At 40.1% G+C, this 245,199-nt stretch overlaps 5 protein-coding genes across 8 annotated transcripts; 2 read left to right on the forward strand and 3 right to left on the reverse strand.

Annotated features, from left to right (window-relative positions):
• Positions 1-11,666: 11,666 nt before the first annotated feature.
• Positions 11,667-22,543, reverse strand: RPF2 (ribosome production factor 2 homolog). Of its 3 annotated transcripts, none has more exons than XM_041414896.1 (10): positions 22,494-22,543; positions 21,789-21,921; positions 20,933-20,970; positions 20,262-20,301; positions 18,386-18,467; positions 18,217-18,293; positions 17,770-17,869; positions 13,465-13,567; positions 12,362-12,506; positions 11,667-12,058 (listed from the first exon to the last, which is right to left on the reverse strand). In XM_041414896.1, the coding sequence occupies exons 1-10, from the start codon at positions 22,514-22,516 to the stop codon at positions 11,879-11,881; spliced, it is 921 nt and encodes a 306-aa protein (XP_041270830.1). In that variant the 5' UTR covers positions 22,517-22,543; the 3' UTR covers positions 11,667-11,878. The 3 variants fall into 3 exon arrangements, with proteins under 3 accessions (XP_041270830.1, XP_041270831.1, XP_041270832.1); XM_041414897.1 differs by having other exon boundaries at positions 22,408-22,500; XM_041414898.1 differs by lacking the exon at positions 22,494-22,543 and adding an exon at positions 22,311-22,329.
• A 1,932-nt stretch (positions 22,544-24,475) lies between these two features.
• On the reverse strand, positions 24,476-30,961 carry GTF3C6 (general transcription factor IIIC subunit 6). 2 transcript variants are annotated; one of them, XM_041414900.1, is made up of 6 exons: positions 30,832-30,961; positions 29,793-29,873; positions 27,462-27,525; positions 26,898-26,942; positions 26,650-26,760; positions 24,476-25,106 (listed from the first exon to the last, which is right to left on the reverse strand). In XM_041414900.1, exons 1-6 carry the CDS (start codon positions 30,889-30,891, stop codon positions 24,811-24,813), a joined length of 657 nt encoding a protein of 218 aa, XP_041270834.1. In that variant the 5' UTR covers positions 30,892-30,961; the 3' UTR covers positions 24,476-24,810. The 2 variants fall into 2 exon arrangements, with proteins under 2 accessions (XP_041270834.1, XP_041270833.1); XM_041414899.1 differs by having other exon boundaries at positions 26,650-26,763; positions 30,832-30,936.
• A 16,214-nt stretch (positions 30,962-47,175) lies between these two features.
• AMD1 (adenosylmethionine decarboxylase 1) lies at positions 47,176-65,149 on the reverse strand. The gene is made up of 9 exons (XM_041414839.1): positions 64,611-65,149; positions 54,625-54,711; positions 53,253-53,379; positions 52,721-52,823; positions 51,865-51,907; positions 51,635-51,779; positions 50,545-50,637; positions 50,304-50,459; positions 47,176-49,339 (listed from the first exon to the last, which is right to left on the reverse strand). The coding sequence occupies exons 1-9, from the start codon at positions 64,739-64,741 to the stop codon at positions 49,199-49,201; spliced, it is 1,026 nt and encodes a 341-aa protein (XP_041270773.1). The 5' UTR covers positions 64,742-65,149; the 3' UTR covers positions 47,176-49,198.
• Positions 65,150-94,139: 28,990 nt separating this feature from the next.
• On the forward strand, positions 94,140-94,418 carry LOC121341383 (atherin-like). Its single transcript, XM_041414841.1, has one exon. It carries the CDS (start codon positions 94,140-94,142, stop codon positions 94,416-94,418), a length of 279 nt encoding a protein of 92 aa, XP_041270775.1.
• On the forward strand, positions 94,212-215,267 carry CDK19 (cyclin dependent kinase 19). Its single transcript, XM_041414840.1, has 13 exons — positions 94,212-94,599; positions 113,779-113,854; positions 140,491-140,601; positions 150,667-150,807; positions 178,683-178,740; positions 179,968-180,099; positions 196,325-196,468; positions 196,730-196,799; positions 197,970-198,042; positions 201,711-201,808; positions 203,292-203,370; positions 208,021-208,287; positions 211,088-215,267. Exons 1-13 carry the CDS (start codon positions 94,472-94,474, stop codon positions 211,217-211,219), a joined length of 1,509 nt encoding a protein of 502 aa, XP_041270774.1. The 5' UTR covers positions 94,212-94,471; the 3' UTR covers positions 211,220-215,267.
• Positions 215,268-245,199: the final 29,932 nt, after the last annotated feature.

The raw sequence follows: 245,199 nt of genomic DNA on the forward strand, positions 1-245,199 counted from the left end.
GCTCGATGAAGTGTTACGGGGACTCGGCTACTGCAAACTCCTCTTTCTGTACGCCCTCGAGGCCGCCTAAGGATACCTTACAAAGCAGGAATTGCCATCTGCTGGCCAAGCCGGGAATGGGCTTTGTCCACAGTTTATTACTGCATCTCCCTGACTAAATTTGGAAATGGATTTGAGCGAAGGAGACGGTGCCACTGTCAGCTGAGCCTGCCCGCTCAGGGACAGAAGTATGTGCATACTTCAACTCACGCTGGAAAAAGAGGGGAAAAACTGTAGAGGAGGAGATGACTTTGCGGGATCCATGGTGCTGAAGTATTGATTTTAAAACAGATGGTAAAATAGTTTTGTTTTCAGCTGGAAATTACACTTTATTTTTTATGCTTTTGAGTGACAAAAAGCGAATGATGACAAAACCCCTGCTGCTGGGAGAGTAAGGCTAAGTCTCTGCAAATTTTGGTTTCCAGATAAGAGCTGCTTAGAGGCAGCAGGGAGGCACCACGGTAATCCCTGCCCATTTTCAATCAAAATCCTGTCTAGCACAGCACAGTCATCCCCTGTCTCTTTTCTCTCATCTCCTTTTTCATAGCTGTAACTTTCTATGTCCCAAGACCTTCTATCTCCAAACTCCTTTCACAAGCCGCCTCCCAGCTCTCAGAGCCAAAACATTTCTCCTCATTCCATCAGTCCAGAACCCCTCATACTTTTCATCTTATTTGCCATCCTTCCTTAAGTTTTCTATTCTACCAAGTCTCCCTCCTTTTCCACTAACTCTTCCTGCAGGTACAGACCATTCCACTGCGCAGCTGGTTTGTAAAGAAGTAAAGCAGTAACTTCCTCTTAGTATTCCCAGCCTTAGTGGAATTGTAATAAATGGAGTTCTTTCTATCACTCATATTTTATAGCAGGAGTTCCATAGCTTAAGTGCCTGTTTTAAAAAGGTGCATCTTTTTATATGCCACCTATTTTTTTTCATTGTATAGTCCCAAAACAACTTTTTTTTCCCATGAAAGAAAAACGGACAAGAAAAATGGCCTCAGGTTGTGCCAGGGGAGATTCAGATTGGGTATTATGCCCTTCACAAAGAGGGTTGTCCAGCATTGGAACAGGCTGCCCAGAGAAGTGGTTGAACCACTGTCCATGGAGGTATTTGAAAGATGAGTGGATGTGGCACTTGGGACATGGTTTAGTGCTGGATGTGGGAGTGCTGGATTTATAGACGGTTGGACTCAATGGTCCTCAAGGTATTTTCCAGCCTAAATGATTCTCTAATCTCCATGTCATCCATGAAGTCCTGAATTTTTGCAATATTTATTTTCAGTTACATCCTTTCCAAGCAGAAGACCTATTTATTCTTCCTGTAGAAGCGATTTCATATCTTAAGATCACCTTTGGCTTTCTCAGACTGGTTCTGTTATAGCCCTTTCCAAGGCGGAGGACAGCGAGAGCTGAAATGCACACAGCAGGCAGAGTATGGGCACACTTTGGATTTATACAGCAGCAAATCTTTATACTCTATTTAATTTTCCTTGTACTCATTCTTATTTCCCCATACTAATTCTTAACATTTTCCTTTTTTGATTATGAGGATGACTTTTTAGCTTTCTACTACAATTGCAAGGTCCCGCTCCCTTTTTAATTGACGTCAGTTTTGTCTATAGTTTGTACGTAATAAAATGCGTTTAATTTGTGTGGCATTAAAATGCACCTTCCCAACAGTCTTTTGAATATCTTTGCAGGTGCCAGTCATCTTTACAACATCAATCAAACTTCATTGTAACAGGTTATCAAACTGCAAGTTATGGAAGAATGCAGCAATAGCTCCCTAAACAATGTTTGACTGGCACATAGAATCATAGGATCGTTGAGGCTGGAAAAGACCTTTGAGATCATTGAGTGCAACTGTAGAAATTTGACTGCCCTGTCCACCACTAAGCCATGTCCCTAAGCAAGGCATCTACAAGTCTGGAGCTGAGCAAATGTCCCAGCTGCAGCTTTCTTGGAAGGGTCCTTCTGTTTTTGCAGCACTTTCACCTGCTGGCATTGGCATTGCCAAGACAATGCAGCACATAAATATTCAGCCTCCATCTGAACAATAATCTAAGAAGAGAAAATAAAAAAGAAAGTGTTGTAGAAGTCAGAATTAGTCCTGTAAAAATACCTTTGACATCACACGCCATTCTCAGAAAGAGCATGACAGAACTAGAAAGAGTTCAAAGAGGACAAAAAAGCAACATTTATCCTGTTTTACATTTTGTGTGAAAAACATTTAAATTGACCAAGACACATCGGCTTGGGAAAGAAATCAGTAAGGAAACTGAGGCCTTGATAGGCATTAAACAGGTGAAGGGAAATGTTTATCTGATAACACTCAAATAAAAGACTTAAAGAAGATCTGAGAATATGATCAGACCTCAGGTTTAACCCAATAACTCCTGTGCCGCTCAACAAAACTAGATTATTAAACTAACCAATACAGCGTATTTAAGATGCCAAAACTGCATCTTAACCAAACAATAGGAAGAGTCATAAAAGAAAGATGCAGTAACAACAAAACACAATAAAAAGATTACTTCCAGCTCAGGAGCTTTTCAAACTGTGGATTTCTCTATACTAGGAAATAGCAGGAGAGGTATTGAAATAAGGCTCCATTGAGTTTCTCCCTGTTCTCATACTCTTCCCCAAAGTACCAGGAACTTAGTGGAGACTTAATGCTCATTTTAAACTTTCTGGGTGAAGCACAAATGCAGTTCCACACTACCACAGAAACTGCAGTGAATTTTGTCATATTTGAGGAAGTCGCAGAGACAAACCATCCAGCATGTAAGAGGTAAATCTTACCTTTGGGAAAGGAAGTGTCTAAATCATGTCCCCTCAGATGAAAAGAACTCTTGATGCCAATTGAGTGTAGCTGATTTTTTGGCTTGTGACACAGGTGGAAATTCAAAATGCAGAGAATTAAAATGTGCTTTTACTAAACTGAATTTTTTTTCTTCAGCTTACAAAAGAGTAAGATTGATATTTGCATTATTGGCAATGTTATACCAAATATAAAGGTACGAATGTTACAATGGTGACAAATCATCTTTCTCCTTTCTCCAGAGTTTTCATAACATGGGAAGTTTGGCCTTTTTATTCTGACTTGGAGCAACACAAAGTTTGCAAATATTGTGATTCTGAGAAATTCCATTTTTCTAACAGCTTATTTTTCTCATGGGCTGACTATGAAACACCAGTGTGTTTGTTTGGAAAAGGAAGGTTCCTGTCACTTGAACACATTCATCTTGGAGATAATCTTTATTCACACAACTGCTAAACCTTAGTGATCTCTTTGAGCTCTCTCCCTCAGCAGGAAGTGAGAGTAGCAGTGAGCTCACCGAGATATTCTGGCCCATGGAAGCTGGATGTATCCCACACCCAAACTATCAATCTAAAACAACAAGCCACCTCAATCACACAAGTACTTCTTGGCATGTACAAAACACAAAGGAGGAGTAACATTCCCAAACAAAGAGGAATGCCTGTTCTCATTAAGGGTTTCCCTCAGCATGGGGAAAACAAGGAGCAGGGTTCTCCAGGACAGGCTGTGTTCAACGCTCTTCTGCAATGCATGGTTGCAAGCAAAGGACAAGGTCTTAAAGTTCATTTGTTTTATAAGTAGAAGCCACCACCATTCAGGAAAGCCATGTTCAGTCTCTGAGCAAGTCTCCAAATGTCTGCTTCAGTGTCCAAGATGGGACATAGAAAACCAGATAGTTCCTGATTTCAGTCATCTGGCTTTTATTGTGAGAAAACACTTCTCCCATTGCCTTGTCTTAATAATTTCGCTGTTGTTTCTCAACACTCATTTGTTTTGCTGACAGAATTGGCCCGCTAGTTCTTTACCTACTAGGTTGAAAAGTTCATCCTGTTCTACCTTTTAATAGAACAGCAAAACTTCCCTGTAAACTCAGCTCCCAGAATTGATTACAACCCTAGTAAAGCTGGCTCTGACCAAATGTTGGCACCACTTTCATAAACCACAAGTTTTGACAAGCTTTTTCCTTCTTCTCTGCTAGCATTTAATACATCTTTTTCTCCAGGCATACCAGTCAGGTGGTATAAATCTCCTGCCACAAGCATGAGTCCCTAAAGGAACAAGAATTACCTTTGACAGAATGTCATGCATGAGATCATATTTAGGGTAGGTTTATTGTGTCCTATGCAGCTCACATGCTGAAAAAGAATTTCACCTTTCACTTTTTCATAATATTCCTTTAATTATACTCTTTTCTTAACATAGACAGCTTCGTCTACACATGCTTAAAACTTTCAGTCACTTAACCACACAGGCCACAGGATAGATTGCCTTCCAGGAACTGAAAGAAAAGTAACTAAGAACTTAAACAGTTATTTAATCCTGAAAACAGTAACATAGATAATGAAATGTAAATGAAATTTAAAATATTTTTCATAGCTGGAGAAAATAACTAAATCTGCTATCAAATACTTGAGGCTTATGCTAAGATGTAGCATTAGCTTTCCTAGCAAAACATGCATTAAGTATTTCTAATCGTGCTCAGACTAGAACAAACCCAACTTAATATTTTATTCAAGTTCATTAAACAAAATCACTTACTGCAGCTCAAAAAATCTTGTTCATAGCATGGCTCCATAGCATCAGAGGGAAAAGGTGTATGTTGAGAAGGGGAAAATCCTTCCAGTTAAACCAGAAACCACATATGGAGTTTTATCAGAAGGTTACTCCTGGTCAGCAGGAGAAGTTTCCTGAATATTATTTTGAAGGCTGCCTTAAAAGAAATCTGGACTGATTTCTTCATGTTTTGCTAAAAATGGCACAGAGATGACTTAGCATCTTTCTTACAACTGGTGTTGGTCTTTATTGAAAAAGCTCAGCATTTCTGAGAGGGGTTTTTTGCAAAGCAAATGAAGAACCATCAGTGATTCCACTTGAGTCAACTTTTCCCCGACCGAGTGACGCTGACAGCTGTGCCAGCTCCACTACAGTAGAGGCAGCAAAGGCTTCAGCCACAGGAAGGTACATGGAAACCACCAACAGAGACCACACCAACAAGGAATTCATGACTTCCACATTTTATATTTGTTCCCAAAGCAAATCTGTTTGCTTAACCTTTGCTATCACATCTGTAAGATGGTGTTGAAAGAGACTGTCACAGGGCAAGCTGTTATGAAGCTTTCTGGCAAATATGGGTCTCAAACCCCATTCATTTCCTTAAGAGCAAACTCAGAACTGTAGTAATTCTCAAACTTGATCACTGTCTTACAGATACTACTGTAAGCAGCAACTCAAGTGGTAGGAGTTCCCTTACATCTCCCATCCCACCCCCAGCCTTTTCCTGCCTCCCCCGTGCAGCAGTGCACATCCAGTTGTGCTGTGAGCCAGATCAAACCAAAGCACAGCCCCTTCCCTCTCTCCCACCTGCCTTTTCAAGTGAATTCAATTCCCTGACCTGATTGCCAGTCCCACAAACAGCTGCACCTTCCTAACTCCTTATGTCAGCACTGCTGCTGCACTCCCCACATTGTGTTATCTATTAAGTGTTTGGTTTGTGGGTTTGTTTGGTTTTTTTAAAGAATTATTATTATGTATGACCTACTGCCTCTGAGAAACTGGAGAAGGTTAATGGCAGGAAGGGTGGGTATCCCTCTTTCTCTGGAAGAAAAGAGAGAAGTGCCCAGCAGTTACCAGGTTTCTGAATCTTTATTCAAATGAGCCTTTCTGCACAGCCCTGAAGAGGTGAAACACAAAGAGAAACCCTTCACCAATCAGCTACACAACACTTTTGAGTTGTACCATTATTTTCCCTACAATATTCTAGAAGCCCTTAGGTATTTCAAGTATGTTCAGAGAAAAAGGGAAAAAAAAAACCAAAACAAAACAAAAAAAGAAATCATCTACAAACTTGTTCTCACAACAAAACACATAAACCCTAACATTTCTTTAAAATAACCCCGTTGAGCAAGGATAAGCAAAATAAGCCATAAGGAGCTGCAGTTTATTGCCTCTTATGAATTAAAAGCTGATTACTGTTTATTGGCATGTTGCATGTGCCCTTTGGAGACACTCATAAATTCTTCATAATAATCTCTTTTCAACTGAAAAAAAAATTAAATGGCAGCAATGGGAGGTGAGTGCCAGTTCTACATCCCACTCTTTGCAGCAATCTGTCCCAAGACAGACTCCCTGATACAGCAGCTGCGACTGCTCATCTTTGGCAGTGACTCACACCAAACAGAACTCTGAGAACTTTGCTTAGAGATGCTTGGGGTGAATTTATGCTGCCCAATATCTCACATTTCTTTGTTGCATTTGGGAGACTAGTTTCTGTCATACACAAGAACATGACACACCAGGGGAGAGAGGAGACATTTTGCCTGAATCTTCCTTCTCCTCACCTTCTTCCAGAGGAGAGAGCAACTTCCAGGCCAAGAAGCTCGGTTGCCACTGGAGAGAAACATTAGCAAATTGCAATCAAAGCTGAAAAGATGCAACTACTCATGGACTTCTTTGGATTGGGAAAACAGGGAGCCTGACTTAGTTCAAGAAACATGCATTTAACTGAAAAATAAGTGGAGAGGGAAAAAGGTTTTAAACTATCTTTTGGCAACAGACGATCTTGGGCCCCAGCGTGCCTATCTACAGCTAACACAGAGAGTTGCTGCTGCAGCAATAATTCCAGGGCATACAGCAGCATCAGTAATTCTCCTGCCTAGAGGCCAGCAGCAGAGATCAGTGGTTGAATTTTGTGCATTTAAAAGGGGGAGAAATAATGCCAGTACCTAAAGCAGCCTTAGAATTGATCACAGAGCTCTGCCTGAAGTGACAGCCCTTTCAGTGCATGCCTGCTGAGAACTGCCTTCTCCAGGGAATACATCTAAATGCTGGGAAACAGGGAGAGAAACTTGGATTCTGAAGTTCACCTTATTTTGCATTATGGCACTGAATATGTGGAAAATACAGTTTATTGTTCATAAACAATACAAGACAAGAAACTCAACTTCTTGCCAGTGGAAGAAGGCAAACAGTGGAAAAAGGGCACTGCAGACCTGTCATGTTTGTTTTGGAGGCTGTGAGGGTGAAAGGAGTCAAAAGGAACAAATTGCAACAATCAAAACAGAACAGAGGGCCCATATGGACTTACTTCAGGATCATGGATGGAATGAGAAATCCAGATTTCATAGGTGCTGTTTTGCATCACAGAAAGAATTATGGGATTATAAAGTGGGAAAGTCAGAAGAAAAAGAGATTTTGTCATCAACCATGCATACTCCCTGTTGAATTCTACTGAAAACTTGTGTCTACTTCCCCTGAATTACTTTGTGCTTATCTTAGAGAAGCAGGGTGGGGGGGAAGGTTAAGTAAACGGAATATCACCAAGAGTCAAACAAAACAAGAAATGAAGAAGAGACACCTTAGAAATGTCTTGATCAGAGAACATCTGCTGTGTTCACTGATTGCTCTGAGTATATGATGCCCATGTTATTTAGGACAAATTTTAATCCCAGATTACCTACATATTTTTTCACAATGTTCTGTATAGATGTGTGACAGCAAAGCTGTTCTTCCTATACAGTGTTAGTCATATTGCTAACTTGGAACATTCATCCATTTAGAAAGGCAATCCTATACAGACTTCACATTCAGAAGCCTCATGTCTCTTTCCCTTGTACATTTTTAGGAAAGCTGACTTCTGATGCAACTGACCCATTTCTCAGCTATGTTTTTGGATTGCATCTGGGATGTGTCAGTACTGCTAGGGGCACTTTAGCAAAGTTCAAAGGGAGGAGATAAATTGCACTGGGAGACAGGGGAGAACTCTCTGCACCATGTGTAATACACATGTTAACATGTATTATGTATGGCTATGTTATATATATTATGCACAGCTAACATTTTCCACTTTCTTCTCTTTAATAATGAAAATGTCTCTAACAGAGTTCTGCTCTAGTCTCCTTACCCTGCTCCCCTGCTCCTTCATATTTGACAGCATCTAGAATAAGCCTTTTTTTCCCCTGGCTGGAGGAAGCAGCAGTCAGTGTGACACTTGATGTGTCTGCCATGTCCGCTTTTCATGCTCTTTTCTAACCCTCCCCAGCTGCAACCAAGCCAGTGGTGGAGGGAAACCCTCACAAGCAAACCCAGAAAGCACTTACTGAAAACAAATAAGGTTGCTAAGGAACTGTAAAGATAAGCTCAAACCTACCAAATCCAGGAAGGAGAAGAGAGTTCATATGCTCTTTTCAAACACACACCACTCATTGCTCTCATTGCTCAGTCTGTCACATTATATTAACACAGAGCTAAAGCTGTGATTATACGCACCCAGGACAGATACCAAAAAATGTGGGAATCCCAAGCACCTAGCAGGTTTCAGCACTATCTTCCTCTCTTCCTACTTTTTATAATTTCACCACACCTAAAAAGAGCCAAGAAGACTTAAACTGCAGGTAGGCTATCATCAGTGTAGGTAAACTGCAGGTAGTGTATCATCAGTTACTTCTAATGACAGGAGCCTGGTTAACAGTAGCAGGAAAGCCACCAGCAGCACAGCTGGGCAACATCAGCATAGAGCCCAGGGCTCTACAGAAGGCACAAATTGTACCCTCCTTGCCCTGCCCATGTGGGCTTGACTGCCTATTTGCAACTTCAACTTCCTGCACAGGCACAGCCTCAGGAGCCACGCTTTGCCCACGTGTATTTGCTTCAAACCAGAGTTATTACTAAGCTCAACCCACAAATAAAGCTGACTCCTGTGTGTTGGGAGGTGGGAAGATGAAAGCCAGAGGAAAGGGATGAACGTGTCTGTTATGCCTTGCCTATGCCAGGCAACTCTTGGGGCCATGTTTAGGTGTTTTCAGAGCCTGGTGAGCTCTGGAAGCAAGGAGCAATTGAGGTAGAGCAAGCCCCTTTCATCAGCTGCCCTTTGAGTACTGCACATTCTGCTCCTCTTGCACAGAGCTACAGACAAATTTCCCTAAACTTTGAAAGGCTGGGAAATAAGAGCATTCCACTAGAAAGGTTATATTTAGCCCTCCTATCACCATTCACCTTGAGTTAAATCAGATACTGGGAATGCAACCATTGCCTATGGGGCAGATGTGTGGTTGTAGCTGCTGAACCCCTGAAATCGCAGCAGCCACCAGCCCTGTGGCTTTATCAGTGCTTCACAGCAAGGCTGAAACTTCTCCAAAGGCAACAAAGTGATCTCATTTGTTAGCTTGGCTTCATCCTATCTTGTCATACAAGATCAGGGCGGCTCTTTTCTGCTGTGAAAAACAAGAGAGCATTTCCACTTCACACTCAAGAATTCTCACCAAAACAGCACTAGAGTACTACAAAGTATCTATCAGAAATACAGTAAATTTTAATCCTTGCCAACAACATACCCTGAAAGTGATTGGCTTGAAAAAGCATAACCTAAATATCCTTACACTTTATCCAGAAGAATTTCTTCTTGCCTCACACATCTAACACATTCTATCCACCATGTAACTGTATTTTACCAGTACAAAAAGCTATATATAAAAGGGCATTCCCACAATCAGGGTTTCACACAAACAGCCACAGGTGAGGGACATCAGGCACTTCAAATTCCACCTGCAAAGGGCTAATAAATGCACCTGGGTTCTCCCACCTGGCTGATTTCCCATGCTCAAGGACTTTTCACCCCCTGAAGCTTTAAGTAACCACACTCAGGTGCTGGAAGGTGTAGTAGCTCTAACCTATCCAAAGCTCCTCTTCCCACAAGGAGCAAACCAGCAGCAGCATTAAAAAACCCCACACCAGGATGCAACAGCTTCTCTCTGAGGGCTTCTGCTGAACAATTGTTACACTTTTTACATTAAGAGGTAACAGGATTTTAGATGGTCTACATTACTGCTAAGAAGTCAAGTTTTAAAACCCAAATTAAGCACCAAAATTAGCTTCCAAATTAGGAAAATTTGGAAAATTACAGTCTTTTAAATTATGGGCATGCTTTTATGAATTTATAATACTTTGCTATTACTTCTACAACTCAAACCTTGTAAAAGACAGCATTGCCTGCTATAACCTCTGGTTGTTTCTTCTACAGCTTTCAGACAAAAGCCTAGTGATTTGTACTTCGGAAAGATACAACGGGAAATACAAATCTAAAGAAGTTTATGGAATCATCAATTTCTCAAACATGTGGTTACAGATTGGAGAAAAGGGTTTGGAGAAAGCCATGCAAATACATTGATGAGAAATATTTTTGTGCCCCCAAAATGAACCCAAACTTTTAAAGCCATTCCTTTTTCACACTACAAATTTTATCAACTGAGCACTGCAAGAATGTCATGGGTGGCATTTGCACAGCCACAGCTCCCGTTCAGCCTTCCCATAAGGAAAGCAAAGCTGCCCAACAGCTTCCATCCAGGATGCAGAAGACAATTGAAAATAACAAACCACCTATTTCTGATGTGACACTTCAGCTGATTAGAAAACTAGCAAGAAAAGTATTAAAAACATAAGTAGAGTGAGCAAGTTTGCTGTGTTCATGGTAACGTGTGTATACACTTCTATAACAATTATGCTTAAAGGGCAGAAGAAACAGCTTCCTAAGAGACAAGCAGAATTAAAAAAAACCTAGGTTTTTAAATGTGTTCCAAAAACAGAACACCACACCAAAGTCTCATTAAAACTCTTAAACTCTCATCCTCTTTATACAAGTCTAGCTGAGTCTGCACTAACTCACGAGCATAAAACTGGGAGGAAAGCAGGGTAAGGAGAAAAAGTATCTGAAAAAAATGGACCTTTAGTGGTTGCTTCACATATTTCCATTCTGGGCACAAATCAGGCAGCAAAGATTGAAATTCAACCTGTAAAGGTTTCATTTATGCCTAAAGTAAATATCAGGTACTTTGCTATCATGGTGATGAACACAGTAAAAACACCTTAAGCACTCCCACTTCTGCCAGTGCAATAGTCAGAAGCACAGCCTGGCCATCACACATGTACTGAGCTCACACTTTAGAAAATGTATTGAGTGTTGCAGTTGTGCAAAATCTGAAATACATTAGCAAAAAATGAACAGAGAAGTTGTGCATATTATGCACATCAATTGCTCTGGACCTGCACAGAATGTGTAAGGACTGACTGATCAAGGGCTCCCAAGAAAACAGCAATAAAACTAAAGTTTCTGGGGGAAGGGAACCTCAATCCACCCCACTCTGACTGGTTTGATGCCAGAAAGAGATGCCCAAAGCCTAGAGAGGGATTGCAGGTCAACAGGAGAGCACCTGAAGGGCAGCACAGAGGAATTTAAGCCTCTCCCACCAGTGAGTCCCTTTATTGGAGACACAATTTAAATGCTTCCATGCTAAAAGCACAAAGCATGGGGCATATTAGGAAGAAATTCTTCTGTGTGTGGGTGGTAAGGCACTGGAACAGGTTGCCCAGAGAAGCTGGGGATGCCCCATCTCTGGAAGTGCTCAAGACCAAGTTGGATGGGGCCTTGTGCAGCCTGGTAGTAGAAAATGTCCCTCCTCATGGTAAGGGGGTTGGAACCAGATGAACTTTAAAGTCCCTTCCAACCCACTCTGTGAAACTGTCCAGGAAATGAGTCACCTGTTTGATTCCCATATGCTGCTAATACCAAGAAACAAAAATTCAGCTTTGGAAAACTAAGAAAGTTATATCATATCTTTTATTTTAAATAACCAATACCCATGTTAAAGCTCAATCCCCCAACGTTCCCTTTAAAATGACAAATTATTTAAAAGATTTTTTGTTACAAAACTAAAGCTAACAGCATCTCAATCTTTAATGTCTGACAACTCATATTACAACATATATTCTAAATTTGAAAGTACAAAGAGTTTTCAAAGCTGTCCCAGACTGTCAAGCTGACTTTGACTTTTTGGGAGTAGCCCCACCATCTTCAGCTGACTTCTCTGCTGGCCTCTTTTTTAAGCCTTTCATTTTCCGTGTCTGCAGTTTACTAAGATCTTGCTTCTGCATGTGGATTCGACCATAAGTTGTACCAAACACATCGTGGGAGATATTCTTTTTCTTCTTAGGCTGCAAAGGAAGAACAATGTTAATATTTCTGAGTACAGTCCCAGGAGTTCTGGTGAGAATCCAGTGCCCAAAAGCATGGCCTCATACACTGGCTGGAGAGACTAAGATTTGTGCTGTGTGTTCTGTGTGCTTCCAGAGGAGAGTCTGCCTGCCAGCTGAGCACCACAGAAGTTCTGCGGCCCCAGGACTGTCAGCTGGCCTTGGTGAAAGGAAGCTCTGGTCAAACACACAAAAAGTAATACTTCAGCCATTGCTCTTCCTCACAGAGAGATCTGAAAGCAATGCCCTTCCCAAGGTACATACCTTCAGGCCTTTTGGCTGTTTCAAAGACAGCTTATAAAGGTCGTCTGAGGCTAAATGTGTCCTCCTCATAACCAGATCTAATGAAGGTCCCATCTCTTCCAGTTCAATTCTGGGTATTTTACAGCCAGATTTCTTCAGAAGCACTCTAGGAAAAGAAAACCAACCAAAATCAACATTGTTCCCTGTGGTAGAGATTAATCCATCTTCCTTAACAGGTTCAGTCCTGCAGCTCAATATACTATTAAATCAACTGCTACCACTAACTCTATCATTGGGAAGGCACCCATCAATAACAATTTATAATCAATCAGTCCCATTTTTACACATCTGAACAATTTGAACACATCCAAAATATGACCTGGCTAATTTATTATTTATTTATTATTTTCTTTAACAAGACCAGTATAATCAGTATCATTTTTAAAACTCAGCCCCAGTACCCTGAAAGCCATACCACTATTCAAAATCAAAACAGCACCTTGGGTATTATTAGACATAAAAATATTCACTATAATTTACAGCAAAATAACCTCAGCACTTATCTGAGAAAGTGTTTTGGTTCTTTGTTTTTAAGAATGAAGCTGATTAAAATGATTTTATATTAAGAGAAATCAAAATCACACAGAACACAAGCTATGATTGCTCACAGTCTCCTAAGGCAGGGAGTGACTGTGAGGGTGAACACAATGCAACAAGAAAGATTTCCTTGTCCTGCCTTTTCCTGGTTTTCCTTGTGCATCTCTGTCTGCAGCCTATCCCCTGGTGTTCCCTGGCAAACACCTAAGTGAGGAGAGTCACAAAAATCAGCCTGAGAACAGACTAAGGCCATCAAGTCTAAGATAGTACCCAGAATTCACTAAGTTAACTCACACCACCTTACTAACCAAGCCATATGAAAGAGCAATCCTGAGCCAGAAGGAGCTCAGCAAGGCAGGAGACAGACCTAGGGCTCAAGTGTTTTCCTTCTGCTGCACAAATTAAACAGGAGTACCTCTACACACTGCATGTTCTAAATGCAGCTCAAGCCAGTCCAATTTCACAACTACAGATTAAAGCTGACAAGTGTACCAAAACCCAGACAAATAGATAAAACAGATACTCACTTGTAGCTTCTCATGTAAATTTTCCCATCTACAGCTGTGAAATGCAGAACGTACTCTAAACCAGCCAGACGAATATTAGGCACAGTAGGACCTCTGAAGAAATCTGAGAGGGGATTTAAAAGGAATAAATGGCAGGTTTTTTGGCTGAAAATAAAACCAACAGATACCTGTAACAAATTGGAAATGTGGGCCCATTTTGAAACAGGAATCTCAAAAATAGCCACTACTTCAAACTGCAGCCTGGCCAATACACGACAGAAATTTAACATCACATGTTTTGGTGTGCACTGGTGAATCCAAATGTGTGTGGATATTCTGACAGGAACACAGTGTCTTCCCAGAGATAATTTTGTAGGAATATACATGCAACCTATATATATATATACTTCCTATACATAAATGCATGGAAAAGAGCAAATATGGTTTCAGAGAAGTAACTTAGCATTATTGAGCTAATGCAAATAATTGCATTGTCTGTTCTTTTAAATATTCATCTCTAAAATCAGGGGGAAAAATTATCGTACTTGGTGTTTAGGCCAGTCAATGCTCAGACAAACACAGATCAGTACAGAGAAGCCATTTCCTCAGGTATCTGTTTAAAGACATCATTCAAACCTAGTACTTAAATCTTAATCATAGCCAGATTTGGAACAGTAGAAAGAGGGATCAAACCAGTACACAGCAGATCAAAACTGCACCTTGACTATTCTTACCTACACTTTCTCTCTCTGACTTTGGGAAAAAGTTTAGACATACCACTTCTTTCATATCCCTCTCACAATAAGGTACTTCTGTTCTCTGCATAAAGCAGTATTTGTCATTATGTCTAATGTTTTCTCTATTAAGAAGCCACACATCTATGAAAATAAGACACTTTAAATACTTGCCCAGTTTGCAAAGAGAACACTGAAATACAGGTTAAATACAAAATGGGCTGCCTCTAGCAAGGTTCTTATATCAGGCTATGAAAATATACTGTGCAATCAGAGAGCACAGCAAGCTGTCCAACATATGCAGAGGGTGGAGAAAGAATGTGACCTTGACCAAGGGAACAAGGTGTGCTAATAAACATGACAGGGCAATGCTGAAACATAGGAGAACTGCTAACAGATGCAAAACACATCACTCTTTTATGCTCTGTCTTGCTTTCAGATCCCTTGGCTACTTTTCTTTTCCATCACTACCTTTTTGAAAGAGTATAAGCACTGAAGTGACATCCAGAACATAGTTTGGCTGGCAAATAAGACATGGAGTCAGCCCAGGAAACTTTCTTGGTCAATTAAATACTCTCTTATTTCGAGTCTAACTTGTAGTTAGAGGAAAAATTGCAAATAAAACATTTTGTTCACTTGTGGCATATTTTTTCTCCTTTAAATTAGTTCTCTGCAGGTACACAAGCTTACATTCACAGTGGTTTTATTGGCAACACCTCCCTTTCATATTTTCCTGTGGCATCATACATCTTTTTACCCACAGGATGATCTCTTCCCATAAACGCAGGTGGTCAGGAATTTGTTTCCTGGCAACACCCAACAGCTGCAGAAACCTTACACTTCAGTGCACCCAGAGAGTTGAAGTTTTTTAAATATACTCTTAATTTACAACTCTTGCTTTGGTTGGACTAGAGACTTGCTTTCTCCTCTCTTTCCATTCCTAGGCCTCTCTCCCCCTTGTCCTCAAACATGTTTCCAGAAAGTCTAATTTACTTTTTTATAAAGAGAGCTTTTCAGGACCTTTCTATTTCCAGATTAAATTCCTAATTGATTTTGGAATGCAACTCCTTCTGTATCAATTCATATCCAAAAGCTGGTAACACTGTACTCTATGTAGCTTTGGCTAGCGTGAATGCAGTTTAAATGTTTCCCAGCCACCTCCTTTCTTGGCCAGAAAAAGCCCTCAAATCTTTTTAAACACTCAAAAAGAGTCTGTGTGAGGAAGAATGTTTGAAGACCAAGGTGACAGCCAATCTAAAATTGCAGAGATCTGCAAATTGACATTTTGAAAGTATATAAGCAAGCCCTATAGTAGTCTGGCCATTTTTAGGATAAAATAGATGTGCAATAACAGAACTAACAACAAGCAGGCAGTGTTGTAAGAGTTAAAACATCTTATAGATGCAGGTATAAACAATTATTAGAATTTCATTAAATGCTTTCCAAGACTTACATCATTTAAATGAACTACACTACCACTAGGAGTAATACAAACCAAAATAGAAAAAGTGGTATGTCTTTCTCTTTCAGGTCTCCAAAGAAAAGATATCTTTAATTTATTTCTCCTATTTTTAATAAAATATCCTATTTCATTTCTCCTAAACATTTATTTCTCCTATTTCTTCTTCCACTTCACAGTTTAACCAGACAGCTTTTACCAATAAACTGCTGCAAGATGATTGTCCAAACATGCATAAGCCCTTTTGATATCACAAAAGCCAGTGAAAGCCTGATTGTTCCTCAGCATCACTGGCATCACACTGCTTCGGCAACAAGAAGTTGTCAGCTATCTGATATTCCCTCTGGGATCCCAACAATACTGGTACAGCAACAAAATATTTGCAGCTGTTGTTATAAAGGCATTCTTGTACCTTTCTTAGCAAGAGTAGAAGCTTAAGGGTACCATCTTCTGCAGAAATGGAACAAATAATTTCTTCCTTATTGGTTAAGGGCAGTTTTGAAGCAGGTCAGATTAATACTCAAACAATTTCAATTTGTTAGTGATACCTTCAAGCCTTTACTCTCCTTAACCTTTTTCTTTGTGTGTTGTTTGCATCTGGGTATTTCACAGAACTCAGTAGAATAATTAAGACCTGGAGTACTTGGAATATGTTCAAGAAGAAAGATTGGGTGTGGAGCACATTTGACTGCCAAGCCATTAATGGCTAATAAACAGGAGAGGAGAAAGGGCAGGCAAACATCAAGGTAAATAGAAGGACTGCTCAGTTATTTGGCAACTATCTCACTATGCATGTCTGCCATTTCAGCTGTTTGACCATGGGCTGCTTGATGCCCATCACTGTGCAGATGCCTGAACAAGATACACTGCAGAAAATGCACCTGCTTCCTGTGTAAACACTCATTTACAGTGACACAAACACGCAGCAGTAAAACTCACTTATATTTGTATTCAGCCATCTTCAAAGATGTATAAGCTCAGTTACCACCCTTTCACTCATCCCCAAAAACCAATCAACTGTATTGAGAGGAAGAAATTTTACTCCTCTCCTACTCCCTTTCAATCTCATTCCAGATGAAACATCTTGCTTTAAGGAATAACACTAAAGAAAAAAATTCTCATTTGCAGGGTCTGTTTCTAAAGAGCAATCTTTTACCCGTTTGCCTAGAAACCTAGAAACCCAAGAATGGAACTAAAAGAACAAGACTGCTCTTACTGGGTCAGGTTCAATACTTTAACATAATTTAAAAAACAAAACAAACAAAAAAAAACCCCAAACAAACAAACAAACAAAATAAAAAAAAAAAAACAACCCCCAAAAAACCAAAAAAAACCCAAAACAAACAAACAAACAAACCCCTCATCTACTTTTAGGAAAACTATTAAAAAAAAAACATTCCACCCTACTCACTATATCTAGTTTTGCCATGCAAGAAGCATTTTTTAAGTGCCAAGAGACACAATATCTTGTAACTTCTATGTCTACATATTGCTTCTTTAAAGCTACAATGTGCTTTATGTTCCAGAGACTCCAACTATAAGATAGTAAAAAACTTCATGCCAGTTTATTTCCTAAGCTCCAAGCCCACCTTAATGTTAGGGCACAACTTATCTACAGCTGATTTTTACTGCACACGTTCTCTCCAAGTATCCCAAGCAACAGCATGCTTGTTAGAATTGGTGGAATTGCCAACAAAAAATTATTTCATTACAAAAACAGAAGCTGAATTAGACTGATTTGACTTTTCTGTAAGCAAAAATATCCCACTTTCTGAACTCAATCCACTGGTTTCAATTTAGACACTTCAAAACATTATTTGGTTAGAAAAATGATGACCCAGTACAATTATAAGGCCACGATATTTTGGAAAATGACAGTTTTCCCATAACCAAAGTAATGAACTCTAGTGAATATGAAGTTTCATCTTCTGAGTCTTTTAGGACATTCTTTTTTCCTCCCTTTAAAAGTCATTATGATTAGTTAACTTTATGTGACATGAAACCTACAAGTGCTCATTCTTGTTTTCCTTCTGTGCTGAACATAAGCAAGCATTTATTGACAAACTAGCTTTCCCCAACAGATCATATTACAGATCCATGCAATCCTACTGCCCAAATAATCAAAATACTGACCAATAAGCAGGCTCTTCAGTCTTCTGTATTCTTCATTCACATCAAACACGTCACCAGCAAATATCAACATAGGTTTTGTCCCTTCAGGACACTTACTGTTCTGTGGAATAAGAATTTTAAAACAACAAAAATTCAGACAGTTAGGGAACATATCATTGATTTAATAGGGAACATATCATTGATTTAATAGCTGGCCAGTCATTCAACACTGAAAGAAAAACTGCTGTGACCTGTGATCAATAGGGACAGAATAGTCCAACCAAACTAAATAAAAAACCAGAGCATAAAATTAACATTCTGGAGTACACAAATTACTGATCCTCATATATTGCATGAAATACTTCTTTTAAACAACTTGATTCATTTCAGGGCACAGAAAAACTTGCAACAAAAAAAAAAAAATCCACCAGTAGGTGTCGCTGAAATACTGAATTAGCAATTCCTTACCTTGATATCTTTTAGGGACACAAACTTCTCAACACCCAGCTCAATCATGTCAAGCACATGGTAGTCAAACATGCGACCTGTGACAGTAAAAAAAGAAAATCCAGCTATTTAAATATTCACTGAAAACTACACCTACCATCCCAATAAAAACCCAAGTGAGACTTATTACCTATTACCAGGTTGTTAGGTCGCTTCTTGTTATGAGAGCCAAAGAGAAACAGAGAACAATCTGATTTCTTGGAAAAAAATTCCTGCAATTTAAGAAAATAATCAAACTTTTCAGCTGCAGCTCACAGGGTTTAAAATATTCTGCAGAAGCATATGGCACAAATGTATGAGTAGGAGCTGCTTAATAAGAAGAGTAACTGCACTTACTAGAAGAGTTTTGAGCATACAATGAGTGTTTTTCAGCACTTATGCTAAAACTGACAGCTGGATTCAAGATTCAAATAATTTATTTTTTTATTTACCATTGCATCTTAAAATACAAGTCAGGCAATTTTTTCTTGCCATTTTATCTGTAATACTCCTTGTAATTCCTAATTATTTGGTTTTACACAAGATTCTTTCAACCATTTCTCCTTGCCTGACAAGTAAGTATTGCCAAGCTGGCTACCATTGTAATGTCTCATTGTAGGTTCCCAACTAAGCTTTATGCAGCATGCTGGCCTTGCCTGACAGCTCCTGAACAGCCAGTTAATTCCCTCAACAGCAAGGCTAACAACATCTGCACCTGGCACAAGAGTCCTACTACAGAGCAACTTCATGTCAATTTATTATTTAAGACTAAGATGCTACCTAAAACCTAGCCAGTGGTGACTATCCCAGAGACTTTTTCTCCAGGAGGAACAGATTAGAGAACTTACTATGGCACCACATCCAGAGCCAACATTACCGCAGTTCTTTCTAAAGATGTCCAGCTCCAAAGTATTTTATGCACTTCTGCCTCCCAAGGCAGCTCCTCATTTTGTGTATCAAGAGTGATGCACACACACACAACTTATACAGTGCTTCCCACAAATATACACCTGCACTTGGCACTTGTGAAGCACAGAAGGACACTCCATCTCCCACCCCTGCAACAGCAGCAGCTCAGAGAGGACACTGCAGCTCTGCCCCTCTAGGAGGTCAGAGAGACACTTGGAGAAGCTGGATTAATTGCATCTACAAATCACATAGCTCAGCATCAAGTTTTGCCACCAGATCCCTGAGAAATACTGACTCTAGACAGGCTAAGAACAGACCAGAGGGGACTCCCCCTGAAACATGTGCTCATACAGCTCTGTTAATCACTGTGTGTGATATCTGTGCACTCTCTAATAGCTGTGTATTTTATTAAAAAGATGTAAAAAACTCAAATGCTTCGAATGTGCCCTGCATATACTGCAACAACACACACATTGCAAAACCCTAGCCTCTAGCCAGTCAGCCAGGATTGCTGCTAAAGGATTGAAAGGGGCTGGGTGAGCTTTTCCACCAGCTCCCTAAGCACCCTCGATGGATCCCATGTAGCCCCCTAGACATGTGTGTCTGAGTGGTGTGGCAGGTCACCAACCATTTCTTCCTGCATTATGGGGACTTCATTCTGCTCCCTGTCCCTGTCTTCCAGCTCAGGGTACCCAGAGAGCAGCTGGTGCTGCTATTGCAGACTGAGGCAAAGAAGGCATTAAGTACCTCAGCGTTTTCCTCATCCTTTGTCCCTGTGTTTCCCTCTGCATCCAGTAAAGGATGGAGATTCTTTTTACCCCTCATTTTATTAGTGATGTAATTGCAAAAACATATTTTACTGTCTTTTATGGCAGTGACCAGATTAAGTTCCAGTTGGGCCTGGGCCCTTCTAATCTTCTCCCTGCATACCCTCACAACATCTTTGTGGTCCTCCTGAGTGGCCTGCCTCTTCCAAAAGCAATATACTCTTCTTACCCCTTAGTTCCAGGCAAAGCTCTATTCAGACAGGCTACTCTTCTTTCCTGGTGGTTCACCTTTTGGCACAGAAGGATAGCCTGCTCAAAACTGTTGTAAGAGAAAACATTGTTTATACTTACCAATGATGTTTGGTCCTCAAAAGGCCTGGTAATATTTTTCCTGAGAGGAGGAGGAAAAAATGAGTTTAAAAAAATAAACAAAAAAAAAACCAAGAAAAGAACCAGAACAGGCCCAGATAGTCACTTCTTATTAATTCTCTAAGAATAAAAAGTTTTGCATTCTACCAGCAACTCCAGCAGTAAAGGCTGAGTCTGAGTTCAAATCACAAGTCATATTACTACTGCCAGGAGTGCCTTAGTGCCATCACTGTTATTCTAAGTACTTTCCTCCACATTTCCTGTCTCTGGGGCCTGACCTGCAGAACACCAGCACCACTACCACCAGTAACACACAATGAGTAACTGCCTTTGCCTGCTCATTCATTAAATTTAGACAACAATTTACAGCTGTTTCTGCGCTACATTCATACAGACACCGGGTTCCCATTTTGAACAAGACTTGGAGCTGAACCCTGCTCCGTACCACCTGCCACAGAACAGGGCTCAGCACCAATGCTGATCACACATAGCCTGTTTCCAGTCTATTGAAAATTATCATCAGTCATCTTCTGCACCTTCTGGTCACTGTTCAAGCCCCCAGGTGAGCCTGCATCTCTATATTCATGCCCTGAAACTACCAAAAGCTGTCTGTCTGCCAGAAGACTCAAAGATGTCAACGTGAGATCACTTACCTTTTATACAGCACAGCAAAAGGCTTCTTCACAGCATACTGCAAAACACAAAGTTTAACACATTTCATCTCTAAAACATACACAGCAGTACTGTCTTTACAACCCAACAGTTTGCAGGAACACGTGAAATAGTAACTATGCAGAGCAGGCTAGAAGGTACCTCAAAAGGCCTGCTCACAGTGATACCCCTTGAGCTGGTGACAATCTCGCTTCCAAATTAATTGCACAAGAAGTTATTTGTAGAAACTGAGAAATAAAAAATTAACTGAGAAACAGGTGAAATCAAAGCCATGTAATGCAATCCCTCTGCTTCTAAGGGGCATAAGGAAAAACAGGGAGACAAAACAATTTGATTATAGAAGCATAAAATAATAGGAAAACAACAAAGCAAAGAGAAAAACAAGTGTAGGAACAGCTATAATATTTTGAGCTATGGAGTTAGGAGACAAGATTGGTAACTTCAGGTAGAGACAAGATTGGTAGTTTTAGGAGAGGCTGAAAGCTCCCTATCAATACACACAGTCAGCTTACAGGATTCTGGGATATAACTTAGCTGTGTGATGCAGTCCCAGTTCTGTGCCTAATCCTCTTAATCCTCTTGTTTTCAAACAGACTTGGCAACACTTCACTTATATACTAGACAATTGTGAAAAAATAAAAGAGCAAGCTCAAAACTTCTGGCAAAGAAGAAACTGGAAGGAAGCAATCTTCATTAAGAAGCAGGTAATGACACCTTTGGAGTACTGGCCATTCTGAGATTTGGGTTGCAGGGAGAGTGAACACACTGATAGTGCAGCAGAGACAGAAAATTGTAAGAAAGAGAGAGGAAGGTTGCATGCTATGTCCAACAACTTACAATGTCTTTAAGCACTTCGGTCACTGTTAAATTTGCATTTCCTCCTTTTATGAGCATAGCATTTTTTGTATTTTCGTTTAGCTTGGGCTCTCTCTTCTCAAGAAATCTTTTTGCTCTCTTAGTTTTAGGCTTTCTGTAACAATAAGTTAAAAGTTAAAAGCTTAATATACGTAACAAGACTTGACACTACAGAAAACAGTGAAGCCAAACAAGAACTGGAACAAACTGTTCAAGTAACTTGTTTCAATGACTAATTGAATAAAAAACTAATCCCAACCTCTAGAATTACAATCAATGCCAAAAGCCTGCCTCAGGTGAATGTGTTTTTACTGCCCTCCTCTTCCTCTCTGTCCCTCCAAATTAGCAAAGGTGATTTTACCATCTTGTGCTTTTCAGTTTCTGCTAATTTAGAGCTCAAGCTATACTAGAATTCCCAGCCTACTGCCAGGCTGAAGGATTCCCCTACCACCAGCTCCCTCAACAATCCAGAAACTTGAAAGTTTCTGGGAGAAGAAAACACACAGATTCAACGCCAGCTGGTCACCGCGGTCATTTTAAGCTACCAACTGAGTAAGGGCTACTAAAAGGACGGCAGCGCTCGGCCTCCTGTTCCCCGCACGTTTTCCACACGGCTTTTCCCTCTGCGGTGTCCCCCGCTCTGCCCTGCCCGCGGGCTTTCCCAGAGCGCGGTGCCGGCGCACTCACACCACCCGCTCCAGCGCGTCCATCGCTGCGCTCACGTGCGGGAGCCGCCGCGCGCGTCACATCCGCCGGCAGAGCGGGGCGGGGCACGGCGCATGCGCGGCGCGCGGCTCTGCTCAGCCGTCCCACGGGGCGAAGCGTGTGGGGGGAATTCCGTGCGGAGAGCGCTCGGGCTTCAGCCTGGAGCAGGGGAGGCTGAGGGAGACCTCATTGCAGTCTGCCACCTCCTCCTGAGGGGAACAGGAGGGGCAGACACTGATCTCTGTGGTGACCAGTGCCAGGACCCGAGGGAATGGCCTGAAGTTGTGTCGGGGAGGGTTAGGTTGGGTCTCAGGAAAAGGTTCTTCACCCAGAGATTATATGGTTGCAAAAGTTAGGGTTAATAATAGGAACAAAAGCTCGACCACTAGAAATAACACTTAAAATATTAGAAGACCCCAACATATTTATGAATGTACTGATTGTGTGTGATACGCATAAAATGTTTTCCAAAAATAATGCTGATTATTAGATGAACAAACAGCTCCAGTGCAGCGCTGAAAGAAAAGGCTGAGAATGCCAGAAACCAGTGCTGCTGCTGGAACACTCCTCGTACATAGGGAAAAAACCTGACGTACATAGTGCCCAACTAAGCAACAAGTTAACAAAGCATGGGAGAGTTGCTGTGTTTGCATTCTGTCCCAGAACAAACTCGAAGCACCTCTCTGTTCTCAGTGGCTGAAGCAGCGTGGCAAGAGCCCTCTCTGCAGGAGCCTCAGCTGCCACCGAGTGCACCACAAACCCTCCCTCCGGCACTCAAGAGCCTGCCTGTTCCCAGGATCGTTATTCCAGTTATAATTGTCCTCTATCTATCAGCACCACACAAATCAAGCATGGATGATGATGTTTTTAAACTTCCATGGTTGCAGTTAAATCCAGAGGGATGGCTGTGCGGTCTCCCTGAAACCTCAAATGCAACACCACCATGTGAAAGATCCACACCCAGGCTGGAGGCACACAGAACATGTTCCCTTTTCTTCCTCTCCCTGCCTCCCTTTCCCCTAGGATTCAAGTTGCTTCTACACAGAAAAAAAAAAAAATAAAAAAGAGAATAAATGGGACTGATGGTTTGAAACTGTCGCTGTTTTAATGACTTCTCTTTACTGATGCTGTGCTGTGAACAATGCTGTGGGTGAGCTTCTCCTCTGATCATTACTATATTACATAATTATGCTGGAATTAATGAGGTGTTCTCATCCCCACAGCACTGTTGCAGTTACACTGTTTTCAGAGAGGCAGAGAAAGGTAGGAAAGAAGAAGGGTCAGAGAGAAAATGTTTTCTGTTTTAAAATCGTGTGCTTTTGAAAACATTATCCTGAGTGCACCAGACACTCACCTGTGATACAGAACGGTGTGTGGCAGAATAAATGATGTAGCAGTATCAACCCACAGACTAGGTAGGCGGCACAATACGGCCACATGGACTAGTCTGGGAACCACTGATGCATGGGTACAGGATCTTAAGCATAAAACCCTTCAGGAAAATGCCAGAAAGGAAGATTAGAGACAAGAAGTTACTGTGAGAAAAAAGAAAAACGGGGTGACCACATTTCCTTTTGTATGACACACGTTATATTACAGAGAAAATGGGGGAAGCAGTGTGACAGATGCCTCTAAGACCTGGATTTCATTTGCTGACAAGTTTGCAGGGGTTTTCAACACTTTAGTGGACAAAGCCCTGACCAACTTGTCCTGAATTTCAGTGATCCTATTTTACATAGGAAGCTAGATGACAGACCCCCACTAAAGTCCCTTTCCACATGAAAGATTTCTCAAGTCCATCAAGGAGACAAAGGACACTAGAGAGAATCTAAACTAAGCAATTTGAGGAGTATTCAATAAAAGCCACACTTTTTTGATTTGTTTTCTTTCAATAACTGCAGTACAAGAGCAGACAGAGTGTGTGGGTGAATACGACACACAAGGTGAAGCTATAGTTGAAAAAATGCAGGTCTTTATTTTAAACAATGGTGTTTCTTTCTTTTTACAAAATGCTTCCAACTCTACAATACATCAATATTTTTCTAAGCTAGGAGTTTCTTTCAATTATGTAACCATTTCCATTTGTCCAGTTTTGAGGTAGGGATACATACATTTCCAGTCAGTAATTATAAAAAACACTTAAGCCCTTCCCACTAGAATTCAAACACAAAAGCCATGCACAAGAACAATGTCTATTTTTCCACTACTCGTTTTTCAGAGAAGGTGGAAACCATGTCATGGCCTATAAAAGTTGGCCCATTAATTCTGCGAAGAAATCCTGAAAAGATCAGAGTTAGTATCATGGAGGTACATCCTCTAAGGCAGCATTTCCAGAAGGAGATTCCTCTGCCCCAGAAGCAGAGCTGTCAGGCAGAGGAATAGGGGCATCTGTTTCCAAGGTGTGCTGCTTTTCCAGGTCACAGTTCATGTTAGAATTGCCTTTGCCACTCACCTCTCCCTCTGACTCTTCAGTCAGTTTATCTTGGGCCTGAGCTGACTCCTCAGAATCATCCTTTTCAGGCAGAAAACTGCAAATCATATTAAGCCTGCTGTAGGAAAAATCTCTGTCCTTGATCTGCAACCACTCTACTCCACCTGATGTAAAGAAGGAAAATTCTATTAGTGACCAAAGGAGTTAACAGCAGTACTTAATTTAAGTTTACTGTTATTAAGGCTCAGCCTGACCAAGATTAAAGTAAAAGAACCACTTAGAATAGAAAGATGTGCATATCCTTCACCTATTACTTTTCACATACCCATTTACTACTTTTCATAGTCAGAAAATACAATGCAGGACTAAAAAGATATTTCCTTGGGTCCAGTATGGCAGTTCCTGTTGTATTTAGGTGTCTGATGCCACTCTTAAACTCTTAAAATAACTTAAACATAAATCAAAATGCAGAGAAAATATTTCACGAATGCAATGAAGAGAACAGAATATTTGTTCACGTAAATATTAGATCTTCTGGCAACTGGTAAAGACAACAGAGATAGGACACAAGTTCTTGCACTCTCTTTAACTCAAGTGTAACAACAAGTTGGAAAAACAGGTTGAAACCAACCCCAAACAGAAATGGGATTTCACTCCCATTTTGATTTTTACTCAGTACAAGCTGTCAATTCACAAGATGTTGTAGCTACTTTGTATGCACAAGTTAAATTCCTTTTATGGAATAAAATAATTCTGTTATGGTACAGAAACAAAGTGGTTTTCAGTACTTATCAGCAGTACTGGTGCTCCAGAATAAAAAAGGCCTTTGAATTAAGCAAAATACTCTCTAGTCTCCATTTAATATTGCCTATACTATCATAATAATGGTTTCAGTTTAATATTACATAATTAATTCTACAGAGAGAAGTGGTATGTGCTGTTGATAGGAATGCTGATGTTTTATTAGATTCTAGTTGACATTTCATTTTATATCTCCTATGGCCACTGTCCAGCTGACTGCTCATATTTAAGGTAAAATGGCTACATATTCTTAAAATATGAAGCAGTAACAGTGACTTGAATGAAAAAAAAAGCAGCTAAAAGCAGTAGGACAGTTCTAATGAATACTGCTATATATAGTAGGACAGTCAGTATTTGACTATGTAAAAGTTCTGACTTCCATACAAAAAATAAATAAAGCAAACATATGAACACCAAGTTCTGCCTACACAATGAAAATCAGTATAAATGGTCTTCTAGGTATGTCTTTGCAAGTAATTTAAATTAATTTCCATTTAAGTGTAAATTCAATAAGTACAATTCAGTTCTTTTCAACAATTACAGAGACTCAGAAAGTCCTTAGAAAAAAATTATGGAAGTAGGAAAAAAAATTCAAGAAAGAACTACTAAACAGCACCTCTTATTTTGAAACTTCTAGATGACAGAAGAGTGTACCAGAGAGCATCAGCATATGTTTTCCCTGCTCTTACACTTCTTTGTAGTGACCTCCTAGTAGCCATTTCTGGAGGTAGCACTGGTCAGAAATGTATTTAATTTTTAAATTTAAATACACATACCATGCCTAAAGAAGAAAGTTCCTTTAACTTCCTGCATGCTCTGGAATCAAATATTTAATAAAGGCTGACTCTCCCTGTGGATTGAGCATAATTCACTCATGTCCACATGCATAAGAGCAGAATCACTCACCAACATTCTCTTCTCCTTCCTTCTTTTCAGTCAGAAGGGTGCGTGTCATGTTCAACTTCTTCACTGTGTGGCACTTGTATTTCAGCTGTACTTTTTGGTTGCCTTCTGCATCTACTAAGAAGAGAGGAGAAAAAACAATACCCAAACCCCAATCGTTATAGTGAGTTCCACTAGCAACTGAAACAAGATAAATATTTTTAACCTTCCCAGCTACTGAAACAAACAGAATGTCAAATCACAACAATTACCTTGCTCTGTGTTTTCTTCAAAAACCACACAGGTTCCCAAGGCATCTATGAAAAACAAAGTGAGACTAATTTGTATCACCTGCAGAAAATGTGCCCACTGGCCCAGCTGTGGGAATGTTCTGACTTCCAGCCCCTCACAGAGGTGCAGCACTGGTAAGGAACTCAGAACAGGCAGGAGCATCACAGTCATTGGAGCCACTACAAGGGAGGATCCCTGACCATTCACCTCCAGACCAGCATTGTCACCACAGGGCAAATGAAAGAGCTACAGATTGCACAGGAGACAACAGCACTTTAAGGCATTTTATATCCCACATTTGTGTCTGCAGCAATACTAGCTGGTGCAGCCCAGAGTCAGCTTCCAGACATACTTTCCCTGGAAGTACAATGGATGCATGGTTAATTTAGCAGTGAACTCAGACTGCTGCTGCTCCACATGGTGTTATACAACTACCCACAACTACAGCATCTCACAGGACCAATTTCAGTAAAACCACCTGATGTTAAAGAAGTTCCTTGGGTCATGTGAAAAGGGAGAGATTGGATTCACATAAGTTTTCCTACCTTCATATTCTCCTGCAAATACATATCTGTCCACTTGTAAAATGGGCCTCTCTGTCTCTATTCCCTATGTAAAGAAGGATAAAATTGCACAATGTCAGGTCTGTATTAGCCCAGGTGAATTTCTCACTGTAAGACCAGCAAAGACAGACATAGCAGAATCCAGATTATATCAATTCCACATCATACATGTTCCTTTAAGTATATTAAATGCAAAAAAAAAACCCAGATAATACTCTTTTAGTAATCATAATAAAACCTAATATAGAACTGTATATGAAATGCTCTAGTATATTACAACAAATTCAGATCAAACTGCAGCCAATAATCTATATAAGTTAAAGTGCTGTTATTTCCTCTACAAAATTAATGTAACTTCCATTTGAAATTAACGAAAATGTAGGTGTTTGCATGAAGATGACGCTATTTTCTAAGGTTCAATTAATACAAGTTCTAGAAAGTGGAATAACTTTAAAATGGGAAAATACACAGGGTGAAGAAGCCCAGCATGAGGCACTACATCAGCACCAGAAGTGCCACTGCAGGGTTACAGAAGCTTCTGTGATTACTGTGTGTCTCTGTTGTGAAGGAGTTGGAAATTGTTGCTATTTTATTTTTTAAACAAGGAGTGGAAGAGTAAGAAAGCACTTGTGTCAGCTCATTCCCTTCCTCTAGAGCGCAGGTTTTCCAAATACACAAGCCAGCATCCCATTTTTCTTTATATAATATATATCTATATACTGTATTTTGATAAAAATCAGTGTCTGAAGAGAACACACTAATTAATGCAAAATGTCTTTGAATAGTACATTATGAACATCAGAATTATTCAGGACATGAAGACAAGCACTTGCTAAATGTTTTGAAGATAAGGCATTACATGGTAAATTGCATCAAATACAGAATATCACACAGGTTAATATGAATTTGTGCAATTTTCCTCTTATATATTTGTTTCAAAAGTACAAAATCAACAAAATTTAAGCTCTGGGATTCTTTCTTCTGCATAAATTGAGAACACCAATAACACTAAGATAACACATAGAACATATTTTTGTGGGTTTTTTTTCTCCTACGAGAAATAAATACAATTAATAACACATCAGTACTAAATAGCATTATAGGGGTTTTAGAGTCAAAATTTTATTTCTGTGGCTGACTTGCATTCCTTTGTGGACCATACAGACTTGGAGACTTGTCTTCCCCTGATGCGAGGAGCATCTCAGAAAACTTGCTAAACAGAATAACACGGAGCAAACTCTTTAATTAAGTTTTTAACAACAGTTGTGCCTCAGGAAAAGTCTCAAGGAATGCTTACTCTGTGGAGTGAACTCAAGTACACGTGGATACAAGTAGGACACAGTGTGGATACTTTAACCTTTTAGCAGTAACATTACCAAGGACTCTCAAAGCACATTTAAAAGAATCCCAGCAGCAGTACTGAAGCCTCTGCAGCCATTCAGCCATCAGTATGAATGATACATGTAACAAATTTCAAGAGAATCAGATGAGATCAAGGAAGAAAACCTGCATACCCATCCAAAGATGAGTATTTCATGAATTTTGATTGTATTTCTACTTCTGACACATTCAGAATTGACTTTACCACTCACATATATTGTGATCAGTGGCACACTCAGATGTTCTCTTCCATCTTTTCAGCCTATAATATTAAAGGTCCACTTTGAGAAAGTATTTGCAAATCAGCAGTAGTTTTACTATCTATACAATTCTCATACATAAGTTTTGAAGGGCAAATAAAATCTGTCCTATACAGATAAAGTGATTAAAAAACTCAAAAGAACAGGACAGAGAAACTAGATTCCTACAATAACCTTACAGTGAAGGAAACAACATCCAAAACTGCTCATTAAATGCTTAATACCCAGTTATCCTTTACAAGACTTGAACTTGCCAGGACACATCTGCAAAAAACCCCATTGTAAATACAGTGCAAATCTTAAATATTTTGCTTTCCCTGTCCGCTGTATTCCAGTTATTCGAGTAAGTGTGATTAACATTTATGGTTTTTTTAACATGTGCAATACATAATTTAAAGAAAAATTAACTTAGAACTTGAAATCAGAGCAGATACTGGTCCAAGCTTATAAATACTTTTGAAAAAGTTTCCTTATATTTATGCAATAACATATTCAAAGACTTTATGCTGTTTCTGAAAGAGAGCCCACAACATGCAGACAAGCACAGCACACATAATTCTCTATCAAAGATTTGATCTAATGTTATCAATGTCAAGAAATTTAGAAGCAGCCTCACTCCCTTGTTCACATCCGTAATAACTTACCCCTTTCCTATTGTGCTGTAATCACTCACCAAAATCTTGCACTTGTTTTCACACTTTTCTAAGAAGTCTGAATCAATAATTCCTGATAGCTCAACCATGACCAGTTGCTCCTACAAGACAAATTGATCATGTACAGCTAAAACCAATATAACAGAACGCGGGGGGGGGAAAGCCTTCCCGAAATCAATCTACACCAATAAGAACAGCATACAAAGACACAGCCTTTCAGGATAAACAGACCCCAAAGTGGAGTTTATGCTGCATTTTGTCAAGAGAGAGAACTCTTGTAATACCCACGGAAATTCAGTGACCCACTGTTCCATAAGACACCTGTTTCACACCTGAATTTCCAGGCCTTTTCTTCCTAGCAAGCAATGGGGGAAGCACTTTTTTCACTCTTGAAAAACAAGCATCAGTATGGCTCTGGGGAGATCCTACAGCACCTTCCAGCACCCAAAGAGGGCCTACAGGAGAGCTGGAAAGGGACTTTTACTGTAGTGACAGCACAAGGGGTAACAGATTTAAATCTAGAGTGGGTTTACATTAGATACAGAAATTTTCATTAATGAAAATATTTTTTTTTTTTTACTGAGGGGAGAGGTGTGGCACTGGAACAGATTGCCCAGAGAATCTGTGGATGCCCCATCCCTGCAAGTGTTCAGGACTGCACTGGATGAGGCTTTAAGCAGCCTGGTCTAGTGGAAGGTGTTCCTGCCCTTGGCAGGGCTTTGGAACCAGATGATTTTTAAAGGCCCTTGCAACCCAATCCCTTCTCTGATTCTGTGACTTGATGGCGATAGGAAGCAACAGAAACTGCAAATGTGCTCTTTGACCACGCCGTTTTCGGGGAAGCCCGAGGAAGAACCGCCAAACCCACACAGCTCTGGGGGCGTCACCGCTGTGGGGACTGAGAAACCCGCCGGCCCCAGGGAAACGTGCTCGGTCCGCGACCGGCCCTTCTCCCTGCCTGCCCCTCCGGCCGGGCGGAGCGGGCCCGGGCCACGCCCCGCGGGGGGCCAGACTCTTCCCCCGGGTCTGGGGAGCGCCCCGGTGTCGGCATCCACCAACCTCCACCTCGTCCTCCTCCGCTCCGTCGGTCCTCCCGCCCTCGCTGCCCGCCGCCGCCATGTCGCCAGCGCCCGCCCCGCGCCCGCCTCAGCGCGCACCACGTGGGGCCCGCGCCGCCATCTTAGAGCGGAACGGCGCCGCCCTCGGAGCCGCGCCGCCCTCGGGCCCGCTCCGCCCTCAGGGTAAAGAGCATCCTTTTCTTGAGAAAATGTTGCACAGTCCACATTTTGCTGCAGTGTTGCACTCCATAATTATAAGTTTTACACCGGTTTTGTAATTTTCCCATTTTCTTTCCATATGCTGTATTTCATATTTTGTATCAAAGGTGTCTCTCTACTCGTTATGTTGAAGTCATTAATTAAAATGTTAATTTAAAACTGTTTGCAAGGGAAATTTTCTTCCAGCCTCTCCTTAACTTCCATAAAATAGACATAAATGTCAGCATTGCACCATATTAAGTGTTTACCTATGTCCAGATAGGTGTGATCTAATGCATTTCTCCTTTTCCTAGAAAAATTACAGATCTTAATAATGTCAAATAAGTTTAGCAGGGTTTTTGTTTGGCTTTAGGCTTTGTCTCATTTTCTCTTAAGCTTCACATTTTTAATTACTTTTTCTTAGAGCTTGTTTTGGAATATTGCATACTGCTATGGTAAAAACAGCCCATAAATTTGGATTTGTTCTAAACACAGAAAAAGATGCTGAGTCATGTTACCTTTTCAGCAGGCAAATTGCAAAGGCTTGAATTTTGACTGCAGGGAATAAAAGCTGTGGAACAGATGTTTGGTTTCCTCCAAGTGTTAATTATCAGATATTTTAGAATAACATTTTGTATTATTGTCTGTATTTGGCTTTGGTTTTTTGCACCAGGTCTTCCTCACTTTAGATAAAAGTTTTGTTGTTTTAAAACAAAAAAGCTCTACCTCAATAAAGCAGAATCAACTCTCTATTCTGAATATTTATTTTTTTAAATTAATTGTCATAACTGACAGTGCCTCTGTAATGCTACATTAATACCATCATTCTCTTTTTATAGCTGGAGGGAGGTGAAGTGATACGGTTAAAAACTCCAGAAAGCCCTCACAGGAATGTAAATGTGTGCCAGATCAGCCTGTGTAAATCATAGACTGGCATGAACTGCTGTGAAGGAGCAAGTACATTTATTTGCTTTTAAATCAGCCTAAGTGTCATGTAGAATCCGGGTTCATCTCAGTCTCCCAGTTATGGTGATTCAGGGCATGCAGCTGGATGATGGGAAATTTTTGGTGCATTAGTGCCAAAGGTATTTTAGAAGAGATTACTGCCTTGTCAGGCTAAATTTGCCGTGGGCATTAGTGGTTTACCTTGGTCTTTGCTATCCTGGCAGGAGTATTTTGACAACTTATCTCTTAAAAGAGGCTGTCCTCGGTGCCTGCCAGCAAGATTGAACTGCTGGATGAGATAAATATGGAAATACATGTCTTGAGGACCCAGATTTTGGGTTTCTGAGGCCTCAGCTAACAGTCCTGTCAGTGCTTGAACAGATTTACTTGTGCATGCTGCCAGAGGCCAGTTCCTTGGTGGCTCTTACGTAATTCTGAGTCAGGGAGAACTAAATAGCCAACTTAAAATAAATGCTTGTGTATGTAATATGGATGCACTGGTTTCTGTGGGCTCACCTCCAATTCATGCACGTTAATATGTATTTTATTTTGGGCCATGTAAAAAATTTACTTGTGGAAGTTCAAAGATTAGAGGCTTGGACTATCTATTTAGCAAAGAAACATTGTTGCAGTTAAGGTGCATTACAGAAAATCAGAGAAAGTTCACTGAAACACATAATGAACAAATTCTGGCTTACTACTTTGTCTCACTTTTCCATTTTATTTTGATTTTTATCTTCACGTTTGAAATTCCTTCTGAATCCTTTTGCAGAAGGGAGGTGCCTTTTCTCCATTCCCTCCTGAACACATTACTTTCTTTGTGAGGCCCTGGCACTAGTCTATCTAAGTAAAAGGTTAAATGTTTTGTAAAAGCACAGAGTAAGATAAGGGTCTTTGTTTAAGCTCTTGTGTTCTTTTCTGTCTGTTTAGATTGTGAGTGTCTCTGGTTGAAAGCCTTTTGTATTATGTGGTGAAAAAACATAGGATTTAGCATTCAAAAAATTATAATAGATCATACGTGGGCAAATATACACACACAACTTATATTTAATCTTTGTATCTGAGCTATTTGCTGAGTTGACAGCCTTGGGAGAAGGGCATTGTAGTTCCTAGGCTTATTTTCAGTTGGAAATGTAGCTAAAAGCAATAATGTGACAAAAGGTGATTGCCTGTGGATGTCAGAAGAGATTCTCAGTAAAATGCTACCATGTGAAACATCTAAATGCCATAATACAGCATTGTAAGGTGCAGAGAGATGCAGGAGAAAGCTTGTAAGAGACTGATGTGTGTTTCTGGCTGTAGCTGGGGTTGCAAAAGGTAAATCATCCCCAGGACAAAGGTAATTTGCTGATAGTATTACAGAAGATGATTTCCATTTCTCAGCAGCTACATTGCTGAGCCTCTTCAGTTAGGAATTTGCAAGCCAAACCAGCTCACAGGTTTTGACAAAAAAAAATATAAAAAAAACCCCACAAAACCCCCACCTGTTTGTTTCCTTTTCACATGTGCCTTTGTCTTTTCCAGAACTCCTTAAACATTATGTGGGGACATAATAGGAATTATAATAGACAAAGAAAAGAAGGGTAAGTACAGTAAGGGGTACAGAGCTGCTTCTATTTATGGTGCCTAGTCTAAAATAATGGAGTGAGATTTTATAGTAGGAAGGGAAGGGGGAGCAGTGGGCTCACATTTTTTCCCAGTCTTTTGTTTATCCCCTGCAGAAGTACTTCTTGTTGTCTTTGACATCCATCACTGCCTTCAGTTCCAGCTGGGCTTTACCTTTTGGGACCTCATCCCTGCATATATGAACAACGTGTCTGTTTTCCTCACAGGTCCTTGATTCTACCTTCTCTATGCTTCCTTTTTGTGTTTGAGTTTGTAGGTGCTCCTTGTTCACCCACAGAAGTCTCCTGGCATTTTTGCCTCACTTCCCACATGTGTTTCCTGGGCTCCCTATTCCCTCCAGGGCCTTATTCTATGGGGCTCTGCTAAAAGTCCTCGAGGAGACACATTTTTTCTTGTCTTCCTGAGGGAATGAGAGTTTGGCTGTTAAAAGAGATTAATGCTGCCTCCTGCATGTAGCCAGCTCAGAGCTTCAAATGCTCCTTCCTTGGGAGCACGCTGAAGAAACTTGGTGCTGTACCCACACGTGGAAGGGTTGCATCTTCACATCTATGAGTGACAGGTCAGGAGGAGAGTGGTGTGGCAAAGCTGAGAACTGCTGCAGTGTCCTTCATGGAGATCTGAAACAGGGATCCCTCTCAGTAAACTTGGCAGGTGACAATCTTCTGAAGCAGGTGGTAACAGATAGGGAGTAAATTAAATTACTTGTTATCCAGCTGGATCAGAAGGGGATGTCTATCTATAGAGCTGACCTGCTAATTTATGAAATGTCAAAGTTTGAGGTCTTTTACAGGACCTCAGATAATCTGGCATCAGTTATTTGAGGTACCAGGATAAAAATTCTTACTCCTGTTGGGTTGAAAGCAGCTGACAGCCCTTGACTTCAAAATTCACCAGGAATAATTATTATTCAGGGCCAAGCTCTTATACAATCCCATCTGGCCTGTCTGTATTTCATAGAATCAGAGAATGGCTTGGGTTGGAAGGGACCTTAAAGATTACCTGGTTCTAACCCCACTACCATGGGCAGGGACACCTTGCACTAGACTGACTTGCTCAGAGCCCCTTCCAGCCTGGCCTTGAAAATTCCCAGGGACTGTCCATCCACAAGTTCTCTGGACAACCTGTTCCAGTGCCTAACCACCCTCACAATAAAGAATTTCTTCCTAACGTCTAATCTAAACTTGCCCTCTTTCAGTTTAAAGCCATTCCCCCTTGTCTTATCACTTTGTGGTCTTGTAAAAAGTCCCTCTTCAGCTCTCTTGCAGCCCCCTTTATATACTGGAATGCTGCTCAAAGGTACCTCTGGAACTTTCTCTTTTCCAGGCTGAACAGCCCCAAATATCTCAGTTTTTCCTCATAGATGAGTATTTGTTTAAAATGTATTTTAAACAAATTGATATAAATGACCTTTGGAATTTTTTTGTGTACAATTATGTAAAACCATAAAGTTATTTCTATTTCATATTTATTCACTGATTTTGATCAATGTTCCCATGGCTTACTTTTTATTGAAGTGATCCCAAATATCTCAGTTTTTCCTCATAGGAGAGTATTTGTTTAAAATGTATTTTAAACAAATTGATATAAATGACCTTTGGAATTTTTTTGTGTACAATTATGTAAAACCATAAAGTTATTTCTATTTCATATTTATTCACTGATTTTGATCAATGTTCCCATGGCTTACTTTTTATTGAAGTGAAATATTTTTATTAGATTTTGTTTTGGTTTCCATTTACAGGAACACCTTTTGCTTGTTAGTGAAGTGCTGTTAAAAACTATTTTTACACACCTCAAGAACTGCCAGAGTGGTTTGCAGTGCAGGAAATAAAAATCAGTTATTAATCAATCCACATCAGAAGCATCAGAGTCTTGATTCAGTAGGCTTTTATTGAAGTGCAACTTGGCAGCAATTTGGAATTCCTGGTAGTTTAGTGCTTGTGTAGTTATGCCCACTGACCTGCAGAAAATGTTTCTGACACAGTGTAAAAAGTAAGAATCATATTGCTGAAGCCTGAGGGTCAATACTATATTTATTGCTTTTTCTTCCTGTGATATTGCTACAAGGTGTAAGAATGTTGCTTTTTCAGTGTTAGTTCATATTGTGTGGGTGAAATCTTAAATGCATTCTGTGTCTCCGAAGAAGAAGGACAGAAGTGCCAAAAGTGAGGCAGGATAGAGTGGAGTAGCCCAATAAATAAGTCCAGTTGTACAACCAACAGAAGGATGCACTGACTCCTGTTATCTGTCTGTGTGTATCTCCTTAATTACTAAAAATGTTTTGCTCCACAAACATCAAAACCTCCAAATCCAGAAAAGAAGACTAAGAGAATCTAGTTTAAATGGGGATAGTGTGATACTGTGTATAGGAGACACTGGAGGGAAGGAGAATAAACACTAGTTATAAATTATGTAGAGAAGGTGAAAATAGCCCTTTGGTACTACCAAAGGATGTTGAGACAAATCAGAGTTAAAATGAATTCCAAATAAGATATACATCTTGCTAAGACTGTAGTATCTAGATGGTGGCAAACATTTCCTGATAAGGAAAATCAGGCACTGTAAAAAAAAACAAAAGAGAGAAGATCGTCTGTGTACTCTTGAGTGCTGTAGGTAAATGTCATACTGATCAGAGTCATGAGACTAAAATCTTTGGTGCCATAAATTTTAGGCTTCTTGGCCTGGACTTGATTTTTGATCACCATTTGTGCACAGTCTGCTTCAAACTGTTTTAATAGAAGAGCCATTCTGAAATAGTGATCTTGTTGTACTTGCAGTTGATGCACTTGCATAAAAAAAAAAAAAAAAAAAAAAAAAAAGATCTGTTTGCATAACAGATTACAGTGGACTGTGTCTCTTAAAATAAACTAAACTGCCAAGGAATAAGTTGTTGATACAGGTTAGGAGAAAATGGTCTGTTTCCAAAATGAAGGGTATTTTCATGGAAATTTGAAATATGAAACATAAATTTGTTTATAAATTATTTGTTGAGAAAAACCCCTTAAAAATCAAAGACGGAAAGTGAGGCATGGAAGTTAGATGATGGTACTCTATTTTTGGGGTCCTAAAAATGAAAGCCTATTGTGAGATGTAACACATGACTGGATAGTAAACGGGCAGGTGAAATGCAACCATTCTCTGGCTCAGCAACTCCTGAGATAAAGATTGCTGAAGAATGAGGAAATACTTTTGTATGCTGGTCCTGCCTGTTCTGCTGCTTTTTCCAGGCACTCACTATGGGCTGATTTAGGTGACAAGGGCATTGGCTAGGTGGACCTTTGATCTGTCTCAGTGTATGGCTGTTCTAGGCTCTCAAATTTGGTTCAGAACAACAGACCAAAAAGCTGGCAAACTTGTTACATTCCTTTCCAAAATTTATAAAGGCAAAAATGTGTATGAACTCAATGGGAGATTGGGGAAGTACTTGAAGGAGGGATCCACTGGGAATAATAACATGGGCAAATTCTATCAGGCCAGGGACATAACTGAGCTGACAGCTGGGAGTACACCATATGTACTTGTGTTCTTCACTTGGTGGCCACTGCTGCCACAGTGTAGTCAGTGAGCTGGACCCAAAAGGTAAAGCTTTTATGAGCAATAAATTGTGTTTGGCAGCTTTATTTCTAATTCCAGATGTTTAAATCCACTGTCTTTTGTACAGAGAAGCACAGGAATATAGCACAGTAGATAAATGACAGCAGATAAAAACCCAGGAGTGGAAATCCCTGTGAAGTCCCCATTGTCACTTAACATATTGGTATGACCAATATGTCACCAACATATTGGTATACTACTTTTACTCAGAAAGGGATCATACTTGGAAAAGGCTGTTCTTGGGCTCTTTAGGAAGAGAGACTGTAGAAAGCCTGTAGAAAGACTGAAAAGTATTATGAGTGACTTTTAAGTCTACAAAGTTACTAGAAAAGTAATTTTGAGGAGTTGTGTGCAAAGCCAATGCACTGACCCACTGACCACGTCTTGCCTCTATTTTCAAGAGGAAGGAAGAGTAATGAGTGGTGAAGAAGGACCTGAATCTATCAAAGCACACTTACCATTTACACTGACTAAAGAATACCGTTCAGAAACACAAAGCAAAAAGTGGAAAGGACACTGTCACAGTTGACCACATTCTTTCAGTAGTCTTTCCTTCCTGACTCACCTTATTATTTGATAATGTGTTTGGAAAACAAGGACAGAAAAGCAACATGATAATCTTTCCCACGACAGTTGGATCTCTTAAAATGTTTTATATTTGTATGAATCTGTTTGTTTGGTTTTTTAGGTTAGTTCATAGACCAGGTTAGGCACCACACTATTGTGGTGATGTGACAAAAACTCACATTACCATATCCTGTTAGATTTCATTACTCAATTTCCAGTAAAGTTTGTATTATGCAATTAAAATGTAATTAATTGGAGAACCAATTCCCAAAAGTAGCTTTTGTTACAGCACACAGTGCCTAGGGTCATCTGAGGGTACATCCACATGGATGGGTGCAGACAGTGGCAGGTTCACTCTGCCTGTGCCCCGAGCCAGCCAGTGTAGCAGCTGTGTAGCTGTGATTTGTGTGGTGCTGAACCTGAGTTAATAAGGCTGGCTGTGAAACAGAATACATTAGCTTGGGCTCAGAACTGTGCTAATGTGGCCACATGATTTCTGGAAAGAAGCTGGTCTTATGTCCAGCTGGCTCAAAGCACGAATAGAGCAAAGAAACGGCACTCTCTGTAAGCTAGTTAGAAATGCAGGTCAGGAGATGAAGTGTGAAAGAGTTTATCTGTACTTTTATAGCTACTGTGAATTAAATTTTCACTTTTATGTAAGAAAATAAACTCACTGCTGACAATTGTCTCATCTAGCTTGCAGTAAGTCCATGATATTTTCAGTATGAATGTACACTTTTCACTTCTAACATGTATCAGGACAGATTCTTTTTTAAAAATAATAATTTTAATTTGTTGGATTTTTTTTCCCCCTAGAACATCAGTTAGGTATTTTTTTTTAAAAAACCAAAGATTTATTACCTTAAAGGCTTGAAGATCTTACTATCCTTTATTAGTTCCATTTGCAGTGAAGCATAGATGTTTTCTTCCCAGCAACCAATCAAGAGAGAGATACAATTGTCAGCTCACATTCCAAACTGAACCTAGGCAGCTCTGGAGGGAGTTATTAGCTGTCTGAAAATGCCTCAGCAGCACTTACTGCTGAAGTGATCTTTATTTTTTTTTTTTCCATAGAGATCTGCTCTTACAGGAGAATAATTTATATTTTGTCATAGGTATTTCCAAATGGCAGATAGACTTGAGGCACTTTATACAAGTCTATAATGAAAATGGAAAATACTGAATTCTGATGCATTGACTTTTTTAGCTCTCTTTATTTGCTCTCTTGGAGATTCTGAAGGCAAATTGTTTACACTAAGTATCATCTTCTAAAGTCAGTAGCAACACATAAATACCCTCTACACATAATCAATTCAGGACTTTCTGTTCCCACTTCTGCTCTTACAAGCATGTGTCTTATTTGTGCTAGGTCCCCAGTGCATCACCTTCTAACACCTTTTTAAACTAATTTCAAAATTTTTTGCAGGTTTTGCATTCTGAGTAGCTTATTCTGAATAAAAGGTTATTGATTGAATGGTGACTGATGCTAAAGTACATTCATCTGAACATGTGCTATATGAGTTTTTTTAAAACAGATTGCTGTTAAGTACTGCTTAATCTGCCAGGGTCCTCATACTGTAATTGAGTATCAAAATTATAGGAGATGAGAGAAGATGCCCTTAAGTTTATACTGTCTGTATTTTAATTAGATATTTTTGTTTTATCCTCCTTAAAGGATTAAACATGATGTCCAAAAGGCAGACTTGAACATCTTAAGCATAAGGTCGATCATTAATATCTATCATGGGCTCAGAATTCCCTTCCAAAGAAGAGAAATAGAAGTTTATGTTGCCATTTAGATACATATGTACTTACGAAAAACACACCAGGTACCAATTTTAGGATACAAAAATACTTTATTTTTGAAGAGGATAATTTTTCAGAAGGTATTATGGTAAACCCCAAAAACTTTCTGTAAGTTATAGTTATATAATATTGTACACTTCCACTGTGCATGAAAGCATGCCCAGTCCCTTGGAAGCAGGAGAGTTTTTCCCCTTGTAGAAGCTAGAATAACACTTTAGAATTGCTCTCCCTTGTATTCAGTGTGTTAAAACACATAATGATGTATAACTGGCACCATTTCAGTTCCTTTAGGTTTATCCAGCCAGTACCATTCTGGAAACCAGAAAAGGCAAGGCAAAGCATTACAAATACCCTTCTGTCATCTTCATTTTGGGAGCAATCCAGATGGAAAGATCCTGCTGGCAAGACCAGCTTTAGGCCAGTCTGGGCAAGGGATTGTGTGCTTGGCAAGAGCTACAGAATGGCCAGATCTGGCATTGCTGACAGGAGCTGTGGTCACTGCCAACATCTCTCCTTTCCTTCAGTTTCTGTAATCAGCTCAGAATTAACAGGCATCAGCCCTGAATCTGTGACTAGAAGCAACAAATAATTTTCTCTCTTTCATTCTTCTCTGCTATTCCAATCAGTTTTTTCCCCCATATTAGCAGATATACAGTGACCACAGTAAGTGATTGATTTACTCTTGGCTTTGCTGCTTCTCTGGAGTTCCCGAAGTGCAACTTTTTTTTTTTTTTCTTGAGGAAATGTACTCAAGAATTTTAGAAACTATAAAACTAATCCTAATCCAGCACTGAAACAAGAGATACTATGAGGAGTATTTTCGCTGCTGGAGGCAGCAAAAGCTTCAAAAAATATTCAACTTCTATACAATTCAATCTTTACATTGGTGTCTTTAATCAGTGTCATTTTGGTTACTCAGAAGAGGGTGAGTTGTTCAAATATCTTGACTTGATTTAGAAAAAAAAAATATATATATATATATATTCTTATGTAGATTTGTCTCATCAAAAGAATCCTCATAATACTGTGGACTTAGGGCAACAACTAATGAAGGATCATTGCACTCAGCCTCTCCATGTCACCACCTTTTCTAACATTCTAGTTGCCGCTGGTGCCTCTTGGAAATGAAGTAAATACCATTATTTCCATACTGTATAACTGGTTTCCAGGATTGTGAAAAGAGTAAGCACTTCCATTCCTGCATGCAGTCCTCATGACTCACTAGCAGCCCAGGTATTAAGAAGAAAACCTATAGGTCACATCTCCTTCCCACCTGGTCCTTAAAGCATTTAAAGGGACAGTTGTCTGTCTTCCTGTGTGGTTTCAGATTACATCAGATTTAAGTGTATTCCAGGCTGCTTATCAGTAAAATTCTGCATAGCTCTATTTTATTTTTTTGTATGGCAACAGAACATCCTTTTAAGGGGGAGATGCATGTGACATTTATATTCTGCTCAGCATACAAGTAACCATTCCACTGATTCCAGTAGGGTCCCTGAGGCACCTGAAGGAATAATCCACCTTCTGCAAAAAGGCCTGACTTAAAATCTTCCCATTTCACCCCGGAACATTAAAATGTATCTTTCTGCAGATGGCTAGAGGTCCATTAAGAAATTGTATGGGATGTATGGTTCCTGGAACAACAGAAACTTCCCAGCACACTGTCTCAGAGCTCAGGCTCCGTTACTAGAGTGCAATTTGGTTAGATTTGCAGGTAGAGCAATCAAAATAATCCAAAGTGCCTATGGAGTCCTAAACAATCTTGAAAATAAAGGATTCCAAAATAATAAAACTTGAGGAACTGCTACAAAAATGGTAGTCTAGAATAGCTTATTTTAGGTGTCATTTATAGTTTTCCATATTTATATATATAAATATATACCAGTGTGCATTTACTTGTATCTAAAATGTCTATTACACATGGAATACAGAGATCATAAAAATTTCTTGAGTTGCCATCACATAAACTGAAAAAACCTGAATATTTTGAGATATTCAGTATGGACTGAACATCTCTTTCTGTAACCATCTATTTTTTGTCTATTAATTTGCCTTGACTACTACAAGAAATTGAGCAGTGCCTCAATGAGATGGCAGTTACCCAAATTCAGTAAGAATAGCTGGGATTACGATTCTTTTCAAATGAATTAAGACAGTTTTACTAAAACTGGTTTAAATATGATTTCTGTGTGTCTCTTTGTGAAAAATCAAACGGGATAGCTTTTTCGAGTAGTTGATTCATTTCTTACCAACTGCTTGACACAGTAACATGAGCAGTTGAAGAGAAATTTACTGGTTTGAAACTTCTTCTCTGCTGAGCCCTTCTGGGTGGTCTGCATAGTTTAAATATTTCAGGAATGAAGTATTTAAGAGATTACAATGTTAAGAGAGCAGGTAATCAGAAAATATATCTTTCTGTTATGTAGCAGCACACTAAATGGACGAACTGAAAGGCACAAATATAAACTGTTCAGCTTTTTCATGTCATGGCACTTAACAACAGAGTACAACAAGAAACTTCTTACCATGGTGAAAACTAGCACATTAAAACCTTTGAATTTACAGTTGATTATCTGCCTAAAACCCGTGCAAGCGCAGCTGAACCAATGGAATACTAACATTAAAACCAATATTAATCAAGAGCAGAGACAATTACAACACTGGCTGTTTTATCTGGCTGCTTTACTGCTTTTAGTAGCCCCATCAGCTTCCTGCTCAGTATCCTTCAGCTGTAGGTAGGCACTGTTGCCCCAGCAATTACACCCTGAAGCCTTTGCAGTTTTATGTTATATATGCCAGCTTTCACTACAGCACACTGGGAAAATATACCTTTTGTAAGGGGAATGAGTAATTTTCTCATTTTTCTGTCCTCTTTCTCTAAGCACCCCCATATTTCACAACAGTTCAGGGGAATAAATAAATCAGGCCTTCATTTAAATCAGCAACTTCATCAACACTTTTGGTTTTATATCAGATTTTCATGCTAAATAAGATTTTAAGATTTGAGAATTAGAAACAAATATTAGAGCATCAAATAAGATGAAAAAAACAACTTCTGCACTATCTGAAAAATACATGTCTGTAAGAACCCTTAAACCTGGCATATTTGGGCTCTGAGAGACATGGTTTGGATAGAGCATCCTACCTATAATGTAGCTGATAATGTGGCTTTAGGAAAGATGCAGCCTAGAAAGAGCCCAAGTCTCCAAGCCTAATCAAGTGAACATACAATGAGTAGACCTGATGATACATGCCTTGCAGGATATTGTAACAGTATTGAGGATACTTCAATAATTGAATAAATACACATTCTTTCCTCTCCTCTAAGATAAAGCAACAGCACTATTTTTGCTTTAGAACAGCACCATGAAATAAAAACAGGAGAAAAGCATCTTTAACAAAAAAGAAGAGAGTTTGGATAAGGTTACCTTTAGACAACAGCCCTCAAGGGCTTAGGCCCTCTGGTTAGATTTAAGTTTCATCCTGAAATAGCACAAAATACATGTGTTATTGCTGCCTATGCTGCTATGGGTTCTGGCTGCAAAATATCAGATAAGAAATAATCTTTTATTTAAGTACAGTCTAGTTTAATATACCTTTTTATAGCTTGGATTTTAACTTTGTATTTGAAATCTGACCTTGTATTTGGCTAAATATTTCCTAACTTTTAAGGTCAGTGCTGAATGAATCTAGAGAAGCTGACAAGTACTTACCAAGTTCCTCTTTGAAAGAAACAAGTCCAAATTTAGGGACTGGAGATGGCTGTAAAGCTACAGTGGCTGGTGTGTTGATGGAGCTGTCATATGGTGTGCTTTAGTAAATAACCTCTGGCAGGCACAGAGGCCAGTGCCTCTTCTAGAAGAAGCAGAGGATGAAGAGGCACAAAATTGCTCCAAGTTTCTGAGGAAGAACAATGGATTTGGAACATTTTGTCTTGCTCTGTTACATCTGTGTAACTCCTGTCCACACAGAAAGGAAGCTGAAATTTAGTCCTCTAACTGCAACTTTCAACTCTGTTCAATCCTACGCTGGTTTTTCCTTGTCCCTCTACAGCTTTGTTGGTGCAGCAGTTTTAATAGTGTAAAACAAGTACCAAATACTTACTTTTGCCCATGAAGTAAGGCAATGAAATTGCAGATGGAAATTAGACGGTGGAGCTAGAAGTCCATTTCTAGAGGGAATAAGAGTTGGAAGTTCCATTTCTCTGGCTACCTTGCAAACTCAAGCCAGAACTTCACGTGAAACCTTTCTAATGCAGAGGGCAATATTGGATGTTCATATTGGGACCAGTGTCACTTAATATCTTCTTTAATGACAAAGATGAAGGGATTGAGTGCACCCTCCGCAAAACTGCAGGTGACACAAAACTGAGTGGTGCAGTTGACACACCTGAAGGATGGGAAGCCATCCAGAGGGACCTGGACAAGCTTGAGAAATGGGTCTGTGGGAATCATAGGAGGTTTAACATTATGAGGTGCTGGACCTGTGTCATATCAAACCAAGCTGGGAGATGAAGAGATCAAGAGCAGTACTCCCCAAAGGCCTTTGGGCTGCTGGATGAGAGGTTGGACATGACCCAGCCATGTGCACTCCCAGCCCAGAAAGCCAAACGTGTCCTGGGCTGCATCCAAAGCAGATTGGCCAGCAGGGCAGGGGAGGGGATTCTGCCCCTCTGCCCTGGTGAGACCCCACCTGCAGGGCTGCATCCAGCTCTGGAGTCCCAGAACAGAAAGGACATGGACCTGTTGGAGCAAGTCCAGAGGAGAGACACCAACTTGATTAGTGATGTGTCACCTCTCCTATGATTTTGGATTTACTGCCTGGAACTCACTGCTTTGAGTGACCTAATTGCAGCCTTCCAGTACCTGAAGGGAGCCTGCCAGAAAGATGAGGAGAGACTATTTACAAGAGCATGTAGTGACAGAACAAGGGGAATGGCTTTAAACTGAATGAACAAAGGTGTAGATTAGGTTTTAGGAAGAAATTCTTTACTGTGAGGGTGGTGAGACACTGGAACAGGCTGCCCAGAGAAGCTGAGGATGCCCTATCCCTGTAAGTGCTCAAGGCCAGGCTGGAAGGAGCTTTGAGCAAGTCAGTCTAGTGGAAAGTGTCCCTGCTCATGGCAGGTGGGTTGAAATCAGATGATCTTTAAGGTCCCTTCCAATCCAAACAATTCTGTGATTCTATGTCTTAAAATGGGCAGATGCCTTACATGCTATTTTGAAATCTTAGTATTTAAGAAAAATTTAGAGTGATGGGCTGAGAGGATAAATATAATCTAGAAAATGATGTAGGGAAAATAACAGGAAGGCTATAAATGACATAATTTAGAATCAGGGATTAGGTAAAGCGCCTGCATTAGGAATTACATGATACAAAAATGTGTGTTTACGTTCTGGCTAACCCAGGAATGAAAAATGCTGAGCTTATGGTATTCATGTGTCTGGTCTTGCTCCTAAAAGTGACTGTACATATTTCACTTGTACACATATATTTAAAATTAATAGCAGTTGCCAAAGGCAGAACTAAGCATGTTATATAGAATGTAAAATTTATATGAAGATACGGCTTTCAGGCAGCTGCAGAAACAAGACTCTCTAGGGCCTGCTTGATTTTAAGAAATATAACAGCAGCTTTAGTACTGTAAGCGTGTAACAGTGCATAACAAGCAACAGAAGAAAATGGAACAGTTAACTTGAAATAGCTTGGGTGAACTCCATACCTTGGGAGCGTACCCTCAGCATTATTTCCAAGCCTTGTGCATTTATATATTGGTGGTATTGCTTTTGGGATTATCACTAGGGAAACCTGAGTTTACACCACCCCAGCTGGCAAGCGTCAACATTTCTGCCAACACATTATCCTGTACCACCAAAGCAGCAGCCACACTAGCAGCCAGAAGAGTTTCTAGAGTCATCCCACTCAGATGTAAGTACCACAGCAGTGTCATCTCTTTGGCATCAACACACCACAGTAAGTCCAGGATTGAAAACCACTGCTTTTTAGTTCCTATTCAAGTGGCTTGGTACCAGCACTCCCTTGGTATCAGCATCTCCCTTTCTGCCCCAAGAAAGGACATGAGAGTGCCCAGGCACCCCATATCCTCTTTCCTGCCCCAATCATGCTACCTTCAGTCTGCCCAGCCCCTCCATCCCCACACAGCCTAATATAAAAATCACAGAATAGTTTGGATTGGAAAGAACCTTAAAGATCCACTCCCCTGCCACTGGATGAGACACCACCAGCTTTGCAACCACAAGCCTGAGCGCTGGGGAACACCACTGGTGACCAGCCACGAGCTGGATGTGCCACATTCCCCCCTTCTCTGAGTCTGATGGCCCAGCCTGTGTTTTTACCCAGCAAACAGCACACCCAGTTTCTCCAGCATGTTGTGACACAGCAATGTAAGGATTTACTGAAGTCCAGATGGACACCATCCACCTTTCCCTCATCCACTGAGTAGGTCACTTGCCATAGATGGAGAAGGCTGGTCAATCACAAGACAGGTCTTGTGCAAGATCTGTCTTCCACAAACACAGGGTGCCTGGGCCTGATTATCCTGTATATGCTGCGTGACAGTGCTCAGTATCATAGGCTCCATGACCTTCCCTGGCAACAAGGTCAGGCTGCCAGATCCTCCTTGTGGCCCTTTTTGTAGGTGGGCATCACATCTGCTACTCCCCAGCCAACTGGGACCTTTCCAGTTAACCAGGACAGCTCCTAAGTAATTAAAAGTGGCTCCACAAGCTATTTCACCAGCTCCATCAGTACACTACAGAGGTAGATTACTGCTAATTTGTCATGGCTGACATTGTTAAAACATGATCTCTTGATGCTGCAAACTGGAATTTCTTATTCTCAAAGTCTGTTGGGCTTTGAAATAAAGTCTTAAGTACTTAAAATAACTACAAGTTATTTACTATCCAGAACCCCATTAGAGATTTGTAACATTAACATCACAGATAAGGTTCTGGGTGGCTAAATTTAAAGGTTTTAAACCTCCAATACCAACACAATACTTAGATGACTTTGGGGGATATCAGCACTGCTGGAGCTTTAATCAGGTATGATTAAACTGCAGCTGCTCTTCCTGTAGGACTTACTACATGAACTCAAGGAATTTTCAGTCATGCTGGCTGCATCTGCTTAGCACTGACATTGCTAGCCACTAGCTTCTGGTCTAGGTTACTGTCTAGATTAGGTACCTGCCTACTTCACCTTAAGAGATAAATCTCACCTTGAACTCTCAAAGCCAGTCTAAGCTTAAGCACATAAATGCATGCCAGCTTGTTACTTAGAAGCAGTTGTCTTAATTCAGAGGGCTATTTAGACTATTGAATGCTGAAGAAAAAGATACAGGTTAAATGCAGACAACAAGTTTTTGAGTTCATTTAGAGAAACAGTTTTAGCTTCCAGAACAGCATCACATTTTCACTTGGCTTCATTTCATACGCTGCCTCATTTTAAACTGCCAATGTGTTGAGATGCACCCCCTACAGGAGCAGTGCAAATCAGGACAGTAAGGACACACATCTATTTCAGAATTAAACCATTTTGTACCATACAGCATGAAGAGAGTGAAAGACAGAATTGCTGGATCATCACTACAAACAATTTAAGCGAACTTTTATTGAAGCGTTAAGTTGTGGTACAGATATTTTTAAATGATCAAAGTCTAACACCACAGAAATTATAAACACCATACTCCCCCCATCCTGATCACCCAGATAGTTCAGTAACCCATTCAACAGCTTTCATTTTCATAGACGAGGCTTATGCTTCTTTTTGTAAGATGCATTCTCTTTCCATATTACTTGAAAAGGGATCTTCAGTGTACTTAAAGGACCTCAAGCCAAAAAAAGTCAGAACAATTGGGACAATGCAAGAACAAAAAAAAACCCATTGAAATATTGGTCCTCAATATTAACACCAAAAAGCATTAGTGCCATTTACAGCATGTAATTGACAACATTGGTAAAGAACATCAATAATATGCTTTAAAAAAAAAAAAAATCAAAATGTTCCAACCACTTGATTTCTAACCAAGCAGACTTTAGTTTAGAAGCACTGAAAAAGTGCTTCATTTATAAATACAGAAGGAACAAAAGAACCATTGCATCAAACCAGAAAGAGTCAAAACATTGCAAGGACAAGAGGGGAAAAATAATCTCAATTTTGTTGTTAACATGCTGGTCTCACAGCTGCTAAAATCTCAGTATTTGCAAACAAACATAGCTGAAAGTGTGCCAGCTTTTCAAAGCCTGCATTTTAGTCAATACTCATTAAAGTGACTTTGAATTACACACTTTATTCATGCTCCATGAATAGCATTCTACTTCACTTCTGTCCAGGTGTCCCAGACAGTTCTTGTTCTATACCTTCACTTAATGCCCTCAAGTCACAGTAAGAGGAACCACCTTAGCAATTAGGAGGAAAAAACAGATGAAGTCACAACAATCAAGTACAACATAAGTCACATGCACAACAATGTCACAGGACTGTCACAAGACAGAGGCATTAGCTTTGCTTGGAACAACAAAATGAAGTGACACTGGACCAGTTTAGAAGCACTCTTTACAGTCCGAAGCAGCAGGTCACAGGTTTTACTGAGAATAATCCAAACCAATCAACACACAGACTGGCAAATTCCACTCCTCCACCAGCCCTACCTGCCAGGGCTCAGGAGCACCATCTTCCTGCTCTGACACAACAGGTGATTAGGACAGAAAATGCCTGCTGCCAATATCAACTTGCACTTTGCAAAGCTGTCACACAATGACGCCAAAGCACTTGAAGCCTGGCTCAGCTCTTCCCCTGTCAAGTCTTGGACCTTCGTCAAATTCTGCCATTGCGTACTGGTGTGACAGCTCGGGGATGTGGACAGACAAATGACCATCAAGGTGAGACAAAATTTAGCCTGCACTAGTAGCAGTACCCAAGTTACTGAAGGTGAAAGACCAATGTGTTAGCCCAGTTCTACAGGAGAGCTGAGCAAATTCCTAGAAGCTTTATTAGAGCACGAAAAGTCAGTTTGATTTAAAAATAAATCAACCACCACCTGTAGTAGCAAAACAATTTGTAACTGTTTTAAGAAGTTTCTCCAAACATGAAAGTGTTAATTAGGAATCAGTTTCATTAGAAATCATGTAAGTTCATCAAAAACTGTTTTAGACTGAAATCACAACACAGATTTTAAAAAAAAGAGTGACAATTTAACAGAGAACTGTCCCCAGTGAGTAGGCTGAGGCTGAAGTCTAATGAGGACGAAAGCCTTGTCTGTGGGGAATTTTTGGTGATACTTGGAGAAAAACTATACTGTGTGTAATTCTACCTGAATCATTTTTACAAGTGTTGTAAAGTTTCATACAGTAAGATTTTTCTACATGCACTTCAATTTCACAGCAAGAGTGGCATAGAGTACCTAAACACAGAAGAGAGCATTCATGCAAGATATCTAACTCCTTGATATAATAATGCATACAATTCAAAATGGTTATACTATGATTACACCTAGGGCTTTCCACAACTACAAGGTGGTGGGAGTGGAAAGCATGGCCCCCTGAATCATTAACTAGAAAGCAACCACCACCTTTTATACGGGATTTCTTTTTGCGCTTTTTCTTCATTCTTAATCAACTGTGCTGTTGCTGGCGATTTTTTGTGAAACTGGTAAAAACAAAATTATAATCACTGAATTGGGCAATCTGGTGATCAAGACGTTTAAACCCCTCAATCTTCTGGGCAGAGGAAAACACTGTGCGACATTTAGAGCTCTAGAAAACAAAAAGAAAGGGGGAAGTTACTTTTAAAACTGTCATTTAGAGATGGATTAGCACACTGCATTTCATATATGGTTCTTACCAACGTGTTTTAAAACTTTTCCTGACCGTGGTGCAGAAAGCTTCATCCCCAAGCAGTGATTCTACTCCCTACATACAGTACTGCTGTTCTGTGCACTATTATGAGGGGTGGAGCACCTCTCCTACGCACACAGGCTGAGAGAATTGGGGTTGTTCAGCCTGGGGAAGAGAAAGCTCTTGGGAGACCTTACAGCACCTTCCAGTACCTAAAGGGGGCTGCAAGAGAGCTGGAGAGGGACTTTTTGCCAGAGCTTGTAGTGGTAGAACAAGTGGCAAAAGATTTAAACTGAAAGAGGGCGAGTTTAGATTAGATATTGGGAAAAAAAAAATCTTCATTGTGAGGGTGGCAAGACACTGGCACAGGTTGCCCAGAGAAGCTGAGGATGCCCCATCCCTGGCAGTGCTCAAGGACAGGTTGGATGAGGCTCTGAGCAACCTGGTCCAGTGGAAAATGTCCCTGCCCATTGCAGGGGGTTGGAACTAGATGATCTTTAGGGTTCCTTCGAACCCAAATAATTTTGTGGTTCTATGATTAGCTGAGAGCAATAGTATTAACAGCACGTGTTCTACAACTGACAGTTGCAGGCAAATCCAAAACAATGCCAAGGCAAGAAATTATGCCTATACAGAACTACATAGGAAGTCATTAGAATTCTGGGACTGGGATACTGCATCTTACTGTTTCTGAAGTGTGCTAAACATTAGATTTAGTACATGTCATAGCAAGACTGAAGTGTATTTTTACTTTCCAAAAAAACTACCACTCAAATATAGAGGAAAACTGGAAACTGTTCATCTCCAGTAAAAATCTCCAGCCCTGCCTCATTTGTGTCTATATGTATTTCATCAGCTGATAAGCTAATGCAAGAAAACTCACCTGATTAACAAAGAGAGTTGTCACAAATTTTCCTGGCTTGAAAACCTCTACAACTTTTCTAATCAGGTCATCGTAAGAGGTCTGACTTATGTTTGTTTCAAAACTAACGTAAGAAAACTCTGGTTCTGGAGTGATGTGAATAGTCCAGTAAGTTCCCTGAAAAAAGAGAAGGTATTATTACCACCAAACATTTATTTCTTTTTATTTACCAATGGTAATTATTAATGAGAGTAAAACTTACATCCGATTTCATCCCATTCATTGAATACCCACAAGGATTGAACATTGTAGCATCAATAACAGAACCTGGTATCAGGTCACGAATTCCACTCATCTGAAACAAAGTTAAACAACTCTGTTTATCATGCATCCTTACACTTGTTTAGATTTACCTCAAAGGCAGAATGAACATCTATTTAGCAAAGAGGACACCAGAATTCTCCCAAGGACAAGTGAGTCTGATTACATGTACCACTGTAGATGACCTTGGTTCACACCCTGTCACTACATCAATGGCAGTGACAAGCTACAGGCAAGACATCACACTGCCTCTTACAGAGCCCAGCTGCATCCATCCAAGACAAGGAAACAGCTTACAACTCCAAAACATATTTGCTTTTGCTGCTGAATGGAAAATGGAGCTTCTCTTCAACGACTATCCATGAAGCGAAGGCTGTTTACTTTTATTCCAGAGTAAGGATATGCTAGTTCATGCCCTAGGAAGAAGTGCAATCCCAAGCACTTTGATTTATCACACAAGTACCTGAGCTACAGCCAAATCTCAAATACAGTGTGAGAATCAAAGCCTAAGATGGAAAACAAGACGAAGTCAGTGTATTTGTCAGGAAAACTTGCTCATGTCACAGGACTTCCCCATCTGGATAAAGGAGGCAAAGTTATGCTTAGACCCCAAATCTGCCCTTCCCCTCATCCAAATGGCTCCCTGAACTGACCCTGATTTTGATACCTACTTTACCTTTGCAATTCCTTATCTCCAGTCTAAGCCTTACTCCTCATAATCTACATCCTTGAAAGTTACTCAAATTGTGGTTTTATCCCTACTCCAACATTCCTCAGAGTAAAAGCTTCCTGTCACCCAAAGCACTGCATATTGCTGTTTTCACTAAAAGAAGGGCATTGAAAACATGAAGTTATATTCCCCAAAATAGTCTTGGGTTAAACCCATTTTCCTCCCAAAGTATTAACCTGCACTTTCTATGATGTCTCTCCTGCCACAAAATAAATCTTGTATTAAAAGATAAGTGAATGAAGCATTTTGTTGCCCAATTTCCACCATTCCCCAAAATGCTCAAGTTTTCAAGCAGACATACACGAGTGACATCATTTGCAGTAACACCATCTTTCATGTAGAACTGGTCCATAACTACTGGGTCAAGCTCACTCATCAGAATTTCCAGTGTCTGATCAGGCTGATTGGATATCCGACTCTCTGGGAAATCCAGGGTGTACAGGTACCTACATAAAGCACAAATCAAGTATGTAACACATATTGACAGCACCCAGTTCTACTGCAAAGACTTCAAACTCTTCACATACATACCAGCAATCAGAGTTCATACGCCCCATGCAATAAGCTGCTCCATCTAGACAAGACAAAAAGCCTCCAGTTAATGTACCACAGCTGAACATTTATGTAAAATATTATGTTTATTTCTTACTTAAAGACAGGGGCCTTTCACAGAACCCCATGAAGTTCACTGATGTAGTCAGCAGCAGTACCAAATAACCAGGCATTTAACTTCAGGAATGCCAAATGAATAATCAGAAAAGCAAGTTTCCTCAGAAGTGGGTCTGGATAGCCCAGCTAAGATACTATTATCAGAAAATAGATATTACAGTTTAGCTATGCACAGAGAGAAATCCTGGAACTCTTAAAGCCTCTATTAAATACATTTATGATTATAATTTATTTTCAAGTAACTCAGATGAGTACCACAGCTTCCATATTCCTTCAAAAACCTATCACTTTAAAGATTCTTCTTGTAGTCCTAAACTGCATTAAATGTTTAAATTTATTGTAACTTCTTCACATTTCACATTTCGTAACACTTCACACATTTCACATAGTAATGTGTGAAAAGCCCACATTTTTCTTCAGTGTATTACTTAAATTACTATCTCAGCTTTTTAATAGGGCTTTCAGAATTCTGAAGTGAGTGGAAGTATGAAGATGACCCCAGTTCAGACAAGGTGCTAAATCTCAAGCTTAGCGTAATTTAAATTTTGATCTTGGCAAACTAGTATCAGAAATCCAGAAAATAAGTATTTATAGTTTTTTACTTTCATGCAAGGACTGATGAATTCTTGGCCTGGCAGCCTGTACCTATTGCACTGCTCATCACCTCCCACATAACATCAACCCTTCACCCAATTTTGCTGAAGTTTCATCAACTTACTTGGGAAAATTTCATTAAGAAACTCTACTTCTTCCTGGAAATTCCTATGTGGGTACTCCTGGTGGGAAGGCTTCATGAAATTCTTACGTGAATAAAAGAAGCTCTGAAAAAATAAAGGTGCATCTTAGGTATTGAGTATTACCCATCCACCTTGAATCTAATTTAGAAAAATGCAAGCATTTACCATGAACTTTCACAGGACCTAAGTTTTCACTGTTGAAACACTGCTAGCTGTATTCCCATTACAAAAGCACACGGTTATTCCCAACTGAATTTCTAAGCTTCAGGAGGCAGCTTATGAACTTGTTTTGCACTAGACAACATGGGCACAGTATGGCATTTGTTAGCTAGCACCCACCAAGAGACAAATAAAAGGGCAACTGCTGCAGCAGAGCAATCTTACACTACAGTGTTCTCATTATGGGAAGCATACATAAATGTCCAGGTTTCAGAACATTTAATGACAAGACTGAATTTGAAATAGCAGCAAAAACCTTTTTGTACATTCCAAGGAAGATTTTTGACACCTTACCTGAATTGAGTCAAACCCACTGTACTCCCTAGCAAGCTCCAACAGGGGAACCAGTGCTTGCAGTAAGAGGGTGGTACCACACGTCTTCAAAATGAAACGTCTCTTGGAGACAAACATGCTACTCTCACTGCAAAAGAGGTGTTAAGAAGACATTAAGTGCTCTACATAAAACAATCCAGGAGGGAGTTTGTTAGGTCTTGGTCCTTATCCCAACCAAATGCATTACTCTAAGAGAACACTCAGCACACGGCACAAACGTACTCAGCAAATAGATCAAATCAGTAGAATGCAGCTAACATTTGAGAGCTGTTATGATTTCCCAAAGCAAACACCTGCTCTGAGCATGACATTACAGAGCTGTCACACTACAGGAAAAGGCACACACATTTGACACCCTCCAACTACCTGAAAAAAACAAACATGCTGTGAAGTGGGTACAACAGGCACAGCTATAGGATATGCCTCAGAAGTAAGATACAGAAATTAAAAATTAACTACATATAAACTAAGTCAGATACTTAACCACAGCCCAGCTGAACTGGAGATAGGCATTGATACCACATCCAGAACATTTAAACATGCTAAACAAGTATCTTTTCATCAGGTAACTGAACCATGGGAGTAAAAATTAGCTTAAGTAACTCAATTTGGAATGCTGTTCACAAATTCAAAATCAAGGTTAAAATTCATCCAGGATGCAGTGCAACTAGTTACCCTTCCCAGAATTTTGTTTTAAATATATGAAGCTTAAAGATACAAGTCTTGAACACAGTTTCTTCGACTAGCTTGCTCTTAGCACAACCTTGCCCTCAAGGCAGTCTTTTAGAGTACAAAAACTTCAGTATTTGTAATCTGAAGTGAACCAGAGAATGTCAAATGCGGCAGTAAAGTTCATGTACAAAAAGCAAGAAATCATTTTGCAAGATGAAAAACACATGGCAAAAGTAGTGTCCTTAAAACTAACTGCAGCACACATAACAAAAATTCCAGGGTTCCAGGAAAGCTACAGTTTTACAGATACCCTTATGTCAGCTGCAAGAGTTGTTCTGCTTGATTGTATTATGTGCAGTTAAGGCTGATCTGTAAGTGACACCTATAGCCTATTCTGCTGAAGTAATACTGAAATTCTGTATTGGGGACACTTAGTTACCCACAGACAGAATTAAGTGATGCCACCACAGCTCTGTCCATACTTTTGGTTAAAGGAAGAGAAACAACTATGAAGAGATTTGCACCTCTGAGCAGGAGATCCCTGCAAGCTGTAGCCATCAACCTGCCATTAACCCAAGATTGGATTCTCAGCCAAGTGAATCACATGACAGCTTTCACTTTTTTCCCTCCTAGGGACTAAAAGAATGAGCCAATGCCTTACCTGAGTACATAAGCTTCCTGCTTGTCAGTTTTTGTCACACTTATGATCAAACAATGCACATTCTCCAGAAGTTTGTCCCACTCAATCCTGTGAAGAAATTACAGAAGAGTACAAACAACAGGTTAAACAAACCAAAGCTTGCTGGAGCCCTGGGTAAAAAGCCCAAACAGGACCAAAGTCCTGAGTTACTGAATCCAAGAGAACAAAATGGGAAGAGTTTCCATACCAGGGACTGACTCTCACAATACAGTAATACTCCATTCTTTGCTTTTGATGGCTCAATAGTCCTCAAATTCTGATTCTGTTACCATGATCTGCTGCATGTGGACAACTGCCAAACAGCAACCTCAAGCTTCTAACCAGGTGAGTCAGCATGACCTTAAATCCTGCATCCCACATGCTGGTAACTTCAGGCATGCTTTAGGTTGAACCTCTATGCACTTCTACCACAGTAGTCATTGGCAACTACTACAATAATAAACCAGTAAGTTATTATTAAGATGTTTTAATTGACCAGTTTAGAGTTAAGGTCGTAATTTAACTGAAAAGCTAAAAACCAATAGATTTCAATGGCCTGGATTCCTCTTGGACGAACCAGGATCACAGAATTCCTTCATATCGTGCAAATTGTAGCTATGGTACTAGAATTTGGTATGGTGGTAGAGGTTTGATATTTCAATTCTTTACTAATATTACTCATTCTACAAAGAGTCTGGAAAAAAACCCCAAACCAAAGCCAAGGGCTCAAATTAAGCCAAAAGGCTTTTAAGAGAAATTATGGACTTGCAAAAAAACTACTTTGGTTGCCACTTCAGTCTTGTGTCCACACCAGATTAACAGATTCAATGTAGTTAATTTTGCTATAAATAAGACAGGAACAGATACAGCTTCCTGACGTCACAAAATTACAAGACTGCCAGCTGTCCTACTTCTTCCTGCCCACAGCATATTCCACCTGCAGGTTTGTGCTGGCTCTTGTCCTCAAGAGATGTCATGATCCAAGAGATTTACTAACCCAGCACAAAACTAAGCTGCTCATCGGTAGAGCTGGAATAACTGCAGGAGCTAGGACCACAAAAAAATTGCCAATTTTTCATCACCAAGCAAGCTCAGCTTGCCCATACAAAACTGTCAGGCTAATCCTTCTTCAGGAGGCAGACCTCTCACCCCTTACTGACACTGCAAAAGCCCTGTCTGTGGCTGTATGCCAGGACAGAGCACTAGCACTGACTGTTAATTCCATGAACGCACTTTCTCCTGCAACCACCAGTCTTTCCCCTCAGAAAACTGGTCAGTTCATGAATTTGAAGTTTTAGATTCTGTTATACGTATAACTAAAACATCCATGTATTCTTTAGCCTTTCTAAACAGTCAGCAAATAAACGCCTTAACTTCTTCCTCCAATGAATTCATTCATTCAGGAGAATACCTTTTGAAACTGAATTCTGTACCTTTAGTAATACTAGAGGACTATCCCATTTAAAGTACACCAACATAGTAATATTTATATATATGATTCAACCAGAACATATGTTAAGAAAATCCTATCTATTTAAAAAACCCTCGTAATTCAATGCACATCTGATTAATCTAGAAATTCAGTGATATAACCGGATACTTAAAATCAAAGTGAGGTTTACCCCAGTTAGGGACCTTTCATGAAATGCTTTTCTGCAAACACAGACATGACAGCACAGACATTCAAATCTCCATGTCAAATTAAAAAGGTTATTTTGAGTGCTCAGCTCAAGTCTCACACATTTACTCAGCTCTATACTTATGTCATTGACTGGAGGTAGCTCTGTTCCTAAAAGTCAAGTGTACATGAAAATTCAAGTGGCTGCTCACCTTAAAAAGGCTGGTAAATGCAAAGAGTGAAATAAACACAATATAAACTATCTTCTAAGTGCTCCTAGAAAATAATACCATTTTGCTAGTAAGAGTAATAAAGGATTCAGTTTTCTCTGGCTACAGCACACCAGCCTAAGTTTGCCAGCCACTCTTGTAAATTGAACTAGGGAATATATTAGATTGTTCAAACCATTCCAGCATCCCTACTGACATTTTCTCTGCCATTAAATAAACACCCAGAGTCTGACACTGCATTTGGGAAAGGTGAGGAGGAGTTCCCCGATGCTGAGCTGTACTAACCCCATTTGTACATTACTACAAATCTCATTTTGTACTTGTCCAAGTATTAATGGGCATGTAACTATCTTAGGCTTTGCAAGAGCATACGTCTCAAGCTTCACAAGCTTCTTACCCAGTCAGTCAGTCAGAACCTCAGCCTTATGCAGGCAGGTGACACTTTTTAAGTATCATTGTAGTGCAGTTCTGTGCAGGCATTTCAAGGAAATGTCTTGTCCATGCTCCAGACACATATTAGCAGAGGAAGACCTAACAAGTTTGGTAGTTCAGTATAGCACCAACAGTGTACTATTGTGTGTAAAGTGCAAAGCCCATGATGCAAAGGAAGTCCTGTTATGCTTGTTGGTACCACAATTGGTATTCAGGTACCATGGCTGAAATCTGCACAAGACTGCAGAGTTGCACAAGACCTTTGCATATCACAGCTTTGCTCAAGTCCTCACTATTGCACTACAGAAACCACAGCTAGCACACTAAATGTTGTGTTCAGCCTTTACAGAAATAAAGGGCCAGGTCATCATTTGATCTGTCCAGAGCAGCACTAAGGAAAAACCCTACTACTTAAGAAACAGACAGGATGCTAGGCTTGCTCTAGAAGCATACACAGACTAACAAAGGGTTGCAGCACCCAGGATGAGACTCGGCCACATTAGGGAGTAGTTCTGCAGGCATACTGGCCTGTATCTGTCTGCATTTTAAAGCTAAGTACAGAAAACTAAAGAAAGGCTGGATTTGATCCAACATAATCTATTTAAACAAGATGACCTTAGTATTTGGCATGTTCTATTGTTTAAAGCACAGCTAAGGAAGAACATCTGGGAATGCTCTGTACCAAGTAGATTAAGTTCACTACAAGTCTAACTCTTGTATTTCTTCCCCCTTTTTTCTGTTCCATATACTTGTGACTAGTTGAGACAAACAATATCTACCCGCACTTGAATGAAGAAAAAAAATCAACCTTAAAAGTAGTATTTCAATGGTTATCACTACATCTACTGCAGCCATTCAATAGTAAGTAAAAATCCGCTAAGTTAGTAATTTAAGTATTTGAGAACAGTACCAACAGCTGAGTTATGTTTTAATTTGGAAGCAAAGCCTGCAACTGAAAAAGGGTACCCAAGTAAGAGTGATTCGCAATGAAGTGCCATCATGGACTTCTGCTCTTCAAAATTCCCCCTTCAATGATCAATATGCAAGGCATTAATATTTCCTAAATTATTTCCCGTAGCCAGACATCAGAACAATGCCAGTTTGGAAAATGCTTTCCTATACTCAAGCATAGTGGAACATGAATCATGAGAGTCATTGGCAGCTCTCACTGGAAGCAAGTTCTGTAGCAGACTTGCAGACACAGACTTGAGACTGACTTCTCACTTATGTGGGCTCATTGACCACTTCATTCCAAAGTTGTAAGATCCCCTTTTTCAATTTTCAAATAACTACTACTTTTCCAGAGTCAAATCAGTTTCTTGAATGGGCAAGCATGATGCACTTTAAATGACTGCACCTTCTCGGAAAATAGCAAATGAAAATGGAATACATCTAGTCAAGTGTGAAGAACTGTCCTTGCTTGAATGGTAAAAAGCTATTTGTTCTACATCTGACTAGCAGAACATACCAAAAAAAGGGGGGGGGGAGATCAAGCTTAACAATTGACTCCTATACCTGTGTTGTAATATTTAGTGCCTTATCAACAGGTTTGTTACCAGAGTACAAACAAATTCCATTCATTCAAACTGCCAACCAAGTAGGTCAGTAGGGAAAAGCTATTATAACTGAGAAGTAGCTTAATTGTAGGAAGTATGCTTCATGAATAGTCAATAGCTCCTCTCAACCAAGTTTCAAAGCATCATATCTGTTCCTTTATTTCAGAAGGAAGTTTTCCTTGACAGATAAAACCATGCTTTTGCACACAAGTTATTGGCCTCCTCTGAGCCTTTACCTTTGGGGTAAAACACATTCTTTAACAGGAGTCAAGCATACCAGGCACAATACTGCCGTTTCAGGCCAACTAGGAATGTGCTAACAGCAATTTGAAGAGATTAAGAACTACATCAAGAACTCATTCCTATCAGCAACCAACAGCCTCCTCAAGCTTACCACTCCACCACCAAGAACTTGCTAAGGCAGCCAGACTGCACTGTGAAGAAAAGCTGTATTGCAGTAGGGCAGGAATTCTTAGGAAATAAATCATATGGAACTCCTAAAGACAGCTTAAGCTATATATGTACTCTTGCATAGCTTTTCATTAGAATAGAACAGCTGACAGTTCTATAGTACCATAAGTAATAAGCCTTTTAATCTTGACTATGCAAGACCTTGTTTTAATGTCAAGCATTCAACTGCAGAACGATCTTTTATCCCGTTACCTACTAAGTGTTTTTAGGAGCCACATAGGTATCAGCTACCTCATTAGCAGGCTACAGTTAAATAGGCAAATTCCTACCAATACCATGATCCAGACATCCTAAAACTGTGTTTAAACTGCCTATGCAGAGGAGATGCAGCCAAGACACTCAAAATTGTACTGGCTAAACATCGGAGTCAGCAGATCTGGAACACTGCTTTCAAGCATCCCAGAACAGGTAGGAACAGTACAAGCCACACAGAAGTCACAAGCATTTTAAAGCGCCTCTCAGCAGCTCGTGTATTTCTCTGCAGACAGCTGCATGTGAATTACTTTCTCTTAGAAATGTAATTTAAAAATTGCTGTTCAAGATAGGTTACCTTGAACCACAGCCTGAGTTTAGGCTAAGACCCTTGCAACGTGATAAGTTTACATAGGCAGTATCTGTGGGGTGCACAAAAGTGTCACACCCTCTAAATGCTCTGAGCACAGATATATACAGAGATGGTCCACATTTCTCTTATCCTAAACCTATGAAGGCTTCCAGGGACATGCACTTAATCTTGAGAGACAGGCACTTTGGTGAAAACTGCATCCACATTGAAAGTGATTCTATGCAGTACTGCTCACAAACCCTTCTTACCTAGAAAGTCCCAAGCCAAGTACTTAGAGTATCGCTCCCAAATGAAACCAAGATATTTCAGCAATGGCACAAAGACGGCCACAGCTGGGGCTCTGAAGGCTGCATACTTCTCCTCTTGTGGGTCTTACACCACTATTGCAATTACACGCAATGGGGACTCCATCCTTTACATCCAAAGACACTCAATGGGTATTCTCAAGTCTCATATCCAAGGACATCCAAAGTGTTTAAGGAAGCATGAGCTCCAGCAGGCAGAGCAGGACTTACAAGCAACATTCAGGGCAAATTTGAGTGTAATTTTCTCCAAAAGGAACACACTGTAAGGCAGCAAGTATCCACCAAAAGCCCCAAGTTTTCTTGTTTTCCTGGCTGAGCAAACAACCATTAGGAAAGCCCCTTTGAGGAACACACCAATAGCTGCTTATTTATTCCCTACAGAGTCTCACTAAGGGCCCTTTGGCAGACAGTGACTACCCAAATGCTTCAGCACTGTAAGTGATAAGGTAGGAAAATGTCAGTCTTCAACATAAGTCTTCACTTCCTGCAAGCAGTATCAGAATCAGTAGAAGCGAGAATAAAAGGGTTTGTTACTATTGTGTGAAACCATTCTTTAGTCACAATTTTGAGTTACAAGGAAATATTTTACCAGTAGTTTTGAACCAGATCTAAAATGTAAATGATTAATATCCATTCTGATAAGGGGAAGGCTGCACTCTACATAAAGTTCTCCAGATAAACTCGCATCGCCCATAAAAAAAGCTCCCAAGTACGCGGGGACAGAAGCCCAAAACTGAGTCCCTTCAGTTTTGTTCCAAAGCACTGCAGGAGCAGAGCAGGGCTCATGGCCCAGCTTCCTTGTACCTTCAGTGTTTGAGGAAACAGGCAGGTAGCACGGCCCACACTGGGGGAAGGGGCAGAGGTGCAGCAGCACTGAGCTACTCAGGCTACAGGGTGCAGCACACAGCAAGGATTGACAGGACTCCCATCAAATCCTTGAGTGTCTCAGCGCTTGGGAACTTTGCTGGAGCACAGCAATGTCCTATCAGTGTCACCCCACACTGCTCATTGCTGCAGTTTTCTCCAGCCTGTGCCTCCATGTAATATAGACAAATAAGAAGCAGATTAAAAGTCCATAAAAAAGCTCAATTTCAGAGTATTCCTCAGGGCTGAATGCTTGAGATATGAGCTTTTAACACTGGCATCATTTATTTATGGTTTCAAACTTCTGTACGTTCAAGATCCTGATAGCCCTTGAGATGGAAAATGCATAGCTGCACATCATCTGAAGGAATGAACAGCTTATTTTACTGTGGGGAGAGTGAACGCACTACACAGTCACCATGGAAATCCAGGGCTTGCAGCAAGTTCACCATGTTTTCAGCAAATGCTGTTTTCCATACATAGTTTAAGGCTATTTTTTAGCCTTAAAAGGCTAATGTTTTTAGAAAAAAATCATGCTTTACAAAGCATAGTGAGAACAAGCAATAAAATTAAAGCAAATTATTTTGAGACCACAAAAACATTAATTTCATTTCACTACTGGATGTAAGCAGGGTAGGCATATTGAGACGCTCGCCAGTAACTATTTCAACCACAAGACCTTTCTGCATAATTCGTTAAGAAGTGAGCAAAAACACCCCAAAACTTGAAAGTAAAGGTCAAGTTCCATACTTTTTAGCTGAGACTTTTACTGAAGGTATTAATTTGACAAAGATCTTTTCTGAAGCACATTACACATTATCCAAACTTTTATCCAGAAAGCACGTTTCCCCATAGGAGGAAAAAATGTGGAAAAGTCTTAATTGCATCAGCTCTAGATATCCAGCAAAGACTTCAAAATATCTAATCCCTAACAAGCACAACATGGAAATTTTTAGCTTTGAACACCAGCTTAGTCATTCAGTAGGTGAATGGTTCACATTTCACTACTAAGCAGGTATTAAAATACAAAAGGCAAGCTCAACTGGTTTGCAACTTGATTTTAATTTAGCTATTGTTCTACAGTTTCAGCTTTGATTTCAGGTTCTGTTCAACATAAACCAGCTCATTCAATCACCTTTACAGAATTAGCATAGCAGGACACATTGTATTCAGGACTTTTATTTGCATCTATCAGCTGTAATAGGTAATTTAATTCTGACGGTTTTACAAAAGAAAATGTTTATACAAGGTCATTTCATGCTAGAAACACTTTCAGACATGTCACAGCTTCCTACCAAAGAAAGCAAGCACCTTATATTAACATGTTGTATTAAGAGCCAATTAACACAAAAGTCTTCAAAGCCTGCTCACAACACTGACACCGCGTTAAAGACCACACGTTCAACAGTTAACAGTTTTTATCCACTCTATTAAAACTTTACAGCCTTATCTAAACCACACAAAGGAACTATCCCAGTACCACATGCAACTACATTAAATGCTCTGGGCTTAAAAGTTAAGTTTGCAGTTTTGCAAATATGAGTCTCAGCTGACAAATGGAACACCAGAGAGCATGAATGTGTCAGTGAGGAAAGCATCCACAGAATCCAATCTCTAAACTACATCTGCACACTAACACCAAGTCAAACAAGTACTTTTGGAATCTTTCACATTTTAAGTCAAACACTACAGGATTCCTCCAGCACCTAAGTAGCTCACATCATCTGCAAGTATTTCAGCTAAGGTTTTCCTTCCAGGATTGCCTGGACATTACCTATACAAGCTATTACCCTGTACCTGCTAGACCACTAAGCCTCAAAGAGCTATAAAATCACATTTGATGATTTCCATGTTAAGTACATTATTCAGAAAGGTCTAAATAGCTTCACAAGTCAAAGTTACACACATAAATTACCTCATCATACCAACAGATCAGAGGTAAAAACGTATTCTGCAGTGCTTCTGGTACAGCAGAAATGAAGCTTCCACTAATAGTGAGTATTCAGACATGCACACACATGGGCTATTCATTCCTTGGAAAAAAAGGCAGTTATCTGCTCACTGCCAATTCAGATCTGTGAATAGCTAATTCTACCAATATATAGGAAATTTCCTGAGAAATACCAAAGCAAAGGAAAAGATAAATAGATACATCACTGAATGGAGATCATTAGCATATTCCAAACATTAAATACACTATGACAAGCTCTCTTGCTCAAACTCTGACAAGAGACGATCAGGTAACAGTGATATGCACAAGTAGATCTGGATTTGCTGAGAGCCAGATCCTCCAGCAACCACCTGAACCTGAAAAGCTGAACAGCTGACCATACTGAAGGTGAACTACTCACACGAGCATAACCTTCAGATTTGCCCTGTTTGCTTAGGACAAGCCTACCTTTACCAACTATGTCAGCTGATCCCACCTACATAGCATTTTTATTGTCACTGCAAGCTCGTCCATAGTTCCGTAGCTTTTGCTTTGTACTTCAAGCTTGCAGCTACCATTTTCTGACACTTCCAGAACACTATTTTTTGTGGATCTACAGCTGGACCCTCACTGTCAGACGTCTAAGTATTCCACAGAATCCTAGAATGGTCTGGACTGGAAGGGGCCTTAAAGACCACCCAGCTCCAGTGTTTCGACACTGTCCTTCTCCAAAGCACAGCACTGGCAACCCGCAGCACAGACGCCCCGTGCCCAGCACGGCTCCAGAGCCGCCCCGTGTGCCGGCAGGTGGCCATCGGCTCCTGCGCTAACAAAGGCGGCGCGGGCACATTCCCGGGCGGCGGGCGGGGAGCGGCGGGAGCCGGTGCCGAACACGTGCGCCGGGAGCGGAGCGGCGCGGAGCGGGCCCCGGGCCTTCCTTCCCCCGCCGCGGGCGGCGCCGAGCGCGGCGCCAGCGCATTCCCCACATGCCCATTGGGTGACGGGCGCGGCCCGGCCCTCCGCGGCGCCCCGCTCCCATTGGCCTGGGCTGCTCAATGGGGGAGAGCGACGGGAGCGGCGGCGCGGCCCGGGAGCGCGGCCAGGACACTCACGTGTAAACCGCGGCTCCAGCCACACTTCTGCTGTGGGAGGAGGGGGCACTCCTTTCGCGGTGCCTCCCTCGCTCCGGTGCCCATCTCAAGGCTGGGAGACACGGGAAGGGTCCCCGGGTACCGCCTCCTTCCCTCGGCGAGAGCCGCTCTGTGGACCTGTCCGGCTACGCAGTGCCGGAGGTCGCCGCCACACCGGCCATGTGAGAGGGAACCATCGACCCTCGCCGCGACAGCCACAGGGATCTCCCTTTCCAGCCTGCATTAACGGAGAGGGAGATTCCTGAGGCCCCGCTGTCAGCAATACGGCACGGGCAGGGATTTCCCGAGCCTTCCCATCCCGAAACTGGCCGTAGGAGCGGGACGAGCCGCCGCAGAGCGGTGGGCGCCGATGCCGTGCCCCGGCCGCCAGCAGCACTGCGACACCGCGCCCGCTCCCCCCGCGGCGCTCCCGGCCGGCGCGGCACACGCCCGGCTCCGCTCCGCCGCCGCCACATGTTGCCAGCGGGAACCGCGCGGGGCTGCACGAGGTGGCGGCGCGGAATGGCTTCCGTCCCCGGCACCGCCACCTCCCGCCCGCCGGGACGAGGGGAGCCTCCCTGCCCGAGGGTCTCTGGAGGGCGGCGGAAGGTCACCCCCCCGCGGGGAGATGCTGGGGCTGTCACCGGGAGAGCGGGAAGGCGGCCGGCAGCACGGGAGCCCAGCCCCCACCGACGGCCACCCCGGAACCTGCCTTCCCCCGGCGCGGCCGCCATCGCCCCCCAGAGCGCCGCCACACCCGGGCCATTCAGGGACCCTCCCGCCCCGCCGGCCGCCCCCCACTGGCAGCGCTGCCCCGCCGCCGCCTCTCCCCGCTGCGACCCCACCCCGCGCCGGCCGTTCGCGGACCTGGGTATGGTGCGGAGGTCGCCGGACCCCTTGCTCTGGTGCGGCTCCTGCTGCGCGGGCTGCTGCCGGGCGAACCACACCTCCAACAGCTTCTCGGTCCCTTCGAAGAAGTGTGCACCGCTCTCCTTCATGGTGAGACAACTCGGCAACCAACAACCACAGAAATTAAACGACAACCAAACTGCCGCCCCCGGCCGCCACCGTTCGCTGCTGCTGCTGCACGGGCCGCGCTGCTGCCGCCGCCGGGTCCCAGTCCGTCCCGGGCGGGTTTCACCTTCTGGGGGATTTGTGAAATATTAATTAAAAAAAAAAAATAGAGGAATAAGTAGAAGTAGGAAAGATTTTTTTTTTAAACGGGCGAAAACCACCCGGAGTGCGCGGCGGCGGATGCGGCGTGAGCGTGTGTGAGCGGGTTACAGTCCGAGCGGGGGTGCGGGCGGGCGATGCGGTTCGGTTCCTTGTAGTCCGTGTGTTCCCCTGTTACAGAGAAGAGCGTTGAGCGAGCGCTAGCTAATGTCGCCGGCCATACTGTGTAAGCGAGCGGCTGGTGCGCACGCAGCCGCCTTTATAGGCCCGCAGGTAGCCGCATCACGCCGGGCAGCGCTGCACATTGGGCGGCCGCCGCTCCGGCCCGCCCTTCCCCGCTTCCCATAGGGTGGTGGGGACGCCCGTCGAGGCATATGCCGGTTGCTCTGGCCCCTCCCGCTGCAGCCCTCCCGCCCGCCGGCCCGCAGGGAGCGGGAGATGGAGCGCGGGCGGCGGCGGGCTGGGCAGCGCTCGGGCCCCGCTGTGGCGGCCGCGCCGGGATCGGACCGCGCCGCCCCGAACACGGGTGGGAAGCACGGGCTGTGGTGGGCAGCGAGCCGTGCCAGGGGAAGCAGGGCTGAACATGGCGGGGGAGCATCCCCCGAAACCTTTCGGCGCGTAGCGAGGGGCGAGCCCGAGAATTCCGGCTCTTCTGGGGCCGCGGCGGCAGCGCTGCGCCCGCCACCCGGCGCTCCTTCCCTCTGCGCCCGCCGTAAGGCGCTTCCCTCGCTTGTAAGAGCGGCTCAGCCGAGCGTTCAGGCGTAGTTCCCGCTCCCTTCGCCTCTTCCAGGAGCCCAGCGTGTGTGACCGAGAAATGGGGAGTCACTGGTACGCGGGTGTGTGGCACAAGGAGCGAGTGGCATGGGCATGTGGGCGCACACTGGAGGGACCGCGTATCTGTGTGTTACCTGATAACCTGCGACTGGTTTTTTTTCCTAATATTTATAAGAAATTGTTGAAAACCACATAGATCTATGGTCGCCTAAAGCATTTTTTTAGCGATACTATAACACATTATAAACTCGGTGTTGCAATACTCCGTAGTCTTGAGGAAAGGCTCGCAACCGACCAAATGAAGAACAGAAAATCCCGTCTTCCCCGATGAGCCTACGGTACTTGCTCTACATGGGACAGGCAGCAGCAGATGGCTGGGGACAGATGAATGAGTCCCTACTAGGAGACAGTGAGACAGTATCGGACGGCATAATAGGCAGTGGGCTCTGTCCACCAGCGGAGGAGTGAGTCACTGAGCCAGTGAGTCATTGCCAAGGCAGCTGGACGTGAATCATTCCCTAGGTAGCTGCTTGCCGCTGTACGCTCCCATGGCACAGCCTTAATAGCTGGCAGAGAACCATGTTCTCCAGTGCTGGGGCTTCACTGGTTTTTATTAACTTAGCTGTGACGACTCTAAGTAAAAAGGTTTTCCTTTCTCAGCCGTTTCTCTGTACCTCCATGCTGCCTCCTTCCTTGTGCCAGTACCAGCGCTTGCATGGCTGCGTAGTGGACTGCATCAAGTTTAATGCTGACTACTTAGTTTTAATGATGGTTAATCGTTTTTAATTGTGATCAGCTTTAATTTGCATCAATTTCCCAAGCCAGTTCATGTCCCAGCTACATAGATGCTTGTATTGGTATAAATAAGCAGCTGTGCTTGGGCATGCACATAAAATTATGGATGGGGAGTGCAGGACCACTAGTTTCAATAGTCACAATGGATTAAATCTGCTTAAAGTGCTAATAGCACTACATCTGAGAATTTGTGGACTTAGTCCAGCCATACTCCACATTTACTTTTAATACCAGTATTCCCACCCTCCTTTCTAGATGTGCAGTACCAGTTCCTAGTTCTGTCTTCCATTGATTTAATGTTCTCTCCAGTTTTCAGTCAGGTGCTTGATCCTACTTGCTGTTTTCAAGTGACCTGTGTCACAGTGCTCCAGCCAGACATGTCTTTTTCTTGTCATGGATCATGGAGCCTCATGGAGTTTGACTTCCGAATCTTGACTATGGTGTGATCTGTCAGCATGTCTTGGACCACATGCTCACAAATTTTATCATTTCCTGAAGTCTTGACAGTTCGCTTGTCTGCACCCTCAATTTGTTCTTTTTCTGACTTTTCCAATTCAGGGCTTGGCACTTGCTACCAGACAGACTTCACCACAGCCAGAGTGGCCCTAACCCACTAGCTGTGACCGTTGTCCCTTGGTTTTAAGGTACACCAGTTGCCTGTAAGAATGCTTCTGAGACGTTTCAGAGGAGGACAAAATAAAAAAAAATAAATTAAGTATATTCTTTTTTTATTTCTGGGAAGCTTCTCAGTGGGTTGGATAACCTATGAAACCACACAAAGTATTTGTTTGAAAGTTTAAAAAGGGACAATACAGCTCAGTATCACCAGCTGACATGAGGACGGAAATGATCTCAACACTGAGTAAGATGGAATAGTATTTTTCCTGATGTGATAGAAAAGTGGCAGGATGATGTTGTATATTCAAAGCCAGATCACCTAAAAAGAGATTTATATTAATGCTGAAGGCTGCAGGCCTTCCTTCACAGGAGTCTGGATTGCTGACAGATACACAAAAAACAGGTGGAGGAGGGAAAGGAGGGAAACAGTGAAAGCTCTTTTTTGAACTTGACTGACAACTAGACATGAACAAAGTATTGTCTGAGAGACTGGCTGAGGTTTCAGGAAGGACAGAAGGAGATTGTTTTGGATTAGGGGGAGGTTCTGTGAGTCAGTGTTAGAAAGATGTTTGCTGAATTCATGTTTACAACTGAGATTACCCAGAGATAAAGGGCAGGACAGGAGCTGAAGGACCAACAGGTTTGAAAATATCCATTCCAAGGGGTTGCACTAATTTAACTAGAGCAGTTTTGAAATTGTTTTGATAATATTAATCAGTCATTTGAATCTGGAGGAAGAATGGCTTGGGAAGACAGGAAGGCTCAGATATCATCATATGATTGTAGACACAGGGCCAAAAATTGTTTATGATCTTGTTCCTTTGTAGTAATCTGCTGGCACAACAGGCTGTAACTGGCCAGGTACATTCCCCTGTGTGCAGGAGGAAATTCTGTGTTACAAAAAACCCGTTGTGACTATTGTTGTAACTTTTTTTTTTAATGTTAGGTGTGTTACCAAGCCCAACAGTCAGAGTTCAGAGGTTCTGCATAGCTAAACAGATCTTTGGGGCAGTCAGAAACAGAATGCAAGCCTGTATGGGGTGAAGCTGCTCCCCATTTTCATTGCTATAACCAGCAGCAGAGCACAGAGCTAACAGACTTAGTGTGAAGCTAACTTACCCATATTGGTCTTATCCATATTCTTGAACAGGGCAAGCTTGGTGTCAACAAATAATCATGTCCAGAAAGAAAGATGAGAAAGTATGAATGTTCTTTTTGTATGGAAAGGACAATGATGAATTCTGTTTTCTTAGCCAGTCTCTTTACACTTTCCCAGTAGCACAGAGGGACTGTAGACTTCTTGAAATTTCTCCCTAGGGAATACTTCTTGTGTAGAGGTTTCCTCACTTTGAACAGCTATTTTGAGCAGCTGGAATGATCCATAGGAGGCTGTGGCAGCAAAGTAATTTAGAGCAGCCAACTTACACGAGAGGCATTGCCAAGAAAAATTGAGATTCGAGTACGGAATTAAAGCCGCCTTTACCAGCCCTCCACCCACCGGGCACTAACGGATCGTGCTCACTCTTTGTGAAGGAGAACATTCCTTGTTAATATTTATGTAAAAGTTATATTAATGCTAATTCTCTGCATCTCTGCTATGTCACTGTGAAAAGCAAAAACTAGTGTGCTGTGAGGAGGAGCAGTGCCTTAGTGTCCTCCCCAGTTGTTACAAAAGGAACAGGAGAGCAAGTTGCTGCAGAGCCAGTGTAGGCATAGAGAAGGCATGACTTTCAAGGCATTTTTTCACTTCTTTTAGAAACAAAAGCACTCATCCCTACTATTGCCAACCTGGCCCTGCTCCTCCATTTCCATTTTGATTTACTTGCCCTGCTTCTCAGGTTTCTGCTTACAGAAAGGACAGCAGCCACAGCCAGCTTCACAGTTCAGAGAGTCAAAGGTCTCAGAACAGAATTTCTCAGCAAATCTGGGCTGTTCTGCTACATGGTAGAAATTGAAACTGTCATAGCAAAAAGCAGAAATGATCTTTCAGTAATGGGAGCTATTTTTAGCTCAAAATAGTGATTTCAGCACCTAATGCTGTTATTCCCTACTGAATAAATGGATTTATAACCTAGAACCAGGAAATATCCTTCTAAATTAAATGAGGAAGGTAAATGTGAAGACTTGTCCTGTGAAATAATTTTCAGGGTGCCATTATGTTTTCTTGTGCAGCTAGTTGACTGATAGTTGTAAGTGTAGTGCTGCCATATGATTTATCTCATGATAAATTATACTTGCTGACAAAAAAAAAAAAAAAGGAACCACTGACAATAAAGTAACTCTTGTAAAATTCTGTATTTATGAAATTGTAAAGCAGAAGTAGCATAATTTTAATATTTGAACAGTGTATTTCTTATTAAAAACATTAAATTACTGAAGCTTCTTAAGGTTTAGTTTGTAGATCCAGTTGCAAATATTGGGCTAATGGAATAATCAGTCAATTACATTTGGAAAAGATGAATTAAATGAAAAAGTTAGGCATTTCAATTTTCAATTTCAATAGATTATACTTGCTGCTGGTTCATATGTGTTCTGCAGGCCTGGATGTCATGCTGATGGGCCATAAAAATTCCACTGCTGAAATGAACCATCACCCATCATCCAGTGATGGGTGTGAAATTTGCTCCTCTCCAGCCCCTGGCAGTAGATCCATGAGTTCACACGTCAGTTCCTTTCAGAAATGGGGTAGAGAAGATGCAGGGTCTTGCATTCATTTTCTTGAGTTCTGTTCTGTCCTTACTCTGAATGATGCTTTGTTCCACACTCCTGCAGTTGTCTAAACTGACTTTGCTCCCATGAACAGTCAGTGTACTCATTAAAATCTGAGGCAAAGTATTCAGATCAGTAGCAAAGTGCAATTTATATTTTGCCAAGATTATCTTTCATTTCTCTGCATGTTTTATTCCATAGCACTACAGTCCTTTTCTTTATTGTCTTTAGTTTATGGCAATGAAGAATCTTTTTTGTTGTTTGCTTTTCATATTTTTTGAAAGTCTAATTCAGCCTGACTTTTGGTAATTCTCACTTTGTCCTTCCTTTTCTTCATCCCCCAGATAACATTTCTTTTGTGCTTAAGCCTCTTTGCCATTTGGCAAATGTTTTGGGGTTTGCTTGTGGTTACTTATTCAACTAGCTCTCTTCAGTAGAAATATTTCTGCTTTCTTGAGACAAAGTCCACATACTTTAATCCTTTTCATTTCAAATAATTGTATTATCCTCAATATTTGAATTCCTTAGTCCCTGACTTCACAAATAAGTTCTCTGGTTTCTCAAAGCTTGTCTTTGTGAAATTGAGAATATTGTTTGCTTTTGGATTTTCTGCCAAGTCAATTTTTACCTTACCAAATTGTTGTGTATCTGTCAAAGCCCCCTTCAGTCATTGGTCAATGGCAATGCAATTACTGTCATGCCTATATAGGTTTATATACGTATTTGATTAATGAATGTAATACATTGAATGCAATAATGAATTTAATTCACAAATACAACATAAATATTTTATCTTTGCTTAAAAATACCTTTAGCTCAGTTGCAGTTACCTTCAATTTTTATTTGTACCTAATTTTCTAAAGATATTATTATATTATTCAAACAAAATCTAAACCAGTTACAGCTCATATTCAAAGCGGGACTGAAAAAAGAGAATTGGGTAATCCTGTTTTTTTCTTATTGGTATTTGTTTTTCAGTGTTCTAAAAACTTGTGTCAGCTCTTACATTTAGGCAATTAAAAAGTACCTGGAAACTGTTGCTTGAGATGTCTTGTTATTGTGTTCCTGAAAATTAAAAGGCTCACTTAAACTTCCCTGAGAAGACAGTGTTACTGAAGAAGAGAAGTCACACATATGAGTAAAACTCACACTTTCTCCCCTTCCCCAGTCTCCAAAAGCCCCATGTGATATCAGTCATTTTAGTCCAGTCTAAAGGAAGTCAGTACACAAACTCAGGCCTTGCTCCTGCAAACATTTACACATTTGACTTTTAAACTAAATTGGAGGGCAACAAAAGTACACAAATCTAAGAAGCAATTAATTTATAGAAGTATTAGCAGGCATGACAGAATGAGAGAGGCAGGCTTCTCTTGGCTCCTCTGGAAGGAAGGAATGGTAATTTACAATATTATCCACTGTCTTCTGTTACCAGGGTACAGAATAATCAGAACTGACCTTCAGAGAAGGGGTTCCAGGGAAGAAAATGAACTGTGCCCTCTCTCCTTATCCTTGATCTTCCTGTCAAGCCAGATTTTTTTTTTTTCTGCTTATTTTTGCAATAGGAACTCAGGCTGCCATGTGCTCTACCTTCTTCCCTCCATCTGCCCATGGTGAGAGAAACATCACAAAGAATAGAAACATCACAAAGAATATTAGTTAAATTAATTAATTATGTTGGCACATACTGTGGTTTAATACTGAATGAACATATCTTTATGATCTTTATTAAAAAAGATCTTTATTAAAAGTTTCTTTGTCTCATTTTCTTGATGTAGATTGTTAACAGTTCATATCTGAGACCTTTTCATTATCTTCTGATAAGCAGCTAAACTAAGAAAGGTGCAGTAGGCAAAGAGAAAACATATAATCTGTTACAAAAAAACCCCAACCCCCAAAAGGTTATTATATTTTAAAGAAGAAATAAAGCTCCAACCTTTCAAATACCCAACCTGAGCTGTATAGAAAACTTTGTTTGAAGGAACCAGCCTGGGAAGGATGTGATGTAAACCACATGCAGGAGTTTAGTTTACACAGGACTAACAAAGATGCTTTTTTTTTTTTATGATCCCATATACAAGGCCTATGGTTGAAGCTGAAAGGATTTTTGGGGAGACAACAGTGAATGCATGTTTCTCCCAAGAGAACCTAGGAACATCCAAAGTTCAGTTTAAAGTTATATTCCTTTTGTTTTTGCTTAGCCTGTCTTTGAAGTAAAGCAAGTTCATTTCTTTTAGACTTGATTGAGGAAAGCCTGGCTGTCTCCTCTTTATGCTGGTTGCTTCTGCAGAGATTGATTGTGAGTGATTTATAATAAGCCTTCCACAGGGAAAATTTAATGTATTTATCAGAAAATTAATGAAAAAATATTTATATAGCTTGTAATTGCTTACATTGTTTCTAATTGCTCATTCATATAAAGAAGGGATTTGCATTGATTATATTATCATCAATTTTAATAAGCCTAAGCACAAAAAAACACCAGTTAGGTCTTAAACTAATGACATTTATTCAAAAATAATGAAATTTCAGACATTAATAAATTGGGATTCGACCTCTGGGGTATTTGTCAATGTGTACATTGAAAATTTCAAAACTCTAAAAATGAAGTGAAAAGAAAACTTGAGGCTATCACATGACTAGAAATACAAATCTGAAATTGAGACACTGAGTGATACTGATAGGACAAAAACAAAATGGCTCTTTATATGGCTTTGGGCACATTTCTATATTTCATATTTCATTTCCAGACGAAGAAAAAATCTTTCTTATATCAAAGATGAGTAGGTATGAGATTTAATGTATAATTATCTGATTTACAATTGAAATAATTTATTCTACTCTGTGTGACAGCATCATTTAAGTATCTCTGTAGTAGTGTTCTCTGTAGACAATGCTAGAGCTAAGCTGCTGTCAGCATTTTGAAAATAAAACCTTTAAACAAAGGTTGTGACTGATTTCTGAAAGTTTCTCTACGATAAATTGTTGCAGAGAGCTTATTTCTGGATGATATAAAAAGTGATCTGGCTGTTTTGGAGACTGGCAGACAAAGCTGCTACACAGTGTTGTGCATAACTGGAGCTCATCATAAAGCCCAACATGGTGCTGCCCAAAAAATATCAGTTTTTCATCACTGCAGTCTTTTTTTTTTTTTTTCCCCTGTGGATCAGTAGTTCCTAATTAAACTGGAATCTACTTTGTGTCCTTCCTTTTCATAAATATTTCTTCAGTAGTGTAATACTGCCCCTCCCTCTGTGTTTTCAAAATACTAGCTAAGATCTAAATTGCGCAACTGTCCTTGATTGCAGCTTTGAATTTGTGCACCAGCTATGCCAGCCGTGGTGGAAGATGTACACTGAACTTTTATACTTACTGCTAACTGCAGGTGCAGGAGCCTTTCTGTCATTTGGTCAACAGAGTATCTCTCACCAGTGATTTCAGTCTCTGTGTGCAATTATATTATGGCATACATGCTGCCTGGTTATGAAAAGACACACCTTAAGCAATACCATCAGTTTAATTATAATAATTTGATTTTTTTTAAACTTAGCATTTGGAACTTATAACACAGAATTATAGAATCATAGCATGGTTTGGGTTGGAAGGGATCTTAAAGATGACCTAGTTCCAGTGCCCTGCCAGTGGCAGGGACACCATCCACTAGACCTGGTTACTCAAAGCCCCATCCACCCTTTGAATGTTGCATGGGTTATGTCAGGAAAATAGTGTAATTCAGCATGCTAACACTGTTCATTTGACAGGATCACTAAAGTGACAATTTTTTTCTTTTTCTCAGTTTAATTTTCTATCATAGTTGGGATACTAAACTTTCCATATTGGGTTTTACATGGGAAACTAGAAAGTGTTATTTATGTAGAACATCAGTCAGTTCTGCCCAGGTTCTCTGTATTTCCTCTGCCTCAGTTTATTGCATCCGGATTCCTGCATGCTTCTCTTGGTGCATTCTTCTCACCTGTGTTTGTGTGCATTTACTTTGTGGACAGTTTTAAGACATTCATCGTTCTGTGGCACAAAGATTTGTGGAAAGGCTGATCGGTATTTTCCTTTGGTGAAATTACTTTCAAGTGCTTTCTTGGCTTTCAAAAAAGACACACACCTGAGCTCTTTGAAATATGACAGTTTTGCTAGGAACTGACTGAAGCAATTGCAGATACCACCAGAAAAATGAATCTCATTTAACTTTTACATATGCAATGCAGATGTTGATAACAAAGATGAGTCAGCCAGGGCTTCCCTTGGTGGTCAGTGTAGCAGAACAGGTAGGTTTAGGGCATGAATCACCCAACATGTTTTAGACAAGGATTCATTAAATTTTCTAGGTACACCAAAGGATCTACTTGTTCTACTGGAAAAGTAAGTGAAAGTGTGGCAGTGAAACTATATGTCCAGTCTGGGAAGAGTGAGCAGAGAAATGAACCATCTGTGCAGGCATAGCAACAGTTTTATTACGCATTTGCAGGAACCCTATAAACTATGTTATAATAAATCATAGTTTATGGAATAATTTATTTTATTAATATGATTTATTTACACTGCTAAGAATTTTGCACATAGACTGGATGAAAAACTGTCTGCATAAAAGTCATGCCTTGGTGTTTCAGGAATTGAACGACTGATGTGTCTTTACTGGAGAGAAAATATTAAAAAGTTTCTTAGAAAAATTTTAAAAAATAGTAAGGAAGACCCCAGCTGGACATTGAAACAAGACCATTTGTCTTCCATCTTTACAGCACCAGCACTGGAATTTGCGTTATCTAACTGAAGATGTCTGCAGTTCTGATGTCTGCATCTGACTTGGATTCAAAGCAGAGTTGGTAGCTGACAAGCCCAGGGTTTATAGATGTGGCTCCATGAAAAACTCTGCTGTCAGCCTCCAACAGCTGACACTGCAACACCAGAGTACACTCACTCATGCGGGGCTGCTCAGCCTGACACAACCCAGCCTCACCAAGTGTGATTGTACAGGGTGGAGCCACACCAAAAGGTGATGTCACCCTGTGCTAACTTGCACTGCACTCCTCTGTGCAGAATTTTTCCATTCAAGGCATTAGGATCAATTTCACACATTTCTCTGTTCCACAGTTTTTATTTTCTTTTTCTATTTAACAAAAATCTATACTTTGCAACTTTCTGTCATCAGCACAAGATCTGTCAAAGGTAGTGTACATTGCATTTCTCATCTGCATATCTTTCATATACATGGAACTTAACCAAGTCCTAAAATGATGACTCATGATAGAAAAATAATGATTTAATTTTGAGGAGCTGGAAATAATAACACTATGGAAATGTTTCTGGGCCTAAAAACCACTGCACCAGTAGACGAAACTGTTGTAGGTCTTGTGTGACTAGCACTGGATGAAGAAATTCAGAGTGAAGAAAGCCACATATATGAAATTGCATGCCAGAGAGGTGCTGGCCCTGGGCTTCTTCAAAGAGACACCAAAGTGAGAGCCACTCTGATGACAGATAAGCAAATAGCATTCATGTTCTAGAAGTTAGCAAGGCAGACAGTAGGCAATCAATTGGGCTGGAAAATCCACAGTGAACACAGTTGTTGTACAGGTCTGCAAGATTATCAAGCATCTCCTACTTTTTTGAGATTATGAATCAGGGTGGTGCCTGGGGAACAGAGGAATCTGAAGCGGGGGATGATGAGGTTGTGGTAGGGAAATAGGTTGGGCGCATCCTGAGTCTGCATCTTTGGAATACAAATGGGCATATTTGTCCATGATGTAAACCTTGGCTGATCAAGGAAGATCTACAATACTCACAGGAAACATTTTTCTTTGACTGTTTTTTATTGAAGGGTGGATAGTGAAACTTGGCCTTTTCTTCCCAAAAAGCAGAAACCAAAAAGAAGAGATCCAGCTTTTGTTTTAGCAAATGCAATATGAACGTAATTGATTTTCTTAACATTCAGAAGCCACACACCCTGTTAAGCCTGGTCTGAGTGGAATAAGCATGCCATTGTGATTGCTGAGTACTTTTAGTTCAGGTTTTGTGAGGCCTGCTTGAAGCAACAGGAAAAGCATGGTAGCATATTGGTAAGTTGAGTAGGCAAACATCTGGTCAGTTTCTATGGCATTGTTTGGTTAAGGGAAACACAGGATCCCTTCAGAATTGTGTTCTCAGGCGGGTTGTTTGCTGATAGTCAGTTTTCCCATTATTGACGTTGGAAACAATAATTGGTTTCAAATTAACTACATTCATTACTGAATTCTCCTTGGTTTGAGATCAGAGTCCAGAGGCTAGAGGAGAGTTTGGAAATATCCAGGAGCACAGAACACACTTTGGAAGCAAAGAGAACATGCAGCACCGATGCAGGGTACTTCTGGGGAATCCTCCTTTTGCTGCCACCTACACGATCTCAGTGTACACCTCTAGGAAGGGATCTGCAGAACAAACGACCTTCCAAACCAAAATACTAATGTGTATCCACTCGCTGCTCGGCCACAGAACATTCTCTCTGAATTCCTTCCCCCTCTCTTCCTGCCCTCAGAAATTCATCACTTCAGGCCCTGCTCTTTTGGAGCTGCCAGGGAGCACAGCGCCTTTGCCAAGGAGTGCAGTGCCAGAGGACAGGAGGCAGGAACCACCCTGCGGGCGCTCAGCCAGGGAGGACGAGGTTGGACTCGATGATCTCAGAGGCCCTTTCCAATCGAATTGATTCTCTGTGATTCTGTGACAAGTAAAGGACAAGGCAGACGGGGCTGCCTGGAGTTACAGACGAAGCTCATGGCTGGTAAGGGCAGCCAGGACTGAGGAGGGGACTCCGAGTCAGAACTGAGGACCAGGGTGTGTGTGACGTGCGGTCAAGCTTGTGTTGTACAAGGACATGTGGCCAAGCTTTAAATGAAAGTGTTTGTGCAGAAACGTCTGTTTTTCAGGCAGCATTGTCATTACAAAGCAAACCTATTCTTATGCTAAACGAAACTGCCGGGGTTTGGTTGCTGCTAACATTAGCGTATTGGCACTCAGCACAGCGGTAATGTACTCTGCAGTTTTCCATGCTCAGGGAGAAAAGCCGAATTGGTATGGTAGACCAACTTCACAGGAAGTTAATTTTGCAATTTAAACATCCTTACTGAAAGCAAGTAAATAAAGAAACAATGAGCGAGTATGTATGTGATCAAGAATTCCTCAACACTTTTTGGCTCGATGGATTAATGGGCTAACCCTGCCTTTTCCCGGTGCGGCAGTGTGGTTTCTGTGCAGGTACTCAGAGTTTTGCTGGTTTCCCCGGCTGGGTAAGCAGGCTGCTAAGGAACGTGGCGATAGCTGCTGTTCTCAGGGCACACCGGGAATTACAGCTCTGCAGCCGCGGACATTTGAGAAATTCCGAGGAATCTGAGCCTGAGGGAACGCTTGTTTCTTTTGCTCCACGACTCCTCAACTTGTCTAAAGAGCTGATTGATAACAGATGCACCTATCTGCCTTTCTGGTTTTATTGAAGCATGTTGTTTTTCTGCGACAGGATTTTCTCCTGTGATCTCCCCAGGATATTTCTCCCTTTGCTGAGTATACTCATGGTCAGCATTCTTTGTGGAATAAAGAGGCTCTGGAAGTCTATTATCTCTTGTTTAACCCGTTTTCCCCCTTAATCTGCATCCACTCTTTAGCAATTATGGAGACTGCAGTTTTCTAGGAGCTTCCATCAAAGGAGATTGTTCGATTTTCTTGGTAACAGGAAGGAAAAGGAATTTGGAAATTCCTGAAACTTCTTTCCCTGCAGGAATTTCTGTCCCTTTCCAAACAGCTTGCTGGGGTAAAGGCATTGCTGCAGGGAAGCTAAATTGCTGGGGATTGCCTGTGAGTCCTATGAAAGGGGGAACTGATGCAGTGGATCTTAAAGCAGGAGGACTGGAACAGTCAGGAGTCAGTGTCAAACTCAGTACAGGAAGCAGTGGTTATCAGCTTTGTAATGTCCCCAGCAGTGACAAAAGCCCAGGTACACACAGGTTGCAGGTTCCCAACCATATGTACCGGGATGACCCAAGGGCATATCCTCATGGAGTGAAAAAAGCTTGGGAACCTAAGAAATTTATGTGGAGGGATTAAAAACGAGCCAGAAGGATGAAAGGGCCATTTTTCTACAGGTAAAAATATATATTCTGAGAAAATCAGAATTTTCCCCTTGTCTCCAAGCTGAAAAAAAAATCCAGCTACCACTAAAAGCCGTCCTTTCTTATGCTAACAGACAGAAGAAAAGAAAAGGCTATCCCTTTCAAGTGAAAAAAAAAGTCAAGTTCAAGCATTCCCACAAAGGAAAAATCATACATTTTAAAGTAAGATGCAGTAGGATATCCTTGAGCTTCTATCCCCTTTCCTTGATGTACTTGACTCTTTGTAAATCTGTCTCTAATCCCATCCTGTTTCAAAAAAACCCATGTCTCTCCACACTAAAGCCTGCTCTGTCTTAACACTCTGCACTCTACTTGCTCTTCAGAGCTGGGGGTTTTGATCCATTTCAAATATGAGCTGTTTGGGGGGTTTACATCATTCAGGCAACACAAAAGCTGAGTTTTCACATCAGTTTTGTGGTGGAAATATGGATAGAGATGACAAAAGTTAACACCTTGATTGCTATAGAGGATGTATTTGTTATAGGTTCAAGACAGTAAATAAAAAGCCACTCAGAACTATGGCATCACTATGGAGGTTGACCAGCAGAGCATACTCTCTGCAGTGTCCTCTCATATGCTTGTCATGATGATATACCAATCAAAAGCAAATAGATTAAGGATCAGTAGTCAATCTGTAGGTCATAGAAAAATAAATGACAAGCCCTTCCGAGAGGCCTTGTTGTACCAGAGAAACTAGATACAGAGGGCTTTGGCTTCTTAGAATTACATCCAACTTTAATAGAAACTGCAGTTATTAATGGGCTGTCACATAATAGTACAGAATGACTTGAGCAGGACTATACCAAAAGCTCTGGGTGAGCCCAGTTTAGTCAGGTGTTAAATATGATTAACTGCAGTGGCTTTGGGTGGCTTAACATTTTATTTCCAACACCCAGTTTCTTACAGTGCCATAATACATGAGGCAATCTGAAGATAATATGGCTATAGATTTTTTTAAATGACACAAGAGCATTTAATGGGAAATGCTAGTATTAAAAGAAAGAAAGAGTATGTATGATTATTAACAATATATAAGATAATGTAATAAGCATAATACAAAAGTAGCATTCTTAGTATGAGAGTAGAGTGGTTAATTTTGCCACATAATTCCAGATGATAATAGGGGACTATACAAAGGTGGAGAACATTCTGAATACTTTCCACACACAGCTCAGGAGCTACATGGGTTCAAAAAATGATAGAGGCAACAAACTTCTTATTCTCTGTATTGTGTGCTAAATTTCTCAGAGTCACAGCTGGATCTGGGAGAAATCTTAAGTCCGTCAGTGAAATGACAGAGTACCTTCCTGTCAAACCCTGCCTCCAATGCAACTTCTTTCAAGCCACAAATTTGGCTTCTCAGCACTGGATTGTTTAGCTCTTCTGGGCTCGTGCTCCCTCCTGTACTGATTGTCTTACAGTATGTGAGATTTTATGCAAATGACTACAAGGTATTTGTGTCTGTGTGGGACACACCTTGGACTGGTTGCTGAGCGTTCCTGCATTTTCTGCATAAATGCAGTAGCAGTAGCAGACAGGCATCTCACTGAGGTAATGTGAAGGCAGGGTCTGCAGTCCCTGTACAGCACAGCCACATGTTTATCTGCTTGAACTCGGGGCAGTGAGGAACACGTGTGAAATGCTCTGGACCAGGAGTTAACATGGTGTGTTTTGGAAAAAAAAGGGATATACCGCTCCCTTATTTTTTATCAATGAGGGTGGTGGTGCAAGGTGGGCTCTACCAGACAAGAGAGTGCAAGGATAATGGGACCTGCTGCAGCCTTCCCAACCACAGTACCAAATGGTCCTGCTGTTTTGAGCTGCTGAGCAGCTTGCAGTCATGATTTCTCAAATCTTTTCTGAGGCAGTTTGCTTTGTGTCTTGACTTTCAGTAGGAAGTGCTGTTTTTTTTTCTTCAGGGGTAGTTTGTCTTTAGAGTTCTTCTCAGAAGTTTCTGATTCCTGAGCTGGGAAACACATGTCTTCCATCAAACTCTCTCTGTTATATAAGGTTATTCTAAAGGAAAAGCAGGGAAGAGTAGCCATAATCCCATTAACTCCAGCCAGATTACATAATTATTATGGCTGTCAATGTGCTGTCCCAGAATTTGCCCCTACTCTGGGATACTCTTATACAAGTCATTATGGGGAGATCAGCTCCTGCCACTCCTTTTTGGTACTTGCCTGTCCAAACGTTTTTATTCCAGTAAACGGAATCTTGGCTAGAAATAGTAGGTGGATTCAGATCATAATGTGCGATCTTAAGTCTCATTTAAAGTTTTTTTTAATGCTGTATCTAAATTATTTAAATCAAGAAATTAAATGTCTTGCTTTCATATGCTGGTACTGCTATTTTTATATTTGCAGGCTATTCCTTCATATATATATATATATATATATATATACACACACACACAAAATCAAGAAATTAAATGTCTTGCTTTCATATGCTGGTACTGCTATTTTTATATTCGCAGGCTATTCCTTTATATATACATACATACATATATATATTTATATATATATATATATATACACACACACACAGACATATATATATACATACACACACACACATATATATATATCCTTTACAGTGGAGCATTCAGAATGACTTCAGCTTCAAATCCTCTGAGAAAGATATCTGGGTTTGCTATTCTCATGCAGAAATTGTCCCACAGGATCAAATTATTTGATTTGGATTTGTTATAAGAATACAAAGAAAAAACCTCCTGCCAGGATCAGAGTGCTGCAAAATATTTGCATTCCTAAGACATTGTGGATTGCCTAGGTGGAGCTTCTAGCAAGTATTAAGCCACTTCTGAACTCTCTAACTCTGATGCTGCCTTTGGGAAGACTCATTCAGTTCTTAACTCTATTAGAAATTTGGGTGGCTGACAGGCACAGCATGGGATTACTTGCCCACCATGTGGCCATGGGCACTGGCAAGAACTCAAATATGCATTATTGCCTGCAGGTTTTGGTTCTCCAGATCTACTGTGCTTGTCCACAGCTTCACAACTCAGCAGGACAGTAAGTTCTGAGGACTGTGTGATTCAGGAAAAGGGAAAGGGAAGAGCAGAGCTTTGCAGCGGCATGTAAATATGCAGAAGGCACGGTGCTAAACTGCACCTGAAAGTCACACCCACAAACTGAATGCACTGATAGAAGGATCCAAACAGGTAAGCAGCCTTGTTACCTGTGTTAATGCAATCTTATGATTAGTGAAATTTAATAATTTTATGTGTTATGTATTTATGCATTCTATATATATTTGCATACAGCAATGAATTCTGTCTAGGTTTCTTAAGGAAGATACTTTTAAAATAAGGGGTATAATTTTGAAACATATTTTGAAACATTGTGTAATAAATAAAATGTTGTGATTGGAGGAATTTAATATCAGAAATTATCAATTTATTTTGCTGTTTTACTTGGTTTCAAGTCGTATCCTTTCAAATTGCCACCAAAGGGCATTCAGGAGACCTGGCTACATCTGGGGGCTATAAGCACCCCTCAGTGTGGCACATTCCATGTCACACAGCATGGGAACAACATAATAACTTACAGCCCGACCCTCCCAGCTATCCTGCAGCTTCATTTGGCCCTGCTCAGTAGTTTTTGCTTTCCTTTTGTTTTATTTGGCTAATAAAGACATCCTAAAACTACTTAAAAATTGTACTATTTTACATTGCAGTGCAATTAGATAATATTAAATTAAAATGGCCTTATGAGATGATAGATAAAGATGCCAATTATTTATGCTTATATGTTGGGCCAGGATACAACACTACTTCATGCTGTAGATTATGATAAAATTTCTTATTGTATTAGAGGGAAATTTATAGGAATATCCCATCAGTGAAAAAAACCCCTTTAGAATGTTATACATGTGCTTGCACAGGAGGGGTTACCTGCTTAGCATTATTGATTTTTCCAATCAATATAGCAAGTAAATTACAGAAGGCTGTGTGCAGTCAAGGCTTTAGCATGGTTTAGATCTGTTTACACTGGCTTAGCTGTCAGCAGGGCTGTAGACAGATGTTTCCTTCCCAACACAGTTGGAACTGATGAAGATCCAGCACCTGGTTGCTTGTCACCATCCCGCAGCAAGTTACTGCACCCACACCTGTTGTGTAGATGCTCCTTGGCTCATCCCCTTGGATACTTCACTGGAGGTTGCCTGCCAGCCTTGCTGGCACCAGGGACCTGTTTGGGGTCAGTCTGGCAAAACTGTGGTGGTGAGTGGCCTTTTGCAAATGGTCCGTGATAAAGGGCTGGGGAGAAATAATTACTCTGAATGGAGCAAATGTTTGCAAACTTAATTTGTGCTTATGGTGTAAATCTATAGTCATAAAGCAAACGGATAAAAATAGTTCTAAGTTGATGTGAGAGAAACCACACACAAAAATTGAACTTGTTTGGTTAATAGTGCATGAAATAAGTCCATATAGCTTCTGTATGTAGGAAAGAGGTCCTGAAGGGGATTTTACGTGACTTGCCTGCTGAAAGCTCTGCGGTGGTCAGGGCACAGCACTTAGAGCTGCATTTTACACATGATCAGTTCGAGCTGGGAAGTCAAATTCCCCACATTCTGAGGCTTTCTTCCATATTTTATCTTTATTTTCAACATTGTTTCTCATATACGTGTCCAGAACTTCTCTATCAGCCCCTTTGTCTGTGAAAATGCACAATGTGCACTGCTGTCTGACCAACAGGAGCTACAGACACTGTATATTATTTTCTCATTAGTAATTTACCAAATTTCCTCCCCTTTTTTAAAGTTTACCCAGAATTTGTATGACCACCAGAATGCTTTCAGATGTTAAGTTCTTCTGAAACATATTTTTGACACTAGATGGATTTTTCTACTATTTCAGGGACCTGGCATATTTTCAATGCAATGCAAATTATTGCCAGTCATAAATAAATTTATTAGGAATGCCACTGAGTTCAGCACTTTGTCTTCCTTCCATCAAGGTCATGTCAAGGTGAATTTGCATCTGGATTTTTTTTTTTCCTTTTCCCCCCTCACATTTAGTGAGTTTTGGAAGGGATAAGCACGACATGTGGAATCAATATTCAAATAATATCACGGAAAAAAGATTATACAGAAAAGAAAGTGTGCAATTTTATCAGGTTTTAGAACAGGTACCCTGTTACTTGCACTGTGCCAAAACCATTTCTTTTTGCATCTAAATTCAGGTCAGGTACAGCCTAGGATGCTCAAAATGTGAAAAAAATAATGCACTTAATAAAAGCAGAAAGTATAGTCATACATACACTGCCAATGATTCTCATCTGTGGATGTTCAAGTAGAAGATCTGTTGTATGCAGGAAGTCCTAAAGTAAGTGAAAATCTTTCATTCCGTAGAATTGTATAGTATGGACCTATGAATACTTTTTTTCTTTTTCCTTTTTAATTTATATATAATCCTGTCTAGGATTAAATATAATTCTGACAATTAACTACAATTATATTTGTTTGGGAAATGATGCCTAACTGCTGGAGCAGAGACATTTAACAAGGACACATGTTCTGGCTCCTGAAATGTTCTCCCGGTGTCTACTAATTTCTGTGTGAATCCAAATAAATCAAACCCACTGTGCTTTTTCTGCTAAATGGCTTTGGAGATTTCCCTTGAATATTGTAAATGGTATGGAAACTCCTATTTTGCATATTGCCCATACCTTCCATCATTAAACCTTATTTATAAACTTCTGGGAACTGTATCTATTACATTGTCAAAGGATACTTCTCTAGGACTGTAAGCCTCAGGAAACAGGGCTCAGGTAACATGTTGTTTGCCTACCCATCTTGTCAGACCCTCTCTAATGACTAGAATCTGTAAGTTCATTTCAGTTACATTTGGCTCAGAAACAAAAAACTTCAAGCTATGAAGTTCCTCCAAGTTTTAAGAAACATAACAGCTCAGTAAAGGAAAGACTGCTTCCTTCAAATTACTACTGTGACTGAAAGGCTGCTGCCTGAGCTCAAAGGTTATTTATTATGTTGGGTTTGCTGGCAGCCAGCACAAGCTCAGCTCAAAAGCAGCCCCTTGGTTCTCACCCAGCTGGTAGCTGGGAGGCAGGAGGAAGGAGCTGTGGGCACTGGGGGAAGGGAAGATTGATGATGGGCAGTGAACCTGAGGTGTGGACATGGGGAAAGCATAAGGAATGGGGCACAGATCCAAAGAAGCCAGGGCTTTCCATTTCTTAAGAGCAGAACTTGATCTCTACTTGGGAGTGACTAGAGTCAAAAGCAACACATCAAAATTAAGGAGACTGAAGTGAGCTTAGCACCAAAATGGGTTTTCAGTGTAACCAGCACAACAGCCACCATTTCAACAAATTTTCTTTATCTTACTTTATCTTCTTTCCCTTAAGCATTCAGTTCATTACATACAAAGGTTGGGATTTCACTACTGAGAACAGCTTGGTAATCTGATGCCAGTCTACTGTTATTGTTTCTGTTACCATTGATAGCACAAATATTTCTATTTCAAGCATGCTTACTTCTACAACAAGCATGATGAAATTACAGCCCCCAGTGTTTTGTCTCATGCCAGAGAATCCATTGCAAGTGATGGACTCAATGGGTTTTATGAAGAAAACTTTGTTTGCGCTAGCAGCTATAATTTTTTAATAATAAAGTACTACTAAGGAAAGGACTAATAAAGGAATGGTTGGTACTCAGAGTGCCCACAGTTACCAATTAGATTTGAGACAGCCCTATTAAGGATGTCTAGATGATTGTTCCTATTTTATAGCCAGAAGAACTGAAACACATGATGCATTTTTTCCACTTTCCTAACAAAGTGGTTTGAAACAGACTTTGAGTTAAATATGTCTCTGTTAACTTACTATTGAAGCTCTATTTAAAGAGTGTACTAAATGCACTTCCTAAAATTTGAGTCTCCTTACTCTGAGATGACAAACAAACAAAAAAATCCCTTTCAATGTTTTTTTTTTTTGTTTGTTTTTTTTTTTTTTTTTTGCTTTCCAACAGTCCTGAAAAGCTCATGCATGTGTAGAATCCAAATTCCTGCAGTTCCTCAGAAGTCTCAGGGTTACTGGAGGAGCTTGTTTTACCACAGGTTTACCCATCAATAGAAAAACTTCAGTCAGGGGGAAATTTTGGTTTGAATGTCATGGTACCAGACTGGGTCTGTGCAGAATCAAACAAAACAGTTTCAGATTAAGGAAGATAAGAGATGAAAGCTCAAGTTCATGTGACACCCCATGACACTAAGGAGAGGTCAAACTTTAGAATGACATTATAGGCTGTTGGTAAGGATTCTGCTGGAGAGTGGAGCTGTGCCCAAGGTGGCAGGGTAATTTTGGCTTTACTGGCCTCAATTTATTTGCTCTTCATGACAGCTGGACATACAGAAGGTGCAGGAACTTCCACAGCTGCACTGCCTGCTATCTGTCTGTCATTTGGTGTAGCTCTTGCAGAAGCCACATACGAGCTACAGGTTGCCTATGCCTGCATTAAAGGTTGGAAGAAGCAGCACTTTTTTTTTTATTACTGGTTTGTTAATCCCTTTGAGATCCATACTGCCTTCTTAGTGGCACCAGCAGATGGAAAAGAGAAAATGAACTGTAACTTCTACCACCAAGTCCCTAACAATAAGAATTTGGCTGTTTCCACCTACAGCACTGAAGAAGAGAGCTGTGGCAAAGCAATTAGTCCAGTAAAATGCATCCCACTTCCTTCTCATTCTTTCCTCAGAGCTTTTCTGTGGGTGGTGGGATGACTCTGGCCAGCCACTAAACACCCACCCAGCTTCTCCCTTACTCCCCCTGAGGTGGGATGGGGGAGACAATTGAAAGGGCAAAAGCAAGAAAAAGGCACGGGTCAAGAAAAAGACAGTTTCATAAGGCAATGAAAGAAAAAAGTACGAAGAAAAAGAAGTGATGGAAAGGCACACACCACCTCCCACGAACAGACTGATGCCCAGCCAGTCTGCAAGCAATGGCAACTTTGCAAAACCTCCCCTCCAGTTCCATAACTGGGCGTGATGTTACACAGCGTGCAGGACCTCTTTGGTCAGCTCATGTCAGCCTACGTGCTGTGGGGGCAGAGTGAGAAACAGAGAAGGCCTTGATGCTGCGCGAGCTCTGCTCAGCAGTAGCTTAAACACGGGTGTGTTATCAACGCTGCTTTGGCCACAAATCTAAAACACAAAACCACACAGGCTGCTGTGAGGAAATTTAACCCCCTCCCAACCAGATACAATATACTACCAGAGGCTACAGGAAAGCAAGGGTACTTCATTCTTCAAGGAAATATTAACGTGGAAGTTAAACCTACTTCAGCTTAGGTGCATTGATTTAACACTTTTGATTGCTCTAATTTTACTGAGTGACTGTGTAAAATTGGAGTGAAGGTAAGACAGAAGCAAGTGATAAGAAGTTAGCAACAAGGGCATTCATGTTCTCTGGTAAGGGTGATTGTGAATGCATCATCCCCATGCTCTTAGTCTTGTTTCTGCATCTTCTGTGAGGCCACAGTCACCTTCTCCTTGATACTTCATCCAGCCAAAAGCACTGTAGGGGTTTGACAATAAAATTTTTGAGGTCTGGTAGCAAGGGCTTAAAAAATATTTTTTCTTCAGCAGTCAGAGCTTAAGTCTTTTCTATATATGGCATTAACAATAGGAATTTGACTCAGGAAATTTTTTTCTGATTTGTATTGGCAATATTGTAGCCTGAAGTACAAAAAGATTTTGGTCAGTTCTTTTTTTAGGCTGGTTGAAATTTGACTGAGTGCAAATTTTTTACTGGTTGATGGACAGAGCTTGTAAAGCTAAGTGATAGTATTAGTAATACTTTTATATTAAAGTTCTCCAAAAGATGGGAAAATATTCTACCTTGCATTACAGGTAGAAAACCTGCTCCCCAAAGAAATATAACCATGCAGGACAATGGAACTTCTGGTTTCTACTCTCATTAGACCATCTGGCTTTCTTTTAAAATTCAGAGTTGCTCAACTTCTTCAGCATTGTGAGCCAGCAGCCAATGCTGTCATTTCCTATTTGGCTGTAAATACAGCTCTGGAATCTAGATAATTTAGGATTTTGCCACTGAGGCACAGATGGAGTTAGGAAATAATAAAATTAGGGTGGAAATAAGAAAACCAGAACTTCAGCAGCATACTGAGGCTCTCAGCATAGGAGTTCTTAGGTTTTTCTAAATCTAATTCCACCACAGTTACACAAAATCATTCACAGGCAGGAGGGATTTAGCTCTTGGATCACTTGTTTCTTTTGTTAGCATAGCTCCTCATATTCTAACAAACTGTGTTCCAGTAAATTCCTCTGCTGGAAGTTTCTTCTGGACCATAGTACACAATAGTTGTAAATGACACAAAATTAATCAAATATGCCTTTTGTCTCAATTTAATTTTTACCATTTATCACCTCCCCTCCCCCAAATCATTTATCCTCCCAGTTAACAAATCCAAATGTATTTAGCCTCTCCCCACAGGATCATAAGAATGGCTGCAGTAGACAAGACCAGAGGTCCAATGAGCACATGATTTAAAAAGTATCTGAAAAGGGCAAGGAGGTAGCAATAATCCCTTCTGTATGCCTTCCCATCTTCCAGTAATTTGAGTACTGCAGACTTGCTAAGACAGTGCCAGTATTTTGTATTTAAAAGCTGTTAATGTATTTGTATTTTGCCATTTTGATTTTCTGGGTTTTGGTTGTTCAATCCTGAACGTTACTGTAATCCTTACTATACGGACTTTGAGATGGGGTAACCAGAACTCAAAGCAACATGCAATAGTGCACTGCACTATAAATATGTTTTACATTATGTTTTCTTATCCTTTTCCTAAAGAAGTTCATTTTTCTCGTGTTATTAGTCACTTCTGAGCACTGAACTTTGTTCATAGAACCACTCACAGTGACTGCAAGGCTTTTCCTGGTTGACAGTATCTTTTAGAATTTGTCATGTCTGTATGTTTTTATCCCCTTGTGCATTATGCTGCTTTGTGCTTTGGAATACTGCTTTTCAACCACCAGTGCTCACACTGTTGTGGAAGCCTCTCACAGTACTTTTCAATCAGCTTTACATCTGAATTACTATATATGTTCTTCAAACATTGTCACATCATCATTGGTGCCTTTTCCCAGATCATTTATGAACAGCTCAGTGTCAGGTATGAATCCTCATGGGATAACCTTTCTGTCATGAAAACTCACAGTTTACTTTTGTCTTTTGTCTTTTAACTGGTTAGTCCATGAACTGAGGGTCCTTCTTATGCTATATAGAATAAGAGAGACATGGGAAAATAGATCTGGAAAGAAAAACAAGAATGCTAATTTCTCATCACATTAATGCTGCCTTACCTACAAAATTTCTGACAGAGGTTTATCTGATATTTTCTTTAAAAAATCTAATTATTTTAATTTTAGTCTAGTGACTACACAGTATCTTCAGATAATTGATTATGTAATTGTCTTTATCACTCAAAGATTTTCCCATCTATACATCTCACTTGGTACAACTGGTGTTTGTTATTCCTTTCCCACGTCTCCTACACTAAGATGATTTATTGATGCCCTTATGAACATTTGCTGTTGAAAACATTTGTAGTAGAGCATCAGAATCTGATTGGCTAGGAACAATACTAAAGAATAATATATATTCTCTCTATATAAATGATGTCCATTGTATAGACCTGTCATCAAATATTTTTCTATAGCTGTAGCTTGCATTTAGGATGGATTCTGCCAAACTTTATTACATCCAAGGAAAAAGTTGAAAACCTAAGAGTAGAACTCAATGTGGTTCAGGTTATCCTTTTAGCACAATTCTATTTCTTCTGTGGGAATGAATTTAACAGCAGAAAGCTATCAGAGCAGTTTAGCTGCATTCTCCTTTATATACTTCAAGAGTGAGCAAAGAAACATCTTTCCTTTTTCATTACATGTTACTGTCTTTTCCAGTGGATTTGAATGCCAAGTTTAGAATTACTTAACTTCCAAAAACTTTAATGACTGGCAAGGAAATACAGTGGATGGAATACGATAGTGCTAGAATGAGAATGCCAACAATGCAGGACGACTGAAACCATGTATACCAATGAAGACAAGGAAACTCAGTTACACTGACTGTGCAGCTCCAAAGGATGAAATTTTAGGCTGCTATATTTGGAATTAGAGTTTATGCTTTCTCCGTAATTATGGGCAACTTCTACATTTTTGGAATTCAAGGCTTTCCCTAAATCTCTGCTTTGGAGGTATTGGTTTGCCTTCTAAACCAGCTGTCATATTGAGTCTCAAATGTGAACACAAAGGCATTAGTTAGTAGTAATCTCTGGCTTTTTTTTTTTTTTTTTTTTTTTTTTTTTCTGTCAAACTGAAGCCAGCCCACAATATTGCATGCTGCTCCCCAAATGAAATAAGCTTGTGCATCTTGTTTCACAATTCACAGGGAGTAAGTGGATATCCTAAGAAAGATATACACGTGGTTACACTGCTTGAGCAATAAGGCTGAGGTATAGAGGCATAATGATGAACTCTAGCACAGTGAGCAACACAGAATTATTTCATTTTAATTCACTCACTTTAACCACTTTATTTCATATAAAAAACTATTTTACTTTGCTGTCTCCCACTGTTTTTTACTTGCTGAATTCTGAATTACCTTGATTTTGTCAAGTAAGTGTTCATACTTGCTAGTCTGTAAAGAGAAGCTAGGGAATAGCTTTTGCAAGGGTTCTCTTAACATGGAGTAAAGCAGTACAGACTATTCTGGGACCAGGTTCTTGGATTATGCTCAAGAAAAGCAGCACAAGGTTTCTCATTTAGTACTATTTGGATTATAATACTATAAAAATGAATTAGAAAACCCCCAACAAAACAGAGCTAGCCAAAGAATTATATCATGAATGCAGAAGTCAGCATTCCCTTCTTTCACTCCTAGCATGCTCTCTAGATTTACTGTAAAATGTGATAGAGCCCCTTAGTTATGTACTTTGTTTTTTAAACCAATATAATAAGGTTAATACTTTTACTATAGAGATTTAGAAGGTAATTGACATAAAAGATTCCAAAATTCAGAGTTTTACTGAGAATCACAACATATGAACTTGAGTTGATATAAATCATTTGGGGACTTTCTAATCTATCCCTATTAGAAATCTCCTGGTATTCTGTCCCACTTTCATTAGGCTCTTCACACCGACACAAATATGTTTAAAAATCCCAAGTATACCTCTACACATTCTGAAACAGGTCTGTTAGTTTTTCCTCTGCTTATGAAGAGATGATAATACAGTACATATGAGATTTCTATTCATGCTAAGGTTTCTCTGCTTGTATCCCTTGGAATTCTGAGAGCGATCCTTCCACTCTGAAGTGAAGCAACATTGGCTTTAAATGTGACAGACAGAAGTCAACACTGAGTGCATGTATTTATTAATATCCGACTCAAGTTCTACTGGAAAAAATGCTATCTTGATTCCTATGAATCAAAAATTTTCCATTAGATTAACAAGTATAAAGAAAGTAAATTAAGAAAAAGTGCTGCAACTTCCAAATGTGGCCAAGAAAAATAAAAAAATCCCACCACCTATCTTTTAGTCTCACTAACAAGTGAAGAGAGAATTCTAAGAGATTGCCAAGGAATGAAACATGCTGGAAAGAAAATAGGAGTGTATTTTAAGTGCAAGGCAATCTACAAAGAAGAACAAAGTTCTGCATGTATCACTTTCTTGACATTGAAGTGTTAAAAACCAAATTTTTCCTTTTTACATTAGAAATTCATGACTCATCTGTGTTGGAGAAGTGTTTAGAGATCTGCTGAGGACACTCAATTCCTCAGCTTTCAGTCTTGCTTGATATATCTTTCACCTCCAGTGAAACTTAACCACAGTGACTTGAGATTTGGAAGACATGGTGATTCTAATGAGTGACAACGTGGCATCTTCATTTAAGCTGGCAGGCTGAAAAAAGTACTGTTTGCAATCTGCAGCCCCGTAATTTTCTGTTTTCTTTGCTAGGGTTACTCAAACTTTCTGCATCAGCACAATTAACAAATGATATGGCACTGCAAATTAAAAATGTTACAGTCATTTCTCTTCTGACCAGAAATGAATACTACAATTGTTAAAACACTTTAAAAGAAAACGTGAATGCTATTAAATATGTGTTATTGGTATCACAACTGTTCCACTACCTTGGAAGAGCAATGGAAACGTCACAGTATTTTTCTGTCTCTTTCTCTCAAACAATTTGCTGTCACTGCTCTGTAAATGGCTGCTGGCTGCTGCTTCTCCTCTGGGAACCACCTGGAGAGGAGATGCCAGGGAGCTGTTTTCCAGCACGTCTGACAGCCTGTGCCCACACAGTTTTTTCCACCTTTATGAACTTGAAACAGAATCCTGCTGTATACTCCAATCTCAAGAAGAAACAAATGTGCCCATTTCCATCTTTCAACCATAATAAAACTTCTGCAAGAACAGGATGGCAGCCCCATTCTTAGCAGCCTCTAAGCTGGCCTGTGCTTGAAGCTGCTTAATTGGTTCTGCACTTTTAGTGGCTTTTGTGTGGCCCACATACGGATTCAGAAAGTAGAAGTGGGGCTGAGTCACGAGAGAAGGGATCAGGGCACAGATCCCGTTCTGTGTTTTTCACTACCTGATTTGTACCGGTCCAGCCTTCACTGGCAGGGCTCACGAGGGGAATGAGAAGAGCATGGCTTGATTAGTCCAGCAAAATCAAGGCTGTGTGGGGATGAGACTGCTGTCTATAAATACTTTTGGCAGGGGTACACACAGGAGAGCGGGAAAGGCTACTTCAGGACAGTATTTGCACAGGAAGAAAAGATGGAGCTGGTACTGGTCACAAGGAAACGTAGGTTTGACATTTTTAAAAGGCTTCCAGCTGTTAGAGAGGTTTCTCTCGGACAGCCTCCCAGCAGCAGCAGTGAGGGCCAAAATATTTACTGGCAAAGCACAATTAATTTATGGAAGAAAGGATAAAATGGCTGCTTGTAACACTAGAGAGCTGTGTACAGTATAAGGTGGAGGTGAAATTATACTGCCTTGGCTTACTAGTGCCAGGTTACCATAATGAGGGTGCTCTTAGCCCTCCCTCACCAGCACTGTGGACTTAAGACAAATTAAAATAAAAGACAGTCTCATCAGTACATTGTAAAATGGAAAGAGTAAAAACAAACGCCTTAGTGGTGAAAATGGGAAATAATGGCTATTTTTCTTGGTCAAAGAGGGCAATGGGAACTACTTGAAGAGTTTATTATTACCAACAGCAAAGTAGTCCATATTCCTATTGATGTTAAAACTGCCAGAATAAATCTGGGTAAAATAACCTTCTACAGATAAGTTTTCTTTTTTATGTCTGTGTCCGTTTCTTCTCAGCGTTGGTTTTGATTACTAGGTGACCAAAGATGTGAACACTTTGCAAAATTTAAATAGTTAGCTCTAATTTTAGTAAATGTATTTCATGTTGACACTGAAAGATCGATGGTGTTCTTTCTCCTGTTCAGGAAAATAGCCAGCTCATGGTCAGGCCTTGCTCAGAAAGATCCACATCTGCAACTGCAAAGCAAAGCACTTGCAGTTCTCTGGAAAATATTACTTTGGTAAAGGAGTGATGAAGTTTTCTGAGAATTTCAGTTGCTAGCTACCTGTCCCAAGGGAAATTCTGAATCATCTATTGCCTTCTGGAAGAAATAATCACCTCAAAATGGTTACACTCCTGCCTTTCCTTGAGAAACAAACTTCTGGCTATGACCTCATGACTTAGCTATGCACTAGTAATCATACATAGCACCGTACCTTATCGTGCAGTTGACACCTCCCTGTGCTTTGTCAGCAACGACAGCTTCTCATCAGCTCTTCTACCCCTCCCATCCAGCATGTGGAAAAAACTTTCCATTGTGGTAATGCTGGCAGAGCAGGTGATGAACTGAGATAGTTTCTGTGTATGGAGAGATGCCATTTTTACTCTCCCCTCCTCTAATTTAATTCTGCTTCATTCACTTGTTGCTAATCTAAGGTTGAACACACAAGGTGGGGACTTTGCTTCTAGAGTGGGATGTAACCTGCAGGCAGTACAAGGTCAGGTCAAGGTTGACCTTACACTCCCTACAACTCCCTGAAAGGAAGCTGTAGGTGTGGGTCAGCCTCTTCTCCCAGGCAACAGGCGAGAGGATGAGAGGAGATCATCTCAAGCTGCACCACGGGAGGTTTATGTTGGATATCAGCAAGAATTTCTTTACAGACGGAGTCATTAGACATTGGAACGAACTGCCTGGAGAGGTGGTGGAGTCACAATTTCTGGAGATATTTAGGGAAAGAATGGACACGGCACTTGAAGCCACGTTCTCTAGTTGACATGGTGGCGTTTGGTCATAGACTGGGTTTGACACCAGAGGCCTTTTCCAACCCGATTAATTCTGTGTGACTTTTCCTACAGACACCTCTGCCTGGCACTTCCATAACGCAAGAAAGCCTGCTGAGCAACGCTTCTCCAAAGAAGAATCTTCGAGACAGCGAGACATAACATTAAAAGGCCTGAATGTTTCTGTGACCTCAAAGTACTGTGATGAAATCTGAACCCCAAAGCAGCACCGCGTTTGTCTAAAAACCGCTCTCCTCGGGGTTGAAGGGGCACAGCCTTCCTACGGCATCGGATCCTAAAGACGCAGCAGTACGCCTGGTTTGTATGTGAGCGCAAACACACTATGTGCCCCGCATTTCTGCAAGTAATCGGTTTATTTAGCAGCATCCGACTGCACGAAGCCCACAACCCGCCCCGCTCCCAACATGGACCCGCAGCGCCACAGCCCTGGGGCCGGCCTGGCCCCGCCCTGCCCCGCCCGCCGCACGGCGGGGCAGCACTGGCCAATCACAGGGCAGCATCCCACAGGGAGGCGGGTCCGGACCGTGAATGGCAGCTGGCGAGATAAACAAGTCGCTGCACTGTTCGGCGCCCCGCAGCATGGGGTTCGTGTCCACCGTCTATTCTTCTGGTCGTCCGTCCCTCGCTCCCTGCCAGCCAGAGGCACCGCGTCCGGCCGCGCTCGCCGCTCCCGCCTCTGCGCGCAATGTGAAGAGTCAGCAAGTTCCCAGCGGCCGCCGAAACGCTCCGGTGTCTCCGGAGAGGGCAGTGCGCCGACGCCGCCCGGCCAGGGCGACCCGGGGCATGCCGGGAATTGTAGTTCTGCCGCGACGGCGTCCCGCCTGCGGCGGCGGGGCCGGCTCCCGCAGCCGCACTACGACTCCCGGCACCGCGCGCGCCGCCCCGCGAGGAGCCCAGTTGAAGCGGGTGGCGGCGGCGGAGCGCGCCCCCTCCCCCCCGCCGAAAAGCCCCAAACCAAAACAAAAACAAACCGCCCCCCCCACCGTCCCCCTCGCCCGCCGCCCCCGCCGAGCCCCGGACATGGCGGCGCCGGGAGGGGGCTCCGCCAGCTGCGGGTGCTGATCCGGCCGCCGCGTCCCCCTGCCCGCCCGTCCCTCCCCGCCCATGGGCGAGACATGGACTACGAGTTCAAGTCGAAGCTGGCGGCCGAGCGCGAGCGGGTGGAGGACCTGTTCGAGTACGAGGGATGCAAGGTGGGCAGAGGCACCTACGGGCACGTCTACAAGGCCCGCCGCAAGGACGGGTAAGGGCCGCGCCGAGAACCCCCTTCCAAACCCCTTCCCTCCCTCCCTCCTCGGATCCTCGGAAAGTTTCTGGCAGCGCGGGGGCCGGAGCGCGGAGCCCGCCCCGGTATCCCCCGCCCCGCGCCGGGATCGGGCCCCGGTGCCCCGGCCCCGCGCATCGGTGCCCGGCTGCTCGGAGCGACGGAATCAGATAGGGTGGAAAAAACCTCTGAGATCATCGAGTCCACCCTATGACCGAACATCAGCATGTTCAACTAGACCGTGGCACTAAGCGCCACATCCAGTCTTTCCTTAAACACCTCCAGGGACGGGGACACCACCGCCTCCCTGAGCAGCCCTTTCCAATGTCTAATCGCCCTTTATGTAAGCAGTCCTACCTAGCGTTCAACTTAAAGCTCGTCCCTTTCTGCCCCGCTTCCCCCCGCCATCCCTGGCGCTGCCGTGTCAGCGGGCTGTGCCCTGGGGTCGCCTTTGCTTTACACGCCGTGTTCCAGGTCGTCGCTTTCGTCTTTTGTGTGACCGCGTTCGTAATTTGACGTTCTGTTCCGATTACTTGCAGGGGATTGAGTAGGGAGGAGCACCTGGCTCCCGACGGCCCCTCCCCGGCTGCTCCCTCCCGAGCGGCCCGGGAAGCTCCCGCGGTGTGTGTTGGTCGCTGGTGTGTCCCCAGCCCCAGGCACCCCGCTGATGCCAGTGCCGGGCACGCTTGCCTTGATGGCCAGTCCGGGACGCTCCTTGTAGGCAGAGCAGGTGGCTGCTGCCCAGTACCTATGCACCCTTTCTGCCCCGCTTTCCCCCTCCATCCCTGGCGCTGCGGTGTCAGCGGGCTGTGCCCTGGGGTCGCCTTTGCTTTACACGCCGTGTTCCAGGTCGTCGCTTTCGTCTTTTGTGTGACCGCGTTCGTAATTTGACGTTCTGTTCCGATTACTTGCAGGGGATTGAGTAGGGAGGAGCACCTGGCTCCCGACGGCCCCTCCCCGGCTGCTCCCTCCCGAGCGGCCCGGGAAGCTCCCGCGGTGTGTGTTGGTCGCTGGTGTGTCCCCAGCCCCAGGCACCCCGCTGATGCCAGTGCCGGGCACGCTTGCCTTGATGGCCAGTCCGGGACGCTCCTTGTAGGCAGAGCAGGTGGCTGCTGCCCAGTACCTATGCACAGTTGTGCTTCCATCAGTTTCCCGTGAGAGAGCAGGATACGAGTCCCTGTCCCCAAACACTTGGCTGGTGGCTTGATCCAGAGAGGTCCTTTAGGCATTAAGCCCATGTGTGTTGGCTAAGCAAGGTTTCTTTTCTTCTCTGGGGAAAGCTGGTACCATGGGATAGGTATTCCAGGGATGCCATTTTCATGGTGTTGTAGTTAAGAGGGCAGTGGGAAGCTAGGGTTGCAATTTGGATTGTATGCAGTTGTTGAAGGGGAGCAGTCCTGAGGCCTGAGCAGGGCTCTTGTGCAGGTGTGGGTTCCAGATGGAATCCTTTGCTTTCTGAAGAGCCATTGAGCACTTTTTCACTGTGGTGTGTGCCTGGTGCACGAGCATAGGCTGTGTTTGCAGAGTGTTCTAAACATTCTGTAAGGTGGGGTAAAATATGCCTGTGAATTGGAGGTGATTCCTTTCTATCAGAATGCTTTCATTATAGCCAACTGAAACTTTGAAAAAGAAGAGACTGAATGTGGAAAAATGACAACTCTTAAAATTTCTGAAGTGGTTAATGAAATACTGCTGCTTTAGATTAGTAGAGAAGTCTAGGGATTTTTCTGTAGGAATAAATGGCATTTATGTGTGTCTTGGAAATTTAAACTCTGAATTAGGAGGTTGTAGTATGAAAGTGATTAATAACTGAAAGGTAGACACTAATTCCAGTAAAGGATTAAATACCAGGAAATGAGCTCTGATTCTGATTAGCTTGCTCTGCAGCCTTAGGAACACTAGAGCATAGCTAAATTGAAATATCAAAGCTTTTCCAGGTATTACAGCTGCCACTGGGCTCTTCCAGTATTTTTGAGTTAAGTGATCATGGTTGCTTCTTTTTCCTAAGTATTAATTTTTATATATATGCATCTAAAACATAAATGGGATAGGAAGAAAACGGTAATAAGGAAAGGAAGGGCTAATAAAACCACCAAAAAGGCTAGTTAAATGTTTGTTGCTGTTCTTTGATACAGTAACCCTAAAATTGCTGCTTGTAAGAACAGTATAAATAAAGGCAGAGCTTTGGGTTTACTGTTTTATGAAAGAAAGAAATTTGATGTAAGCTAAAACAAGACGTTCTTCATTTCCATCATCTGCAAAGGAAAGCTGTCACAGGAATTACATTGCTGCTACAAAGCACCATAAAGAATATGTCTTCAAAATCCCTACAATAATATGACAAATGCAAATGGGTAGTAAAGCAAAAGTAAATATGATAAAAAGATAGCTAATGTGTCAGAGCTGGGAATAATCAAAGGGAGACCTTGAGCAGTAAGACAACTAACTGGTAAAAGGAAGTGCAAAGTATCAGTGCTGTCAGATAGATTGACGTGTAATATAACATGGCACAAATTCAACTGTACTATATACTCAGAGGCTTTACTTCATGAAGCTTGGAAAGTGGCCTATTTTTTCTCTTTTTTTCTTGGTCTTCATTTTATGACATTGGTGAGTTCACTCATAGTTCCTTTTGTGTAACTTGAGATCCTTGGGTGAAAGAAAGATGTGAACAATTTAGGAAAAAATTAGAAAACAACTATAACTATTAATATGAGATGACTTCCTTATGTAAACACCTAGCTAAAGTATATCTGCAAGTTGGAGGATATTTAGCATTAGTTATGACATTTAAGGGGTTCCTAATGAAAGAAATTAGCAAAAGAAATCTAGCAGTGGTGCATATTTATTGTGTGCTGATCACTGGGGACTTTTGAGCCCAGGAGGGCTCAAAAATGAAGGAATTTTTCTTTAGCTGATTGCAGAGACTGTTTCAGTATTTCCAATTTGCAGGGCATTCCTGTGTAAAAAAGAAAGATTCTTGCTTCATGTAGTTAATTTACAGTCTCAGGAGGCTGAGGGCAATAAGAACCTTGTAGCTCTGCAGAAATTCCACTGAGAACTTGTCACTTCATGTTTCAAAAAGTTGGCATATGAATTTTATGAAATAGTAAAATGTGTTTATATGGAGCTTGGCAAGCTGTTTGATAAAATGCTTGCAGAAAAAGTGGTTGTGTTGCTTAGATCTCTGTGAATGGCTTGTGCATAAAAGCAGTTTTTTGACAAAGTAACAGCTTAGTTTGGCTTTTTCAGCCTAGAGTAGAATATCATTTGGGCATGTTTCTAGTGAGCTGACTAGTTTCTATGAAAGTTAAAAGATTTTTTCTTTTTTAAATAGTCAGATTTGAACAATGTTGGTGTTACATTTGAATGCACTGCATCATTATGTTTTTAGAGATTTTGAGCAGCTGCAGCTTCTGTTTAGTTCAGTAGTGTTTGTATGGTCTGATGAGGTCTGGAAGTACTACTTGTGTTATATATTTAGCTAAATTAGGCACCTGGGTTTACAGAACTTTCATTAATACCTCTGTAGTCCAGAAGGTGTAGAAAATAGGTATTTATAGAAGTCCTTTATTTCATGTCTTTTCCTTTATTTCATGTACACTAAAACCAGGCTTTGGGGGAAATCATGATATAAGCCTCATGACTGCAATTCAGTCATCAATATCAGGTTTTTAGCTCTATATGTAGCTGGAAAATCTGTTACAGTTTTTTTGTGTACTGCTTCAAAGCATCATGCTGACTTTTGCTAAGTGTTATTTTGGACACATTCACATCTGTCTAGTAAAGCAAAGAATGCAACTTTTCCAGTCATGGTTAGGAAAATGTAGTTTTGTTTCATGCCTTACCTCTCCTCATTACGTTCCTTGCTGCCTCTTTGATTGCGTTTTAAGCTACGATGCTGTGCTTAGTTGTTTCACATCTTGTATCTCCTCCTCATATGAGAGGCAAGTTTTAGGATGAGTGAGGTTTGGAAATTCTGTTTGTTGTGTATGCCTGAGTTATTTTGCTTTACTTTTTTGAAAGAATCAGTCTTTGAATCCAGGTTACCACAGAGTATTTCTTCACCAGGATGTCAGTCCACTTGCAGGTGGAAGTTTGCATGAGTCAGCAAGCTGAAAAGACACCGCTGCTGGGTAGTCAGGAGCGCAGGGAATAGTGGGATACTTGACTCAAGTAGAAAATAGGCCGCTCTGTTCTTCATTCTGTAGCAGCAATAGCAGATGCAACACTTGCAAAAGCTGTATCTTCATATAAATACAGCCTTTCTATTTATTGCTGCTTCTGCTTACCTGTAAACAAATAATCGAGGTGGCTGCTTTTTCTCAATCTAGGGCTATTTTATTTTTCATTTGACTCACTGTCTGCATTTGGGAAACAGAGGTTCTTATAGATATTACCTATATAGCTACTTGGAAAGAAAAAATAAGTTTGTAATTTTTGTTTAATCTGTATGTTTTAGAACACCTTTCAAAAAGCAAGTATGTGCTTTTTAATCTTGTTACTGAAGGAATGCCAGAATTATGAAGTGATCAGCTTTCAAATCAATGGCAGTGGAAGGGCCAGGATTTGTACCCTGGGCAGCTCCCAGGCTCACTGCCAGCTCAGTAGCTGGAGCTGCTGGGTGGACCCTCCTGCCATGTTATTCTTCGGGGAATATAAAAGGTTTGGCTCTGCCCCATACTTACAATGTATCAGCTAAACCAAGGCTGTAGATTTATATGCTACTCTAGTAGTATACTTTTGTAGCTTGTCAGATTACTTTATTGTCGCTGCACCTGTAACTTTTCAAAAGAGAGTCGGTATAAACCAGGTTTCGCCTTAGTTGCCAAATACGAAATTCCCTTTTGAAAACTGGGCAACAGTGATGCAAGTCCAGAAACATCACTGTGGAACACAGGCATAGGAAGGGGAAGACAAATGAAATACTCTTTCCCTCTTCTTACCCCTATTTTTCAGTACTGCAAGTTTGTAACTGAAGAGGAGTCTGCTTTCCTCCTTGGGCTAACACTGGTGTGCAGAATCATTAATGTAAGGTTTTCAACACAGCTGCCAAGTCCACATAAGAGTTGAGTGCCCCCTTCCTGGCAGTGTTCAAGGCCGGGCTGGATGGGGCTCTGAGCAACCTGGACTAATGAAAGGTTTCCCTGCACAAGGCAGGAGAGTGGAACTAGATGATATTTAAAATTCCTTCCAACCCAAACCATTCTATGGTTCTATGAAAGGTAGGACATAGGGAGAGAAAGAAGGATGAAGTGTAGAGCCAAGGCAAGTATATAATCTTAACACAGGAATGCTGCTTGTGGTTGTGGCCATGTAAATTTTCCTTTTTTTTTTTTTTTTTTTTTTTATTTAGAAAAGTACTGATTAAGAGAGAGACAAAAATCATCTGCTATGAAGCATGGCTCCATTAGAAAAACAGAATTTCTGTTGGAGCAGCTTAGTGTATTTGGTATTTCTGCTAATACTACATTTTCAGAGGTTGCATCTGGTCAAGGTGGTGGCTCAGGTCACTGTGGTAGTAGGAAACTGAAAGTGTAGAAGAGGTAAAGGTAATCTGCTGATCTCTTAAGTCAGTATTTGTATAGCAATTAATTTGTGTATTGTTTTCCCCATATTCTTATTTTGTAAAACTTAAGTAATTTAAGTTATATAGCAGGGCTTTGTCAGGAGAGGAAACTTGTACTCAAGTTAGCTAAATGCTGCAAATGATCAGCATTGGTGGCAAAATGTCAAAGGAATGAGTACATGTGTACTGCAGTTGCATTTACTCTTAAATGAGAGGCAGCTCACTGATGTGGCAAGGATTATACTCTTGAATTTGAAACTGGAATATTATTTACCAATGCAAGTTGAAACTTGAAAGACACTTGAAAGTCTATAATAATTTATATATTTACATATTTTTACTTCCTCTTTTTGACATTGCCTTGAACATAAGTATTTTGAGTGTTGTGCTGTAGTTCCTTTTACTAATATAAACCTGTGACAGGCTAAATCACAGAACTATTGACTAAAGTCAGAATGCAGTGTATTAGATCTTAAACAATTACTTCTCTCTGCTGGAAAATCTCTTATCAGTATCTGAAAACCTGTGGTTTGCTTTCCACTTTTATATTTTTTCTTTTCCTGATGAAACTTCTTATCTTGAGGAAGGTAGAATGGTTGAAGGTGTTTATGCCTTGGTAAAATCTCTTAAAAGCAAAGAAAACCTAAATAATAGATTTACCTGCAAATCCTGAAAATACTTCTTAACCACTGAATGCTCTCAGTATGTGTGAGAAGGAGCAGCAGAACTAAACCAAACCTGTCTAACTAGTTGACTGCCATGCATTCTAATAGAAAAGTCCCCATCTAGGAAGAGATAATTAGTACTTCATATCTGTGCCTCAATGAGAGCTGCTGTTGCAACTGTACCATGGCTCTGCAAGTGGTGATGAGTAATTTTTAGTGCTTCACACAGACTCTTGCATATGGTTTCTCCCATGGCTATTTTGTCGTTTCTTCTGTTACTCTCCCTGAAACTAGGTACTGAAATGAGCTGTAAAGTGCATCATCACCTTTCGGTGGTGTGGTGGCGGTAGGAGCTTGAGGAGGAAAGGAGGTCAGTAAGATGTAGAAGGGGTTGTGTCTGAGAGAAACAGATGAGTTTTTCCCAAGCTTGTAAAGAAAGAATTGTACATAAATTAAATTAGCCCATAACATGTGAAAGGAAAACTTTCGAAGTTTAGTGTTTTTTCTTTCGGTTTTTGGTTTGGTTTTTTTTTTTAAATAAAGAAATGAAGAGGGCAGGAAGGTTCCTGTTTCTCAGTGAGGGGGTTAAGAGTTTTCCAGTAGAGCTGCAGGAAAAAGAAATGAGAGGTTCAATGGGAAGAAGAATTTCTTTTCTGATCCCCATCTGGTAATAGGGTGCAAAGCAAGACAGACCATGGACTAGGTCAGAAATTAAATGCTTCTTGTGAACTGCTTGACATAGCAATTTAATATGTTGTATTTCTGAGTAATCCAATCTAACATGTTATATTGTAAGTAGATATGTAGAGGTGTTTTTTGTAAGTTTATTTTCAACATGAGTATTTTCACATCATGTATGATTTGAAAAGAAACCAAAATTCAGCAAAAACCCTGAAGCTCCAGAAACTGCTGTGGTTCATAATGCTGCAGATGTGTTTGTACAAGTAACCAAAGTTTCTGTGGAGTGTCGTAACCAAATTGCATTAGAGATTTACCAGTGACATCAAATTTTCACCTATGTTATGAAAATACCTGCTGAAATGCTGTTTGCCTGTTCTGTGGCCCTAATCAAGCTCATGGCTTGTATTGACTTGGTCAGAAGATGCTGTTGTCCTCTGTTTGTGGCAGCTGAGTTCTGCGTTGAGAAGTGGCTCTGTCTGCGAGCGCTTGCTGCTGCTTTATGTTGGATCCAGGAGGAACTCCTGTCTACGTGTGTCGGTGGGGAGGGATTGTTAGCAGCAGCGATAGGCAGCTCTTACATTCTGCTTCCAAAGATGTGTCGTTCTTTGAGCTCCTTTGCTGGCATTTGAGAACTGACATACATCGCTGTTTTATTTTATTTATTTTTTTTTTTTTACTGCAACAAAGTGTTAGAACTTAAAGATTTATTTGTTTCAATAACAGTGCATTTGCTTGAAGGAATGTTGAAACTGGTCCAGGACAACTGCATTTAGAATAAATTGGCTAACTTAGTATGTGACTTCAGGAAATGAAGAACAGTTTCTACTTGTGTAGCAAACACAAGAAGCTTATTGTTTTGACTTGACTTGAGTTTCATGTTTTCTAAATAATATAGGTTTATAAAAGACCTCCCAGCTCTGGGAGCTTGATTTACCTGGTTTGCTTGACTGCAAGTTAGATGACTGACAGATAACAATGCTAGTTGTAATGATATTAGAAATCATTATATCTCTTGTGAAGTTCACTATCTCAACAGATCCAAGAAGAAAAAAGTGCAGAAATATTTTAAACCAAAATTTGTTGTTGACAAAGTCCAGTGCAAGTCTTTAACTCAACTGAAAATTAACTTCTGTATCTGAATTTTTTGTTAACATTTTTTAGACTTTTCTGTGGAAGTAAATCCTTTCATTTATCGGTGGGAGTTTGTTTGAGAGCGTTTATGAAATACTAGTGTCTCTAATAAGACTGGAGGGAAGTAGTGTTGTGGAGATATAGTCAACTAACATTTACAAAATGGGTGTCTGTAAGTGTGGGTTGTGGTTTTTGGTTTGTGTGTTGTGATTGGGTTTTTTTATCGTTTATTATTTAATTATTTCATTTTACCTTATTGGAAAGTACAACTGACTTTTCTGGTTGTGAGAAGGATTGAAGAAGCTGAGGTTACTGAAAGAGTGGATCCCTGAAGGGCATTATTCATGTTCATGTTTGCTTCTGTCTTTTCTGGGCTTAGCAATCCTTAAAACAATATTTTCAAATGAGGCCACTATATAACTGCTTCTTTGTCCTCAGTTATCATCTGTTTTCTACAAAATTCATGATCCTGAAATATTCTACAGTTGTTTATTTTGTAGATGAAACCACACGGAAGACAGGCTTTCTGGTAGGCAGAACAATGACCATAGCTTGCTGTGTGTGCTGGGATTGTCAGGTTGCTCAGTTAAATATCAAGGTTCTGGGCTTAATAAAAGCACAGGTGTAACATGGGGACAGTCTGAGACAGTGTGGCTTTAAACGTGTTCTTATAAAGTGGGCCTTGTGTGCAGTATGATTATTTTTTTTGTTCACGGTGTGCTGACTTAAGTAGAAAATGCTATTGATTTCTTTTTGCAGTCAGGTGAAAACAGGAGTTATAGGCAGTAGTTGGAGGCAGAAGCTGAATCTGCTGGAATGGAAACTGCATCTGGAGTTATGCTTCACTGTTTTGAAGTAATGTATCTGCTTTCCTCATGCATTGGTTGAAGGAAGAATCAATCCTTTTTGTGTGGCCAGAAGATTTTCTGCCTCTTTTGTCCCTCCTTTGTTTTGCTGTCTTTATTAGAGCACTTGGAAGCATTCACACACGTTGTTCTGGGATTCAGCTCTGCCTCTAGTTGTCCTTGACTTTCCCACCTCATTGGTGATGTTGTGGGGCATCAGAGCCTGAAGAGATACAAGGGCCACCCGTGCGTGACATTTCTAGCAGCGTGTTTGGCTCTGAAGTTGGTTATTTTGAGAGAGATACTTCTTATAAGTAATGAATTCTGCAAATTCAGAGGTGTTTAGAGACAATTGTCACCTGTGTTAATAATGACTTACCATGGATTCATGCTAAGATTTAACACCTTGCACATTCAAAAATGCTGTGTTTGTTGCTTGCATTAATTATCGTCAGCGCAGCTGAGAGTGGGTGTCAGCTCATGTCTTTGAATGTGTCTGTTCCTAAAATGGAGTTTCTGTATCAGTTGTTGCCTTGTTCCCAAGGGTGTTGTAGACTTCAAAGTTAGCTTATGTTCATATCTTTTGATTAAAACCAGTCATTGTACTGGATAACCAGTTGTTCCTTTGCCCAGTTCTGTCATGCTTCAAATGAGAAGCAGAGGTAGACAAATTGCCAAATTTAACTTGACCTTCAGAACAACCGAAAGGCTTGTTATGAGTCGAATGCCATTTATTCTACTTCCAGAGTCACTTCAGTGATGGGGAAAAACCAGCATAAAACTTCATCAAGTGATGTTCTTAAACCTCAGATTGTGACAGAAGCCTATTCTGACTATGGGACATGGAGTTCTAAAATTCAAAGGAAGCAGAATCCCCCTCCCTTTCCCCAGGAACAGATATGATAGCTGACTAAACACCTTGTTTGTTTTTGAGAAGTAGCAGGGTTGTCTTAGTGGCTGGAATTAAGACTTCTATCTTTGAGAAATCCTCATGTCCTGACACTGAAGTGAGGAAAAAAGTGGAGATGCTCCATTAAAAAATAATAAATCAAAAATTACGATTTTTTTACATTTCAGACTGAATTAAATTAGACCTTGGGGTGACTTTATGAAGTTTCATTCTAGTACCTCTACTTTATTGTGAGGGAGTTGCTTCAACTTTGCAACTTTTCAGCTGTAATAAATGTGCTCTGTCTCACTCTGTCCTACTCTGCCTATATGGAATTTGGGTCTTGCTTCTTATTCATGACCTGGGTGCAGCCTTAGTACCTAAAGGCTAATTTACCACGTAAGAATTACACCCACGTTGTGTTAGCAAGCTTTCGTGTAAGTCTGGCTTTGAGAATTGATCATTTCACTGTAGATGGTTTGAGTTAGGAAGTCTGAAGGAAAAGAAGAGAAAATGTATGATAGATGTGATAAATCTGGGCTTTCATATGCTTTAGGGGAAACATTTGATTATGTCATAAGCCAGAAAAGGAAAACTGAGTAACTTCAGTTTTTAGGCCATTGCCCTCCCCCCTTTTGCATTGAATCAATAATTCTGCTTATTCTGCTATAGGCGAACATAATGCATTATAGGGATTTAGAAAAAAATCTGCACATGGTATTTGAAACATGTTCTTGCTAAAAAAGACCCCAAAGTACAGACTTCCTGCTATTTGGTGATTTGATAGTAATTTGCCACCTATCAAAGTTGCAGTATTTAGCCAGATGTAGCACTACATAGAAAGAACTGTGATGCACATGAAGCTGGACGGTGTAGTTACAGTATGGCTTTAGGACTTAAAAAATTCCAAAACCAGACAGCTCATTTCTTCTCATTTATAGTTAGTCACAAGCTTTCTTCTTAATGATTTCATGAAGCAAATGGCAGATTCTTTTTTTTTTGTCATAGTCTTAGGACACTATTTCTATGATCTTGGTACATAATTTGCTGGCAAATAAAAATTTGTTTCCTCTTTATTTCAGAGTTATTTTTCTCCTTGCTGGTGCTGTTCCTTGTTTTAAGATAGCAATTCCTCATATGCGGTATCCTTTCAGGCAGGGAGATATTTCCTAAATCTATTCATTTTCTGTATGTCTGTAAAGAAATAAAATCAGGTGCAGCTCTCTCTTCTACCTAAATATAGCAAATGCTGGAAGGAGCTACCTGGAGCAGCAGAATAATTTTACAGCTTTCAGGGTTTAATGCGAACACTTTAGTTTTTACCCTTACAAACAGGCTGTCAAGTCTGCTTACCCCAATCTGCTATGAATGTACTTGTATGAAATTCACAGTTCTCAGTCACTCCAGATACTTAGGAATCAGTCTAATTTTAGCAATGGCAACAATCCTGTAGCTGGTTGAGGTCTCTGAATTTTCATCAATACATTTGGAGTGAGGGTGACAATGACTCAAGTTGTACTCTCTTTCCTTGCAAATACAGAGTTTTATTATTATAGTGTAAAGGATAAATTTTAATTGATTAGGTTAGTAAGATTTCCAGTGGGCTCATATTACATAGATCTTAGACTGTCTGTGATGTGAAATAATTCGAAATTGTTGTTAACAGTTAGAAGGTATCTATGCTACAAAGATTTGCTTTTAAATTTCTGAATTAGAAATTACTGGAATAAAGAGAAGAGCATATGGTTAAGTTATGTGTAATGGTGCTGGTGGATTACTTTTAGTCTCCTCACATTGATACTAAGAGATCTCTACTCCCCGCTCCTAGTCTAATGAAATCGTAGCTGGGAAAAGGCATCTTTTTTTTAATGACAGAAAACCTTATCAGTGCTCAGATTCACTTTTTGTCCTTTTAATCAGCTGTCTCCTTATGCATGACAAACACATTTATGTTCGGTGAAGTTTGTGGGGGGATTTTTAGGTATTCAGCATCTTTTGTGAGGCTCTGTGGAAGCAGGCAATGTCAAGGGCATTGTGTTTAATGACAAGTAGCTTAGCATCCCTTTAAGAACTTGCCTTGTTCTTTAGCATGCACATTTTCCCTTGAGTTCATAAACTGGTTTACAGAGGAGTAACAAGGGGAAGGATAGCCATATCACTAGTGGGATTTAGAGATACATTTGGAGTTGTTCTACAGATTATAAGGCAAAATCTTTTTCAATTTCTCGGGGGTGCTGTGATAACAGAGTGTCTATTAATAATATGATGCAGTTGGTACTTTTAATATGAACTCTTTTAGTCTGACTGGAACATGGCAGATTTTCCAGAAGGCAAAGCTGCATGTAATGGTTCTTCTGCCTATTTCTCATAGTGTATGTGATGAGTCAGGTATCTTTTCAAAAAGCCTAATTGTAATAATCAGTTGCTCTGTATTTGAATGTCTCTGCCAATTTATAGTAGACTTAAGCTTAGAATGCTAGTTTCAACAAAAAAAAAAATCTATTTTCTTGAAAGGTTTTTTTAACCAACCAACCAAGAAAAAACCTAATTATTTAAAACAGTCACAGATTGCATTATGATTCCTGAGTTAGCCTTCTTTTGGCATGCATTTGTGCCTGACATTGGCAAGTCCGTGACATTGGGAGTTATTGAAAAATGGAGCAGTAAACTATACAGCATTCAGGAATTTGGTATTGCTGCATTTTGAGAAGAGTAACATCTAAAATGATACACAAACTTCTGCCTTTTGGATGTGTTCTTAGGTTGTTCTAAAGGTTAGACTTTAGGTCTGGAAGGTAGCAGAAGATAGAGAAAAGTGCTGCTGCCTTGTGTTATTCTGTGTATATTCTGAGCTATCTGGTGTCATCTGATGTTTGGAGGGAGAGGAGTTCAGTAGGCATCATCAGGCAGTGACACCAATGGAGCTGAGAAGCACTTAAGCCCCTTTTTGAAAATGGGGATTGTGAGGACTTGAGACCAAAAAAATGAAAGCAAAAACCAGAAATGCAGTATTTACTGTAGCATACTGTCTCCATTCCAAAAAGCTTTTTTTCCTTTTGTTTACCTTGATCAGCCTTGGACATTCTATTTTCACTCTAGTTCTTTTTAATATTGTGTAGTTGAGACTGTCCTGTTTGATGTAAGTTTTTTGCATTGTTCCCACTCCTGAAGTTTACTTGTAGATGTTTCAGATAAGATACAAGCTCGGCTTTTAAAGCTTGAATGGTTACTGCCTGATGGGGAGGTTGGTTTAGCACCCTACTGTTGTCCACAAGAATTGGTTTTGTAACCCAGTGGGCAACAAGCCAATAACTACACACTTGAGAGAGACAATGGTTTGTTTTTTTGGCTTTTTTTCAGAGTTCTGCAAGCCTGGGTGCCCAGTGGAATTCCACAAATCAAGCCCAACAACTATCAACACCTTTTGCTATTTATACATGTTAGCAAACAGGAATTAGTGTTCATCAGCAATGTGTTACATAATCCTTGTAATAATTAGTGTTCTATCATCTATTGGTTAATTATTCTCTTGCTTCTCATGCTAATCAGTCCCATGGTGTTTCTCTTCTCCGAGATGGGTTTTTGGGTCAATGATGTGTGGTTGGGATCTCCTGCTGCAGAATTACCTTTTACCCAGTCACAGCTGGTTCAGCACAGTTGCTGGGTAAGGTTTATTCGTTTCTTCCTGATCTTGCGAGTTCTGCCCAATGTCCTTGTGGCCCATAAATTCTGCATTCTTTGTGTCTGCTGTCAGTGGTACATCCTTCTCCCCAGCTTTGTTAACCTCCCTCTGGGTGCGAGATCACTGAAACCTGCCAGGCCCTAAAGCTTAGCAAGACAATTCTACCAACCAGTGATTTGTCTTTCTAACACCTGCACATCACTTAGAGCTTGTGGGCTGCTGTCTGTTTCACAGACTAAATCTCCCATCTTGTTGATTAGGCTTGAAAGTATACAAAAATCGAGCATTATAGAGCATCCTTTCTTAAGAAAATTTTACATATTCCATATTTTGCAACACTGCCACTGAGAGGAAAGCCCAGGTCCAGGTGACATACATGTCTGCTCTTTCTGAGAAATCCTTTCCTGTGACCAACACATGTGGTGTTCCGTTTGCAACACCAAAAAAGTTCCCATCAAACCTCTGGGGATGCATCAGCACAGAGGCCAGCTATGCAGTCCACAGACATTACTGAAACTGCTCACAGCAGCAGAATGAGGTACACACCTGCTGGTTTCATCCATTCTTTTCATGGCCAAAACCAGCCAGTTGTACTTCATGTCACAGTGAACTTGTCTGGGTTGTAGGAGCAGCCTGTAGCTGCTATGAAGTTTTAGCTGCTGCCTGTGAAGGTGAAGAAAGACAAACCTTTTAAAGGGCTGATGTGCTCAGGGATTTCTTTTCAAATTTCTGCTTACCATCCTTACTGTTTCACATTGAGTTTCTTATGTAGGTCTCAAAATGAGCTAATGGAAGTGCACTGAAATACAGTGTATACTGCTGGCTAGAAAAAAATTAAGATCAATCTGTAGATTTACAACCTCTGTCATTTGTGACTGGTTGTCACATGGATGAAAATGAGCTGGCTGAGCTGCTGACTGGATAAGGCTTGATAGGTTTGGAGGGTAGTGGTAAAAGAAAATTACTTTTCTGGTCTCGTAAAGAACATGCACCCTAGAGACACCATGTGTAGATTTTTTGATCTAGTAATTCTTTTGGCATAGTGACTGCTTCTATATTCGTAAAAACACTAAAGCACAAGAGCTCACTTCTTTTTGGAAAGGATTACGTCCCTTTTTCCAGACAGTCATAGACTTCTTTTCTGCTACTGTTACCTTTGTAAAGGGCTATGGCCATGTGCTAAGTGCAGAATTAAATCCATGAGAAGCTTGCCTAGGGTAACCAGTGCTGGGCATGATCTGTTTAGTGGCTTGGCTGCCATGTTCCAGATGAGGTTTTCAGTTAGCTTCTAGTTGCACTTCAGTGTCATGGTTTTGCCTTTTCTCGGGGGAAAAAGGTTTGCAACTCTATGTGATCTCCTGCTGAGTGATTAACTTAATGCTGTCTGGCAGCAATTAAACAAAGTGATCAGAATGTAACCAGATACCCCTATGGACGTTGTGTTCCAGGCAGTACTGTGAAGGACACTGAGCTCCACAGTGTTCCCAGGCTTTGTCCTACAAAGTCTCAAATACTTAAATTCCATTAGTGTTGTTAGAGGGGTGAATTGTTTTTTTTCTATTACTTTTTTTTCCTAGCTGAGTCTTGAAATGGTTTTATGGTGCACTTTTTTTTCTTAAGAAAATGTGCACTTTAATTATTATTTATGGTATTGTGCACTTAATTTAAGGCAGCTATTATTAGTATATACAGTAAGGATAATATCTGCATTAACTGATGTGATAGTCACAGTTCTAGCTTCAGAGTGATTGCAGTCTTTCAAGCCAGTTCCTTGATGTGGATAATTAATTCTGAAGTTGGGATATATGTTAAATTATCTGTGAATTCAAGAGATCATCATTGAAAGTCTTCAAATTTGAATAATTGGGATAAAACAATTGCATGAACCATGCACTATTTTCAAATCCTCCTGTTTTTTTATGGTCTTGGGCAAGTTGTTTCTAGTTTTCCATTCACTTGTTTGTAAAGTAGTTTCTTGTATGATGGGAGGTCTCTGAAGTACAATTGCAGTAGTTAAGACAGTTTAGCTCATTTGAAATCTTGTAATTATTCTAAATCTTCTGAGCTGCATTTTTTAAAAAGTGAATTTGGTACTTTGTTCTTTCCAATGCATTTGGAAAATGGAAACTGAAAATGCTACCCAGAAGAAGTAATAATTGTATTTTTGTTTTCTGTATTGAGTACTACAGCTAGACATCAACCACTGAGTACAGTTTTTTGGGGCAAGAGGACAGTGTGTTCCTTTGCGTAGTGCCAATTAAAATATTGACAGTAACCTCAAGGATATTTATTGTGAGGGAGAAAAACTTGAAGACCAAGTTTTTATAGTGGAGGAATGTTCTCAATACATGCTGGCATGCAAGTACTGATAACATGGGGACCTTTGTGTTTGGGTGCTGCCTATGGCAGTCTGAAATACCAGTTGGAAAGTTTTCAAGAGGGCAGTATCTCATATTGGCAGTTGCATTTTGGTAAAAAGTTAATCCCTCTTAGAACAGCATGAATTGTAATATTTCTGAAACCAGAAACAATGCTGATCTTAATCTTTAACCCCTAGTTTTGGATAAGGGAGCTTGCAGCATAGAGAAGCCTTGTAGTGGTGTGATGTGGTGCTTGTTTTATCAGGCAAATTCTTCTTCATGAATTTTGAAAGCATTAATAAAAATTGTTAACTCACAGCTTCCTAAAGTATGGTTTCCCTTTGACTTCTGCTTTGCTAAGTTTTTTGCTCAGATTAGTGAACACATTGCCACCATCAGCCTGGGGTGGCTGTTTGATACAGCCTGCTTGATTAAACCTTGATCTGTGCCATTTGCTTCCTGCCCTCAGATGAACTCCCTTACAGTTGAAGATTAAGACCTTGGAGTTAGTTGGCCTGTTCCTGAGACAGTGTTTCTGCAGACCAGATAAAAATGGTTGTGGGCAGAGACCCTGCTTTCTGCTTGGCTATCCCTGACGTGGGTATCTTTTGCCTCATACCAGAGCTGTGTGGTTTGTGGTGGTTGTTTGGATTTGGTGTTAACTTGATCATGCTCGCTTTGCTCCAGTAAAAAAATGTGCTGGTATAGGATCTGTCAGAAATGGATTTATAAAAACTTCCCTGCTGTGTAATTCCATACAATTTCTTGAAATGTGTTCAGAGTTCAGTAGAGTTTTTCTGAAATGAAATATAAGTACTTCCCCCTGTCTCAAATGTTTCATGAGAGCATTGGTCTTTAGGGAGTTGAACAGTGTACTCACCTGTCACACACATCATTTGATATTATTTATTGAATTCTAACAAGTGGGGAAATAGCTAATAAAGTACCCATGTGTTCTTTTCTTTGGACACGTCACTGAATAACCAGAATTGTTTGTTTCATCAGATTGCACTGGCTGACTTGCTTTTGAAGTTTTGAATATACTTCTTTCTTTTTCAAATTATCTTGAATGGAAAATATTGTTAGCTAAAATACCACTTTGTGGACATCTTTTGGAAAGTGCTTTAATTAGCTATTATATTTCTATAATAAGGACAGCTAACTTTGGAAAAGTATTTGTATAGACTTGCATTTCTGCCAAAGCAAGTAAATAGTATCTAAAGGAGGCTGTGTTTATAATTCCAAAGCTGCTGCTGGTAAAAAAAAAAAAGTTTAAAAAAAATTGTCAGGTGAAGAATGCGATCTCTTTGGAGTTCCTTGTCCTTGCCACCCATTTATTATAAATAAGCATTTTGTTATCCCTATTTTTGCTCATTTTTTACAAAACCTAGTGTTGTAGAACTATCTGGGTTGCAGCTTAGTAAGACTGCCTCCATTGCAGTAAGACATGCTGCAATACCTTAGGTTGTTGGGTTGGTTGTTTTTTTTTAAAAAACACCTTTCATAATTTCTCATTTGTACCTTGAAGTCCTGCATGGAGTGGCTGTCTGTCAAGCGCTGACAACCTCGCCGTGGCGCTGGCACTCAGCAGTGCTGCTGAAGGCCACGTGTGCCAAGTGTCATGCCTGGTCTCTGCAGTGACCTTCACTCTGTGAAGGTCTGAGTAACTGGATGCAGTGCTTTGCATGTAGAACTAGTTCAAGGGTGGCCCTATCAGTTGGTCCTGTGCCTGGTTCAGTAGATGTGCCAAAAGAGGGATGTGATGCAGTGCTGTAGTGACTACATTGCTTTGGGATTCCAGCTGATAGTTGTGCACAGGATTGTTTGTGCTGCATAGTTTAAACATGACCATAGTTTAAATGCCATGATCAATTTTGTATGTCCAGAGTTGGTTTTGTTTCTGTAGACAATATAATTTTGTCTTCACAGTCTCTGTAAGCAACCTGAGTTGATACTTTGCAGTGTATGGAAATCCTCTGCATAGATGGCAGGACCATGTATAAGAGGGGATGATCATTTATTATTTACTGTTTAAAATTTGGACTAATCAATAAAATCAGAAACAATTCCTGAGATATAAGGTATGACCTTATTACCTGTGAAGTTACCTGTTTTCATTTGTAGTTGGAAAGCATCTGGATTTTTTTTTTGTTAAAATTTTATTTCAAAAAGCATAGCTCAGTGTTAATTATAGATATGCATTGAGGGTTTAGCTGCTACTGAAAATTACTGCGAATAATGCTTGCTGTGTTACTTATAATATGGGTAGACAGCTATTATTTCTTGTTGTCTTGTATTGTCCCCACATTTTTCCACTCAGTCATTTCTTATCCCATGAATTTTGGAGGAAGAGGGTCTGGTTGAAGGTGGGAAACAGGCTGAAGATGGCAGGGCACAGGCTTGGAGTTCAAAGCCAGAGAGACTGAAGCAAGTGCAAGTTCAGAATCTTTCTGTGTGGCAAAACAAAATGGTTTGGGAGTGGAAGTTATTTCTGGTAACTGATGTCTACCAGAAATGCCACAAGGAATTTGGATAGGAGCTTGTGGGTCATTGAATTGTGACTGGTGAGTCTGCAAAGGGGCATCAACACTGTGGGCATTGGTGCCTGCCAACATCTGTCACTGATAGCTGGATCCCACAAAACTGTGTTGTAGGCTGGTTCTGTTACAGCATGAAATCGTCAAGATTCTACCTCCTTTTCTTGTTCTTTTGGTGGTCCCTCTAAATCACTTCAAGCTGTGATTATTTAAAAGGATAGTACAGTGTTTGGGCTAAATTTTTTTTCATATTCTGGTTTTGTACATCAGAGCACAGCGTTTCATGTGCTTTGTAGGGATGTGTCAGTTACCAGTGCTTATTATATAATTAGTTTAAAATAGCAGTATTTCAGAAATAAAAGTGGATTGAGAGTAGCTCATAAAATCAAGAAGAAAGCTTGCCATTCCCAGATATTTCTAGGAGAATTTTCCTGGCATGGGATACGACTGCAGTGCTTTCACAGTAGTAGACAGTATCTTGGAATTTCAGAGAAGGTGTCCTTTAAAATTCTGTGTTTGCAGTTATGTGCAGATATTATGTCTGTTTCTAGAGAGAAATGGATATAGGTTAACCAAGTTTTTATAAAGAAGTTTTTGTTTGGGAACTGTAAGGTTTTTGTTAAAAGAAAACTTGCTTTTCATATCACAGTGTAATTTACGCATAAAAGCAGATTGGCTTTTCAGCTTCTTGATCCAGACCAAATTAAAGTGTTTCATCATTATACTGATATTGATTGGTGTAATGTAAGTCAGAGCTAAATGTATTTTTCTCTCTTTTTTTTTTTTTATGTGTGTACAGAAAAGATGAAAAGGAGTATGCACTGAAGCAAATTGAAGGTACAGGGATATCCATGTCGGCCTGTAGAGAGATTGCAGTAAGTGTACATAAATGAAAGTAATTTTACTGATATTATTACTCAACAGGTATTTTATTTTCCTAGAATTAAGCAACTGGAGATTATCCAAATGTTTTCTTTAAAGTATGCAAGCATGGAAGTTTATTCAGATCTAAGCCTTTTAAGAGGCTTTTGAAATAGTAATTTTCTTTTAGTTCTTTTCAGGTAATAGCAATGCCTCTTTCTGATATAATTTTGTTTAATCTTCTGTTACGTGTTGAGAGGGAGATAAATATGAACTTCTAAATGAAGACTTACTTTAAAAAGAAATGGTTTTAAAATTACTTGAAAGAAAAAGGTTCTGAAACATTGCAACTACCATCTGAAGTCCACTTACTAATAATGTATTTTATTTTAGACTAATGGTGACTTGTTGTTTAGTATCCAAGAGCAGCTTGTTCGCCTCATTTTTAATTTGTTTTGCTAAGTACAGGGAAATTTCATAACAAAATGAAAAAGAGCTTTAATTATATTTTTATGACATGTGTCTTTTATTATATACCTATTATTCCTTCAAATTTGGTAAAAATTAAGTGTTTGTAAATAATGGTAGAATTTGATCTTTAAATGTTTTTTATGTCTGAAAATGTGACAAAATGCTGGATACTGAGTAGAATTTTGTAATGCAAGTATTCTTGCATTGCAAAAGGAGTGCACTTGCTTGATTAAATATTTACCTTGTCTTACTGCTGTCACTATGCAGTCAGCTGTTGAATGTATCTTAGGATTGTGCCTAAAGCTTTTTATAATCTGGTAGTGTTGCACTGAAATACAGCATGGAGATGTGCAATGCAATGTGAGGCATTAGAAACTCATGGTGTCCATGAACTGGACAAAGCACTGTGTTGTGTTTTGTGTAGTGTCCATGGTGATTCTGTATGAAGAGACTTAACAGATAAAACTGCTGTCCTTTTAAAGCGCTTATCACTATAAGGTCAAGGTCACTCATGCATTTGAGAGGTGGCTGTATTGCTGTCAGTCACTTTACACAGGATTTACCCAGTGACCTTCTTTTGCTAATATTTCTGCCTTTGGAGGAAATAGGAAATGCTCTTTTAACATCTGTACTAGGTTATATTCTTGGTACTGCAAAGTAATTTTTGACATTATTGAGGGATTTTTGTTTCTTGGATTTTTGTCCTTTATTTTAAATTCTGTGGAGATGTGTGGATTAGCCTGAAGCAGACTTTCCTGTGGGCATGGTAGCACTGTGATATGGAGCTGGTTCTGCCTACCTGGACAAAGCAATGTAAGGAAGAAGACAGTGTCAGATAATGTTTTAACTTCCATGATACATCACTTTTTTGTTTTTTTAATTAGTAAAGCTTTATACAAAGGTCAGTACAGATTGTGAATTTTGGCATCTACTGTGTAAGTTACTTGATTGCTTTCAGTGGTTTTTCTGGTAATTCTTCCATGAGTTAGATTTCATTCCTCTTCTTCAAACCTTATTGTAAAACTCTGTAACCTGAGCTAATGCAACACATCAGCATTTGCCTCAGTGAAATTTCAGGGCAAATATTAGAATTGTGAAAAAGGTAAAGGTGAAATAGTTGAAAAAAATTACCAAGTTTTGTCATACGGCCAAAATCAAGTGCATTTTCCATAAAAAGAAACAGACTTCTAAATAATGCATCAATAGCTTGTATTTAAATAATGCATCAATATCTTGTATTTAAAGGCTTAGATAGGTGACAAGGAGGGTAATATTTACTGATTAAATAAAGATTATCAGCCTGGACAGAGGCCATTTAAAAAATGTCATGAGTAGTTCTTTTGGCACTTAACCCTTCCTCTTTTCTTCAGCAGCAAAATAAACCCAAATCCCACTTTGGAATATGAGAAAATGACAGGGACCCCAGTGTACCTGGTTCTGTGTATGTTCAGAATATTTTAATAGTTCTGTAAACTTTAGACAGTTGACATTGTACTCAAGCAATATATTGCTGAATGGAAAGTTTTGCAGTCCAAGACCATTTTGTGTGTCTTATTGCATAGATACCTATAGTAGGATCTGCTGGCTAGCTTTCCCTAAAGGAAAAGGCAGATGACTCTTCTCTTCTGACATTACAAACCAAGTTAGTCTGTCTTTGCTTAGGACTTCAAAACCCATAAAGTTTCTCTTACCACTATTCATTTGCAGGAGCTTTTTGTGAAAGAAAGTTTATATCAGTAGAAACATCATATAGGCAGTGGTTCCTGTGGCAAGTGATTGTTGCTTTATTTCAGCTGTAGGGTGATCTCTGATTAAAGAATCCTTATTTCAGCCAATTCTGTTGTATTGAGTGTGAAAGTACTAGAAAGGTCTCTTTATATCTCAAAGAGTTCTGTGTGTGTGTGTGTGTAAAAACTGAATTAGTTCCCTGTAACTCAGGTGTGTTCTAAACATAACTGAAATGCTAACTATTTCTGTGTTCTTGTTCTGAGGCAGATTATTGCTTGGCTTAAGCAACAGCATTTTTTGAAGAGCAGAGCTCTAAAATGTGAATGGGAGTAATGAAATAGTGTTTCTATTTTTAGATGATTATTTAGTTAATGAATGTGACATTTCTTTCAGCTCCAGGCTTGCATTAGCTTATTTTGGAACCTGAGGTGAGTTGAAAGGAAAGGAAGACCTTAATTCTGCTGCTTTTGTGTTTTGCATTTTTTCTTTACCTTATCTAAGTAGGTTCTTTAGAACAAGTAGTGGAAACACAAGAAACAGACCAGAGAAGTATTATTCATTAAGGCTGTTTTTTCCTGTTGAATATCTTTGTCATAATTTCTTAAGATCCAAAAGCTATGACTTCAAATATCTGCAAATAGATAGCAGTAATGGAATTTGGTGCTTCTTTATCAAAAAGCATGAGGGTAATACAGTTTTATCTGAGATTTCTTGTCCCAAAGGCTTCTCTTCCTGTGAGAGAACATTCAAGTTAATTCAAGGACTTTGTTTTTCACAATAAAGAGACTATAGACTTTTAATTGTGGATTTTGGAAAAACTTAATTCAGAAAAAAGGAATAGTAATAAGCCTTTTCTTAGTCAGTGCCACTCACCAATAATGTAAATTGTAAATATATGGATATGTATCCTGTCCCTGAGCATGGAAGAACTTCAGTGCAATTGTTATTGGCTTATTTTGCTGATATGATGAGGTTGAAGATGGATTCACTAAGTGAATGTCACAAAGCAGTATCATGACCCTATACTTTAGGAGAGCAGACTTGAACCTTGTCAGGTATCTCCTTGGAAGTATTCTCTGATACAGCCCTGAAGAGAAAAGGGATTCAGAAAAACTTGTTGGTATTCAAGGATTAGCCCATCCAAACTTAAGAAAATTCTACCCCAGCAAGGGGGAAAGCAGCAAGGGCAACAGGAGGCCTGTGTGGATGAGAAGGGAGCTCCTTATTGAACCTGGACATGAAGTGGAATTATATATAAATTGGAAGCAAGAATAGGCAGAACAAGAGAAGTATATAGATGCTGTTTGATCTTGAAAGACTAGGGGTTAGAAAAGCCAAGGCTGACATGGAGTTGGGTCTTGCAAGGGACCAGAATGGCAACAAGAAAGGACTCTACAAGTACATGAATATCAAAAAGGAGACTAAAGAAAACATGAGTCTGCAGCTGTATGGGATAAATAGCATGGAAAAGGCCAAGGTACTCAATATTTTCTTTATCTCAGTAAGTAATATTTTCTTTGTTTAACAGTAAGTCCAGCCTTCAGGAGTCTCATGCTCTTGAGACCAGAGAGCAAAGTTGAGGAAGGAAGCCTTACCTTGGTGGAGGAGGTTAGGGAGCACTTGAACTGGACATACACAAGTCTGTGGTACCTCATGAGCTGCACCCACAAGCTGCTTGGATTTAATGATGAGACTACTCTCAGTTATCTTAGAAAGATAATGGTGAATGGAAGAGAACAAGTGTCATTCCTGTTTCCAAGGAGGATCAGGGGAACTACAAGCTGATCAGCTCTACCTCTAGTTGCTGGGAGGGTGGTGAAGCAAATCCTCATGGAAACCATTTCCAAACACATGCAGGACAAGATGGTGATTGGAAGTAGTCAGCATGGATTTTCAAAGGGAAAATAATCCTTAACCAACCTGTTTGTCCTGTATAATATTTCTGGCTTGGTGAATGGGGTGAATGCTGTAGATTCCGTTTATCTTGACTTTAGTAAGGTTTTTAATGGTATCTTCCATAATATTCTCACAGAGTAGCTAACACAGTCTGCAGACAAAAATGACTTTACTAAAGGTTTCACGTGAACCAGAGACTTGAGTTAAGACTTAGATGTTCTTTGTTCTACTTCTGGTCCTTTCTAGCTTTTTTTTGCACCCTTGCCAATAAGAACTTCCCTTCTTCTGAGGATAAATTACAAACTCTAGCCTTTTTCTTTGTAAACAGTAACCTTAATTCTAAACTTAATTCAATTTTTCTATATCAGGGTTGTTTTATAGCCCATTCTTTTTTTTTCCTGTAGGGGAAAAAGGGACCAGGATGTTGCAGATGATTTAAGTGGGAGAAGCAGGGCCGCAAACCAGCATTGCTAACCTAGTGTTTTTTGAGTGCCCTAAATTGATGCTGCTTTGCCCTGTGTGAATGTTGGGTCTGGGTCCTGTGACCATTTTAGTTGCCACATCCTGTGCCTGTGTGTGCTGGTTGTTAGGGAAGGCTGCTCCTTCTGGGAGGCCTTGAAATGGTGCCAGTATGCTGTGGCACACTAGTGGGAGCATTAGTTGGCCTTTGTTATTCAAACTTGTATTTATGGGTACAGGCTAAAATAAATTCAGACGATAATGTTAAATGAGTTACTGAAAGCTCAGTTGAACAATTTAGCATGCACAAATCATTCTCAGTCCTTTTGCCTACTTATGCAGCATATGTTCCAAAGTACTACAGCATACAAATACTTTGGTTTCTGAGGGTGGGCAAAGTTTTAGAAGCCTTACAGGTTAAATAATATAACTTTGTAACCTTTTTGTGTTGGTCAGCTCTCTTGAAGGTGGCACTTTCTCACTGTATTTATGTTCTTGCCTGTCCGCCTGCTGTCCATAGCCTTCCTTTCTGTGTGGGCAGTTCTTCTGGGGTTGTGTCCCCCTCTTGGGTTTGGGTATGCTGTGATGCTGTGCTGCTGAAGCTGAGCCAAGGAAGTCAGCCAGACTTACCATCTCCATCTTGAAGCACTTTGTGCCTTTGCCATGTGTTTCCTCTGGTGCCATTGGCAGCGTGGCACAGGGACTCAAGCAGACATGTTGTGCTTTGCTGGTAGAGCTGGTAAAACTTACTTGCTTTTACCTCTGTCAGATGCTGCACATCATTTACAAGCTGCTCTCACCTCCCTGGTTGGAAACTGCTTAGTCAAATGAGCTAAACATGAAGTTACTTAATTTGAGACTGTGGACCAGGCTGGCCTTAAACATCTTTGACCTGTCTCTCCATCTCTTAGTAATGTGGAAAAGGTCAGCTGTACAGGAATAATGGTAACTTTTCAGTATTTATAAAACACTTAGAAGATTTGTAATGCCATTGGCTCTCTTCAAGTGAAGTTGCATAAAATTTGATAATAGGTACAAATTCTGTGCTTCAGCTATATCGACCTTTTCTTTGTCCATGACTATCACAGCGGCTTGCAGTATTTGCTGCTGTGTAGACTTATGTAGACTTTGGCAAGGTTGAGTAAAAAAAGCTTAAAAAAAGTCTGTACCTGAGTACATTTGCTGTAGGAGATTCCTTTTGAATGTCAGGACTTCTTTTCCCATGCCAAGACAGAATAAATGAGTAGAACATTTGGCAATGTAAAATCTCCCCATAAATTCTCTACTACCTAATTAGAAAAGATTGTTTGTGGAAACTTTGAAACTCCACTCCCTCTTTCAATAGCTGGAGGTAGTGAAATAAGTGAAAAAAACTTCTTTTTGAAGGGATTTTTATTAGAGAGCTAAGGCATGTGTTGGCTAGAAGTGTCTATGCATTGTGAATCAGCTGGAAAAAGGTTTTTTAGTTCAGCTACATGACAACTCGTGTTTTGCATGCCATAGGAAGAATAAGAGCTTTCTGTATTACATGGTCTAATCTTGTATAATCTGTGTAATTTAAATGCTTTTTGGGTAAGGGAGTACTTAAATTCCTGCTTTGCTTATTCTTCAGAAGGGTTCTGTGGACATTTTTTGTCTTCTTTATTTTATTGCATCTGAAAGAACAATTAACTTCATTAAATAAAAAAGTACACAAGTAGTAAATATGTGGGAATAAAGCTATTTTTGTTTAATCAATTAAGTTGATGTTTCTATCAGCCCATAAATACACTGTAGTGTTTATGAAAATAGTTTCACAGCTTGAAGTACAATTATATATCAAGAAATTGGGCAAAAGTAGAGCATCATCTGAAGCAGCTAGTTGGCTCCATTGTCTTCACTACAGATATGTCCTTCAGCAATTTAATAACAAAAAAGAGTATGCAGAGGAGAAAGAAATCTAAAAGCAGCATCTTCCTTTTCCTACGTGCAAAATTCGCAACTTCTCATACAGAGGTTACTTTTCTTTTCTTGAAGTTGTGTTTCTGCTCAAAGCAGGAGAGCAGTATCAGTACATGTGTGGCAAGTTTATTAAAAAGAAGAAAAAGAAAGCTTTTACCCCATTCTAACATGATATGAGGCGAGGAAACGTTTCTATGAGTTTGAAACTTGGCATCAGTTAGGATATAATCCAAATTCCCAGTGCAGCTGACTAGGGAGAATGACTGTTCAGTGCTGTTTAGGCTCAGTTATTTTCACTTTGTATTTGCTGTTTTGTTCAGATTCTGAATATTCTCAGAACACAAAAATGCAAAACCCACTGATGGTGCCTTCAGCAGAAATGAACAAAAAACCCAAAGCCAAACTGCTTCAGATTAAGGTTTAGGCAGCAATGCACTGACAGCAAAGAGCTACTTTATCACTCAGATAAAGAAAACCAGAGTTGCCAATAATGCGAAGATGTTTTTAAACTTACTTGCCAAACCTAAATACTCCCTGCAAGACTCTGTGTGTGTGCACACAAGTGAACATATATACTTACCTGTTTTAAAGCTTCAGTTGGAATGTTTTGTAAATTGTGTTCTTTTCTGAATTTGCCATAAACTTTCAGTTTTCTGTTTCTTATTCTTTCTTTCACATTCTCTTTCTTTCTTTTGTGTATTTTCCTTGTGTTCTCCCATTTGTGCTTGCCCTGTAGTTAAGTAAAATTAGTTTGTACATGTTTTCAGTTTATTCTGTGTGGATTTGTAAAATTGTTTGAATTAATATCTTGACTTTGCATAACTGTAATGTCTCTAATTTAACATTACATGTAACTACTTTTATGCATCAGGCTGAGAGGTGATGGCATGGGTTTTCAGATGATGGATTATATTTAAGTTGGAACTCCTATTATTGAATCTCTACTTCGTTTAGAAACAGGCTCACATTTTCCTGTCCAGCCTTTCATAAATCAATGTAGTAGTAGAAGCTCTTGTTGCACTCAACATCCCCTGTAAGTGTCAAATCAAGGTGAGCTTCGGCTCTCCTGACACCCTCCCTACATGTCTGGGCAAGGTCTGTGAACACCTCCCATGTAGCCTGTCCCTGTTTGCACCTCTCTATACACTTGCGTTGAGCTCTGACAGTCTGCTTAGCCAAACAAGTCTACTTGTATTTCTTATCAGACCTGCCAGTTTTCCTGAGCAACTTTGCTCTTCAGAGCTGCTTCCTGTGGCTTCCTACCAGTTTCTTCAGGAAGCTGGAGTATGCTGTTCTGAAGCTCCAGGTCTGTGCTCTGCCGCCTTCTCTCAGGATCTTAGAATCGTAAGATAATGGAATGGCTTGGATTGGAGAGAGCCTTAAAGATCACCTAGTTCCATCCTTCCTGCCTTGGGCCAGGGATGCCACCACTGGATCAGTTTGCTCACGGCCCCATCCAGCCTCACCATGAGCACTGGGAGAGATGGGGCATTCACAGCTTCTCTGGGCAACCTGTTCCTAGTTCCTCACCACCATCTGAGTAAAGAACTTCCTAACTTCTAAAAAATCTTTCCTCTCTTTTTTAATTTAAAATTCTACTCCCTTGTCCTATCACTGTCTGCCCATGTAAAAAGTCCCTCTCCTTTTTATAAGCCCCGTTTGTACTAAGTACTGGAAAGCCACAGATGATCTCCCTGGAGCCTTCTCTTCTCTATGCTGAATATCCTCAGGTGTAGTTGATGGCTGCAACTGCCAAAGCTACCTTGACAAATCTCCAGCCAATTCTGCCTTGTTGGAGAACAGCTGTGTGCTACCTTTATTGGCCCTTCTAGTATGTGTATCAAGAAGCTGTTCCTGATAGCCTCCCAAAACTAACTGAGTTAATTCCAGTGGATGTTAAGGAGGTAGATGTCTTCTCATAAGAATGATGGCTTCTGGATCAGAGACTTCTGTGAGTTGTAGAGAAGATTTCACCCTATTCACCATCCTTATCAGATGGTTCTGTAGTATACTCCCAACACAATGTCCTCCTTACTGGTCTCTCTGGTGTCCCAGATCCATAAACTGCCTGAGACTTCTTGGCTCCCATGGAGTCCGTGAGGCAGAAATAAAATACTATTGGAAGTGCCTAAACTGGATAAATTTAATACAGAACAGAGATGACTGGATTGCAAATAAATCATCACTGGAAGAAAAAAATAGGAATTTGATTAAATGTTGCTTTTTTCAGTGAATTATCTGGCATTGTCTTCAGCCCTGTGTCTGGCTAAGTGGATAATGTTTTTAGTCTGCAGCTGTATTTTACTCTGCAAGTTTTTGTGTGTAAACTGTAGTCAGCTTTGTTATTGAAGGCAAAATGTCACCTTCTACTAAAACTTTATTGACTTAATTGAATTCCATTATGTGAACAGTTTCAGTGTGGTGTTTGTTTTCTTGTGAACCTCTGTGGTAAACTGAACAGTAGCTCTTTTTAAATACAGCTTCTACTGTATCCTACTGAGTTTTTTCTTATCTTTATGATGACTTGAGATGTTAATGTATGGGGGTTTTAAGATACAGGAAGCCTTTCCTGTTTTGACGCTGTAGTTAAGAGTACAACACAAAGTGCGTAGCCTGGTGTCTTTAATTCTGTGATGCATCTTGCGGTGTGATGCTTTGTTTGCATTTTGATAAGAAAGGTGTGAGCATCATAGTCTTGTGCTCTGCTCTATTTGGCCATCTAATTGGCAAAATGCTTCTGACTTGGAGTGTCACACTCATGCTTCCTCTGTCACTGCAGTGTCAGGATGCTTCCTGGAATCTGCCTGTTGCCTGTGCTTCGTGGATGTACCAAGTTGTGGGTATGTGAATTTTCCACAAGTGTACTTGACCTTGAGCTTTTTCCTATGCCACCACCTGAGCATACTGAAGTTAATGTAGTCCAGGCAGGCTGTACTTCTGGAAAAAATTATTAGTTTATTGAATATGTGGAATATTGAATAAAAGCTGTCAGTGGAATGATTTTGATTGGAGGCAATTATGAAATGGGAGATCTACTGCCAGTTCTTGAAGACATTGAGTCCCTGCCTTTTCTTTCTGTGCTAATGAACTTACTCCATCCCATGGCCCCTGCAAAGTTTATTTCTCAACTATTATTGTCTTTCCATATTTTCACTTGCTTATTCGATTAGCTTCATTTTCACCTCAGTTGCCTTTTGTACTATTTCCCTTGCTTTCCTTTATCTCCAGATGTCTTTAATATTTACAGGCAATATAGTGGTTTTGTGTCGGCTAGTTCTATCTTGGACCCATTTTGGTTTGATTTCTCTAAGCTCCTACCCTAAAAAAGCTTCTTATTACTGTGATTAATGATCTCTCTCTTTGACCAAATTCCAAGGTTTGTTCAGTATCCTCATTTGCCTTAGTATCTTTGCACTTCAGACTTAAAATGGTTTCTTCTTTTTTGACACGTTATATTTGTTATGTATTAATGATTTTCTGCTTGCCTTGGTTTCACCTAGTCTAATTTTTCTGAGCATGGGTGATCCTTGCAGCTTTACATTCTGTCTCTAAATATTATACTTGCCTATAAAAAATACTGTTACGAAATCGTCTTTTGTACTGTTTCACATTTGAAATTCTCTGAACTTTGCTCAAAGCTGTGCAGTCAAAATAAGGAATTCTAATGTGATTCTATGTTTAATAATTTTCAGCTATCTCCATTGTTTAGATTTTCAGTCTAAGGCCAGATAGATGATTGAATTTTTCCTTTTGTGGGCATCTCAAATCCAGACCATTTTCACGCTTTTATTTTTTTATCCGCCTGGAAAACAGATCTATGGTGCTTTCTCACTGGGATTGTTTTCATAAAATTATAGAATGGTTTGGGTTGGGAGGGACCTTAAAGATCATCTGGTTCCAATCCCCCTGCTGTGGGTGGGGACACCCTTCACTAGATCAGGTTGCTTCAAGCCCCATGCAGCCTGGCCTTGAACACTGCCAGGGATGGGGCATCCACAGATTCTCTGGGCAACTTGTGCCAGTGTCTCACCTCTCACAATGGAGAATATCTTCCTAATACCTAATCTAACCCCACCCTTTTTCAGTATAAACCTGTTGACCTTTGTCCTGTCACTACATGCTCTTGTGAAAAGCCCTCTCTGACGTTAATGATTCTACAATTTCAGTTTCTGTGTTTGTTGGTCTTCCATCACGTGCAGATGGGAAAAAATAAATCCATGCATCTTGCTAAAGCATGCAAAGGAATTTTCACTTCATTGTTGTTGTTAACATTTTATCAATATTTATAGAATTGTTGTGAGTTTAAGGCAACAAAAGGCATCTTCAAAGTTTAATCTGCAGCTTCTCTCCTGAATTTGGCTAGAGGACACTAGTGAGTGTCTGTAAGGGATGAGTCCCTTTAGTGCCAGAATAGCTCCAGCAGTCAAAAGGGATGGCAGTGAAAGTGACTGTTTCTGTACCACTTTCAGGGGGACTGAGCTGACAATTCTAGATTTGATAAGACTTGCTCTCAGAGCACTCATAAGCTGCAGCATTTTCAGCTTGACAGCTTGGCAGTCACGGTGGTGGAAACTGGCTGAATACAGAGCCTCAAAGTGACTGTTGCTTTGCCAAAGGACAGTGACACAGCTGTTGCTTTTAGTGCATGTGAAAGTGGGCTTGAGTGTGTGCAATCTAATAAATATGGGCTTAATATGTTAAAAAGTCACAGCATTTGGCTGCATTAGCAGCGATGAGGGAGCAGTGGGGAGAGGGACTGTGCAGTGTGACTTAGGCTGATATTGCCCTTTTACAGTGCATGATGCTCAGAAGGATTCTGTTGTCTAGGTAACAGGGTCTGTACTTTATTTCTTAAGAAAGATGGAACAGATGTTCCTACAAGAAGCAACCAATTATCACCAGTGAGAGCATTGGCAGTATTTAAACTAATTGCTTTGTTGTTGCATACAGTACAATTCATAGGCTGTGAATAGTGAACAAAATTTAAAGGAAGGAGTCTTCCTTGCATGGATTTTCCTGAATGAGGCTTTTAAAAAATTCTTGCAGTTTATAAAATTGCACTCATCCATGTGCCTTTTGAGACTTCCATTATCACTCCTTTTTTCTCTATATCATCCAGTCTTTTCTATTTGATATTTGTAGTGTCTCTTTCATGATCCACTGAATCCCATGGCTCCATCATATCTGTGTCAGATCACATTAATTTATTTTGTTTATTTAAAATACCTAACAGTCTGAAGGCAGTGGGGTAAAAGGATGCTTGCAGTGGAGTAAGAGATGAAATGGCTTTTCTAAGAGGTATAAAGGTTTTCTTAGATAGAAATTTTTTTTTTTTTTTGGTGGCAAAATCCAAGCACAGCAGGTCAGGTAGGAACTGTGCTATTAAAAGTTGGGGCAAAAGGAAGCCATACAGACAGGTGTATACATGAAACCCCACCATGGGCTGCTTAAATGGCGACACACTTGTGTGTGCTGAGATGAGCAGGTGGTGACAGTGGCAAGAAAGAGAGAAGAGCTGAAGGCAACAATGTGGAACAAGCAGTGCCCGAGCTCTCTCACTGCAGCACTTCCCAGCAGAGTGCCTTGTTTGTGTGAAAAGCTGTGGTAAAGAAACTTCATGTATGGATTCACGTATTTGTTTTCTTTATGGATATGGCTTTGTTAGTCTGGGAGATTATTGTAGTCCTTCAGCATAAGATATGCTCCTGTCTTTTATAAGAGATTTAGGGGGAGGTGTGTGTGTAAATCTACTTTTATACCTTTTGGATAAAAGTCTGATGTTGGGTATTAAATAAGGAGAGAGGACGTTAGGATCAGATTCTCAGGGCACTGTTTGTGAGTCCTTAGCAAAGCTAAGCCATAGCGTTATGCATTTTAGACAAAAGATCTGGCCCATTGCCTGAACTTTTCCATGCTTCTTGCCAAATAAAAAGGAAAATATTCTATTTTTTAGGTAGGGCATTGCAAAAACATGTTTTTTGTCTTGGCAGTAATAGGATAAGGGAAGAATCCTTGACTTGTTCTCTTTTTTTTTTCTTTTTTTTTTTTTTCCTCTGATAAAGGACGTGCTGTTTTGATTTTTATCTAACTGTGGAAAATGTCATATTGGGTGGAAACAAAGTGCGTGTTGCTCTTCTTAGACTATTTGGCTGAGTTATCCTATTGTATAGTAGTGACATGTTGATTGGGACAAAATGTCTTACTACATTCAGTTATTTCAGTAACCATTGTAAAATATTTACAGTCTGAGTAGGAAAAATTATTAATTCTAGGGTTTTTAAATCCTTTTTACCCGACTTTTACTTGTCCTTCCTCTGACTCTGGCTCCTGGCTTTTCAAATGTTATCTCTAATTTCTATTCCAAACCTTTTCTTTATTGTACAGTTTCTCCTTTTTATAGTATCCTTCTTACTCTGTTGCTTAGACCTCCTTATGATATCTGGTGTGTAAGTATTCACAACTTCTCATTTGTGACTTCATTCCTGCTTGCTTTTCTTCTGTTGATGCAGTTTTTGATTCTCCTTGCATTTCCCTATTTTCTCACAGGGTCTGTCAGCAGCAATATTTACTACTTTTGCTGCTGCTTTTGTATTCTAGGCTGCTTGTAATAAAATCTTAATCACCTTCTACAGATTTTTCACCTCCATTTTTGCAATTTAATTATATCACATATTGCCAGTCCCAGTTTCTTCTCATCACCCTTGACATAAACTTTGAGCCCTTCCCTTCTTCTGCCACACCTTTCCATACAAATAATTTCAACTGATTTTATTCCTGTAGGTTGTGCTCAAAGAATAATAGAATTTGACAAGTACTATTTATTTTTCCATTTTCTGTCCTTGGAAATAGAAGTTTCTTCCTTATGCTCCTTCTTTTCGCAGCACCGGTTCATTTCCCTTATGCCTCATTTTTAATTCCTTCTCACCTTCTGCTCACAGCACAGCCTGCCATCGTAAGTAACCTCACTGTCACGGGAACTAGTGCTTAAAAGAGGAGAGCAAGAGGGCGGTTTTGCCAGAGGGGTGGTGGGCCTCTGGAATTTGTGCCGAGGTTAGGAGGAGCATTTGCTGTGTTGGACACACTTCTGTGTGGCTCTCCTCCCTTGACATTTTTTGTATTTGCCCTTTGCTTTCCCCTCCACTACTCTTTCTCTCTGTTTCTCCCACCTAGTTCATTCCTTTTTACACTTCCGTGTCCCACTCCTCACCTCACCAACACCATTTTTTCTGTTTTCAGCTTTACTAGTGTCCCCTGCTTTTTTTCTCTCCTCCCCCTTTTTCCTACTGTTTCCACAGCCAGTTGAATTCCTCATCACTGATATACCATTGTAGTCAATGAATCCTTTTCACATCGTCCAGCATCTTTCTCCAAGGTCTTGCAGTTATCCTCACTTCTCATTCCAGCTCTGCCATTTCTCCTGCTCAGTGTTGCTGAGCAGAGCAGCTGGTAAGATGCACCTGTGTTCCACTCCTCCTGTGGTTGCCTTGCTGATTTCCTTCTCCCTGGGATGGTTCTCCTGACAAGCTTTTCCTACACCTTCTTCCTACCTCTCTTTCTGGAGTGAGTTTCATGTCCATTGCCCCGTAAGAAGTCAGTCTTCTCCTCAGCGACTGAATTAAACAGGGAAAAAATGAGGGATGCTTTCTCCTTTTTTTTAGTGCCAGAGCTGTCTCTGACCTGCATAATTTAATAGCTCTAAAGGTTTTTCTACACAGTGTGCTCAAATAGCTTTTTTTTTTTTCCCCCAAGGGAAAAAGAAGCACCAGGTGGCAGTTTGATGATCAAAATTTTCTTAGCCTCATTTTGTTTCTTTGCTAACCTGTGCAGAAGTGCAGAAGATCTCATAATAGTGTGCAGCTTGTGTAATAAAATTACGTTTATGTCTCTAATCTTTGAATTTTAATGTAGTGGAAATGGGAGAGAAACTATCCTACCTATTTACAGACAGCAGTGGCTTCTTGAGTGACCATTACTTCAGCGCAAATTGAGGGTAGGGGGAGAACTTTTGTCACTCTTCTTCTGTAAAAAGCTCCAAGATTAGGAGCAGTCAAAAAAGCAAATTCAAAGTCACTAAAATGATTTTCCAGTGAGTTTAAGTCAAGACCTGAGAGCAAATCATACTTGGTCAGCCACACAAATCCCTATGTTCAGATGGTGAGTGTTCTTGTGCTATCCTGGTCTCTTTCCACTTTGGAAAGGATACAGCAGCACTAGTAAAGGTAGAGAGAAGGGGAATCAAAAAAGTTGATGATAGAAAACGACTTCTGTATGAACAGAAACAAAGTAGACTGGGAGTCTGTGAGTTGGAAGGGAGGGAAGCTGAAGGAAGATGTGGAAGTTCTAAAATCACAGATTTAGATGGGAAAGTTAATTATGAAATTGTGATTCAGTGTTTATCAGAACAAAGAACTAAGGCAACTGAAGGAAGATAGCAGTCTCTGGTTCTTAAATCCCTGATCTGGTGGGTTGCTGGAAGGTGACTGCTCATATCGTGAAAGGCTTATACTGTCTGTGCACTGCTCAACCTGTTCTTTTCCTTGGCGTTTGCCTCAGCTATGTTGTGGTAGGACAGTAAGCAGACTTTAAATGAGTCTTGAGTCTGAATCATGTACAGCAGCTCTTAATTCTTTGACTAGGGACACAGATGTATTTTGTGTTTTTATTGCAGTGGTGTTCTTATAAAATGGCTAAATAGTTTATGTGAATAATCAGGTGTTCACTAGTGCCCAGGCTAGAAAATTAGAAGCAATAAACATGCAGGACGTTTGCTGTATTCTTAGTGGGTCATGGCATCATTGTGTAACGTAAGAAATTTACTTCAGAAAGATGTAGTTCTTTTTCTTCAGGCAGTCCAAAGTTGTTGTTTCAGAAGGAAGATTGACATAAATGAATGCTGTCATTTTTGCTGGGATTAGGAAAATGTTATTTGCTGCCACTAATTGCAAGCTTAATGAGGTACTGGAAGAGTTCTGTTGCAGGTCTTGAGAGACTTCCAGTTAGTCCTTTCTGCATTTGGGGCAGAGTCTGCAGTCAGTTTTCAGGAAGAAAGTCTAATGTGAGTGTTCGTAGTGTGTTGTTTTCAAGGCCACATGGCTTTTGCTGCCTTGGGCAAAAAGTCAGTTCACTATCCATTTGCTTGCAGTCAAAGTCTGTTTAGAGAAGGATTATATTCATTGGAAGATAAATGCATAGTGCCACATGCTTAACCTCTTACATTGGTAAATATTAACCATTTACTAATTTCTTCATCTGATAACAACCTACTGTTATTTCCAAAGCTTTCTTACAAAACTGATGTTGTTCTGATTTCTTATGGGTTGCTGTAAGAGCATATTTACCATACGGTGTTTATAGTTTTATCTCTTTGCTTACCAAATTTTGTAACTTGCAATAAGTCACCTTTTGAGCCTTCCCGACTTATACTGGTCCTTATTGAGGGAAATGTGATTTTGCTGCATTCATTGTCTCATTAAAGGAATTTTTATATTTGATAGAAGAATGAGGAAATAGCAGGCTATAGATTACAAACTGACTTTTTTTTATCCAGTTGCAGTCTGATCCTGAGAGTATGAGAAGAATCTTGTGGTAGGCGTTTAATGACTTGGGAGACTGCCAGTGAACATCTTGTTTTAGCTTGCTTCACACATTAGATTTGTCTAATGTGTGGCTGAAGATTGCAGAAAATTTGGGTAAAAAGTGGAAACCTATGAGTAAAAGCAGAACAAATTTAACAGGTAATTGTGTTAATGAACTCTAAGAACATTCTTGTGTGCTTTCAGAATGAAATACTGAATTTGTTGTAAATAACTGTCAACAGACTAATTATAGAAATAATTCTTGAGTAAAAACTTTGGAAGAGTAATATTTCTAAATTAATCTTATTTGGAAACAATATGTAAGAAACCTGATCTATGTGCACAACTTTTGCTATTTTAAACAAACCCAAGTTAATAAAGGAAGTTAAAACGCCTAAATAATCCATTATCTCCTGCTGTCTGCAGGCACGTTTCTCATTTGGAGCGTGGTATTAGACTCAATTTACACTTGCAACTACAGGCTTGTGTATTAGCTTGTTTAAGTAGAGGTAAGGCATCTAAGACATTAAAGCACATCAGCTGAAGTGCATCAAAGTTTAATGGATGCTGTCATTCAGAACTAAAGCAGTTTTAACTTGATTCCCACAAGGAACAGAGATTTAATAAAACACTTAATATGTTTTGAATTCATACCTCTGATTTGATTTAATTTTCTATTTAAAGAAGACTGTAAGTATAAATTATGTATCTAAACACCTGTATCCCAGTCTTGAGTAAGTAGAATGAAGCATACGAGCATAACCATAAGGGTTGTGTTTGGTTGGTTAGTTGGCTGGGTTTTTTCCCCTTTTTTGTTTTCCCACATTAACTATAAAAAAGTAGATTTTCTCTTAATCCTTAAATGCTAAAATACATACAAGTTTTCACATAATAGTGTCATGGAAAACTTAATGGGATTTACAAGACAGTGTTACTCCTTCATGAAAAATCTGCTGTTTCTGTGATTCAGCATCATGGAAATGGTATGTAACAGAATTGTATCCCAGCTGGAGGTTGCTGTTTTGTTGGTGGATCAACCTTCTTCTTTGGTCAAAATTAGGGCGTAGGCACTTAATTTAATTTTTTTCTGAGTATCTCAGAGCATGGACTTTATGCTGGCTTTAGGCAGATAGGTGTCCTGATTCTGGCCATAACAGGGTTAATTTTGCACAAGGACCACCTCATGCCATTTTCCAGGAATGGGGGAAGGGGTCCCTTTTGAGTCTGTGTTGTCAGATCCGCTGTGATGTGGTGGTGGGCATTTGCATATGAATCATTCACCTCTCTTGCACACACTTTTGTTATTAATATTGTTGCTGTTTCCAGTAAATTGTTCTTGTCTTAAGCCTGAACTTTGCCTTTTGTGCCTTCAGTTCTCTCCAGCCCTCCAGAAGGGTTGGGGAAGAGGGAGGAATGAGTAACTGGCACACAGTTTGAAGTGGTTTTGGTGGGAACGCTAAATTGGAGAATGCCATTCCTAAACCATGACACAAGAAAGCTGATACCTGATCTGGCATACAGCCCCTGGATACAAAATTAAGTGACGTTATTTTTTTCCAGTTTTTGAATTACAAAAGAGTGTTTTGTTAGTACTTTGTATTATCAGAAGAGTGCCTTCTTAAAATGCTATTGGACATCATAAATTATTGTTAGACTGTTGTCTCATTATAATTGTTGATTTATATTCCTGTGTATTTCTGTATTGGAGAAATAATTGTCTGCAAGTTGAGAACATGGATGTGAGAGTACTGTGTAGTGGCACACCTGACCTTGAATAATACCCCAAGTCCTTTTACAAAACAGGGGTAGATTTAAATTCTAAAGTTGGATTTGTAACTTGCAGCATGCACACTTGAGAAGCTGCATTTTTTGGCCCTTTCCTGGGAAAGGGCTGGGATGCCTTCCTTCAGGCTGTAGAGAGTCACCTCTTTTTACCTGGAATATTGTCCTGAGGTGCTCACGCTGTGTCTCCCCAGGCACTGGGCACCTTGTGTTCAGCAGGTCAGAGCAGTGGAGAGGACTGAAGCCATGTTTGCCACTTGGTGGGAGTGCTCTGGTTGTTGAGAGAGGAGATGCTGGCAGTCTCACAACCAATTTATTATGGAGCCAAATCTGTTATGCATCATCTGAGAGCCCCTCATGCATTGAATTTTACAGGTGGTTTGGCAGAGACTTTGGAACTTGGGTGTGGGTGTTGGATCAGCTCAGCATTGTCACACTTGATGCACTCTGGTTCTAGCAAATGTGGGAAATTTTCGTACCATAGGATAGAGAACTTCAGGAGAAGTAGAATTGCACTTTTCCCTGAGCCCAACAAACACATTCACCAAGTTGGGAGGCTGGTTATAGTCACTGTTCAGATACAAGTTTGTTAGGTGGAAGTTTTTTCAAGATCTGTGGGGTTTTTTTTAGTGGTAACTTCAAATAACTTGTTTCACAATTTGTGTTTATATTGTATAAAATGTGGAAAATGGCAAATAATCACAAAAATGAAAAAAACTTTAATAATAGAAGGATTAATCAAAGAGTCAGTTAGGAAGAGGAGATAAGTAAACTTTAGGGGAAAAATGGAATGTAAAAATATTATCTTTACAGGATAGTATTGCAATTTGTGCCCAATATTTTGTATAGATTAGAAATTTACTTCCTTTTGAGAGATGCATCACTGTGGTGCCATAATTAATTGAGGTTGGAAAAACATGTTTTTTGGCTGTTCTTTGCTAAAGCATTGTTTGTTTTACTCTGGTTCATATACCATTTATCTTTCTGAAATCTTCTTGAGTGGAAAATCTTTGAAAAATGCACGATCAGCATTGATGTCTACTCATCCTATTTGCCCTTCTGCAGGAGTTTTAGAGCACCTCAGTTGCCATCACTGTTTATTCACTATGAGATACAGTGCTAGAGCAAGGTGATAATTGGTTGTCAGGAATTCAGAAAAGTGTGGAAATGTTAGAGTAAGACCTGCAAGAGAAAACTAGTTGCAGTTTAAAACTCCAGAGTGAATGTGTGGGTTTGGGAATGATGTGATGCTACTTGTGATGTGTTGTATTCCCTCTCACCCATTTTAATATTTTAATATAGCTTAGGTTTAAGAGTCTTTGTTAGTTTGATGGGAAATTTCTTTATCCTTTCAGTAACAGAAGAAATTTCTAGTCGACCTAGAAGCAAATTCAGGGTATCTTTAAAATCTTCAGAAAGGACAAACATTCACTGTTTTTCAGCAAGTTACTTTCAGTTTAGTTGTTGGTGTTATCTGAGTGGTTGGATGTTCTTTTATTGTATGCCAAATAAGGAGAAAAATCTCTGTAGAGAGAGACAGAGCTTTAACTTATCTATACCTTTCAGTTGGGAGGAAAATGGTTATTGCTAAATCTGTGCCAGACTGACCGAAATTAATTACACAGCTACCTTTAAAAGAAGAGAGTGTAGAATTTAATTGTCCTAAAGGAAATGAATTTTCCTTTAGAAAGATGTGCTAATTTAATATTAATTCAGATTTATTTTGAAGAAAAAATATGAAAATAAATTAGATATCTAATATGTGCACTGGAGCAAAGCTGATAGTGTGTGTTCTTAATGTCAGCATTTCCTTATATAGTTGTATTAAAAATTGAGAAATTTCTTGCTTTGGAAGTAATTTTACAGTTGTCCTTTGTCTCTATTACTAAGAAGTCTGTGCTCTGGTATATGATATTAGTACGTAAGAAATGGAAAGAATTTTTAGACTTGTATTTCTGTTTGTGTGCTTCAAGATAAATGCCAAAGATAATTTTTTTTTTTTTTTTTTGCTGGAGACCTTAAGAATTAAAAATGCAGTTATCCTAGTTTCAATTTCTTTAGCTGAGTTAAAATGTAATACTTACAAGATGTCTTTTGCCAGGCTTTTGCTTTTGTTTCAGAATAATGATGTTATTTAGCAATGCCAGACCATTTTCAGCTCCCGAAATGAAAATATTTATAGAATAAATACTTTCTTAATTCTTCTCATAGGAGGAGGGTGGGGCACAGGGCACATTTTTGCCTTCTTCCTGTCCTGACATTTGGCAATTTACTGGTTAGATTCAGTCCGTTGTCTTTTTTTTTTTTTTTAAAAACATATTTGGTCTTTTTCTTGTGGTAGTTGGAGGGATCTTTTAATTTGAAGGACTGCTTGGGATCAAACTGGTAAAAATCAGATGCATATATAGGAAGAACTAGAGGGAAGAAGAGAGTCTGCATGGACTCTACTGAGTCTGTTTTGAATTATTTTAGGTTGTTAATTTTAATTTGCAGCGTGTCTTGGAGTAAACTCAGGCAGCACTCCTAGCAGTTTGTGGAAGAATGGCAGTTGTTCATTTTTGGCATTTTACTCTACCTCCCCTACTTGGTTTTGCATGCCAAAGGCAGTCCAAGGACAGGCCTTACCAGACCAGAGCATGAAGAATGTCCTTTCTAAAGTAGAGCTTAAGCTAATGCTTAAACTTTTACCTTTCTTTTTAGATTCTTTGTGTGGGTTTTTTTTTTTGTGTACATCTATATTTCTATACTGTGTCTGTATATCTACATTTCTCCATGTCTGTTTTTATGTTGCCTGCATCTTTCTGAGACCTCTTATATAAGTGTCAGCCATGGACGACTCAAAGCTGGAAACAAACCCTCCATACCTGCTCAGTTTGAAGGTATTAATATCTTCTGGTACTTCAGTTATGCAGTAACTCTGTAATTGTAATTTCTCCAAGTAGAAGTGGGAATCCAAACAGGAAAATTCCTAGCTTCAGAATCAACTTGATCACTAGAAAAAGCTGATTTTTGAGTAGATTTCTAATGTGGTATCCCTGTTTGAATTTGAGCTCTCTTCTCTTTTCTTGATAACTTCTCCTCTTAACTTGATAACTTCAAGATCTGTAGCACAGTTAGCAAAGGATTGTTCTTACATGTTAAATAAAAGAAATAGCTGCCTATTTCTTTTTGTATGTTGGTTTTGTTTTTTTTTGATTGGTTGGTTTTTTTTTTTGGTTTTTTTTTTTTTTTTTTTTTGTGTGTGTGTTTTGTTTTGTTTGGCACCCTGAGGAAAAAGCTGCAGCATGAACTTGATATCGTAATAGGCAGCAGAGGGTCTATGGAAAGGATAATATTAATAACACGGAGGAGAGGATCTACTTTTGATTTATAGCATTGAAACCAGTTGGAATTTTAAAAGACCTTCTGAAGAAGTAACATTATGATCTTTATGTTCCTTTGAAAAGCCCAGCTTCAATTAAAGAAAAACTTCTGTGACCCTTGAGGCTTCGAATAGATTCATCACAGAAAAGGCAGCTTTAAAATTCTGTAATGTGTAATTGCTTTTATGAGCAAAGCCTCTTGCTTTGGCCTTTCCTGTGATTTCTTGTGATTCACATTTCTTCCTGTTAGAGGTTTTTGTTCTAACCTTGAAAATGGTTCAATGCAGTAGAATGTGCATTTCCATCAAAGAACTACCAGTGCTGTTCCAGATCAGTTGAAGTACATAGATCAAAAGACTGAAGTAAACTATGTGAAAGGTGGGTACACCTCTTAGATGAGATTGCCCCCTGAATCAATTTTGGAAGGTGGTTATGGGTTTTGTCATCACTGACACAGGAAATTAGGTTTGCTGCAAGATTTGCTAGTGTCAGTCGTGACAGCACTGGTTTGTCTTCCTGTTTTCTCTAATTTTTCTTAGGTTTCCTTCACAGCAAGATGGAAGTGTCTGTCCTCACCCTGCTTTTTCAAGTGGTAGCTAGAAAGCATTATTCATCCAGTGGCATAAAAGTATTTCTGGGCAAGATTTATTTCCTTGAGAAATGTACTTTTTAACTTGTGTTTAAATGTGCTACGTGCCCTCATAATCACGTTGTTTATATTGGTAACACTGCAACTCTTCTCCCATTCACAGAAGTTGTCTATCTCTTCAGGAGAAAAAAGGGAGAATTTTACCGATCTCAAAAGATCAAGAGACTTCTTAGTTGCTTGTCTACTTCTTGTAAAAGGAGCTTGCATTATATGGTGATAGGTGATTTTCAGGCTCAGTTCAAGCGTTTAAACCAAATTGCTGTAGGGCTTGCTGTCAGTCATCTTTTCCGTGAGCTGGAGATGATCAGTAAAATCTCACTAAACCTATTTTTTATGAAGGCCTCTACAAGAGCACACACTGCACAGTCATCTGTGTAGGGAATCCAGTAATAACTTATATCAAATTTGCCAACTACATTTGTTGTCCAATGTCGATAAAGAAGCAAATGAAATATACTGTTTTCCCTGCTATTGAGAAACTATTCCTGAACCTTCCTGTTCATGAGATGCTAGTTTGCTGGGTAATTTTATCTCTTATTAGCTGTCTTCCTGTTCTTCAGCCATGATTATCATCTAGTGTAATGATTTCTTTCACCATTGATGCTCATATCTTTGTGTTTTAGTGGGTATCCATTTAATTTCTTTCAATATTTGATCAGTTACAGTAATTGAAAAAGTTAAAGTAATTGAGAATTCCCTGTTGAGGGATGGATTGTTTTGCTCCTTTGGTCACCCTTTACCTCTTTTTGGGAGAGTTCATCTTTTGTGTGGGTGTGGAGGGAGAGGTGTTTGAGCAAAGAAAACCACGTATAATATTAAAAAAAAAATCACAGAAGCCTTTTATGTATTGATATAAATACATTCCATTCTCTCCTGTAAGGATCTCAACTAGGATATCTAATATCAGATTTACCATCTCAGTTTTCTTAATTTTTTGTGGCAATCCAGTTCTGCCATTTGTCACTTGCACCTGATGACTTTTCAGTCTATAGTAGAAATTCCTGGTTAGTTTTTAAGTGCATTAATTCAGATTTTGTGCTATTGATTTAATCTTGTTTCTCTTACTCTTTGTTTACTCAGTCACAGAATAAAGTAGCATAAAAGATGATGTATTATCACATTCCTTTTCTTCCTTGGAAATGCTACCTTTATTAATTCAGATAATTTCATTCACACTCATGATGTTGATACTGAGATGGGTTTTATTAATAAGCACAATACTTGTTCTTTGGTAACTCTTCAAATAGTTAATACATTGAGCTACCCTACCTTGAAAGATGTCCCATTGTCAGCTGCCACTTTAGGGTATTTTTTTTTTCCCCTCACCTTGGATGTATTCCAGTTGTCATCTTTCCCATCTGATGAAGTACTTAAAACTATTATAAGGTTGAAATTTGAACACAGATCTTCTGCTTGAGTAGAAAATCAATTATCAGAGAAGAAAGTCAGGATAGTTAGTTTTCCACACATTTTTCTTTATGTTCATTGTTTCAAAATTGGGTTTTTTGCGTGCTTTGGATTCACAAGTCTCCAAATGTCTCCTTTGTGTCCCTTTTTTGGATGTATGTGATATATTTACTAATTATCTGATACCACCTCTGAGTTTTGCTTGTATGTGACTTGTGTGAGTTTTTACTTTAAGTGTGAGGCATTTCTTTTATCTGTGTGTTCATTCATTCCATGGTCAGTATCATAACTTATTAAAAACGGAGGTAAAACATTACAGATTTTTTTTTCTTTATGTTTTATGATATCCCACTTTTACTTGCTTAGTTTTGTATACTCTCTTGTGCTCCTTCTCTGGCTAGACAACCTTTACTCTTTACTTGGATTTTCTGTGCAAAGTCTACCTCAGCATATGTCAGACTACTGACATTTTACATTTCCAAGGTTTCAAGCTTCTATACCAATACTGTTGCCAACTTAACTTTTTTTCAGGCATCATAGACTTTCATATAATGACCTTCCCCTGCTATAAGAGAAATTGACTTGTGAGGGAAATTCCCACAGTGTGCATCATAGAGAATTCATTATTCATCAGGCAGTTAAGAAATTACTAGAAATTTTGCATATAGCAGATATCCATCTGGGAATCCTAGAAGCTGTTCCATGCTTCTTGGACTATCCAAAAGCATCATTTTAAACTTTCAGTTGTGGCATCAGCTAAGAAGGGTGATAAACAAAGAGGCTTGTACAATTCTCTTGTTAATACTTTTAATAATAATCATCATAATCTGTTTAGATGAAAGCCATTGTATGGGACAGTCAAAGTTGCACAGATGTTGATAATTCACTGTGAAGCCCTTCTCAATGTCTTTCTCTCTAAACTGCCTTGTGTGCTGCTGCAGGAAGGGAATGTATTGTAACTGAGACACAGGTAAGTTGGGTATGATGGAACTTAAATTTTAGAGGAACATTAGATTAAAGTATTATTCAAATACGATGCTGTGTTTATTTACTTATAAATTTAGTAGTTGCAGACCCTTTTTATGTTCCGGTTGCCATCTTGTAATAGAAGATATTGTCAAGTACACTGGAGTCTTTCAATTACTAGGACAATATAGTAATTTATTCCTTCTAACTGTAGACTTAAATCATCCAAGTCTTCAAACTGATTTACTTCTGTTGAAGACCTAAGGAAATAATATTGGTACTATGTTTCATTTATGTGGTCTGTTTGTTTAGAGTTTATACAGCAATTTGCTGCAGGAAAATTGTAGATGATGATTTACCACATCCCTGAAGCTGTCCATGTGGTTCTAGGTAGGGCTGAAGTGCACATTTGTCTAAGGTGTTTATGGTAATGCATGGACATAACAATCATATCACATAAAGGTGTGCATCACTTACCTGTTAGATGTACGTGGCATGTGTAGGAGGTAAATATTGACAAAATTCCAGTCAAACATAGAAGTTGTTAGGGTAGGTGGAAGATTCAATCATGATGCAAGTGGTTTTGCTATGTCACCCTAATTTGCACATTGTTGACTTCCACCTGTCTGCTGTAATGAAAATACAGTTTTTGAAGTTCCTAATTTCTTTTTGTCTCAGTCTTAGATTGATACTTGTCTTTGAAACACTTGTCTCAACCTTGCTGTCTTTTGATTTCCACAGCTGTGTATTTGGTTCTGCCCAGTGTTCCTTTCTGATCACATTTTTCCAGTGCTTTTAGAATGACTTCCCTTATGTCCACTCTTTATGTACCTAAGAGTTACATCTCTTCAGTCCCTGTGGTCACCTTCTCTCCTGCAGTAGCATGTTTCTAGATGAGATGGTTTTTAGATAAATCTGACCAAGTTTGTGTTTGTGGCTCATACTCATCCCTTGTACCTTACATTATCATTTTTGACCTCCTGTAGTAGGTGTGCTGCACCACTGCAAGTCTAGCATAGCTAGAATAGAGCTCTCATTCATGATGTGGTGTGTTGGACTCCTGGAGCCAAGATTTCCTTGGTCTCTCTCGTTCTGCTGAAGCATTGGCTGCTGTGACATGCAGCCTTGACAGCCAGAATGTAACAAAGAGCAAGTCTCACAAGGAGCTGCTGAGTGAACTGGACTTGTTTGGCATACAGAAAAGGAGGCTAAGAGTTAGGGAGAGAAAGAATAATACGAAAACACTTCCTGCATGGTAAAAAGAAAGCATCTAAATTATTTCATTTGCTGGTAAACTGGAATATGTTTAAGCAGCTATGATATTCTTTAGATTTCTTGACTTGCAGATATCTGCATAGTCAAAAGATAATATAATTTAAAATCAGTATTTTATTTCCCTTAAAATAAACATGTCGGGTCTTTTTCTGTAGGGTGAAAAAATTGAAGACTCATTTCTCCCAAATGCGCCTTGGAATGTACTCCATTTACAATTTTGCCATTAGAAATTGATTCTTGGCAATGTATACACTAGTGCTGCAGATGTAAGCAATTTCCAGATTAAACAGAAATTATCATTCATTCTGGTGACTACAATGTTGGGGGGGGCGGGGGGGGGGGGGGGGGGGGGGGGGTGGGGGGGGGGGGGGGGGAAGTGATTCCATGGAAATTATGTTTTTGGGAGTACTACTTGACAACTCCTCCTGAACCTGGTTTAATCTGGCAGAAGGATGACTTCAGCAGCAGTGCCTGCTTTAATATGCTGTCTAATTAGTGATGAGAACTAGTTTTCTTTCTGGCAAGCAAGCAATAAATATGGGATTATTTCTGGATTACAGAACAATAGGTGAAACAACCAGTAGGAAACCCATTTTGGTAAACTTTTCTTTGGAAACACCCTGTTTTCTCAGAACAACAGCCTCTGAACTTTAGGGCAAGTGAGGTAGGGATCCAAAAGAAAATTATTGATAATAAAATAATTATGTGAAGATCAAGAACTGTGTTGTCCTGACAAAGAACTGGACCAGCTGCACAAGCTTAATTCTTGCATCTTCAAATCCTCATGGTCACCTTTGATAAGAAAACAGTTATACTTGTGTGTAATAACTTTTTAAAAGAAAAATACTGATGGCAAGTAGGATGAATAGATGGGATGGGCAGCTCTGTGCTCAGTGTAGGACAGAGAAAGGCAGATAGTAGTGGGCAGCTGTATGTTAGAACAGCAACCCATGCCACGGAGGCTGTGTACATCCTGATTTTGGTGTTTGGAAGATCATGTGCTGAATCACTAGTGTCTTGCCTTCTAGGGCCTGTTTTAGGATTACTTGTTGGCTATTTGACCTGTTTGGTGGTTTTATTGTGTGTTTGTTCTTCTTAACAAGCACAGAAGTAACAAGAGCTTCTCTGTTTCTCTGCAGCTTTTACGAGAGTTGAAGCACCCAAATGTGATTGCATTGCAGAAGGTTTTCCTTTCTCACAGTGACAGAAAGGTTTGGCTGCTGTTTGATTATGCTGAGCATGATTTGTGGGTAAGTACAGATTTCCCTGAGTATTTGAGATTGTGCAATAGGAGTTGTTCAAACTGATGTGTGTGTGATGTACCTTCATATAGGCAGAGATGCGTTAATTTCTTACTCTGTAATTAAGGATCTAACTGATAATCCTGTTACTTTTACACTCTAAAGCCTGCCAAAGACTACATAGATTTTTTTTTTTAAGTCAGATTGGGTTTTGAAGTGAAAGGGATTTTTCTGCAAGCTTTAATTGGAGTTAAAGAAAGCATTCCTAAATTGAGATCTTCTAAAACTGTGTTTGGAAATGTATTTAATACTTTTTTCCTGCCATTTTGCACATACACATACAAGAAAAAAAGCAGTGGGATTGCTTTGAGTCCTCTCACTGAGAGTGACTGCAAGCAACTAACATTCAATCATCTATATTTTAAACAGAGAATTTGTGACAGTATGAGTGGAAATAAAATAACAAGTAAGCTAACTGGGCTTACTGATGGACACTCAGTACATGGAAGGGGAGTAGAGACTTAGATGTCTGTTTTTAAGTTTCTAGCAAAATATGATAGGATTTGGTTTAGTCTGTTGTAGAGGTGGACATCAGTGACATTGTGACTTGAACTCAAAAATATTCAAGCTCCACATCTGTTGATAAGATGTGAGTTACTTGAACCTGGATTTGTGTTCAGACCTGAAAGATATCAAACAAAAAGTGTAACCAATATGTTTATGATTCCTTTGAAAATACTGGCAAGGAGAGTAGGTGGTAATATGAATTCCAGTACTACTTTTGAAGGCTTCAGTAATACAGTGCTATTACAAATGTTAGTGACAAATTTCTTCATACTTGGCTCTTTAGCTTGTAATTGACCCAAGATTTTAATTGGACAGAAAGTAAACTTAGACCATTCAAAAAGACACTTCTGTCTCAGAACATGTAAAATCATGATAATTTGCTCTCCTTCAAAAGCTTGAAAGATATTTAATTTATTTCTCTTATGGGCTAGCAGGTTTGTATTTTGCAAGTTCTCTTCATCAAAGTTCAGTGGACACTGAGAGTTTGTGTATTTCACTACTTGGTGGTAGTGATGATGAAGAGAAGTGCATTAGCTAAATCTCTGTATGACAGACTTTATTTGTGCATTAAATGAGTTTACTCATTTTATGGAACAGTCATAACAAACACATTTTACTGCTACATTTATTGCCATGTGTTTTAAACTCCTTTTTTCCTAACCTTTTCCATTTGATTTTACTTTGGGCGTGTGGTTTTTACACTACATAGTGATTTTTCACATGATTTAACAGCTTTAGAAGAAGAATCACTGCAGTTTGATGTTCTTGCCACTCCTCCCATATGGTTGGGTATTGGATATAATCTCAGCGAAGTTAATTATTTTCTAAGACTGAAATGTTTGTTACAATGAGGTACTTGATATGAACTGGTCTCCCACTTCCTAACTCTCTTTTGTTTTTATTTTTTTTTTCTGTGGGACATGCTACACAAATCATTTCTCCTTTCCTGTATAATTGCCCATGTCTCCTTGCTTCTTAAGCCTTTGCCAGGAATTTTTTCCTCCCTTGCATAAAGTTTGCCATGTTCAAGGCACTCTTGGTTCTGGCTTAACCTTGGTCCTCATTTCCTTTACTGTCAGCACTTCCCAAGCATCGCTCTGAATTCCCCTTTTGTCTGTTTTGCTCACTCCCAACTTTGTGTCTTTTTCCACGCTGCCTCCTACACATGGAACAGCCTCCCAATTAACGTACGTAAAGATCCTTCACTATCCTCCTTCAAAAACCTCCTGAAAATCCACTTATTTTGTAACGCATTTCAATAATACCAACCACTTGTCATTCTGTCTGTGTTGTGTTGTGTTTTGCATTTCCTGTGCTTTACAGCTTGTGCCCTTTCAACTCTTTGGGGTAGAAATTTTAGTAGGGGTTTAGCACTTTTTTTTTACTGCTTAGCACCATGTGCTTCGCCAGCACTACATAAAGACAAAATAAGTCTTTATTTTTCTATATTTATGTAGTATTTATCATGGATATATCAGTTTATAAAGATTTAAGTTTTGGAATGGAAGGTGTGCTGTCACTAGAGATGTGTAGATTTCCAGAGACTGTTTTCACATGTAGGTAGCTTAGAGTTACTTACTGAAATCAATAAGTATGGAAACTGCCTTTCTGTTCAAAGCTGTCCAGCTTTTAGTAACTCCTGTTGCCTTCAGTGAGAAGAATAAATGCTCATCACATTCAATCATTAGATTAATTAAAATCATTATATTTTTCAGCTTCTGTACTGGAAACATTTGGCAAGAGATGAATAAACTATATTAGATGCTATGCTATTCTGTTAATTTTCTTGTACTGAAAAAAATGTCCTGTTCTAAAGGGTTGGTGCTAATTAAACTTATTAAAGAGTTCTTCTGTGGTGAACAAGAACGTTTTTTTTTTACTTCTCATTTAATTCCCAGGAATGAAACTGCTCAGATCTGAAATCTTATGTTTAGATAGCGCATACTTAATAATGGTCTATAATTTCTCCTGATACCATTACCAAGGAATGCAGCAGCTTTGCTAATTTGAACTGCTTTAGGCAAGTATTGGTGAACACCCATTATGCTATCCTTGACTACCAAGATAGTCATCAGTTTTAATAACTAAGCCTATCAAAGATACTTTCTTTTCTTATCTCTCAAGTTACATTATACAAAACATCAGATTACCACAGAGAATATCTAAGAATATAGAAATTCTTTTGACAAATTGATTTATAACTAGTTTCCTTTGATTACCAGAATTCTTAGTGTAATACACAATGTTATGATTTTTCTTGGCTATTTGTCTCTGCCAAAGAGAACTGGTAAAGTTCTCAGGCTGTTGAATGTTAACTTTTTATTTTTAAAGGTCAAAAATTTGTTTTAAATGCCAGAGTTCCTGCTGTCTTATCAGCAAAAGAATAACTTCCTTTTTTCTTGAACTTTCATGGACATTCTTTATCACCCTAGTCTTATACTTCTAGACAGTGTACTGCTGTCCAGAACTTCCTGCATAAAGCTAGTGCATTTAAAGTCATTATTCAAATTTATATAAAATGCTTTAAATCCATAACGATTATTAAAATGGACTTCAGGAAAAGTTTGATATAAATGTCCTGGAGGTGAATTTTTTTTTTGTCAATCTAGTTACTTTTAGCCACTGTAGAGATTACAACATTTAGAACTTTTATTTTCTTCCCTTTAAAAGCAGATTTCTAATATTAAAAGTATTTACTAAAGCACATGTTTATAGTCCCACAGATAAACACACATTCAATGACTTCAGTTTCATAGTCTCTATACTTTAAACAGGATTTTTGATTTTAACCAACATTTTTATTATAATTTTAAAAAAACTTTTGGTATTGACAGGTTGTTAATATATTTTTCCTAGTTATGGTACAGAGTTAATTCCCAGACTCATTTAGTATGTGTGTATAAAGCAAAATTTTGAAGTTCCCCTTTTCTGGAAATATATGTTGTAATTTAAGTAAGAAGCTTCCGGATGGGTTTGATCTCATTCTGAAAGAGGGTGACATTTTTATCACAGTAAAAATGTGTTGAATGTGTTTTATAGCAATAAAAGCCACTGTTGTTTCTTAATAAGTACATAAATAATTAACTATGATTTGGTAATATTGAATGTGATGATACATTCAGTATCCCAGACCAGTTAAACCATGATCTATGAATTTTTTAGGTTTGGTTGAATGTTTCTTTTAGATTCCAGTGATCTCTAGCAACTAAATGCTTAGCAGCAAATACTACTGAGAAACGTGGAGTAAAATTAACCTTGGAATTATTGTAGATAATAGTAGAAATATATGGTTTATATTAAAAATAATCAACAAATAATGGAAAGAAGAAACTATTCTTCCTACATGTGAATTTCATAGCACTACTTGATGCTCTCAGTCTACAAATGAATATACTTAATTTCAGCTAACAACATTTTGAATAATCTTTTATGATAAATTGGGAGACTGTTGCATACTGGTGTATACAATAAATGTGTACATTTGTTTAATCACATGAATATTGTCTAACAGCTGAATTTTAACATATTCCTTAAATATGGTATAATCAGTTAAATCAGTTATAATTCCTTCTTCAACAGGCTTCAGTTTAGCTCTTAATCATAAATATAATTCAGATGCTAGTTGACAAATATCTTTATATACATAAAAATACTTTTATATATATAAAAGGTATAACAGGTTTTTTAATCTTTTGATTTTGTAAGTCGTGTCTACCCTTTTGCTGTAATTCAGGTGATTCTGCCAGGTGGTTTTCCATGCAGTCTTCTCTCTTGTATACATATATACCAATATAGGCTGCAAGAAGAGTAAAAGGCTCATTGAGACACAAGGGAATGGGCTGGCATAGGTCTTTATGTCATGATTGATTCCTTCAAGGTGAATTGGATGGGGTTTTTTGACCTTCAAAGTGATGGTTGAATTTCTTGCAGAGGGCAGTGCCATTCCTTGCCCATAGCTCTTTGTCATAGTCTCAAAACACACACTTGCTTTTTCTGCCAGACTTGTATGAATTTGAGGGTAGTTTATATGGACTAATTTCCTACCACAAAGCATGAGAAGTGGAGGAAACAATAGGCAGGAGCAGGCCTCAAAACAAAGGCAAGGTTCAAAAGCATAAATGTGTGAAAAACTAAAGTGAACAGTGATATATTTCACTTTTATGTGTACTGAAAGTGTAGATGAATTCTGATGATTTTTATGAACATTGTATAGAGTTATTTTGCAATATTTAGGGCCGAAAGATACTATAAGACCTAGAAAGATGCCAGCAAAACCTAGGAAAATTATACAAGATGTGTTTGTGGGGATGTGTTATATGGGATGTATTTGATCTGTGTTTCAAAGCTTAGATATGTAAGCAAGCTAGCATTAACAAAAGTTGATGTATTAAAGTTCCTTTCCCTGTTACTAAAAATGTTTACCTCTTGTCACTTGGAATAGGGTCTTTCATTAGGCACTTTGGTTAATGACATTTTAAAGAAGGTACTGATGATGGCCCTGCACTGGCACCATTTAGAGGGAACAAGCATGCTTTTTCCCTTTCTCTTTTGGAGGATAGTTTATTTTAATTGCTGTAATGCTTCCAAAATTGGAAACTAAAGTGGTTGCTCTAGAGGTACTTCTATCCACTTCTGTTTTGATTTTATTTTATTTTACTTGTGCTAAGTACATAGACAAAATTTTCTTAGTTTCTAAAACACTGATGTCTGAAATGAGTAATAAATGTAGGCATATCAAACTATGATTTATTTTTTGAAGATCAAACAAGGTACTTGTGTTCATTGGGTCTTTGCCTTCTCTTTTTGAAAATCATGGAAACAATGCATGGTTAGTTTTTATACCACCTTAAGATTTTAATTTGTTCTTTCATACCCTTTTTGAATGCCTTAAATTTAAAGTAAATGTAGTAATTTGAGGTGGTTTTGTGTTAAAAATGGGACTGGAAGCCATGTAAAATAAATCCTCTTGGCCTTAGTACAGATTTTACATGTATCCAAGCTTCCCTGTCCTCAATATTAAAATGTAACTTTATATTTATTGGCATAATATATTGACATAATTCTGCTTTATTCTCAAAGGCTGGATTAGGGATAGATAGAATGCAGGGATTTTGCTGAAGCATGGGAGCGCGTTTGCTTCAGCAAGGAGAGGCATCTGCATTGGTGTGATTGCATTTCAGTTTGAAGGAGATGCATGTAATTCTCAACAAGCACTGCCTTAAGCAGTGGAACTCAAGCAGTCAGGTTTTCTAGAGGCTTGTGTCTATGCATTATCTCATGTATATTGAGGTGGGAGCTCACTGTGACTTTGTTTAGTCAGAAATGCATAAAATCCCTCTGTTAGCTGGCTTCCTACTTTGGTGAAAAGTTTCTAGGTCTGACTTGTTTGTTTGCTTGTTTTAACCTCTGTCACACTGAACAGTAGTTCTTGGAATTGGGAATGAGATGACACAAACAGAGACTTGGAAGCCAACTAAAATTAGCATCTTACTGAATGCTCACTTAACTGCTGGGTAAATCCTAGGGATTTGAATTTGCTCTGTGTTGTTATGCATTATGTTTGCCTTGTTTGTGGTGGAGAATTTAGAAAATGCACATAGTTCTTCACCAGCCAGCTTTCAAAGCAATTTCAATGCACTAGGTAACATAGAAGAAAGCAGTCAAACTCCTAGATTGAATATTGTTTGATTTTATTTCCAAATGTCTGGTTTTGTTTCTCCTCTTCATTTTTTATCATTGCTATGGTCTTGCCTTTGCAAGAGCTAGAATCTTACTGAAGACTTACTAAAATAATGTGGTTCATCCAGTTTTCTTTGAAATTTTATTACTCTTTTTAAAGTCAAAAATGGGGAATAAGCAGTTAGTAAGTAAAACCAATAGTCCCAGGTACTGCAAGCAGCAAATTTTACCTTCCTTGCTTTCCTAGGCTTCTGTTGAATGTGTACTTTAATATTGGTCAGTGAAGTATTAATTTAATTTAGAATAAAGACTTAAAATCACTTCTATAAAGTTGCTGTCTTGTTTAAATTAAAACCAAAATAGGACATGCAATAGAAAAATGTTTACATTATATTTAATATTTAATAGTGAATACCTAATTGGCTCACACCATTTTTGGGATCCAGTCAGTGGCAGCATGTTTTTAAGATTTAGGAATTAGAAATATGGATACACAGAAAGGGAAAATGGTTACTTTTGCTGAATAGATTTCAATATTGCTTGGAGTTATGTTTACCTCTTATGGCATGTGTTCTTCTTTAATTTTGAAAGATTTTAAGTGTATCAGAAGAGAGCTTGCAGTGTTCTAATGAACTAATTAAAATGGATTTATGTCTGCATAACATTGTGGATGGGTTTCTGTTCTGTAGCGTGCAACTGGTATAGTGTGGACTGACAATAACTTTCCTCATTAATTTTGCTGAATGAGTCTGGGTGTTTTCCAGCTTTTTTGGCCAGGTGATCTGTCAGGATATGTGAGTTATCTTTAAGGAGTTGCAGTGAAAAAAGACACGGGGAATACTGAAGCTTTTTGACCCTCTTCTTATTGTCTTGTTACAAATGTGCCTCTGACTTGCCTGGATTGTGGAAGTCCTCATGTTTTGTCCTTAATGGCTATTCATTAGGGGTAAGATTCAGCAAAGCACTTGAGTATACCTAAAGGTTACAAACTGCAGTGTCCAAGTGCATCTCATGCTCCCTAGAGAGAGAGACAGAACGTGCTTCATATCTGTCATGGTTCAGATTTGTACTCAACTCACAGGACAGTCTTAATTTTAATATTCAGCAAAAAGACATATTGAATGAGAGAACTGTACTTTTGAAGTAGACTGGTGGTTAGATCAATTTTCTGGGAAACGGGAAATGCAGTCTGTAATTCCTGTAAATTATTCCATGCCTTTATTAGGTCTAAGGTTCTGGCTGTTCTGTGCTGTACTTGAAGCAGCACCTGTTTGCTCTTCTATTTCTTAGATGGACACTGCCATTAAAATTGTTGTTTAGTGTTTGTTAGGTGTGTTGTTCTTTCTTCATATGGCTAGTTCCTTACAAGAAATTGGATGAACTACTTTTTTTTTAAGACAACTTTTCAGTGTAGGGCTTGGTCACAAACATTGTGGTTCATTCCAGTGTCATGGGGCAAACCTAGCTTTTCAGTTCCCTATACTACTGACCCTGCAGTATATTTTTAGCTTTTATTCAGTTCTCTAAACTGTGATGGTTGCAATCTTTTGGATATAAACTTCCATAGAGTAAGCTGGCAACAACAGATTTTATTTGATTTTGCAGGAAATTGGATTTTACCTAGTGGTGATATTGCTTGCTTCGAGCAAAACTATCCATTTTTATTTGCTCTTGCAATTCAATAACCCTTTCAAGAAAGGAGCTTGTTTCCTTAGCTTTTCTAACTGGGAGCCACATGGGAGGGGCAGGGATAGAAATCCAATGGCATCAACCTGGTGCTGCCTCACTCCCCACTTCCAGAGGTGGCAGAGCCACATGTGTTGTTCTTCCTCAACACATCTGTGGTTAATTGTGTCCCGTTCTGTCTCATGAGACTCCTTCATTTTCTCTGTGCCTAAGGAGTAATGTTTTGTGTGGGTAGTAGATGGTTTTTAGATGGGTATAGAAATCCCTTCTAGTGATTACGTGCACCTTGGAAAAAAGGGCAGGACTGGATTTATAGGCCTCTTTGTATGACCTTTGCCTTTTGGTTCCTATGTATTTAATTTTTCATTTGCTGTATTAATAAATATACTAATTTGTGAGTTTGTAAAGCATTACTGCATTACATATGAAGTTTGCTATCTGGTGAGCATTGTAGTACTAGGGATTCTTAGTTGAAGTTACGAGACCGAGTCTTCTTGTGACATCACAAAAAAAATTTTCTAAGGAAATAATCCCTTAAAGTATTTCAGTACAGTTTCCAGAGTGATTGCACAGCTGAAGATCAGGTACTAAGAGCTTGTCTTGTTTATTGAGCCTCATGAGTATATTAAAAACTGACAATCCTGTAAATTTCTACTGTGTTTTAGTACAAAGGCATAAGTACTGTACATTTACTAGTGGAAGGCTCTGTGGGAACATTGTTGATAGGGAGTATGCAGACTGTTTTGATTCATTTGGTGTTTTCTGCCTTTCTTCTCTTTAAACACTCCTGTTTACGCTTTTGCTAAGTAGTTTGACAGTGGCTACAGTACTGCTGACAGCCAGAGGTAGCATTTACCATGAGTAAACATTAAGTCATTCCCATTGTCATTGGGAGCAGTAGTGACAAACTGGGTGGGGAGTGGGGATGGTGAAAGGAGGGAGCAGTGGTCTAATTAAAACACAGCCTTTGGCTACCTCTTTAACCTGGGAAGGGAGAAGATCTTTAGCTAGACAAATCATATTTTAAAAAATGGGTAAGAATAGTCCTACTCTAGCATTTTGTATTGTTTTCAGTAAAAATGCATACTGCCTTTATCATTTCCACCTTTCAAAAGACACAGAATTAAAAGCTATTTTGTTATTTGAGGTGCTTCGTTGAATTGCCTTCAAAAAGGAGATTTTTTTTTCCCATCTGAATGAACATATTTAGTTGTTTGCTGGATGACCATATATTAAGATTGGATTTGTGCCCTGCATAGCCCCACCTTTCTGAGGATTGAAAAGGTAGAATGGCCTGACTCCAGTGTATTTCTTGTGCAGTGTAGCAAGACCAGACCTCACTCATCATTTCCACATTGATCTTAGAATTAATTAGTTTATGACTATTTTATGATCTCTCAGCAGTCTTTCAATTTTTTTTCATTCCTTCAACTAATACTGGGGTCCTTTACTGCATTCTATGTTTTCAAGTGGTGTTTGTGCTCTAGTGGGCAGACTGACTTCTGTAATCCAAGAGCCACCAGTTTGTTATTATCAGTGAAGCATGCAGCCATAAATTGGGAGCAAGAAGACGACCATTTATAGATGTTTGAACGTGATCTCACCCAAATGTTGCGGTGTGGGGGTTTTGGAGTTATACCTTCCTCCCCTTCAAATAGTTATTAAAATATTTATTTAATCTGTCTACTGGCATCCTGATTTTGGGATGATTAGTAGTTGCAAGTATCTAGCCAGGGTGTTTTTGAAGAGGAGGAGGGAAAGTCTCTATGAAAGCATAGAGTGTAGTCCTCCTGCTGGTAGATACTCCTGGTTTGAAAGGTTCTGGTCTAGCTGCCAAGGGTAAGAGGATGCCATATGGGGAGAAAGGAGGAAGGAGAATCTCTGAGACCATTTACTGGAGGTAAGTAGTCAGTATTTAGATATTAACAAAAATTTCATGGTTGTTCTTTGAAGCAACTCAGAGAATAAAAACAATTTTGAGAGAATTGTGAGTGCATCACTATTACTTTAATTCCAAAGTTCAACAAACTCTGTATCTCATTCCATTATTTAGTGTTAGTAGTTAAAATATCCCAAAACACCCAACCTTCTCACCTATCTATCACCTAACTTTCTTCATGTTTCTACTTGTTTTATTTCTAGCATATTATCAAGTTTCACCGTGCCTCAAAAGCAAATAAAAAGCCCATGCAGTTGCCAAGATCTATGGTTAAATCCCTACTCTACCAGATCCTCGATGGAATCCATTACCTCCATGCAAACTGGGTGCTTCACAGAGATCTGGTAAGTGTGGCATGTGATACCTGCCTAGGAGCGTTGCACGTGCGTGTTGTTGGGTAGGACAAGAAAAGCCCCTGTTAGTAATCTTGCGTATCGATCCCTACAGCTCTTCCTGTTATTGTTGCAGGAGCCCAGTTGTGACTTTCAACATGAAAACAAACTATGCTTTCACATTGTTTTTATCTGAGTCATCTGAGCTCGGACAATGATGCCAGATCCGGTAAAGGGATTGCAGATATCAATATCCAAAAACAGTACGTGAGACAGGTGATTGTATGTTGGTTGAACATTCTTACAACTTTTCACATGACTTTGAGAAGGCATCTAAATAGGAGAGTGATTGATACCCTTTTACATTGTTTGGCTTACGTGCAACTTAGCATAAAAGCTAGTGACAGAGTAATTTTTTTCATGGAGTATTTCTTTTCCATGTGGCATTTTTTTCTGACCGTGGGAAGAGAACTATAAAAGAGTTATCATCATGAAATTTCTCATGACCTGAAGTAGCTCTTGAAGTTGATTGCAGATTACAAGGGCAGCCAGTTGCCTTGTCTCTAGTTCCCCTTTTCCCCTTAAAGTTTTCCATTGCTCCTTGTAATTACGTGAAGTGCTACTGTGGTTTATGAAAAGAATACTAATACAGGTTTGCTTCCACTTGCATTCTAACTAGAATGTTTGGCATGAAAAGATGTGATGGTTAATATGCCAGACAATGCTCTTAGGTATGGTAATCTGTGTCTAAAGTCACTGCTTTTATTTTGGTTATTTTTGGTTTTTCATAATTGCCCCAGTATGTCAAAATAGGGCTGCCTGTCCAGAAACCTACAGTCACTTATCATTAATGAGTTTTTAATAGTAAATGGGGACTTGAATTAATTTTTGGTTGTAGGCCAATTTTTTTTTTTTTTAAATAAATAAGTAAGGCAGGCCTGGAATACAAGTCACAAACATTTTCTGAACTGAATTTTATTTAATTTTTTTATAGTACGTAACAACAGTGGCCAGAGCAGGTTTCAGTTTCTGTTATGGATTTTTTTTTTTTTTTTTACTTTTTTCCTTGGTTGTTTTTACATTTTCTGAACTGAATTTTATTTAATTTTTTTATAGTACGTAACAACAGTGGCCAGAGCAGGTTTCAGGTTTTAAATTCCAGATGTTAGTATATTTGGGAAGGGATAGGGGGGTGTGGTTTGCCTTTGGAATAGTAGTCATGACCAAAAAACAGGAAGCACATACAATTCTGATTTTCACGTTACAATTAATACTTTCCTAAAGAGTCAGCTGCTGCTTTGGCAGAGTGCTCAGCTGTGATTAGCTACAGCTTGAGAAGGAACACCTGGAAAGTCTATATCCAGCTCTATGGGAGACATACCTCTTCATGGAACTGTTTATTACATATACACTTAAATGCCATACATGAACTTGTTATTTTGATAGGAAATAAAGATGGTATCTAAGATAATAACAACAAATAGCCTTGAGAATTTTCTTGCTGGTGTTATTTTCAGCATCTAGCACCAGGTGTTTTACGTGACTAATGCTGCTGCTTTACAGTTCTTACCTGTTGCTGATGAGTTGCAGCAAAGCTATTGCCTAATGTCTTTGTCTTTTCTTTTGGAATGTTGGGAGATGATGGTTGCTGCTGTGAAAAAGACCGTTTTTTGGTTCTGGATTGATAATGCTTGAATGGTGTTGGCATAATTGAGAAGGGAGAAGAATAGTAATTTGTGAAGTCTTAGTGTGTTCTTGGTCTGCAGATAAATGTAAACTGATGGATTCTGGGATGCCTCAGTATGACAAAGGAAACCATTCAAAAATTGCTTTGATACACTAGTGATTTAAAAGTATAATCAGAATCCTTTGCCTTTTAAATTTTTTTTTTCTTCAGAAATCCAGAAAAGTTCAGGCATGTCAAAGAGTTATATCTTGACCATGGTAAGAAAAAACCTGATGTTATCCTGGATGTGTCCTTGTGTCTGCACTTGAAATTAGAGGTTAATATAACTAGCAACCAATTTAAATCCTGGATTAACCAAGATTTTTTATTTATCTGTAATTTTTATTCGTATGCTCATGCTTCTGACTTTTTGCTCCTAAGAAGTATACCTTGGGTGAAATTTCACTGGAATCAGTTTCTTGCATAATACATAAAACCAGCTCCTCAGTGTCTTCTTAAGATGGGGAACAGGTTTTGGTGGTTTTCTCTTAGCTGTTTGGATTTACAGCTGCTGGAAAAAGTATTTTTCTATTTTATGTAAACCAAGTTTTGCATCAAAACACCTTGTACTTTCTTGGTTTAATATAACTCTGTTCTTACTATTTTTAACCTGTATTTGGATGTAGACCAAAAATGGTGACATCCATAAAAGTCATGTTATGCTTATTTCATTGCTCAATAAAATTAGATTCTCCAAGAATATCATAATATTAGTCAAATTCTCCTGAGCCATGGAAATGACCTCTGTAATTTATTTAACAAATGTTGTGAAAAAACAGAAACCTGGGAGGTTAAGTACTTGCTTAGAAGTATTTGAAGAACATTGTTTAAATCTTAATTTACTACTGCCTTAAATCAAAGAGGTTTTTAAAGAAGTTGGAATACCAAGTTTGTTACTTTAAAACATTAGAATTACTAAGGTATTTTTAGTTAAATCATTTTTAAGATCAGCTGTAGCCAGCAAGTGTATGACAGGGTGATAAAAGTGGTGAACAATGTGAACTTGCCAACTTGAATTCCTTGATGTCCTTTCCTTGGGCTGAGCTCATTGATGGCTGTTGCCACAAGGACACCGTCTCCTTCCCTTCTTCCCCACCTGGCAGTGACACCCTGCAAATGGCCTGGCAGGGGACACTTACCTGGCTCCTGGTGAGCTCATCCAGGGAGTCAAACCCACACCAAGTGTCACAGAAAGCTTTTCACCTGCAGAGCTTGTTTTCTGCAGGGTTAGGTCCTGGAGGGACCTCATTGAGGGCTTAGCTGGATGTGCAGGAGCTGGTGCAGAGGCAGCATGAGGCGGGAGGTGGTGGCACAAAGCTCAACAGAGGCCATTCCAGCATCACCTGTCATTAGATCTGGTTATTTTATTGTTAAAATGCACTATTTTGATTCTTAGGAGGGAGTGCAAGTGTTCTTAAAAGATTAAATTGGTATAACTTTGTAATGCAAGACTTACAGCAGTTTAAGACTGCCAATACAAGTCCAGCTTTAGGAAAGTGCTCAAATTGAGGCAAACACCAAATAGACTTGTACTCATGCTTCTAGAAATTGGAAACTAATTTAGTGTTGTGTATCTTTCAATATTTTGTAGTATTTGGGTTATTTTGAGTCTGGCTTTTGTAGCCTGAGAGTAGCTGTAAGGTGATAAATTACTTTCTAGGTATTTTTTTTTAGCTAAGCTCTTAATTTCTCTCAGTTAAAAACCGTTCAACCTTTATGGCAAGATTCAAACAAGTACAGACTTAGGTTACTTATTTCTTTGAATAGCATTGTGTCAGTTTATACACCTTGGAGTTGACCTAAGTCTGTGAAAATCCATACATTTGTTCTCCTGTGAGCCCATTTTGAGTGGGATTTTGCTGTTGAATTGCATGTCATTGGGCAATGATAATTTTACCTTTTCAGCATAGCAACGTTCCTGAAAGCCATGCACAAGAGGAGGGAGGATTTGCTGACTTTGTTAGCTGCTGGAGCATTTCATTATGAACAAGAGGTTAATAGAGATAGACACTGGAGAAAAAACCTTTGAGTACTAAGCTTTTGGCTTTTTAAACTACTCTGAGTACACTGTGGGCTGTCTGCTTGAACGGTGTCTAACCAGCACTCTGTACCCTGAGGTAAGAGCAAGCACTTGAAGTACACTATTTCAGAGCGTTCTGAGGTCTTTGTCCCCTCCTCCCCTAGAAGGGAAATATTTAGATTTTACAGGAATGTTCAGCAAAGGTCTTAGTTTGCTGAGATGTCAAAAAATTGAGGTCTTCCATATAGTGTTTGCCATGTCCATGGTAGCAACTGAAAGGATTTGAGCACTTTCTTGTTCTAACAGTCCTTCTGTAGATTAGTTGCTTAAGGTCAAAAGCAGGTAGAGACCATATCCTTTATAACCTGATAAAAGCAATTTCTATTTGTAACAGAATGTATTTTCCTGAAGGGAGGTGTTATCTATGGGATGTTTGAAGTGCACAGATGTGGAGAAATTAATTTAATGTTCCACTTACGTACCTTGGGCATTTCTTTAGAATTCTGCTTAATATTAAAATGACTGGTTGAAAAATGAATATTGGAAATCAAGCTCACCAGAGAAATGCAGATTTCTTTTTCCCCTTGCCAAGGAGTTAAATGGTTGCTGTAAGGATTCTGAAGTAGAAACCTTGCTTGTGATGATGACATAAAGTAGCTTTCTAAAATGAGTAAAGTTGCTTAAGTGTTTTTATTATATAAACATTAATCTGGGCCCCCCTTTTCACTCTAATTTCATTAATTCACTAGGGAGAGGGAGAAGCTTTTTATATTTTTTTTATATTCAGCTTTTTTATTACCATCTTGCTGTCTCTTAAAGAAGGATAAAATAATATCTGTGTTCTATCTGTCTTTGTTTCAGAATGTCATCTGTATTGGGAGAAGCTGTTTTCATTGTGTGCTTAAGCTAAGTGGTTTCTGTTTCTTTATGGAGTGGATATGGCAGGGTCTATGTGCTTCTCCCACCTTCAGAATTTATGGAAAGCTAATCTGGGCATTTTTTGGTGAAAGGACGTAGCAGACAATAGAGGCTGACATAATTCTGACTCCCCATATCTGTCTGCATAGTAAATGTCTGTATGCAGCCTTTAGGACAATCAGATGTGTGAGCCCTCAGCTTCAGGCATCTTATCCCCTGGATACCCAGCTGGTGTAGGAGTAGGAAGCCAGGAGTATCTTTCCAAGGATAAATTTTGAGCAGAGCCAAGAGATGCCAGTGTGGTGTCTGGCTCCATCTGGCCATGACTGCACTCAGGGCAGACTGTCTTCTCCAGTAGTTCTGCTCCACATCTCTTGTGGAACTATGTGGAGTGGACAATGCAGTATTGCTGCCTCTCAGAGTTTTCTGGAATCTGCAGCCATCTGGAACTTGAGTTTTCTTCTGTCAGAAGTCAAGCAGAAAGGGAAAACCCAAACTGAAGTGGTCAAACAGATAATTTTCTGTAGGAATCAGCAACTTCTCTTTCCATACAAGCACAGCCTATTCAGTAATTATTGAACTAAATAGGTTTTCATCCTCTAACTTTGGTAATTTATGGGGTTTTTAAAAAAATATTTTTGTTTTTTCAAAATAAGTATTTTAAATGACCGATCACAATGTTTCGGTGGAATAGCAACTTTTTAGTAAATTTTCAGTAATTCAGTTATATTAAATTGAATAAAGCTCTAACAGTTTTCAGGTTTTTAGTTGATTGATTGACTTTTAGTTTAGGAAAAAACCCCTGGCCATTTTCTCATAGTAATCCGTTTCTAGCCAGCCTGTAAATATGGAGTCTCTTACCACAGACCTATACCTGGACTCTGCTCTAAACTTTGCTCCCGCATTACACAACTGACTTAACCTGTCTTTGCCTCTGTTTCCCAATCTGTTACCTATTTATGGGTCTGTTTTGTAGCTCACTGCTTAATGTGCTATGAAATTGGTTTAGTATGGTATGGCTTATATAGGTGACTTATTTTTGCTGTTTGATGCTCTTCTTCTAAAAATAAAAATAATTGCATGTTGTTTGAAGGCACCAGAAGACTTAAAATTTGTTGTATAGATACTCACTTTTTTGCTTCTGCTTTTATGCTTTCATTTCAAAGCCTTTGATAAGTAAATGTTTATTTATTTTTATAAATAATTTTTTTAATAATTATTAGTTCATATCGCTTAAATACTTCCTCCACTTCCTCCCTGTGCCCTCCCAAGATTTTCCAGTAAATGATTAGAAAAGTTACACAAAAAGTAGCAGCACTGAAGTGTTTTTTTAAATTTCTCACTTGCATTTTGCTATGCAAGTAAACTGTGGGTTTGAAAAATAAAATGTAGATAGATGAGTGTGGGAAACTCCCTTTCTACTAGCAATTCTAAAATGGGATTTTTATATGCTGATATCAAAAGTAAATTTAGATACAGGTTCATGCATCCCTCTCTTGACAGGCAGCTGCTGTGTAGGAATGTAGAACTGTTGGGTCCTGCCTTCTGCCAGTAATTTTGTACTGGCTTGAAAAGCTTCTTGGCCCTGTTGCACCCATTTGAGCATGCACAGGACTCCTATAAATAAATACCGAGTCAACCTGTCTACCAGTTTGTTTAAACTTTTAAAACCCACTGTAATTGTAATCCCCACCATTCTGTGTCATCGTGTGTGTGCGTGCATGGGAAGGGCGCAGGAATATGTCTGGGCATGCACTCCTGACTGCTATTCTTCCCGAGCCATGTATGGATCTGGACTCCTAATCATTTATTTTTCCATCTGCATGATCTCTTTGGGATGGATGACACTTTCCACAGTGTCAGAGAACCATATGAATGATCATACTCAGCTTGCAGATTTCCCAAAAGAAAGAAAATGCAAGCTAAACCCACATATTTCAAGAAATAAGACTCCTTTGATGACTTTAGAAAGTGACTTGAATTTACAAACTGAAAGGTCAACACATTTTTCTTCTTTTATATCTGGTTAGAGAGAAGATAATTTTTTTTATTTACTGGTGAGGAAGAGCAGTATGTAGGGGCCTATACATGTACATGCTTCTAGATAGATAAATGAACCAGAAATTTGACATGCTGATTAACAAACTGAATTTTATCAGCATATACTTTTATTTTTTTCTTTTTAATATTAAACATGCATTAAGGGCACCTCTTAAAAATGGTGCGTTTCTCATTACTCTGAACTTTGCTTTTGTCCTTCAGTTGCAAAAACTAATCTTCACATGATTTAAAAAGGTATGTGCAGATTGTTACCTGTGTTGTGTACATGGAAACAGCAATTTTTCCATGGCTGACTAATGCATACCTTTTGGTTTGTGGCAAGAGTATTAAGATGTTTGTAGATTAATTTTTACTAATAAAAATAATTACAGTTGAAGAGAAATGCTTTACCTCAGGTTCTGAAACAAGCTTATGCTCATAAAACCCTGACTGGATATAAATTCAGATGAGTCAGAAGAAACAAAGGGACTGATTTAATGTTCATTTGGCTGCATTTTGCTGCTAAAGTCAACAGATGACATATGGCCTGTGAACTTCTTATCTCTTTTCCTGAGATGGAAAAAAGGTGACAAGGAAGTGAAAGTATTAAAATAATTTTAGAATTTATTTGTTTTTTTTTTCTCCTGATACAGAATAAACAGATTGAAAACGTCATCTTTTGTAATAGCCCAGTTTAGCTTACCATCTGCCGTTAAGGAGGTTTCTAGTAAATACATGATGTATTTAAGCTCACTGTTGCAGCAGACTGGAGTGAGCAAGCTGAATTTTGTCTTCTAAATAAAAATGCAAATGTTAGAAGCTGCTTTTAGAAGTTTTTCTTTTGTAAAAGTATTACTTTTTTTTTTTTTTTCTGTTGGAGAAAGTACTGTTAGGATAATGGGATTGACTACAAGTGCATTTGTGGAATTATTTCTGTTTGCACTCATTACTTCTTCTGAATAAGGCTACAGAGGTTGGCACCATATTGTTTTATATTAATAGAAATTAGTGAAGCTTAAGAAAGGTATGTTACAGTCAGTGAATACAACTGATGTAACAATATGTAATCAAGAAAAAAAAAAGAAAAAAAAAGGCATTTTTCCTCCGTGTTTCTTGCCATCTTGTGCTTTCTCATGTGCATTTCTCTTCATTTGCAAATATGCTGTAGTTATTGCTGCTCCTCTACTAAGCAGTTGCAGTTACATTGCAGATTGTCTTGCATTTAAATTAAGCATCTTGGATTAGTGATCCAGGAAGCTGCAGTAACTAGCATAGCATGTTAGTTTATTTCTCATTTTACTATGTGTGAACTTTGTCAAAGAAACTGGCTCTGCTGCAGAAAATGACTGATCAGTTGGCGTTTCCCAGATGGCTTCTCTCAGGACCTCTGTCTTCTCCAACCTCCATGCTTTCTGGCTAATGCCTCAGAAATCACTGGCCTTATGGGAACTCTTTAGACCGAATACCACAGTTATGTCAGTTAAAACAAAGGAAATTCTTTGCATCATCTGTCAAGGTACCCTACTGTGTGAAGTGAAGTGAAGTGAACCTCTCAGAACCTGGGCATTAGGTCTTCAGATTCATCTATAGGGAGGATTCTGAATTTCATATAAAACCATTTTGGAATTAAAATTTCAGGACATTTTAATTAATACAGGAACAGTTCCTTCAAGATATCTGGACCACTGGTAATGTATTATTCTGTCACCTATTTTAACAGTGAAGCAGCAAAGATTTCAAGACAAAAAGAGGTTTTTCACAGTGCAAGTAGTCAAACACACACAATTTTCTGAACACCAAACCTCAGTACTAACAGCATTTTTAAACTGCTACTCTTTCCAGTTGTTTTCCTTCCCTCTGGAAGCTAAAGCCCATGTGAATATGACAGTTGTTTTGACAGACCCCATTCCACTTTGTTCAGCACTTCAGTGGTGTTAGAGCACAGTTTGCCTGGTTTCCTCTGAGTGGCTTGTAGAAGCACTTCCATGCAATTCAATAACCTTTCTGTGCTACTATGTAAAGTAGTTGAAAACTGTGTGGAAAATCCTTTACTCTCTTTAAGTTAGCTGGTGGCATCTGAAAAATGTTCTTTATATTGGACTTATTTACATTTTCCTGCAACCCCTATCTCCCACTCCCAAGCTAGCCCTCCATCTGTGACGTTTGTGCTCCTACTCTTGTAATAACCTTTGAACATAGGTTGAGGTTATTTTTCTGTTAGTTTATTTCTAGTTAACTAATTCTAGTGTGTTGGAGATGGTTTTTGTGGGGTTTTTTTTGGTTGAAGTATTTTACCTAACCAAAAAAATAGTCATAAAAATGAAGTCAGGTTATACTAGGATTTTTATGCCTGCTTGTTTTGCTAGTTTAAGTATTGAGCCCAAATCCCAAAATTTAGCATGGTAATGTTCTGTATAGCTAGTGTTCTCAAACATAACTTATGAAAAATAAAATTCCATAGCCAATATTTTGCATTCCTGAAAATCCTCTTGGAATGGGGGATTTCAGCTACTCAAGCCATTTTGTTTTACACTATAGTTGTTGCAAAAGAGAAGATTTTTCAGAAGCGTGTCTTCTGTTCTGCATTCTTCTCTAATCCATGAAATGCCCTTGTACATTTTTACTTTGATTTGCCTTTCATGTAGTTACTTTTGATGTAACAGTTGTGGATGATGGCTATTAGAATTATGAAATAAATGCAAACTCCAGTAGGTTACATTTTAATGAACTGATACTGACTTCTAATGCTATGAAAACTTAACTGTGAGTTAATGATTAGCTATTTGCCAGCTCAGGTGAAATACAATTTCTTAAATAAGATGTTTAAAATTTGCTTTGTTTCTTGACATTGAGTGTGAATCCCAGTCTCAGCCCTAAAACTGTTTATCAAATAAATATTAATTTGAATTCTTGATAGCTAAACCAAATAGAACTGCAGACCCATTTAGGTTTTGGGTAAGGCTTGTACTTGAAATTCTGGTTATAGCTGGATAATATAATATGTTTTCAGTACCTTCTTAGTAATTTTGCTGTCAGCAAATGTATGTGCTGTTGCTGGCTGGCCGCTAGTCTTTTTTAGGATGCAGGATTTACTTGAAGTTTGTTTCTCTGTGCACATCTCCTTGCTCTGGTGGGGAGCTGCTCTTCTTTGGTGCCAATTTCTGTAGTGCAATGGGAATGCTGTTGCTGGCTGGCTGCTAGTCTTTTCTAGGATTCAGGATTTACTTAAGTTTGTTTCTCTGTGCACATCTCCTTGCTCTGGTGGGGAGCTGCTCTTCTTTGGTGCCAATTTCTGTAGTGCAATGGGAAGAGCTTGCAGTAGCAGTAAACCTTATAGGGGACCTAAGAGTAATCTTTTCTATCTGCCGGAAGAGTGCCTGACTGTATATTGCAAGTGGTTTGATATGTTTGAAAAAATGTTAGATCAAGCTATTTTCTTGTTTATCTCATTTCAAGATCTTTTTTTCCTTCTGAACTGTGAAGTTTTGTTTCTTATTTTCTTCCCTCTCTATAGGGATATGTGTTCCTATTCCTTTACATTCCTTTTTATATTCCTTTATAACTTGTAGCTTGCTGAAGTGCTGTTTCCCACAGTTCTGCTCACTTCAGGACTTTTCTTTTTGCTTCATTGGAAAAACACTAGATGCTGATCTCTCTTCCTCACTCTCATGGGTGGTGTGCAAAGGGACACTCAAGAAAGTCTGCATAAAGTGTTGAACTAGATTAGCTAAACTGCATTTAAACTTGTCCAATGGCTCTTCTGAGTGGTCTGAAAAGTACCTGTTTGGCTGTTCTGAAGGGGTCTTTGCCAGTCCAGCTGTCCTGGTGCGAGGCAGTGGTGTCTGTGCCCAGCCCTCTGCGGTGCTGGGTGTTCAGTGCTGCGAGGGTGCTTCTGCACTGTGTCTGACCCAGCCCATGGTCCCAGTGCTGCTCTGAGGTGCTAAAAGTGGACTGGAGCCCATCCACTCCAGCCATCTGCTGCCTGGGTGATTATTTCCAGCCAAGACAGCATGGATTGTTAGAGGCAGCAATATTTTAAACTACACAGCTGTTTTTCTTGGTGCACATGATGTGGAACTCTTTTTTAGTATTTTGGTAGTTTTAATGTAGTTGAAAACCTTAAACTAATGCACAGGGTATGACTACATGAACAAGTTACAGCAAGGTAGTCTAGGGTGTGGATTTGCTCTGCATTAGATGATCTGTAGTATCTGCTCACCTGCATGTTTTTAATTCTGCAGAAAATGCATAGTCCTTTGATATGCCACTCCTTAACAGGGTAAGATAAAATTGTCCTATTTACTATCATTAAAACTGGACAGCTATTTCATTAATTTCCAAGTGCTTTACATTGTTTCTGAGAGCTCTTTTATTAAAATGCAAGTGACTAAAATGTCAGTGCAATAATGGCAGTAAGGTATTGGGTTTTTCTGACTGAGTTGTAGGACAAGGCAGCCTTCTGGGTACAGTTCTCCTGCAGTATATGTCTAGTTTAGGCTTCAGCATGCAAGAAGCACTTCAGTCTTAGAAAAAATTTTGTTCAGAATTGAAGGTGTGAGTGTCTCTTTACGTCTTATTAATGTTAGATTTCAAGTTGTTAAATGTATTAACAGTGTCGGGATTTTTAATAGTAGGAACATTGCAGCAATTAAATCTTTATCAAAATTATTATTGCTTCCAATAAAGCTTCCATAAACTTTAATCCTGGTCCTAAGTTTGTGACTGTTCTCAAAATTGATGTTGCAACTTAGAGAGAAGAATTTCAGCTGATGAGCATAGACTGTACGAAACATGGGACAGAGTAACAGGAAGTATAAAGTGCTCTGATGCTGTGTTCTGAAAGCCAGGGATTTTCTCAAAGGCATTTTGTTACACAGTAAACTTTTCAAAAGTCATAATCTGGCTTTCAGTAACAAGACTTGAGTGTCTAGTCTGTTTATGCAGTTTGAAAAAAGAAAATAAAGATTTCCACAGGGAGTTTGTTTGTATTTTAAGCACTTGATTTTTGTGAGAATATCCAAAGACTTATTGGCAACATCAACAGTGAGGTAAAACCTAAGACTTGAGCACTGAAAACATAGATATTTTATCTAGTAAGCTGAGGCAAATTTGCTGTAGCAAGTACAGTTGTGTCTTACTTTAAAAGTGTGGCATGTGTTTGGAGCTAATTTAAAAAAAATAAAAATTAAAAAAATTAGGGCAGCTTGACCTGCCACTCTTTAACATGTTCGTGTTTTTGACATGAATCACAGTGTTTCTCAGGAATCTCACAGCCACTGCGTGTCTATGCAGGCTGTTTTTCATTTTTTAAAAGGGCATAATTGTTGAATGGAAAAATATTATAATTAGTTCTGAACTACTTCAGATTTTGTTTTTGGCACGTAGAACCTTCTTCTCAACTATTCTTCTGGCTTTTTTTCTTGACACAAATCTTTCATTTGCTTCCAACTTCCTTCTCCTCTGCCCACGTTCCGTATCTGTTGATCTGCCTTTTGCCATTTCTTTAACATTACTCATATAACCTTGACTCAGCTTTGACTTTCCTGAAATACTCCCCTATCTCATCTTCACAATCTTAATTATCGCTCCTCCCTTTGGCCTCTGTAACTGTGAGTTCTGAGGCTGGTACAAGTAGAATGCTGTGTTTCATAACTTGACCTCCATGTAGGAAAAGCTCACACATTCCAGGTGGAGTGACTCTCCTTTGGTTTAGGTTCTCACTAAAAGTACTGTGTTCATACAAAAACTTCACCTACTCATTAAAACGAAGTCTCTAGATTCTGAATACAGTGACACTCTTTACTGTGGTGGTTCTGCCTCAGAAAAGTGTTGAGACTGACTTATCTAAGGCTTTTGTTTTCCCACTCAAAATTGTATGTACTAAATATTCCTTCCCTATCCTAGCTTTTAGCTTCCATTAGTAGCTTTATGTGTGAAAATGGTCATGTATTTTAAATTGCTACAATCTATAATTCTGATATGTCTTAGTTTTTATGCAATTCTACTGAAACATTTGGAGATCATTGGGAAAATAGTTTGCAAAATAAAAGGGGATTTATCCATTTTGGGTTTGGCAGACTTTTTTTTTTTAAACAGCAAATAACTTTTTTGTTATTGTTTTTAAGTCAGTACACTTTAAAAAAAAATCGAGCTTCCCAGAAGTGTTTGTGTTTTTTATATTATCAGAAGTATATGTATTACTGACTGCAGGGTTTTTGGAGTTAAGTTATCATAATTAAGTAGCTTGCATGAAGGTTCAAAATCTTCAACCACAGACTTCAGTCTAGAATCAGCCTTGACTGACAATTGATTGGAAAAACTTTTAGTAGTTGGTGCTGCAAAGTTGTCTGCAGGCATTCCAAGTCAATAATTAATCAGCCATTGCACGTAGTATTAGATACAGCACAGCAACTTCAGTGTGTAAGAGGCGTCTTGATGCTCGCTACAAAACTATTGTAAAACTGCTGCAAATAACTCCAGAGACATTAACAAGGCTTTATTTAAATGCTAATGTGTTAGGTTAAATTTTTCTGAGGTGACTTAATGATTTCTTTGTTTTGTGCTATATGTGTCATTTGGAAAGAGCCTAATCTTCAAAAGTAGTTAACAGACTCTTACATCTTGTCTTAAGCTGGCTAATCTAAAATATTTAAGCATCACGCGTTAATATCCTGCCAAGAAATGCTTTTTGGTTTGCATTAATGAGGACAGGTAATACTAATTCCTGATGTATTTGTTCATGAAAGCATCTCTTAACATAATTGTCTTCTGATGCATTTTTATTAGGTAGTAAAATAAAAAAATAAAATTCTGGCAATATACTACAGAAACAAAATTTTTAGAATCTGAAATGCCATGTTGTAGCAGTATGTTACACTATATAAATATGTTTAATGTACTTTCTTTACCCCCCAAAAAAGCACACTTCTGAAGAAAGGCAATAAAGAAACAATTTCCTTCTTGTGTAACTTATTCCAGCTTAGTTGCCATCACTGCTTCCTCAAATATTTTTTCTTCTGTTTACATTCATAAATCAAGATGTTTTTAGGACAGATTAGCATTTTGCTTTAGATACTGTGCAGCTTTTAATAAACTGTAGTGATTTCCATTAGCACTTCAATCACTGTATGAAGTATGTTTAATACAAACACTCTACCTAGGTTATTTAAATTTGAGGGCTGAAAAGCTTCCATATGTATTATGGAAGCCTAAATAGAATACTCATGCATCTGACAGAGTGTCATCACCTCAATCTTGTGTTGACTTTGTAAACACAGTAAGATATTGGGTCTGGTGGATAAACTCATTATTAATCACAGATTTCATCAACGATCTGCTGCACTTCAGTTTTCATTTCAGCTCTCAGTGTAGTCTTTAACCTGAGGAACCTCTTGCTCTGAGACTTGCAGGCCAGAGTATGAGCATGTTTTCTTGAAGGAGATGTTATTGTGTGAGATGGGGAATACGAACTCAAAGCCCTTCAGCTGCTCAACTTGCCTGTGAGCACACTTTTTTACCAGTGGTATCATGTGGTAAATATAAGACATGTTCATGCCTCCATGAAAAGGAGTAGGTTGCTTAGTGCTTACTGCAAGATACCACATGATAAGAGCGTGCCCATGGCAATTACCTGCATGTTGGTGGAGGTGCTGACAACTCCTGCTTTCATTTAGCCTAATTTGTTCATCCAGCTGCAGGAATATCTAAGGCTACTCCAAATATGTTAGTTACTCTGCACGTGAAAATGCCCATAATGAATACTAACAATGTAATGTAACGTGTTACTCTTCACGTGAAAATGCCCATAATGAATACTAACAATGTAATGTAACTGTTTAATGAATATGTTTATGAACATTTTTTAAATGGGATCTCACTCATTTATGCTGTGGAGGAGTATGCCATTGAAAACCTACTGCTTTTGGTTATTCAAGCAAATATATGAGGGCTCCTGGCAACTTCCCACTAGCGCGGAAGTGCAGTGTGAGCTCTTTGTGGCCGGAGTTTTTAGGTTCAAAAACAGGTTGTCTAAACTCTTGTGAAGTTTTTGTCCCTCAAACATGATCTCATTGCTCATAAGAGATTCATGGACTGAAAAGAGGGAGCAGTATTACCAGCTCTGAAGTGATGGTGATGTGGAGTTAGGAACCTTCCTTGCGTGTGTCCCCCATATTTCACCTCAGCACCTGCAGAATCTTTATTTGAAAATTTGGAAGTGCTGGTTTGAAATGAATGGCTGCAAGTATTCTGTGGAAGGACTCTTCTGAATAAGTGATGTTTTTCTGTGTGAAAACTTGGAAACTGGAATAACAGTGAGGTAAAAATACTCGTGGTGAAGGTGGCAGGGTACATAACTACTGAAAGCCTTTGCTTCCAGCTTGTCTTAGGCTGTGACTGTTGATACTAGAACACAAATTACAAATATCATTCTTTAAAGTGAAACTGTTTGATTTTCAATAACAGTTTCTACAATATAAATATTTATCAAGCTGTGTAAATAATATGGGAAAGGAATATATTTTTCTTTTCCAAGGCAAGAAAACTTTGCAATCTTGGACTATACCTACAGTAGTTGAGTAACTGGGATAAGTGCTCAAGAGTCTTAAAAGATAATTTGTGGTCTCTGTAATTTTTTAATTGGCATATTAAATCTTAAATTTAAATATTTTCCTTTTCTTCAACCAATTTTAGATTTTCAGTCTCTGTATTCAGAGCCTTCCCCCCCCCCCCCCCTCTAGTATCTCTTAATCTTCATCTGTGTGTGGGAGTAGTGCAGGTAATGAATACATCTCAGACTTCAGAAAACAAGTAGAAATACTATAACTTAGATTAATCTATCTGCAAGCATAGCCTTTGTTACCTCTTTCTGACGTTTTCTTCTACGAAAAAAAGAGCCTAAAAAGATTTCAGAGTATCATCCTATCTTGTTGGTTCTTTGTGATATTGAAGTCTGATACTGAATACTGCTATAGCAGTATATCCAGAGATGTTTTCCTGTGTCTCCTGTGAGGTTCACTGCCTCATAAAATCTCATCCAAGGGGAATTGTTGCAGCCCCATCCATGACAGAGCACCTTGAGCACACGAGCAGGTTGTTGGCTCAGGGGTGAGCACTGCAGCTACCCAGGGACCCTGCTTTAAGGAGTACAGTAATGGAGATGTGGGCTGCAGAGGCAGGACAGCTCTTGAGATGGAGTGGGGATTCTGCTCTCCTGTAATCTGGTTAAAGTTGTGAAACAAGTGCTCTTCTGAAGAACAGTGGAATGAGTATGTGTGACCTTGTTTTAGCATGCTGACCTTGTTTTAGCTGGCTGCATTTACTGGTTACCTAAAAGACTTCATAGCTGCTTGTCCAGGTGGAGACACTTTCGGAAAACCTCCAAGAGAAAAGTAGGAGCACAAGGCTTCTCTAACTTAATGTTACAAGACTGGGTTTGAAATACAACTTTTGCTGACGAAGCTGGCCATTGATGCTTGTCTTCGTAAAAATCAGTGTTTTCATGAGCCTGAAGATCCCCCAGAAGTCAGGAAGCTGAGAACTGACTGAGAGATGAAGAGAGATTTAATCTGAGTCCTGAGGTGAACAGGGTGATGGTGATAAACTAGGAAAAAAAGTTTCTGTTAGGATGGGTTTCAAAGGTTATGTTTTATTTAGCTTTGTTTGTAATGCATGTGTCAGCTGAACAGCGGTGCCGTGTCCTTCTGCTTGCTTTGGGGTCTGCATTTGCTTTTATTCCACTGCAAGACACCTGTGGTTGTGCTGCCTCAAGTGATACAGGAGTTAATTGCCTAAACATGATAACTGGATGGTGAGTTTGAGACCTTAAAGTCCAGAGGACTGTTAAGTGCCAGTCAGTATTGCTGTGGGCACGAGGCTTGTATTAGGGTGATAAAATTTCATCTTGAAACCTGAAAACTGATCTGCTGGACAAATCATGAGGGAAAAGGGACACTTAACCTAGCCCTGCAAATAGGGGAATGTGGGAGTTTGCTTTAAGAAGATGCTCCAAGAAAGACTATATATAAACAATTTGGCTTACATTATAAATCACTGATCTAGATTGTTTCCACACAGAGAAGAAGGTTGATGCTGCAGTATAATGGGCATTTGAATTGCTCATATAGGTAAGGGTTAGTTTCAGTCTTTAGACTCAATATCAAGAAAGGAGGGGAGAATAGATGGGATTTCACTTTTTTATTCTTGAGATAATGAGCATAGAAAAACAGCATATGTGAAAATGGATAAAAAATGTAGCTTGATGTTACAAAATTACATACATAATAAACTGACAAGAGCTAATAAAAATATATTAAATATTATTAGACATAAACCTTTGACTGCTAAAGTCCTGTAAAATGTTTTTATTGCTTTTCTAAATCTTGCCAAGTTTATCTCCAATAACAAAAAAAAAAAAATGTATTCCATATTTCTGAGTCCCTTCAGCTATATTCCCATGTCCATATGCAGACAAAAGGGGACTCATTAAGACCCACTCAGCATGGAAGTAGCCATTTCAGGTAATCATACTACCCTATTCTTTTCCTCCTTTGAAATTTCCATTCAAGGGCTTTTAATATTTCAACCTAATTCAGTCAATCTAAGCTATCCAAGCAGAAGCTTGTTTGTAATGAAAATGGGTTACATTTTTATCTATTCATTTGGTACTATATTATTTACTGCAGTTAGAAAAGTTTTGTTAATTATTTGACTCTGCCAGACTCTTGGGAGAATGGAGGTATTGGAGTTTTACTGTCAAAAATACTTTGTGAAAGGCAATTTAGAAAACGTTTTATGATGGTGTCACCAGTCTCACTTTCAGTCATTTATTGTTTGATTGGATAGAGGCTTCATGCTTCCCTACTAAATCAAAAGGAGTTGTCAGAATATAAAACAAATACTAGGTTTTGGCCGTGGTGGAATTTAGTGCTACAACTGAAAGAATTAGCAGTTATGGTATCTAATTTTCATGCTGCTGTAACAGAAACAAATGCAAGGAACAGGTGAGAATTGCATCATGTCATTTCCCCCTTCTCTTAAATTCTAGTCCTAAGCTCAGTACAGGCATAGGCTTTCTTGTGTTAGTTGTTCTGTCAGACTTACTGTCTCCTGGCTTTTGCCTTTAAAATGATGAAGAAAATAGTAATGTTGGTAATGTTTCACATGTGCACATATCTTCTCAGTTTATTTGCCTTTGGGTTATTATTCTGAGTAAAGATTATGTGTGAAGAATGTGTAATGAGAACTTGATAGCAGAGATGCAAAGACTTGGCTTGACCACAGTATCTTAGGGCATTTAGGATTTTAAAGGTCCAGCAGAGGAAGAGTTTGACTGTGCTTTTATAGAAAAAAAAAAATACCGCTTTTGTTTTTTGGGGTTTTTTAAATTTTTTTTTAAAATACATTAAAAGCAGAACATTCTTCCAAGGTATTTCTGAGGTGAGTCTTTCTTCTGTTCTCAGGCGTGGTGGGCCTGCACATCTCACGGTTCAGAAACGGGGTAGCAGAGGTTGGATAGTCTGTCTTGTCCTGTGCTATGCTTGGTGCTACCAAAGAGCCCAGGCAAGGTCTAAAAACACGGCCCTAGATGGTTGCTGGGTATCTTCATGTGAATTTTGCTGGAGTATGTACTGCAATGTGTTGAAAATCCCAGGGACAATGTGAATTCAGCATATTATTTGAACATTTGCTTTATGACCTTTTATTTTTCATTGAAAATTTATGATCACATTTGTCTCTTTGTTTCTGACTTCCCCCGCCTTTGTCCTTCTCAAGGTTGCATGTAACATTTTAAGTTCAAGTATGCTATTGCAGCACTAGTAACAGCAGAATGCTTTGGATAATGTTGCATAGCAACACAAAATTTAATTTGTGTCAAATGTTTTGGCATTCTCCTGATGTGACTTTTTTCATCCTTTTCTTTTTCACTTAAATTGCATTGCCATCAATTGGGGTGAAACTCGGTATACTGGTACATTATGGGGATTGTTTTAATCAGAGCAATTCCCAGCATCCAAAATTGCGTGGAATTTTCATTTTTGTCTTGCATTAGTTTAATGCCCTGTCAGCCATAAGAAATCTGAAATTGTGTGAAAGGAAGACTGCTTCATTTCTGAACTTTTATGCAGCCCAGAATTATATTCTCTTCTTGTGATTACTCTTATTTCTTACTCCCCTTGTGTGTACAGTCGATTTTCCAATGACATAAGTGCAGCTATATTATCCATTGGTTAACCAGGGAATAGAGTTGGTGAATAGTCTTTTCCTGTTTCAACAATGATCAAAGCACTTTGAGTTTATAAATCAAATATTTTTTTCTAGAAATTGCCTAAGAAACCATTGTTCCAAATGGATTTTAAAGCAGAGTGTTATAAGGAGCATGTATGTTTTGGCTGTTTCTGGGGAAGGCCTAGATAGAAGTGAGGGAAGTGAATTTAAAGAATTAATGTCACTTGAGGTATATGCTTAATTACATCTCAAGAGATGTAATTGAAAAAATTACATCATGTAATTGAAAAATTACATATGAAAAATCAAGTCAAACAGAGACACGAATATTCTACCTGACCACTGATTTCATTGTGTTAAGGGTGGTTGTATATGAGAGTAACTGAAGGAGTAGCAACTTAATTAGAATGTACATCTGTGTGTGGTATGTGTGATTTGGTTAAAATGCAGGTGGGAGTGGGAAAGTCTGTCTTTCCCTTTGCTGAAATACTTTAGTAGTGAGTCCAAGACTGGACTTCCAGGCTGACACTGACATCTCAGATACGTTTTTCTGCTGCTGAACGTGTGGCTCTGGAGCTGTTCAGCCAAAGGTGCCATAGGGTTGGCTGCAGCAGGGTGACAGAGGTGGCTCTGTGAGCCTCAGCTGTCCCACCACTCAGCTCGGCAGCAAGAGTGCTTTGAGGGGGCTCGAGCTGCAGGAGTTGTAGAAATGGTGAGGCCTTCTCAAGGGGAATGCAGAAGGAGGAGGGGGACAGATCCGTGTTTTAACAAGAGACATTTTGATTAGGTGATGGGAAACAGTTTTTTTGTCAGAGAGTGCCAGGTGTTGCCCACCAGAAGGGCTTGGTAACCTCCAGTGTTGGAGACTTGCAGCTCCCTTGGTCATGATACAGAACAATCTGATGCAGCTTCAAATTTGGCTCTATTTTGAGCTGCAAAATGTCCAGATGACCTCTAGAGGTCCTATCCAGCTCAAAGCATTCTATGATTTTGGCTGATGCTGCAGATGAGTATCCAGATTCTTGGGCTGTTGAAGTCAGTCTGTAATGAAGCCTGTGTAGTGACATCTTTGCTTTTGTGGAAGGCTAGATCACCTTAAGTTTATTTCATGGACTTTAAAAAAAATATGTGCAGAGCTATGGTTGCGCTGTGGCCAACGTTTGGGTTTTTTCTGCTTTCCTTTACCTTTGCTTTTTGTGTCAAGTTTTATAAGGCTATATAAACATGAAAGGATTTCTTTGATAACCAGCTTCCATATGAAAACAGCGCATTTCTCCTTTCAACACATAATGAGTACAAGCAAGGAGTGTGATTAACCAAAATCTTTACCTAAGGCATTCCAAAGAAATATTTCAGGGACGTTCTGTACACTTTGTTCCTACTCCTAGTTAGTAATGTTTTGCCATCAGTCTCAGGTAAATCCTGCAAATGCAGTTACTATAGAATTCATGGTAGCTGGAGTTAAATGACTATTTTGACCACATCTGTTCAGCTGCTGTGAAATACATAAGTCACTACCATAATCTGACAGCGTGGTTTGTGCCTGAATATGCAGTTTCATATCTCAGAATTCCTCAAGAGCATTTTTTTCTTTATCAGTTCTGAACACATTTAATTTTAAAATTATTTTAGAAGGACCAAGAGTGGAATAAAAAGTTAATGTGCATTTTTAAATGTTTCTGTTGTTACTAATATTCCTCTAATGGCAATAAAATGAATTTTGGGAACTTTTTAAAGACACAGTCTGGTGACACTTAGCTGTAAAATTTTGTGTACCATTTTATGATGGTTGGACATGGGTTGGATGCCTGGTTGCCTGGTGCCCACCAAAAATGAAACTCAAGTGGACAGGGGAGAGAAAATAGAAAAAAAAAAAGGCTGATGGGGTGAGAGAAGGACAGGGAGAGATCACTCACCAGTTGCCATCACAGGCAAACCACACTTAACTTAAGGAAATTAGTTTTATTCATTCCCAATCAAAATCATAGCTGGATAACGAGAAGCAAAACAAATCCTAAAACCACATCCCCTGCTCTCCTGCTTGGGATTAACTTTGTTCCCAATTCTCTACCTCCTCCTCACACTCAGTGGCACAGGGAGATAGGGAATGGTGTTAGCAGCGAGGTGATCCCATGTTGGTTCTGCCATTGCTTCCTCCTCAGGGAAGGAGTCCTTCTCCTGCTCCACCGCCATGTCCCTCCCATGGGAGACACTACTCCATGAACTTCTCAGAGGAGTCTTTCCCACAGATTTCAATTCTTCACAGACTGCTCCAGCATGGGTCCTTTTTTTTTTTTTTTCTTTCCATGAAGTGCAGCACTTCAGGAACAGGCTGCTCCAGCAGGGGTCCCCCATGGGATCACAAGTCCTGGGTCACAGTTGTCTTTTGGGCATCCAGCTGCTCCAGCATGGATTTCTCCACAGGCTACAGGTGGATCTCTGCTCCACCATGGATCACCATGGGCCTCAGGGGAGCATCCTGCCTCACCATGGTCTGCACCACAGGCTGCAGGAGTATTTTGGCTCCAGAGACTGGATTGCTTCCTGCTTGTCTTTGTTCACTGATGCTGGTGTCTGCAGAGTTTCTCTCATATATTCCCACTCTTCTCTAGTCTGACCTCAATTACTTCTGTGCAATAACATTTTTCCCCCCGTTTTAAAATCCCAGAGGCACAAGCACTCTGCTTGATGGGATAAAAGCATTCTGTGGTACTCTTTGTTTCCTGTGTTCTTTTTTATTTACTTAATGTGTTTACTACTTTTTTTCCCCTCCTTTTCAGATTTAAATAAGTTCTGAGTTCAGTTGAACGATCTACCATTTCAAAGCATTTTGTATGCCTTGAGATTTTGCTGACTCTTTAGATCATGTGTTGTTATAATCAGCTTTATGTTTGGCCTTTCGATAATTTGATAATATCTGTAGTATTACATTATTGATTCAAATTAAATTATAATTATCTTGATGATAAAGGTATTGGTTAAAGATACTATTTTGTTAAAGTAATTTGTTAAAGATACTACTTCACAAGGTCAATAATTTCAACAGAATGGAGAAGTATTGGAAGAAAACGGTATGGATTACAAATCTAGGCCAAAAATGTAATGAAATATGGTTGGGTTTTTGTAACATTAAGGATAACAAGTGATAAAAACCAAACCAAAAGTGATGTTATGTAACCAGAGTAGTGACTCTCATATGAGTTTGCAGTGTGTAAGGCTAAAAAGAAGCAGATGTAAAGATATTTTACTTTATATGGTATACTTCTGTCTAGTGCTTCAGAAAAAATGTATCAGAAAAATGTTGACCAAACAGTTTTCTAAAAAGAGAGAAATGAGGATAACAATTTTCCTACATGCATTTCAATATATGGAAATATTTTCAATGGAAGTGGTAATCATTTGGAGGTTTGCAGTGCATAATAAAATTTTTTAAGGGCCTTTAATTTTTTTAATTAAATGTAATTAGCTCAATTGTTAGCAGCAGTGTTAGTACCTATGTGCCAGTTCATTGATCTGAGCACAAAGTCTGGGTTTGAACAGTGTTGCTTTAAGGCAGGGCCGTGCCTACATTTCCATGCAGATGAGAGGAACACAAGCTTTGTTTGCAAATTTTGGTGAACAATCAGCATCTCCTCCTTAATCTTGAACTGAGAGGTTCAGTGGTCTTTGGAGTAGTGCCTGCAGAGTGGGACACTGCCATCTCACTCAGGACCTTTGTCAGTTGGGGAGCCGCATGCTGAAAGCTGAGACAAAAATACTATTGCTCTCCTCTTGCTTGTGAAATGAAAGTGTCTCTGTGTATCAACACTGGGCTGTTTACAATTGTTTTTTTAAATAATGGAGACTTGAAAAGACCTCATCACAAGGCAATGTCAGTAACTGTAGGGAGAGCCTTTATCTGTAAGGCTTGCAATCTCTTTTACAATAGAAGCCTCCTAATTTGATATTATTCTTTTTCCAGTGGCACATTCCAAAAGGGAAACACATTTGTTTGGATATAAACAATAAAGAATTGTGTATGGAAAGTGGTATATCCCTATGGACATTTTCCCATAGGACTGTAATTCTGCACCAAATCTCTTACGAATTGTGTCACTGCTGTACTTAAGGAGATCACAACAGCCATTAAAACTGAAGTATTGCCATCTATTGTTAGGTTGTTGTTCCTGTTTTGAACTGTTATACTCCTTTAATACCATAGAAGGTTTATTTTCTTTCACCCTTTCTTCTGTTTTACTGTCTAAATATTAAAATTAAAGTGTATCTTCACATGAATGTCTGTATGACTCCCACATGTGACACTTCTAGTATTTGTGAAAACACACTTGTTAATCCAACATTTTAATTTCTCTTCCACCAAGATTTTTAAAATTGCTTTATTCCCTCTCCCCCACCAATGTAGAAAAGTAAATGTTATTATCTATACTTATTACTTGTAAAGAACCTATTGTAAAGGCTCATAAAGAGTCATTGTCATCTTCATCCCTTTTTGCAAGTATTTCAGATTTTTGCTTCAGTTGTTTGTTGCTGTCAACCTTGCTCTTTTTGCAAATGTTTTTTAGACAGTCAAACCTCAACTGAATTTCTCAGCAGGGATTTGCCTGTTCATTTTTGTATCTTATATTAAATGTGAGAGTCCTAATTCTTACTGTTTCTGTTGTTCCTATAGCAACTAGATAGGGGGAGATGCAGCAGCATCACTTTGCTTCCCAGCTGGTGTTTTTGTTCTCAGCAAGAGGGGAGAGTATGAGGAAAATAGAGTATTAGTTAGGATGTAACTGGTTGAAAAGTATACTCCTTGCTGGGTTGTCTCACCCAACTACTACTCTAGAGGAGTTAGTTAATGATTTTAAGCAGGGCTTCTCAAACTTTCTTTATTAAAATTTTGTCCTCTAGTATAGAGACACAATTTACTCTAAGTATGTGCCAGCTTTTGGTCTTTTAGCTGCTGCTTGGTTCTTGATTCTTCCAGCTAAATGCTGTTTTCTTTATCAAATGGCTAACAGTATGATTTGTGTCAGGAACTAGACTGGTGCTTATGACTTATATATAGCCTGAATATAAATAAAGTGTGGGGCTTTTTAATTCCTGCTTTTTAATCTGATTTTTGCAGCTGTCTAGTAACTATAGTATACTAGGCTGTAGTTTTATTGTCAACTAAGTGACGATCTTGGAGTAAAATGTTTTGATATTTAAATGTTACATTTTCAGAGATAACTAAAAACTAAGGTAGAGCTAACACATTCTACCTTCTCCAGGAAGCAGAGGTTGTTTGAATTCTCCTTCAGTAGTCCTTTCTGTTACCTCATGATGGAAACCTTCCTAACATAGTTTCCTGAGGATCTCTGATGCCAAATTATTCCCTCTGAAGTAAACCAAAATCTTTCCTCCATACCTGAGCACCTGAAATTCTGCTGCTTTGCCTTGATGCCTCTTTTTTAGCCAAGCACTACTACTCTATGAGGGTTGTGTTTCTCTCACCATGGTATGTGCATTGTGAAGACTCTGTGAAGAGTTTTACAATAACCTAGCCATTATTATATAAAACAACCACCAAATATTTGACATATATTTTAAGCTCATCTGAAGCTGTTTATTTTTATTAATAAAAATTCATGGGCAGAAGATAGGTCCCATCTGGTTTAGCATATGTACATTGAAAAGCCTTTCCTAGTCAGAACAGCTCTGATCAGCAAGAGGAACTTAGAAAGTGCTGATTAGTAGATAATCAAGTGGTTAATTTGCTCATGTGGGAAGTAAGAGGTTGAGATATAGCCTTCTTGTTACTTAAGAAACAGGCCGGAACTAAGACTTGTCACCTCTCAGGAAGATGCCATGATGCAAGGTGTTACTGACACAGTGGGGATCCTGCAGGCATCGGGTTATCATCCCTGAAATCCCTGCTGTCTTCACACTGGTGGTGGTGCCTCAGGAGAAGTACTTGCTCTTTTGCTCAATTAAAGTTTTTAATTGTTTCCAGTTTTATTCCTTCCCTGTTTCCCCTGCCCCTGACTCTCTCAGAGGGGTTCACAAGAGCTAATGAACATGACATCTGCTAAGTTCATAAATCAGTTTGTTTCTCTGCTGGCTGCCTAAGCAGAGTTCCAATCCTCAGTGGATTACATATTAGAACAGATTTAAATTGTAATCAGAGCAACATCTCTTCTAAACATTCTGGCTTTAAAAGTTTATAAATGGACAAGTCTCTTGCTTCCATAGACTCTGACCTGGCGTATCTCCTCTATTCATGGGACCACTGACTCTCCTAGGGCTTTGGGGAGTGTTTCTGAGGCTGAAGATGCTGAGGCTGTTCAGTGTCCAGAAGAGAAGGTTCATGTGGGATATTATCAATGTGTATATGTGCCTGATATGTGTGAATAAAGAGAACTGAGCCAGACTCCTTGCAGTGCTATCCAGTGAGCAGGAGGCAGTAGATGTAAATATACTATATTGATAAACCTTTTTTACTGTGAGTAAACACTGGAAGTTTCAGAGAGAGGCTGTGAAGTCACCTGTGGAGAAGTTTAAAACCCAACTTGGTTCATGCCTGAGCAATCTGCTGTAATCTGTAACCCTGCTCTGAGGCTTGGTTGTCTCCAGAGGTCTTTTCCAACCTGAAATATTCTGTGAATATTGTGGATTATGTCAGCAGATACAAGAGTTGGGAGCTTTTTTTTTCTGTGAATAAATTGCTGCTTGGAGAATATTATATTGCCAGAGATAAAATACAGCTGTCGTGAGTTATTCTCAAAGTCCTTTCTGCTTAGATTTTAATTTTTATCTTACAAAATCTTCTGAAGTTAGAATGTTTATTTCTTACAACCGAATTCTTTTATTAGAAACAACCTGACCTATAAATCAGTGCAGTAATAACATTTTTATCAGCTTGCTTCACTTGACAAGTAAATGCATTTTTATAGTGCTTAAAATCCAATCCTGAATGTAAAGGTCTGTTGAAGTGGTTTTGATTCACAGAATCATTAAGATTGGAAAATCCTTCTAAGATCAAGTCCCACCATTAACCTCACACCACCACGTGTAGAACTAAACTGTTGCCCGCATGTGCAAATCCTCATTTTTTGGAACACTTCCAGGGATGGTGGTTCTGCCAATTTCTTGGGCAGCTGCAGCTTCCCAGCCGCTTTTCCCCAGCCTGCAGCACTGCATGGGGTTGTTGTGACCCAAGGGCAGGACCCAACACTTTGCCTTGTTGAGCCTCGTACATTTGGCTTTGGCACATCAATCCAGCGAACTCATCATACTCAACTATGAATCAAAGTTGCTAGGCAAACGTTTAGGAAGAAGTTCATCAAGAAAACTGGAGTTTTGCTCCCTTGGTTAGGACAATTGTATCCATATGATTTCTAACAGATGTAAAATGTAGTGTGAACTTGCATGCATCTCTTGCTGCCTGGTTAATGAATATGCAGGAAGTGATTATTCTGTTCTCTGGAATATTCAATTCAGGGTAGTACATAAATGTACAACCAGAGTTCAACAATTGCCTTGAGGTGTTGATTTTATTGTCATTAAATATTAGCTAAGAGCAAGCATCATCTTTCTCTTTCATAGATTTGCTGGCGAGTGTTTGCTCAAGGTCAATTGAAATTGCTTGTGTTTTCCAAAAAGGGAGTGCGTATTGCCCCTTGAATGGTTCCAGTATATGTTGGACAATAAAAAGTCAGTGGTGGTGTTGAGAATTACAGATTAAAGAAGGAAGAATAAAAGAGGTGTCTGGAAAGAGAGGCTGTGGTTGGAGCTGGGGAAGAAACAAAATTTGCACTGGGTGTGGGATGGGAAGAACAGCTTCCTGGGGGAAGGAGAAAGAATAGGTGAAGTAGAGTGCTTTTTTTTGTTTGTTTCCTTTTTCAAAAAAGCTAAAGGTGTGTAATTTTGAGTCAAATTAGCAACCCTAGTTTGAGTGTCTCATTTCAGGTAAATAGCAGCAAGGAACTGGGAATCTAAGTGAGATTCTGACATTGGTTTTCTGGGCATCTCTTTCAGATTATTGAACAAAACCTGCTTGAGCAGACCCTCTGCAGGCATTAAAGATTTAAATATAATTATTGTTTGGATGAACATTCCAAAAATTCTGCTTTGAAGCTTTGTTATGCATCTCTTCATTCAAATCACTTAATGTTTTCAATCTTGTTTACTTTTTACAGCTGTTAACACAATAGGACAAAAGCTTCCAAGGAATGACTATTGATGTTTGAGGGAACCTAGATTCTAATTGCAGAACAATTGCTGTGATGTCATGTGCAGATTTTATGTGGTGTTCACAAACAGCTGGTTGCAAACAAATAGATTGCAAAAAATGCCTATAAAGGTTTTGTTCTACTTGTAAAGCTGCTGTCTGCACTGTCAAAAGCTTTTGGGAAGTGGCTGTGTGTGAATACTCCTGTTTCAAGAGAATTCTCGTAGCATGAAATCAACTTTGTGGGAAAAAAGTGCTTTTGCCCATGTGATTTTTATCATTCATACACTAAAAACAAGCACGGCTCTAAAAATGTAGTTAGGGTGAAAACAAAAGTGGCTCTCAACTTGGTATACATTTGTATACCAAGATTTGGCATCACTTTAAATAAGTTATACTAGCAAAAGTGGTTCTTGCCAGATTATTGATGTGTAGCATAAAAGTTAGGCTAATATAAAACTTTCCTCTAGAAGAAAATCTCTCCAGTGAATAGAATTATTCTAGTAACAATAGAAATGCACATTTACTTAAAGATGACATTTCTTACTGTGAAATGTCAAAGTGTATTTCTGTTTTCTAATTGTGAAATTGGTAACTAGAGATAAAAACTAAATGTCAGCAAGATAAAGGTATGGTAATTTTAGACTTCTAAGGGTGTTTCTGTAAATGTTTTCATTATAAAATAAATGTATGTAATTTTATTATTCTCAAAAATAATCATAAAAGGCTGATCAGCTAAAAATTCTGCTTTTGTTTTCCAGAAACCAGCAAACATTTTGGTAATGGGTGAAGGTCCTGAAAGAGGAAGAGTCAAAATAGGTAAACTTTTTGAGAAAATATAATTGTGCAGCTAAGAGATTACTATAATAAAAAAATGCATCTTCTGTGTAAGATAGAAACAGATCTTCAGCATTCTTTGAGTGTATGTATCTACAACCTCTAGTTAAATTTTAAATCTCATTCACTGACTTGACATACTTAAGAAATTCCAAATATATTATTAGGCTTTTCTAAACTTGCCAAGGGTATTGGATGAGACATAAAAGCATCTGTGTGAAACAAAAAAGTAATAAGCACAGAGAGCAGTGGTGATGACCAGGGTTCTTTTGACGTCTGCTCTGATTGGTTAGCATAAGTTAGCATTGTTACTTATAAACTTTTTGGTTTGGTTTTTTATTTTTATATAAATAACATTACTGCATGTTTGTAGAGATACAGAGGTTTGTTATGCAAAATTATTTGGTGTCAAGGTGAGTAACACATGTAGCTGTGATGGTCTTTATCCAAAATCTAATTTCCTTCTCAGTTTTAGTGATGTGGCTATTATGTTTTTAAAATAAATAATGCAGCAATACTGAAGCTTGTGTGAAAGAAACGTTTTAGATTTGAATTTGGTTTAAAATGTATGGGTTTGGCAGTACACCAAATTTTGTGCTTTCCCATCCAGCATTTCTTACTGTTACTTACCAGGCTCATTCTATGGAGAATTTTTGAGTTCTATAGAATGAACGCTTAGTTTTAAAATACACCTCTGTGCATGCTGACTGACTCTGGAGCTCATTCCTCCAAATCTTTCTAGGAGGCATGCCTTGAAAAATAGTGCAAAAACAATCTACACTACAGTCATTTTAATTTTGCACTTTGGGTAAATATATAGCAGTCACAAGGACTCACAGTTTGTAAGCATGTATAAAAATAAAGGAGAAAATGTACATTAGAGACCTATTACTCTTCAGTTAACCAAGTTTCTGTTACAGTTTTAAAAAATGAACAGGCATCTGTGTTATGTAAAATTTTACAATACCATGATGAAAATGCGTCAGATGTTATCCTTCATAGTTTTAGGAATGAACTAAATGGGATTTAGCCTTAGAAGAATTTGATCCAGTATTGTTGTAAGTAGTTTTTGGTTTGTTAGAAACTTTGAATTGTAATTTTTAATGTTTTAGAGCTGTTGTTGTAATTGTTTTTGACAATACTATTGAATTTTGATTTATTTGTATTAAAATTTAAATAATCTTCTCATTTTTTCTCCCCATTCCCCAGCTGATATGGGTTTTGCAAGATTGTTTAACTCACCTTTGAAGCCATTGGCAGACTTGGATCCAGTTGTGGTGACATTCTGGTACAGAGCTCCAGAGCTGTTACTTGGGGCCAGACATTACACAAAGGCCATTGGTAAGTTGTCCTGTAAGAAAGATGTTTGCCTGCAAGTTCTGTAAGGATAGCAGCCTTATAATGGAGAGGATGGTCAGCTGACCTGCTAGTTTAGGGGTTTTGTCACTGAAGTAGTTGCAGATGATCCCATCCATAAAGGATTAATCAAGATTAAAACTTTTCGAGGACTGTGCTTTTATATTTCAATATAACCTAGATGTTTTAAATATCTAGCTTGTTCTGTTTTTAAAACAAAAATATCCTTTGAATTGGTTTATGTGTTTTCTTAATATTGCCTTAGAAATCTTGTAATCCTGTGAACCTTTGAAAGGGAAAGAGCTGTGGCATCCTTGTAGGGTGTTATATGTCCGGTGTTATATGGGTGGTTATGTCTTGTAGGGTGTTATATGCTTCTGTGAAATATGTGTCTTGATAAGCAGAAGGCTGGACTCCTGTGCTGTGCAATCTGCAAATCATTTCCTCTTGATGACTTACGAAGCTCCATGTTCAGGAAATGCTGGTAGCCAGGTTCTTTTCTGCCCTAGTAAGTTCCAGAAGCACAATCAGCCTCGGTGCCCAGCTGTTTGGAGAACTGAAGAATTGAGGTGCATGGGAGGCATGGTTGGCTTATATACTGAACTGCAAAGGAAATAGTGACCCTCTGTTATTAGTGTGAAGTTGTTCCTATGAGTACAGAGGTGGCTTTCTTGGCAGGCATTTTTCTGTTACAGAAATTTTTGGAGATGCACTGTGGGCCTTTGTTCAGACAGTTACAAAATACTGTGTTGCACTGGCATCTCAGTTTGAGTGTTCTTTTGGGTGGACCAGCATTTTTAAGGCACACGGTGTGTTTTTTAAAAATAACTCCTGTTTATTCAACTACCATATACAGCAAGAGGTTTGGAGAATGAATGAGCTGACACCTGGCTTTTTGATGTAGACTTGCATTTCCCATTTTTGTCACCATGATATTTTCTGAAAAATCCTTTACCAGGATTTTTTGCTGAGAAGCCTCAGAAAAGAAATGTAAACAATAACTATCTGATGGCTGTGGAATGTGGTCTGGACATTGTTTGCCAACAGGTGCATCTTTGATTCGTCCATGTGGATTGTTTCTACTTAATGACCAATCCATGGTCCAGCTGTGTCGGACTCTCTTAGAGTCACAGGTTTTTGTTATTCATTCCATTTCCTTCCTTTCTAGGTCTCTCATGGATCCTTTCTCTCTATTCTTTTTAGTATAGTTTTAGTATAGCATTTTAATATAATATAATACCATAATATAATAAATCAGCCTTCTGAAACATGGAGTCAAGATTCTCATCTCTTCCCGCATCCTGGGACCCTTGAACACAGCCACACATTTCTTTATTGTATTCCACTTCCATTTGAAATCCTCCAGTGCAGGAATTTATTTGTATACTTTAGGAGAACTCTGCAGCAAAAGCTGAAGTATCAGGAGTGAGAAAAATCTGGTCCATTTCAAAACCAAAAACCTGGTCCAAAGAAAAATACTTACTGCAGACAGTTTCAGTCAGGTCAGAAGGGACCCTGGGAGGTTTCTTGTTCATCCTCCTCTTCAAAACAGTGCCCACTATGAATTCTGCCTGGTCTGTTGAGGGGTTTGTCCAGCTACATCTTGAAAACCTCTAAGAACAAAGATTTCATACACTCTCTGGTTAACCTGTTCCACTGCAAAATCATGATCGTAGCTAAGAATTTTTTTTATACTTAGTTAGAACTTTTTTTTTGGTTTATGCTGATAATCTCTCACTCTCCTGTTGTATGGCATTGTAAGAGCCTAGCTCCATCATCATGGTCACCTCTGTGTAGGTTCTGGTGGGGCTGCTCATAGATTCCTCTTCAGTCTGAACAAGCCCATGTCCCTCACTATCCTCTCCTGGAGCAGGTTCTCCAGCTTCTAACCATGCTGGTTACCTCTGCTTCTTGCCTTTGTTAATCCACTGTTTCAGGGTCATTACAACCAAGGCTGCCATTGATTATCATATCCCCAACCAGGTTCTTCCTTCTTCCTCAGCAGCAGATCTGAAGGATTACACGTGTAGTTTACCCCTAAGTCCACTAGAAATCCTTTCAGCATCCCTGAAGTGACCCTGTTTATGTTCTGTTTGTTCTCCACGATGCCCCGTGGTCTGTTCACCTCCTCCCACAGCTTCTATTGCTGGTGGGCCAGTGCTCCAACCAAAGTGTCTCTCCAAGTGTGAGGCCAGTGTCACCCTGCAGACTGATTCCTGTGTGGTGGCACCCTCCCTCTGGAGCTCTACCTCACCTGAGACAGAGGCATCCCAGGGCATCTGCTCCAGTGGGAGCTGGGGATGGAGCCTTGTAATGCCCCTGTCCCCTGTGTGGTTCTGGCACAATCCCCTGGTGGCAGGAGCAGAATCTTAGGGCCTGCTTTGCATCTGCCACTATGCAGACTGGGCTGTTAACTGCTAAGTCTGTCTGTTGGAGTGTTTGAAAGAAAATACCAAGAGAATTGCCTCAAACACCTGCAAATTAGATGCTTAAATTGCCCTGTGTTCGTAGTGGAAAACACTGATGTGAATGGACCAGATTACTGAGTGACCTGCGTGTGTGGTACAGGGAAGTTACCTCAGCTGACAGCTACCTGGTTTGATAGATGGCATATTGTTTGGAGATTTGGGTGAGTGATATGTACCACTATCTCAGGGTATCTCTTTGAAGGATGACTTAGTATAATGCTGTTGTTTGTTTAATTATGTCATAAATAACTCAGTTCTTGCCCTGAGGGATCTCTAGTCTGTACTAAAACACAGGCAAGAAGTTCCTATGAAACTTCAGGGGATGATGGTACTTTGGAGAGATCTGGTTTTTCTAGAAGTTTATTATTTCTGAGGTTTTTATTTCTTGTATCACATCAGTGAGTCACCCAGGAGGGGTGCGAATGGTTACATAGTGCCTGGCATGCAGTGTGAGTGCTGAGGGCACGCAAAACTGTTTGGGCAGCAAAATAAAAAATAAGGAAATGAAAACAAGGAGAGTTGCAAGTTGAGACTTGTAGGCTGACTGAAGGATTAGAGGAGCATGTGACTGAAGAGAAGAGAAAGGAAAAAAGGTACATGGAGCTGATCTATGTGCAGCTTTAAGGCAAAGAGAAGTGAGTAACAAAATGACAGTAGTGATGATGTTCGTGCAGTTTATTGAGTCCAGACTTGTGTTTTGCTTCTAGCACTATGTGCACTTAAAAAAAGGCCATTTTCATGAGCTGAGCATGCTAGTGAGAGTTTAATTTGAATGCTCATGGTTTTTTGGCAAAAAACTTAAAACATTCTTTTAAGTCTCTGTGCAAGAAATGCAATTTTTATATCTCTTAATATTACACAATTCTCCGGAAGTCCAATGTGTTGCTTTTAGTAACAACTCAGAAATTAAGTGAGATTCTCATCTAATTGCTCTTGAGTTGGAAACAATAATTTAGAAGAAAGGTGATTAGATATAGCAAATTATGGGAAAAAATGAATTATTTTGTATAGCTACTTGTTTTCCATAGCTATTTCCCCGTGTCTTTTGGATAATGCATAACTTTTATTGATTAGTAAATACAAATAAGATAAGGCTAAGAGCAGAGTTTTCTTTTTCAGTTTTGTCATAGTGAGAAATATTTTTGTTTGAATTTACTAGGAAATCATTATCATCAGTTCTCTTCTGCAATGTGCTAACATTGTCCAAGAGTTGCTGCATTGTTCCAATGTTTGCTTAGGTTTTTACTGACTTTGTCTTGATTTAACTTTATTTTAAATATATTTTTTGTAATCTCTCTTCCTTATCTTTGTTTCATATATAATTTAATTATTAGCACTGTGTTCAAAATATCCTGGATACTGTCTGCTATAGTGTCCAATTTGGTTTTATTCTTGTAATAATGCCTTTAGGTGTGCTTGCTTGCATGTAAATAATTCTCATACAAGATCAAAGACTGAAATTGGAATTTAACTTTTGACTTGTTCAGGATTTTTGTCTTTGATTTCTGGACTTGATCTTAGTTACATTTTGTAGGTTCGAGTTTGAGGGAAAATTACAGTAAATACAATCTGTTTAGGAAGTGCTATATATTACACAAAACAATACATAAGCATATTTTATTATTTTAGATATGATTTTTCAGTGATACTTGTCCTTTATTTAGTTTGTCTCTTCCTAGTAATTAAATATTCTACTTTTAATTTATTTCCTTGCAGAACAGATAGTTGTTTATCCTATATATAAAATCATGTTTTAAATAGATGTAGGAATCAAGAAAATACTGTTGTTGAAAAACAGAAATAGCTTTTGCTTTCTGCATGTTAAAAGGATAATAAAAAACCCATGCTGGGGTTTCATGGAGATTAATATTTCATTTCCTGAATTGTGAATGTTTGTAATGTAAGCCCTACTTGTCAATAAAAGCAATATTAATATTAAAAAGTAAATTTATTGATATATTAAAAGTAAATTTATTAAAATTACTATTAATAGGTAATATTACACATGTAATACCTGCTACCATAGTTAAAAGTAACTAACTTACCAGATGAATGCAGATTGGGAAAATTGTGTTGTAGAAGTCACAGTTCATTCTCTATTCCATTACCACAATATGAATTTGTACTAAATTCACTATAGCCTGGGAAGGTTTTCTGCATTTTCAGCATCAAAATTCAAAACCAGAATATGTTTCTCTCTATTCATCAGGTCTTAATACTTTAGCAAAGACGTAAAACCTGCAAATAAAAGTAACTTGAACAAGCTTCCGGTGAAACCAAGTAGCTGCAAAAATGTAAATTGCTTGCTATCATGGAAACTTTAATAAAATTACCAAACAACTAGAAAGTCCAGCAGAACAGAAAATACTTAAAAATACTCTAAATACTTAAAAAACAAGGTCGAGGTAAGTGGCAAGGTATAGTGCTCCTTTCATGTATGGGCAAAGACTTCTGCAGTTTAATTTTAAGGAAACTAAAGCAAATGACTGTGGTAAAGTGAAGGAAAAGTTAAACTGACTTTGAGTTTGAAAGGAGACATTAATCAGAGTGAGTTTTTGCACTCTGGGAACATCAGATTAGAAAAGAATGTTTTAGTAGGTAAAGCAAATAGTAAGAACTCTTTCATCATAGGTTTTTAGGAAAACATGTGGCAGTCTTCAGTATGATTCATTCTGGGGCATCTTGTAGCATATCAAGGTAATAACATAATTATGACTCTTTTTTATCAAGCTGCAGCTTGTATAGTTATCAGTGCTATCAAAAAAGCCTGTTATCTTACCTCTCTTTATCACTTGCCTTAATTAAAGCAATAGCATTTTTGATAAATGGCATCAGATGACTTATAGTATTTTAGATGGTTTGGATTTTGTTGACAAAAAAATTCTTTAAAGTGATCATTCAGCCACCCATTAAGCAAGGCTAAAACACTGTCCTAAATCAAAAAAAATGATGGGCTTGTTTATAGTGAAAAAATAAATCTGGAAACCTGAGAAATCTCAATTTCTTAGGTACCTTTTCGCACCTGTCTAAATTATAGGTCAGAAGAAATGTCAGAAATGGCCGTGTGGTAACTGCACTTACCAGACCAAATGAGACTGAGGTGTAGAGAAACTGTAATTCAAAGCCTGGGTAGTGCACTGTCACCTTATTCTATTGCCAGAGTACCATGCAGTCATGGAAGCTGGAAATGTATGAAAGGTATAAACAGATATCAAAATGCCTTTGAAAACATTTGAAATATCACAGGAAAATATTTGTATCAGAAGGAATGAATTTATAACGAATGCTGGGATCCATCAGTTTCAACAATGCCATTTGACTTCAGGAATAAAAGAGAGGGAAATATCTGGGGTGTATTATGTAGGATTTAGGATGGAAATATGTGCATATGTGTTCCATATTGCCTGTGCAGTGAGTCCCACACATTCCGAGTGCATCAGATGTCCTTACTGTGCATGCACAGATTGTTGGCATGCTGGCCAGCCTGTGGGGCCTCTGGAAATCTTGGAGTGTATAAGAAGGAATGAATTTATAACGAATGCTGGGATCCATCAGTTTCAACAATGCCATTTGACCTCATGCAGGAATAAGAGAGAGGGAAATATCTGGGGTGTATCATGTAGGATTTAGGATGGAAATATGTGCATATGTGTTCCATATTGCCTGTGCAGTGAGTCCCACACATTCCGAGTGCATCAGATGTCCTTACTGTGCATGCACAGATTGTTGGCATGCTGGCCAGCCTGTGGGGCCTCTGGAAATCTTGGACTGATGCCTGAAGCTCTTTTGGTCTCATGTTCTGGGAAGGTTGGAAGGAAAAAAAATAAGACCTATCTGGAAAATCTGAAATGAAACCAGAAATTACAGGTGGGATCAGCCAGAAGATTGAAAACTTTTCAGAAAAAAAGGAAAGGGTAGGTTCCCACCTGTCGTCTGCGGAGCCACAGGAGCAGGGGGACTTTAAAGAATCCATGAGAAATAATTACGAAGAACAAATCCATAGTCAGCATTTGATTGCTGCATAGGAATCCACATTCTTGTTTGTGAGAGGTGATGATTTGAGGAAAGGATTGTGGAAAAACTAGAAAAATAAAGTAAATTAGAGAGGTTTAGAAAGTATTTGTTTATGAACGCTGAAAAGAAAATCTCTGGCTGCACCAAGAAGGAAGCCTTGTTCATGCCCTGGGAAATGTTATACAATATGAGCGGTAATTGGATTCACATGATATTTTGTGGTAAACTTGTTTTGGCATGTGGTAAACTTTCTTGATTTTGATTATCAGAGTTGTTCTTATCCTTTTTCTGAGAGGCAAAATATTTTAATACCAAGGATTAATTGTTGCTCTCTTATCTAGTTATTGCAGGTACTGGATGATTTACTGGTGTTTTTTCTTCTTGCTCTCCAAAATAGCAAAATATGTCTAAAATACTATACAAGCTTCTTCTTTTATTAAACAATAGAAAGCATTTTCTACTACAATAATCTAAGAAATGTAAAGTTATATAAAGGATTATTAGATCACCTAATTAGAACATTTTAAAGCTATATTCGTATTTTGGAAAGCTTGGGATGCTGACAGCAACTAATGGAATATCATCTGCATGATTGTTGCACACTTTAATACATTAACTATTTTGTACTTTAGTTCCTTCCTTCTTCTAACTCCTTTGTTAATCTTGTTTCTCAAATATGTTAACTCTGGAAATAAGCTAGTGGTCATTGTCAATTCTGAAGAGTCTGAGAGGTGTGTAGCAGTTTAATAGCAGAATGGTGACTATGAGAATGGTGCTGTAGGTCTGACCTGTCTCTGCTGGTGTAAAACTAGTGTGGAGCAGACTAAGTTTCATTTCTTAGGACAGTAAGCTGGGTCTCAAAAGACTTGGTTTTAAATACTGATTCAGTCCCAAGGGTTCCATGTAGTTGGCCACATTTAATTTATTCCATCCCTAGTGTTGTTTCATTATCTATAAAATGAGGACACTACTTAATGGTATTGTCCTGAAGATAAAGTCAGTTAAGGATAATAGGGAACTCCAGTACAAATATGCTGTAAATTGATTTTGTTAACTCACTTAATGTTTTATTTGTCTGAGAACCTGGGATGTCGCTTAGCATATGCAATTAACTGAGAAATTTACACATTCTGGCCATTAAAAACAAAAAGGAAAGAAAACGAAAACAAAACCACTAAATCTTCAACACAACTACAATCTGCTAATTGTCCTGATTTGGATTGCTTGGTAAATGAACCTGTAAACTTCCACATGTGGTCACGCACTACTTTTTCTATTCTTATGACTCTCTCCACTTGCAGCACTTAGGAAGCAACATACTGGATGCTTTTGCCATTTTTTTTCAGTATTTTGACAGATTTGCTGCTGTATGATGATTACTATGACTTAACTGTACATGGCTTATTTTAGAGCAGGAAAAATAATATAAAATACTTTAGAAGGCAGAATATCCTCTATAGCAATAGCTTTGAGATAAAAACCTCTTTTGAGCAAGAGGTACCTTCAGAAATCTACACTTAATCCCATGTACAGCAAGAGTCATCAATGATTTGTGGGCCAAAAATCCTGAATACTGGTCATAGTTTTAGTTCCATGTCTTTTTTCCTTCTAACTGTTTTTCACTCCAAGTATCAGCTTTTGTGTTCTTCCAAACTGTTAATTACCATGGGGACTCACATGGACAAGCTTTTTTTTTTCCCTGGTATCTCACTGACTTTGCCCTTTACCAGACAGATGAGCTTTGCAGCTGCACGTTGATTCTCTAACCTTCCTGAGCAACATATACCATGAACTCAGTTTAAAAAAAAAAAATCAGATTTTTTAAAAAGAAAGATTACTTAGGGGGAAGTAAGACAGGAGTTTTTCTTGTGAAAGTTGGTTCCATAAACATGTTACTCTCACTATACTGTGCAGCAATAAGTAGCTTTTAACGTGCACTTCTTGCTACCAAATCTGACAAGTTGGCTCCTAAAAGTTGATTTTGGCTGAAAACCAAATGCCTACTATCCTAACAAGATGCATACTTCTGGTGCAGAGGAGTTGTTTTAGCTGATCCATCAGTTTGATCATCAAGCATAATTACTTCAGCAATTATCAACTGAAACTTTCAACATTACAGCACTGATTGAGTAGACTGGTTTTCAGGACAGGTGTGATTGCTTCACAAGTTGACTTCTTGTCAATAACTGTGATTGACAGCAGAATTACTCTTCACACCAGTTTGTTTAATGTATTATCCAATGGAGTTTTTTATAATTACGCTGGGGTTATTGTCAGTGCCTTACTAGAAATAGTTGTAAGGCTGAAAAGCTTAGTAACAGACATGTTAAGATATTGTAAAGTAAAACACTGTGTTTGGAAGGACAAAGAAGCTTCTCCAGTGGTACTGTCTGGGAGGCAAGGTTTCTTCATGTGCATTCCTCTCCATCAAAAGCATTGATAACTTCTAGAAAAGACTGTCATGGCTTGTGAATTGGAACAGTCCAAGGAAATATTCTTCACAGATGTTCCTTGTTATAACTCAATCTACCAGATAGCAGGGGTTTTGCTCACCTTATGTTAGCTCTGATGGTGCTGACACATTGGATCTATTAAAAAGTTGTAATAGTTAAAGACACCAGCCAAGTGAGAGCACACAACAGAAACAAACTCATGTTCCTCTTTAGTTAGTGTGGAGGTAACCTGCAAAGGGTTCCACTGTCTAAAAAAAAGCTGGTTTATTAAAATATTTTGCATTTAATCAGAAAAATGTATATTTCCCTTTCAAATCATATGTACTGCTTTCTTATTTGCTATTGTCAGTAATTTTTTTCACATGATTTTATGAAATGCAGAGTTGTGCATATTTCCTGAAAAGTTTTGTAAAAACTATTTAACCTAACAGTGGCTAATCTTGCCTGTTCTTTATTCTGTCATCATTACATGAGGAAATAATAACAATTTCTGTATTAGACCTGCCTAATACTTTGCAGTGTAAGAGAGACTTGTGACCTTTGCAATAAGTTTACATACTTCCTTTACTTGCTGCAGTTTGATACTTGGTAGTGGGAAGTAGCCCTGAAGCTACAAAGCTGCCTTTTGTCACCCATTACATTCCTCAGGCTTTTGAAGAGTTGTCACTGAAAGAGCATTTTTCTTTTTTCCCTTGTTTCCATGAAGCTTGCCAGGGTACCTCTTGGACCCTCAGAGGTCTAAGCATGGCTGTTGCTGAAACAAAAGTAGCAGTGTGTTCTTTGCTAAATCTTGGAGATGATTCAGCTATCATAATATTCCTCTGCCATCTCCAAGCACCTAAAGATTTAGGATTAGGGAAGAAGCAAGACTGTAACACCCTTTCCATGCCAGAACTAAACATTGTCCCACTGACCCAATTCCTTGCCCGAAAATGACACCACCTGAGGCTGGAGCCAACCCCAGGTTCTCGAAGGACTGAGAGGAGAAAGAAGATGGAACTGTCACTCTATTCTGCATCATGCAACCATCACTCAATGCTCCTGAGGAAGTTAGCTACTCTGCTGCTAGCCAGTGTAGCAGATCATCTGGTTTATGCAGCAGTAGTCTTGGAGACACAAGTGAGGAGTTAAAGAATTGCTGATGACAATGTGGTATATAGGATTCATGGGTGGGGGGGCAAAGGAGTCTTTGAGAAGACAGTCACTAAAAATCCTTGCAAAAGCAGTATAATGTTGGTGAAGGTTTAGTTCTCAAGGTACTGATGCTGGCAAAAGTCAAATTCTTGTGCTCTGGGATTATAATTGTTAGTAAGATTTCAGCCTTGCTGATTCCTGTCTTCAGGAATCTACACGTTTTAAATACAAGGTTTCATATAGAACCATAAACCTGGAATTTCTAAATTATTGGATGTGAAGTTCTGTAAGATAAGGATTAAGTTCTTTTACAGGATTTTGCTGTTTGAAATAATATTTTTGCTGCATGAAAGGACTACTTAGGGCCCCTGGATTTGTTGCCACTCCCTGTATTAAATCTATTGTACCTGTGTTGTCAAGCTTAGCACAGTAATTTTAGCGTAATTTTGCAAGATAGATAATGTATCTAATGCATAGCAGAAGTCTGAAATTATATAATCCAGGATCTTAATTTAATGATATACTGAGGAGTAGAAATTTAAGTGGGAAAATAAAGTATGTTGATAACCTTGAATACCTCTGTTAAGTGAGCATGTTGAAAGCCTGGACCATTAAAGCACTGCAGAAAATAATTGATTTAAGTGAACTCAGAATTTCAGTCAAGATGCTTTAAGATTTTTAGAGATGTATTAATTGAAATTAATTAATTTGTTAGTGTAAACATGGGAAGAAAGCAATTTAGTTTAAAATGCTAGGGTGAAGGCATAGAGGTAAAAAGAAAAGTAAGGATGGTGCATTTCATTGTTAATTCAAGTTAGTATGGTTTTGCACTTAAAAGTTTTGAATTATCTTGACATTACATCATGGCACAGATGATGCACTTTTGAAATAAAACATTGTTCTTAGATACATGGTTGGCTGTCTGAAAATCCCTCGGATTAGTGGGAGGTGTTGTTTCTATCTGCAGCACAGTCATCTTTGTGGCTTTACAGTGTAAGCTGTTCTTCAGTCAAGGTCCGTTGAAATGCTGTTTGTTAAAAATTGGTCAACATTTCCTAACATCAATGAGTGAAAGCAAATTTCTGACCCTTAACCCACTGACACCATTTTTTGCTTCCCCTTGAAAAGCCTGTCACATGAAAATATTTGTCCCCATTTTCAGTTTTTCATAGAAGGTGTCAAATTTAAAAGGCTGGTAACCACTTCCTCAACCTTCTGTTTTGCTGACTAAAGTTTAAATGAAACACATCAAAATTGGGACCTTAATGTATGAATGGAAGGTCTTTCCCTTGTGTATATGTATAACAAAACATATGTAACAGTCATGTTCTGTTCACCTTACCAGACCAAAGAAATCCCTGTTTAAGGGTATATTATTTTCTTAAATCTAATTTCTAATGCTAAAACCAACATAAAAATTAATAAACTGTTTTTCTATACTATCTCTGTGCTCTTGTGTGTAAAGATTCCAGCTAAGTCTAGAATGTGCTGTTGTGCTCAGAATGAGATGAATTTTTTTTTAATAAGAGGTTATATCTTTTCATTAGACCAATTGATGGCTATGTGAAAAACTTAGACACATTTGCCTGTACAGCCCTATTTTAGGTTTCCAGTTCGTTGGTGTGTTTGATGTCCTTGCCTTGACTGGAAAGTTTTGGAGGATCTTAAGAAGATGATGTAGCTCTTACAGGTGGCCTGAAAAGCCCTGTTGGGGCTGAGGTCTTGCTAACTAGCTCTTGGGTAGCCTGGTTGTTGCATTAGCTCTTGGTGCAGGGAAGCTGTATTCTGCTGTCTGTCCTTCTGCTCTTCATTGCCTTTACCAGCATTCACATGTGTCCAAGAGTGTAGGCTTTGAGTTCAAAATATTCAAAACAACAGGAAAAAAACTTTGGTTGAGTACTGATGCTATTGTGCTAAACCTCACTAATGATGAATTCCTCAGATTGATTGCACCTCGGTAGATGTTTTCCAAGTCTTTACTTGCTTTTTTAAAGAGAATTTTATTAAAGAATTCCATGAGACTAAGAGACTGTTTATTTATTTCTTTTCTTGGATATAGTTAAGAATTATGATGTATTTAATCTTGAGTTCTGTCCTGTGTTCACTGAAAAGTTTTGCTTAATATGCATGGGAAAAGATGTTTCCTTTTATGAGTCAAGGCTATTGCTTAATAAATTGTCTTATTGTCTTTAGTGGTCATACTATTCTTAAAGAATGTTTCCAAGATACTGGAAGAAATACAGAAATTAGATTATTGTTCCATAGAAATGAAAGAATACACAAGCATTTGTCTGCTTAATCAACCCTATCATTGAAACAGCATCTCTTTGTTCTTGCTTCTTGGCTACAGTGCTAAAGTGCAGCAGGACATGCAGGATTTTCACAGCTGACCTGTAAAGCTATTAGAGTCCTAGGTTTTAAAACTGGGACATAGCCATTCAAATATTTTAATTATCTGTGCACACAGGCGTTTATATAGGAAGTCTGTTTACAAGTGTCCATCCATAACTTTTCATAAAATTATGTAGTGTTGTCATAGTGGAAGGGTATTTCAGTGGAGAACAGGTTTGAATGGAACCTGAGGAAGTTGCGTGGTTAAGAGTCACTCTTACCCCTCTTTACAGAGCCAGGGAGCAAAATTGGCTTGCACTGGGATGCAGTGTAAACTTGGGGATAGTGAGGACTTTGTAAGTCTTGGGGCTGGAGGAGAACATCAACAAAACAACGCAGCCCAACAGACAGTAAAAACCTGTTACCTGTTACCACGGATCAGTCCTGAAGCCTAATGACAGTAGAAGAGACTGTAGGAAACAAAACTATCTTTATAGGAACTGTTGTGTTACTCTGGTAAACTTATTAGCATCCTCCCAAGACATCAGGATGGGAAAACATTTCCTCCCAAGATGGGAAAACATTTGGTACCCAGCACAACTCTGTAGGACTTCTGTGTCCCAGTTTTCAGTGGGTCTGGGACATAACAAATGGATCCCTTCAGTAGTTTTAGCTTTGGCTTAGGAGCAGTGAGGCCACTCACCATCTTGATCACTAGTAGAGGGGGGAGGAGAGAATTAATTGTTAGATAATTTTTGCCACTTATTTTGGTGCTTGCTTTTAAAAAAAGTTTTATTTATAATGAAATTTTTATATAACATTATAAGAAGCTCCTTTAGTGCTAGAGGCAGATGATGTGCATTAGAATAATAATACACTATACTTGAAAAATATTACTTGTGTGTTTTAAGGTTTGCTCTGTCAGTGCCCACTACTGAGGAGTAGTAGGTGTTACTTGGAATATATTTGGAGTGGATGTAATAATCATTATTTTTAAGGGTCATAAATGGAAAACCTTAAATGGCACTAGACAAGGACTTTTTCCCCATAGTTAGACCTAAAACTTGTATTTTGTTGACTACTGTGAACAGTGTAGGAGATAAATACCTATTAAGACTGCTTGTATCTGTGAAGTGTTTAAACTTAGCAGAATTTAATGAAGCATTCCTGCTAGAAAAAGTGCCACATGTGGTACACTATTTTTGCAAATTATGAATGTTTTTTAGAAGAAACAAACAAAAGGACTAGTTAACCTTGGAAGAAAATCATTAACTGTGAATGGTATCAATATATGCCAAGGATGTGTTCAAGATCAGGTGACATAAAAGGTTCATGAAGAGAAGACCCTGACCTGCGTGACCTGCATGGCTGCAAGGCCTTCTCCATATATTTAATCTTTTCTTACATAAATTAAAGCTTCAGGTTTTCTGTACCAAGTCTTTTGGGTTACTTTATATTAGTTTTTTGGAGATGAAGAATATCTGGCAGGAAGCATAAAGGGTTTAACCCAAGCATATGAACTGCTGGAGAATATAACAGTTGATCAAAGTTAAAGTAGTCTCATGTTTGACTTGCCCAATAATGCCATTGCACAGAAAATGATAACACCATCTAGGGAGTTTCCAGTGTTTATACAGGTGTAACATCCAGTTGGTACAATGGTTGTCTTTCTGAATTCTCAGAGGGTTTAAAATGCACTCTCTGTACACTCTCTGCACTCTCACACAGTGCAGGTAATGAAGGAAAAACAGTTTTGAAGTTTGCTGTGTCACATCAGGGAGATTTCCCAGTTGAGTTTTGCTTTCAGGGAGAATACTAGATTACTAGATTTTACCTTATTTTTTCATTAAAAGGAAAAGGTCAGTCTGGATAGAGCAGTTAATAATGTAATAATGAGTAGTGGCCTGGTCTCTCCCTCACAATGTGATGGACAGTGAGCACTGTAGAAAGCCGTGAAAATTAAGAGAGCTGCAATTCTTTTAGCCTCTAGATAAGCCATCTCCAAAAGGATTTGCTATCATATGAAAATGAGTGAATAGATACAGTTAAATGAAGATTCCATTCTTCAATTAATAAGTAATTTCCATTCTGGAGTACATAATATATGCCTACTACCCAGGCAGCAATTGTGATTAATATGCTGCATTAGTTGCTTGAGTAGATAAAATCTCAACAGCTAAAGATCTTGTTTTCATGCAGATAAGGCTAATAGGAAAATCAAAGGAAGATAAAACCTCGAGAATGTGATGTAATGCACAGAGCAAGTTATACCCTGTCAAAACTGTAAAGTCTGAATGAAATGTTATCAGATTTTCCTGTAAGGGAGGTTGGAAGAAAGGGCTATGTATTGGAACACCTCAACACACCTGTCCCATGTTGGAAATAGAGCTGACCAGGTCTGGCAAATAGAGTGTGATGGCTCATTTTTTTATTTCCTACATAAGGAGAGCAGTGCTTTTTCTTAAGGACACTCTGTGTCTCATAGGCAGCATGGGCCAAACATCACCATTGTCAGCAAGTGGAGTTTGGAGTCTCAGATTAATTGCAACAACCAAGAGACTTTTCTTAGTGTTTTCTTTAGTCTGAATTCAATAAACTAAATTCTGGTTAAAGAATTTTGTATCTCTTAGAATTATACATTAAAGTTAAATTGCTTTTTGTATTTGTTCTGTTAAAATAGAAAAATAAAAAAGTTTTCCTAGGTTCATCTAATTTAACTTCAGTTACTACACAAGTCTCCACACGCTTGTATGCAGCAGACTATGCTTATTACTAATCTGTTCTCAACACCTTTTCCAAGGTTCTTTACCCAGTATCCCAGACACACATTTATCAGTGTAGCAAATCCTTAAATCCTTTTTTTTATTATTGTTTTGAGTTTTTTTGGATTTGTTTTTTTTTGTTTTTTTGAGCTGATAACAAATTTCTTCTCACTGGCAAATTCACACTTTCACTGTAAGATGCATAGTAAACCATTTGGGTCGTACAGAACACTAAGATGGGTGGTCATGAGCAGTAATAGAATGCATACATGTAATCTGAAAAACTGTTCTCTTGTAAATTAAAGTTTTGGTCCACAATAGATTTAATCTAAAAAAGCATATTAATGAGAATTTTATGAACTAGAAGTGGGTTTTTTTCTTTCAGTATATAGAATCATTAAGGTAGAAAAGATCTCTAAGATCATCAAGTCCAACTGTCAGATATCATGCTGTTGTTTTCTTTATGTATGCGAGACGTAGATGAGACAGTTAAAGTATTTTTGCAGTGGGAGTTGGTTGTCAAGTAGGATTTTAATTTTTTCAAAGTTTAGTACTCACTCTTCTACACTTGATTAAAATTAGGATCCTTTTTTCCTCATTTTAACTAGCTTGCACCATTTGGTTAAACATATGAGCCATTAGTCTTCTTCTTAGTATCTATTTGGTTATCAATTATCTGTTTGGAATTGTTCTGAAATATGTGGTAGCAGTATTATTTCAATGTGTCTTTGTGAGGAATAATCTTTGATAAACTGAATGCCTTTTAAGCTATGTTGTAAGCAAATATTGTGTAGGTTTCTGACATAACTGTGAATATTTTAAGTGCTGGACTGCCACTGTACAAATTGGCTTTTGAGACTCTAATTTTGGTTTATAGAAAGCATATGTCCAGATTTTACCCTTTTTAATGTATTATGTTAATGCATTGTTTTTAAATGTGAAACATTTTGTCTTAATGTGGTTATACAGGTTAAGAAATTATGCAGAAACAAAAAACAGAGCAACTGAGTACAGCAAATTTTAATTAATTATTTTGCTTCTTTTGTAGATATTTGGGCAATTGGCTGCATATTTGCTGAACTATTGACTTCAGAACCTATATTTCACTGTCGCCAGGAGGACATCAAAACAAGTAATCCTTTTCATCACGATCAGCTAGACCGCATTTTCAGTGTAATGGGATTCCCTGCAGGTAATTTATTTTTATTAAAGCAGCAGACATAACGCTAGTGAGTTGTTTGTTGTTTTTTTCCTAAAGGAAATTACTAGTTGTTTGTATAGTTACGAAGAAACTGTCAGTTTGATGGATTTGGAAATGCTGGCAATTAAAGAACAATAGCACTGGCCAACAAACAGGAAGTCAAAAAACTCCTGTAGTTATTTCTTCCTGAGTATTACTTAACCTACAAGTTCAGAATGGTAACTGCTTTTTCTTTTTTCCACACTACCGAAGATAAAGACTGGGAAGACATAAGGAAGATGCCAGAATATCCAACTCTTCAGAAAGATTTTAGAAGAACAACGTAAGTAATGATCACATAACAACAGTTCTTTGAATGTGGAGGAGGCAGAGATCAGCTCCTACACTCTGACTTCTTGGGGAGGGGATTTTGAAGTATTTGGGTTCTAACACCATGGCTGTCTTGTTTGAATAAGCTGGTTTACATGAGTGGTGTTCTCTCCCTCAGCTGCTTGCTAAGAACATCAACTGAGTGCCCTCCTCATTTCTCTAGAAGGGATTGCTATAAATGTAATTTAATCTCTGGCAGGCACAGACAAATAAGCTTCCTTAACCCACTTCTATTACATATTCAAGATAATGTTGTTCATTTTGTGTGAGGAAGAATAGGGAAGCGCTGGTATTTTTGACAACTAGATACATGGAGGCAGAAAAGTATTGGACAGAAATTTCTATTGCAGGTGACATGTTCAATAGATGGCAATTCAAAGCCTGTCATGGATCTGAGAATTTTCCACTTTTACTGTTTCCTGGTGCTTTGGCTAAATTATCCAAGTGGTGATAACAGAGCTGGTAAGGAGTCACATGGACTCCTTAAAGTAAGGTAGAGGACATGGATTTGGGAGTTTTGGATTCTGTTTCCAGCTCTGACATGGATTAATTACACTGGCTTTACACAAGATATGAAGCTTCTTTCTTTTCAAAATGGCTGTAGATGACCTCTGGAGCTGGAAATTAAAGGCAAGACACATGTCATAGGTATTTAGGGCAATTTTGAGCTTGGGAGCTGTAAGGACTATATGGTTTTCTGGAGGCTGGGGAGACAGAATGGTGATCTAACTGCTCTGCCAAGTTCTAACCAGAAACAATAGCTTAAATGCTGTGCTGGGATGAGCTGCTGAATGCTTTCTGTGACAGAGTTGCTTTAGAAAAATATAGTATAAACTTCAGGTTGTGTCTCTGTCATTGTCCTTATCAACAGCTTATCCACATCCTATAAAAGTTGCATGTTTCTTGGAGATAGTCTTTACACAGTTGATAGCACTCCTGTTGGTGAAAAACACACTCTGTGTGTGCAACTGCTAGATAAATATCTGGCATGTCTTCTGATAGCAGTTCTTTTTACAGTTTACTTCCTGAGGGTTGGGAGATGTTTCTGTGGTCACTTGATAAAGTGCCATGTTTTTAATGCACTGTTATTTCAGACATGTTTTTCTTTAACTGTATTTTTCAGATATGCCAATAGTAGCCTCATAAAATACATGGAGAAACACAAAGTCAAGCCTGACAGCAAAGTTTTTCTTTTGGTAGGTACATCTTGAAAATTGCTATGATATAGGAATGAAATTGCATTTCTAAGGGTAATATCTGTGTCTGTTTTCCTATCTCACTCTAATGAACACCAATATTAAAGAAAGCTATTTATCACTTACTGGCCATTTTTGAAATGTGTTTTCATACACAAATTGCTTAAACTGTTGGAATTGAAGATCTGATAGTCTTCTCTAATTAAGATCTGCAAGACATTTGTATACCCAGCCTTACCTTTAGGTCTGCTGTGCAAATAAGAGAGGGAGTACAATGTGTGTCTTGATTCTGTATGGCTTCAGAGACCTAAAGAGCCCCCAAAAGCTAAAGAGTTATGTGAAGAAAGGGAAGAGGAAAGGAGAAATTTATTTCCTGTAGTAATTTGGTTTTCTTTCTCTTCCCTCTGACAGTAGTCCACCACTGTTCTGAGGATGATTCTAAACAAAATCCCTAAACATATATTTGCTGGTTGCCTAGTTGAGTCATCCATTGTAGGCCAACACAGGGTTGCTCTGTCTAATACAGCATAATTGCTGGATGTCTCTGTGATGACTTTGTGCTGTCTAAATTTAGGAATGAAGTTCAAAGTGACTTTGCTAATGTTGTGTACAGGGAGCTCTGTAATGAGGCTCTTAGTACAGCTTGACTTTCAGTGGTCTGTTTTCAGTTACAAATGCAGTATGGCAGTCATCTCTCTATGTCCTGGCAAAGATTTGCTCTTTGACTCATTAGTGGCTGCTGGATGATGGCACAAGTAGCTGTGCAAACAGAGTAGGTTGGTCCCAAGTGGGTGGAAGGGAAGAATTTCCATAAGAAGAGTGAGACTTGAAGAAAAATGAATTAAAATTTCTTAAACTCAATTTACTGGGCACGCATTGGAATCACCTGGAGGGTAAATCTAACTGAAAAGACAACAATTGTAAGAGAAATCATTAGTTAGCACATGAATTTCCATGTTTTCCTACCAAAAGTGGAATCCACCAGAAAACTTGCTTGCTGTCAGCTTATATTACTAATTTCCTAAGGCTGAACACTGAGCTGAGAATCATCTTCGTTGGGTTGGCTGCTTTTCCTGGGGGAAGTATTAACCAGATCTCTGAAGAACAACAAAACCAACCATACTTTGCCCTTCTTTCTGAACATTGTGACAAAGACTTAGTTCTCTAAGTAAGGTAGTTTGTTAGATCTTTCTCACAGTTCAAGGAGTGAATAAGGGTGGTTAATGATCAGATACAGAGACAGAGGCTGATCTCAAATAGGTCAGTCTCCCAAAGCTCTGAATAAGAATGTCCAGGAGTATGGACTGCTTTCCTGGTATCTCATTGCTGTATATTGGAGGTGAAGCAGACTCCCCAGAATGCCTTCTTCATATCCAAGGTAGTTAAAGAGATGATCTCCATCTTGCAGGGTGACCTCTGAAGACATTTGCTTTGTAGCAGTCATTGATTGAGACTGTGCTAATGAGTACAGGAAGTGGATCATGGGGAACAGATGGCATCAAGTAGATCAGTGCAGGATAGCAAGTGACTCTTGACAAAGAGAATGATATTATGCCATTCTGCTGATTGACACTGAATGATAATGTCTACATGAAGGGCAGAATGTTTTCCATTCAGGACGAGGCGTCTGTTTCTTGCTGTCCTGGAAAAGTTACAAGCATAGTATTCATAGCTGTCATGTCAGGCCAGTGGAGCCTAAGAGCTTGAGACCTGCTGGGAAGTACGAGATTTTGATGAAACCTAGTCTCATTGGTTTTGTTTCCTATGTTGCCTTAGCAGCTGCTGCCCTAAAAGCAAATTGTCTCCATACTTTTTTTTTTTTTAATTCATTTTCCCAGAAGCTACAGATAATCAGAATTTCTCAAAGAAGTTGGTTCACAGTAGCATCACCAATAGGAAGGTTATCTTGCTGGGAGCGATATTGTGTGTGGTATTACTTGGAATGGGCTAGCTGACTGTATCCTCAGGAGTGAAGCAGGAATGCTAAGGGAAGGAGTCCAGTGGGCAGAGGCTGATGCCCTGTGCTCTTCTGTCAACGATGACATCTGGTACCAAAGATCAGGAGTGGCCTTGTACCGATTATACATTATAGTCTCTACAGGTCGCTGTGGAGGAACTGGGAAATTTGCATAACCTGTATGGAAATGGAGCCAGAAGCTGCTCTATCTGACAGAAAATTTTCATGTAGGGAAAGGTGATTTGAAGTAAAGATACTGAGTACCAAACTGTTGTCTATATTGTATTGCGTGAGGTCACTATGTAGAGAGCCAACATATCATTAGATGTTCAGTTTGTGAAGATGCACAGAAAAAACCCTACAGAAAATGTAGGGTTAAGAGTTATCTCACCACACAAAAATACAGTAAACAAGTGCCCATTCAAACCCTCCAGGTGTATACAATACAGGAATAGCTTGAGGTGTAGCTTTAGGCAAGCAGCAGAAACCCATTCAGGAGCTAGTTGCAAATGAACAGATGGGTGGAGAGACAGCCCAAATGGCTCTGTTTTGCTGTGAGTCTTTTGAGGCCTGTGGCCCATAAAGTATGTGAACAAGAAGAGTTAGGAAGGAAATGGCAAAAGTATAGAGAGTTTTGAGACCTTACCTATCAAGTAGGGTTAACTACAACTATTGAAAAAATGATTCCTTGTATTTCCTTTCTTGAGAAGGGTGAGTCCTTTTACTTGAGGCTATTTGCTTTAACATATATATATATATAGAATATAGAATTGTGTGTCACGTTTTTTAATTTATTGGAATAAAAAGCCCCAAATACTCATGCCAAAATCACATTCTTTTGTTGAATATCCAGGCAGTTTTTGTTGGAGACCTGAAAGAGAGTTTGAGCTGAGATGTCCTTGACAGAAGGAAATTTATTTTCACTGCTGGCTTGAATTAAAAGAGTATTGTATGAGAGCAGGATACTGTATAATGTGGGCACCCAGATTTCCTACTGTAAGTTTATCAGAATGTGATAAATAAGTAACTATTTTAAATGATGTGAAATTCCTATTTTATACTACTAATATATTGTAATCCTCTTTTAGCCTGCTGCAGTCAAAAGCATTCTGGTTAATAAATCTGAGCTTGTTTTCCTCCTAGCAAGGAACAAAGGTTGCTAGGGAGGGTCTGTTCCTTCTCATTTTGGTACCAATTACAGTGGGTTTGGGAGCTGCATGGGTAGCAGAGTGCTCTGATTCTGGAATGTTGCCAGTACAACAAATGAAGATTTATTGTTTCTGTCCCTAAAGTGATATGGAGACTCCTGGTCATGTTCAGTCCATTCTGACACTTTTTCCCTTTTGTGTCAGTAGTGTAGAACAGTATAAAAGCTGTACATGCACCACAAAAAGCTATTATTTAAAAATAATGTTTTATAAACCTGTAATAGCTAAATTTAGCATTGCTTTAGTGCAGTGGTTCAGCCTGAGCAACTAAGACTGCCTGATACACTTAACTGTTTATTACGTGAGAAGTACTTCACAACAGCCGTACTTTGATGGATGTGCATTGTAGCTCTTGGGAACTTTTTGAGCAAGCGATGCTGATTTAGGCTTGTCTGGACAAGCCAGACATAATCTAGCAATCTACAATCCAAGACATACAAGTCATAGTTTGAAAAATGATAGTTTGATAAGCTTTTTGCTATTTTTATTGTTATGCTTTGCAGCTTCAGAAGCTTCTTACTATGGACCCTACGAAGAGAATTACCTCAGAGCAGGCTTTGCAGGACCCCTACTTTCAAGAGGATCCTCTGCCTACATCAGAGTATGTATTCCCTCTTCTGTGAACGTCTGGGGTGACTTCTCTCTGCTACATGCTAGTCCCTGAAATGACATGACAACTGAAAAATTCACAGGTGCATGTGTCCACAAGAAGTAGAAGCTCAGCCATGCTCAGTAGAAACTATAAGAGTAGTACAGAAGTGTCTGTATCTACTGGTGCCAGAACTGAGTGATCATGAAAAATAACCCAGTAGCACTGTAGTATTGCAATTCTGAACATACTACCAAAGCCAGAGTGACAGCATTACTGCAGCATTTAGTAAATCAATCTCTGCCTCACACAGCCTCACAGAGCCCTGTTCTCCATTGCCTGGTTGATTGTGCCTCTCCCTAGGAGTGGTACAGTTCTCTGACCTACAGCCCATTCCCATATCCTCTTTTCCCAGGCTAACAGTATGAGAAAAGTGAAGAGATAAACAGCTGCCTAAAATCCCACAAATCCCTTGTTCAGAAGGTTTGAGAATACAGAATTGATATCTGTGTATTTTGTTGTCATGAAAAGTTCAAATGACATATTCAATTCCAGCTGGCAGACTTTGTCAGTTTCTCTTCCCAGTTTTCAGAAGCATGGTGGTGCATAGCATTATGATCTATGAACTTGATGCAGGTAGACTTCTACCTTTGCTTTCACTGTTTCCTCAACTAGCAGGCAGCACCAAAAGGAGGGAACAGTCACTGGAATGAAAAAGGAGTCTAGTTGAGACTAGTTGGGTTTTTAAAATTTCTTTTTGCTACATAGCAACAAGATTAAGAACTGTTTACACCCTTTCAAAAACCACATCACGTTGATTGTATTCTGAATGTTGGCACAGAAATGTAAGAAATTGATACTGGTCAAGATCTACCAGTAATTTTCTGCTTAGTGTTTATCTGATGCTATCATGTGGAGAACTGTAGCTCCCAATGGATTACAGGATAACATTATGATAAGGTCTCTGTCATAAACATTAAGGAATGTTCCAAATTGCTTTGGTCAGATGAATTTAAAAATTATCTTTTTTTTCCTAAACAAGACCTGAGAAGCTTAGTGAAAGTAACTCTGCAGTTGTGATTGGCAAATGTATTGAAGCCTGTTGTAAGCCAAGGCAGGCTCATAAGACACTAATACTCTTTGGATCAGTCCCTTTATTCAGTGAGCCATGCATGTTCCAACTGGGTGTTGTGGAACCTCTGACACTGTGTTTGTTCATTTTACCATCTGGATCAACAAGTGGTCGTTCTGGCATTTGGGCATGTTCAACCATGCCATGATTTCTAAATGACAGCCTTGTGCCAACAGCAAATACATCTGCCATTACAATCAGCACCTATCTTGGGTGCTCACACTGCCACTCACTTGTGGAAACATGATTTGTCAAATACAAGAAATGAAGTTATGTTATACGCACTTCTTTTTAACATAGCATTAAGTAAACGTATGCCATGTGTACGTATTTGTGGAGTGTTTACTGTTTACTGTGTTTCAGTGTGTTTGCTGGCTGCCAGATTCCTTATCCGAAAAGAGAATTCCTCAATGAAGATGAACCTGAAGAGAAAGGGGATAAGGTACAGTAAACTCCTTGTTTGGTTGGGGCTTTTTTACTTTCAAGTATGCAATAAGAAAGCATCATGGTTCCAAATGAAAACTAATGAAACATAGAGTTAACAAAAATGTGTTTCCAAGTCAAAGCTCTCTTAAAACTGCTTCTCAGACAGTTGAAAAGTATCAGTTGCCTTGGAGTGTCTCAGGTGGTATCACCAGCATGGTTTGCCCTGACCTGTGGGGAATGAGCTGGATGGGCTGTTCTGTCAGCTGTGGCCTGCTCTCAGCTGCTGTCGTTCCAAGAAGACCTTGCTACCTCCTGCAGCATCGCATGATGAAAATGTGTTGTGAGCACACGAAAAGAATGGCATTTTCATTGTATGACTGGCATCCATCCAGCCATTTGAATGGAGATGGCTGTCGGGGTCTCAAATAAATAGTGGCAGCCTGCTTCTGGCACTACATCAGAACATTTCATCCATCTGCATGCAGTTTCCTGATCATGTTGTAAGGGCCCTCAGACAAAGGAGTAATAAGGATTCTGAACTGTTCTGGTAGCAACAATCTGCTCTGAATATTCTCTTTTCCATAGCCCCATAGACATGAGCGAGAACTTGTTTGTGTCCTTAATAAATTCTGGGGTGTTTGCAACATAATCTGCTCTGCTTGGTGCGTGTAGCTCAGCTGTGCTGTGTGACCACAGCGATTGTCCCATAGTGCTGGGAAGGCCAGACAACGGTGCTACAGTGTAGGAAACAGCGTGTTGTTTTCATGGACCAGGGTACAGTGAGGCACCAACAGTGATGTATAGCTGACCAAACGTGAAGAGAACAGTCTAGAACTGCAGTTGTCTGAGGACTACGTGAGAAGGGCTGTTGTCTTTCAGAGAAACCATTTGATGACATGAATATTCTGTTTTCAATTTTCTGTGTAGCATGACAAACTAGCTGAGTTTAAACCTACATTTTAGAGAGAAAATTTTGTTTTCAGAAGTGATATTGCAGCTTCTTCTTTACTGAGAACAAGTGGTGGTATCCATGATTTTTATGTCCAGATAGTTTTTTCCAGAGGAGGAAACAGACCCCTGAGCAAAAATAAAATTAAATTTATGATACTAATTTGATTGTAATCTAGTTACTAGTTTTGTTTCAACTCTCATAGTCTCAAAAAACAAGAAGAAACCTTATGAATTAAAATTACTCTGCCTTTTTTATATTTAAGTCAGTGTACTTGAAAGGAAACATCTGTCTTTTCCCTGGGAATGTTGCAGGGGTGATGCCAATGGCATGTTTATATTTAAAACAGCCAATATGTAAATGGTCTTTGAGATTGTTGAGGACAGTTAGGTATTTATGCATACTCCAAATTAAACTTTTTCTTTTTTTAGGCCATTTAGGTAATACAGGTCCCACATTACTCATTGAATTTGTGATATGGTCTTTGAGATTGTTGAGGACAGTCAGGTATTTATGCACACTCCAAATTAAACTTTTTCTTAGGCCATTTAGGTAATACAGGTCCCACATTACTCATTGAATTTGTGAAAATGTGGAGGTAAAGGCTATTCTGAAAGTTGAATTTGTTCCATGTTTTGTTGCTTTATGATGCTATTGTAAATGAAAGGTTTTATTTTTTTTAGACTGGTTTGTTACTGGTTTGTTTTTAAAACCGTAAATATCTGTACAGTCATTTGGAAACCTGGAGAAGTTGTCTCTGTTTATTTGGAACTTACATCTGAATTAAATAAGCATTTAGCATAAGCATCCATTCTTCAAAATGGTTACTTGTTAGTTAGCAAGACTAAAATAAGGGTTTGTAAAACAAAGTGAAAAAATATTTTTTTATCATTCAAATTCTGTTAGGCAAGTTTCTGCTAGGTTTTTTTCGAGGTAGGACTGAAATTTCATTTTTGTAATTTGTGCCTGAGAGGTGAATTATGGCAATGGGTTGCTAAGTGTAGACCTTTCATGAGTTTAGTCATTTAGGAACTGCCATGAACCAGACTGACCTGAGGACAAGGTTTTTGCTTGTCAAAAAAAGCCATTTTTGTGCAGTTAGGTGGTGCAGCCAGGCCCCAGCTGGAGACTGACAGAGCAGGTCTCAGTCTCTAGCCAGCAATAGCAGTAGCAGTTCCACACAAGAGCAAACTCTCGCTAGTCAACTAAATTTTGTGCTAAAACCCGAAGTACAAAACCTGGGACTTAAAACAAGCTCTTGCCTTTAATTGAGAGAGTCCCTTCAATATTTGCTTACATAGTCAAAATTGAAGTTTTTCAGCTCACACAATAGTAACTACCTTAGTTGCATCCGAACACTCCTATGAAAATGCAAATTTCAGAATTCTAACACAAACAGTACCTTAGTTTTTGGTGTTTTATTTGTGCAAGTGAAGATCAAACCATTATGGAAATTAAATTGCTTCTTGATAGTTTGTTGTGTTTGGTTTTTTTTTTTTTTTTACAAGCTAGTTTGATTAACTTTTTAGATTACTAAGGTCTAAATCTCCCAGGAAATAGAATCTGACTGAGATGGGATTTGACAGCTACATGCAGGAGGATACATTATGGGTTTTGCTAAATGTGAAATGGAATTTCAGGCCATCTCTTAAGTCCTTGAAGATGCAAGTCTTCTTTGTAGTCTTAAATGAATACATCACTGCAAATTGTGTTGGAATGTATTTTGTGTCATGAGTGGCATAGATGCAGATCTTTTATGTCATTTATCTGAGGTAACTAAAAGCCTCAAGGTGAAGGGGACATCAAGAATTTTCTGCTAGTGGCAACTGGTTGTCATAATTTCTGAGAAATTAATAAAGTAAGGTTTTAATTAAATGGCTGCCATACTAAAGCTTTGGCCATTATATAACCAGATATTCTAGGAAAACAATGTTCCCTACAGTATGTTAGGAGAAGGATAGTAAGGCTTTTTAATTCAATCCATGTCAGTTGAAGGTTTTTTTCATGATGAGCAAGTGACGTCTTTCTCAGAATTGTAACCATGGAGGACAGAGTTGCACTCAGTTCATTTTCTGACCTTCCCTCCACTTCCTCAAATACTCCTTTTAGTCTATAGCCTTCTGAAGCCAGAAGAGCTCTCAATATCTTTTGTTCTTCTGTTCATCTTCTTAACCTTTTTTTCCCTTCTGTGACACTTTTCTCTGTTTATTTTCCTTCTAGGAACCAGTGTCATCTTAATTATCTAGCTTATCTTCCTTTGCTAGTCTCCTCCTTCCCTTGCCAGATTTTTCTTTTAGCTGTTTCCTCCTCTTTTGTCTTCAACATTTATGGTTTATTTCTGATAAAGAAAGATTTTCTGACCCTGTCTGTTGTGCACTGTGCTGGGCCCTATTCCCAGTACAGCACTCTTCACAAGGTGCTTAAAAGCACAGGAAACCGAAATAGTAATGAAACCTGGTTTTGGTTTTGCCACACAATTTCCTCGCAACCAGGAAGACATGATAAAATTCCTTTGGTCTCAATGTGCTTACCCTTCTGGCAGTAAGTTACCCTGCTGTCAGCCTTCTTCAGGTGAAAAGTGATAGTTTGAAACATGGTTTTAATTCTGCATTAACAAGGCCATTGAACCACTTAGAACAACTTATTGTGGGTTCCCTATGTCTGCCACCGAGCACTAGTGAAATTCTGTCTGCTTTGACTTACTTCATTAGGTGATTACTGCTTTTTAAAGGGTTCCTTTAATCCACTCCTAGCACCTGGTGTCCTGTTTTGGAAAAGACAGGCATCCACTAAGAGAGGCAGGAGCCTTCCTTGAAATGGAAAATGTAAACTCCCTCCCTCTGATTTAATATAATTTTTGAAATTAAGAGGCTCTCAGGCAAAGATATGGGAATAGGAATAACAGTTCTTTACTAGGAAAATTAAAAATACAAATGCAATAGTACAAACAACAAAAAAACCCCCACTGACAGAGTTAGAACACGACCTGACACCCTATGGGTCAAGGTGTTGGTAGCAGTCTGATTAAGTGGTGGCTGCAATCCTCCTGGAGTGACAGGCGGGGTTATGTTGAAGCAGTGATCATGTAGAAGAGTGTAGTTCTTCTCTGAACATTCAGTGGTGGTGTAGATGGGCCTGGTCTTTCTCTGAGAATCCAGTGGAGAAGAAAGCTCTTAGAATCCAGTGGAAAAGGCTGCCTGTGGTGTTCCATATCCCAGATTATATCCAGGTAGGAATGCTTGGCTCCTCCCCCTGGGTGGAGCATCTCACAACGTGATAATTTAACTTTATCAGTGGGACTCAATGACCCATTAACAGATGATCTCCCCCAGGGAGGATTGTTTGTGGAAGAGATAAAGATAAACTGCCCAATTAAAAGAAGACAACTGCTCCTCCTCTAACAGATGATAATAGCATACACAACCTCACCCACATCTTGCAACCCAGGACACCTGGGTAGCTGTAGGAGGCACTAGACTGTCTTTCCAGTTTAAGTCCAGCTTGTTTCATTAAAAAATCAAAATGACCACAGGTGGGACATCCCACAGGTGTGCAGGTCTATATTGGAGGTGAACTTCTCCCAGCACTCAGCCTTGCTGTGTTTTCCCATCACACAAGGGTCTGTCTCCTCCTCGGTGACACTGGGGTTGGCAGCTCCATGAAGCTCACAAGCCTTGCTCAGAGCAAGTGACCGTGTTGTGTTGCTTCTTCCCTCAGAATCAGCAGCAGCAGAATCAGCATCAGCAGCAAACAGCACCTCAGCAGCAGGCGCAGGCAGCGCCGCAGCAGCCGCAGCCGCAGCAGCAGAACAGCAGCCAGACCAACGGGACGGCGGCGGGCGCCGGCGCGGCAGGAGGGGGCGCGGGCGCGGGGCTCCAGCACAGCCAGGACTCCAGCCTCAACCAGGTGCCTCCGAACAAGAAACCACGCATAGGGCCTTCAGGCGCTAACTCAGGCGGGCCTGTCATGCCTTCAGATTATCAGGTACCTCTGGAAATTTTGCTGCTTCTGATACTGTAGGGCTGAGGGCCAAAATGTCATTTTTCCCCCTTCCCAACTGCAAGGACAGACCATGTTTTTAATGAATTTTTGATGTAACCTGAGGCATGCTGAGGTTTTGTTCTGTGATTAGTAATTTTCAATAGAATACCAGTTTGAGTTGTATCTACTGCACCCTGTAAAGTGTTGAGGATTAGTCCACTCCAGGAAAGCGCTTAAATATTTGCTTAACTTAATATTTTAGAGTAATCTTGCTGAAGCCAGTGGATGTAAATGTTGCATTGCGTCAAGGTCAGGATACTCGAGTCTTGGCAATATTAAATCCCCTGTGAGGCGCAGATGTGAGACAATGCTGAGAAGAAGGAGCAAAGTTAGAACCAAGCTCTCCCATTTCATTCCTCCTATTATATGGAGTGGTTCTGTAGTTTATTCTGGTATCTTTCTAAGACTGCTTCTAATGTTAAAGAAAAAAAATGCATGTAAGCACAGGAATGACAGTTTGGTTCATCCATTTGATTCATGCCAGAGTAGGGCACAAAGACATGCATTGTTTCTAATGTGACCAAAGTAGAACAGTTTTTCAATACAGTAGCATTCATAAGGAAAAGCAATATCACTGAATATTATTTGAATTTACATACTTGTCTTTGCTTACTAGAATTGTATTTTCCACTGAAAAAGTGACTTCCATTAAATATAGAAAGCATTGCACTTACCAGGATCTTCAGTACTTCAGAGTTTGTACTCTCTGGGGCAGTAATTAGTTGAAAGAAAAAAGAAAGTTAGATATTAAGGGTAAATTTTAAATTATGCTAGGGATTCTGTCTGCTCCTAGCCTCCAATAGGGTCCCACCTTGGAGAATGGTCTTTTCAGGCTGCTTTAAAGTTAAAATAAGTAGGGTTTAAGACACCAGCTTTACAGTTGTCTTGACTTAGCCCTCCAGACCTTCTCCACAGACAATTGATTACTCAGTGCCAGACATATTTCTCCCATTTTTGTTTAACTCCTTTAGTTACAAATTGTCATGAAGGCATTGAGGGCAATTTAAGGGAAAAGACAACTAGGTTTCTTTTCTGAAAAGTTCCAGACAGGCTTGAGGCCTGGACAGATCAGTACATCTGTCTGACTGCACAGTATTTATGGCTGGTTTGCTTTGGTCTGTACTTTGAGGACTGGTGTGCTGCATTTGATGGATATCCATTATAGAATTCTTATCCAGTTCTCTGAATTGTTGGCTAACTTCCCCCTTACAAATTGCTAGTAGTGTAAATATTCTTTTTTTCAGATTTTTTTGCCCTCTGTGATGCTTTCCTTCTAAACTTTAACAGCACAAGCATCAAAACCATGATCTGTATGCTTCTTTTACGTCATTCACTAAATTGTATGGTCTGATTGTCCATTTTTACACTTGTGTTTGGCTATCTGCCTTTAACTTCTAGCTGAAGATCTTCTGTTCCAGAAAGGAATGTCTGCAATTTGTCCAAGTCTGACTTTATTAAAAACAATTTCTCATATGTGAAACAAAAATAAGCATGGGCAAGTTAATGCATTCTTTTAGTTTTAAGGCAGTAATTTCACTCCATTTTATCTTACTTGGAAGTAGGTAGAAGATCCTCTTTACTTTGAGTTTCATTTAGCTTGTGGTCTGAAGTCTCTGTTGAAGTTTTTGTTGTCATTCACCAGCCTCAGTATATGTTGCTTCCACAAATGACAGTACAAAACTGTTGAATTTTACTGTGCCTTCCTTATGTGACCTTGGGTATTTTGCTTACCATGGTGAGCTGATGCTTTTCATCCAGAAAGAGCACCTATATAGTCATAGAATTTATCACAATTCTTTTTCTTTTCCATTAGAAGTTGAAAAACTTCCCAGAATTTTGAGAAAAAAAATTCAGGTTTCAGACACTGTGTAACAGAACCAGCCTTATCATGGGATTGTGGTGGGGTTTAACTTGCTGGACAGTCTCCTGTCCATTGAGCAGTACTTCTCATGCCAAGTGATTTTGTATCTTGCATTACTGGGCAGCTCACAATCAATTCTGGATGGGAAATGGTTATGAGAATGAAAGGGCAAATTCAGCAGGCTGGAGGTTGCAAGATTCACAAATTTGTCTCACTGAGGTTGGAGTCCACTGAGCTGACAGTCCCAAACTGTGGAGAGGGAAAAAAAAATACTCAGGAAGATGAATGTTAGGTTATGTATGTACACATACCCATTTTTAAGCAGTTGTCCTTGCTTGCAGTAGTTAAGGTATCAGGTTAAAAGACTCATTTAATATTATATTATTTAATCCTAATGGACAATTTTTCATTTAGATAAATTGAGTAGTAGTCATGTTTGTCTTTTTCTCAGAAGAGAATAAAGTGTTTATAAAGTTTAGTATTGCCTATTTTGAGAAAGGTGTTTGTAGTCTTGGCATTAATAGCATTTGCATTAATAGCTTTTACAGTAATGATAGATGTAAGTTTAAAAAACAGATGACTTTTGAAAGGGAGTCTGCTATCTTTGTCTCTAGTGTATTTTTTCTTCAGAAAATGGGTGTGGCTGTACTTTTAGGTGTCTCCAAGGGTTCTTGTGTATTTTGTGTGCTGTGTTAAAGATGATTACAGATCAGAATGATGACTTGTTTTATGGGACCCTAAAAAGTAGCACTATTTAGTCGGCTTCCCCAACAATCATGTTTTAATGAGCACCAGAGAGGTTAAAAATTTCCTGAGCTGCATGGTCCTAGCAGGCTGGACCTGTTATGATCATTCCTTTGATCCCTCTCTTTTTTCCTGCAGCACTCCAGCTCGCGCCTGAGTTACCAAAGCAACATTCAGGGATCTTCTCAGTCCCAGAGTACAATGGGCTATTCCACATCGTCTCAGCAGAGCTCTCAGTATCACCAATCTCATCAGTCTCACAGGTACTGAGGGGCCTGACAGGCTGCACTCAGAAAGGAATGGACTAGAAGCCAGAAGACTCCAGCAATATGAAGTTCTTAATGATGAGAAGACCAAAAATACAAACTATGATGCAGAATTAAAATTCATGATGATAAAAGGAAAACTTCACTCACTGAAGACTTCCCCCATCCCTGCCCTATCCTTTTATTGCCATAAAGGAGATTCTTGTGAAGTTTTCCTTCCTTCCTGCCCTTGCATGTGCTCCATTGTGGTTACTCTAATGAACCCTTCTGATCTGAACCCAGCACTTAACTTCTTTAACCTTTGGAATTTTGAAGGATTCCTGGTGCACCTTCCTTATGCTGTAGTGATTGCCATAAATCTGTCTTTTCAATCTCTTTGATGGGATTTTAAAGTTTTAAAATCTTGAACTCCCAGGCTTTCAAGCTTGTATATAGTTAGTTTTATACTAGGCAAACCAGTTTAGCTATACAGGTATATTGCACCTTTTTAAAGCACTATGTTATTTTCACAGGATATTACTGTTTTGCTCATGGATGTCAAGAACAGCAAAATTTTACTGTTCCAGAGTATTTTACTATTCTGTTTTTATTAGTCTAGTTTTCAGGCAAAGTATTAAAAATAAAAAATTTTAAAAATTAATAAAATGAAAAAAGAAAAATGAAAAAAGAAAAAAACCCACCCAAGTCTCTGCAGCGACAGATACGCTTCATGCTACTGGACTGAATGCCAAACAGAAGATTGCTGATATTTCTTAACTCATTCACATTGAATTCTTGAAATCACAGTGATCATGCTCTGACTAGTTTTAAATTAAGCATTACTTTAAATGAAACCAGGACAGTCACATTAAAAGGAGATGCTTTCAGGATCGGTTGGAACAGAAGAATGGAATGTCTTCCCAGGCTGGACACCAAAATAGTCAGGAAAATGTATTTACTGCCCTCAAGTCTCAGTAGGAATGTGGATGACAGGCTTTTTCTGTATTTCTGCGAAGTAGCTTATTAATGTGTGTGAGAGTTCTATAAATTTAGCTTTCTTTCACATTCCTGAGTCAGTTCTCAAAATTTAAAGGTGACAGAAATATTAAGACTTGCAAAAACAAATGCATTTAATCATTTTATGTTAGAATTTATAATTAAGAGAAATTATTGTGCAGTTTGAAAAGCATGTTGAAAATTGTTCCTTTTTCTTGTTTATAATGCATATTCTGTGTCCCTCACATTGCTGTGATTAACCAGATTAGTTACACCAGATGCGCTTGATTGCACTGAAATGTTTCTTTTTCCCTAGAGCAAACATGTTTTGATTGTGCCTAAGGGACTGTAAGTGGATGGGTAGCTGGCAGAAAATCCCTAGTAATTAAGCAAGAGTTCAGAAGCATAATCAGAGGATTATTGTCCAACTTCTGGAACCACAGTTATTCAGAGAGACACAACGTGTAATTTGGGACAGCTTCGTTTTTGCTTCAGCCTTCAGAAATAAGGCTGGCTCCTGTGGCAGAAAACCTAGAGGAATGCATTTAGAAAGCTTCTGGCAGTGTAACATCAGATAGCTTCTACAGCTGGTGTCCAGAGAAGAGGTGGCAGGAGTTCAGGTGTAAATGGTCAGTGGTAACAGGTTTTTATACTGCAGAGTGTTCTCTTCTGTCCTGTGCCCACACAAAAAAAAAAAAAAATGGTGTACCCATGCACATTCACACTGCAGTTGTGATCAGGTGTAGCAAGATGAGTAGGTCTGTTTGCTCTGAGGAGAATGCTTTTTGTCACATATATGGTTCTACTGGATTTGATCTCCCAGTCATCTTTAGTGCCCCTTTCCTCCTCAAATTCATGCTGTTCTCCTGCTTTGCCCATACCTACCACCATGTGATTTTGACAACACCCAGCAGCTCCAGAAAAGCAACTAAAACCTGCTTTTGTCATCAAATGGATAAAAAGGTGATGAAAAACTAAATGAAGCAATTGAAGGGAAAAATTCTTTCTGGGGAAAAATAATCTCCCAAAGGATACTTGCAATGCATAACCCTTGAAATGCTACATTTTATACATACTGTAGTATTCTGAAAGGACAGGTTTTAATTGTTCCTTTATTTCAGTGACTGTGGGGTGACATTCTTTCTGTCTCCCCCTTTACTGATGTTAGGATGAGGTACTTTTGATCAAATGGATATTTGGCCAATGCTATTAAGTAACCCTTCTTTTATACTTCTGCGATTTGAGTGTCACATTTCTGGAAATTAACTTATGGCTGAGTGATTTTTGTCCCCTCATGTTCTTTTCATCCTTCTGTTCTCTCAAAATTATTTTGTCTTTTCTACTACAGTCATCTAACATTTTTTTTCCCTGCTGTGACCTGCAGCTGATAATCAAAATTCATACAAGATGAGGAGGTGGCAGGGGACCATTGGTTAATTAAGGTGGGCTCTTGTGCCAATAAGGCAAAGTCATGGTGTAGATTAATCTGTATGTAGAGTGTGAAACTTCACAGCAATGTAAGGTGCTTTAATTGAGTGAACTTCCAGCTTCTAGAGTGACTGCCACAACCTCTCTCAGCTGCACTTGCATTTCTTGTCTTGGTTGGGTTGATAGATGACCATATGCCACTCCTCTCTTTAGCTTTTATGTGCACAGGTGAAGCCGAGCTGACTTCCTCTGGTCCTCCAAATTCACATCCAGGAGGAGAGGGAATAAAAGCAACAGCACTGGCTGCAAAACGTAGGCTCTGCACACTCTTGTAGTTTCTTCACGGGGGTGAAATAAGTCACCTTTTCTTGGGAGCTTGATGCATGCTGCCAGGGTTGGTGGCAGTCACAGTGGAAGAAGCCTTGCTGCCTAGGAGTTATCCCATGAGGTAAAAACTCTCCACTTTCACAAGTGAATTGTGCAGTTTGTTGTGGGAAACCAGGACCATGTCGTTTTTATGGGTTTTTTTTGCCTGTGCAGTTTCTTTATGACTCAGCTCTGTCTCTGCCTCTCAGCTCTGTCTCTCACACCTGTACTGAGAGGCACAGAGCTGTCTTCTCCATCCTGGTAGGAGAACAGGCTGCTGAGCAGAGCTTTTCACGGCATGGCTCAGAGGAAACAAACACGTGGGGAATAAGTGGGATGAGCAGCCTGGTCCGCATTGGTGAGGTTTATGTAGCACAAACTGCACAATGAAGGAAAAATATAGGGAAAGCTGCGACTCCTGCACTGTATCTGTGACACTGTATCTGGGGAGGGGGAGGGGTGGCGGGAAGCTAGAAGCGTTCAAATATGTATGATATTTTATATAAACATAATAAGCTTAGTTCCCCTTCATAATCTTCAGGAATGGTACTTTAACGCCATTAAGTAAAGAATTGTTTTAGGATTAAATAAATGTATTGTACATAAGGCCATACGTAATCTTCTAAAAATGTCGCCAGACAGGAGCGATGTGTATTACAATATGAAAAAAGTCCTTAATGCACTGTTATCTCCTAAATATTTAGTAGTAAATTAATGCTATTTAATTTTTTTAAAAATTTGTCTTGTGTAGACACTAAAAAGTATTACACAAAATCTGGACAGAACATGTCCTTTTTAACAGCAATTTAAAGAACTTTTTATATATGTAAGGTAGTAACTTTTCAAATTGTTCTAGTTGTATATTCCCATGTTTACTATTTGTGGAAGTGTGCCTGTCTCTACTCAGTTATTTTTTTTCCTAATAATTTCATGCACGCATCTTTCATTTTTGTAGTTTCCATTAGAAATTACTGTGTATGCGCCTGGTGCTGCCACAAAACTTTCCCGCTCTAGATCTGTGGTGGCTGCATTCAGTAGTGCCCATGCCAATGGGCTACCAAAACCACGAAGCAAAATACTTGTTTCTCATTCTAGAGTTGAGAGTTTACTGCTTTTAAGTTGTCCTGATGTCACTCTTGAAATGACTGTTAAAACTAAGCTATGAGTTCATTGCATTTATTTTATATTCTTGGTTGTAATGAAATGGAATTGACTTTGCTTCAGTGTGAATTTTTTTAATAAAATAATATACATTTGTAATAATAATAAAAAGTTCAAATCAAGTAAGTGTGCAGAAAAGTTTTTGTAAACGTCAGCTTTGGGCTACCAGTAGGGAAAATACAGCCCACAAAATTGCTGTTGTAATTATATTCAGGATGTTTATGATATCATACACCACAGAAAACAAAGCTTGCAGAACCTCAGAGTTGAAATTACAGTTTTTAAAATGCCCACGAGGATATTCACAGCTTTGTGTCTATCAAAATAGAATGAAGCCTTATGGAAAGCAGGATCGATGGAGTGTTCTCTTAGGTTTTGCTCTCTGCTTGTAAGTGTTTGGGTGTGCCATCATGATGGCACTCATTGAGATTCATTATTACTTGCATGACAATCCTGTAGATGCATCTTCTGAAAAAGAAAGCTGGTTTACTCTGTTCCGGAAGTAAATGCTTTCCTGCTTTCACCTCCTGTTGGATCTTGCAGCATTTCAGGTGGCGACATGGAAAGTATGAGCAAGAGCATTATTGGTGGGTTTTCACAATGAGATTTTGTGTGCTTTGCTAGTCTGTGTGTTTCTGCTCCATCTAACTTTTGTTGGATGGATGGATGGATGGATGGATGGATGGATGGATGGATGGATAACGTCTTCCAAAAATCCCACTTGTCTTTTCCATAACAGTTGCATGGGTAAGAATGGTTGGGATTTACTTGTACTGCCCATTGCCTTAAGAAAGAGGCTTTGTTTTTTGATGTGCCTCTTACACAAGGGTGGGAGTAGGAGTGGCCTTTTGACAAAAAGCTACGTCTGCATTTCTGACACCTCAAGACAGCCTCAGTGTAACTGAATATTCCCAACTCTCAGGGTTTCTGCTTCTGTTGTCCTTTTGTTGATATGACTGTGCTTAGTAAACGGCTTTGACTTGCATGTTTCTAAAACCTCCTATGCCAGCTCTGTCTCCATTCTTTTACAGCACATCTCTCTCTGGTTTTCCTACCTGGTCATTCAGTTTACAGTCTAATCCAGCCTGATCATACTGATCTGAATTAATGGTGTCCCTTTTTTGTCCTTGACAGCTAAACAGCTTTGATTTCACAGTCACTGGGAAAGTTGCAGAGTGGGTTGTTTATTAGTCTTTTGCTTTGACTTGTTGCTTCTTGCTTTGTGTTATTGCCCTGGCTCTGCCATCTCTGTTGCATTAGCTGTAAAGCTTCTCTCTTCACTTGCTCATGACTGCCAAAGCCTGCTGTTACGCCATCCCTCTTACTCAAATCAATATGTTATGTAAGTTATCTCTTCGTCTCAGTGTCCCACCAGGTCAGCCTCTGCACCCTTCATTTTCAGGCTTCTAAATAAGCATTTTAAGGCTCTGTTTCCAATTGCCCATTGTTTCTGAAGAGATGTTGCATAACATCCTGAAAGATTCCCTCCTTGGTGTCTTCTGCATCCCTCATGAAAACCCCTTGGCATTGACGTATACTGAAGTTTAGTATTTTATGCTACTGGTGTGCAAGGAGTCATGTCTATTGTGTAAATGAAAACTGTTCCAATGCTCATTTTTCCTTCCAGTCTGTCTGCATCCATCACCTCCCTGCATGTCCCTTGCAAACTCCCTGTGACAAGAACAGTCATTTTGTTCTGATACAGTAGTTTCATGATTGGGGCTTGCAGTGCTCTGGAATATGAATAATAATCACTGTAACATTGTGGTGTTTTACTGCTGGACAATACACAGTAGTAGTGATGCCACTTTCCATGTGCTATTTCAACACAAGAAGCATCATGTTAGTGCCAAACACCAATTTAATCTGGCTAATCAGTTTAATCTGAGCAAGCAGTGTTCCAATAGCTAGCAAAGGTTAATGATTGTGTTCTTATAAAGATTTTTAACAGGTAGGTTCTGCTTTTTTACTTTCCAGGGAGCTTCATATCCTTGTTTATGATCACAGAAAAAAACAGAAGCTTTGGCTTATTTTGGTGGTTTTATAGCAATTTAGAAAATTATTATTGCATAATTACTACAATGATTTTTTCATTTGCAAGAAATATTTATTAGAACAGCAGTTGTTGAGGTAGATTAAAATCACCAACAAGGTTTTGAAAGATGTGTGTACAGTCATAGATGAGCTGCTGAAATTGCTGGGGGAGTACCACAATTGTTATGTAACAGATTGCCAAGTTAATCCAGAGTAGGTGTTTAAAAAATTATTATTATTGTTATTATTACTATCATTATTATTGCAAGTCTGAAAGTAATACTAACCTACCTAATATTTTTTATATAATGTACTTGGCTTGGAATAGGATCAATTTTTCCGGCTTGGTGTATTGGCATACTGCTGTGTGTATTGTAGGGTCTGTAAGAAGCCATTTCTATGATTATTTTGTGTGTTCTTTGAAGCGTTATAAAGAGGACAGCCTGAGAGTATTTAACTTCTACATGTGCATTGCATGCACAGAATGTGTGGCTGAATGAAGTAGTCAACAATACATTCACGTAGCTAAAATGTCTTAGGATGTTGTTCAGTAAGAAGTTGTTTGAAAAAAGCTGGTATATGAAATCATTACAGAAAGGATACCTGTGCCCCACTCCATTCCCAGAATGGATTTTTGCTTTTGCTTGCACTGTCAGTAAACATGGTAAATAAATTAGTAAAGGAAAATCTTATTTATTTTAAATATTACTTAAAAAAATTAGTTATTTGCTACTGAATCTTGGATATGATGTGGTAGCCAACAATAATATATTTTGTGCCATCTTCATCCCACAAGACATCATGTCTCAAATACCAAAAAAAGTGATACGTGAAGCACTGAAGTAAGGAATTCTTCATACCTATCAGCAGCAGACAAAGTTTTAATTATGAACCAAATGTGCCAAGTGATGTATGGCCCAGACATCCTTTCTATGGCCTGCATGTAAGCCTACACTGGTAAGATTCTTCCCTGTATCCACAAATAGGAATTCCCTGGGATGTTGTGGAGGGAAAAGGAGTAGAAGCATGCAGCCTTTTGATTTTGTAAAAAAGTTTGAATGCTATCAAATGTAGGTATCTGAAATTCTCCAGTTCATAATGAAATTCTAAATAGCTTTAAGTATGTATTTTAAACATTTGTTTAAAATTATTTCTACCCTTCTGTGGGCAATGTGGCACAGCCCTGCTCTGAAAAGATAACCTCAGCTCTGCATGCATGACCTGGTCAGGGGCACGGTTGTCAATTCAGTCTTGCAGACAATTTACACAGGTGGACGCTGAACTTTAGCCTGTAAGCTCAGGTCACACAGGTCTGTGGAAAAGCAATCAGCTTTTACAGAAGACACACTTCCTTGGCTGAAAGGCAAGCCAGAGAACTGCAAAATTAAAGGCTTAAAGTCTTATGCAAAGGGCTCCTGTGGCCCCCCAGTTTGACAGACAGTGTTATGAGATGATTGTAAATTATCAAATCATATAATTGCTTCTAGGCTGTGCAGTTCTAAAACATCTATTGTTCTAAAACATCTTGCCATTATCTAGTATGATGTGCAATGAGTAATTTGTGAAAGTGTAATTATGATTTTCAGTTTTCAACCTTTTGTAATTGTGTGGCTTGTTTTTGCAGTGGTACAGAGGAAAGAAGGACAGTTTCCAGTAGTTTGGTTTTGGCAGTAAAACTCAGAACATTAACTTGCTAAGGAAGAGGAACCAAAGGAGATCAGGCGTCTCCCTTGCTGGTGTCAATCCTTCCAGTGCTGCAGAGGAGATTCAAGGAGGCAGACCATACCATGACATTGTGTAGTAACTGCAACACTTGCTTTTGAAAGAAATATCTGTGAGTGCAGCATCACAACTGCAGAAAGAATACCCAGCAAAGTTGATGTGAGTTAGTCACCTTTACGAAATTCCCTGCACATAGCAAGCAGACTGACTTGATCATGTTGAGAACTTTGTAGACTTTGGTCTTGCCTACCCATAAATGCATGAAAATCTGCATAGTTTATGGTTTCAGAATAATGGTAATAATGAAGTTTTTCTTTAAACATTTGAAAATTTTCTTGTAGCTTGCAGTATCCCACAAGCATAGAAATAATCCCTACTCATTTAAGAAACAATGGGGACATCTACTAACACACCCTGGTGGTATGTCCCAATGGGGATTATCAAGAGTTGCTTCTACATCATGCTGCTGCTAGATGAAAGCTGGAAGTCCCCTGTGACTTTGAAACAGTTGGTTCTGGAAAGTAGGAAGAAAGCAGCTTCTCTTGTCATCCAGAGCAATATTAGAGGTATTTGGAGTGCTTTGGGTCATCTGAGACTGTGACATGTATCATATTTGAACAGTGGCCGTACACTTCCAACGCCAAGAACTCCATCTTGCACAGTAACATTTACATATATTGTCTGTGGAGACATGCTCAGCTGTGACTTGCTAACTTAAATCTTATTAAATACTTGTCAGCGGATTATGTGTGCTGGAGGATGTAAGGAACAACCTGCCAGCTCTATCAGAACCAGGCATATTCTCTTCCCACCTAACATGCCAAGCTCATAAATCAGTTGCAGTGCGTCATGCTTTTATTAATACACCATGGTTGTACTATTCCAAGACTGCGTTATCGCTGCTGCTTCTCGTGCATCAGAGATGTGGTAATCCATCTGTGTTCTGCCTTGCTCCTTTGGGATGTTTCATGTGTGGCTGTGGGGAGACCAGCAATGCACTGGCCCTGACTCTGGATAGCCCATACATTACCTTGAAAATGAACTCAAAAGAGCATCACAGCAGCATTCAGTCTTGTCCTTGTGTGGGCTGAAATTCCAGTACATTGCAACATGGCACGCTTACAGAGGGGACACGGGAAAAAAGTGGGAGTTACTCCTGTTTCTGTGAGATTACGGATGGTTTCTGGATATGCTACGTGTGAATACGAAAACAAAACATACTTTCACTTTGGTATTTCAGGATCTTACCCTACAGGTGAATTCCAAGAGTATGCAGGTTTAAATTACTGGGATATGTCCTAAGTTTGTTTAGACCAGTGTGACTAATGAAACTGTGCTGACATTGATAGTTGCTATCGCTTCTTAAACCAAAATGCCTAAGGAAGTTTCCTGTGCCTTGCTGCTCTCACGCACATATCCAAATGTGGAGCTAAGGAATAACTGGTTCCCAAAAATGCCCTGAGAAAACAGGATACCCTGTGTAGCCAGCATACCTATGCATCCTAAATATAACAGTGCTGAGCATTCGCAGAGCGGGGTTCAGGTTTACACCACGTATGGCAGCCTGGGATGTTCAGGGCCAGACGTCCCCGCCATGTAACGTGATCTCTTCCTTGGGTGCCAGGCCAGCTCCCAGCCCGGCAGCTGCTGGCTGGGAGTGCAGTTACCTGACCCAGAGCCACCTCCTCCCAGCTGGAGCCATCCCTTCTGCAAGGGAGGGTGGTGTGGGGCACGGGCAGGTCTCTCAGCCCCCGCACAGACCCGATGTGGAGGTTTGCTGCTGTCGATGAGTGTGAGCTGTTGGGCTGGTGCGCTGGGCTGTGGCGAGGGCACAGAGGTCCCCTCTTGGTGGCAGCAGCAGTGGTGCATGCAAGGGGTGGTGAATGCAATGGAGCAGCTCCGGAGCAGGGCCCACGTGCAGAAATGGGAAGGAAGATTGCCCAGCCCCAGGTGCCTGAGTCCCCACCTTCTGCAAGCTGTCCACACATGTTGCAGCAGTGGGCGTCCTGGGAAGGTACCGGCAGCGCCTGGGGCGGCCTGGAAGCGGGTAGTGCTGCTGGTGTGCCGCTCCTGTCTGGGACAGAGGGGTTCTGGCACTGGGCTCCTCTCTTATGGTCACTTTACAAAGACCACGGTGCTTCATAGAAACTCTCTGGGCCTCCTGAAGCCCCTTGGCAAATCCCAGCCTTGCAAACAGGGGCGCGAACAGCTGGAAGCGTGAAGGCGGCTGGTGCCAGCAGCAAGGTGCCAGCCAGCGCAGCGATGGGCATGTTGTGCATCGCTTCCCCCCACGCACGCCGCTCCCCAGGCCTCCGGGGGGAGAGGCAGAGGGGAAGGTGCCACGTGAAGACCAGCTCACTCCTGACTGGAAGGGTGACGCACTGGGTTGCCCAGCTCCGAGGTTGCGTGCCTCCATGGAGTGGGGCTGCAGTAGCCGTCTTACAACACGTTTTTGGCCCTGAGATTCTCTGGACAGTCTTATGAGTCCCACATGTCGGTGAGGGTAGGACTTTGGGAAGTTTTGGGAAGCGTGTTCTGCTTCTCTGCAGAGCCCCAGATACAGATCTTGTTTTGCTGTGCTGTCCCACAGGAGGGCCTCACAGTAACTGACAGTTCATTGGATTTGGGTGGACTTGAGGAAGGGTTGATCCCTTCCAATCCCTTTTTTCCCTGCTCTGTTCTCATCTGCTAGGGCTGCTCTAAGCTTTGGCAAAAATGCCTGTTTTCATATTATGGCTCAGCTTAGCCCAGTGCTACACAAATCTTCTCCACAGACATGGCAATCTGTACCTGAGGAGACCATTTTATGGTTAATGGCAGATGCATTTTAAAAAAAGGTGTATTCAGAGGGCCCTTGGGTGGTTTGTTTCACTTTACTGCCAGGGAGGATGTCTGCTGTCAGTGCTGTCTGCTGTCCTGGGGAACTGTCTGACAGCTTGGATATTTGTCTGTCAGGGTACCTAACATGTCAGCATGTATTTCAGAGCACAGCCTGAGCCCTCTCGCATTATAGCCTTCACATTTTCTTACATATGATATACCATTGTGCATTAAAGCATGGGGTGCCTCATTGGAGACTACTGAGGAAGCTGTGAAGAAAAGAATAGTCCTACTTGGAACAAAGTTAGGCAGTTCAGCAGTACGCCAGGCATCATCTGCCATGAAGCTGGATCCTCTACTTGGGGAACACAAGTCTTGCTGAGGAAATGTATCTCATTGACCTGCAAGTTAAACAGTAAGGGCTGATGGAAACTAGGATTCCTTGGCCATGGCAGGCAAAAGGAAGTCTGCAAATACTCTGCTTGTGTGGGGCTCCAGATGGCCCATCTGGACTAGGCAAGGTGTGGTTCATGCAAGCCCTCTGCAAGCAGGAAGCTGCTGCCTCCTTAAATCATCTGATGGGCAGGCAGCCGCAGCCTCTTGAGGGAGGCAGCAGAGAGTCTGAAGCAAGAAGGGGGTCTCCAGCATCTTCTTGTTGGGCTGAAGATGATTCCTTCCTGAAACATCAAGGAGGGGACTGGCTGCCCCTCATGCTCTGCAGAGTGAGACCCTGAGCACCCACCAGCATCATCATCCTGCTCTCCTCTCTCTGTACCCCGACCTGCCTCGCCCCAACGTCCCAGGTAGCAGCTGCTCTGGAGGAAGATTCCCAGCTAAAGACTACACTGACTCAAATGACTTTCCCACTTGGGGAGAAGAGGGTGAAAGCTAGACCCTCTTCCAGAAAATCCTTGAAAATGTGCATTTTTGCTTCCCTTCAAGATGCTGGCAGGGAACAAGGACAGGGTCATTTAGAGAGGATCTGAACAAACCCTGACAGAATCCATTAGAGAGACTGACATCCCAGTAGGGGGATAGAGGTGGGGCAGGCTGCTAGGCCTCAGGGGATGCTCTTTTATATTTAATTTATGAACCCTTGATTTGTATCTGGCTGGGGTTTGAGCCCACATGAGGCACATTCACACGGGCAGGTGGGAGTGGCTTCATTATTTTCTCTTGAATCACCCCACATTTCTCTGTCACCAGAACGTGCTTTAACATCCACGTGTGTGTGGGTATGTGTGGTGCGTGCCAGACCCAGCCAGCCTGGTGGGAACGGGCTCAGCTGACTTTGCCTCAGCTTGGTGGACTTGGCTGTGTTTGCCTTACAGTTGGACTTGTGATCTTAAAGGTCTCTTTCAACCTAAATGAATCTAAGATTTTATGATATGTGAACTGATTTTATGTATTATGAACTGTGAGCAAATGCCATTCCGCAGGAGTTTCTCACTGCTTGTTTTTCACACAAGGCTCTCCAGTGAGGGGTCAGGACCCCTCTTTTGACTCCTCCACTGGATTCTTGTAACACCAGCGTGCTTTCTCTCTTTGCTTTGTAGCTGGGCAGCATGAGCCTGTAGCAGTCACTGCTGTTGGACCTCAGTAGTGCTAATGTCACCACAGACCTGTAGAATCATAGAATGGTTTGTTTTGGAAGGGACCTTAAAGATCATCCAGTTCACCACCTGCCATGGGCAGGGCCACCTTCCACTAGATCAGGTTGCTCAGGTATCTGTCCAACCTGGCCTTGAACACTTTCAGGGATGGGACAGCCACAACTCTCTGGGCAACATGTTTCAGTGCCTCACCACCCTCGCACTGAAGAGTTTCTTCCTTATATCTAATCTAGACCTGCCTCTTCTCCTGTCACTATCTGCCCATATAAAGTCTCACTGCCTTCTTTTTGTAAGCCCTCTTAAGGTACTAGAAGGCCACAAGGAAGTCTCCCTGTAGTCTTCTTTTCTCCAGGCTGAGCAATCCCAGCTCACTCAGCCTGTCTGGGCAGGAGAGGTGCTCCATCCCTCTGATCATCTTCATGGCCTCCTCTGGACTCAGTCTCACAGGTTCACATCTTGTGCTGGGAACCCCAGAGCTGGATGCAGCACTCCAGGTGGGGACTCAGAGAGCAAAGGGGCAGAATCACCTCCCTTGACCTGCTGGCCACACCCCTTGATGCAGCCCAGCATGTGTTTGGCTTTCTGGGTTGTAAGTGCTCAACTGGCTTATGTCTGGCTTTTCATCCTCTTTGCTTTTCTTGCAGTCTGTACTCATCTCTGGAATTTTCCTGACCCTACAGTGCCTTGCACTTGCGCTCGTTGAACCTCATGAGGTTCTCATGCTCCCACTTCTCCAGTTTATCCGGCTTCCTTTGGATGGCATCCCTTCCCTCTGTTCTGCCAGCTGCAGTGCCCATCTTTTTGTCATCTGCAAACTTGCTGAGGGTGAATTCAACCACATTTTCTACGTTCTTGATGAAGATTTTGAAGAGCATTGGTCCCAAAATAAGAACCCTGAAAGGGCCTGAAATCTCTCTGAGCCACTGGTAGCCTGAGGGCACAGGACCATCACATGCAGACGAGGTGCTGGGGCTGCCCAGTGCTGGGGCTGCAGCAAGAGTAGGCATCTGGGCAGTAGAGCTGTCACTGTCTCAAAGCCCAAACCCAGCTTTGCTCATGGCAGTGCCTGGCAGGCATCTCTGCAGGGCTGAGGGCTGTCCTGGCTTGGAGCAGCTGTGCAGCTTCCAGGAAAACAGGGATGGAAGTTGAGAGGTATGGGGTAGCACACACCCTGTGGGCAGAGCTGGCCCTGTGAGGGCTGTGCCACAGCTCCTGATGTGCTTGGAGAGGAGAGCAGCCTTTCAACCATGCTGGGAGCACATCAGCCTGCAAACTGTGTGTGTGTGAACAGGGCAGAGGCAGCCAGGCCGGTGGATGCTGTGCTCAGCAGTCCCCTCACACTCCAGCTGCCTCCTGGTGATGCCAATAGGAGGGGGAAATCCAGCAGTCTGCTGTGTCCACTGAGAGATGTGACCTCTGAGCTGTCGCATGTGCACCTGCAAATGGAGACCTGCGGTGACAAGCACCTCAGGATGTGCCCAGGCCTTGCACATCCCGGCTGCCAGAGCATGAATAAGGCACAGGCAATGTGTGACAGCCTTTGGCAGCTGGTCAGTGTGTGCTGCAAGCTGGAGGAAGGAGAAGAGCCCAGACCAGCAGCCCACAGACCTGGAATGGCCACAGGGCCAGCTCCGTCCCACCAGCACCAGCCACAACTCCTGATAAGCCTGGGAGAGCCAGGGCTTGCAGGCCTGCCAGTGGAGGGTGGCTCTTTAGGAAGAGGGTGCTGAGATTAGTTAGGGGGTTTTTTTTGTGGATTTTACCCTCTTAAGAGGGTAAAATGTGAAATTCAGTCAAATGTGAAATTCACATTTCTCTACAAGACTTTGGCTAAATACTCTCCAACACATAAACCACAAAAAATTTGAACACAGTTCTGAGCCAGCTCCTTTCCTACAGCCTTTCAGAGCAGGCTTGTCACTGGTTTCACTGGGAGGTTTCAGGGCAAAACTCCTCCATCCTGGCTTTGATTTTGCAAACAGCCTCTTGAGGCTTGGGAAAGAAATGCCTGTCTCTAGCTGTTGCCATTTTCTGCTTGAGACCTCCATGGTGTTATGATGGGGTTTGTGAAGGTGGCTTGTGTTGGCCCTTGTCCTGGGCAGTGACCAGGGTGAGCAGGTACAGGTCCCAAATCTGAAGTCTGTGGTGCAGTATCTGTCTGCCCCTTGGTGTTGGCACAGAGTGTTTGATAATGGACCTCCTCTTCCTGGGGAAGGGGCCAGAGAGCTGGGAGGAGACTTTCTGCTGTTCAGGTGGGACTGAGGAATTCAGTAGCCAAGAGCAGCTGGCCAAGATTTCTGTGGCTGGCTGGTGAGGACCTCTGCCAGGGGTTGCCTGCCATCTGCTGGCAAATCCCATGGGATGGACAGAGCCCAGGAGAGCACTGCAAAGGGAAAGCTGCTGTGGTTAGATAGTAGTGCTCTGGCCAGAGACAATATTTCTGACAGGATCAAGGGCAAGGGTCCATCACTCTGTTGTTCCAGCTGGTGAGACTGAAGACTGCATTATTGTCCAATACAGTTCCACAACTTCGTTGCTCTGGACAGGTTGCAGAGGTGTATGTCCTTCAAAGAGAAGCCCTGAAATTCCTGATCTGCCACTGCCTGGCATTCACAGACATCCTGATGCCAGCATCTTGTCTCTGTGTCCACCTTCTGCCCATCACCACCAGGGCCTGCAGTGATCACCATCCCAGACTCAGCCTGTTCTCTGCAGTTTTGTAGCCCTGAGCTGTGCTGGATTCAGGGCTGTGGCACTTTCTTGCCAAAGCAGGCATCACCAGTGCCTTTCCTTTGGGCCCACAGGAGGATGAGATGAGGGTGATACCACAGTGGCTGTGGGGTCAGCAGGGCAAGACCACAAAAGGAATTAGGACCTGCCCACGCTGGGACCAACACCACAGCCAAGGGGGATCTCTGCAGGCCGAGGAGGAGCGGCTGAAGTGCCCGGCTGGGGCAGGCAGAGCAGCGAGGTCTGTGTGGGCAAGGGCAGAGCAGGCAGCCGGGCACTGCAGTGACACCATGGGACAGATGTTGGTGAGTTCAGCTGGGAGTTTTGTGCCTCTGAGCAGCAGTGCCTGAATCTATTTACATACCAGAATGCTCTTGTGGCCTGGGGCCCAGGCAACCAGGCAGAGAGGATCTGTACGTGCTCCCGGGGCAGAAGGAGCAGCGCTGCGATTCACAGCGAGTGCCTCCCTTCCCCTGCCTCTGCCGTGGAGATAAGCAGTGTTTTGCCCGAGTCTTGCTGTTTGCACAGGGAACCTGTTTTCCAGATTACTCGACACGTATTTTGCCTTCTTCATGTCTGAGATGTCAGGTAATGCTGGAGGCTGAGTTAACGTGCAGAGCAGAGGCAAGGCGAGGGCCCAGCCTGCTGGATCAAGCACCATGAGCACCACCAGCAGGAGCAGCAGCCTGGCCCACACGCCAAGGGCTGATCCTCTGCTCCGTGCTCTCCAGCAGGCTCCCTGCCCCTCGGCTGAGAGAGCGAATCCCACCGGCAGTGAGGACACTGGCAGCCCCAGGCAGCACATGATGGGCTTCTGCAGCAGGGCAAGAACCTGCCCAGGGGGGTGCTCTTTTGCTCATGGTTCAGTCTGCCTTCTCTCCGCCCTCCTTTCCCCTCTGTGAATGGCTGGGATGGAATAAACTGCTCTGCACTGCCCATCATGAGCACGGTTCCTTTTTTTATTTCCCTACTAATTTTGTAATCCAGGACTAGATTAGGTTGAGTTTTGTGGCTGGGCAGGATGGAGTAGTGTCAGACTCTGGTTGTGAGCAGTGGCAGTTGTGTGAGACAGAGATTTTGGGCAGGTTTTTGTTGTTTTTTTTTTTGGAAATTGTGGCATTCCAGCACGTCCATATGTGCAAAACCAGTCAGTATATCTGCTCAGACCCTTTTGTACATTTTGAACATTCCTGAATTAAAGCTATGTGTGGGCAGTTCAGAAATGAAGCTGGGAGCAGTTCTGGTGCCAGGAGACAGGCATCCTCAGGTATCACCTCTGGCTCCTGTGACAGTGACTTCTTTTAGCCTTGAGAGTTACAGGAGCCAATACCTGCAATGATTTTTGCTACATCTTAGCTTTAAATTTTTTTACCCACAAATTTTTCCACTCTGTTTCACTCTCTTGTCTCACTTGGGTGTGCTAGCTATGCCTTTTTTGTAATAAACTTTTAAACACTTGCAAAGATGATTACATCCCTAACCTGGGGAGGGGATTATAACTGGTTATGTAGAAATCCTGTCTGGGAGCAGCAAGCCCCACTGCAATCACTTTGTATCAGCACCTGAAGGCAGACACATGGCTCTAAATATAAGGCAGGTATTTGTAAATGGAATGGGTACCATGATTATAAGAATAAGTTTAATGAAATGGCCCGTGCTGTGCATGTGTGTGACTTTCATGCAAAGCTATAAAAACTGTCCATCTTGCTCTCTAAGCTGCTTTCTGGCCGTGTGTCTGTATCTCCCCCAATATGGAGCTGTTGAAAGAGATCTAAATCAAGGGTATTGCACAACTTGAGATAAGGCTGCCAGTCTTGCTCAATGGCAGAGGGATAATAATGGCAAGCTCTCACAAAAAATACCTGCAGGGAGAGATCCTGGTTTCATTGGTTTGTTTGTTTTAAGCTGAGCTGTACTCAACTGCACTTGCATTTGGTGTTGCCAAACTCTTTTGCTCCCTGTGCCATACAACTGAATGCTTGGCTCAGTTACCTTAAAGTGCAGCATGAATTCCCATGCTGCACCAGCTGCTGGAAAACATACAGCTGAGGAGAAGGGAATTCAGGTGTTTCCAGGCAATAATTCATCAGTGAGAATGGAAGGTTGCTCAGGAGATTGGCACCTCACATGCAGCTCTCCGAGGAAACTCAGTGCAGGGGGGGAAGGAGTAACAGCATTGCCCGCTTCACTTGCAGAGCCGTGGCCTTTTACTCTGCTTTTCCTGAGGCCCCTCACCACCAAGCTGTCCTTACTGTTTTAACCATACCCTACTAATTGCTGGCTGAAATATTGGGTTATCTGCCAGGCTGTTGGGGTCCACTCCGGCTAGCTATGGACCCTTGCCCACACGGTATTTCATAGACAAAGGTAAAAGACTGAGAAGCGCTCTTCTCCACGTGGGAAACCTTCTCCTTTACTCCAAGAGACACACCAAGTGAACAAACCTATGGGAGAGGGCGTTCCCTGCTGGCAGGGGACTTTTATACCCCGGGAATGGGGACAGAGGGAGGTGTCCACAGCCAATGGGATACCAGTGAGGAGGGGGGAGGGGAGGAGTAACCAAGAGGAGAGACCACCACGGGGGTACTGGGGTGGATGAGGGAAAGGCCATGTGATGGGGAAAAAGGAATAACAAACCACGTGATATAACAGAAGCTATTCGGTGCAATATAAAATTACTCCTGTGCAAATTCCCAATCACCCAGTGCAAAAGAACAACTGACTAAACTAGTGCACCACAACACCTGGCATCCGGAACAGAGGGGTTTCTGTGCTCTGCCGGTGGAGAGGGTCGGTCCCGATCCCTTTGGCAGCGGCGCGGGGCTCCCGTGGCTCGGGCGGGCGCTGGCCCCTGGCCCGGGACAGCCGGCGCTGCCAGGAGCCGCTGCCAGCGAGAACCGACACCAGGGCACAACCCGGGACTGATGGGCAGGCACACACCAGCGAGCCATTCGGAGGCTTTCACGGGGGCACAAACATGAGCTGTGCCCTAGTAGAACCCCTTACACCTAAACCGTGCTTCGCAGGAGGAAATCGCATCTCCCGCAATATATGCCAATGCTGTTGCTGCACGGAGGCACTCTGAAGGCACCATGAAATCTTTAAAAGCCATCAGACAAAATGAAACGTTTTTCTTATGGTGTCACAGTAATCCCGATTAGGGCTATAACGCAGGAATGTGTGAAATACAAGGTTTCTTAAACAGGGGCTGTTTATGCAAGCATTTCCTTGCCATGCCTGCTGGGAATACAGCCTCGACAGGAAAACGGCATTTGCAAACAAATGAGCAGAGAGACACCAGCAAGTTCTCATCTCGGAGGGAAATTAGCATTTTAATATTCAGCGCAGGGTTTTGCTGGGCGGCCAGGGCTCGTAGGTACTGTGTAATAATGACACCAATAATTAATAATAAATCTGATGCTGAAATGCCACGGAGTTAGGGCTGCCTGCATCCCTGCAATGTGGCAGGAGCTCAGAATGGAAGCTGTTCTTGTGGCAGATAGCTTCCTGAGAATATTTTACAAATGGGGACAGGAGACTCATGGCTAAAATTGAGGGATAAGAGGGGTGGCCGGTAAGAGATCTGAGTGGCATGGAAGTAAGGAAAAACTTTAGTGCTGAGAGAAAGAAAGACAAAGGATTCATAGGCCTGATGCTGCTTCTGATGTTGCACTGGGACAGAGCACCCTCGAGCAGTGCTGGCTCAGGCTTTTCACCCCTTGCAAACTGCTGGTCCCATCTGGGCAGGGACAGTGAGGACATGGTGCCTGTTGGATGCAGAGTGGGATAAACAAAGATGGAGGTGGGAGCAATGGAATCCCTGCAGGTCTCTCAGTGGGACAGAGGGGATGGAACCTGACCTGGGGAAGAAGGGTGGGCAGAGCCACACTGATGGCAGGCTGAGAGGCAGCACAAAGGGAAGGCAGGAGTTGTTCCCTGGCAGATGCAACTTCTCTGTGCCTCCAGGGAAGTGGATGCTGCTGGTCTGTGTCTGAGTGCCTCGTCTGGGGACTCACTTTCTCCTTCACAGCCTTGTACAGAGCTGGGAGGAGATGCTGCCACAGCTCCTGGCCGGCCCAGCTCTACCATCCATCACAAAATCTTGTAAAGAAGGGGTGCAGAAAATATGAAAGCCATGTGGAACCTTTACACAGAAAACATCTCTTATGAGCAGCTCCTCCTGTGGCTGACTCAAGGCCACCAGCTTAAGATCATGAAGGTTGAAGGCTCCTTAGCACATGCTGTTGAACCTCCACCTGTCCCAGAGCTGCAGGATCCAAGCTAACTGGGAGCATTTATCCCACCAGATGGCTTAAAGGGGTTTTGTTCCCTAGCAAGCTGCTGGGAGGGAGGCTCTGAGGGGTGGTTTTTCACAGGCAAGGCACTTCTCATACACGGCCGTATGCCGCATAGCCACAGTGAGGTGTTTCTGGCAGTGTCTGATGCCGTGGCAATTAATTAACCGTGGGCACAGCAGGTGCCTCTTTAGCCCAAAGCTGCAATTTCACCACAGGCATTTCCCCATAACCTGCTTCTGATGTGATTTTTCTGTCAAATGTATCTGTTGCTCTTACTCTTTTTCTTTCTTTTTTTTTTTTATTTTAAATTTTAATGATGCCTTTTACTACTCTCTCCAGGGCCATTTGCCAGCTGCTGCAGTCAGCCATTCCCCACACATGCAGAAAAGGCTCAAACTAGGGCTTAATTTCACAGAAGGTGAGAAATGTGCGGGCTGGGGCTAGTGACAGGCATTGCTCCTTCCCAAGGTACACTCAGATCCCCAACTGCTCTTTTCCCTCCTTCCTGGGCCTAAGGATGAGCACAAACTCATCCTTACTGCCGGGCCAGGAGCCTCTGGGAGCTGACTGCTCTTTGTTGTTTTATCTCCTATTTCTGTACATGTATTTTGGAGGTCTTTCTCTGAGGTCTGTCTGGGTGGCTTTTGCCTCTTTTATGGTATTCTAAAATGATTGGCCAATGTTTATTCTCTTCATTGGGTGAAACGCTTACAGCCTCTTGCTAAATCTGAACAGTTCCTCTCTAATTTGTGTTTCTGTCTTCCCAAACCTTAAAGAGAGAGGAAGAGATATTTTGAGTCCAAATTAGTTGTTTGAAAATTGTGCTTTGAGGGGAAAAACATGCTGCTCACTGTGCGGTAGGGAAGTTGGAACCCAACTCAGGGGGGGATTTTGCTCAGGCCATTTTCTTCTCAGAGGCCTGCCTGTTTTGCTGGGCTACATGAACTACTAGTGTAAAAGGGAGAACTGATTTTAGATCCCTGATTTCATAACAACATTATGGGCTCATATCAGCAGTTGTCAACAATGTTGTTGGGTCATACTTTGGAGTTTGGAATTGGGTGAGGAGGAAGCAGGGTAGCAAGTACGATTACAGCCATGGACTTGAGGAAAGCTGAAGTTGCTGAATGCCTTCTTTGCATCAGTCTTCACTGACAAGACCATCCCTCAGGAATCTCTGACACAGGAGACCAAGGTAAAGGACTGTTGGAAGGAAGAGTTTCCATTGGTCAAAGAGGATTGGGTTAAAAAAACACCTAAAAAAACTTGGCATCCACAAGTCCATGGGCCTTGATGGGATGCATCCATGAGTGCTGAGAAAGCTGGTGGACACCATAGTGAGGACATTCGTGATCATCTCTGAAAGGTTGTGGCAATCAAGAGTGGAGCCTGAGGACTGGGAGAAAGCAAATGTCATCCTGGTCTTCAAAATGGGCAAGAATGAGTACCCAAGGGACTACAGTCCTGTCATCCTCACCTCAATCCCTGGAAAGGTGGTGGAGATTCTCATTCTGGAATCCACCTCTATCCATATAGATGACAGGAAGGTGATCAGGAGTAGTCAGCATTGGTTCACTAAAGGTAAATCCTGCTTGAACAACCTGAATGCCTTCTGTGATGTGACAACTACCTGGATGGATGAGGGCAGAGCAGTGAATATGGTATACCTCAGCTTCAGCAAGGATTTTGATACTGTCTCTCACAATATCCTCGTAGGCAAACTCAGGAAGTGTGACCTGGGTGAGTGGACAGTGAGGAGGATTGAGAACTGGCTGATCAGCAGATCCCAGAGGGTTGCGATTAGTGGCACAGGGTCTGGTTGGAAGCCTGTCACTGGTGGTGCCCCCAAGGGTCAATACCAGGCCCAGTATTGTTTAATTTATTCATCCTTTGCTTGGATAAAGGGGAGATGCCTCCTCAGCAAGTTCACTGATGACACAAATCTGGAGAGGCTGATACCCCAGGGTGCTGGGCAGCCCTCCAGCACGACCTTTACAGGTTGGAGAGATGGGCAAAGAGCTGTGCAAAGTTCAGCAAAGGCAAATGCAGGGTCCTGGACCTGGGGAGGAATAACCCTGGGCACCAGAACAGGCTGGGGCTGACCTGCTGGAAAGCAGCTCTGAGGAGAAGGACATGGGGATCCCAGTGGACAACAAGCTGTTCATGAGCCAGCAGTGTGTCCTTGTGGCCAAGCAGGCCAGTGGCATCCTGGGCTACGTTAGGAAAAGCATTGCCAGCAGGTCAAGGGAGGAGATCCTGCTCCTCTACTCAGCGCTATAGAGGCCACATCTGGAGTGCTGTGTCTGTTTCTGGGCTCCTCAGGACAGGAGAGATATGGAGCTCCTGGAGTGGGTCCAGTGGAAGGTAACAAGAATGATATGGGGTCTGGAGCACCTCTCTTACAAGGAAAGGCTGAGGGAGCTGGGCCTGTTCAGCCTTGAGAAGAAACTACTGAGAGAGGACCTTATCAATGTCTATCAGTATCTGCAGGGAGGGTGCCAAGGAGATGAAGCCAGGCTCTTCTCAGTGGTGCCAAGCAATAGGACAAGAGGCAATGGGCAGAAACTGATACACTGAAAGTTCCACCTGAACATGAGTCAGAACTTTACTGCGAGGGTGACCAGGCACTGGAAGAGCTGCCCAGAGAGCTTGTGGAGTCTCCCTCATGGGACAAGAACTGCCTGGACACAATCCTGTGTCGTGTGCTCTAGGATGACCCTGCTTGAGCAGGGGGGTGGCACCTTCTGTGGTCCAACCTGACCCATTCTGCGATCCTGTAGAATCTTAATGCTTTGTGCACACTACCGAAGCAAGCCCAGCCTCTTCAGTTTGAGTTGCACCCTGCCCTCTCTACTGTGAGGTGTCCAGAGGTTTGGTGTCTGCTATTGCCCTTCACAGGCCATGAGCCAGACAATTCCCAAGCTGTGAAATTCTGTGCAGGCTGATGGCACTGAAGCCACAACTGGAACACCTATGGAGTGGATCCAGGCTGAACAAGGATGAGCTGATGACACTGCAAAGTAATTTCTTCCAGCAAAGGAGATGGAAACAGCCAAAAAATGGCTCCCAGCTAAATGGGTGAGATTGTGTTAGCAATGGTTCTAAGACAGGCAAAATGGTCATGTATGTAACCCACATAGCTTCTGAGAAAGGAAGATCAGGCCTGTAATTGGAGCAATAAAAGGGAAAGATCTGCTGTGGTCCATATTTTGTCAGTTATTCCTAGCATGCCTGTGAGGCATCAGGCTGGCCATGCAGCTTAGTGTTAGGCAGGGATTTCTTATCCTGCCACCCTTTGCCTGTGCTTAGGACCACATCCCTCACAGCCACATCAGTCTTGTCTCAAAGTAAATGATATATGAATAAATCAGGAATGACAAAAATATTGCCACTTCAATTTCAAGCAGCATTTAGACAGACTGTTCTATTTTTTCTTTATGATCTGGTCAGTTCTTGCACAAATGTGGCTCTGAAGGCAATTTGTAAGAGGTGGAAGCATGAGAGCAGATTTTCTGGAGGACTCTGCAGATCAGTGGTTTACACTGTTTTTCATCTACAGTGGGAAGAGAACTCTGTTAAATAAAGGGAGCTTTTCGAGAGAAAGTGATTGCCAAACACCTCCAGGATTTGCTTTGTCAGAGATGAGGAGGATTTGGATTCTCAGAGATAATTACATTTTCTTCATCTCACTGGTGCCCAGACCATGCAGATTCGATAAAGAGCTCTGCCTTCAGTGCTCCTCTCATGTGCCCAATCACATACATACAAAGGATCACACTAGGAAGCAAGTGATATAGCTGAAGTTGCCGTTTTTCCAGCTCTGTAAATCTAGCCCGGGTTCCCGAGTGAGGCTTGGGATATTAGATGGACTGTAAAAATCAGCATCTGCACAAGCAGGAGGTTGTCTTTAGCCTAACTTTCGCTTTTTTAAAAATTTTCTAATCTCTTCTCAAACCGGCTGTCGCGCTGCCTCCCTGACTGCAGTGCACGCACGCAGGGCGGATGGAGATAAAGCATCACCATCTACTGGCGGCTGGAAGGATCACGGCAGAAAATTTTAGGAGGTAATGGTGGTTTTGCCAGGTACCCGTGTGAGATGGTGCAGAGAGCCCTGCTCCAAGGACAGGGAAGGTGGCTCACCGCCTCCTTGCCTATGTTAGAGCAGCTGAAGCCTGGCAGGTAATTCCTCATTTACCCTTGCTGTGGCAGTACCTGTATTGGTCCTGTGTGCAGGAAAGGTTGGTGCTCCTGGCACTGTTTTCCCTGGGTTTGCATGACATATGATGGGCTGAAGCAGTTGTGGCTTCACTGCCTGGAAATGAGAACTGAGGGCTGAGCCCATGAACCACGATGCCCCAGGAGAGAGCCAGGCCCCCCCAGGATGTCTCAAGTCCCTGGGCTGTGAAGGGCTCCAGCCTGCTGGAAACCTTCCAGGCTGCCAAAGCCAGGTGTCAAGTGCAGAAAAGATCCTGTTTCTGCTATGCCCTTTGCAGCAAAGTAACCCATGAACCCAGAGCAGGGGTGTGTGAAGGTAGGAAGATGCTATTTGCTGCTCTGATTCAAAGGTGTTTGTAGGTTGTCGAGGTCATCCAGGGATGTTGCAAGCCGTGATGACTCAGGGGACAGGGAGGAGGTGGGGGTCACCTCCTGGTGTCAGGGAGGGTGTTCCACAGCTCACAACTTTGCCTAAATAGTGGAGGAGAGCACAGCCATGGCTTGTTTTGTGCTCCTCAGCAGAGGCAGGGGGTCTCACAGCCCATGCACAGCCCTTGGCAGGTGAAGGCATGGTGAGCACAGAGGGAATGCTGCTAGGAACAGGATCTTTGCTCATAGCTGTGGAGTCCCATCCACGGCAGTCAGTGAGAGGCAGGGGTGTACAGGCAGTGGCTCTGAGCTGCACCAGTGGTGTGGCACACTTTTGTGGAGCTCAGAGAGGGGAGGCCACGGAGCTGATCACCAGCAGTGTGCGGGGATTCATCCACACCCACCTGGGACAGCTTCTCCTGAGAGCTGCTCACAAGTCCTAGCTGGTCTTTGGCCAGTGCTCACCAGCTCTTCAGGATTTGAGGGAGATGGAGCTGAGGAGAACGGGAGATGATAGGAGAAAACAGAGTGAAGGGGTATCAGAAGGCAACTGGGAAACTGAGAGAAGAACACCCAAGGATTTCATGGGGGATCTCCTTCAGCAACAGCAGCTCTTGCTGTGTTTCCTCAAGACACTCGTGTGACTTGCTCTGCTAATAAAACCTTGCCTTTGGTTCACATGAGGAGCTGTCAAGGTGACAGCCACCCTGGAATTCACGGTACGATGTACACGGCTTTATTTCCTACATGGTCATTCATTCCCCACTTGCTGAATGGGTTTTGAAGCTGGGGCTGAGTTTTGTGTTCCTGCAGCTGCCAGCATCCAGGCTTTAGCATGGACACAGCCTCTGCTGAGATGGTGGGATAGAAACAATCTGCACATATTTTTGTGTCTCCTGTCAGTAAAGGTGCATAGGAGAAGTGTCTTTACTTCCCAAGGTACTTGGACCTGTTGTGTTGAATATTCCTTAAAGGAATTCCTACTACCAGCAGCATCCAGCAGATGGATCATGTGGACTTCTTGGATAGATACCATCATGCTCTACTAAATCTTGACTTTGCTTCGGATTGCCAGTTAAAAGGGAGTCAGAGAGAAAAGGGATTAAGAGCCACCCCATCTTTAGTAGTTTTATGCTTTTTCTTGCTGAGGACATTATAAATTCTCTTTAAGCACCATCATCTCCCCTCCCCAGTTACAAAAGGCCACAGTAAAGCTGAGAGAAACACCTCCAGGTTTCAAGGAAACACTGTTCAGGGTGACCCTCTCCGTCCATCCATCACTGCTGCTTGCCTCTCTTCAACCTACCCCTCCTGGCATTTGCAATGTGCCACAACAATCACAGCCCACATCCCTGCACAAGCAATGCCTGTTGCTCATTCCTGTGCCTGTCGCCAACGGAGCAACTGCTGAGCTAGGAGCTTGTGCTGGGAGCCTCCTCTGACACTGTCACAAGGCATTTGAATGTTTTGGTCTTGTTCCACCTAGCTGCTGAACTCCAACATGTCAGATTTTCTATGGAAGGGACTTGCAACCTTGGCAGTGGGGCAAGCAGCAAGTCTCACATCCTGGAAATTGTGGGTCTGTGGGCTCCTGAGAAGTTGAAAATAGGGCAACTTTTGTTGCTGGTAGATGAGTCCTTGTCGGGCAGCCAGGGAATGGTGCTGAGTGCTTAGGACAAGTGTGGGCTCCTCTGAAACGTTGCCAAAGTCGTAGTCTTTCCACAAGATATTTCAACATCACTGAATTGGCAAATTCTAATGAAAAAAACATTTCAGCTCATTTTTCTTTACCAAGGAAGAGACCCAGCTTGTCGGAACAAGCACTTTGGTAACACATCCAAAGCCACAAATTTTCCTTTTCTTTTGGTCCCCTCTATCTTCTTCATGTATGCTTCAAATCAATCACAGCTTAATGTTTTTCGAACAAATAGAAGAAAACACAGAGCCTAACTATTTTACTTCCTTCATTTCACAACTTTTTGCCTGTTTTTTCCATCTGAATTGAAGTAGTGTTGTAGAATGGCGGACCTGATTTTTCCATCTAGCCAAGTTTATGTCAGGAGTAACTGTTTTGGGATGATTTTTGTTTATATATTGAGCAATCTCAGAGAAGCAGGCGATGTATAGTAAGCACACAAAATCATACCTTCAGTTTCCTGAGTTGCTGAGTTTTGAGCTGTCAAAACACTGAGTGGTTTGATTTGGTATTAAAATCAAGTGCATTTTAATAATGCCCTTTGGAAAACTCAGCTGAGTTTTCTAAAGGGCATTATTATCACATCACAGTGTATCCTGTGTGATTTGTTTTGAACAGAAACAACATTTAGTACCTTAAAATAATTGTCTTGAGAGGACTGGAAGTCCTCGAGCCTGTGCAGTCTTGGTTCAGTCCCTCTCGAGGCAGCCAAACAAATTCAAAAGTAACAGGAGCAGCATCCTGAATAATCACTGCTTTCTGCTTGAAATCTCACACAGGCCAGCATGACAGGGTGTAGGAGGAATACTAAACAAACTGTTAATCCCAAAGGCTTGGCAAGAGCTTGCTGAGCATACCTGCCTCACTGTGGTCTTAGAGTATATAGCAGGCATCAGAAACCCAGTAAAGGAATAAACTGGGTCAACTGGGAGGAAAGTAACTGGAAAAAAATTGGTGTAGTACAGGTCATTTTCACTGCAAGATTGAAGAGCTGAGTGTATCAAAGTGAAAGCAAAGCAGCTGAAATGCCTTGGATAGGATATTGGCTTCTCTAGCATGTCACCAAAGTATATTGGTACTTTCATATTTGTCTAAAGAACACAGGACCCTGCAAATCTGGAACAGTCACACGTGCCAGTTTCAGAAGTGAAAAGGAAGGACAGCTTCAGCTGGTATCAGGTTAAACTAGCAGTGGATGTTGACAGCTCCTTTAAGTGAGGGGATGCACAGGAAATGCAAAGGTTTTTTGGTGCGGGGTGTGTGTGCTACATAGTGTGAAATGACATTTGTTGTGGGATTCTCTACCCAGATATGAATTGCCTTGTACAGGAAATCAGTTACAGTTAAGAGCATAATAGCCGAAATTGCCAGTGAACTTTGCTCAAATGAATTTACAAATGATGTAATTTTTCTTGCCTCTCTTGTCTAGGAGTGGTGGTGTGCCTTCAAGGACAGACAAGACCATCTCTTAGTAGGGCTTCTCCAGGAAGATCCTTGCTGCAGTGTTATCCATCTGTGCTGCTTGGCTTTGGCGTTATCTTCACCTACTTCTGTTTCCCTTGTTCTACTTTTGTATGGAAAAACCCATCTGGAGTACTGCTTCATGAGAGTGGCTTATCCACACCTCTTAAGAAACAGTGGATGTGGCCACAGGACTTGGCACAAGGTTTTCTATGAGGTTGTGCATCAACAAGGTTGTAAAATTAGAGTTTGGATTTGCTTACTAGCCATTTGTGGATTTCACCTGACTCAGCTTGGCAGCAATATTCAGATCTTTAAAGTGTTTATGTAGCCACCATCAGCCTGAGATTGAGTTTTCTGAGTGAGGGATGCTTACATGTGTCTTTGAAAAGTCAGCCTCCTTTTTCTTTGACTCTTCATAGCCTAAATGCAAGCAGCCTGGTGAATGCAAATTCACCCATGGCATTTTGTATCCCTAAAAGGTATGCAGAATAATTGTGCTTCTACAATTGTGTGTGGCAATGGTTTTTGAATCTGTTGACAAAGTTGTCTAAAATTTTTTACTTCAAACTAGAATTTTTGGTGAGAGTATCTGACAACATCGGCTTGCATATCCACATGTAGCCTCCATCTGATTTTTGTGAAATACACACAAAATGTGTCTCTTGTTTTTGGTACTTTACTTGCCCTAAGGAAGCAATTTTTTCTCAAAAATTTCAGTTACTCTTCATTGCTCTTTACCATATGTTAAAGTCATATTGCATTAGAAAATGAGTAGCTCCTGTTGGCGCATGGTCTGCTTTATTAGCCAGGGTGTTAATTTGCAGTGTACAGTACACACAGTATGCATTCCAGATCCCTGAGGTGCTTGTTCTTGGCATTGTTCCTGCTCTGAAATCTCTGCTGCCACTTCCTCCTTGCTGAGACCACCAACAGGCAGGATCTGGGAGTCCAAATGCAGGGGTTTAAGATACTGCTGGCACTCAGGTCCAGCCCATGTTTCTGCCAGCACAGAGAGGGCCAAATAATATGAAATCTGAACCTCATCCAGGCTGTTTCACAGACCATATATTTGCTGAGGCATCAAGCAGCAGGCATGGAGCAGACACCTGGTACTGGTATCATCCTCAGTCACTTCATCTAACTCTGTCAGATCTGTGCCCTTGGTTAATCATGCTAAAGAGCTTAAGCTAACATGATGTGCTGCTGTTTTTTTTCTGCACTGTTAAGCACTGTTAAGGGGCCACAATGCTTTTCTTTGAGGTCCCAAAGAAAGACCAGTTTTCAAAAAGAGTTCCAAACATCGGCATGGCAGCAGCTAAAGATATTCTGTAATTGCCAGTGTGGTTTTACTGATCAGCTGCAACAAAAATGACACCTCATCAGTTTTCTCACTGAATATATTTGTAAGTTAGAAGGCACTTCTTACATGTCTGATCATTTGCATAATGAAAGATACAGACTTTCAACTTGGTTTATTATATAACTAATTTGATAAATATTTCTGTATATGAGAATATCTCTATATAGCAAACAGATGTCTATCTATAGAAGAGGAAAACATCTAATTTTGTGATGTTAGAAAATTTAGAGGAGTGAAGAATCCATCAGTTCTTTTGGTTGATGGTTTCAGTAATTATTTACAATTATTGCTATTATTTACAATGTCTGCTATGGCTGTGGACCTTTTATTTCTTGTTTAATGAATCTGGCTTAAACCTTCAGCCTCTAGTTTATATTATCTCTGTCTCTGCTAGAGATAGAGCCATTTGGTTATTGTACTTTTTCCTTATTCAGGCTCTAATGCAGCATAAATTCTAGTCACTTCTTTGTTTTCCTTCTAACAAGATTAAAAAATTGAACTGTGAGTTTCCTTCACCTTCCTTGAAGCATTTTCTTATCTACATATTCTGGTAAGAAAGGTACTAAAGATCAAAATATAACCAGTATAAAATGCAGTATATTCTAAATTATACATATTCTACAGAGGCCTTCTTGGTTCCCCAACTAAATACAGACTGGCAAAGAATAATTTGGTAACCCTGCTAACACTGCTGTTGCAGTCAATGCTGCTGTTTTAGGAGGTCTCTAGGGAGCTCACAAGGCCACATTGTCACCTTACTGGTCACATCAGTGTCCAGGAAGTTGTGGTGAAGCCCTTAGAGCAGACAGAAGTGGGAGAATATTTGCCACTGAGCCTGTGTCTGCTGGTGTGCTTTCTGGCGCTGTGTCCTGGCCAGTGTGGGGTCACTGGTGATACAGGAAGGGAGGAAACCTGCTAAGGGAATAATGATGGAATCATAGAATGGTTTGGGTTGGAAGGAAGCTTAAAGATCATCCAGTTCCAATCCTCCGGCTCTGGACAGCACTTCCACTAGACCTCCCACTAGACCAGGTTGCTCAGAGCCCCATCCACCCTGTCCTTGAACACTGCCAGGGATGGGACATCCACAGCTTCTCTGGGCAACCTGCTTCAGTGCCTCACAGGAAAGAATTTCATCCTAATATCTAATCAAGATCTGCCATCTTTCCTAATAATTAAGTAAAAATCAAAGATGGGATTTTGAGTGTGCTGTGTTTGAGTGTGTGTTGTGTTTTGTTTAATTACAGCACCCTCTTCAGAATTTCTCTTTAAACTTTAGAGAAACTAAATTTCTCTTTAAATTTAAATTCTAAAATGTATTTTTATGATGCCTATCAGATTTGTCTGTCTTTCATACGACATTCCTGAAGGGCTCTGTTGTGAAGTTATCATGGAGTTTAGCTACTACTTTCCTTAAAAGGCAAACTCCATGCATATATCCTGTAGACATAGTCCAAAACTGGAACAATATTCAGATAAATTGTCATTGCCATCTTCTTTATAGACTAACAGGCTTCTGTTACCCCAGAGACTTGAAATGGAGTAAAGACCTGTAAAGATTTCATTGTTTCCCTGAACATTCAACTTGGTTTTCTGAATTTCTGTATGACTTTTAAGATTATTCAAGGGGGGTATTTATTCATATTGGATCAGTAAAAAAAGTTTCCATGATGAAACACACTGTTCATATACATTCAGCATCTGTATGGCTGCAATAACTAAATACAAAAGCACACTCTGCAGGGAGAACTCTTGAAAATGTGAAGCTGAAGTGTCGTGGTGAGATGTATCCTTGTGGGTGTCCACAGTACAGCCAGGAGACACTCTCCGGGCTTTCAAAATCCTATCTGGGCCTTTATTGCACTGAATACAAATCCTGAGTGAGTTCTCTAGGGGAGCCGCTCATGATTATTCCAGAGTTCTGTCCAGAACACAGTGGAAGAAAAAAATATAGCCAAAGCCATAGTGAATGACTTTGGGCTGCTGCCACTGCCTCGTGCCTGCCTGGCCTGCTTTGAGCTGAGCAGGGAGGAAAACAAGGTATGCTGAGCATATTTGCAGCAGCTGCAACAAACCACTCTCCCATCAACCTTGCTACAGCTCTGGTTCTTCCAGACTGATGAGACAGTGCTTGGACTCCTGAGAAATCAGGGAATTGCAGATTTCCTTCCTTGTAGTTCAGAAGAATCTCAAAAGGTTTTGCTTAGCTGGGTACATGTGCTAATCTGCTTTATCAACCTACTTGCTACACTGTTGACCATGTTTGTAAGTCTGTTAAATGTAAAATGATGAACGAGCTACTGCAGTGTAATTGCAAGACTTCCAAACTGCCAAAGTAAATGACTTATAGTGCCTTCGTTTACTTTCTAGCAGATAAAAATAACTTTTGCACCACTGCCTAACCTTTTGTAAAGACAAGATTTCTGCAAGTGTTTTTCAACACCAGCAATTCAATGGCTGACACACATTTATGCAAATAAAACTTGTCTTGGGCTTACTCTCTAGAAGTTGTGTTTTCATTGATAAATATGTTTTCCATAGGTCCTGCAGGTTTTTTCCTCCAAGGGAACAGAAATTTCTAACTTCAAAACAGGAAGTGAAAGGTTACATTCAAGTTGTGCTGCGGTTGATTTCAGTAAGGGTTTTTTTTCACTAGTGTGATAAAAGCAGATGTCAAGAGAGCACTCGTGGATGAGTTTACCTGAAAGCCTGGGGGAGGGTAGGCAGAGGGTAGATCAACTGTGTTTCTTTTTTCTTGCAGTTCCTGCACTGCTCCTCATCTCTGGTCTACAAACCTTGCCAGTGGAAGTGGGGAAACAGACGGGTCAGGAATTGGCTTTATTTAAGAAGTCATTATCTGTGTGCATGGAACTGTGTTGGCAGCACTGCCAGTTATCTGCCATCCACACCACTTTGGTGTTTTGGGTTCAGCTGCTGTGTGAAACTCTGTGTACATACATGGGTGTACTAGAACCACGTCACAGGCACGCTCCTCTAACACCTCTCATCTATTGGTGACACTCTTACTTGGCTTAAAAAAGGGAACACCGTGAACAGCCCTTACCAGTAGGTGCTGGAGTTTTCCTAGTGGGAATGTCAGACTGAAGGAGATTATTCTGTAAGCTGTCTCATCTCCTCTTACACATTGTAAAGTTCACTCCTTCCTCAAGGACTGTGCAGTATCAAATGTCTGTTGAACAACAACCTGCTTGTGAGTGCCAGAAGTGAGGCTAACTCAATTTTTCTTGTGATGAACCATTGCACATTCTCCTTGCAGGATTAAAAGAACAACATTTTTAACTTCTGGTATACCCTGAAGAGTGTTTGTCTGTTGTGAACACCCTTGATGCTCCCACCTGAAGGCATTATAGGAAAGGGATCACAACCTTGCTTCAGTTTCTTCTGAATAAATCCCTAACAAAATCCCTAAAATTCTTCAGTAAGTAGAGTTTAGATGTCGATGGCCTCACCTTGACACATTTTAATTACAGAAATTTATCATGCCTTCTTCGATGTTCCCCATATTTTCTGTTGCACAAGAGTTTACCACAGAGGACAATCCTTTGGGAGGAGAGCTGTGTATTGTGTGAGAACAGTGCCTTGACTATTTCCAAGTGCCTGGTAAAAAAGATCTCAGTGAGGAATGATGTGGACTAAATGCACAGTTACTATTTCCTGTAGGACTGGCATAACAGAATAGGAGAAAAGGCAACTTGAACTGTGTTGTGCATCTTCACAGGCTTGAAAGAAACAAAGAAAATCTCTGACCACCACAAGTTTAAGAAAGCAGATATTAAAGACATTACATTAACAACCCTTAGAAATGCAGGTGTGTGGGAGTTTTATATTAAATTTAATAGGAGTGCATGCAAATTTCTTTCCTTTACTCTGCTATGGGCAGTAAAGTCATGATATTATCAAAGAGACAAGCATAGAAATGTGTACAAGAACACCTGCAAGTGGTTGCAAAGAGGAAAAACTATTTATGGATCTTTTGGGGCTTAAAAACGGTGCTGAAAGGGATTAGGTTTTCTCTCATGCTTGGCTTTTACACCAAAATTATCTACCCATCATAAAGCTACTGATTAATTTACTTGTAGGAAGCAAGACACTAAAATCAGGCACATGACCATCAATGCAATATTTAACCAGAATGTTTACTATTCACTGGTGTTTGTTTATGCAAATAATTATTTGGCTAGTGTGGCTCTTTGAAGAAAGGAACTCCTTGTTAAAGTACCTGTGCTGCATTGAAGCGCATACCATTTTAAACTTGAAAAACATTCTGCAGGGAAAAAAAAAAACACCAAAAAAAACAAACCCCAAAGAACCCCCAAAACCCCAGGATGATTAAATTTAATGCTGGTATTTTTAAGGTAAAACTGAAGCAATTCAAAAATTCATGCCAAAAGAAAACAGATATATCTTTAGGCTTTCTGGCTGAGGTATCCTAAGAAAGGAACTGCAACAAAATCTAGATTCAGTGTTAAGAATGTCCTTTGCAGAGGCACAGAGACATATGGGGAGCTTTGTCAGAAGCAGCAAAGCCTCCAGAGCTGGTGGATGAGGTGAGTGGTCTCACAGCTCCCCAGCTGCAAGGAGCAGTCCTCATTAATGCTGAACTCATTATTCAGGTTCCTGGTTGTGTAACTTGCTATTTGTTCATTTTGCTGGTGTGGTCAGGAGTCACTCAGAGTCAAGGAGCCTGACAAACATCTGCTTTTTCCAGGTCTATGCTGGAACAGATTGTCACCCTGAAGCCCCAACATCTGCTCTGTGCAGAGGAACAGTTGTGGTACTCGCTTGGTGCCAGAGCCTCTTAAAGGCACATTTCGCTGCAAAGCAGCAGAGCCTCAGTGTGATAGCTGAAGGGTCAGGTTTTGGAGACAGAAGGTTGACTTCCAGGGATTTAACAGGGATTTACCACTCAGCTTTTCCTGTGCTTCCTAAAAAATGAAGTACACAAGTAATAAGGCTGAATTTACTTGGGGTTTTTTGGTTTGGTGGTGGTTTGTTTTTTTTTTTTTTTTTTGTTTTGTTTTGTTTTGTTTTGTTTTTGTTTTTGGGTTTGTTTTTTTTTTTTTTGAAAAGAAAAAAAAAAAAAATTCAGTCTTCTGTGTTTTTCAATAGAGCGGCCCAGAAAGAGATCATGCAATCTGCTGGAAAATGTGTCTTTCATCATAGAATCATAAAACAGCTTAGGTTGGAAGGGGACTTTGGAGGGCATCTGGTTCACCGCCTTTCTCTGAGCAGGGAAAGCTTGCAACTTTTATCAGTCTGAGATGGGAAATGAATTTCTGTAGGGAAGAAAAACCTTAAACAGGAGAGCTGCACCTGCAAAATTCTGAGATTTTTTTTCCCCTGTATTTTGCCTGATTATCAGAGCCCAGAGTGACTGGGCTGCTAAAGTGTATCTGTTCCAACAAAACCCTCTGCTAAGCTAATTACAAAGGTCTTCTGTTGCAACCCACTTTGCTAATCCTCAAACAAATTCAAAGTGATTATCTTGGCCTACTACAGGCAAGGAACAAAAGTAAGTCCAAATGTAACTGAGGCTTCATTACAAATTTAAGAACTAACGACAGTCAAGCAGATATGGGATATGTTATATATTTTACTTTTATTAAATGATAATTCTATTTTACATTATGTGCTAAAACTTTGGGGACAGGGGAGGAAGGTGATGTACCCAAACAGCAGTGCAGATTGTAAGGCTACTAAAAATGATTCAGA

Source organism: Onychostruthus taczanowskii, unplaced genomic scaffold, assembly GCF_017590055.1.
Source record: "Onychostruthus taczanowskii isolate IOZ18803 unplaced genomic scaffold, ASM1759005v1 scaffold48, whole genome shotgun sequence".
In the NCBI taxonomy this organism is placed as follows: domain Eukaryota; kingdom Metazoa; phylum Chordata; class Aves; order Passeriformes; family Passeridae; genus Onychostruthus; species Onychostruthus taczanowskii.

What these genes read in the sequence shown, in the direction of transcription:
- GTF3C6 (XM_041414899.1), bottom strand. Translation starts at nt 30,891, where the DNA reads ATGGCGGCGGCGGGCAGCGAGGGCGGGAGGACCGACGGAGCGGAGGAG. An exon ending in CGGAGGAGGACGAGGTGGAG is followed by an intron (nt 29,874 to 30,831) that starts GTTGGTGGATGC and finishes TTTGTCTTGTAG; the next exon opens with GAGCAACTGGTCATGGTTGA. An exon ending in GGAAGGAGAAGAGAATGTTG is followed by an intron (nt 25,107 to 26,649) that starts GTGAGTGATTCT and finishes TCTTTACATCAG; the next exon opens with GTGGAGTAGAGTGGTTGCAG.
- RPF2 (XM_041414896.1), bottom strand. Translation starts at nt 22,516, where the DNA reads ATGGACGCGCTGGAGCGGGTGGT. An exon ending in ATTTACATGAGAAGCTACAA is followed by an intron (nt 12,507 to 13,464) that starts GTGAGTATCTGT and finishes TTCTTTTCCTAG; the next exon opens with AGTGCTTCTGAAGAAATCTG. An exon ending in AACAGCCAAAAGGCCTGAAG is followed by an intron (nt 12,059 to 12,361) that starts GTATGTACCTTG and finishes CTTCCTTTGCAG; the next exon opens with CCTAAGAAGAAAAAGAATAT.
- LOC121341383 (XM_041414841.1), top strand. Translation starts at nt 94,140, where the DNA reads ATGCCGGGAATTGTAGTTCTGCCGCGACGGCGTCCCGCCTGCGGCGGC.
- AMD1 (XM_041414839.1), bottom strand. Translation starts at nt 64,741, where the DNA reads ATGAAGGAGAGCGGTGCACACTTCTTCGAAGGGACCGAGAAGCTGTTG. An exon ending in CAGGAAGCTTATGTACTCAG is followed by an intron (nt 53,380 to 54,624) that starts GTAAGGCATTGG and finishes CCTCTTTTGCAG; the next exon opens with TGAGAGTAGCATGTTTGTCT. An exon ending in CTGCAAATGATGTCACTCGT is followed by an intron (nt 50,638 to 51,634) that starts GTATGTCTGCTT and finishes ACTTTGTTTCAG; the next exon opens with ATGAGTGGAATTCGTGACCT.
- CDK19 (XM_041414840.1), top strand. Translation starts at nt 94,472, where the DNA reads ATGGACTACGAGTTCAAGTCGAAGCTGGCGGCCGAGCGCGAGCGGGTG. An exon ending in CGGCCTGTAGAGAGATTGCA is followed by an intron (nt 113,855 to 140,490) that starts GTAAGTGTACAT and finishes GTTTCTCTGCAG; the next exon opens with CTTTTACGAGAGTTGAAGCA. An exon ending in TCATGCCTTCAGATTATCAG is followed by an intron (nt 208,288 to 211,087) that starts GTACCTCTGGAA and finishes TTTTTCCTGCAG; the next exon opens with CACTCCAGCTCGCGCCTGAG.